The sequence below is a fragment of the Cryptomeria japonica genome, chromosome 5, assembly GCF_030272615.1.
Source record: "Cryptomeria japonica chromosome 5, Sugi_1.0, whole genome shotgun sequence".
Classification (NCBI taxonomy): Eukaryota; Viridiplantae; Streptophyta; class Pinopsida; order Cupressales; family Cupressaceae; genus Cryptomeria; species Cryptomeria japonica.
In genome coordinates, this window is record NC_081409.1 from 921335909 (window position 1) to 921624266 (window position 288358).

Sequence of the window (288358 nt, forward strand, 5' to 3'; positions counted from 1 at the left end):
CCGACATAAGGCATGATAAGTTGTATAGGGTATATAGGTCAGCTGGATATAGACATGGTAATGAATGTGTGGATGTGATATAACGCGGAATATATCAGAGAGATTATGTATGTGAGGATATTTTTGTAAGGGTTATTCCGGCACAGGATTTAGGGTTTCAGACCGGAACAGACAAAGCTTAACTTGAACTGTATTCTGGCATAGAAGATGCTATCTTTGTAGTTCAAAACTTCTCTGGATTGTAGTCTCAATTTATATGTAGTCAGTGAAGCTCCTTTTGTGATTGGGAAGTGTGCTCTAGGCTGTAAGCCTTCCTGCAAGTGTAGACCCCTTATATTGTGTAATGTCTCTTCATATGGCTAGTGGATTGATATTCTGGGTCAGAAATCCCACCGTGGTTTTTCCTCTTTGAGGTTTTTCATGTATAATTATTTGTGTGATGGTTCTCATTTTTGTGATTGACTTATTAGTTGATTTACTTCTTTCAATTCTATATGTACCGGTATACTGATTGGTGTATGTATATTTTAATAAGGCTAAATTTGATAGTTCAGGTATAACACTGATTCACCCCCCCGCTCAGTGTTATTGGAATCCAACAATTGGTATCAAATACTTGTACCTTGGGGGAAGTTTAACAACTTGAGGAGGATCCTGAATCCGGAATCCATGGACATGGGCTTGGAAAAGCAACTTGAGATGGCACTTGAAGATTATGATGTTGAAAGATTGAAGAACTTAAAGCTACAAGATGAATTGAATTCTGCTAAGGAATTCATTCTTGTCCTCCATGAGACACTATCATCTGTTCAAGCTAGGAGGAAGGAACTTTTACAAAATCAAGATGATGAAGAGAAAGATGCACTTAAGGAACAATGTCAGAAATTGAGTCAGGAGAACATGGTTATGAGAAATAAAATTCAAGCTATAACTATGAGAATGTCTAAGGAGATTGAAAACCAAAAGAAAAAGGAAGAAAATCTTGTTGTATCCCTGAAGAACAAATTTGAAGAATGTGGTAGGTTGTTCATGAGAATGATATGTTGAGAACTGATTTAGTAAATTCCCAAAGTAATGACCAAGAGCTTGAGAGACAAATGATAACTCTGAGAGAAGATCTAACTACTGCAAGTGAGAAGATCTAACTACTACAAGTGAGTATAAAGAGAAATTCAAGATTAGTTTAGCATAGCTAGATGAGTTGTTGAAGAGACAAAGGCAGATTGGAGATTCCAGTGGACTTAGATTTGAGCAAGGACAGAGTTTCGGTACTGCTAATGAAGATCAAAACCATAAGACACTGGTAAGGCAATTTAATGCTTATAAATTTAATGGTAGATGTTTTGTTTGCAATAGATTTGGTCACGTGGCTAGGCAATGCAGAAAAGAGGAAATCAGAACCCTGATTCTGCTCCCGGTCAATGTTCTAAATGTAATAAGTATGGTCACAAGACATAAGATTGCAAAATGAATGCTAAATGCTATGCATGTGGAAGATTTGGACATATGGCTAATTAGTGCAGGTCAAGCAATTATACCGATTTTAGCAAAGAAATTCAAAGGAACAATGTTACATGTTCTGCAAGTAATGTGGTTGGACATATTGCTAAATTTCATAGAAGCAGAAATCCACCAGTTGGTAATGGAGTATCAAATGAGAAAGGGAAAGAAAAGGTTAGTGAAATCCGACAAGATCATACTCAAAGATGGGTCAGGAAGACTGAAGAATAATTAGCAGATGGAAATGCACCGGTTACTTATCCGGCAGAGGAGGTTGCTCCTGCACCGGCGGGTAGGTCATCCGGTAACTGAGGTAGATGCCTTAGGGGTAGGAAAAATTCATGAAGATGTTGCATATGCCCCGAGAAGAGGTTCTAGAAGATGTTCCAGACATTGGAGATGCTTATCCTACATGGATATGTTCTATTCGAGATCCGATATCTTTCACCGGAAGTAATTGATGTCAATGAAAGATTAGGGTTTTTCTTGGAGGATAAAAGGTCGAATTCACTTAATTTTTTATCACCTTGCATCCAGAGCGATTCAGAGCGATCAAAGGCTATTTAGTGTGATCAGATATCTTCTTGAGCGATTTCACCGACGACTGGAAGAGTTTGTTAAGGTTTTCACTGGAAGCGATCATCAGGTATTTATCTTTAATCATGGAAGTGAGATCATCATCTATTCCTATCTTTGTTTCCAATCTGACTGTAGTAGAGGTTAAGGACTGTCCCAAGCCAATTTTCAAGTGGTATCCACATGTGGCTACCTTGGAAGATTCGGTTGGAGCATTTTCCTGTGTTCTGGAGGGAGTTATTTATATTGAAGATGTTAGGTCATACATACATTGTCACATTGAGGATTTGGGGACATTTGATATAAAGAGCATGTACATGAGCAAGCTTATGGGAGATTCTGGAAAGGTCAAACCGACATACAAGCACATTGAAGACTTAGGGTTTACCGACATTCTGGACATTCCAGAATTTGAAGATGAAATCATTAGGTATGTTTTGAGTAGAGTACATGGGGAGTTTATCTGGTTAGATAGACCTTACAAGATCACCAAGGAAGCCATTTGGGCAATCACTAGTTTACCATAGGTTGGGAAACGTCCAGACAAGAAGGTCTCTAATGATTATGTCAACAAAATTACTGGCGCAACATCTGACAGAAGATCTATGAGAATAAGCACTATTACCGACACAAACATCAGATTCAGTAGCATGGTCATCGGTTCTAAGGTAACTCAGTCAAACTGACTGAATTTTGTTTCTAGCTCCTGCATTTTCATAGCTTACAAAATGATGAGAGAAAATGAGAAATTGGATCTATGTGGTTGGATGTTAGATGAGTTATTAATAAACCTAGGAAAGATTAAAGATGAAAAGAAAGGGACTTTCCGGTATGGAAACTTAATTGTCTGCTTGATGTTATTTTTCATGAATGACACTCTCGGTTTTGGGAAGAGGCAATGGGCATTTGATATCCTGGTAGGGAGATAATTGAAATAGTCAATTGCTACTTTAGGCAGTTAGAGGGATGATAAGGTATGGGGATATTTCAAGGGATTCCAGATGTCTATTAAATATAGGGAAAGGGTTCCTAAGCATATTGCTGAGAAATAGTCAACTGACATATGTTTCAAGGTGAAGAAGGATGAAACACTTATGGAAGCGGTTAAGCCCCAAAAGATTTGGATTGAGGAAATGGGCTATGAAGTTGATGCACAGATCCTTGAGGCTTATGCAAAAATGTTGATTGATGCACTTGTTGATGAGGCTGAGAAGACCTGTGGTACTGCAAAACAGAAAACACAAGAGGTTGAAACAGAGTTCAACCGAAAGAAGAGAGAGAAGGAGGAAGGAAAGGCAAGCAAGTTTGTAGAGAAGGTTTCACAAGACATCAAAGCATTAATTGATGTTGTCCCAGAGAAAGGCAGGAAGAGGAAAGAACCATAAGTGTTCATTGAGTCTATCACAGTTAAGTCTGAATCTGAGGATGACACACCCCTAACATTCAAAAGGGTTGTAAGGAAGAAATAAGAGGAAACCAAGGTAGAGGCTAAAAAGAAACCGGTTAGGAAAGTTACATTCAAGATACCGGCATGGAAGCAAGCACCAAAAGCAACACCTTCAGCTCCATCTGATACTGCAAAAAGGAAGAAGAAGAATGACATTGATGCGGCTATTCAATCTGGTAATGTAACTATCATTCCACCAAAAAGTTGTGCAGAATTAGTTGATGAAATAACTAAGGATGGCATGTTAAAGAATGTACAGTTTTATTATGAACATTTGGAGGATGATGAACAAAGAGAGGTAGAGGAAGCAATATTATTATATTTGGATATTTATAAGAAAACCTTAATAGAAATTGAAGATCAAATACCGACAGAATTATATGACATGTTAGATGCTAGGAGACTGCCAGCAATGCAAGAAGACAAACACATAAAAATTCAAGAATTGTTATCTATTTGTGTTTCTATTACTATAGATGAAATGAAAAGGACACTTGAGGTGGCAGATAGAAAAGTCTTTAACAATAAACATAGAATAACCAATTTGATGCTAGGAAGGGTAAATGAGATAATAAAGGAGACCCACAAAGCATGGGTTAAGTTCTTAGGAGAGAACCGAGGTTTCTTTACTTCACCGGAATCAAAGACAAACACTGCAGATGCCCCGATTGAAGGAAAAGGAAAGGGTATTATGGGTACTTCACCCTCAATTCTGAAAAACATTAAGATGGTGGAAATTAAGCCCCCGGTAAATACAAGTGTACATACAAATGTTGAGATACCGACAAATACAGAGAGTGAAAAGGTTGATAATGTACAGGATACTAATGTTGAGGATAACAGTCCTTTGAATACAAATGTACAGGTTGAGGTTACAGTTCCTATAGGGGAATCGACAGTTACAGAGACTGCACCAAGTGGCAAAGCCACCGGTGCAAGTGAGGAAGCTATAAAGGATAAATCATCAAAGGAGAAGAAAGGAGAATCAGACAAGGAACCGGTAGTAGGTCCATCATTATTGTCAATTGACGCCTCGCAGGTTGTAAAGAAAAACATAATCGAGATAAGTCCTACTGAAGTCATGATGATGGCTACACACAAATTAATGAAGGAGGGATCTACAGATAAAGGGATTATTGATCAGTCTATCACTGTTTTACACAAACTAGTTCTGGATTGCAAGATTGACAAGGAAGCGAGCCCAGCCGACAAGCTTAAGACAATTACTGAGCACATTTCAAAGGATTTTCAATCCTTGCAACAGATTTCAAATAGGCATCCATTAAGTATCCATCATCAAGCACTTGCAGGGATTCAAGTTTGCATATTCATCATTCAAGTATTATGGAGCAGAGTTACATCAATATTCATGCAAACATGTGTGTGTGTGTGTGTGTGTGTGTGTGTGTGTGTGTGTGTGTGTGTGTGTGTGTGTGTGTGTGTGTGTGTGTGTGTGTGTGTGTGTGTGTGTGTGTGTGTGTGTGTGTGTGTGTGTGTGTGATTAGAGTTTTTCATGTTCATGTGTTTGTCAGGCCATTACATTCAATTTTTTGTATTACTTTCAAAGAGAATTGCATCATCATCAACAATTGCATATCTGAGGTGTATATCCATAACATTTATTTCAGTATTTGCATTTGTGATGTCAAAAAAGGGGATAGGGTAGTTTAGGACCTAACCCCACTTTCCTCCACACATTGGAATATGAAAGAACCTAAGAGATAATTCACTTTGACCACTTCTTGTAAGAGAGAGAGGGTCAAGGAATGTCTTTAGGGTTTCTATTTCTTTGTTTCTACGAAGAGGATATGTACAAAATGCAATGCAATGATCAACTATGCTAGGAGATGAACAAAGATGCAAATATGAACTGAAAAATGTGGAAATTTGCAGATCTAAAACTAAGAGACTGAGTACAAAGCTGGAAGGGGAACTCAGATGTGCACCTGTCACTAAAAATTGGTGTTGACTATGCAGGACTAGGGTTCCACGCCTTGGTCCCTAATACCACAGGAAGATGAACCTCTGGATTTTGCTATCTGAGAGTCTAATTTGTTGAACTACCAAAGGAAGCTAAAAAACCCAAAGGACCACGATGCCATGCCTTGGTCTTGGACCAAGATGCCACACCCTGGTCCTAGAAAAACGAGATCTAGTTTTGATAGCGAGTTTGCACCTGTGTGTTTTGTATGTCCCAAAATTCGTGCATTCATCAAATTTCTATACTTGCACCTGCAACTTGAAAAATGGTGTCTAGGTGGCTATTTAGGGTTTTGCCTCAGTCAAACCCCTTAATTTGGTGATTTCCACATCCACAAATAGCCGATAATGTATTGAAAATGTGTGTGCAAGAATGTTGTGTGTATGCAAGATCCTAAATGAGCAAGAAAGTAGATCTAGAGTTCTACCCTATACTTTGGAGAGCAAAACCTAATTGATTGTAAATGTAAATGCTTCAAATCACAATTTCAATAATAGATCTAAAGCATGAATGTAAATCTGAAAATGAATTTTATGAAGCTCATACAAAGACATGAAAATAACATGAAACCATACCAAACCCTAAGGGAGAGGTACAAGCCAATCAACAGTCGATGATGTCCTATTACTCTTCAATATCTCGAAAACTTCAATTGATGATGAAAATGGTTGATGAAGACTTGATAGATGATTGATTTTTTGATTGAAGACTTCACATAAACATGTACTTTCACTTCATAAGATTCTCCTTCCATTGGTTGTATATGGATCCCTCAAATGAGGAAAGGAAAGGCTATATGTATGAAACCCTAGCTTTGTTTTTTTTATCATAGCGTGACCGAGAAATGACATTTTTCCTCAATCTCTTGGATTCAAACATTAAAATACTGCCAAAACATGCACCCAAAATTTGGGGAGAAAATGTCAGGACCAAGAGGCTGCCTCTTGGTCCAACCAACTTTCTACCAAGTTTTTGGGGAAGCAAGATATTGTGATTCTAAATTCAATTCCAAGAGTATGTGGAGATTCGAGGTGTCTAGATATGCGACATCAGGCCTTAAAGGTCGAAATAGGACATACTTAGGGCTTTTGATGAATGAATTAACTGAAAGAATAAAATAAAGAGGGGCACACTTAGGGTTAAGGACCCAATTTTATGATGTGTGGAGGATAAATGAAGACCTTAGATTTAATTAATTTAATTAATTAAATTAATTAAATTCTTAAAGGGAAATTTAAATGCAAGATGCAAACACACTAAAGCGGGTGCTAACCTAAGCGTGGAATTGTACCACCCAATTAAGGGTGTAAAATTTATGACGCTACTGCATTATTTTGTTCAAGGTTAATTCCTAAACTGGGGTTTAACTTAGGAAAACTCCTATCCCCATCATATTTACCTTTCTTTCCGTGTGTAGGAATAGGTGCACGAGTTGTACTTAGGAAATCCGATAGTGTTAATAACAACAAATAGGTTCAACTTTTGATGGCAAAAAATTCGGAGGACCCAGGCGAATCTGTGCTACCTGGTCCCGAAAAATTAGGTTGAACTTCTGAGAACATGTTCTAAACATCTTATTTTTCCTAGATCTTAGTTGGTGGTTTTGTGGGACATTTGTAGCTTACTATTTCTATCAATTTACCTTAACTATCCCTTATTTTGCCCTAATTTCATAATTACATTATAAATTCAGCTTAGATTTAGAGGATAATCAACCCCCAACCAGTTGAATCCAATCAGAATCTCAACCTCTTTCATCACTTAGATTGAGCCTAGATCTATTGGGTTCAATCCTCTTTCAATGTAGTGTTGTTAATTGGGTTATTTAGTGGATTTACTTGGTGAAACCCTAATTCCCAATTTTCCTCCATTACAAGATCTATCATCACGGATCATATTTCATGGAGTTTAGGGGATGGGAAATCTGCAAATTTTTGGGAGGATTTGTGGGAAGGACATGGGGTTTTGGGTGAGAATAATGAGCTGAGTGCAATTCAATGGATTGATGAATCAATGATGAACAATTAGTACCAAAACGATACTGAGAGGGGGGGGGGGTGACTCAGTACTAATAAAAACACTTTTCCTTGAACCGGTTTGACTGAGAACCCTGCACTTTGACTAGCAAGCAATAACACCGGTCTGAACCAGATTACTATGGGTCAAACATAGTGAAAGACATAAACCGGTAACTCAGCTTTCCACACAATCTAGCATATTATTTCCACTTCACCCATATACATACACTAGTAGTACTTTAATAGAAATGCAAAGACTTGCAGGTTCAACATGCTTTACTGCTTAACAGAGAATAACAAAGCATCATATGAAAAGCATCACACATAACACACATATTTTTCACGTGGAAACCCAACTGGGAAAAACCACGGTGGGGATGAATACCCACAAGCTGTTCTTTGAACCCTTTTGAAGTCCGCTCTGTTAGGAGCCTAGTCTGGTTAAAGACTTGACAATAGGTTATGTTAGGAACCGATCCTGCTAGGGATCACCCGGTTAAGGGATGGCTAACATACCCGGTTAAGGGTTAAACCCTGTTAAAGGTTACCTTGTTAGAGGATTTTTAGAACTCAATGATTTTGAGTCACCCTGTTAAAGGATTTACAACAAGCCGGTTAAAGCTACCCTGTTAAGGATTTTCCAACTGTTGAAGTGGTTAGAGGTCAACAGGTATTACAATGATCTGGTAACAACAATCAATGCCAATTCAGATCCGCTTCAGTTCCTTCCTTCTGCACTCACACTCTGCAGGTATCTATTCTCATATCTGGTTTGGCAAGAATCACGTATCTTTGCACTCAGATACACACACAAGATTTTCCAACAACCTCAGAATGGAAAAACAACATTGACCTTATAGGAAACAGATAGGTCGGTAGCATAAACCCTAAACCCTAAACATTTAGGTTAAGCAATTCAGTCAGTTCAATCCTAACCGTTGATCATATTACATTGATTACAACAGTCTTGAACAGATTCTCAAGACGTTCCCCATCATTCATTCTTCACTGCTTATTGGAGGATGATAACCCATTACGCGTTCTCCATCGTTTACAGAGACTTTGCACATTCCCGAGGTAGATAAGATCAATCTCCTTCATGCAAGATCCTTCACGCGCACAAGGCTGATGTGGCAACATAATCTGTTCTTCATTACAATGCTAACACATCACACAATATCATCAATTGAATCACATAGGCATATAACACTTCAACTGGAAACCCTGAAGCTAAGACTACCAACCGGTAGTCATGCCATATGAAACCTTGATACAAAACATTCCATATACTGGTTCACATTCCAACATACCGGTTCACTTGGACAAACATACCACTTCACTTTTTCACATATACCGATTCACATTTCAACATACCAGTTCACTTGGACAAACATACTGCTTCACTTTTTCACATATACCGGTTCTCTTGCAAGTTCTTACTTCAATATACCGGTTCACTCTTCATCATATTGACATCAATGACAACATACAATATCATCATGTCAACATACTCTGCACATATGCCAACATGGATTACCAAGGAAAGGTGGGGTACAAAGGTTGCAAACTTTTTGGTGAGTTCCAGAGAGGAGGGAAGAGTTGTTTGGAGTTGGAAGTTAATGGTGGATTTAAATTTGGATCCAAATCAGGCCACAACCATCCAAAATATATTTGATTGTATAAATATCTAGTTGACAACAGGCAAAGATGAGATTGTGTGGTGTGGCTCCAAATCCAAGAAGTATTTAGTAAAAGTGTGTTACAAACTAGTGGAGGCGATAATAGACATGGAGGGCTACCTGCATGATTTGTGCTGGAATAATTTATGTCTTCCCAAAGTTGGTTCTTTCTCTTGGCTGGGTTTGAGAGGGGGTATTTTAACAAGAGATAGATTAAAAAAGTTGGGGTTTGTCGATCCCTTTAAATGTTTTCTATTTAACAAGGAAGATGAGCCTTTGGACCATTTATTGTTGCATTGTGACTTTACTTCAGAATGTTGGAAGTTTGTTCTTAATAAGCTTGGGTGGGAAATTTCACTTCCATTGACACTTAGGAGTTGTTTCATAGTTGGTTTTGAACATATAAGGCCTCTACTTTTTCTAGCATATGACAAGTTTGTCCTTCAACTATTATCTAGGAAGTATGGAAAGAACATAATAGAAGAATTTTCCAAGATAAGTCAAACTCTTTGAGAAGGATGTGAGGTAGAACTGAATTAGCTATTTCGGAGCTGGTTAGGTTGGTGGTTGCTGGTATTAATTTGAGTAAGGTTCCCTTTTCTTTGAGTGATAGTCTGATTCAACAAAATATGACCATTAATCAAATTTAGGTCCGTTAATGGGCCTTCTTGGGTTGATCCAAAAAATCAAGATAGGTCTAAAGTGGAATGGAAGAAACCGAGTTAGGGATGGACATGAAATAAATTTGATGGAGCATTGAAAAGTAACCCAGGCCCTCTAGGAGCTGAATATGTTGCTTGAGATTAGAAGGGTGATATTCTTACCCTTGAGGAGAGATAGCTTCTGGAAGGAACAAACAACGAAGCAGAGGCCCAAGAGGCATTGTGGTGTGTGAGGATGGCAAAGAGGTTGGATGTTTCTAAATTGTCTCTTGAAGGAGATTTGTTGATTTTTGTCAATGCCATTATCAAAGGGGAGGCGCCCTCATGGAGGTTGGATAAATTTATTAAATTATTATAAAATAAATTATATGAATTTGAATGTTTCTAAATTTCCCATACCCTATGAGAAGGTAATTATGTAGTGGACACACTGTCCAAAGTAGGGGCATCTTTAAATATAATGCAAGGAAGGGAGATATGGGAAGATTTCCAAGTGAGTGAGTTGGCATACAAGGATGAAGGGATGTCGATGTTTAAGGGGGTATGATGATTTTTAGTGGTCGAGGTAGCCAGTGAGAAATAAAAGGACATTGTGTGTTGTTTCCCATTTTCAAAGCAAGGTGGTAAAGAGTGAAAGCGAGGGTATTGAGGAGTTGGTGAACTGGTGTAGTTAGGTGATCATGGAAGCAAATTTCACACTCTTGTCGACAAACAACAACTTGCCTTCCTCGACAAGATTTCAAAGAAGTGTTTGGGTGCTATTTTAAAATTCGAGGAGCCCATCTTCTGTCAAATTTTGGACTTATTACTTGGTGAAGATTATATGAAATCAAAATTTAAATTTTGCATCAATGTGGATGTGGTGTCTATGGTGGCTATCTGGGGTTTGGAACTAGGTTCCAAGGAAGAGACAGCGTGGGTGCTCCGTGCATGTGTTTTAGAGGGCTGCCTTTTTGGGCTGTAGTCTTTGGTGTGGAAGGCAATCTGTGGGAAGGGATTGCAAAGGAGTCTGAGCGAGGGCATTTGCACTAGAGAAGAAATTGAAGAGTTTAGGCCCTTCATTCTATGGAAGGACGTGATGGACAAAATGGAATGATGGGAGGAAGCGTAAATTGGGTGGGAAGGGTTTAAGGATTTCGTACAAGAGGAGGAGATTGAGTGACATAGGCTCTAGGAGGAGGAGAAGAAGAAGCAAGGTGGCCAAGGGTCATGTTACAATCTCGAAGATTACTGGGAGAATGGCTCAGGGAAGCCATGTCAACATGGGTCCAAATGATCAACTCTAGTACAAAATGGAGCTATGTTTTGTTTGTCCTTTGCTCAAATTTTGCATGTCTGTAAATTTTCTTATAAAAGTATATATCTGGGTGTTTGATAGTTTTTTGTACAATGTATTACAGTTGGCAACCATTTTGTTTACATGGCCTCGACCACAGGGGATAGTAGTTTTCAGATTGCCACTGTTTTGAACAATGTCTATGGTATAAGGGGTTGGGAAGTGAATGGGTATGTCGGGGGGTCACTGTTATAGTTTTGTTAGATGTTGGACAGATATACTTTTTGGAGTTCTATGTTATCCTTTTTTTTAAGAAATAATAATAAAATCATATATTACCAATGAAAAAAATATAAAATTTTACGCCCTATGTGACCTATCTCATTAACAAAACTTGATTTGCGACATGTGGTTATGAATTGATAGGTAATGCTCTCTTGGAACCCATTCACCATTACTTGCTAGATATCCGAGAAGTCAAGATGGTATAGAAAGACACCATAAAGGAGTTTGTTGATTTAATAGGTGAATGGTTATTCTAGGTCAAAGCTCTTGTTCGACTCAATTAATAACAATGAGAAAGATCAAATACAACACTTGCAGACATGTAAATGGCCTTTATGATGACGTACATTCAATTCCTTTATTGCCTTTTAAATTTAAAGTGTGTTCTAATTAGTTTCTTCATGATCCTTGCATTCTCCTTCACATTTGTTTAAATGCAGAATGTAAGTTCTTAAATACCATGACATATCAATATGTCCAATAAATTTGTATAAATTGGCTACTAATATCTTGTGAAGAGGGCGAGAAAGTTTAATTGAATTCAATGTCTTCAAATTTAGGGGCTATTTTTGCTCTCCTCAATATTGACTTGGTTAGTCTCCTTAGGAAATGATCTTAAGGTTTAAAGCACCTATTTTGCAATAAGGCATTAATATCATATAATTAGAGTGAATGGGGTGAGTAGAGATGAATAAAGATGAGATTATGAGACTAGTCTAATACCAAAATATATTGCTTGGTGATATGTTTTTTTCTTTTCTATTGAACAAAGCTAAGAATTGCAAAGAGGAGGTAGCTAATAAAACGTTGCACATAGAATCAAGTCAAACTATATTGTATCAAGATACTCTTATCAAGACAATCATCTAATTAGATGAAAATGACAATTCAACTATCATAAAAAGATGTGACGAACCACCCATAATATTTATTAAAAAAAAAGATCCAACGATACACAAAACCTATCCAAATCTCTTCCAAACTCCTCCAAACATAAATATGCTAATTTCACTATTACAAAGCTATACACACATGATACATATCTTTTGTGCTTCCAAACTCTTCCAAACCATTACAAAGCTATACACACAATGCGTATCTTTTGTGTAGAATACTCAAATTCATCCAATGCATGTACGTCTAGTGTAGTATGCGTATTCACTCGGCATATCCCTTTACTGTAGTGCACTTAACATATACACCCACGGGACATGAATCTTAACACGGTAAGTATATAAACAACGTATATATCAACGTATATATTAAGTTTACCCTTCCATGAGCGCCCACAAGTATATATTATCTACAGAGCTCAAATGTGGTATTAATTTGCTGCTTTACGACATAATTTGCTGCACATCTGGCTTTGACTGTTGGAGAAGAATCGTTGGTGCGAACAGCAGGTGAGCATTAAATCAAGCATTTGAAATGGTACTGAAGAGAAATTCGTGGGAAAATACAGTTATACTTTTTTCTGGGCTCGACACTACTTATAAAAATGGCTTTCACAAATCCTCACATGAATTCTATGAACTCATGGTTTGTCTGAGCCTAGATTTCACTTGTCAGCCTAATGGAATTAAAAGTTCTGATTTGTCTCCTAGCGGTTTCATATACGTGCAAGTAAGAAATTTGATATCTATTTAATTTTGGGGGAATTTTAGGGTTTGATTTTCGCGATTTCGAGTTAAAAATTGGAAAAATGATTGCGACAAGTAGGATTTTGGTGACATAATGCTTCCTACTTTAGAAGCTATTGTATTTTGAATTTGATTGTATAAAGTTAAGCGGGAGTTTGAATTACACCATTCTTTTTTTACCTCGAAATTCAGTTAGTGGAAGCTTTAGTTTTTTTGACTGTGAAATTGTGTCTCTTTAATTTTTGAAATACAGTAAGTGGAAGCTTAAATTTTTCTTATTATAGTTAAAATCATGTGGTTTTTGTTTCTTGTTGAAAGTGGAAGCTTAAGTTTTATTTGATAATTAAATTATAAGAGATTTAAAAATAAAGAAAATTGGATAAGTGAATGTTTAAGAGTTCTTTTGGAGAGGTAATCTGCAACATCATCTGCTATAGATGAGATCTAAAGTTTAAGCTTAGATGCAACGTCCTAGAGGGTTTCCTTCAGCTTAAATTTATCTAGATTTTGCTCTCAGCATCGTTGGCTGCATTATCCAGGAGAACGGAATTTCCGGGCGATAATGTTATTGGTATTAGGCATTATATTTTGAATTTAACTGGAAAAAGGGAAAATTTGCTTTTGTTTTTGTAAATGAATAAATTGAAGCATAAGTTTTTATATATTTTTTATGTTTAGAGTTAAATTATGAGGTTTTTTGGGGCGAACATAAGTGGAATGTCAAGTTTTTTTGATAGTCAAGTTAGGTGATTAAACCCCTTGCAATCAAATAAATAAAAACAATTTTTTTAATAAGTAAATTGCAATGCCCACATACTATCAGATAATTTCAGGGATTGCACTGGAAGCTTAGCAGCTTAAAGCAACTTTTACCCTAGAAGCCATATCCAAGGGGTTTCACTCATGGTATGCAGCTAGCCTTGTTGTGCACATTATCATGGTGAGCATTGGGGCTCAAACCCAGGTTATTGCATTGTTAATCGCACCACCTTACCAGTAGATGACGATTGTTGAACTTATGAATGATAATGTTGTGTAGGGAATTATGAAGAAATTATAATGTATAAGCATCTGTTGTTTGGAGATTTGTAGTCATTATCCTTGTAAGGATGTAAATAAGGTGCTGTAGTCTGTAGAGAATATGTAGTGACATTAGGGGTACCTCAAATGATTTTCATGCAAGTGAATCTTAATTCTTAAATGAAACAATCAAACATGGCATGAAGAATATATGTGAAAGCTGGTGGCCTTGAGGAACAACAATTTAAACTAGTTGATAAACTTTGGAAGACTATGCAGATCACTTTGGTCAAAAGGATTTTATAAAGAGTGCATGTCAATGAGGCGGAATATTTGTGCAGCCTTGCGAATGTAGATTTTGTCTCTGTGGCTGACTGTCATGTTAAGCGAAGCTTCATGTTGTCCATGAGTCAGAGTGGCCTCTATCTAACCAAAATTTTGGTAGTACAGGCAGACTTATTTGGCTTAAAGGATAATAAAAAGACTGAAAGTCTATGTAGTGGTAGATTTTGCAGGCTAGTAAGGTAGACTTTGTGGCTGTGGCTGACTATTATGCTGAGATGAAGTTTATTGTGTCTTAAAGATTGAGGGGCTTCTATTTCACCAAAGTTTATATGGTACTTGCATCCAGCCTTCTTGGCGTGTGGGCTCTGTTAGCACGACTGTCTCAAAACAAGTTGCACACATGCAGTGCTTGAACTCTGATTGCATCCTGTTAATTGCTCTTCTTTTGCCACTTGACCATGGCCCTCTGGAATTATAATATTATGAGGATTTGAGGCAGCTTCAAGTGTGATTCCCTCCTGATTATTATAGAGAAGATGTTTTTCAGGCAATCATTTTTAAGAATTACATATTAATTGATGCTAAATGAGGCTATTTTGAGCTGGGATCAATCTGACATGTTTTTGCAGGAATTTAGTAGAACAAACAATATTTAGATTGCATATGCACAAGAGGGACTTTGAGAAAAAATATATTAGAAGCCAAATGCACGTGCTTCTGAAGCATTACCAGCCAATTCTGATCTGTGCTTGGGTTGTTTTCACAATCTTTAGATTGTATATGCACAAGAGGGACTCTGGGTAGAATGGGGTACGTTGGTAGCCACCTCATTTGAGATATGGAGATGAGTTTTGAAGGCATAGGCAAGTGCAATCTCTGTCTTGGAGTTGCCAAGTGTTTAGTAGAATTAGATAATGAATGTACCATGATTATATGCTTTAATTATGGGTATTTCTGATCTCTACTTTCCCCTTAAAACAGGATAGAAGCCAGGAAATCAGACTTTGACGTTATTGTGTGCTTGAAATCCGATTGATAGTGGAAAATAGGGGTATTCACATACTGCTCTACACAAGAATGGAAGTACTGAAATGTAAATAGAACATGACACCATGATATGAGCTGGGAAAACCCCTTTGAGAGGTGAAAAACCCAGTTGGTAGGAGCAATTGTACTCTACAAAAGCATATTACTCTAAAATAGATTAGTACAAAGACATTTCTGTCCTTTGTCTAAACAATGGCTAGCTCAACTTCTCAATCTGGGAGATACAACATTCAATTGTCAACTCTTTGCTGAATTCCAGAATGGTATATTATTTAATTGTCCTTGTCCCTTCTTGTTCTGGATCCCTAGTGTTCTTTATAAAGTCATAGGAGACTGCGCTTACGTTTGCCACACTGTTGAATTAGGAACATAAGAGTCAGGAGTGAAGAATCATTTTAAATTCTACACTTTGTCTAGTTTGGGGGAAATAACCCCTTTCAACCAGTGTTGATTGTATAACTGCTTGCAGGCCCTTTTAAAATTGCCAGTCTTGTCAATTTTATGTTTTGCTTCTTTTGGAGGCCATATCTTTTACTTATGGACTTGGAATGAGATGCTGTTTTTTTGCAAATGCATAGAATGTTCAGAGAAACACGAGTATATAATGATATTCAACTTTTGGTGCGAAAGGGATGTAGGTTTTGGCCCTACAATATTCTGAAGCATCTTTGCCCTTATGGATGAGCTGACTCCTCGATAATCTACCCCACAAAAGAAAATACTTGGGAAAAAGGACATACCCTTCTGTATGTGTATAATTTAACAACACCTGTTGTGCTGCAACTCCAATCGCTACATATTTTGATGGTTCTCAAGCTATTCTACAATGGCTGCTATGGGTTAGGAATGAAATCCCCCTGCATATAATTGAGTGGTACCAATTACATGTTACAATTCTTGTGCATGTTGATCCTTCAACCCCCTTTGATGCTTTTCACATGCGACAGTGATTTTTTTTGCTTGTTTCTTCTGTAAGCCCTTGTGCTACAGTGACTTGTGACAACATATTATGCTGTTTTGTATGATGTTACTGATGAATAATGATGAACAGCTAATACTCTAACCAGTACTGAGAGGGGGGGGGGTGAATCAGTGCAGACAAAAACTTGCTTCACACTCTCTAAACACAGATAACTGGTTGTCTATATCATTGTACTTAACCATAGCAATACCGGTTAACAAAAATACTTCAGACAGCTAAACCGGTAAAACAAAAGTACTTCAAATAGCATCCAACAATTTTCAAATCTAGATAGCTATTTTACCAGTTTGATCATGCATGAGTTGTATTAGTAATATCACAACCATTAGCTCTGCATGCATATACAACTGAACAAAAACTACTCAATCATCACATGAAAAATACATAGCCCATGACACACAGATTTTTCACGTGGAAACCCAAATGGGAAAAACCACGGTGGGAATGAATACCCACAAACTTGTTTTTGAACTCTTTTGAAGTCCGCTTTGTTAGGAGCCTAGTACGGTTAAAGACTTTACAATAAGGTTCTGTTAGGAACCGATCCTGTTAGGGATCACCTGGTTAAGGGATGGCTATAAACCCTGTTAAAGGTTACCTCGCTAGAGGATTTAAAGAACTCAATGAGCTTGAGTCACCTGGTTAGAGGATTTGCAACAAGCCTGTTAAAGCTACCCGGTCAAGGGATTTTCCTTCTGTTGAAATGGTTAGAAGACAACAGGTAAGACTCCGATCTGATAACAGCACTACTTTGCTAAGGCAGATCCTTTTCAGTTCCTCTCTTCTGCAATCACACTCTGCAGACTCCTCACTTTGGTTTGGCAAGTATCAAAACATGCGGGGACACACACAACTTTTGCCAACATAAACAATAACAAACACCATCGACCTTATAGACAACAATTAGGTTGGTAGCATAAACCCTAAACCCTAAACATTTAGGTTTTCAGTTACAAGCGGTCCGATCTTGACCGTTAAAATGCATTGCATAGAATAAAACAATCTGAGAAAGATCTCAAGTCATTCTGCATCGTCCAATCTTCAACGCAACTGGAAAACAGTAACCCATCACGTGCTTTTTGCATACCTCTAAGAAAAACGCACATTCCCGAGGTAGACATTCAATGCATTCGATCTTTCACGTGCAAGATCCTCAAAGAGATTCTTCACATGCACATAGCTGACGTGGCACCTCGATCTCATCCTTGTCTCTTAACTAACTCATCACAAAATGTCATCGGTTGCACCGCACAAGTCAGATCGCCAAACCGGTAGTCAAATAGTGAACCTCGACACCGGTTCACTCCATCCCGGTTGACTATAGCCGCTTCCAGTCTTCACACCGGTTTATACCGGTTCACTTGCTTGAGTACCATATACCTGTTCACTTATTGATATCAATGACAACATACATTATCACCACTTCATCATATGCCAACAGTTACAACATACACTGCTGCTATGAATGGTCGTTCTTATCAATGAAGGTCATTTTACAATTCGTATACAAGCTATTATGAAGTGGTCCTTCCTATTGCATCTATGTACAATTAATGCCATACAATTTTTAGAACAAGAAAGAACTTCCCATGCTACAAGTATACACATGTTACAGCTGTGATGGAATTCCATGCAAAATACAATAATGCATACCATCATCGTGATGCCCTTGGCTGTCTTGATGCTCCTCTTTGATGCATAGGGTGCCTCACTTACTTTCCCACACAAGAAGAATTTGTTTGCTTTTCTTAGTCATATCAACCAACAAGTGAGTCATGCCACATGATATGATGTTTACATTGCTGTGGAGTGAAAATATGCATTCTTACAACACCCAAAAATGCTTCACGGTGCTGTCTATGCTCAACTCAAGGAAACATACAAGTCTTACAACTTTCACAAAACTGTCATAGTGCTGCCCATGCTTTGCAATCAATGGAACTCTATATGACAACAACACCCAATTGCTTTATGGTGCTTTCCATGCTTTATTTCAAGATGTATACTTGTTTTTATGACATCCAAGATGGTGCAGGAGCACCTAAGGTTTAGTGAATGTGTCAATTTGGGGTTTTCAGTCTTAGGAGTTAGGGTTAGGTTTATTTTGATTCAATAAGGTCTGTTGAGACCATTTGTAATGTTATTTCATGTTTTTGGGTCTGTTTGTCAAAATTGGAGTCATGATTTTCAAATTTGTAAAGTTGCTCAAAATATTGTCATTTCTGTTATCGGGATAAGTTATACCGATAAGATGTCATTGGGGTAAAAATTGTCACTACTGTTATCGGGATAGGTTAAACCGATGAGGGTATCATTGTGGTTATCGGGATAGTTTATACTATCGGATTTACAAAATTCTGTTCGGCCGACTTCGAATAGTTATTCCAATAAGGTAACAACATTGGCATCGGGATAGTTAACCCGATAAGCATCGTTGTGGTGGTTGTCATCGGAATAGCTAATCAGATAAGGTTGTCATCGGAATAATTTACACTATCGGGGTTGCAAGATATTGTTTAGCCGACTTCGATGGGTTATTCCGATAGGCATCCACATGTCTCGATCAGTATAGCTATACCGAAATCAGTGACATTGGGGTAGGTTTCTTCTATCGGGAAGACTTAAAATTGTTGTTCCGCCTTCATGTCTTATTCTGATGGAAGATCAAAGGTCGTGATCGGAGTTGTTATTCCGATATCGGTACCTAGTGTTGGTCTATCAGCTCGGCATTGCTATTCCGACACCCGTGTTCGACAACAATTTATCAAGTGTGGAATTCGAACTGTCATGCATTCCAATGGTCACGGCAGGAAAGTTCAAATTTGGTATAAATTGTAAGAGCAACAGGCAGAGAGGCAGAGAGGGGGAGAACTGGAAGAATTCTGCTATGTAATTCTGTAACTATTTTTTTTTCAAATTTGAAGACGTTGGCACCAATTTTGCAAGTTTGTTTCCACTCTGTTTCTGTAGTTTGCCCTTTTTACTGTATTTGCATATTATTGTATGAAATCAAATGTGCAGTGTGTTACCTTCTGTTGCCGATGATTGGAATTTTGCAGTTCTAACAGAAATCTGACTATTTCTCCCTGACTCGATTGTCGTAACACCTTGAAACCTGGTGTGAGGGCCCAAGAGGGGTGAGTGGACAGATTTCTATAGTTAGCATATAGGCTTATGTTTTGTTGCAATTTGATGGTTTATGTTGTGACAGGGAGTCTTTGAAAGGTTTTTCTGTGTTTTGAATGTTGTGAGTCTGTTGCCAGGAGTTTTTGTATTGCATCACAAGAACATGCCATAGAGCTGTCCCGATTAGCAATACTTGCTAGAACCTCATGTCCTCATGTAACAATGAAGAATACATGCATCCAACACCAAAAAATGCTTCATAACATTGTGCATGTTCTCAAACAATAAGTATATATCTGATACAATACCCAACACCATGCTATAGTGCTGTCTCATGTTACCCATTCATGCTAGAAGCTCAAACTCTTCATGCTACAGTAGATAATACATTCCTACAACATCGAAATAAACTTTCTATTGTGCTACTCATGCTCTCAACAACAAGTATACATGTGATACAACACACAAGAACATGCAAGAATGCTATCTATGTTACCCATACATGCTTGATCCCTTGCTAATGCAAATGGAACAAAAACTGCACTTTTCTTCTTTTTCAATCACGCACATGGCTTGCAACACATTAAAAATAATTTGCTACATGCTGCCCACATTGCTTTTAATGATTTTTATTGCTGAATGATGCCTTCATGCAACTATAATCTATGCTACCCAGGCTTGCTACCAACAACAATGGATGTGCAACTTTGCCAATATTACAAGAAATTTGAAGGCTGGAAACGTGTATTACCTTGTATATTTTATTCTCTTGTCCGTGCCTACTCGCAAGGACTAGCTTGCTCATACTCAACCCTTCGTGAATGAACTCTACTCCTTTTTTGCACAATCCAGTGGAGTTAGCCTTGAACAAAAACCCAATCTACAAGAGAAACTTAGGATGCTAACATATCCCATACACATGGCAACAATACTCTCTTACCTCTTGTGCAAATTCGGCAAGTGCTCTATCCAAGCATTATAAGACAAACTCTTACGATAAATTGATGGTGTAGACTCATGAGAAGGCTGCTTCTCCTTGCACTTGGTTCTTTATGTTTCTTCTCTCGCTCAAGTGGCTGCTCTTTCTTGCTTTGGCCATGTTTTTGGTGAAGCTTTGGGTGGAGCTTTCAACATTTGTGTTCCGAATGCTCCCTAATCTTGCAATGGGATACTAGTTGTTGTTAGCTTTATACATATTCAAATTAGGTTTCTTATTACCTTCCTTGAATGTACCTTTGCCCTTCTCTTTCCTTGATTTAGGTAAGGGGCTCCACCATCTGCCATTGGAATTATTAGTTTTCAAATCATTGAAGGAAACCATGGATGCTCTTGCATACCTTTCCAATAGTTTCTCTCTTTTGAGAAGGGGCTGGTCCACTCTCCTTTGTAGATTCTTCTTTTCTACGTCAAAGCTTTGATATGAGCACATCTTTCTCTATCAGCTCTTATTGCAATTGCTTCACCTATCTTGCAACTCTTCAATCTTCTCACTCTAATGCTGAATTCTCTATAAAGAGCTTTGTTTTCTCCCAAAAGCAACTCATGGTTTTCTTGGAGGTCTTTAAGCTTCTTCTTTGGATATTTTGTCATGGCTGCTTCTTTACAACCTGCACACCTTGAGAAGGGTTAGAATAAAAAAGGTTATACACACAAAAAGATCTATGTGTCACCCAAATATCCCCACAAGCACCAAAGATCTTGTGGCTCTGGTACCAAATTGATCTATAATTTCCCCATAAACCAGGTTAGAAACTAGGGAATCAAATATTGATGCTACTATGATTGTGGAAAACAGAAGCAAATCCATGCTGCTCTACACAAGAATGTTAGTACTGAAATGTGTATACAACATAACACCATGATATGAGCTCGGGAAAGGGGGAAAAAACCACTTTGTAGGAGCAATTGTTCTCTACTAGAGTACATTACTCTCAAATAGATAAGTATAAAGAAATTTTTTTACTATGTCTGACCTATGACAACTTCAGCTTCACAATTTGGGAGATACAGCATTCAATTACCTCCTCTTTGTTGAATTCTGGAATGGTACTATATTTAATTGCTCTTCTCCCATCTTGTCTTGGACCCCTATTGGTCTTTATAGTCTTGGAAAATGGCCCTTCATCTCTTCAAATCAGGAGCTAAAGAGTCAGGAGTGAATAATCCTTTCAAATTCTACTCTTTTTTCTATCTTGGCTGAAATTGCCTGAAGTGAATTTTGGAACTGCCCGGAGCCCATTGCGAAATTTTTTCATTCATTTCAAAATCACCCTTGTTGCTTTTGAAACTGCTTCGAAGCTCTTTTGAAACACTAGTATTATCAATCTTATGCCCTTTTGGAGGTCAAATCTTTTGCATATGGACTTGATATGAGATGTCATTTTTTAAAAATTGCATAGAGTTTCAAGAGGAACGCCAATATGTAACAATATTCAACTTTTGGTGCCAAATGAAAAGTTATTTGACCTGAAACATTCCAAAGTGTCTTTGCCTTGATGGATGAGCTGACTTCTTGATCTAGTATGGATCAATTTCACCCATGTTAAATGGGCAATCCTTAGTGGAACTGGCACTACAGTACATATTAATTTCATCCATGATGAATGGGCAATCCTTATTGGAACTGACATTGTAGTATGGTTTATTCTCCAAAAGGACACATAATAGATTTTTTCGATGTTGTAATTAATTAATGAGAGGAATACTCCTTATATAGAAAATTACAAGACGATCTTTCCATGATGGAAACGATCAAGAACAGAAACATGAAAGACAAAAAGGAAACTTCCTAAAATTAACTAAAGACGAAAGACATAAACGAAAGTTCTAAATACTAACTAAATGACTAAGATGACCATTATATCAATATTATAATATTATTTTAATACCCTCCTTTAATTGTCATCCTACTAACTACCTGTTGAAGTGTTTTTTACGCACATGCGAACACATAATAAAATATCTCAAGTATCTTATCCTCTCTTGAACAAAATTTTTTGGATGCTGAAGATTTTCTTAAGGTTCATCCAAAAAAGACTCCAAGGTTCTGAATGTAGGATCTCTACGTGTGGATAAGCTCATTGGTTTGATGTGGTTATGTTGGAATCACAAGGGGACTTACATTCCAATGCCTAAATGTTTGATTTGCTAGAACCCGATCATCTGATGCTGCTATATGGTGATGCTTTTGATCCTAAACTAGCTTGAATTGAAAAAAAGGCAAAAGATGAAGGGTTTAAGAGAGTCTATTCTAAAGCCTAGAATGTAAGAAGATAGTTGAATGATTAGCTGGAATCCTACTGGGCCAAGTCTCATCATCAAACTGAACAATTTGACACAAGCTCAATGCAATCTTCTAAGGACATTTCAAAGATGTTCGAACCATTACCGCCAAACATTGATCACCATTCAAGTTAATGCATAAACAATGAGTGTAGGATGATTCGAGGTTAAGCTCATGTTATTCTAGTTGACCACACAAGGCACACTCACAATCAGTAAGAGGCTAGTAGTATGGATTAGGTGGATTCCACATGAATACATTCAACAACTTTTTGCGTTCAATCTAATCAACATGAAAATAAATTGAGAAGTAGAACCATGAGGCTTGTTGAAGTAACAAATTTCACCATAACTTCAATGAAAAGAGTATCTCATTTACAAGTCATACCAACAATCCTTCTCCTAACCTACTTCTATTCTAATTGCTATTCTATTATTTCCTATTACTAAGTATGAGCTATTCTCCAACTATTAGCTATTCACTATTAACCTTTACAAATGAAGAGCTTGATCTTTTTATAGTGCTCTCAATACAATTCAACGGCTCAGATCAATTTGAGATCAATGGCCAGGATTTTACAATGAAAACCCTAATTAGGGTTTGTTACAACAAACTCTCCTTAGCCAATGAGAAAATTACATTCAGCGAATGTGGACCAATAGATATCAACGGTAGGTACATTGGAGTTTGTGCCATCACTGGTGAGTCAGGTACATTGAATCAAGACTTGCTGATGTGGAACTTCTTTGATTGGTGGAGATGATTGGGACGCCATCTGGGATGCCACTTCAATTTGCACCTTTGTAGGCTTGATTTGATTGATCTCTTGAAGAGATATCAAGAGATTTCTCTTGATCCTCAACATTATCTAGCTTGCTCAAGTAGTGGTGATGGGAATTATTGATATAGCTAAGTCCTTCTATCTTTGCTTGCTTTGGAATGATTGTATGTCTTCTCCTTAATACTCCTTTGATCCATTCATGCCTTCGGGGTGCTGTGAGAGTTGATGTTGTGGTTCATGTCTTTGTCTAAGTGAGTGCTCCTTGTATAATCACCTTCTTATGCTTGTCTTATGAAGTTCCCTCGAGTGTATCTTCCTTGCAGCTTGATCTTGATGTTGACATTTACTTGTTTTGATCCTCTTCCAACGCGATTCTCTTCATTTCTTTCTTCATTTTCTGCAAATTAAACAAATAAGCATCAACACATATGATTTATAACCTTTTCATACTTCTATTTTGACCTTATCTCTCATTCTGATTTCATGTGATTTTTCACTAAATCTGATCAAAGGACTGACAATAATCAGTGAATTCGCTGTGTGGAAGGTGAACTTAATATCCTAGGGCGAATCTGGGGTATCTTAATGATGAAATCTGCTGGTTGATAGGTCTCTTAACTGGGCAAATTTGCTCCAACCCGATGCTCCAATGATAAATTCGCCTTCTCCAAATGACTAACCCTGCAATTAATGGTGAAGTTCACCTTGTGTACTGATTGAAATTTGCTAATTTTTGATGCATTTCACTATATAATTGAAGAAATTCGCTGACCTGCTGTTAAATTTCACTGATAGAGAGGAACTGAGTTTTGATTTGATGCAAAAATGATCTTTCAACCTCTCTTATATATGCGACTTAGGGTAGGGATGTGTCTTTTGGGATGCAAGGCCGACTTGGTTTAGTGTAAACAAAATATAAATTGTTTTTCTTGATGCTGGCCGACTTGATAAATCATACTCTCCCATCTACCAATTCGAATTTCGAATTAGTTTAGGCACCCACAATGCTTGCCTTAATGAATTTCGCTCTAGGTCTCTTGCAAGGACAGGCCCTAAATCGAAAAATTTGCTTCATGCTCCTAGCAAGGACAGGACCTATATGATAATTTCGCTCTGTGTCCTTTCCAAGGACAGGACCTATAATGCTGTTCGCTCCAAGACCTTGGCAAGGTACGCTCATGATTCTAGACAAAGTTTGCTTTATGACTTCTCCAAGATACATATTCAAGTTCGCTTTGGACCCTCAGCAAGGACAAGGCAAGGTGACAATTTTGCTCCACGTCCTTTGGAAGGACTGGCCCTATATGACAATTTTCGCTCCAAGACCTCTCTAAGGACAAGACCCATAATGGAATTCGATCTATGTCCCTTGGAAGGATAGGCCCTATAATAAAACTTGCTTCATGTTCTCCCCAAGGACAGGCTTCATAAGGTAGTTCGCTCTCTGTCTGTAATATCCCCACAATTTTTTTTGATTTTTTAAATGCAACAAACACTTCTAGCACCCGTTAAGGTTAGGAAAGATAATCTCAATGCTGCTGAAAGTAACCCTTCCCACCTTTTGATCACTGAGAGCCCAATCTGGGAGGGTGAGAGCATACAGTGTTGAGGGGATTGTTAGAAGCTTGAAAGCTGAAATTGATTACAAATTTGGGCGGCAAGCCAGCCCCTTCCCCTTTCTAGCGGGAATAGAAAACTAGAATGCTTGGCGGTAAACAAGCCAAGGAGAACAAGAACAAAACTAGACACGAATCACTCAACCGCAATATTTCAGCGGGAGGACTGAACACTTACAACAAAGCTCAACTCAACCGCTTATGCAGCGGGAGGACCATTACAAACAAAATATCACTCCATCGCTTATTCAGCGGGAGGACATAATTACAAAGATCAAATGTAGGCGGCAAGCCAACCTCTTCCTCTTTTCAGCGGGGTATGCTTTACAGTCAAGAAGTGGCTGATAGTACTACCATTCAACCTTACAAATAAGAGATGCAATGCATAGGAAAGAGAGATTAGGCTGTCCAATACTGCTGAATATCACCAAACTTATCACAATTAACAAACTCAAACTCACCCACAAAGAAATAACATACTAAACTGGAAATACAATCTGCTGTCCGCATAACACGCAGAAAACAGCCACTGCAAAACTCACTGTTATACTCATAACTCACCCAAAACAACTTGGAATGACATGAAAATAGAAGCAAATGAAAACTCCAAACCTGCACCAGGAACACCACAAACAGATGGCACACAACCCAAGGCAGCCCAGGAATGGTACGGCCAGCAGAAGAAATACGATTTGCAACCAAAAATCAGCAAGCACACCAAAAGAAACACCAAGGTAGAAGAATGATCGCCCTCCAAATACGCTTCCAATGAGCTATTATCTAGAATAATTGATTGCACAGGCAAGGAGATATGATTGAATCTTTGCTTCAGCCACACCAAAAACCAGCAACACTGAAATCCACACCACACTGAGAAATCTCACCCTTTTGAGGTAGAAATCGCCCCAATAACAACTTCCACACAAATCAATGCCCACACAAAACGAACCAAACATTCAAAAGATCCAATTAAAGCTAGGAGTGATGTCTCACACTTGAAGTCTGTCAAAAACCCGAGGAGGTATTTTTAGTTTAGTTGTCCTTGTTTTCCTAGAGTAGTTTGCTTTCGTTAGCTTAGTTGTTGTTTTGCTTTCGCCTGCTTCCGCATGCTTTAGTTTAGTTTAGTTTAGTTTAGTCATTATATCTTATACACTTAAAGAATCCTTTGAGTCATTTTGGTCTCCCGCACTAAAGGTATGGCAAGAAAACATAAAGAAATTCGTCAAAAGTCTTACTTCAGCGCCACTATAATGCTCAAGCCCATGGTAAGCTTTGTCGCTTACAAGCCAAAGTGTGGAAATATGTGAAAAGAAAAGAAAAGAATATCAAAAGAAAGAATAAAAGTCTAAAGAAAGAAAAGAAAGAAAATCAAAACACTTGGCTTTTGGGTGTACTGAAATCTCTATAGGTGTATCCCTCAAATCAAAGTATAAATCGCCGGAAGTAGAGCAATCTCCGTGAGATTATAGAGGTAACCTCGTCGGGGCTATGGACGCTCGTTGGCAGCGAGGCTCTATCCAAGGATGCTTTTGGAGTTAAGACAAAGCACTTAAATTATGCGACTTGCCATGATGGAACCGAAGAGTCATAATGGTCTTATGAGTAGGGAATGAACGCATTTGCACACACTTATAATTGAAGGATGAAAGATCTTGATGCAGTTTAGGATTCCTCTTTCCTTTTTGAATGCCCTTCTGAGCCGGTGGGTAAGTTAGCTATAATTAATTTTTGATTCTAAGTTTGAAATGGGTTTTATCTTAGGAATGTTCAGGAACATTTATTCGGGTTGGTGCTAGATGTTGTGACCTTTTTCACACATTGCCTCATTGCAAATGGGGACCCTCTCTTAACTTGCTTTCTAGGGTTTTTGTTAGTGTCTCATGGCCTTCCGCTTCATTTTTGCCAAGCCTTCTCAGTTTTGAACGGTTCAAGTCCTAGAGATTGAAAGCTAGTTTTTGCAAGCCAAGTGATACCAGAGTTCAGATACTGTCAAAGTGCCTAGAAAGGCCAAAGGACGAAGATCGCAATTGATTTGGACGAATTTGGACAACTTTCTATTTTTAGAAAGTTTGCTTTTTTGCTTTTTCCTATTTTTTAGGAAGTTTCGTTTTTGGCATTTTTAGCCCAATCCCCAGTATGGCTATTTTTAGAAAGTTTTCCCTATTTTTTAGGGATGTAGGCTTTTTGCTTTTTTCGGGATGCGAACCTAGGGTTCACACTTGCACCACTGACCAACTTCGACCGGAACTCGAAAATTCCAAGTTTTGACCTAAAAAGCCAAATCCCTAGATTTTAGGGATCATACTGCTTTTTGCTTTTTGAGGATGCCAATCTAGGGTTTGCACTTACACCACTGACCAGTTTTGACCCGAACTCAAAATCTCCAAGTTTCGACTTAAAAAGCTAAATCCCTAGATTTTAGGCTTCTTGCTGCTTCAGATGATCCACCTAGGCATGATTTCAAATTTCAAGTTAATCCGGTTAAATTTGATTAAGCTGTGAAATTTTGAAATTTCTCTGAAAATTCTTCTAAGTCTAGCTAACAAGGGTTTTGAAGTATTGTTGCAGGCTCAAACTCCACCACAATACGGGAGACCATGTGTTGAAGACCATCCAAAGTCCGCCATGCATTGGGAGGCCATGAAGACCAACACTCCAAAGTCCGCCACTATCTTGGAGGTACTTGGGGAGACACCACCAAAGTTCGCCATAGGTTAGAGGGCCATGAGGAGGGGTGTTTAAACTCCGCCATAGGTTAGAGGGCCATGAGGAGAGGTGCTTGAAGTCCGCCCAAGGTCTTAAGTGTTGGGAGCAACCTTCAAAGTCTGCCTAGGCCATGAGGAGCCTTGTCTAAAGTCCGCCCAAGCATGCTAAGTGATGGGGAGCTTTGCCAAAAGTCCGCTCTAGGGGATGTTGCTAGAAGTCCGCCCTTGGAGGTGTCTCCAAAGTCCGCCCAAGGTGGGAGCCTTGCCTAAAGTCCGCCCAAGCATGCCAAGTGATGGGGAGGCTTGCCTAAAGTCCGCTCTAGGGGATGTTGCTAGAAGTCCACCCTAGGAGGTGTCTCCAAAGTCTGCCCAAGGTGGGAGCCATGCCTTGAGCTCTCTTCAAACTCCGCCATGTCTTAGTAGCCTTTGGTGTCCCTAGCAAAACATGTGGAAGACCTTCCAAAACTCTGCCCATGGTGTTGGTCATCCAAAACTCCGCCCAAGGTGCTGCTAAGTGAATGGTCTTGAAACTCCGCCCATGGTGCTGGCCATCCAAAACTCCGCCCAAGGTGCTGCTGAGTGAATGGTCTTGAAACTCCGCCCTACCCTAGCACCTTTTTGGCCAACCCTCCAAAGTCTGCCATAGGTTAGGAAGACTAAGGGGAGGGAAGTCTAAACTCCGCCATATCTTTGGTGCCACCTCTAAAGTCCGCCCTACCCTAGCAAAATGATGGAGAGGTCTAGAAGTCCGCCCATGAGGAGAATCCTTAGAAGTCCGCCCTACCCTAGCACCAAGCTAGAGGACTCACCAAAGTCCGCTCTAGGAAAAGGTAACACCAAAGTCCGCCCTATGACTTGTGGAGTGGGGAAAGAAAGTGTGGAAGCCTCATCAAAAGTCTGCCTTAGAAGGAAGGCATGTGAAGTTGAAGACCCTCTAAACTCCGCCTTGAAGAGCAAAGGTCTAGAAGTCCGCCCATGTTGGAGATGTCTAGAAGTTTGCCCATGTTGGAGATGTCTTAGAAGTCCGCCTAGGGGGTGTGTTCCAAAGTCCGCCCTATGCCTTAGCCAAAAATTCGCCTTGATTGAGCTTTGCTCAAAGTCCGCCCTCCATGTTGAAGGGACCCTTCAAAACTCCGCTCAAGGAAGTAGATGCTAAGTATGATGATGAAGAGCCTTATGAAAACTCCGCCCTAGGCCTTCAAATGTTGAAGGGGTAACACCAAAGTCCGCCTTGGTGGAGGTAGCATCAAAACTCCGCCCTATCCAAAAGGATGATGGAAAGCTTCTAGGAGTCCACCATGCTGGTTGAAGACCAACAAAAGTCCGACATGTCTTGGGAAGATGCCCTCAAACTCCGCCTTGACTTAACCATGACTAAGCTAGAGGAATGTCCAAAGTCCGCTATGCTTGAAGGAGAAGTCTTCAAACTTCGCCCAAAATGCTAAGTATGATGTTGAAGAGCCTTCTCAAACTCCGCCATGCCTTGGAGAGGTAAGGAAAGTCCGCCCAAGTTTGAGGAAGATGAAGGTAAGCCTCCAAAAGTCCGCCTACACATAAAAGTCAAACAAAATCAACGAAAATACAAGTGATGTCATGAAAATCCTTCAAGATTTCGAACTTAAATCCAAAATAGAAAGTTTTCAAAAGGAGAATATTGGAAGATTGATAAGGATTTCGAACTTAAATCCAAAATGGAAAGTTTTTTTAAAGAGAATATTGGAAGATTAATAAATATTTCAAACTTATAGCCAAATTGGAAACTTTTGGAAGATATTTTCTTCGAATTTGGAAACATGGCGACACTTTCCAAAAGAATGAAGTTAAAATTGGAAACATGATTTGGAAGATTTTAAGGGTTTTTGATTGAGGATTTAACTTTATTTACAAATGCTTCGTTGTAAACTTCATTTCTACACCAAGAAGTTTGAAAATATTAAGGAGAGCATAGTAAAATACTTTCAGTTTGGAGTTCATTTGGAGAAAGTTTTGGATATTGCTGGAAGTTGGATAAACTTTTTTGACAAAAGTTTCACAGATTTTTGGAGAAAGACAACCAGTATAAGGAAGAATTATTGAATCTCTCCTGAATTTTTGAGTTGGATTGTGATCACAGTTATCTTGAAGGTTGGAGAATTTACATGTGAAAATCCCATTCTCATGGCTAAGTATGAAAATGAAGTGAAATTTTCCAAACACTTAGCCGTTCGCAGCCTCGATTTTCTTTAATCCAAGATAGATTTCTAACTTATTTTCCTTTGGTTTTACAGGTCACCAGAGGAATTAGAAGCAGGATCATCATAGAGATCGCAGTTGGAGTTTCAAGCCAAACGAAAGATTGAGGACAAGTTCACATACAAGGTTCATCCGGGCATGAAGATAGCCAAAATTTGGCTAAGTATGGGAAATGTTTCACAAAGAAAATTCCAGTTTCCTCAGTTATGATGAAGGCATGGAGAGATTCTTCTCCAAATGTCAGGGTATCGAGAAGGAGGACATGATCATAGCGAATGCCTGAACAACTTGATCCCATCATTTCATATTTGCAAGGGGTTATCTAGAGCTTTTACCCTCCTACCACGCAACATAAATTGGCAACTGAAGGCAGGATCATCACAGAAAACACAAATGGAGTTTCAAGCCAAATTCAGAATTGAAGACGGGACCACGAGCAAGGTTCGTCCGGGTATAGAGAGGGCCAAAATTTGGCTAAGTATGAGAAAAACTTCACGAGGGGATTTCTTCTCCAAATTCGAGGCACTTGAAAGAATCTTAAGGCATCAAGAAAGAAAAGTTCTCAGACTTGGTGAAAATATGGAGAAGTTAAACTTCCAACTTCTTAAAGGATTTCATCTCTTGAAGGAATTAAAAAAGACAAGCTCCCAAGCAGAATCAAATGGCGACAAGAAGGAATCAAATTTCCATACTTAGACGATTTCTTGACACAAATTGGAGAATTCAAGGAAGACATCCAACACGTTGAGGTGGTGCCTCGTCATTTTCCAACCAATCAGATCGCTCCAAGTCAGCATATCCAGGTTCGATGAACCTGACTTATCCAAAAGCTTCTAGAAGGGCACACTTCACAATGCAACAACCTTCTATTTTCATTGATGGTTCATATTTAGCAAGAAGGACAAGTGTCCCAAATGTAATTTTCTCATTGGTCGGGGGTAGTTAGTTTTAGGAAACCCTAATTAGGGTTTGTAGCTTTCAATCTGGGCCCTTGATCACTGTTTGATCTCGACTGTTCATTTATTATTGAAAAACTATATTAAGGCTACCTCCTCTCATTTGGAGAGTGTGAGGTTTTTGATGTATTGTTGCTTAAGGTCATTTCCAGATAATATATTGCATGTGCGCTGCTTTGTAATCTCTATTATTTGAATGATTTGCATGGTTTCAATTGCCTCAACACTTAGTTAAAATTAATCTAGATTTGCTTTCATTGTTGTTAATTTGAATGAAGGATTTGATAAGTGTCAATTGATGGTGTATCTCCGCTCATACTTTTGGTAAATGGATGATTTCCATTCTACCGTGCAAAGTTAGTATGAGCCCATCCCCTGTGTATCCCAACATCTCGATCATAAGCACAACCCATTGAAGATTGCACCGGCCTTGTGTAGTTGTCCCTAGTGTGGCGAAGCAAGGTTTGGTTTCTTGAGAGCACCCAGTTGATACCGTCTCCAGAGTTCGTAGGATTAGATTAGCCTTCTTAAACCTATCCTTTTTTTTCCCTTTCTTTTGAAAGTCTAAATCCCAGAAAATTCCCCCCCCAAAAAAAGAAGAGCCTAAATTGCTAAATCCATCTAAGTCCAGCAGTTCAAGATACTTGTTAAACGTAAGTCCCCCTTGAAATTTCAGCATACACTACCCAAGAAGCTATTCCACTAAAGTGGCTTGTTCGCACATATAGACCTTGGAATCAGTAGTGATTTTTCAGGAGAGGATAGAATGCCTCCGGTATCCTATCCTAATGTTTGGTAGTTGATAAAACAGACACCAACAACTCGTCCATCCATAAAATAATCAAATATTAAAACTTTATGCCTAAGGTATTAATATATTAAAAATACCTTCTCCTCAAATATTGATTATTGCCAAATTGAGCTAGGGACTGAAATGCTGGAAATTACAAAAACTGAACTGAGTTGGAGCTTTGAACTGAACTGCTAAAAATAGTCATCTGAGTGAACACAAGATCCTGCCAAAATACTGCCAGAAATAGCCACTGAGTTGAGTTGTGAAACCCCCCTGCCAAAAATAGTACTTACTATAAATAGCATTTTGCTAAAAATAGTAAGTGTTTTCAAAGTGATTTTTACCACATTCTGAGCAGTTGCCACACTTACTAAAAATAGTAAGTCTTGAAAAGGTCCTCAGATTGGTTTGCATGTTATACCATCTTAGAGCTCACAAAAAACCCAGAAAAACCCAGATAACTCAATTGCTTCTGCCTCCACTTACTAAAAATAGTAAGTAAATCAAACTCCAGAACTTGCTATGCATGTACCCTCACTGTGAAGCTTTCTGAAAACCCAGAAGAAATCCAGAACCCAAACTGACAAATTCCAACATGCAAGCCTTTGAAAATGCAGAAACGTCCTCCCAGAGGTAGGAAACCCTAATTTCTGCTTTCGACTAGCCCATGGGTCTTTGGAATAGGCTAACGGTCCCCAAAACAAACTAGAGTGGAAAAGGGTTCATTACACTGTCCTAGGTAGGGACAAGACCTATAATGACATTTTCGCTCTATGACCCTTCTAAGGACAAGGTTGATTCTAAACAAAGTTCAGATTAGGACACATTCTAGTTCGGTCTACCATCAGGAAGGAGAAGGCATGCAAATGATTTCGCCCAATGTCGTTTGGAAGGACAAGACCTATAATATAGATTTCGCTCTTTGAAGGCATAAATGAAATTTTCGCTCTCTGTCCTTCCCAAGGATAGGACCTATATGTCAAATTTGATTGCTTACGTTTGCAAGGCACACTTTTTGTTAAATTGTTTCATTATTTGAGCGATCAAGGTCTAAACAGGGAGTTTGCTCTATGACTGGCCTAAGGACAGGCCCTAAAATGAATTTCGCTTTGTGTCCTTTGTGAGGACAAGACCAAAAGATAAACTTCTCTCACCGACCTTCCCAAAGACAAGCTCAAATCGCTTCATGGCCAGCTCAAGGACAAGATTAATAAGACATTTCATTCTGGAAGGCCAGCAAGGTACAAGGTTTGATGGATTCTCTCTAGAAGGTCAGCAAGGTACATGAAAAAGTTCGCTCTCAAACCCTTGGAAGGAACATCACTTCACAAAATTCGCTCATTGTCCTTGCTAAGGACAAGACTTATATGATCAAAATTCATTTGCTGATCTTTGTAATGTATGTTTTCATCAATTCGTTTCATGCCATTTAGGTGATCAAGATTAAAACAAACAGATCTCTCCATGTCCTTTCTAAGGACAGCTCCTATTTTGTCAAGCTCACTCCATGTCCTTCCCAAGGACAAGACTGATATGACAGTTCGCTTTGTGTCCGTGGTAGAGACATGACTTATATTGATCAAGTTCGCTTGGTGACTGACCTAAGGACAGGGTTAAGATATGAAAAAAGGTCAGATCAAGGCACCTTCTAGTTTGTTTATCAGGAAAGACAAGGCATGCAGATCGCTCTAGACCTTTAGCAAGGACAAGACTTGTAATTTCACCCAATATCCCCTATATATCATTTTCGCTAAAAGACCTTCTCAAGGACGAAGTCAAGTTTGCTCAATGACCGTAGTAAGGACAAGATTAAATGGTTAATTTTCGCTCTATGCCCCTTGGAAGGACAAGGCATGAATTTTACTCTAGGACCCTAGGGAGGACAGGACTCAAGTTTGCTCTGGGACCTTTGGGAGGACATTCGCCCTTGGCTATACTTTATTCATCCAAACTTTCAATTCTTGAGTCATTTCAATGTCCATGTCAAATTAATTTTCAAAAGTGACCCTAGGGGAGACTTCTCATTCAATTCCTTTCCACCTGAGTAGATGAATTCTTTGGCCACTCAAGAAATTTTATCCCTTTAATGCAAAGATTAATAGCTAAGACCCTAAGACAACCTAGGACTGAGCAAAAAGGCTAATCCTAAAAAGCGAAAAGTGGGGTCCCCATTTGTAATGGGGCGATGTGTGAATACCTCACAACACTACACTATAGAAGATGTGACATAATTTGCAGGTCATTTGGCCACAAATGCATAGAAGGCTTCTGTGGCATGAGCCTGCTTCTGAGACCCTCCCTGGTTCTACAAAACTTTTGGATATGACCAAGTTTACCACAATCCTTCCAAAATGATGTTGAGTAACAAAGCTATATGAAAATCAATCAAAAACTTCACAGGTCGGAAAGCAAAAACTTTTGCAAAAGAACATTGTTCACCCTAGAAACCCTAGGTGTGACCTAAAAACAAGCTGCAAGAAGCCACCTTTTTCTGGAAAAAATTGTCAAACCCTCGATGTGACACTGAAATCACACACGATTTTGTGAAAAAATGGGCAAAAACCTTCGTTTTGTAAAAAAACGGTAGAACCCCATGATCATGATTTTTAGAAAAAAATCATGCAAAACCCTCCCCGATTTTTATAGAAAAAATCAAGCAAAACCCTTATATGATTTTTTGTGGAATAAAAAATCAGAAAACCCATCATGGTTTTTTTTGGAAAATAATCAGAAAACCCAAAAAATAGCAACACCCTCCATGATTTTTTTGTGGAAAAAAATCAGAAAACCCTCTGGCAGAGAAAAAACCCATGAACAGAAGGATGGCCAAAAAACCCTTCATTTCATGATAAAACACAAACCCACAATTTTTTTACAAAAGTCCTTCAATTTTTTTTTTAAATCGAGCAAAACAAATGTCTGAAAAAACCACATATTTTCATTAAAAAACAATAAAAAAATTTGTGGAAAAAATTCTAGGTAAGAACCATGATTTTTTTTAAAAAAAGGCCAAAAATTAAACCTGCTCGGATACAATGAAATGATAATTGATTGTTCGATGTTGTAATTAATTAAGGAGAGGAATATTCCTTATATAGAAAACTACAAGACAATCTTCCATAATGGAAACAGTTGAGAATAGAAACACAAAATACAAAAAAGAAACTTCCTAAAACTAACTAAAGACGAAGACATAAACAGAAGTTTCTAAATACTAATTAAATGACTAAAATGACCATTATATCAATATTGCAATATTATTTTAATGCTATAGTATTAACCTTAACCAAGAGTTCAGATTGGTTATCTATGTTTTCATTATATAAATTATCAAAGTTTTGGAAGAATTAGTTGCAGTTTTATGAATATCAGTGCTCAGATCATGTTGGATTCCAATAGAAGCATTAAGCTTTAATGCATGGGAAAAAAGGATTTAATAAGATTAATTATTCCACTTTTAGGAGCCATTAGAATGCTGTGAATTTTTTTAATTATCAATATTCCCGGGCCTTTGACTTCTTCAGTTATTTGGAAGCAATACATATTTTGGTCTGTAGGAAGATAATGGATACCAAATGGTACATTGGTAACTGGTGTATTTTGATTTGCTTTGTGTCATATTAATAAAATTAATGTCTTCCAACAAAAAATGGTAACAGATTAAAAGAGAGTTCATGTATGCCATTCAGTTGGGATTGGCAACTATCGAGGATTGCTTGCATGCTCATGTTTATTGATGTTCTACTTGTCGTGGAGTTAATAGATTTTATATGCAAGAGACCATGGTGATTTTACAAATGTGTTTGCTCGTTTTCCCTTGTTGAGATAGTATAGCTATGTTTTTCATTTTGTGACATCAGAATAGCTCATTATTATGTAAAGAACAAGATCAAATAGCTAATTAATGTGTAAGGTACAAGATCAAATAGCTTGTTAATATGCATGGAACAAAATCATTCTTTACTCATCTAGGAAATTTTCTATGCAATATTTTGGGGAAACTTATGTTGTTAGCATATTGTGTTTATTGGAACAGCCATGGGGGATAGTGCTAACAACATTTCTTCATTAATTCATCGTATTGAGCAACTTGAGCAAGGTACTTTTTTCTTTAATTATATTGTATGCCTGTAGGGCACTTTAGTTTCTGATAAAATTTACATTCATTCAATAAAGAGAAAAATCTATATTTTGAAATAATAACTTGATTAGGATTCTTTTTACTTCAAAAGAGAAATCCACAACAAAGTACTTGGAACAATTACAATTTGAGTTTGCTTGGGTATGACTATTCCATCAACAGGGGCTCAAATCACGTGGATTTAAGCAATAAGACTTCAAGAGAAACTAATCATATAAATATTAAATAGCAGTACTCGCGGAAATCAAGAAACTACAGTTTTTTCCCATTTTTAACATGGACACTAGCACAAATTCACAGTTTTTTCATTGCCCTTTTGCCAAAACCATATCACCTCTCCTTGCTAGAGTGATGTTAAATTGAAGCTTTCATTTCTTGCTCATTCTTGAACCATCTTGATTCTTTTGATCTTATCTTACTTTTACAGCATCTAATAGTTGGGAAGAGGCACACTCTGGATTTGTTTTTACATGGATCTTTGTATGGTTTTGTAGACCACTTTGGTCATTTGAAAATCAATAATAAATTATTCCTTTATATGCTTCAATGGACTAATATTTGAAATTTCTGTTGATCAACTTTTTAGACTTAGCTTCAGCCATTCAAATCTAAATGGGTCAAACTAATCAAGCCATCAAATGCACTTCTATCAGTGTACACTATTATCTACTTTAAACATATTACACCAGAATAAGAATAACGAATAAAAAATGATTTGATATTTTCATCGTGACATGCTAAAAAATCATGTTGGACAGTGAACATAATAATAGCATGACAACCTTTATGTTTATTGACATTGATTGAAAGTTTTTATTAATTGCAGTAGATGCTTTGCCGGATTTGTGATTTGTATAAGTTTTATTAAACTATGTATCACATGTTTGTAGTGTTTATGTTGGCTTTGAAAACATTGTTTAATAATATGACTTCATGAATAGAAACCTCTATGTAATGTCCCCATTTTTTAAGGTGACAATTAATTAAATTGATTTTTATTAAGCTGTCAAAAAAATAAATAAAATATTCAAAATGATGACTTAATATTAATTAATTTAATTAAATAATAATAAAATATTATTACAATGTCACTTTATTAAATATATAATATATTTCTCTAGTTATATCAAGTCGGCCTATCTTCTAGATGCTTCATGGTGATCTTTATAAGGAGGTTCATGTGATGTATTAGACATACTTTTGGATCTGATAAATGTTTTATGATTTTTGGAGACAAAAACCTTCAGGAATTTATAGAAGGGTTGGACGAAAACTTGGCTCTTTCCTAAGGGGTGGATTTGTGCTAGAGTCTACATCTGCGCAAATTTGTAAAGTCTCCTTTGGAGACAAATTTGGCGATTGTTGCTGAATAAATACAGAAGTTTTGCTAGGAGATATTATGGGAGTTAGACCGTTTAATTTCTGATATTACGGTGAGTTCTAATACTTGCGGCTCTTTCAATATTGGAGATTTATTTTATAAAGTCGTGGTGATTAGTATTTTTGTATCAAGAGCCAAGTAAGATAAAGATTATTTTATCTGTGTTATATCGGGGTCATACTCTGTGGTCTTGGCATGAACGATATATTATTTGAAAAGTAACCTTGCCGAAGGAAATATATCTATGATCTTTAATGTGGAGGAGGTTTGATTATTTTATGGAAGCATATTAAAGTGTGCGAATTTAATCACATGGTGCAGCTCCTATCATACTGAATAGCCAATAAAAATAAGGGATTTGAGGTATAATTTTATTGAGGCCCGAGAAGATTATTTGAATCGATTTAATGAAGTAAAGAACTATTGACTCATGCGTGGGGTATTAGAGAAATAGATTGTGCCGTGAGAACTATTCCAACATAGATAAGGGAAGCTGACACATCATACTCAAATAGATTGAAGAGTTCATGATTGATATCGAGGGCTGCAAAACTGACACCACTTCAAAGGAGCCTCAATCATAGCCATCCTTGGGCAGCTGCAATCACACAGGAAATTGTAGAACCTATCGCAGAGGAAAGTATTGATATAGAACATTTCAATGGTATCTGGAATGTGAAGATAATTGAGGGTAGCTGCCAGTTCAGTGAGAAGCAAATATTTGTGATAGGGGTCTTAATAATTAACAAACATAATTGAATACCATTAGAGCCTGGGCGTTAAATGTGATTTGTATATCTGTTTCTTCATAAAAGTCACTGGTTAATGTGATCGCAAAAGTCTGTAGTAAATAAAAGAATGAAATATGTTTAGCATCAGATTGTCTCTATTTCCTTTTCTGACTGAAGCATTTATTTCCAAGCTGAATGTATATGTTCTGTGAAGTGAACAAATAATTTAAGTTTGGCCTAGGACATTTCAGTGGTTAAAGAAATGCAGATTTTAATACACTCATCTTGAAAGTTTGTGAAAAATAGTGCTGTTTTCCTGTTATATCTATTTGGGGATCTTTCACTTTATGGCAAATGTGCTTTGAAACTAAGGTTGTTTTTGGTTGAACAACTTAATGCTGTATTTCTTTGAGTTTGGGGGATGGGGGATGGGGTTTCAAGGATTGCAATTTTTTTCTAGATTATGGAGATGGCATATATATATATATATATATATTAATATTTGAGTTTTTAAAATACAAATGAATAGAAAATAGCTAAAATTACCCTCACAAAATTGGATTAATGATTGAATTGGCGATACCTGTCACAATTATTTACACAACATGAATAACCACTTGGTAAACTAAAAATAACTTAAACAAATTAAGAACTTTGAAATTAAAAAATATGAGCATTCAAACATATCTACTTAAAATATAAACACAAGCTCATACAATGTATCAAACTTTTAAAATTTTATCAACATTTGAGGGAGCTACCATGTTGGTCTTCAAGTCAATGTTAGTTTGAAATGGATTCAACTACAATGTTTGTGTTAGGACTGGGTGTGCCATTCACCTTGCAAGTCATAAGTCTTGTAATTGTAGTATAAGTATGTTGAGGATAAATAATGTCTAGTCTCCAAACATCATGGAATGGGCCAGATTGGACACCCATGTGAGGAAGGGGATTTGTTTATTATTTACTATGTTAGAAGACTTGGATTTTGCTCAGACTTGGGCTTGATAGACTAACTTGGAAAATTGAAAAAAAATGAATATATCGATTTTTAAGGGTTTTAAACTTTGAAGAAGCAATAAACTAATCAAAAGAGAAGCTCCTTTGATCGCATACACAAATATATTCGATCACATGAGTATAAAAGCAGATTTTAGTTAAAAGAGAACATTTTTAAATATATGAATACTATCAAGTGTTTTAGGAAATTAGGTGCACAAAACAAATGTAATATGGTATCCATTGATGTGTTTTTATGCACTTAATACATAGAATAAAATACCAAGGTATCTTATCCTCTCTTGAACAAAATCTCCTCAAATGCTGAACTAAGTAATCACTTAAGGCGACTCCAAGGTTTCAAATGTCAGGTCTTGACATGTGGAGAAGCTCAATGGTTTGATGTGATATTGCTGGAATCACAAGGGGCACTAACCTTTTGCATGAATGCTTGAATGCTGCTGGAACATGGAAGTTTACTTGACTTGGAAAATAAATAGCAAAAGGTATTAAGGGTTAAGAAAGCTAATCTAATCCTAAGAATGTAAGAGACTATAAATGACAGTGAAACTCAACTATGCTTTGTTTGGCCATGCAAGGAACAACTAGGCAAAGTTGGTGCGATCTTCTAAGGAGAGCTAATGATGTTCAAATCACTACCAACAACATAGACACCATCAATGTAATGCATATCAATGAGTGAATAGCAATCAGAGTTAAGCTTATGGAAAGAGTTCAGTTGACCATGCAAAGTATTTAGCAATCAGCAAAATACAAGTAGTATGAACATCCGAATTTAACCATTAACCATCCACAATAACTTCCATCCATCTAATCAACATAAAACAAATGAGAAATAAAGACCATGCAAAAATGTTGAATCAACACATGAAATTCACCATATCTTCAATGAAAATAATATGTTTCTTGCAACAAAGTCTTGGCAACAATTTCTGCCTTCTCCTCCTACTCTACTCTACTTGCTAACTGATTGCTATGTAAATCAAATCCAAATCAACAGCCAAGATGGAAAAATAGAAACCCTAATTAGTGTTTGTTAAACCCATTACATAACATTTAATGCTTGACCAACGATTTAATTACAATAAATAGGACACATGTCCTTTATTGAACTCTAACCAATAGGAATCAAGGTTAGGTACGATAAACAATATTTGATGAATTGACATGTGTCACTTGCTCCACCTTTGAATGAGCTAGGTTCTGTAATGCCTTGTAGACTAACAGATTGGATAGAGGACCCAAGCTGGTTGGTCTCTTTTTTTGTTTTGCCGGAGCATTAGAATGATCACTCTAGTTGAGCTACATTGAATTTCATAATCTCTCCTTGGGCCACCTAAAACTCATTTATAATATAAAGTTTCACTTTTCCAAAGTTTATATTCCTAGAGATAGAGTAAAAGGGGAAGAGAGAGATAAAAGAATGACTTAAGTGGGAAAAGAACACACCATAAGGTGAGCGCTCCAAAAGGAGAATATTTTCATATGGAAAAAGGTGATCATTATTTTATTCATTTGGATGTTAGGGTTTTAGCCCTAATTAGGGCGTAGCTTAGGAGAAGCAGAAAAAGGCAAACTTTGGGGAGAAGATGTTATGTTGACAATACTTCTCTTTCTTGCCTCCCTTGAGGAGCTTGTGGTTTGAGGCCCTTGGAGATGTAGCCCTCCATTGCTGCTGCACACCTACAGCTGTGAGAGACCAGCCAAGGGTGTGAAGAGAGATTCTACATCAGGGGTTTCCATTGAGCTTATGGTGAATCAGTTTTGAAGTTTTTGTGACCTCCTCCTTGCTTGTGTGAGTAGCCGTACTATCTTTGGAGGAATCAGCAACATGTTTTGAAAGCCATCTTTACACAAGGGTTATATCAGCATATTAAGACAGACTGAGAAGACAAGGCAGAGATTTGAAGGACTTTGGAGCAACTAAAGGAATGGTGTTGGTGGCTGAGTGAGGTGGCTGCTTGCTTGGCTAGCCGACTCCCATCTACAACACCTTGGAAGTTCAGTTCAGACACATACTTCATTCTAATCAGCCCTTACTATTAGGTAATCAATTTCCTACACAACAAACAAGTTTTGGTGAAGGTTGCAGCAGTTAAAGGGGTCTGAAAACCATAAAATCAGATTCATATCAGACCATATTGACTGAGGATTTGGAATTCATAAAATATCCCAACTCAACAGATAACTTCCGTCTATGCATTGCCAACCCATTGTCCCCAACGAACTACCTTATGACAGCAATCTGGAGTGGAAAAGATCAGATTTCTGATCTCTGTGAGCTAATTTTCTGAGTAAGCACCTTTTTTCTGAGTGAGCTGCTTAGCTGTATGCTCCATCAAAAGTTCAATTTCTCCTCCTCCAGCCACCGGGTATGTTAGTAGTGGGTTAAAGGACTTCATTGTTTGTAATTGAGCTATTGTCTGGAGATTGATGTATCTATTTCCATAGAATATTGGTATGAATATTGAACTTAAATGCGATTTCAATTCAGTTTTTAACTACTACTTGTTTTTAGAGGAAGGCATTTGTTTCCTTTCTTTCAAAAAACTTCAAACAAAATGCACTACATCTGGAGTTATTGGGGAAGATGGAGAACCAGCCGGCTGACGGACTAAAGAAGAGATGGTTCGTGGAAGGGTTGCGGTCATCCCTGCGGAGAAAGATGAAAATTGTACCGTCCACCTCATATGATGATGCATACAACCGCGCGATGGATTTGGAAAGTGAGGGCAAAACATCGCGGAAGAAAAAGGACAAGTCCTCTGCAGAAGAGGAGTCCTCGGGAGAAAGCAGCAGTGATGAATCATCAAGTAAGAAGGTGCAAGCTCTTCAAAAGGATATGCACCGTATGATTAAGGAATTTAAGAACACGAAAGGAAGCGCGAGTAAAAATGAAGACGTGTGGTGCACGGAATGTAAGGAAGGAGGTCACACAAAAGGCACCTGCTCGAAGAAGGCATTCTGCGAAATTTGCCAAATGTTGGGACACGCCGTCAAAGAGTGTCCCTACAACATGAAAACAAAAGGGAACCGAGTATTCTTCACACAAGAGCAACCCTCACTGTCCGCAGCAGCGGGCTCCGCCTAGCTGCAAGCCGACGCCACTGCATCATCCGGTGGTTATAGAGGTAACCGAAGAGGAGGGATAGGCAACAACAACAACAATAATCGGAGCAGAATGCAGTATGACGCTAAGGGGCGGCCAATAATTCAATGTTGGACCTGCAACCAATGGGGGCACTTCGCTCGAGAGTGCCAAAATATTGAAACCCCCCAAAGCCTGTGTAGATGGTGCGGCCTCGGTGATCACGATGACACAAAATGTCCTAAGCCGGGGGTGAATCTGCTCAATATTGAGAAGACGGGCGAAGACAAAGAAGTATTGGCGATCACTCGCGCGCAAGTGAAGAAGGCAACGTATCTCGACCCCCGCACAGAGAAGGAGAGACTGCGGGAGGCGAAGGCCGACATTGAACGGGAGATGGCGGCAGAAGGACGGAAGAACACGGAGATGATGAGTCCCTCAACCCGCTTGAAAGCGGAAAAGAATATCATTGGGCAAGTCTTGCAGATGGAGGTGCCGATAAAGGTAAAAGACCTTCTAGACTCCATGCCACATTTGAGGACTGCCATCCTCAGCAATGTGCAAAGCACCACACAAGCACCTTCGAGTGCACCGTAGGTGGAGGTTCTCGTTAGCCCTTCGATTGACCTGATGTTACTAGCCTTGAACAGTGGTAGACACCCAGTTGTGGTAGAAATGGGCATCCTTGGGACCATTCTGAACGACACCATTGTGGACGGGGGTGCTGGGGTGAATGTACTACCGGAAGAGACATGGAAGAGGCTAGGGAAACCCACCTTGTGGCCACCCACATTCAATCTGGTGGGAGCCGACCAACACGACATCAATCCACTCGACATATTGATGGCCCAACAAGTGACAATTGGTACGCAACCTTTCCTGTTAGATTTTGTAGTTATTCCCTTGAAAAAGAAAGGCTATGACGCCATCCTAGGGAGAGTGTGGTTGATCACAGTGAGGGTGAACCGTAACTGGAAGAAAAATACACTCTCCATGGAGAAGGGAGGGCGGAAATATATCATTGACCAACGGACCCAAGATGTTGGCGAAGAGCTTGCCTCTTCCGACTCGGACTTAGAGGACTCTAATAAATGGGAATGGGGTTCCGACGAAAGCAAAGGAAAGAATGCGATGGAGCCAAACAGGGAAGGGGTACTCGAATTGGAGGAGTGTTCTGAAGGTGAGGTGTGCTCACTCAACGAGCTCTTCCATTGGCAAATGGAGGATTACGGACTTTTTCAATGCAACATGTTGTAGGTAGAGGAGCCCGTCGATAAGGAGGTCTTCCCTTCGGAATACAGAGAATATAAGGAGGGGGAAGCCCGAGTGGACGAGGCACCCACACATCAGTTCAAGAAAGACAAGCCAATTCAATTTGAAGAGTCCAAGCTGAAGGCAACAAATTTGGGAAAGGAGGAGGACCCACGAAATATATTAGTCGGTGATGACTGGGATTCCGTGCTGAAGGCAGCGGCCTTCAAAATATTTTTGGAACTTAAAGACGTCTTCGCATGGACGTATAAAGACTTGAAGGGGGTACCTCCCGAACTGTGCGTGCACCGCATCCCGTTGGTACCCGGAGCCCAACCCGTACGAAAAAGACCGTACCGGATGAATCGCAACTATGCAGCGTGGGTGGAAGAGATAGAAAAAATGCTGGAGGCCGGTATCATTTTCAAAGTACAAACAAGTGAATGGGTGTCGCCCATAGTCATTAAAGGAGGCTAACCAAATAAGGATTTGTGTGGACTTCCGGTGTCTCAATGCAGTTACGATTAAAGACCCCTTCCCAATCCCGTTTACGGACATCATACTGGAGGAGGTGGCCGGCCATGAGATGTACTCGTTTATGGATGGATTCTCCGGATATAACCAGATCTCAATCATCGAGGAAGATAAACTGAAGACCACCTTCGTGGTCGAAGATGGTGTCTATGCATACAACTGGATGCCATTCGGCCTATGCAATGCACCTGCAACATTCCAGCGAATTATACTACACATATTTGACAAGATGTCGGTAGGGAATTTAAAAGCCTTTCTTGACGACTGGTCCATCTGTAGCAGGCAAGATACGCATTTGGTAGCCCTCAGAGAGTGCATGGAGAGATGCCGAAGGGCAAGGCTGGCCCTTAATCCAAAAAAATGTCGATTTATGGTGCCACAAGGCAAATTGCTTGGGCACATTGTATGCAAAGCAGGTCTGAAGACGGACGCAGATAAAATACGGGTGATCGTGGAGATGGAGCCTCTTACGGATGTCACTGGGGTAAAGTCCTTCCTAGGCCATATCGGCTGCTATAGGAGGTTCATAAAAAACTTTGCACAAATATCCCACCCCTTGGACAAGCTTACTCGCAAGGGTGAGTCGTACACCTGGGGGATCCCGCAGAGTGAAGCATTTGAGGAATTGAAGACGAGGTTGGTAGCTGCCCCCATCCTCGCTTACCCCAACTGGGACAGGGAGTTCCATGTCCATGTGGACGCTTCAAACTTTGCGATTGGTGCCACACTGGCCCAAGTGGGAGATCACGAGTTGGATCATCTCGTCTATTTTGCCAGTAGACTGTTATCCAAAGCGGAGAAAAATTACAGCACAACAGAATGGGAGGCATTGGGGATGATCTATGCGGTGCAAAAATTCAGACACTACCTGTTGGTGACACCGTTCACATTCTACGTAGACCATCAAGCCCTCATGTACTTGGTCAACAAGCCGATAATTCAGGGAAGGATTAGTCGATGGCTACTCTTGCTGCAAGAGTTTACGTTCACCATTATCGTGCGGCCTGGGAAAATCCATGTGATAGTAGACCAATTATCACGCATAAAGTCAGGAGAACCATCGGAAGGGGTGAACGATGATTTTCCAGATGCCCACTTATTCCAAATTGCTGCATTGCCACCATGGTACACGACCATCGGGGAGTATCTTTCTACTTCAGTCTTCCTGCCAGGCATGCTACCAGGAGAACGAAGGAAACTGGTTTTATGAAGTCGAACATTCCAACTGATCAATGGACTGTTATATAAGATGGGACCGGATCAGATACTCAGAAGATGTGTGATGGAGGAGGAGGTGCCAGGAGTTCTCCGAGAGGCGCATGCAGGGCTAGCAGGGGGACACATGGGACCGGATACTACTGCGCGGAAGTTGCTACTCGTGGGCTTGTGGTGGCCCACGCTATATAATGATGCTCGCGAATGGGTTGTTGGTTGCGACACGTGCCAAAGGGCTGGGAAACCATTGAAGCGGGACTTTATGCCGCTCAACCCCTCGCATGCGCAGGAATTATTTGAATGATGGGGGTTGGACTTTGTCGGACCACTCAAAGTCAGTCGTGCTAGGCGGTGCAGATACATCGTGGTAGCCACAAAATATTTGACTAAGTGGGTGGAAGCACGGGCCCTACCCGATAACTCGGTGGTGAGTATAGCCAGATTTATTTATGAGCAAATCATTACTCGTTATGGTATCCCCATGCAGCTGACGAGTGACCGAGGTGGCCATTTTGTCAACCATGTTATTAAGTTACTCACGACAGAATTTAAGATCTTCCATTCTCTGTCAAGTTCTTACTACCCTCGAGCCAACGGGCAGGCGGAGGCCACGAACAAGATCCTTGTAGGAGTCATTTATAAGTCGTGCGGGGTCGAAGGGGAAGATTGGGAAGAGAAGTTACCCTCCATGTTGTGGGCTTATCGCACGACGTACAAAGTGACTACGGGACAAACGCCCTTCCAACTTATGTATGGGTAGGAAGCTGTGGTGCCCACCGAATTCATGGTGTCGAGTCTTCGTATTGCAATAGAAAATAGACTAGGTGATATGGAGAGCCTGAGGGAGCGACTTTATGCTCTGAATAAACTTGATGAGAAGCAGATGATGACTCAGTGGGCAACCGAGACAACGCAGCAGAGGAGGAAGTTGTGGCACGATAAGCATCTAAAGCAAATGAAGTTCACCCTAGGACAACTTGTGTTGAAATATAATGGGCGAAATGAAATTAAACCTAGAAAATTTAAAGTGAGGTGGCTAGGACCTTACAAAGTTCGCGAAGTCGCAGCAAATGGATCGGTTTGGCTGTGGACATTGGACGACCGCAAAGTGACCGAAGCCGTGAATGGGTCCAAATTGAAGGTTTACCATGAACGGAGGGAACTTGGAGCCTCCAATCAGGGTGTTTGAAAGTATTTTAATTTTTTTTAAAAAAAAAAAAAGAAGAAGAAGAAGAACCACGGTGGACCACCGACGGCGGGACCACCGAACGGAGCCTCCAATCAGGGTGTTTGAAAGTATTTTAATTTTTTTTTTTTAAAAAAAGAAGAAGAAGAAGAAGAACCACGGTGGACCACCGACGACGGGACCACTGGCGATGGGACCACCGTGCGGTGGAGCCACCGTGTGGTGGAAACCACCGCAAAAGACACGCCCAACACAAAGACACGACAACATAAAAACGCAAAGACACGGCCTAGGTTACAAAGACGCAGCCCGCACAAAAATGCAGCCCGCACAAAAACGCAAGCACAACGCACATGCCACACGCAAGCACAGTCGTAAGCAGCCATACACAATAGACACGTTTGCACAACAACATAGAAACGGAAGAAGGTAGTCTCCGCACTTCCACTCAAGGCTTTCAGATTAGTTAGCCATACGAAGGAGCATACTAGTCGGCGGCACGGAGATGGCAAAATTGCACAATCGAAGAAGGTGGTTACGAAGGTGTTTCAAGACCGCATGGCTATAACCAGAAATCAGTTACACGAGAAATCAATGGAGCCGGCTGGGAAACAGAGTTGGAAGAAGCAGTTGCAGGCTTCCTCTAGTAGCAGCCAGATGAATAGAAATACCAGGGTCCTGTCGTCAGGCGTGCGTGTTGCAGGCAGCACAATGGATGCCAGTGCAAGTGAGAAGAAAAAGCAAAAAACACCACAACCTGCGACAAGTGGAAAAAATACATTGACTCCTCAGAATATCACCTTCGAGGGACTGAACGGGTCTGAATGCAGGAAATGGTGGCAGGACACACTCGACGATGATTTGGTGAAGCAGAACCTTCGTAAGGCAGGAGTAGAGTGGGCTATCCGAATGCCCGTGTTTCCTTTCCGAGAGTATGAGGGTGCCGTATGGTTCATGGTGGACACCTTTGACATACACACACGGACGAGTACTTTTGAGTATCTCGGGAGGGATGTCACCATATCCTTCAAAGCTGTGGACTTTACTAGAGTGTTCGGCATCCCAGGCAGATAGGGCAGGAAAATCGAGCTAAAGGCTAAGAAGATGAAGCGTGAGGAGAAAGAATATTGGATTGAATTAGTATCCAGAAACTTGACCAGGGCGGAGCTGGACAGCGTGGCTGATGCCACGAAGGGACGAGGAATGCGCAAGACCTTTGTTGCAGAAGGCCACTGGCGGTGCATAATGGATGTCATTAAGAGCAGGTTGATGGGATCTGGTAGGGCGTCAGACATCGCCCTCCCTCAGATTATGCTCATGAACGGGCTTATGAACGGCACTGTGTACGATTGGGCTGCATTGCTAGCAGAGAGAATGTGCGAGTTCTTGACGATGCAGCATCGCACGTTTTATATGCCCCATTATGCCATAGGATTGTTCTTGGAGGCCACACGGGAAGCAGTGCCGGAGGCAGAGTTGGAGTTACGGCCGCATGGACTGTTGGCACCAGGTGAGCCTCCTATCATGTATTGGAGACACCTTGACATTGGGCACTCTTCCGCGATGTGAAAACGGATGGTAGATACAGCCTCAGGGGAACTTGATAGTGGGAGGGAGACTTGTAGTAGTACAGAGGCTTCGGAGCCAGAGGATGAGGAGGATGATAGCAGCAGGGCAATGGAGGAGGGGAGGATGGATCCAATTGAGGAGAGGGTCCTTTTTGCCCCACCCTTGCTACCGATGGGCACACCTGTGATGTCATCTGGAGTGGGAGGCACCTCTATTTCGGCATTTGGGCAGAGCCGCACGCCAGTTGCACTTGGCCACATCCAGTAGCAGGTAGCATCACCTCCGTAGGGTTGAGCACCACCTTCGGGACCAACCCTGGCCACAGAGGCACTTACCGAAGACATGGCGGAGTCGTGTACAGATGGGTCGCCGCATCGAGTAGTGGTAGATGAGGAGCAGGGACTGAGGGAGGTAGTTGATACGGAGCCTCAGGTGCGGTTGGATGTTGTTGGACCTGAGGCAGTGGTGACCGTTTCTGCCTCCTTGTTGGAGGAGCCCATGGCTATGGGGACACACTCCGGTCATAGAGATGCAGAGAGTCCCGAGGATCCCTAGTACAGATCCGTCGGTAGTGGCTATGGAGAGTTGGTTGACTCAGCGATTTCAGATGACAGTGGTACCACTCGCGGGAGCTGCTGTATTTTCACTTTGTCGAGAGATTCCAGCTGAGGCAGTAGACTTGGACGATTCATCTGGCAAGGCACATGTACCAGCAGTTGGGAACGAGGCAGGAGAGGTCGTCCCTGCCATCCTAGAGCAGGGGGATGCTACACCTCTAGTGGCGGAGGAGGTACCTTCATACTGACACGATGCAGCAGTATTGATACCGATAGAGACTTCTGAGTTACCCCTTGGCGCTCTTACATAGATGCCACTTCCATCACGGTCACAGCCTTTGGAGCAGAAGGGGGAGGACTTTGAGGCCTATTTAGTTGACATGGTGACGAGGGCACAGTTGTTGGCGCAACTTGAGATGGCCCGAGCAGAGAAGGCTGACGTGGAGACTCGCCTTTCGGCGGAGCAGAGTGTGAGGAGCCTCATGCAGCAGGAGTTGGATGCCGTCACTACTGAGAGGAGCCTGTTGCAAGCTCGATTGGTCTGTATGACGGAGACAGCGGATACGAAAGAGGAGTTACTGGAAGCTGCGCATATGGTGAAGACGGCTTTGGAGAAACTGTTGGTGGCGGAGCGTGATGTGACTGCACGTATTCAACAGGTTTATGAGCTCCGTGCCCGCTTGGCGGCCCAGACACCGGCATCTCAGCCTTCTACTTCATGGACGCTTCCTCAGCCCCCTCCTTAGTTTTGTCTTGGATGTATATTTTGTATGGGTTGCATTGTCTCCATTTTTGTTGTTAGTCGTCGGAGACGACTTCTTTTTTGGGGGGGATGATGTTGTCCAGAAATACGTATATCTTATGTTTTGGTAGTAATGTTATTTGTTAGTAGTTAGTTAGCCGACGGGTAGGTAGTTGGAGTCGCGACTGTTGTGTCGCACCCCTTCAGCTGTTATATATTGTACTACCTGCGGGTATTGAAGGAGGTGATGTTTACGACAGATAATACTATGGACATTGGGTGCGTTCTGAGTCATTAATGGAAAGCTTATTCTCGTATTCATCTTGTACTTGCATTGTTCATTTCTGCATTACTTCTGTACTCTTTCTGTTTACCCTGTGAGGCAAACATAAAGGAATGCTGCTTCAAGCCTCCCAAGCCTTGACTTGTAAACTTTGCCCCTGTTATTGATAAGTTCACCTCCTTGCACCATGCATCCAGCTGCTGGCTCTTGAACTGAAAAACAAAGGAATTCTTGGATCAAATACATAAGATATATCTTGATTTCAAAAAACATGTTATCTAATATAGACTCTAGATGTCCTGATTTCTGATTTTCAGGTGCGAATCAGATCTGTTATCTACTTTATAGGTCTGATTTCTCAGTTTTGCAAGTCTGATTTCATTGTGATCTGCTCTTGGTCGTGGATTTTTTCAAGTCATGGACGATCTCTTGCTTCCTCAAGATGGTGGACTTTAGCACTTCATCACTTCAAGCACTCATTGCCATGTTGCTGATTTAGCTAAGGCAGAGATAAAGTTGATTTCCAGCCTCAAATTCGGTGACCTAACAAGGTCGTGGATTCAAGCATCACCCACCTAGGTAGGCTGGGGATTTGAGCAACTCAAGGAAAAATCTCACCTAGGCCAGGGATTTGAGCAAGTGAAGGAAAAATGTCACCCATGCCGGGTATTTGAGCAAGTGAAGGAAAAATGCTACCTATGCCAGGGATTTGAGCAAGTGAAGGAAAAATGTCTCTTATGCCAGGGATTTGAGCAAGTGAAGGAAAGATCATGATCAAGGTTGTGGATTTTGGCAAGTGAGGGATAGAATCTTCCTTGGTCGTGGATTTTGGCAAGTGAAGGGTAGATTTGATGATTATTCAATTTTGCCAACTTCAACACTTAGCCTATCCACTTGCGTTCAATATCATGCTGATCTTCATTTTCAAAGTTAAGGATGTGAATAAGTTCATTGTTTCTTCTTTTCTTCATTGATCAACCTTGCTATCTTCATGCTTGAGGTGTGGATTTTAGCAAGTCAGGGATAATCTCAAGTCATGAATTCATCGTTGCCATTCACTTTCAACATCAAGATCTGCTCATTCAATTCACCAAGGCAACTTCATCATCATTCATCAAGGTATTAAGATAGCATTGCCTTCAGTCACCATTGCTTTGAAGGCTCTTCAAGCATTTGATCTCCACAAGTCGTGGATTCTGGCAAGTCAGGGATAAAATCATCATTCACCTCCTAGGTCGGGGATTTGAGCAATTCAAGGAAAAATCAGTCCTACTTCGTCATTCATTGACTTCACCAAGTGTAGAGTGACCTGCTCATGCTTGACTTGGTGTTTTCTTTCCTTTCATCATTGCTTAGGCTTTGATTGATTCTCATCAAGCACTTCATCCTAGTTGATTGATCATCACTTCTTGATTGATCCTCGCTTCTACGCTCTAACCTAAGGATGTCCACTTGTTCGTTTGATTGCTCATCGCATTTTAAACTCATACCTTGTCCCAACTTGAAGGTCACACTGTGAAGCATTACCTAATGATCATCTTGACCTTTATTCATTACTTGAGCACTTAGAGTTGAGAAGACCCCAAACTATTCTAGAGGAGGACCTGACTGATACTAGATTGGCTGACTTGATCACATCCTGACGACAAGGGCATTGCATCCCTCACAAGCAAGAGGTTAAAGACTAAATAAACTATTGCCAAGCTAGATTACTAAGCTAAAACAACTACACTTACCAAGCAAAAAGTGGGGGTCCTCATTTGCAATGGGGCAATGTGTGAAAATGTCACAACAATATCCATGGCATCAAAAACAAAAATCACAGTATGGAATCATGAATTATGGTAGAAAGGAGCTTGTCTTGCTCAACCCAAGATTGCTAGCTCTATGTGGAGTCATGTGCATGTATCTTAGAGAAGCCTGTGAAGGTTGCTACAATCATAAGAACATTACTTAGGATAGCGATTGAATTAGCAAACCAAAAGTATAAATGTTCTTCACTTGAGATTTAATTGGGAAAAAGTAAAAACTCAAAAGAATAAAATAATGTTGCTTTTCAATCTAGCATGGTGCAAAATGATTTTTTATTTTTTGCTTTTTAAAACTAGAGCAGGGTTTGGGGGCAATGCCTCAAGTGGGATCAAGGGGTACCATTCTCAGCACTCTCTTTGTTGTGATATGGGATTGGCTTGAAGGGTGGAGCTCCCACTGCCAAGCGCAAATTAATGTCAAACCACAGACTTTCATGGTGCATGCCATTATTCATAATTTTATCACTTTTGACTAACCTTCGAGTGTCCTTCAAACCCTTCAAAAAATGGTTGACTTTCATGCTTTTATGTTGGAGTTGTTAATTTTATCCTTATTGGATAAATCATTCGTAATCCTTATTAAGGAGACTTTCCCTCCTTTGTTAATGTTGAATATCTTGGTAATCATTCTCTGTGTCATTAGTTTTTGTAATATGTTATCAGAGCTTGGGTTTGTGAAACCTTGGGATCATTGAATGTGATTGGATGTTTGTGTTCGTGGTAGAGGATTTATCAAAGGACGCAGCACGATTTGTACTAAGGTTTTTGGTGAATTTTGTTTTCCACAAATTTGTGGGTTTTTATTAGCAGAATTTCGTGGGTACTTTTTGGTGGATTTTTCAAAATTAATGGGTATTTTTTTGAGCCAAAATCACATATTTTTCTGTTGAAATCATGCAAGGATCTCTTGCATTTGTGTTGAAGGGTATTTTTGGAAATCATGCTTGTTTTTTGGGAAAATCATGCCATTTCTCTGCTCAATTTTTGCAAAATTCTGCCATTATTTCCTCGGAGGTTTGGGTGATGGGTTTTGCATAGTTTTTTGATGAATTAAAAATATAATGGCATTTTTTGCTGTTCAGATGTCATGTGATTGGTGTTTTAAGCCACAACAACATTTTCTAAACCTGTTCAACAAGATTTTTGAGGCCTTTCTGAACTGATTTTGATAAAGTTGTGGGTACAATGACAACTAGGGTTTGGCATTGGGTTTTCAGCAAGTTTTGATGATTTTTTTGAACAAAATCGTGGGTTTTCAGAATAGTTAGGATTTCTGGCAAATCGCAGACCAATGTTTTGGTATTTTTTTATAAAAATGTGGAGTTTTTTGAGCAACTCTGATCTGCAACAAGTTTTTTGCTTTTTTTTGGCAATCCTAAGGTTTTTAATTTTTTTTTCCTAAATTTTTTTGTGATCCTCTTTCAAGGCAGTGAGTTTCGTTGTTTTTCATGATTTCATTTTATGGGAGGGATGGCTTCATTGCCAAACATCATGTTGGAAGGCAACTAGAGGTTCATTGACAAGAATTATAACACCTAGAAACAACAGACACTTATGATCTTCGAATACAAATGCCTCAATAAGATTTTCCTTGGTACTGAAACTTGACCAATAATTGTGGCTAAAGACCAAGGCAAGTTTGATGAGTGTAATCATGAAGCCATTATGCTTGTTAAGTTATCTGTCACAAATGAGATGCTTCTAGAGGTTCCACTAGGAAAACCTTTGTGGAGAATCGGAAGCACCAGTGAAATCTACACGAGACATTCGATAAAGGCATGGCCTTCCTAAACAATATATTCTCGATCATTATGGATGAGAAGATGTTCTTGTGTGAACATTTGATGAAAGTCAAGGACATATGTGATCACTTGGTAGCTATTGGTCGCAATATGGAAGAAGATATGGTGGTAATTATGTTGAGGAGCTTTGAAAAATAATTGAATGCTTTATTCACGAATATACAACGTATATAAAGAGAATTACAAGATGGTGTTTTAAAAAGAACAAATTGTTCAATTGAAGCTTCCAACATGAAGCTAAAAAGATAATACGCTTAAAAAAGCTAAAAAGCTAAAAAACTAAAAAGATAACTACGCCTTCTAATAAAAGAAGCAGTAGCTACACTAAACAAACTAAAAAGACAACTAAGACGACCATTATAGAATAGATATAATATTATATTAATACCCTCCCTAATGGTCATCGTACACAATACCCTATAGAAGACACTGCAGGTCTTTTGATCACAAATGCAAAGAACACTCTGCTGCTATGGAGACCCTCCTAGGATCTGCAGAATGTTAATGACCAAGAGTACCAAAAGTTGTCCAACCTAATGTAATGTCACACATGAATTATAGAACTGTCGCACGTGAATTATTGAGCTTTAAACTGCGATTTTGAGGAAAAATCGGCAAACCCTCCAAAGAGCAACAAAAACGATTTTAACAAAAACTGCAAAAGCTTTTGTAGAAGAGCAGTGAGCACTATTTGCTCCAGCAACTCCAAAACAGACTGCAAGATACCATGGTTGCAGATGTTTGCCCTAGCAACTCAGACTGCAAGGTACCACGGTTGCAGATGTTCGCCCTAGCAACTCTAGGTGCAACCCAAAACAAACTGCAACAAACCACAATTTTTGTCAGAAAAAACAGTCAAACCTTGAAATAGGAGCCCTCCAAAAGAGAATTCACGATTTTTGAGGAGAAATTCGAAAAACCCATAAATCTGAGGTTACAAATCATCGTTTTTGCGGAAAAAACGGTAAAAACCAAATAACCAAATCCCACATCAACTTTGTGAATTACGGATGATTTTTGAGGAAAATATTAAAAAAACCAACCAACAATATTTTAGGAAAAAATCGTGAAAACCCTCAGACAATTTTTCAGGAAAAAATCGTGAAAACCCACCAAACAAATTTTTAGGAAAAAATCTTGAAAACCCACAAACAATTTTTGAGGTTAAGATTATAAAAACCCTCCCATGATTTGTTTTGAAAAAAAAATCAGAAAACCCAAAATAATTTTTTTTTCAGGGACAGATTTTAAAACCCAAATTAATTTTTTAAAGGAAAAAAATTATAAAAACCCCAAAATATTTTTTTTTGAAGGGGCAAAAATCACGAAAAACTTGAAATTTTTTTTTTTTAATTTTAGGAAAAAATTAGAAAACCTTACAAAATATATATTTTTTTCATAGACAAAAATATTTCAAAAACTCAGAACCACGATTTTTTGGCACAAAAAACATAACTCCCGTCAACAAAAACGCGAGCTTAGAGACCGCGAACAAGCAAGATCAGCTTGCGAACAAGCAAGAACTAGTCACGAACCCTCGCGCTACCATAAAGAGACTTGTCGAGGAATGAAAAACATGTCGTAGGTGCCCAAAAAGTTGTGAAAAAAATCGCGTTGGGAAGAAAAATGCGGACAAAACAAAAGCCACCGCCGTCGGAAAAACCCACGACCTAGAGAAACCTGACCATGAAAGAAACACGACCCTCGAAAAAAAACTGTTGGTCACCTGCAGAGTTGTTGCATAAATCGCGAAATCTGCAAAACACTAAGGGTTAAACACGAAAAAACGCGTTCTATGCCAAAAACGACCAAAAATAGGTTGTGCTATTCGTGCCATGAGTCTTCAAAAACAATGTTGCGTAAGATCTAATACGTGACCGAAAAAAAACCTTGCCCTCTCGTCGCAGAGAAACGAACTCCCAGAATTCTGATGCACAGGTCCACGAACATGTGAACTGTCACCTTCATGAAGACAAAAAACATATCCACGAACACGAAGTCAGAAAAGACCCTCGAAAACTCCCAAAATTGCCCGCGAAAAAACACACGTCTTTTCATCAGACAGAAAAGAATGGGCTGAAAAATCCATGAAAAACTCAGAATAGATTAAAATTTTTTTGGAAATAAATTCTAGGGAGTGGCTTATGAATTTTAAAAAAAAATTTGCCAGACCCTAAAAATTCCCATCGACTCGCTCTGATACCATGAAAAATAATTGAATGCTTTTATTCATGAATATACAATGTATATAAAGAGAATTACAAGATGGTGTTCTAAAAAGAACAAACCGTTCAATCAAAGCTTCAACATGAAGCTAAAAAGCTAAAACGCTTAAAAAAGCTAAAAAACTAAAAAGCTAACTACGCCTTCTAATAAAAGCAATAGTTACACTAAACGAATTAAAAAGACAACTAAGTCGACAACTAAGATGACCATTATAGAATAGATATAATATTATTTTAATAAGCTTTCCATGTTTTAATGAGCATTTCATTGAAACACTCTATATCACATCTACCAATGTTGATATGAAGTTTGACAATTTTTGTAACACCCTCTTGAAGCATGAAAAATGGAAGTATTTTGGTAGCAACAATGAAACATCGAATGTGGAACAGGCCTTGTAACCAAGGAGAAGGATAAAGGAAAGTGGCCTTAAAGGAAAGGTCAAGGAATTTCAGATGATACTTTAAAGGATTTGAAGACTATCACATGTTGCTATTGTGGTAAACTCGGTCACATGAAGAAGCACTACAAAAGAGGTTGGCTGATTAAAAATCCAACCAGGGAGGGTCTCAACAAAAGGCTCATGTCGCAAAGCATTTTTGAGCAAGAGTCACTTCTATGCTTTCATGGCCAAAAGACCAATAGATCATGCAAAGTCTTCTGCTTGGTATGTTGATTTTGGAACATCTAGACATTTCACTCACAACAGGGATTGGTTCAGTGAGTATATGGCTTTCTCAGATTTAATGATCTATGGTGCTAGACATGAGTACACTATTGTTGGTAGAGGCAATGTTGAAATAACCCTTGGAGGGAAAACTCTTATTTTTCTCAATGTATACTATGTGTTAGGCATGGAGCTCAATCTACTTTGGGTAAGTCAGATTATTCACCATTGTCCGAAGTTGGATGTCATTTTGAGAACACGCGTGTCATAATGTTGACAAGGAGTCCAAGAAACCATTACAATTGGCATAGAAGATCATGGTTTGTATCAACTTGTTGACGCTAGAGAAGTTCAAGAAAGTGCATTGGCAGCAAAGAGTTCATCCACTATCAGTACTCCTTGGTATTCAAGAAAGTGCATTGGCAGCAAAGAGTTCATCCACTATCAGTACTCCTGGTATTAGCGTTATGGGCATCTCAACCTTTCTTATCTCTCTCAATTGGCTCAAGAGAAGATGGTTGAAGATTTATGTGAAATCTAGTAGTAGACACAAGGTGTTTGCGGAGCTTGCCAAGCAAGGAAGCAACACATAACTCTTTTTTCAAATGGAAAGGCTTGGAGAGCCTTGAGGGTTCTTCAATTAGTTCATGCAAATGCATGTTGACCAATGAATAACATTAGTCATTGGTGCCAAGTATTTTCTCTTGTTTGTAGATAATTTCAGTGAGGAAATGTTGGTGTTTTTCCTAAAAGCAAAATCAGATGTGTTTAGTGGAAAAAGAGTCAAGATGTGACATCATAACTCTTAGGTCTAATAGTGGGGATGATTTCTATTCAAACGAATTCACAAAATTTTCTGCTAAACACAAAATTATACGACGATCCACAACACCCTATACTTCGCAACAAAATGGAGTAGTTGAGAGAAGGAACCATACAATTATGGAGATGGCTTGTTGTATGTTGGAGAACAAGAGTGTTCCAAAGGAGTTTTGGGTTGAGGCAATTTACACTACAGTTTATCTTCTCAATAGGTCTTTGACACAAGCAATGAGGAGAAGACACCAAATGAAGCTTGGTCTAGGAGGAAGTTGAAGGTGAGTCATCTGAAGGTTTTCGGTTATATTGCATACATCTATATTCCAAACGCAATGAGAACCCAGTTGGATTCAAAGAGTCAAAAGTTGATGCTTACAAGGTACAATGACAATCATAAAGCCTAAAGGCTGATTGATGTTGACATTGACCGCTTGACATTCAACATGGATGTGGTGATTGATTAAGAAGTTGGGCCTTTTCAATTCTCTTCTGACATCAAAAGTACTAATGATCAGCCTCGGAATACTAAAGACTTAGGTGTTGATCTTCCAATGGCTCCAATGGAAGTGGGGGGTGATTCTAATCATGAATCTCATTTTGAGCAGGAGGAATCTCCTAGGCTGGTACCAATACTAGAGGATTTTTCTTCAGGAGAATCTTGATCAGCATCTAGATGATGTACCACTGTAATATCCCGTGATATGCCTTAGAACTTCTTTCAATCACTAACTCTTCGACCATGTACATTTCATTAAACAGTCTATAAATAACAATTTATATATGATTGCTATTTAAGTTGTTCATATTCGAATGCTCAACACATTTAGAAGATTTGACATCTTCATAATAAAAGACAACCAGTTTGTTGTGTTCTTTGTTTCAATTGTCTATTGTCCTTGAATTGATTATTTATTCACATCGATTGCTTGTTTATAAATGCACAAGGCTAGTGCGATCTTCTAGGGATAGCTTTATGATTTTCAAATCACCACTACAAGCATAGATACCATCAGTAGCAATTGAAGTTAAGCTTGGCTAAGATGGATCTAGTTGACTACGCGAAACACTTTACAATCAGCAAAGTCTTAATAGTATGGATATACAAATTTCACCATTAATCATACACAAAGTTCTTCCATTCAATTAACCAACATTAAAACAAATGAGAAGCAAAGATCATGCAAATTGTTGAATCAACATATGAATTTCACCATATCTTCAATGAAGTTTACAAGCTTCTTGCAAGAAAGACTTGGCAACAATCTTTGGCTTCTCTTCCTACTCTATTCTAATTGCTATCTGTTCTTGAACTACTACTATTGTCTATTAACCTCTACAAATGAAAGAGTGGAGCCTTATATAGTGCTCTCAATACAATTCAATGGCTTAGATTGATTCACAATCAATGGCCAAGATCGAAAGATAGAAACCCTAATTAGGGTTTTTTACACCCATTACAAAGCATTTAATGCTCGACCAATGATAAAATTACAATAAATGGGATACATCCTTCTTTGCATAATTGACCTATAGATGATGATGGTAGGTGCATCGGACTTTGTGCCCTCATATGGTAGTTATCCTCTTTGATGGATAAGTCTGGTGCATTGCATCTAGATGCCTTAGCTTGAAATGATGTGATTGGCTAAGTGATGACTAGGTGCCACCCCAGTTTGTTTGATCTTTGTAACTCATCACAAGTTGAAGGTGAGTGAGGCATATCTCTTGATACTCAACATTTCCAAGCTCAATCAATGAATGAGGTGATGGTGGGAGATGTTCCCAAATTGCATCATCTTCTAACGTTGATTAGCTCTTTTGAAACTATCTCCTATCTTGATCATCTCTGCCTTAGAACTTCCGTCTGACTATATTGGCAATGTTTCTCTGATTTCCAGAGGAAATTCAAGATTGTAAACATTTTCTTCTCATCTCCATTATGTATACTTGATCATCCTTGTTGAAATTTTCTTTCAAACCCTTTTGATGTTGAAAATTCTTTGCCTTGGTGAAGTCTTCTAGAACTTGACTCTTTGCCTTGGACATGTAGAACTCCCCATGTTGCTGGCTTTGATGCATTCCCTGTGTTGATCATGAAGTCCTCTTCTTTAATCACCTGCAAAACAAACAAAAGACTATTAAACTCACTTGATATATGCTGATTTAACAACTCTCTTTCATCTCTTCACTCTAAGTGGTCTGATTTTAGGTCTTTTGGAGGTCTGACTCAGTCGGAGTTCCTTGTGATCAGGTCTGATTTGTTTATGTTTCACCCTTGATTCTTTAACTTTTAAATTCTAATTTCTGAGTTCTGAGCCTTTTGATCTGATTCTTATTGCTTTCAGATCCGAACATCATATGGAATACATTGCGCTGTTGTTAAATGGCTCTCAATAGCCAAATTGTATTACCTTAAGTTGCTGATCTTGGGGGTCAAAGAAAGTAGTTAAAACCTTAAGTCGCACATCTGACCCATCAAAGGAAATGCCTTGATCCCTTAAGGCGCACATTGGAAGGGGCAAAGGAAATGATTAAAATCTTAAGGCGCACATCCAAGGTAGCAAAGGAAATCACTCCATTTCTTAAGGTGCACTTCTAGGGTGTCAAAGGAAGTAACTTAATTTCTTAAGGTGCAGTTCTAGGGTGTCAAAGGAAATCATTTGATGCTTATGTCACACTTTTAGCCCAACAAAGGAAATGATACAATTCCTTATGTCACTCTTTTAGGGGGGCAAAAGAAGAGCTGACCTAGCTGGGCATCGACAGTGACAAGGCTTCAGTTGCGCTTTTGGATAGGCGAAGAAAATATTCAATGCTTAATTCGTGCCTTTTGGAATGATCAAAGGAAGTGGCAAGGCCTAATTCGCTTTGTTTTTGTGACCAAAGGAAGTACTGATGTAGCGGGTGAAGTGGCATTGTTAATGCCTTAAACATTTTCGCTGTCTGTTAAAGGTTTGTGGGGCCCAAGCATGTGGCAGATGTGGAAGGGGATCGAAGGCAATGAGGTAGAAGGGTGCCACAGGAAGAAGGGAATGGTAAGGAGAAGTTGCGGGGGTAAGGTGGGAGGGATGTGCAGGTTTGATTGACGTGGTAGTAGAAGGGTAGGCTAAAGGGAAGTAAGGGGTGTAAGGAATGTGAGATGAGGGTTAGAGGGTGTAAGAAATGGTAGTTGGGAGGTATAAGAGGTGGAAGGAAGGTGAAGGATAGGATGAAAGGAAAGAAAGAGTTTAGGGATGGGATGTCAGGAAGTGGGAGGAAAGGAAGAATGGTGAAAGGAAATGGAGTTGGTAAAGGAAGAAAGATGAAGATGGAGGAAGAAGGATGGATGTGAGGGAAGTGTTGTGACCTTTTCACACATCACCCCATTGAGAATGGAGACCCTCCCTTTCTTCTGCTTTCGAGGGTTTTTGTTAGAGTCTTGTGACCTTCCGACATCAATATTGCCATAGTTTGTCAGTTTTGAATGGTTTGGACCCTGAATTTTGAAAGTCATGAGTCAGTTTGTGCAAGCGATGGTTAGAAACTTAGAATAGAGTCTAGACGTCTTCAATGTGTCATGGTTAGAACAGAGTCTAGACGTCTTCAATGTGTCATGGTTAGAACAAAGTCTAGACGTCTTCAATGTGTCTAGAAAGTCCAAAGGACGAAGATTGCAATTGATTTGGGTCAATTTGGACAACTTTTTATTTTTGGAAAGTTTTGCTTTTTTTCTTTTTCCTATTTTTTAGGAAGTTTTGTTTTTGACATTTTGAGGGCGATCCCCGAAGTGGCTATTTTTAGAAAGTTTTTCCAATTTTTTAGGGATGCTTGCCTTTTTTAATTTTGGAAAGGGGATTGAGGGTTTGCACTGTTGGCTCTGAGTTATATTGAAAATGATTGAGAATTCCTTCAAAATTCAAGTTTTGTCCGAAAAAGCTAAATTTCTAAATTCTAGGGATTGTGAGGAATTCAAGGGATGATTGAAGTATGGTTTACAAATTTCAAGGCAATCCGAGGAGTATTGTTCAAGTTATGAAGATTCGAAGTTTTGATGTCATGGTGCCTAAATCTCATGAAGTCCGCGCTAAGGCATATCATTTGATGCGTGTGTTTGACCAAGTCCGCCCAAGGGTGAAGGAAGTAGCATGTGGGAGAAGTGCAAAGGTTTGAGCAAGCTCGCCCTCCTTGGTCACATAAAGAACAAAGTCCGCCATGAGTTTTGGTGCACAAAGTTGGTAAAGTCCGCCCACTATGCATTGAGTGGTGCATGAAAAGAGCAAAGTCCGCCCTCATGGTAGGGAAGCATGGTCATGACCTTCTCAAAGTCCGCCCTAGGAATGGTTGCAAAGTTAACATGATGCTGCACAAACTCATGGAAGTCTGCCCAAGGTAATAAGTAATGGTGCATGACTTCAATGAAGTCTGCCCTAGAGAGACAACAAGTCGTGCACATTCTTCACCAAGTCCACCCTATGGATGATGAAGAAGTTCCTAAATGTGATGAAGTCCGCCCTACCTTCAACCAACAGTTCCTAAAAGTGGTGAAGTCCGCCCTATAACATATGAATGATGGTGCACAAGTTGTGTAAAGTCTGCCATAGCTTTGATTGCAATTGAAAACAAGATACTTGCTATGTGATGAAAAAAGAGAATATTCTTGGATGGTGTCAGCAAGATCTTCATGAAGTTCGAACTGAAAACCAAAATAGAATGTTTTGGAAAGAGAGATATTGCAGATTTGGATCGAATTAGGAACTGAAAATCAAATTAGTAAGTTGCATTGGAAAGATAAGATGAGGATTTCGAACTTGATAGTGATGATAAAGCAACTAAGGATCAAAATGGAAACATTCCCTGCAGATTCGAAGGACTGAGGAAGGATTAGAAACAAATTTTGAAGAAGATTTTGAGATTCTAATTGCAAATTCGAACTCTCATACAAATACTTCATTCACTCTTTCATTTTTACGCATGAAGTTTGAACTTCCTGAGCAAGTTGAGAGTGAATTTGAAAGGTTTTCTGCAGGCTGAGAGTAAATTTTGAAGGAATTTTTGCAGGTTGGAAGTGTTTTGAAGAAGATTTCAAGTATATTTCTGAGTAATTAACCATTTTTCAACAAGTTCCAACTCAGATTTTTGAAGAGCTTTGACTGTTTGGAGGATAAACCCATTGATTTTCTGTGATTAACTTCTGATTTTTCTCATTCTTCATTCTTCGAAGGTGAAAGTTGATTTCATAGGCAGAATATTAAGGTTTCAACCTGATTTTTCTTCAAAGTTCTAAAGAGAAGGAATAAAAAGAAACAGATTTCCCTTCTTCTCTTTCTTATTTTCTGCCTTTCAAAAGAGTTTGAATGGATTTAATGAAATATTCTTGGACTTAAATTTTTCCCAAGAAGTCAAAATCAGACCTTAAGTTTCCTAAGTATCGTGATTTTCAAGGATTTTCTCAAGATTTTCAGAATAATCAAGGCTAAGTGTTAAGGAGAGTAAAATCATAAATTACTTAGCTATCAAACCCCAAAATTGCACTTAAAATACAGACCCTTACTTAAATTTATTTGTTTCTTTTGCAGATTTGGATGACCTCCGAGGTTGGAACATCACACAGAATGACGTTTCAAGTTGACAAAGATTCCCCTCCGGAATAAAAAATGAATTTTAAGTGGAAACAAGTAGGAGACATGAACTTGGGACACATCAACCTCCGAGAGGTTAAGAAGTGGATGCACGACATAGACACTCAACTACCCACAACGATAGCTAGGAAATGATGCGGAATGGTATAGTACAGGCTGCTGGTTTCCTTCCAGCAATGCAATGTACTGAATTGATTGTGGAGTGCTTCAAGCACTACAACCCAGTGAACTTAGAGATAGTAGCTCCTGATGGCAGAATTCTCACAAATATTGGAGAAGTGGCAATTAGGGAAGCCTTTCGCATACCCTGAGTATCATAACACTGTCTACATGACTAGAGATGAAGCAACCCAGTTTTACAATTACCGCATAGAAGAATAGGAGGCTAATATCAACCGTTCATGGTTGGAAAAGCCGAGGAAAGGAATTTCCAAGATATCTAAACTCCTTGTGGGGGCATATTTCAAAGAAGATTACGGAGACCTCATAGTCCTGTTGAACAGAGTCATGGGCAGCCAACAAGGTGCTCGTTTCGAGCCACGGATGTACTATTTTATCCATGAAGTGACTGCTGAAGTTAAGATGATAAACTGGGCCAGAATAATCAGTGACAATTTGGACGATCAGTTGAGAAACTTGGAGAAGAATAGGACCTTTTATATGAGCTTATATTTAATCTATTCTCTAGCCAGGACATACAGATATAGAGGCCTTGTATGCAGTTAAGCTGTGGGAAATAAGGAGAACCAATTTGCTGTTTATGATTGTTATCCACAATTGCACCTGGAGGAGAAATTCCATCTGAAAAGAGTTAGTTATGCATTCTTAATGCATATCACGAGAACCCTTCAGGGAGGTATCCATCAATGACTCTCTCAAGAATCGAAAGATTTTATTAGCAGTTTTGGGTAATGGTATATCCAATATCCCAGATTTACGTACTTGAGGATCCAGCAATTCTCCGGACAGCGATACAAGTTACCCATGTTTCCTACAAACATGATGGTACTACTAGAGGTAGTACATCAATTGGAGAATTTTATGAGTGTGAAGAGAAAGAAACAAAAGACAGGAGCGTCTTCTCTCACTATTGGAAATGGATTGGAAACATGTCCATCGACCCAAGCTGCTACAAATGCTGACAGAGAAATTCAATGGTACCCATTCTTCCAGTATCAAACGAGGAGTCATTTCGATCCTTTTCATCGAATGGGAAAGGTGAATGAAGTAAAATTTTAACATAGGCCGAATCTCGAGGATTATTAGGCTAATGTTGCTGATAGCTTCGATGTGAGAAGGAGGCTATGGTCTAGAATTCCATTGAGTTTGATCAGAGTTTCTGAAGTATTTTGTGTAGCAGACCAGCTTGAGGAAGACAAAGAATATGAGCAGCCACATTATGCCACCTTGAAGAATGAGGCCCTTGCCTTAATTGATTGGTCAGATAGTGAAAGATCCAACCTAGGTGATCTCATGAGGCCTGTAATTGAGTACTCCAAGTGGTGGGCCGCTCAGAAAACTAAGGAGCTCAAAGCGAAAAACGTTGCCTTCACATATGATCTCATGGGGACTGATGAGTCTATGTCCTCAAATCATGGTGTAACATCCAATGGTCCCAGGAATCCAGAGACTGTTGGATCGAGGAAGAGAAAGGAACCCACTGAGAATTCTCTGAGGGCAAAAGGAAAGAAAGTCATTGGAGAAGTAGATGTGAGTAGACGACTTAAGTCAGGAGAAGGTCATTCAATCATAAGTGCTTCATCTACCACACCAGTGAGAATTATGATTGATGAACAAGAACAGGACAGTGAAATGGAAGGTGAGGAAATGAGAGTTCCTTCTCCTGTCATTGAGGAGATCATAGAGGAACCGGTTCAGGCCCCATTTTAGGAACCAACACAAGAGCCCAATGTCGCTAAGGTTGTAGAAGTTGGGAACCCGAAACCTCAAAGAGAATTCCGGGATGGCATAATCACTACGTCAAAGGATATTGAGGATAATTTTGATGACGGTGGCATGGAACAATCAACCATTCCTGATTGATTGAAGTGTTAATGTTGTAGCTAGGTCGGATCCCTTCTAGGGCCGACCTAGCACGTTTGGATGACTAGTGGGCCCATGGGCTTAGTCATGTCTCATAATGCAATAATCATATCTTGTTTGAAACGTGTGGGGCCAATTCAGTTTTGGCGCCAATCTTATTCATCAAATTGTAATTAAATATATTCTCCTTGCAAGCCGACTTGGGAAAAATTAAAGAGCTAAGTCACCTATAAGTACAAAGCTTCAATCTTTGTTCAAACACACCATTTCACTCAGCGAATACCTCCTATGATCAGCGATTACACTCAGCGAACATGTTCTACACTCAACATTCATTAGGGAACTACTTCTGTGATCAGTTAATCATAATTCAAGGGCAGCGAATCATCATTTATTGTTGGCGAACTGTTCTTGAAGCAAGCGAACTACAATTGAGGGCAGTGAACATCATCCTAAGGCAGCGATCCATCATAGAAGGTAGAGCGAACTTCATTTCAGAGTCTACAACCCTTCCTTGTGACAACGAATATCATATGTGTTGCAGATAAGTTCGTATTTGAACTTTTGCCCTAGGTTGAAGACAATATATATACTGTGCTTAGCTTGTTGATTGCTTCAAGTGTTGAAGCGTATTGTAATTACCTCTGATTATTGCATAATAAAGATCTGAGATTAGCTGTTGGGTTTTTCACCTCCAAGAGGGAGGTTTTCCCAGGGTATATTGGTGTTCTTTGTGTGCTTAATTTGATTATCTGTTATTGTTATCTATATTTCTACAGTCTCATCCAAAATTAACATGAAGGAGAGAATGAAAGCAAAGGTTCCTGAGAAAGTGCACCAAGTAGATAACACAACTGCACTCTTGGCTAAATTAGACAAGCCCAACAAAGTAAAACCGCCCAAGCCAGCCAAGAGATTTTCTCTGATTCAAAGAAATAGTGCAGGGCTCAGGATAGTTCAGGTAGTAGTTCCAAAGGTAGGTAAAACTCAGGAAGATCTCACTCTTGAGGAGTATGAGATCACTACCGTGAACTTGGGTAAGCCTACCAAAGCCCAAGAGGTCCAGGACTTTGATGATTCTTGCAACACCCTCAAGGCAAGACTGAACAAGGAAATAGAAAAAAGAAAGAAGGTTGAAGCTGAGAATGAGCAATGAAAGAGATATGTTCAACATTTGACAAAACCCATTGATTGGGAGGAGGTACCTGTTACTTCACCCATACATCTTCCACAAGAATCATTAAAGGATTATGAGGACATGAAGATGACTTTCAGAGAAGCCAAATGATGGACTTCTGATGCTTCAGAGCGTGCTGACATACTCATTGAGAACCTGGTATTAGCACTTGACTCCACCTCTTCCTTATTGAGCAGAATTCAAGACCTAGCTGAAGATTGGGAAGATATTGAGGATATTTAGAGTAGGATAATTTCATGTCTGAAAAATAATTAGAGTGCTTTCTGAGTAGGATCTTATAGATGGAAAAGTCATCCAACCCGGTGACATATATGATTTTAGTACTTGGTACTTTGCTTTGATCACTAGGGTTGAATCTTTGAGAAAATCTTAGGCTAAGTTTCTAGAGATTGAAAAGACCATCAGGAGTATTTTGTGGCAGATGAGATATTGCAGCAAGATGAGGTGCGAGAGAAGCATCTGCGTGCAGAGAATTTGAGGGCCAAAGTTCAAGGAAACTTCTTCAAAGTTTCAGGGTTGATTCTCAAGGAAGATCTCACCAGGATTTCGAGTTTCATTCGTATAGATGAGAATTTCTTAGCACATACAGCTGATTGGGAGAACACTCTTGCCACATGTGCTGATGAAGTGGACATGGTTGATTTCCAAATTGGCAGCTTGCCACATATCACCATGGAGGAGGTTCGGCCACTTGTGTCTAGATACATTGAATTTGCAGCATCCCAGAAAGGAAACTAGACAGTCACTTCACCAAAATTGGCAGCTGTGCCACTTGTCCTCTTTTCTCTTGTTGAAACTAATTGAGTTTTTGGAAACCCTAATTAGGGTTTTGATCTTTTAATTTGAGCTCTTGATTGCTGTTCGATCTCGGTCATTCAAAAGTTTTGGACTCCTATATAAGGTTGCCTCCTCTCACTTGGAGAGTGTGAGGGTTTTGAAATATTGTTGCATGAAGGTCATTTTTCAGATAATATATTACATGTGTGCTTTCTCTTGAGGCTTTGTAATCCCTATTGTTTGAGTGATTAAGCAAGGTTTTCAATTTCTTCAACACATTAGTTAGAATTTATTTTAATTTTAGATGAATGAAAGATCTGATAAGTATTGGTTTATGGTGTATCTTTGCTCATACTTTTGGTGAATGGATGATTTTCATTCACCGTGCAAAGTTAGTATGAGCTTTCTATTTTGTGCATGCTTAACCTTCCGATCAAAATACATCCCTTGAAGGTTGCATCCACTTTGTGTAGTTGTCTTAAGTGAGGTGAAGCAAAGTGTGGTTTACTGAGTTAACCGAATCAATACTGTCTCTTGAATTCATAGGAGTAGAGTAGACTTCTAAACCCTTATCCCTTTAATCCTTTTTTTTGAGAATCTAAATCCGAAAATCCAAAAAAAAAGGGAAGAGCACTAATTGATAACCCTGTTTAAATCCCAAAATGGGGAATAATTCAAGCGTAAGTCCCTTTGTGTATTACCAGCATATCACAACGCCCATTGAGCTTATCCACACGTCAAGACCTAACAAAAGAAACCTTGGAATCGCCATATGATCTTCTAGCAATCTTAGCATACGCAGTGATTTTGTTCAAGAGAGGATAAATTATCTTTGGGTACTTTATTCCAATGTTTGGTATATGATAAAACGTACACCAACAGGAAGTAGAAATGGAAAGTGTGAAATGAGGGGAGATGGAAGCATGTGCTAAGGGAAGGAAGAGGGAAGTGAAAGGAAGGGTAGATGGAGGATGGGAGAAGGTTGTTGGAAATGTTGTCATTGATGTCAAAGGAGATTAATTGAGATTGATTTCATAATGCTTTGGGATGAGACTATCATTAATATCAAAGATAATAATGCATGTGCAAGATTATTTAGAGGTTGTAATTGATATGCACTGATTACACATACAAAGGAAAAGTAACAATGATCAGCAATTGTAAGTCTGAATATATTACTGACTTCATACGATAATATTTCTGAAGTTAAAGACCACGTAACAAATAGTGGTTAATATTAAAGAGAGTAGTGTCTGAAGCACATAAAGAATGACGATTTAATAATCATCAAAAGGGCAGTGGTCTATATAAATGTTGAGTCAGCAATTGAAGTAGAATGGTAAAAATGTATTAGACAGCAGTGATTTAGCAGCGATAACTTCCATATATAATACTGCAGTGACTACATATGCCAATACATCGGTGAAACAAGTTGTGGATAGCAGCGACTTATTTCCAAACCCAGCAACTATTCAGATTATGATAATATTGGAGAATAAGCCCGATACATTCGAGAGTTACTAATACAAAAGCAGTGCAGCAATAACAATCATGGACAGCGACTTCATCATGTAGTGCGATCTGATTAAAACATACAGCAACAGATTTAGTAAGAGAAATGAAGTGATTCAACAAAAGAAAAATTATGACTTCAGCTTTACAAACATGACAGTATGGAATCTATGCATTCAATCATTAATAAAAAGACATGATTTGTTAATACGATGGACAAATTACAAGGTCGACTTTGTATAGAGCAGTAATTCATTAACGATTACGAGAATACATTATACAGCGACTTTTAAAAGGATTGGGTTTGTTTGAATAAAGACAGCGACTATGTATTGCAGCCACTACACTATTCAATAAACCAATAGAATGTGCAGCGACTGGGATAAAGGTGGAAACATCAAAAGAATTGTTGCCGACTTCATGAGTGAATAAGCTTTGATTATAGAAGACACAAAACAACGATTGATACAAGGAAGGTCAATTTGATTATTGAACAATTGTTATAAAGGAAGGTGCAAGTTAATACAGTACCATCGATCTAAAATGATTATGAACAGCGACTTCATTATTATGTGTGATCTGTTTGAAACACTCAACAGCGATAATTTTCTAAAGAACCAAATGATGCAAGCAAAGACGTGAGTGTTTACACTCAGACTATGGCCGCAATGATATACAGAAAGATGGAAAATACTACAGCGACTCTATTAAGGGTTGGGTTTATTTGAGACGTCATGAAGTGAATGTATATGCTGGGCAGTCGAAGACAAGCAAATCATAAAAACAGCGAATGGATAAAGAGACGGTGATAATATCGATGCCCAAGTCGTGCTTTAGAAGAAATTAACAGTGAGTTGAAATTAACAGCGATTAGCAAAGGTGTGTTTGTTAATAATGAAGACTAATATTGTGAATCATTGAAGAGGAAGACAAAGAAAGTTCTCTGTGATAGATGAAGTAATCAGCAAGTCAGTTATCAAAGAAAATAAAGAGATTATGTTTTCTGAATAATCAGTTCTGGAACAATGATAATATTACGAGGGCCATACACAGAACAGCGATATACATATATTGAGGCAAGGATTTCATTTGTAATTGCAGTGGTGCAGAATATGTAGCGATAGTATGTTGACAGTCAGCAAGCATCGACTGTATACTTAGACAGTGATTTGTTTAAAGAGACATCTCATAAAACAATAACCACTATAAAAATAGTGATCTCAATTAAGCCTGATAAGAAGAAAGGGCAATCTCTAAAATGGTACGATTAAGAAACAATATTCATTAAGGGTTGTTATAGTCCAAATGGTGTGATTTCTTATTATATTAGTTCGAATTAAAGAATAAAGATATATAATGAGCAGCAACTAATATAGAGGTAGCGCAAGTTTCATAAACCAAGTCAGATTCATAGTGACTAATGACTATTAGTCAAAGATTGGTTATCATTGAAGAGTGTGATTTGTTATAGTAATTAAAACAGAAACAAAGGAGTGCGATTATGAGAAAATGACACGACTCTCTAAATAGTCTGTTAAAAATTTAGTAAAGCACTTGAAAGACTTTTCATTTGAAAAGTGGTATCTCTCAAGAGAAGTCACATCCTTTCGATGGAAACATGAAGATATAAATAATATATAAAAACTGTTTTGTGTGAGAGTGAGTAAGAGTTAATGTTGAGAATATAAATCAGAGAAGAGAAGGGATGTTTGCTGTCTGTGGTGTGCACAGAATGAAAAGATTTTAGACAGTAATCTGATGTGTGAATTGTATAAAGAGTATATATCTAGACAAAGAAAATATATTCAGATATGCAAAAGGAACATGATCAGGCTGAATAAGAATATATAGAAGATCATTTCAGATTTGTGAAGGTTTCGTATGAGCAGATAAAATGTATATTTGATAGGAGGGGTATGAAGAATTAATAGCAGATTAAGAAGATAGTTTTTATGGCAGATTTATGGAGGACTGTGTGTTCAAATATATGAAGGACTGTGTGTGCTGATTTATGAAGGATTTTTGAGTAAGTGTGATTAGTTTATCAGAATTATTAGGAGGAGATTGTAGCAGTTTGAAGAAGGAAATTTGAGAAGAATAGAATCCATCATCCGTTATTATAGCAACATTGTAAAGGTGGAAAATCAGATTTATTTGAAGTGGGTTGGTGCTCACAGAATTCTGAAGTGGAAGTTGGTGCTTCTAGTGGGTTGGTTCTCACAAATTCAGAAGTGGGAGTTGGTGCTCACAATATCAGATTTGGGAGTTGGTGCTTCCAGTGGGTTGTGTTGATGTATTTTTCATGGACATGCAAACACAGAATAAAATACCCAAAAGTATCTTATCCTTTCTTGAACAATGTTACTCAAATGCTGAAGATTAGCTTAAAGGTTCACTTGAGATAACTCCAAGATTCTTGTATGTCGGGTCACGACGTGTGGATAAGCACAATTGGTTGATGTGATTGGTGGTATCACAAAGGGACTTACGTTTAATTGTTGAACGCTTGAATTGCTAGAACTTGATCATCTGATGTTACAATTTGGTGATGCTTTTTATCCTAGGCTAGCTTGAATTGGAAAAAAGGGCAAAAGATGGAGGGTTGAGGAGTTTTATTTTAAGGCCTAGAATATAAGAAGATGGATGAATGATTAGACGAAATCCTACTGGGCGAGGTCTCACCATCAACTTGAACAATTCGACACAAGCTCAGTGCAGTCTTCTAAGTGCATTTCACAGATATTCAAATCATTACCATCAAACATTGATCACCATTCAAGTTAATGCATAAGCAATGGATGTATAACGATTCGAAGTTAAGCTCATATCACTCTAGTTGACCACACAAGGCACACTTACAATTAGCAAGAGGCTAGTGGTATGGACTAAACAGATTCCACGTAAACACATTCAACAATTTCCTCCATCCAATCTAATTAACATGAAACAAATGAGAAGTAGAACCATGAGGCTTGTTGAAATAACAAATTTCACCACAACTTCAAAGAAAAGAGTATCTCATTTACAAGTCATAACAACAATTCGTCCTTCTCCTAATCTACTCTAACTTCTATTCTATTCTTCTTCTACTAACTATTAACTATTCACTCTTCTATTTGCTAACTATTAACCTTTACAAATGGAGAGCTTGAGCCTTTTATAATGTTCTCAATACAATTCAATGGCTCAAATCAATTTGAGATCAATGGCTGAGATTTTACAATAAAAACCCTAATTAGGGTTTGTTACAACAAACTCAATTTGGCCAATGAAATAATTACAACACTTTATCATAACCAATAGATAATAAGGGTAGGTTCCTCGAAGTTTGTGTCCTCATGAGTGAGTTAGGTACATTGCATCTAGACATGCTGATGTGGAACTTCTCTGATTGGCGAGTGGTGATTGGGATGATGACTAGGATTCCACTTTTAACTTGCACTTGTAGGCTTGATAGATCATCATGAAATAATATTTCTTGATACTCAACATTATCCAGCTTCAGCGATGATGATGATGATCTTCTAACTTTGATTAACTCTTCTGAAAGTATCCTCTTGAATGCTTCAATCATGGAAGTGTAAGGTATAGATCTTGGTTTTGAAGTATTGATGTGCGCTAGAACGAACTCTTGATGTCACAACTGCTTCTCCGCTTCAGAGTTCTTCTCTGTGACTTCCTAGTGCTGTGAGAGTTGAGATTCCTCTTGGGCATTCTACGCTTGTAAATGAAGTTTTCTTCCTTGCATGGTGATGTAGATCTTACAATCTTTCTCCTTTTGCTTTGCAATCACCATCCTCTCTCATCTGCAAAACAAAACAAACACGATATCAAATACATAATATATAACTTTGATAGTTCTTCTAAATTGATATATCTCTTGATTTTATGTGTTTTGTAGGTTTGATAAGAGGATTTAGAGAGAATTCGCCTTCATGAAGGAGCACTTGAAGTTGTTTTTCGCTCCTAGAGAGGAGTTTTTTGAAGTTCACTCTACCCCCTGATGTTCTTGAAATTACCCTTAACTTTCCTTTTGATCTCACTTTCATTCATTTATCTTGATTTTATGGGTTCCAATGTTGAGCCTTTCCACCATTTATTGATGCAAATATGATGAATTGCCCTTAGGGAAGACTACTAGAAGAAATTTGCTCCCCCTGCTCAGTTTATGAAGTTTGCTTTCAACTCAAAATCACTATTTCTTTGCACATGAAATTCACTCTTGGAGGTCATCACATGAAATTCTCTCTCAAACTCATTCTCATGAAGTTTACTTTCCATCCACAAGACATGACGTTCGCTCATATACCTTGAGTTGTGAAGTTCGCTCATCTACCTCAAGTTGTGAAGTGCACTCATGTACGACAAAACATGAAGTTTGCTCATTCCTTCTTGTTCATGAAGTTAACTTCTTACTCGTCTTTCATCATTCAAAATTGTTCTCTCTTAGGCATGCTAAAGTATCAAATTAGCTCTAGGAAATGATCTATTAGATGCCTTGTATCTTGTCTCGGGCAAATTCGCTCATCTCCTCCAAATCATGAAATTTGCTCATGTAGGCTGATTCCTGAAGTTCGCTCATAAGATTGAGTTCATGAAGTTCAACATGAGGTTTTAGGATGAGTTTTTGCTCTATGGGAGAAGTGCAAGAAGTTCGCTACATAAGGGGTGCATATGAAGTGGAGTTCGCCCTCAAGTAGTGACCCTCTAATTAGCAATCCTTCCTCACTCATGATTGAACTCATGATATCTAGACTTTACAAACTTACTTCACACAAGGCTATCCACCTAACTCGTAGCTTTTGATCATCAATACCTCTCTAATGCAAAGGCTAATAGCTAAGGACTCTAACACTACCTAGAAAGTAGGAAAAAGTGGGGGTCCCCATTTGCGATGGGGCGATGTGTGAATACCTCACAATAGGTTGGTGCTCACAAACAGTGTTAGGGGTTGGTGCCTCTAGTAGGTTGGTACCTACAAATATTGTAATAGAAGAATTATATAAAAGCATTATTTTGTCGTGGTTTTCTCCCGCAAGGGTTTCCACGTATATATCTTGTGCTCTACTTGTGTTCACATTAGATAGATTACATATTAATGTTGGTATGCAATGAATATGATAATGAGATAAGTTATATACTTGTGATTGAAGTTGAAAAAGTTTAAATTGGTGAAAATTGTTGTTATACTGATTCACCCCCCCCTCTCAGTATAACCGTGTGCTCTTCAAAGGTGAATAAAGGGATGAATTTCTAAGGAAGGATGAGAGGAAAGAAGGTGAAAGGAAGGAAGATGAGGTGAATGGAAGGGTAGATGGAGGATGGGAGAAGGTGAAGTGGAAGTGATGAATGTCAAAGGAACTAACTCAATCCTTGTTTGAGCAAAGGAAGTGGTGTCAATGCCTTACGTCGTTGATCTAGGCAATCAAAGGAAATCTTAAGTCACACATTTGGGGGGTCAAAGGAAGTGTTTTGATCTTAAGTCGCACTTTCAAGGGGTCAATGACTGTGCCTGGAGGCTTATGTCGCACTTTTAAGGGGTCAATGACAATGGTTAAAAGCTTAAGTCACACTTTTGAGGGGTTAATGACAATGGTTAAAAGCTTAAGTCGCATTTTTGAGGGGTTAATGACAATCCTCCGAAGTCAACTTGCCTTAGCCAAATTTGCATTTCATTTCTACTTCAGCAAGCAAAAGATGAAGATTATTGTTAATCATTCATTTCCTAAGCCTTGAAAACTAACTGTCCTTACCTCACCAATAGAGAGAGCCCTGACTTGATCAACTCTTGACTGACTTAAGATACTACACCTCCTCAAAGCAAAGGCTAATAGCTAAAAGACACAACAACTAACCTAGAAAGTAGAAAAAAGTGGGGGGTCCCCATTTGCAATGGGGAAATGGGTGAAAACGTCACAACATCTAGCGCCATCTCGAATAAATGTTCCTGAACATTTCAAAGACAAAGACTCAATCCACACTTAGAACCTCTGAAAAATTCAACCCAACGTATCAAGAGACTAGAAAGCATACTCAAGGTGGAAGAAGAATTTCGAACCAGATCAAGGCACCTAGTCTTTGATTACCCATGTGTGTAAATGTATTCATTTTGGCTCACAAGAACAATGTGGCTGCTAGGATCTGCTGTGAATAGCTAGGTAATTATCAAACTTCATAAACATCCTGGATAGAGCCTCACTGCCAACGAGCGTTTATAGCCCCAACGAGGTTATTGCTATAATCTCACGAATATTGCTTCATTGCCTGCCGGGCATCCATAGCCCCGATGGAGTTACTCGCATATTCCTAAAGCCAAATACTTTGATATATTTTTTTTTAATGTCCATTTTCTCTTTTCATTTCCTTTTTTCTCATGATATTGCTTTCTTTTCATATATTTTCCACACTTTACAATTTGGCTCGTAAGCAATGAAGCTCACTTGGGTTTGAGAATTACAGTGGCGTTGAAGCCGGATTTAAGATTCTTCACTAGCCACGACTTCACTTAAGAAACCACAATGACTTAGAGCAATTTGATTAAGCGTGTAAAAATATAGTAATTGAAAGATGTCAGTATCAAGGTACAATATGTGATTTCCTTCCAAGTCAAGTATTAGTCCTAAGTCTAACCAAATGATTGAGCCAGAGAGGAACAACCTCGGATTCAAAAGCACTTCATGAATAGATATCTAGGAAATTGATTAAACATAAGATCCAAAATCTTGCCAGCATGTGAGAAAACAACACAAACACCTGTCTTGCAAAATTGAAGTTTCCCACTTAGGATACCTAAACTCCGCAAAACGATTGACTCAAAACAAACTAAGACTAAAGGAAGCCACCAAAGAATCTTGAGTCAAATAACCCAAGGCAAACTAGCTACTTGGCTCAACCAAAACGACTAAACTAAAGCATGTAGAAAGAAAACCTACTCTAAGCTATATACAAGACTCCTAGAGTGGACACAACTCAAAGAAGAAAAATATATACATGACAGCAAAATTTCTCAGGATATGCAGCAGGATCATGGCAACGGTGATGGTTCGCAATCGGGCAAATTCATCTTTATACTCGGAGAGGCAGGTTCTCACAATGCAACTGTCATGCTCAATCAAAACCTCACGCAAGATGAGCAATTGAGGCAACTCATTGGGTCCATGGTCAATCCAAATGCAAGTTGTTTTCCCATAACCCCCATAGTCAACATCATCATAACTTTCAATGCTAGGATTAAGGAAAGATACAGCCTGACACAATTTGTGCTCAAATGGAGACTCTTGTTTGAATGGAAATGCTTGCTCGCCATCCGTTGTTGCATCATCGAAAAGGGAACTGTTAGCCGCTTTAGGAGGTCGCTATTGGTGATGGATCATTCCACTCGCATCTTTGACATGTAAATGTTCATGTGCGGGTTCTTGAATTCTTAGGAATGGAAGTAGTGCAACCTCGAATTGCTCCTCATCCCTTACTTCCATGGTGACAATAGGTTCAATATCTTGCATAAACCATGCATCCTTGTGATGCTCCATAAGCATATCTTCGAAAATGAGTCTCCCTAAGTGATTAATCTTCAAAAATTTCTTCTAGTGCTTTTTGATATATAATATCAAGTGATAGTGCCCCTTTGGATTGTTCATTTTCTAGCTCCATTACTTCAATAATGCTTTATATGTCTTCCTTCAGGACAACTTGAAGCTCCTCATTTAAATCTTCTTCTTGTGGCAAGGATAAATGCTCACCAAGGACAATTTCCTCTTGTATTGGTGGTAAAAACTATTTCCTTGTTCTTGGAGTGGTGAAGTGTCGAGTGATAGTAGATCGTGATGATCCTCCAAGTTACTTATGTCTCCTATTATGTTTTCTTTTTCAATCTCTTGGTGATCTTCACTAGTATCCATGTTTTGTAAAATTTCATGCGTTGATGTTTCCAAGCATCGTTCTTCACTTAACATCATCTTGCTGGCTTGAACATCTTCCATTGCCTCTTCCACTTTCTTTGATACAAAGCTATCACTCACTATAACACATTGACCATCAAGCTGAACCATGATATCAATTGGCCACTCTTCCAGTAATGCTTTGGGAGGTCGAAGTTGATGATGAATCATGCCACTTGCAACGACTTGCTTGTCTTGGAATAGTGTTGGCAATGACTCCTCTTGTGCTTCCTGCATGAGGTCTTTTAGTGCCCCCTTGAATTGTCGTTCATCCTTGGGCTCACTTGTGATAACTTGTAGTTCTACATTCAACATCTCCATATGATTGTTTTCTCTTTCAAGGATGCTACTTGAGACTTCTTGCATTTCATTGTCAAGGATCCCCTTTCGTAGCATGAATGATAATTCATCAAGGAACTCTACCTCTTGCAATAGATGTGAATCATTTTCTTCCTTGACTGCCAAACTGATATGTTGATCATCGCTTGTCATTGCTTTTGTTTCAACTAGTTCACTTACACTACCTTCTTGTGATTCTTCTTCTTGGGATGAAGTTGTAGCGTACTCCTCTTTAGGTGTAAGGTATGGAGAGCTATCCACTGCAATACATTGATCATCATGTGGACTTGTGTCATTGACTTGCAACTGGATTCCTTCATTGCTAGGTGATGTAGCAATGCATTATTCTTGTACTAATGTACAATCAACTTTTGCAAGGTATGCATTCCAATCTGTATCCCTGATATACTCGTCCCAAGATAGGATTGACAATCCGAATTGACATCTGATTCCATTGATAACTTCTTGGCATAGGACGTAAGTGAATTCAGAGTGGGGTGCATTGTGAATTCTACACCATTACTGTAGCAATATTTTCTCTAAGTGCAGTCTACCCTTCATAGCAAGCTGACTTTCAATCATTCCTATGAATCTTGAAAGAGGATCATTGCTCATTGGGGCACTGAAGTTGCCTTCTTCCGCCTTTGGCCTAGGAACATCCCAAAAGAAGATCTTTCCTTGTACTGCTGATTTTTGATGTTTGGGATGATGAAAAGATCGAGGGGAAATCATCTAGGGGCAAGAGAAAAAACACAGTTAACATTCAGGAAGTTTACGAGCCTCAGGTGTTTGAGGAAGAAAAGGTAAACTTGAATGGGAAAAGGCCATGGAAATCGAACATTCGAGTCTTACGCAAAATAAGACTTGGATTCTAGATCTTTTGCTAGGGAAGAAATCCATTGGTTGCAAATAGTTTTACAAATTCAAGTCAAATTTGATAGTACACTTGACAAGTACAAACCATAGTTGTTGGCTAAAGGGTTCTCACAGAGAGATGGTATTGATTATGAGGGGACCTTTGCTCCTACAACAAATATGAGCACCATCTATCTAGTTTTGGCTATGGCAACACAATTTGGCCAAAAAGTCAATCAAATGGATGTTAAGAGCGCTTTCCTCAAGGGTGACTTGGCGGAAGAAGTGTACATGACTCAACCTTAGGGTTTTCAGGTTGCAAGAAAGGAGCATTAGGTATGCATACTAACAAAGGCTCTTTATGGCTTGAAGAAGGCACCTAGGCCTTGGCAATAGAGATTGACATGTATTTGGTTCAATAGGGATTCCAAAGAAGTTCTTTAGATCCAAATTTATACGTTGAAAATGTTGGTAATGATATCATTCTATTGGTCATTTACGTAGATGATATCATCATTATAGGTCATGAGGTGCATTTGTTTGAAAAAATCAAATGTAATTTGAGTACAACTTTTGTCATGATAGACTTAGCCTCTACATTATTGTCTAGGTGTGAAAGTTTTGGCAAACGTGTGGTGGTATCTTTATTTAAGAGTTTGCTAGAAAAGATCGGAATGATGAATTGCAAAATCTTGTCTATACCTATGGAGAAAGGGTTGAAGCTTTCAGCCAAAATAGACTCAAAGGTGGTCATCGAGTCAGCATTTAGGCAACTAGTAGGCAACTCTATCTTACAATTACTAGATCTGATTTGAGCTATGTTGTGGGTTAAGTTTCTAGATTCATGACAACACCTAAGGAAAAACATTGGGTTGTAGTGAAGAGAGTGTTGAGATATGTGAAAGGAGTGCTCGACTTTGGCATTCTATATGGCAAAACGAAAGATCCTTGGCTGTTTTGGTTCACAAATTCAGATTGGCCCTTGTTTTGTTGATGTCAAGAAATCCACTTTTAAATATCCTTTTAATTTTGGTATGGGCACAGTCACATGAACTAGTAAGAAGCAGTAGGCAGTAGCTCTCTCCTCGATAGATGCAGAGTATCGAGGAACAATCAAAGCAGCATGTGAGGTGGTATGGATTCAGAGGATGCTTTTGGACATGCACATTTCTTTAGCAGGGCCTTCACCCTTGTTTTGTGACAATTGAGGGGTGCTAAAACTTGCCAAGAATCTAGTCTTCTGTGAGCGTACCAAACATGTGGAGCTTCATTGTCATTTCATAAACAACTTGTAGAAGATGGATCGGTGATGTTGCAGTATTGTCCAACTGAGAACTAGACTGCAAACATTCTTACCAAGTCCATGAGTCTTGTTTTGTAGTTTTGTTTTACTGCCAATGTTTTTGATCAAACTCCACGATCCATCATTAGTGTAAGCAATACAATAAGAGGAGAGAATGATGGATCATGGAGTTTGATCCAAAATGTTGGTAATAAAATTTTTTATGGTCAAATCTAGAAAATATCAATTAATAATCAATATGGACTGAAAATTTCATGATTTTAAAATTGTAAAATTTTGAGATAAACTTGGTGTAGTTAGTAGATTGACCATTAAAGGAGAGTATTTAGTAATATTTTAATAATAGTCTGTAATGAACAATTAAGTTGTTAGGATAGACTTTTAGGAATAATCTTTATTCTTTTAGTTGTCACTTGTTTTCTTAGTTGTTGCTCTTATCCGTATCAGATAAATTGTTTGTAATTCTTATTTAAGGAGACTTTAGGTCCTTTGTAAATATAGAATATATTGGTAATCGTTCTTTGTGTCATTAATTTTCATAATAGAAGAGACTGCCAAGTTTTACCTTTCTTGGGTTTAGAGAGAGCTAGATTGTTTCTAATTAGAACTTTCCAGGGTTTAGAGCTATCACAAGATTTTATAATCGATTTAACTGCTGAAGGAATACCTTGAAACCTTAAATCATTAAGCCCCAACCCTCCTAAACATTTAGGCAAGCAACACCGTGCCATTTTACAACATGCCTCTTCTTATTACCTTTCCCATCTTTTCACATGAAATCCTTCAAAACCTTCTGTAGCTTATTAAAATGACAATTAGCAAAGAACCAAATACAGGAGAAATAATCAAAGTTAGAAGCAATAACTTTCTGCACAACTTTAAACTTCCTTGCAAGAGATAAAAGATGGGTCTTCCATTTTTCACGTTTCTTTTGAATTTTTAGATACAACTAGTCCCACATATTTTTGAACAATGGGGAAACAACAAAAGGGATATTGAGATAACTGATCGCTTTATTTGGACCTGCCTGTTGCCAATTCTTACCCACAATCCAATTAGGAGGTTCATGATTCCAATTGAGGATAGTAGATTTACTACTTGAGATTTTCGTTCCTAAAGCTATACAAAAAGTATCCAACCTCTTCATCACATTATCAAAGTTCTCCACATTTCAACAAACAAGACAGTATCATCCGCAAATTGAACACTTAGCAACTGTTCATCATTGGGGAGCCAAATATCACAAACAAGAGAATTGACTAGACTGGTTATTACAACATAGTGGAGAGCATCAACAAGCACAAAGAGGGCCGGGGCAATAGGACAACTTTGTCTAATGGAACTTAGCAGAAAGATATGTTTGGTGAGCTCTCCATTAATATCAATTTGAGTAAATCCTGTAATGAATATTCCTAGAATGATTAATTGGGTTTTCGTCTAATCCTCTCAAAGCTAGGAGGGCTTGCTGAATCAAAAGTCAAAAGTTCTCAAGCTCTCCAAGAGAAAATAATAAAACCCAACGTACTCAAATGAGTCCCCGTTTGCCTTTTTACAACCCCCTTGAGAAGCTTTTGGAAAACTTTTCAAATTCTTCTTTTTTAAACTTAGGCGAAAGGGAATAATAAAGTGACTCTCTTTTAATTTTCCATTGATCTAAATTGTCACTTTAATGACCTTATTAAATAATTAGAATAAGTTGTCATTAAATTTATTTATTTTTTGACAACTTAAATGTTAATTATTTAATTAAATTCTAAGGTCCAATTAAAGGAGACATAACAACAGCTTAAATTGAACAGTCTATATTATTGTTTCATCAAACATGGCTGGATGAAATACATTGCAAAATAAATAGGCTTATATAAGCCTTTTTCCTTTTTCCCATGCACCAACCACTTGAGTACCTACCAGCAACTGACCAGTTAACTTATTAATTAACAATTACATAGAACAATTAACTTTACGTAATAACCTACACACATACACAAAATTAGGTTATAATATAACCTAAGCTCAACACTAAAACATAAATATGCTCTTTTGGATCATACTAGTCAGCAAAAGCTAACATGCTATTCTTTAATCAATGAATCTTCATCTTAATTTTTATTGGTTGATGTTTTTTCCTTAAATCGTGCATCTTATATTACATGAAGCAAAACAGAAACATTACAAGGGGTGTTGCATTTGATTGAGAACAAACAGTTGTGTTGCCTAATGCGTCTCATGTACATAGGAATCTAGGATGAAACTGAGGTTTGTTTTTCCTGGAAATATTTTTTCACAGAACGTGAAGAGTTGCGCAAAGATATTGAACAGTTGTGTATGCAACAAGCAGGAACTGGCTACATAGGTATTATAACGAGGATTCAGGCCCAGAGGTTTGTACTTTTACTGCTGCGCAAGCTTTGACTGCAGAAGCTTAAATTTGCAGACTTATTTAGCAACAATTAGAACCTTGTGTTGAGTTTGAGTAGATGTTGACTTTCAATGTTCATTATAGAAATAGGGCTTGAAAAACATTTTGTACATCAAGTCAAATTAAAAAGCTCTACCAGGACTGCAGGTTTGGAGCAGGAGATTGAAACATTGAAGCAGAAGCTAGTTGCGTGCACACGAGATAATCACACTCTTCAAGAGGAGCTTTCAGAAGTTTATCGCATTAAAGTAAGATGTATTCTCTTTGTTTTTTTTACCAAATAAAGCAAATCTACTGCTTTTTGTCATATCTGAATATTTTCGATAGATTAAGTCCAATTATGGACCTTCCTTTTGTTGATGCTTTCTACTCACCCGTCTCATATTTTTGCAATTGGTTTTTACAGAGCCAATTTGCAGATTTATATAAATCAGAGCTCGAGAAGGTAATTTCATTGGCAGGGAATTGACATTTCCATGTATTCAGTTGAATTTTCATTAACACAAACATCCCTTTGATTTGAAATATATAAAGCTGTGGCTACTATCTGTTTCTAACTTTCTACTTTATCATGCACGGTTGTCCTTAACTGATAATATTCCCAGGAGAGGAATGCACTTTAATAATCTAGAAATGGAAGTGGCAATTCAATTTCTTTATTTTAATTACATAATTCACTTTTCCTATAGACTAACCTAGGTTTTGCAGTTGTTCGACAATAGAGAGCATTTACCATAGTGTCTTCAGTAGATTACAATGCATGTTGACATTAGGTGGCTTCAGTAGATTGAGATCATGGTAACCTAATTCATTCAAATGCCAACCACGTTCCCAGAAAACTAACCACCACCTAAAGACACCTTAAAAATTGAAGAAATATAAAATTTGATGCATATTTTCAAATTCTTACTATTCCAACTACAATGATTGATGCATTTGAGAGACTGCATCATTTTGCTTCACAAACAAAGAGTAGTATTTGAACTGTTTTGAAAGCAAATGTCATCATCTTTGCACATTCTGAGAAGTAAGCATCATTTCCATTGTCTTAGAAATTATTCACTCCAGTAAATTAGGTTTAGAGATGTCCTGCAGAACAATTCAGCAAGTATTATTTTAAATCAAACAGAGCAAATGCTGCTTATATATCAGGTATCATTTAGCTAATAGCCTGTGTCATGAGGGGCATTTCTTTCCTTTCAAATTGCTTCTGGCTTTATTGAAACCCACAATCATGCAGTCTAGTTGCCTCATAGAAAACTTAGATACCTGTTTATATTTCTTTTGTTAAACTGTTGCGTGAAGTGTATTAAACTAGGGGTAGTTGAAGTGAACTCTAGCTATGTGGCGTGGGTGTATGCTACCTTAGTTTACCTATACACCATAACATTAAAAGAAGACAGTTTAAACACATTATATGTTGAGACCTTTTGTCACCAACCTGCCTGAACACATGAAATTGAATTTGGCTAAATGCCTGGCTGTCCTTTGCCATTTTGCCAAATTATATTTGTTTGAGACATTCACACAATTCCATCCATCCTAATCTTTAGCAATTGACTATTGGGAAACTATGCTTTCCTATAGAGATTGATTCTTGGAAGCCATGAATCATATTTATAAAGTAGAATGACTCATTGTTAAAGAGAATCAGACATAGGGCTCTGCAAAACACATCTGGACTGTCAGTACTATTAATATCATTTTTATTGATGGTATTTCCTTGCATGAAGTACTTTGTAATAAGTTTCTTAGAGCACATTTATGTTCCATAAATTCTGATATCACAAGAAATGCACATATAATTCCCACTTATTTATTTGGTACATGTCCAGAATTTTTTTGATTGTAGGTTTTTCAATTGATTTAAGGTCTGGGAAGCTCATCTTTTAGTTTCTTGCCAGAATTCTGAGGCAGAGAAGCAAATTAAATTCTTTCAAAGTCGAGTAGCCGCTGCATTTTCTGACAGGGATCGTGCTCTAATGGAGGTTGCATTCTGTAAAATCTCTTTGACTTGTATATATTACAATCTTATCTCTTTCTTAGTTTTTGAATTTATGGCTGTTGTGTGCTTTTTGAACAGGTTGAGAGGGCTCATGAGAAAGAAAAGGCCATGTCTGATAAACTGAACGAGCTCCAAAACAGGTAATGTATGTACCTTCAAGGATCTCTTATTGTTTTCCATTTCTTAGTTTTTAACGGTTTTATTAAATCAATAGGCATGGCTATAGAATGTCCATACTAGAAACAGTTACATTCTCTAGGGAGATGCTGTCCAAATTTTAGAAATATAAGGACTAGGTGTTGTATACCTTGCAAGCCCTAGTGCTAATGTTGTCACAATTGTTTAAAACTTATAATATTGTAAAGTTGTGTCCACATAGAAAAGGGTACTCCATTTGGAAGGAATCTTGAGATTCCTTAGTTGCCACTCTCCGTTATGTGTCATTGTCTCTATCATGGTTGTTAGAGTAATTCTAAGTTGCTGGTTTGGGTGCAGGGATTCTGTATGTAGATATGACAAAAATAAAATAAAATTGGGGTTTTGGGTTTGTCCATGAAAAAACATATAAAAATCATATATGTCCACACACACACACACACACGCCATCTTCTTTAAATCTAATTCCCATTATATCCTCTATATTTAAACGATAAACCATATAAGGCTTCTTTTTAATAAATTAATAAAAACATATCTATATTTTAGTACTCATGTGTTTGAACTTTATTTAATGAGTTCATTTTTTGTTAACAAGACATATTTCAACATGAACATTGTTTGAAAAAGTTATAAGGCGTAACGTTTAATTATAATAGTGTTTAAATGTTATTGTAGAGGGAGAGGTTTATTGCAGGACATTGTACATAGCATCATTATTTGTTAGCCAAATGTATACCCTTGAGCTGCTGCCTGAACTCAGCAGCTGCCTTTTGAATATTATCAATGGCCTTCAATCACTAAGCCACATGAATGCATTTTCCAAGGGAAATGGCTGCCTTGGTGATGCAGTCATGTATGGAGGGTCCAATTAAGAACTGCCCAACCATGCAGCCTCAACATGCTTCCTTACAATCTATGGGCAAGATACTCAAACATCAGCACAATCTCATGACAGATTTTAATTTATTTTTACATATGTTCAATAATCAGAATTGCATCCACAGTTTTCGCCACAAGGTCATTCAACATGAATAAATTTTAGTCAATATCACAACACAATTCAAGCACTTCTCATTTCTCATGTGTGAAGCCACCAACATAGGAATCCTTGGGCAGATCTTGCTTTCCTCAATCTATCTTGAGCATGCTTGTGCTCTATTTCTTAATTGGTTAAACTGGTAGATGTAATCTTACATAGACATTTGACATCCTTGTTGTAGATGAAGCCATTTGATATGTAGATCCTAGTCATAGTTGGAAGGATAGAATGTGTTTTTTGAAACTATGACAAGTTAATCCCATGTGTCGATAGGATTTGAGCATCTTGTTGTTCATTAACCAAGATCTTAGTTACACCAAAGTGCTTTAATTTTGCAAAGGGAACCTTATTTGCTTCAGGAACTTGGTTGTACTCAAACAAAGTCTTCATGTCAAGAACCCAACTATAAAGTTTTTAGAATCTCCAAATCCATTGTAGAAACTCAGAAGTGGAATATCAAACTCAGATCTAGTCAGACCTTAAAATCTTAAATTCAGATCTAATGTTCAAAATTCAGACCAGCAACTTGGGAACTCAGACATGAAACACCAAAAAATCTGACCTGCAAACATATATCTCAGACATAAAACCTAAACCCAGACCCTAGTTCGCACATGCAGAGCAGAGCAAGCATGTTTTTTGATGAAAAATTGTGTCTTTGGCGCCAATTAACATTCATTTATATGTGCCAAAGCAACAGATTTTTTCTGCTGGCCAATGTGGTCATAAAATGAAATAAAAACAAATCAATTTGGATATCAGACTTGGCCGACTCAGGGAAGTATGAAGTCACCGCTTTAAATTGTGCACAAGAGGCCCATATATGTGCTTTATTTCGTGCATTCACCCCCTTGAAACCCGCTCTAGCTGGGTAAAGCTCTAAGTCAGTCCTTTTGTATGAAGAAATATGCAATTTAAGGGCTAAATCAAGGACAAAATCAGACCTAGCCGACTTAAGAGGGTGCCCTTTATTTGATTTCCAATGAAAATATGACCAAGTTGGCCTAATAGGAGGTTGTGAATTCAAAAAAGAAAGGAGGCATATAAAGGCAAGATCAAGACATTCACTTCAACAATCAATCAATTTAAAGCCTAATGAACATGAGGCAGACCTACGATTCAGGAGCAGAGGAGCAGACCTGGGCACATAGCTCAGGGTGCAGACTTGAATGAATTCGTCAGCAGATCAAGGCAAGGGTTGCATCAAAGTGAAATCTGGGCAATAACCAGACCTAGAGCATCAACATTCCCAGACTTAGAATATCATTTCTAGACTTGAAGGGGTTTCAAGGTGTGATTAGTAAAATGTTGTTTTCTTTCTTTGTTCAGAATTAAGGAGGTGTAAGGTTGAGGTTTATTTAATCCTCCTAATTCAAAGTGTGTTCTTGTCACGTTTTGAAGAAAGAATTGAAGGATAGGAGAGATCAACACATTCAAGAATATATGGGTGTAACATGGAGAGAGGGCTTCACCAGGAGCAAAGGAATGTAAATCAGCAACATGGGAAAAAAAACGAAGAAGATATCAAGACATCAAAGAAGGCAAGACCTACGGGAAATCAGGAAAACTTCAAAGCCTCAAACATGGGCGCAATTGCAGACCACCCTAGCAATCCTGCCTTTTGATCTTGCATGTAATCACACTCAAGGGAATTGCACATCCTACATGAAATCCCGCCCAAGGAGGGCGCTGATCCACTATATCCTTGCAATTCCGCCCAAGTCAAGGAAATGTGGCTAGAATCAACATTCAAGGAGGCATAGTAGATGAACAAGCAACAATGGCTAGTGAAAGGAGATTCATCATCAATGAGAGATCACATCCACATATGTGAGAAGATGAACATATAGGAAAAGGCCAGCATTGCAACATGAAGAAATCATAGCTAAGAGAAATCAAATGAAGCAATCGTAACATGGAGAAGAACATCATAAACTTGAGGATGCAATCACCACATGAAGGATTCAAGAATCATAGCTTCAAGGTTACAATCACCACGTGGAGGTTGCCTTACAACGTCAAGATGTTCAAGCCATAGCAATGAAATGAGGAAATGTTCTAACTATGCAAAGCCAATAAAACATGGAGATTGCCTTACGTCAAGGAAATCAAGGAATCAAGGTTCTAACTTGAGAGAATAAAGATACAACAAGGGATTTCACAACTACTATAGGGAGTTCAATCATATGTGTTTCACATTTTAAGACTAAGGATTGTTAGGAGGAGGTAGGATATTCAAGATGAAATGCATCACAAGGAGGATTCCCAAGTGTGAAGATGGAAGAGTGAATGTGATCAAGTCAGATAGCTTCAAAAGAGTTAATCAAAGTTAGAAGACTTGATTATCTAAAGATAATGCAATTTGGGAATGTGTCCCATCATCATTACACTGGGCTTGGAAATGTTGAGTGTCAAGAGATATTGCCCCAACAAGGTGTAAGCTGATGTGGCACGTCATCGACTAATCAGGAGGTGCCACCTTGACATGTCCAAGTACGTTGAACTTGACTCATCTAGTGAAGGAGCAAGTGGCACATGGTACTACATTGGAGATTGTTTAACATGCCTAACTTTATTTCTTATTGGCTCGCATTAAAGGGAAGGACATGTGTCCTAAATATTGTAATTTTCTCTTTGGTTAACTGAGGTTAGTTTTATCTAACCCTAATTAGGGTTTTATTATGTAATCTTGATCATTGATCTTGAATCACTCTGAGCTATTGAATTGTAATGAGACCTCTATGTAAGGCTCAAACTTCTCATTTGTAAAAGTTTAATAGTTTAGTAGTGGATAGTTGATAGTTAGCAGTAGAGTAGGAGGAAACTCGAAATTGTTGCCAAGACTTGTTGAAGTTAATACATGATTTTCATTGAAGCATGGTGTATCTCTATGTGTTGTTTCTACATGTTGCATGGTTTCTTGTTACTTCTCAAAGTTTAGATAAAGTTCATTGATTATAATGGAGAAATGTAATGATATGTGATGGAATCTTGGTTCATACCATTTGTAGTTTGCTGATTGTAAGTTGTAGTGCATGGTTAGTCTTAACCTCATTGAGCACAAGTTCGATTGTGGATATTCACTTGGACTGTGCTAGTATTGGGTGTTTGAATGAATGTTCATTATATGAAAATCCTTCATTATCCTTTAGAGATTGCATTAGTTTTGTGTAATTGTTTTCGCATGGTGAGGAAAGCCTTGATTATGGAATCCATCTATCAAAGCATCATCCTTTATCGTCATTGTTCTTAGGATTAGATTAGATTTCTTAACCCTTTCCTTTTGCCTTTTATTTTCCAAGTAAATTAGTAAGTTCCACATTCCAGTCGTTCTCATAAGCATAAGTCTCTTTGTGATTACCAGCATTATCACATCAAATCACTGAGTCTATCCAGAATATGAAGTCAATTGTTCGCATTGTAAACCTTGGATTTTTCTCATTTGATCATATCATTTAGCATATGAGGTTTCTTTGTTCAAGAGAGGATAGAATACATGGTATTTTATTTTGTGTTTGAAGTGTCCTAAAAAGCACATCAACAATGAGTGTGGTCACCAATATTAGCATTGATCTCACTTTCCTTGCTATACTCTGAGCTTGTTTGGACACTTTTTGGTCTTTGAATCTCACCTTGCCCTTTGTTGTTCCTCTACAAATCATTTAATCCTTCTTATATAGGAAATACTTGATGTAAAAGGTTCTAGTTTGGGTTAAATTGAAAAATACCATTTCAAATTTAATGTGGTGCTAAATGGGATTTTCCATGGGAATATTAAGGCCTCTCAAATGATTATCCTTTGGTGCAAAGTTGTAAGTCTTCATGCACATCTCACATACCTCTATTGGCCAATTTAGTGTGCCACAAAGTCAAATGATTATATAAAATCAAATGGACACATAGACATGCTTGTGGTGAATCGCTCATGTTCTAGACAAAACCACAAGGCCTTTTGATCAATTTATAGTACAGCACAAATGATCATTGTTTCCTATTCTAAGTGTCCTTGGAAGACAATGTCAACAAAATCCAATACAGACATATTAGTATGATTGGAAGAAAAGCTACTAAATTAGAAACAAAACAAATTGAAAGGAAATATTTTTAGATGATGAAAAATTGTTGGGAGGCCTAGAATGCCCTTGCATCACTTGGCCTTTAGCACATGGTGTTTTTTATAGTGTTTTAATAGCTGTATGACCTCCAACTTGAACTCTTCTTTGGCCCTAGCATTCTCTAGAGTTGTGTTAGGTTTTGTATGCTTTCATACCCCCATTCTTGCCTAATTACCCAAGTTGAAAAGCCAAATAATTGTCTTAGCATGCGAGTTACTCAGGTTACCATCTTGTGGAATGCTCAATTGGGTATCTCCATTTGAAGTTTAAAGGAAATTGGGCTAAAATTGATAAAGTTATCGCTTTGTGGAATTTTTCCACTTTCAAGATATTTAGGTTTTGCAGAACTTCAAGCTTATCTAGGACATATCCTATAATCCTTCAAACTTCTGCCTTATTCCTTCTTGCTTTTAAATTCAACCAAATTTACCTTTTGCAGAATTTCCAGCCTATTTAGGATGTATGCTATAAATCCATGAATCTTTGCCATATCCTTCTCCCTTCCTTTTTCCAGCAGGACCTCCCTTGTGAAATTTTGACCCCATTAGGGATATATCCTCAAGACCCTTAAACTTCCACTATGTCCTATTAACCTCTAAACTTCCACTACATACTTGTTGACCTTGCATCCCGCAAACAGTCAATAATATTAAAATAATGTAATGTTTCTTTAATGGTCATCTTAGTTGCTTTAGGAAGTTTACTTTTTTGTCTTTGGTTCATGATTATTTCTTTTAGAAACATCGTCTTTGTAAATCTATTTAAGGAGCCTTCGTCTCCTTTGTTAATACAACGTCGAATTATTCGAACATGATCTCAGAGTTGGTCTGGGTCTGACTTGCTCATGGGGGGCCCAAGATTTTGGGAGGTTGAGTTTAGTCCTGCAATTTGCATGTGAGGGTTCTATAATTCGAGTGTTTGTTTTCTAGATTTTTTTGCATGTTTTTTTTGTCTGTGTTGGTTGAATTTTTTGTGGGGGTTCTTTGCAAAGATTGAGGGTTTTTCTGTTGAAGGTCGCAACTTCGATTTGTTTCTTTGGTTTTTTCGGCTTGCGTTTCTTTATTCGGGCCATTTTTCATTGCTTTTTGCTGCGACAGTGTACTAGGTCATGAGAAGAATTCACGATCCCTCCGCATTCCAATCAATGAACTTTATCTAATCTTTGGTGGCCGCACTTTTCTTGATCCTTCCGCGTTCCATATTTCTCTCGTGTCGTGAGAAGAATTCACGATCTTTGTGTTTTACCTGACGGGTTTTTTCACGGGCTTGTTTTCACAGAGTTTTTTTTTTTCGTGTCTGTTTTGTGATGAACATTGTTTTCTCAATGTGATCTTCGTCTTTCCTTTGGCGATGGGGGTTTCATCTTTGTTTGGGCTTTGAAGAATAAATCCTCACCATGGCTGCGATAGATTTTTGGAGATTTTGTGTTCTTTGGTTGGAGTTCGTGGGGATGCCTTATTCGACCTCGGGTTTTTTTTGTGGCTAGATAATGGGCTGTAGCCGAGAAATTTTATTAATATTAAAGAAATTACATCAATCTTGGTTCTAGTGAGCATACGGACAGGAAAGAACCAGGAAGAAAACCTCCGGTTGTAGCTCAAATTCCTACAACTAAAAATAGTTACATCAAGCCTGCTTAGCCAGGCCAAGCTCTAACAATTGATATGGTTCCAGTCTAATAAAACTAGCCGAGACTAGAATTCACATCCCTAACAAGGGAGACAAATTTGATAACTACTTCTTGACCCTTAATGAATCTGCTAAATATTACTTTTAGAAGATCTTAACATCTTCCCAACTACTTGATTTCCTGTTTGACAATTCACACCAATACACCAAATTGCATCATGGTTTTTATAATTTTTTTCCTAAAAAATTATTTGTTGGGTTTTTATAATTTTTTCTCAAAATTTTATTGTATGGGTTTTCTAGTTTTTGTCCATAAAAAATTAGTGTTGGTTTTTCTAATTTTTTCTCCTTAAAAATTTAGTGGTGGGTTTTTTGTAGTTTTTTCCTAAATAAAATATCTGTATGGTCTGTATTGGTTTTATAATTTTTTCCTCAAAAATTTTTTGATGGGTTTTTACGATTTTTTCCTCAAAAATCTTGTCTAGTTTTTATTGATTTTTCACCGCAAAAATCATGTCTGGGTTTTTTAGATTTTCTCCTCAAAAATCGTGTCTGGGTTTTGTGTGATTTTCTCCCAAAATCGTATTTTTTTCTTGTAAAGGGGGTTTTTCTCGATTTTTTGCACAAAAATCGTGGTTTCTTGCAGTTGTTTTGGATCGCACCTAGAGTTGCTAGGGCAACGGTTTGCCGATTCTTTCCACAAAATCGTTGCTGTTTTTTTGAAGCAGTTCGGGTTTCAGTTCGAGAAACTGTTCTCGGTATCTTTGGCTAGAGGGGGGGACAGTCTTGTTTCTCAACATCAGGTTGGACGAATCTCAGTTTGGTTTGGTTATCTTGGTCATTTCCAAAAGTTCTGCAGAATCAAGGAGGGTCTCAACAGTAGGCTCATTTTGTAGAGTGTTTCGAAGAGAAGGGGGCAGCTTTCTCTATACATTTGTGACCTGAAGGGGGCAGCCTTCTATGCATTTGTGACCAAAAGACCTATAGATTTATCTTCTGTAGGGTAGTTAGAATGATGACCATTAGGGGAGGGTATTAAAATAATGTAATGTTGCTTTAATGGTAATCTTAGTTGCTTTAGGAAGTTTCCTTTTCTGTTTTCAGTTCACGATTGTTTCTTTTAGAAACATCATCTTTGTAAATCTAATTAAGGAGCCTTCGTCTCCTTTGTTAATACAACATTGAATTATTTGAATAAATAAGTCATATTTGCAAAAGTTTTCCACAGTACAAGATATTTATATTTGTGGAACTTCAAGCCTCTCAGGGATATATTCTATAATTCAATAAACCTTTGGTATACCTTAGCGTCTTCACTTTTTCCACCTGTAACGTCATAAATTGTACGCACTTGCTAAAGCAGTACAATTTAACACCTAGTTTAGCACCCGCCTTGGCGCAGTTGCATTTTGCATTTCATCTCCCCTTTAGCAATTAATTAATCAAATTAATTAGGTCTAAAGGTTCTATTTCATCATTTTCCACATCATAAAGTCGGGCCCTTTCATTAAAGCGTGCCCCTTTCATTTTATTCTTCCAATACACTACTTAATCAAAAACCCTAATTAGGCCCTATTCTGAGCTTGGGGGCTTGATTTCGGGGGTCAAAACATCTTGAAATCACCTGTAACTTCGGGATTCTCTCTAAAATCATCATATCTGACGGCCCTGAAAATTTGGTGAAAAGTTGTTGGGACGGTGGCGCTCGGAGTGCACACAGTCCCGGACATTTTTCCCGAAATTTTAGGAGCGCGATCCAATCATAAAATAAAGCTTAACCCCAAGAAATTGGCGGGATATTCAATCTCTAGGTCGGCCAAAAGTTGGAATTAAGACCTAGGGTTTCATACATAAGAGCTCTCTTTCTTCATTTGAAGGGATCCGATCCGAATTTCGTTTTTGAGAAACCTCATATGCAGCGAAAGAGCAGATCTTTGAAGACTTCAACAACTTTCAACATCCCTCTATCAAGCATTTATCCAATCCACTCATCCATTTAGGGCTTGGAAGACATTGAAGAACAATAGGAGATCACCGACTGAAGATTGGCTTGTACTCCTCCCTTGAGGGTTGGGTATGATTTCATGTTGTTTTCATGTCTTTGCATAAGCTTCAATATCTCATTTATTCATGCTTTAGATCACTTTGCATCTTGATTTAGAGCATTCACATTATCATTAACAAGCAATTAGGGTTTACTTTCTAGGTTGCTCTAGTTTGCTTACTTGCATTTTAGATCTGGCACACACACAAGGTCTGCACACACATTACTTTTACAATACAACTTGGCTATTCGTGGAGGTGGAAATCACCGAAGCGGGGGTTTGACTAAGGCAAAACCCTATACAGCCTCCCAAACACCTTTTTCAGATATAAGTGCAGGTTTCGAGACTCGGACGACGCTGCAAGTTGCAGATGCGGAAAAAGTAGGTCGAGACAGCACCCCACACCAAATTGCAGAGCAGAACACCAGGATAGGGGCGTGGGGCGCCCTGGTCCTGCCAGGACAGGGGCGCTGGGCACCCTGGTCCCTGGGACAGAGGCGCTGGGCGCCCTGGTCCTCCTGACAGACAACATTTCAGACAGTTTCCAGAGTGCAAAAACAGCAGTTTCAGGTGCAGAATCAAGACAGTGGCGCCCGCGCCCCCGTCCCGAACATTTCCACTCAGATTTTGACTCCAGGTACGCATTTGCATTCTTGTCTTATCCTTGTACTTACAACTTTCCCTTGTTTAAGTTCAATTCTGCAATCTTGTTATTAGTTCATACTTGCATTCTAGGGTTAGGAATTGAACTTGCATAATCTTACCTTTCAATTACAACAAAGGAATAGGAACCCTAATAGGTAGCCCGTGGCTCTCTCTTTCACAAAAAGAAGTAGCCAATTGTGTGATACCTCTAGGCTCTTTCGTATTTCGTAATGTGTGACAAAAGGTAGGATTAGGGCATGATAACCTAGTCTCACTTTTTCCCCACACACCACCAAGATCTCCTTTTGCGGAACTTCAACCCCACTAGGGATACATCCACTTCACCCCAAAATCCTCCCAACATGCATTTCACCCAAAAATCACCACAACATCTACTTTACCCTTGAATGTTCACAAGGATCCCTATCTACCACGAGGTTTCACAAAACTTTAGAAATGTGTGTTTGATCGTTGATTGTAGTGGGGAACGTGCCACTTTCACATCATCAAAGGAAATGCACGTTGCATGAGTAAATCTAGTTGCAAATTATGACAATGAAGCTCCACATTTTTGGTACACTTGTGGAAGAATGAATTCTTGGCAAGCTTTAGCACCTCTTGATTGTCACAAAACAAGGGTGAAGGCCCTAGTTGAAGTTTTTTCACATTTGAAAGCATCCTTCGAAGTCGTTTTGCATCACATGCTGGTTTGATTGTTCCCCTATATTTTGCTTGTATCAAGGAAAGAGCTATTGTGTGTTGCTTCTTACTGGTCCATGTGACTACACAAGTACCAAGTCTGAAAATATATCTAGAAGTGGTTTTCTTGTTATTGATAGAACATGCCTAATCTAAATTTGTGAACGCAACCATCCCAGGATCTTTGCTTTTGTTGTATAAAATGCCAAAGTCAAGTGTCCCTTTCACATATCTGAGTACCCTCTTTGCTGCAACTCAATTCTCTTCTTGTGGTGTTGTCATGGAAATGTAACTCACAACATAGCTCAAATCAGGTCTAGTGGTTGTAAGATAGATAAGACTGCCCGCTAGCTACTTGAATGTTGACTCATTTATTACTTTTGAGTCTATTTTGGCTGAAAGCATCAACTCTTTCTCCATAGGTGTAAATGAGATTTTGCAACTCGTCATTTAAACTTGTTGAGCAAAATCTTGGCATATATAAATTTTGCAATCTGTCATTGATATAAAAATACCACCTATGTACCAAACTTCCACACTTAGCGAATAATGTAGGAGGCCTAAGTTAGTAATGTCAAAAAGCCTTACCCAAAATTACATTTGATTTGTTCAATCAAATGTGCCTCACTACTTATAATGATGATATAATGTACCCAAATGACTAGTAGAATGATCTCATTGTCGACACTTTTGACATACGAATTTGGATCTAAAGGATTTGGAATCCTTGTTGAACCAAATATTTGTCAATCTTAGTGTATGATGTCTTAGGTGCTTACTTCAAGCCATAAAGAGCTTCTATCAGTTTGCATACCTTATCCTCCTTAACTGCAACTTGAAAACCCCAAGGTTGAGTCATGTACACTTCTTCCTCCAAGTCACCATTGAGGTTGAGTCATGTACCTTATCCATTTGATGGACTTTCCAACCAAACTTTGTTGCCATGGCTAGAACTAGACGGATGGTGCTCATCTTTGTTGTAGGAGCAAAGGTCTCATAGTCAATACCTTCTTTTTGTGAGGACTCTTTTGCCACAAATTGTACTTTGTACTTGTCAATTGTACTATCATCTTTTTACTTGACTTTATTTACCCATTTGCATCTAATGACGTTCTTCCTTGGTGGAAGATCTATCAGAACCCAAGTCTTATTTTTCATAAGACTCTGATGTTTGGTTTCCATGGCCTTTTCCCATCGAGGTTTACCTTATGCTTCCGCAAACCTTGTGGCTTTTAAATTTTCTAAATATCAGCCATAAGAGCAAAGCTAATTGCTTTGCTTGCTCTTGCCTTTGGATGCAATAGCTGGTAGCAATAGTTACACAACCAGTGTGAAACATGCATTTACTGCCAAGGACAAAGGCAAAGGCTAGTCCTCTCAGTAGAAAGGACAAAGCGCACCCGATGATTCTTCTAAGAATTTAAAATCTATCATATGTCATTATTATTGTAAACTTGGTCATGTATAGAAGTTCTACTGAAAGCGGTTGGCTGAACAGAAGTCCAACCAAGGAGGATCTCAATAGCAGGTTCATGTCGCAGAGTGTTTTGAAGAGGAGTTAGCCTTCTATGCATTTGTTGCCAAATGACCTACAGATTTTAGTCAAGTCTTCTATAGGGTAATTTGTAGAATGACGATTAAGGGCGTGCATTAAAGTAATATTGTAATCTTTAGTTTATATTAGTCATTTAAGTAGTTTAGTTAGTAACTTTCTATTCTGTATGTTTGTTAGTTAGTTCTAGTAACTTTTGTTTATATCTTTAGTTTTCAATTGTTTTCGTTATGGAAAGATCTTCTGTAATTGCTGTAGAGGGGATTTGTCACCTCCAAGATGATGAATCTCAGAGGACAAATCGATCTGCCACTACCTCACTCAAACTGGCACTAAGGATGAGCCAGGGGATAAAAATTAAAAGCTAAGCTAATAGACTACGGATGAGACTCCCGGACGACTCTATTGTGTCTTTGTCCTCGGGACGAGTGCGCGGAGGTGGGACACCAGCGTGGCACGTTGTTGTCAAGTACGAACAAAACATAGAAACCGTACAGGGGTAGTATATACAATTATAATATTAAATAAACGTGGAAAAACAACAAGATAAGCTAATAACACAATGAGAAATATTAGAATGACTTGAGAAGAGGGAAAACAAAGAAGCTCACAACCGGTCCACTATTGAAGCCTCCCGCTAAATGATCTCCTTCCTATGATTATAAACCTGCACACAAGCAAGAAGGAAAATTTTGGGGGTTGTGTTTTGGAGTCTGCCTCAGTCAGACCCCCGTTTTTGGTGTTTCCACCTCCACGGACAACCCATATAGATAGAAAGATAAATAAAATAAATGCCAGATAAGATAAATGATAAATGATTTGATGGATAAGGGTTGTGATGAACCCCAAGATGCTCAAAGATGAGATAAATAGATAGATATTACCGAATAGGCTTGACAAAAGCCAAGAGAGTTGCAAGAGATGTTGTGAGAGCTTGAGAGTGCTGTAGCAAAGTAGAGATTGCTGTAGCAAGTGAGGGAGAGAGCAAGAGCAAGCTGTGAGAGCCCAAAGAATAAGAGAGATTGTGTCCAGAATCTAGAGAGCTTGAAAAAAAGAGAAAGATGGATTTAAAATGAGAGAAGAGGAGGGAAAAAGAGGGCTGACGATCCATTTGAAAGATTCCGAGCTGTTTCCATCGACATGTGTAGGTGACAAGCGGAAAGGTGTGCTTAGAACCAAGATTCGAACGTTGAGATGTCATGAGACTAACGCGCGACGCGCTAACGTCCGCCCAACGCGTTATTGACTGAACAAATCACGCTCGAAAACGACAAGCGACAAGAGAAACACGCGGCTAACATGACACAAAAGTTGAAGGATAGCTGTTGAAAAGGTGTCTTGAGCATCCTGAGAGGGAAAAGGCTGATGCAAGGGCTGGAGTGAACCTACTCAGGTGCTAGGGGAATGGACACCAAAGTGGTTACAAAAGATGTAGGTCGAATTACAAAGGGGTATGCAATTTTCAACACTACAATTGCTTATAAAAGGAGTATTCCTCTCCTTTGTTAATATATAAAAATCAATTATCTTTTCATAGGTTATCTCCGTAATTGTATGGTTCCTTGTCTTAACTATTCCATTCTGTTGTGGAGTATATGGTGTTGTGTATCAACGTTGAATTTCGTGTCTAGCACAAAAGTTGTTGAATTTGTTTGAATAGAATTCACCTCCACTACCAAATCTAAGATTTTGATGTCACATCTTGACAACTTTTGGAATTCCTTAAACACATCTAATTTTGATTTCTAAAAAAACACCCACATTTTCCTAGTGATTGATGTTGTATTCATTGGTCAACAAAGATGTGCATGAACGAGCCATAGGATTCTCGAGGCTCTCTCAATTGATGCGAGAGTACTGATATTAGATGAACTCTTGGCTAACACTACATGCTCTTGAACTTCTCCAATATCAACAAGCCGATACAAACCATGATCTTCAACACCAACTGCAATGGTTTTCTTGGATTCAGTTGATGTGGGAAAAGTGCACGCCATTCTCTTTCGGTCAACGCAAAATAGAATACTAAGTATCCTATCCTCTATTGAATAAGGAAATCCCTAATGCTATTCTGAATGATCATAGGGGACAACCTCAAGGTTTCAACTGTCAGGTCTTGACGGCTTAGGATAACTCAGCGGTGATGTGTTTTGCTGGTAAACACGAGGGGGCTTACAAATGCAATAAGCTGGCTTGTATTTGACGATGCCTTGAATCTCAAGGTGGGAAAATAAATAACAAAAGGGATAAGGTTTAGGAGTCCTAAGTACAATGAAAGTAATAGTTGGTGCTGCAGGTAGACAAATTTCACACAAACTAACTCCTGCTTAGCCAGAGATATACTCACAACTCCATAGGAATAATGCAAGCTCCAAGGGATAAATGGATTTTTAGACTATGGATATTCATTTTGGCACCCAATTCTAGCGCAGCTTGAGACAAATACCCACAGCTGAACTAAGAACAATAATAGGGTTCAAACTAACCATACACAAGAGACCTACAATCAACAAGCCTCCAATGCTATGGACTTGAAATCACGTCAAATACCCTCACACTTCACCATTGCGATCACTGAACTCTAACGAACCAGATGAAGAGAAACCATGCAAATGAATTAGGACACATGACAAAATACCATGCTTCAATGTTTCATTCATTTGTTCTAACTGCCATTACAACAATTTATGTCCACCAGTCCTATTCTACTTCTACTTGTAATCCGCTAGCTATCTAACTCTAAAAATTCTAACTAACTAAACTCTTACAATGAGAGAGGTACTGGCGTTTTATAGATTTTACATTCTAAATATGTGGCCAATATTTAACCCATCCAATGGCTATGATTTGCCTTCTAGAAACTCTGACAGCTTTAGCCCATGCCTAGTAATTCTCATAACTTCCCAATTGCCCCTTTTCAACCACTTCAGCTACCTGCAATTGTTCTCAATCAATTTTGCTAGGAGACAAGACTTTACTGAGCTCGAGGTAAATCAGGTAGCTGAGAAATAACTAACCTGTGTCCCCCTTTTGTTTTGAATTACATTAATGGGGCCCACAGGTAATCATTTTACAATAAAGCAATTATATTTTTACAAACAAACTGATTTTAATGTTGTTCCCAACTGTCAAGAGTTTGCATGCTTATGTAGCATTATGTGTGATCACTAGCCTTCAATCTTGTGCATAGGACTTCAACTTGTTGCCGATGGTAGTTTTTATCCCCGTGCTTTGTCCTTGGCTTTGCAACACGTTCTTCATTGGCACTTCTTTGTGATCATAATTTTGATCTTGTGTGCTACATCTTCACCCTCTGGCTTGATCACGATCACATCTTCAACCCATGCTTCGGACTCTCTCTTCGCGTTAACAACTCTCTCGAACCTAAAAAGAAAATGGAATAGATCAATAACCAAACAAATAAAATAATACCATATCCCTCACCTTGATCACAATGTTTGTTTGGGTTGGGAGTTTCAGGGGTTTCATTCAGATTTTGGAAGACGTTTTCAAGAGCTTCAAAGGATGCACTCGGTTTTAATTTGCCTTAAAAACTATGCCCGAACTTTCTTTTCATTCCTTTAAGCCCAATACGAGTTTTTGTGTTTCGATTTATAAAAGAAAGGCACCGAATAACTTCGGTATTTTTGACGATTTTATCAAGGCAATGATTTCTTTAAAAAAAGAGTTCGGACTTATTTTCATTTCGACTTTGGTTTACTTAGCCCTTTAACTCACCTTGACATTTTTGGTATAAACTTCGGCAATGTCAAGATGAAATAAGAAAAGCACTTTATTTTAAAATGCCAATAACTTTATTTTGTGCACTTTAACTTAAATCCCAACCTCTTTCTGTATTTTGTTCGGTCTTGGGAGGGGGCGATAGCAAAAAAAAGCGTTTTGTTTTAAAACAATTCGAACTTCTTTTAAATCGACTCCTTTTATTATTTCACTGGCGTTTGGTTGTTTCAGCATAATTTTTGGGCTTTGATGGTGAAATAACAAAAGAATGCTTTGTTTTTAAAATGCCAACCACTTTACTTTGTTCGTTCCAATTTAAACTTTGGCCTTTTTCGGTAATGTGTTCGGCTTTTAGGAAAGCCTAAGACAAATGATATTCACCCTTGCAAAGAAGACGGGACTGAACTTATTGCTTTCCTTTCATTTTAGACTTTCTGTTTATGAATGCGCTTGGAAAGAGAAAAAAAAGTCGGCTATTTTGTTCGGATAGGGAGGAGTTGCGATTTGTTCTTTTGCCTTCGAAAGAATAGCCGAGCTTTGAAGTGCTTTACCTGCACACCTTTGATATCATTTTTGGTAGTTTCTAAAGCAAGAGGACCGAAAACATAACTCCACGTCACTTAACTACGTGCCCAAACTCATACTTAATTTCTTCGATTTTTACTTTGCCTTGACATATTCGGTGGTTATCGCGGTGATCTTAGGATGATTTTAAAAATGTTCGAACTTATGATCGCTTAACCTTGGTGGGGTTTATATTAGGATTTCTAGGCTCTGGCAAAAAGCTTGTTGAAAAGAAAAAGGCCCGAAAATAATATCATTGGTTTTCACCTTTGTAATATTAAGTGGGTGCTCTAGGAGATGTTCTTTGGTGTTTTTTACGACTTTAGCTATCATTGAAACAAACAAAATTTGCCTTATTGAAATGAACGGGTCGATGTTTGATTGAATTTGGAGGGAGATAAATAGTTGATTTTGAACACAGAGCCTCTCTTCTCTCTCTTACGCAAAGCAGGCTATTAGGAGGGGGTCCCTGTTTGAGATGAGGGGGCCCGGTGTGCGAGCACAATAGATTCCTTGTCAACAATATTGCATTTTTGTTTGCTAAATAGAGCATCCAAGTTGGGACAATTGTGCATAATTTGATTCTTTGAGGGCAAATTGAGCTCCATTCTCGACATATAGTACACATTAAGGAAAATGAGTTTTTTCCTAAAATATTTGCACATTTGCTTTGCAGACATTTGTGTACTCCTCATGAACACCGAAGATCACTAAATCTGAGCAAGCTGTGTACTCTTTAAACCAATCTTTGTTGTGGGTGAGATGTTGAGATGCCTTAGAATCTATGCTCCATGCAGAAGACTTTCATTGTTCGGCTGGACATTTGGCCATGAAAGCATAGAAGGCCGATTCCTTTTGCTCAGAATGCTCTACAACATGAGTCCCTTGGTTGGATTTTTGATCAACCAACATCTTTTTGTAGTGCTTCAAAGAGCAGCGCTTCAGGTTGTGTCCCTTTCAAAGAACAAAAATACTGAAGAGTTGCACTCTTTCAAAGGGTGTGTCTTTTGCCAAAGGGCATACATGGTGAAGAGGTGTGACCGCCCCCTCACATTGAGAGATATAAAGGAAAGGGATAAAAAACATCCAGGGGGATCACCATGGATCAGATCAGATCAGAACTGTTCTTAAGTTATAGGCAGTAACATCCTTGTTCTTGGTGGTATGCATGGGGATGTGCTTAATATATGAAGCCTGATAATGTTCTTATGTAGAATTTAAAAGTAATATTAATATAGACTGCAATATGTATGACAGTCATACTTATTTTCATATATATTCATAATACATGAGAAGCTAGTATACTCTGCCTAATCCTTAATCACTCGCTATTGCCCCTTAAGAGGATAGATTGGTTTTGTTAGGGAGAGGTGGAGGAATTCCTCACAAGGTAGGTGAATCCCAAGATGGGATACGGACAGGTTCCTGAAGCCTTGAGGGAGCCTACTTGTAGATTGGTTTCCAAGTGCCCTACGACAAGTAATTCCCAATCCTCTTTAGGGTTGATGATTAGGAGAGAAGTAAGGAATTGTGGCTTAAGTATGTTAACTGTCAAATGTATTATGAATCATTAATTGTTTCTTGATTTAATCTGATTCAAATGCATAGTGAGGTATGTTAATCATTGGGAATTAGCAGCCTCCTAGTTGGGGACATTACAATTCGTATCAGAGCTTTGATCTTGCTATCTTGCTGGTGTCATGTCCCCTCTTTGATCATTATATATAACCTAAATGAAGTAATTATTATAAATAATTATAATAATCATCAACAAATGATTACTTGGAATCATTAAATATTTGTTTATTTAATATTATTATTTAATTAATATTTAAATAAAATAAATATTATAAATGAATATTACATATTAATAAGATAGTGACATTTAAATATTTGATTAATAACAGTAACTGTAATTGATCAATAATAAATTAATAAGTAAACATTCATTATCATAACAATGTAATTAGAAACATATATAATAATAAATAAATTCAGAAAACATATATTCAATAAAAACAATATATATAGAATAGCATTCATCCTGATCAATAAATAAAGTTAATTATTAAATCAAATGCCAGGTGGACTGCTGATGTCAGAGATTGTTCCCTCGACAATAGACAGTGATATTCATCAAGAGTGATTGATAATGAGTATCGGATTATATATTTAATGTGTTGAGAGATGTAGATATGACAGATTTCTAATAGTAACTTCATAGACATAGATTTAAAGCAAGGTCGACTTCTTTACCCATTGAACAACAATTGTGGAAAAAAGTGGTAGATATTTCGGCTGGAAGCCTAAGTTGAGAATCTCGTGAGTTCTTGGAAAAGGTAGAGGATGTGGGGAGGCTAACAATTATAATAAACAAGGATCTAATCCATATTACACACGATTCATACCTGGTTTATAAGATTCATTATGTAGCAATCTGTATTCAACGTCAGCGATTACACTTACACAGCGAGTAGTTTGAAATGACTATCATGATAACAGCGACGCAGTGTCAAACGGAGAGCCCGCACTAGCTCATGCCAACGTCTAATGATAGCAATTCATTGTCAATTGTTAGAAGATCGATGAATATAAAACGATACTGAGAAGCAATCGATGAATGAGGAAACTGTTAGGGTTAACGATTATGGTATATTCCTAAAGCGTTTTGCAGCGTCTAAACAGAGGCTAACAAGGTAAGTAGAGTTAACGTATGGATAGATGGCAATTAATTATCAACTAAATTAGTAATGTGAGGTACGATTAGATATGGTCACAAATAATCATTATGCACGAAGGGATGCGATTTGTTATGTTGTGAAGAGATATAATTTAGGAGAGATATGTCCCTTCATTATTCAAGAGGTGCAACCTTTTATTTTGCAAGGTATAAGGGGAAGAACCAGGAAATAGTTTTGAGGGGGGATATAAAAAAAGGGAAAAAGAGGAAATATATATTATCTGGCAGCCATTGATCAGATCAGACCCAAACTGTTATTAAGTTACAGGCAGTAACATCCTTGTTCTGGGTGGTATGCATGGGGATGTTCTTAATATGAATGCTTAATATATGAAGCACGATAATGTTCTTATGCAGAATTTAATAATAATATAATTATAGAAAATAATATAATGATTATAATTACAATAATATTTTATAAGAACTACCCTACAGTGAAATATATAGTATAGTACCTATTGATGTGTTTTTTTATGCACATGCGAACACAGAATAAAATACCCAAAAGTATCTTATCCTTTCTTGAACAAAGCTTCTCAAATGCTGAAGAATGGCTTAAGGATCACTTGAGACAACTCCAAGGTTTTGGTATGTCGGGTCACGACGTGTGGATAAGCTCTGTTGGTTGATGTGATTGCTGGTATCACAAAGGGACTTACGCTGAATTGTTGAATGCTCGAATCTCTGGAACTTTAATCATCTGATGTTGCAATCTTGTGATGCTTTTTGTCCTAAACTAACTTGAATTGAAAAAAGGGCAAAAGACGAAGGGTTGAGAGAGTCTATTATAAGGCCTAGAATGTAAGAAGATGGAATCCTACTGGGCGAGGTCTCACCATCAACTTGAACAATTTGACACAAGCTTAATGCAATCTTCTAAGGACATTTCAAAAATGTTCAAATCGTTACCATCAAACATTGATCACCATTCAAGTTAATGCATAAGTAATGAATGTAGAACGATTCGAAGTTAAGCTCATATCATTCTGTAATATCCCTGCTGTTATAAATTGAGGTGTCCAAGTGATATTGTCAAACAATAGACTGATTTCCTAGCTGTATAACCTGCGTGTTATGCTGTTCTGATTGATGCAATACTTTAGACTAGTTTTGACACCATTAATTTTGGTTTACCAACACGGATGACTTGCAAACAATAGGACAATGATCTAGGATGATAATGCAACTGTATTTTATGTTTTGATGCCATAGCATGAATAGATATGCAGAAATATGTAACCACAACAGACTGTAATTTTGACAAATAGTTGGCATGCAACCCATGTAATCAGATATATATGAAATCAATCTTATCACTCCTTGATAGAGAAAACATAGGTTCATTACATTGGCCAAATTGAACCAAAACACATTGATGATTATCAATGACCACTTTCAGATTTTCTGAAGACAAATGACAGCTATGGACTGAAGCATACAAACTGAGATTACAATGAATTATCAATGTCAAATGAACCTGGAGTATAGCGCCTTGAAGAAGCAAGCAATATCTTTGATCTTGAAGCCTCCAATGTCCAAATTCGACCTTCTTGCCAAATCGCCCCTGCTGCTGCTATGGAGGTCTGAGAATACATAAATTTGGAATGCTAAACCCCTCTCCACAATGCCAAAAGGAATCGCTATTCCTTCCCAAGATCATCGCCAATGTCAAATGTCAAAATCGATACCCAAGTGGAGGTTTTTGAACCAAATTGTGAGATGGCCCAAACTGGTACGATTTTGTTTCAGAATTAAATGGGCATCGAACTTCACTTTTTTACTTCTCCAAAATGTACCAAAATGAATCGCCCTTCCTCCTAGATGCTAGGGCTGCCTTCCAAATCTTAATATGATGTATTAACAATGGAATAGGAGCAAGATCGTAGCAGATAGAGGTCTGAAGCGATTTGTCTCAGGTCTGATATAACACCTCCAAACACCACAATAACTTCTCAAAATGCTCCTACCAAAATCGTCTTAATTGCTCCCAAAATGCTGGCACAAAATACCATCAAATACTATGAATCTGAATGTAACTTCAGATTATTCACCATGGATAATGTTGTCTCTATGAGCTCCAATGTGAGAGACTGAGATATCCTTCACTCTCAAGCAACCCTTCGGAGGATCTCTCACCCCCTCAGTTATGCAATCAAAGGGAGGTATCATTCCCAATGATTAACAATCTGCAGAAACCCTAGGTTCCACAACCACAATACAAGAGAAGATGTCAAATAACCGATGCCATAACAATGAGCCACATCCCCTATTTATTCATTTCCTCTCATGGATCGATCAACTTCTAGAAACTTCTCCCTTTTAATAAAATAATAGTAATATTATTTTATAAGTGACTTATTAATTATTTTTAATTTTGTACTTAGCCACTTTATTAATTTAATAATATAAAGTTATCTCATGTATGTTTTTAAGTAAATATAATGTTTTAACTTACATAATATTAAATTAAATAATTTCCCCTTATTTCTTCAATAATTAAATACAAACAATTCCAGGCCAAAACGGGGACATTATAATCCGCCCCTCCTGAAATTGCTTGTCCCCAAGCAATCATTGCTGCAAGGAACTCTCTCGCCTCACCTAGATCCCAAGGGAAATTCTGTGTGATGTCCCTGTTATCATGAATTAGCTCCAATTGAATTTGCTGAACCAACCCAATCTCCACATCAAGTGTCGCAGGAGTGTAAGTCTCAAGAGGGTGCAAGTCAAGTGACTGACCATACTTGCTCCCAACCTTTGCAGAAAGTGAGCCATCAAATAAACCATCCATCACATGTGCCCTTGAACTGTGCATCTGAAATAAGTCATGAATATGAGGATCAAAGGTGAAGCTGTATAAACTCCTCACTATGTACACTTCTGAATTTCCTTCCATGAGACCTGTCTGAAATCTTGATGCACAAGAAAGATCCAAAACACCATTATCAGGATTGAAATCAAGAGAGTGATCTACATCCAAATCATAGAGTGGATTATCCAACAACCATGTAGCATCAAGCTCAAACAATGGATTGTCCATCATTTCAATCTCCACATGATCCCTCTTCTTGCTCTTCTTTCTACAAAGAGAAATAGAATGCAAGCTCCCATCTACAATTCCCCTCAACACATAAGTCTTGACATTCAATTCAAACTTCATTTCCAACTTGGGCACATTGAGGGTAAATACTCCAATGTCTTGGAGCCATTCAATGCCCAAGACTACATCCACTGCACCCATATTGATCACATAGAAATCAGCATGTAGCTCACAATCATGCAATTGTAAGGTAAGATTACCTATCCGTTTGGTGCACATGAGGGTATATCCATCTGCAACTCTGACTCTAAATCCGCTGAAGTCCTCCATCTGCAACCTGCATCTAGCCACAAATCCCTCATCAATAAAATTGTGTGATGCTCTAGTGTCTAATAGTGCAATGCAACGCTGTCCATTGACTGTTCCTCTGAATCTGAAAGTAACCTCATCCTGCTTGTCAGCAAAAAAAGCCATAGGAGATAGATTCCTATACGGCTCACATACTGCTGAAGCATTTCCACCCTAATTGTCCCCTGAAGTAGCTGGCTGATCCGAATTTTCAGAATTAGGATCCTCATAATACACCCACATTGCACGATTTGCGTTACCTTTAGGTCTCAAAGGGCAATCATGCCCTCTGCTGTAAGGCTCTTTGCACCAAAAGCATAATTTCCTTCTCCTTAGATCTTCTCGTGTCTCCTCATCCATCACGGGTGCTGATTTCTTTTTCTTTTTAGCAAGTTGTTGAGGACTCTCATTGCTGGTTGAAGGAGTTTCTTTATGCGAACCTTTGCTTTTGGGGGTTGCGAACTCCATACTCCTAGATTTTTTCATTACCTGTTGTAGTGAGGGTGGATCAAATGCTTTCAACCAGCCTCTTAGTGGTTCCATTAGCCCTTCAATAAATAAAACTACCAACCTTCTTTCGCTGATATTAGGAACCATGACTGATAATTGTTGGAAATCAGCAACATATGCTTCAAGGGAACCATATTGCTTAAGTTGTGCTAGCTCACGAAAACTTACCTCGGGATCTTTAATATCAAATCTTTCAATCAACTTTTTAGTGAACTCATCATAAGTGGTAATTAGGTAGTGACCAAGAGTGATCAAACTGTGGTACCACCACTCATGAACAACTCCTTCCAAATGTAGTGTGGCAAATCTTATTGCATATTTTTCAAGCATAGGTCTTAATGATAGATAATTATCAAGTTTTTGTACCCAAGACCTAGCGGTACATTTGTTGCTTCCATCAAAATATGGCATAGTGATCTTACCAAGTGTCTGCTGATAATCATTTCTTGGCGGAACATAATGATCATTTCGTCCTCCTCCTCTCCTATTCCTTTGATTTATGAATTGATCATAGGTCATTGATCCTTCAAATCAGCAGGTAATGCATTGTACTCTTGGTAAGCTTGCCTTGCTTCATAGTGGCTGCAACAACTGGTGGTTGTTCTTCCCTTGGTGTGAAAGTAGGGAAAAGTGGTCTAGAGGCTCATCGTCAAGTAGTAGTTCCGTGGACAGACCTGTCTCCTTCTGTATTTCTGATATTTTCATTGTTTCTACTATGTTCAGCTTCATGATGTTGATGGAAGTTATTGTTGATGGACTGCGGTTCCATTTTTCCCAGCAATCAAGACATCATGTCTAGCATGGTGTCAAACTTCCTCTCAATTCGTGCATCTTTGTCTTCTTCTGCCATAGTCTGAATTGTTTTACCAGCGTCTCTTTCCCTTAGTGCTGCTGATAATGTATAAACTTCAGGTACTCGTGGATTTTGGTACTTGTGGATTGTGAAAGGTTGTGTCTGTTTCAAAGAGCAGAAATAATGAAGAGTTGCACTCTTTCAAAGGGTGCTAACGGTGAAAGGGTGTGTCTCTTGTCAAAAGGCATACTTGATGAAGAGGTGTGACCTCTCCCTCACATTGAGAGATATAAAGGAAAGGAATCGAAAGCATCCAGGGGGATCACCATAGATCAGATCAGATCAGAACTGTTATTAAGTTACAGGCAGTAACATCCTTGTTCTTGGTGGTATGCATCGGGATCTGCTTAATATGTGAAGTCTGATAATGTTCTTATGCAGAATTTAATAGTAATATTAATATAGACTGCAATATGTATGACAGTCGGACTTAATTTCATATATATTTATGATACATGAGAAGTTAGTATACTCATAGCCTAATCCTTAATCACTCACTTTTGCCCCTTCAGAGGATAGGTTAGTTTTGTTAGGGAGAGGTGGAGTAAATCCTCACAAGGTAGGTGAATCTCAAGATGGGATATGGATGGGTACCTGAAGCCTTGAGGGAGCCTACTTGTAGATTGGTTTCCAAGCGCCCTATAACAAGTAATTCCCCATCCTCCTTAGGGTTGATGATTAGGAGAGAAGTAAGAAATTGTGGTTTAAGTATGTTAACTGTCAAATGTATTATGAATCATTAATTGTTTCTTAATTTAATCTGATTCAAATGCATAGTGATGTATGTTAATCATTGGGAATTGGCAGCCTCCTAGCTGAGGACATTACAATATAATATTAAGCTGTTGCAACCATTACCATATAAAAACTACATGGAATTACATGATAATTTATCCTCCTGCAATATTAAAATGACAAATCAGCGATAGTATCATCGTAGATTGATGAGAAATGTAAATTGACAACTCAATTAAGAGAACACAAAAGATTTATCTTGGAGTTACCCAATTTGGTAATGTCTCCATAAAAAAGCTATACTTTATTCACCGATGGAAATACAAAGTAAGCCACTTGGAGTGTTTAAGATATGTATGATTCCCCTCAAATCTGTAAAGTGATGCTAGTTAAATTTGTCATCTTATCACCACTCAGTCGCAAGCACAGTTGTAGATAGTATGCAATAAGGGTTGTGGGTTTGTTGAAAAATATTTTCCTTAGTTGTTGACACAATGTATTCACATGAGGGTCGTGAGTTTAACAAAAAAGGTTTTCTTCTTTGCTAGCAGCTGAGATAAATAATAATAATAATAGTAAAGTGTTTAAAATTTAAAATAGTTAGGAATCATCTGTTATAGTTGGTTGCATCAGCTAGAATGCAAAAGGCATCTGTGGATGATCAAGCCTATTTCCTCTGAATTGCTAATCATAAAAACTATTTAAAGAGCATAAAGCATCTGCCAATTTATCTTGTTATGACATTGAAGGTCTTAATTGGCTGATTATTTTAGAGATGCTATGCATAAAGTTAAACTATTGATGATACTGATAAAAGATCTATACCTAAATGTATCTCCTTTTCTTCTTGTGGATTTTTGTTCCAGGGTGAAGAGGAAAGAAATCTGATGAACAAAATTGGTAAATGGGACAGATATGTCCCATTAAATGGGGTTAGCCATATGGATTTGATTTATCATCCAAACTATCACCATACAACAAAGCAATATAATCGTTATAATAGTTATTATAATCATTCAAGGTAAAGCTGGAGCTGTACATCTAGTAATATGTTTACACAAAATAAATTTTTATGAGTTGTACATCTAGTTAGAAGAAATAGAGATAAATTGAATCTATGCTTATCAATCCTCATTCAACATGAAGATCCACGGAACCTGCCAAGTAAAGTCTTCATTTGATGATCTATGATGTAACTATTTAGGGGAGCACTGCATAAAATGCAATGGATACATTCTGTTAATTGCTCTGAGGTTGGAATCTTTCCTGATATTTAGAACTGAAGGTATTATGCAGGTGATGAAGAAAATGTAGCTTCCAGAAATACCACTGAGCTCCTGCCTAGAGCTTATGGTCTACCAGTATCTGTAGCTCAGCTCTTTTCTTATCATAAAGATTATCAAAAGATTATGACTTTATGTTCAATACAATGCTATTTTTCTGTCATTGTTCACACTGTGAACATTTGTCCATGAATATTGAAGCATGTTTTGGATCTGGTTGCAGCTGATTTGGGTTCACAAAGTATTTTATTTTCATAGTATTTATCTTTCTCTTTTGGGATCTGTTCATTTCAAAACATTTATTGTTATGTCTGTCAATGCTTTAAATAGTTTAATTTTGTGGTACCCCGAAGGCAATATGAGTTAGCTCTTTCTGTGTACACATTGAGGTTAAATATCCAACCCTCTATAACTAGGAGTTCACATGGTCGAAAACATCTATTGCAAGGGACACTTATGTTTCATGAATTCAATAATGAGAATTTCCCTAAGAAATTGACCTACCATCTATGCATTTGATGATTTTGAACACAACCTAAGTTTTGCCATGAACTATTGCCATCTGTGTTGATTATGATCCAGGATAGAAGAAATTACAGCAGATCATCTAGAGGAAGCGAAACTTTGCTGTGAACTGCAATGCAATTTAGGGGAGTCAAAAGCGGAAATTGCAAAGTTGGAACAGGTCATTGCTGCTGTCTCTTTGTATTTTTCATCTTATATATATTTTTGGGTCAATGTGAAAATATATTGTAAAGAATCTTGACTATACAAAATCCTCAAGAATATCATCTAGTGTAAACTGTAAACCCCAGATCCACAATGGAATATGTTTGAATTAAGTGGACCTTGAGTACTAGAGCATAGCTAGACTCTCATTGAAGATTGAAATAAGTATGCCTCATGCATCACATGAAGTCATTCGTTGAAAAGATTCTGGTGATAATCTGAGTTTTTGTAGTTTATATGGTTGTTGTATTTGCATTTCTGACTGAAGTAGTTTCCATTTTATTGTGGACTGATTTGCATATTATTGTTGGCAATGCTTTGTTTTTGGTGAGGGGAGGGAGGGACAGAGGGGCTCGGGAGTCAGAGAATTCATCTTATCTTACTTACGGAAGAGACAAAATGACATCAAACAACAGGGTTACAAGGAAAGATTCTCCCCATGCAAGTCATGAAAATATAATCTGAGCCTGGCCCCCCCAAAATAATGAGACTCCATTTTGCTATAATATTTAAATTTTTACTTAAATGAGAAAATTGAGCACTCGCTTAAATAATAAATTTTTCTATCTTTTCAGGCTTGATTTGTGAAGTTTCTTATTGGAGATCGAGTAATGGGAAGGCCTTGTATCAAGGATCTCTTTGATGTTGCAACTAGAAATATGGGGTGAGAGACACGTGATGACAAATATTCTGTCAGTCTGGCACGACTTCATAAAGTTGGTTTTACAGATGTTGTAGAAAGGAAACTGCTGATCCTGTTTATCAGAAATGCCTTCTAAGACCCTTTAAGCTTGGTGTGAAGAAGAACATAATTATTAATTTATTCCCTCTTCGTTGCCATTTCCTTCTTTTGTCCTTTCCAGCTCCAAGCTTATCTGAGTGGTCCAACCATCATATGAGTGTTTTTACAAAAAATCTATGACTCAGTGTCTGACTGTTTTAGATGTACCCCTTGTTTTGTTTATGATTCTTAAGTGCTTTTTACACAGTTACTTTCCATAATCTAGGGTGCCTTTACCTAGCACTTATTATAACTGAATGTACTCTTTGAGTACCATTGACTTAGTTTTGATCATATATTCACATAATTTATTTTCTTTCTTTCTTTCTTTATTTCTGACCTGGGGAGGGCCTCTCTTTGTGGACACGTGGATGATGAGGGAAAGCTGCAAATATTTATGGCATATAGTTTGGTGACAGCTGTTGAATTCTTTGGTATTCAAGATGCAGGCAACATTTCATTATTGGCAATTTTGACTGTGCATCTGCACTGGTTTGAACTTCAATTTTGAACTTTTGAATTTTTTGCCATTTCTTAGACTTAATTAGAAAATTGTTTAGGTTCCAATGGAAAATTATGTTTGATTGCATGTCTTTACATAATCTACATTGATTTTGCCATTATTGTTAGCAATTTTGAATGTGTATCTGGTATTAAGTTATGAAGTTTTGCAATTTTTTGCCATTCCTTAGAATAAACTAGAATGTCTCAAGTACCATTTGGAAGCTATGTCCAAAAGAAAACGTGGACATAATATGCATTGACATCCATCATCATCTTAGTGATGGTGAAGTGATGGTTTGTGATATTCCCCTTAAGTTTTTGATTTTTTCAATAGCAAGATTACAATCACACCAATCACCCGTTAGGGTTAGAATAATGAAATCCAAACAACTGAAGGGAACCCTACGCCTTTTGATCACCGAGAGCCCAGACTGGGAGGGTGACAGCATACGGAAGTAGGGGATCATTAGTAATATTCTGCTGAAGTGCTGAATACAATGATGGGCAGCAAGCAAGCCCCTTTCGCTTATCCAGTGGGTGAATCAAGAAACTTGCCGCTAAACCAGCCAAGAGAACAACACTCCCAGAAACACGAATCACTCAATCACAATGTTTCAGCGGGAGGACTAAACACACCAAACAAACGCAACTCAACCGCTTATGCAGCAGGAGGATCATTACAAACGGATATTACTCAACCGCTTATGCAGCGATGAGGACTGAGTAACAATATCAAATATAGGCGGCTAGCCAGCCTCTTCCACTTTCCAGTGGGAATGCTTACAATCCATAAATGGTCAGTAGTACTATTACTTAACCTTACAACATAAAATAGAGAGATAGAATAGAGAAGTAATGCTGTCCAATGCTGATAAATTTCTTCAAACAGTTACTAACTCCCAAAAGATCCTTCAACATGAATTTATGAAATCCTAGGATCAATAACACTCAGACCAGCAGCTTCAAGAAACTAAGAAATGCTCAAATCTCTCACCAAACTCACCCAAAAACACCCTAAATCACTCTCAAATCAACTAACCACTCACACTACGAAACGCACACCCAAACAACAACTTCTGGAAAATTTTAATTTTATGACAGCAAGCTGAAAACCCACCTGTTGACGTGTATTTTGTACACAATCATACACAGAATAAAATACCGACAGGCATCTTATCCTCTCTTGAGAAAATAGTCTCTAACTGCTGAAGATCTGCAAAAAGGATCAGTTAGATGGACTCCAAGGTTCTTTTAGTGGGGTCTCCACGTGTGGACAAGCTTTTTAGTGGTATGATGTGATTTGCTGTTTCCTCCAAGGCGTCTTACGTATTCAAAGCTCGAAGATTTCACTAAACTAAAAGGAACTTTCAAAAAAAGGAAAAAGATAGGGCTTAAGAGGTCTAATCTAGCCTAACCCTATGAACGACTTAGCATGAATGAGATTTGGCAAGACTCAACCAACTTCAATTTTGCCATAAGATAACAACTTAATTGAAATTGGTGCGATCTTCTAAGGTAATAATGGTATTCAATGCATCAAAGACCAAGGACACTACTACGAAGGTACATATCCTAGATGCGAAAATGCTTGAAGGTTAAGGACTCAAAATGTTTTCCAGTCGACCACGCAAGGCGTTCCTACAATCAGCAAGAAGCTAGTGGTTTGGATTGCGAATCCTACCAAATATCAAATCTCACACTTAGCCTTTCAAATTAACAAACTACTTTGATTGAGCGGGATTCAAGTACATCCAACAACCATGAAGATAACTTAAGAAATTTGCAACAAAACACCATAACTTCAATATTTTATTGATTTCCAAGTCATCATATACAACAATTGCTTGAACTTCTCTCTTCAAGACTCAATCTTGCTACAAAATAAAAATTGCTTACAACTCTAATCTCTCAACTCTATTCTCTATTTTTCTATTGACTATTCTATTACCAATGAAATGGAAAATGGGGGGGTATAAATAGCATCCCCAGTTACAATGAAAGGTCCAGATTGAAAGTAAATCAATGGACAAGATCATGACACCTAAACCCTAATTAGGGTTTGTTACAAATGACCTCCTTTTTACTGAACAATATTAAATACATAGCCAAATATTAAATTTGGCACAAAAATCTAGGAGGTATCAACCAATGAGAAATAAGATGTCATGTCATCTGTAACAACCTTTCATCTAGAATCTTATTCCCTTTCCAATTCTCTTTCTTAGCATATGCAATGAATTTTGTCACGATTCCTTCGATTTCTGTGCTTGGAATCTCGGGAAGATTCTTGATACTCTCTTCTAAGTGGATAACCTGATCAAATGCATCTAGAAGAGCTGTGTCCCAAGTAGGTTCAAGTTCCTTCGTTCTATCAATCAGGAGCATGGTGGCATACATTTGATCATATTGCTCATCTGTAACATCTGCGTCCTTGCGAAAGATGATCTTGATTCTATCTTCAAATTCTTGTAAATCCACATCTGTCTCGACCTCGATCCTTCTGCCAAGAATGGTACGAAGTACCTCAAATACTCTGTCCTGGATCGGATTGATCACCTCCTCAACTTGACCACATCTAACACTGATGTCCTCAAAGAGAACACTCTTTATATGGAGTAAGGTTGACCACTGAAACAAACTGTGAGAATCACCTTCTAAGATCTTCTCTTGTGCTAGAATTCTTCTGGATGTATGTCTTATAACTTTCAAGACAGGAATGACAACGTCCTTGGTATGGGCAAATGCAGCTACTGTTGCCATCAATCTGTGAATAATCTCAAGAACTTGGATAGCCTGATGGGTGATCTTCGACATCCTTGTAACAAACTCAATGGCCACCGTGTGAGATCTATCCATCCAACTACATGTACGCTGGACCATATTCCTGAATCTTTCTGCTTCATTGATTGATTGAAGGGGCAATGCCTGCAATGGTGATCTAACTGGATCCTGACGTCCCAAAGGTTCATTGATGTGACTGAAATATGTCCTCCATGCACCGACCTCTTTCTCAAGCTTTCTATTCTTTTCTACTTCTTCTCTAAACTTATCCTTCAATGCCTCAAATGTGTCGGTGGCATCATCTAAAGTCTGCTCTGCTGTGGATGGTCCTAACTCAATAGTCTGTATATGATAGTCCTCTGCTAGGATCTCACCCTCATATTTGTCTGCTGCCGGTGTAGCTATCTGCAGTTTTCTAGATCCAGTCTCATCTCGAACCATCTTGGACATCTTTGTAGCCTTCTTTTTCTCTGTTGTCATATGTGAGCGTCCAACAAGGCTCTCTAAATCAATTGCACTGTCCTCGTCCTCAATTACGATCACCTTAGTCAATCTTTCCTTCAACCAATCTGGGATATTTGATCTTGTCTCTTGAACTTGAATCTCTTTATGTACTATTTCTTCTTGTCTGGGAGGAGATGTTACTTCGTTATCATTATCTAAATCATAGTCTTGAAGAGATCCATCGGATGAAACATGCTGTGCCTGTTCCTCTTCCTGTCTATCATTCTGTACCATCGATTCCATGGATTCTTCCACTCGAACTGTTCTATCCTCTGGCCTGGAAGAAGTACCTGGTGTTTGATCTTTGTTAGCACCTTGCTTTTTCTTGGAAGGCTCTTTCTTTTCTGATCTTTCCTTTCTCTTTGAACCTCTCGAATGGAGATTGCCCTCACTGGCACATCGAAGGTTACCTTCACCTGAATTCCTAGGATTAGGAATGCCTTCACTAACACTGGCTCCACCTTCGGCTGGCTTTTCTTCCAAAGTAAAAGACATGGCTATGCCTTGTTCTCTCAACTTCTGATGTTGAACGTCTACCCATCTGCGAGTACAAGACAAGACTGGTGCCATCAAATCATCTAAATCCACGGCCTCGGGCTCATTCCAATTCAAACTTATTGTTTTGCTTTCTCTATCATATGAAGATTGGATGTGCCTGCCGTTGTCCTGAGCTTGGTCGGCCACTCTGTAAATCTTACATTTCCTGATGAAATCCAAAGGCAATCTAGAATGTATCTTTTGTTTCACTTCGAGATCATCTAGGAGATTCATCATAAAATCTTCAATCTGGTACTCATGTCTAAATCTTCTACCGACTGTCTCCTCTAAATGTCCATGTGGATCAAAACTATTCCTCCAAGCAAAAGATGAAAAAGGATACAAGGCTAACTCCCTCTCTGCGTCATCCATGGCTGAGACATTAGGACATACCTCAACTGAATTACCCAAAATAATAGGTACCTGAACTCCATTCTGATGTCTGTGTCTGAATGCCTTCACATATGCTGCCAACTGCCTTGTTACTTCAAGTAACACAATTCTATCTGTAGGGTACCTCGGCAACATGTATGGAGGTAAAGGACATCCATACACTCTAATGTAAGTGAACTTGGGAAACTGAATGAACCAAGCACCGTACCTCTTGATTAACTCCTGGGCATCCTGAGATAATCTGTTGTGAATCCCTCCTTGCAACGTCCTTGTGATGTTCATCGTGAAAGTATCATTGATTAACTTGTAGTTCTTCCCTGGTGGATGATGCAAGTGGGTATAGGATTCACAAACTCTGACCTCGCCGGGTCCTCTTCCAATCACTCCTCTGTGAGGTAGTCCTGCGTACTCAACGCTCCTAATTAAGGCATAGATGACGTATGAACTCATGTGGAAGGACTTAGTAGCCCTGAGTCTTCTCAACTGTACGTCTAAGCAATGGCTAATTATCCTAGCCCAATGTATTGTACCCTTTCCTTGAACAATCACCTGGATGAAATAAAACATCCATTTCTCAAAATAGAATGCATGAGGTGCTCCTGTAACTCTGTTGAGCATGGTAATCAAATCTCTGTACTCCTCTTGGAAATCAATCCGGTGTGGTGTGTTCGGTACTTTGCTCAGACGGGGACGACTCTTAAGTAGCCAGTTCTTGTTGATTATGCTTAGGCAAGCATCTGGATCATCATCGTACACTGATCTGGCTCCTTCAATGCTCTTGTATATCATGTCCCTGTGCTCTGGAAGATGGAAGGCTTCACTTATGGCTTCCTCTGAAAGGTACGCCAAAATGTTTCCCTCATTGGACACAATTGTCCTGGACTGTGGATTGTAATGACGGGCACACTCGATCATCAACTCGTGACACTGAATGGCTGGAGGAAAACCGGCCGCCTTAATGATGCCACTTTCTATTATTCTCCGGGCGACAGGTGATGGCTTGCCGATGTAAGGGACCTCTCGGAACTTCTTCGTGCTAAAGTTCCCCAAGTTTGTATCTCCAATGTTGCTCCACTTGGACACGATCTTGGTCTCCACTTCTTCGGTCTTCTGATCTTCTTTCATGAGAGCCGAGCGACTGGTGGATGCTCCCGCCTTTGGGGTCGCCATACCTACACAACATTTCATTATAAGAAATAGATTTTGCAATAAATAACGTAGATAAGAGAGATAGATTTTAGGAAACCTCATGATAAGTCCCTAGAGTTATCATTTCCTAAAATACAATGATTGAGCTAAGAGATTTAAAATTCAAAATTTGAAATATGACGATGAATGAATAAAACAATAATAATTAAATCGCCATATCTTGATAGAGAGCTAACTCTAGAATGCAAAAACAAAATTTGCCTAGGCAAAATTGAGGTATAAAGATAATCTTCAATATGATCCCCTTAAATTTGATTTCGCCACCTCTGGAGAGAATGTGATCTTCAATTATCACCTTGGACGTGGTCTCAAATGGATCTTCAAATTCGCTCTTGGTGTGGTCTTCGAATTCGCACCACCTTTGATCTTCAATGCAATTCGCACCTCTTTAAACACACTTCGCACGCCTCACACCACCTTGGGAATGTCTACGCCACCTTTGGTTTGAAGTCGCACCACCTTTGGAATGTCTAAGCGCGCCACCCTTGGTCTTCAATGCAATTCGCACCTCTTTTGGAGTGTCTTCGCCACCTTGGATAAATGAAACTCGCACTATATTCGCCTCTTGTCAACTCGCATGAAGGAAGGTAAAATAATGATGTAGAAAATGATAATTCTACCCCCCTTATATAGCGCTTGCATCCTTTACCCTTTAGGCCGACTTAATAAAAATAAAACCATTTTTTAAATGATTTGCAATGACATAACAAGGCCGACCTCCATATATGAGCGCTCAAATCGATTTTTTATTAATTAAATAATTAACTATTAATGCCTTGCGTTTTTAAATTGCAAATTTCGATTTTTAAATAAGGCAAAAATAATTAATAAATGTTAACGCCATATTAAATGCCAATAAAAAATGGATTTTCAATTTTTTAAATTGATTTAGCATTTAAAGAAAATTTGAATTGTTTAATTTGGCGCCACAAAATATGAAAATAAAGGGACGTACCTCATCGCTCTGGTCCCTTGAAGAGGGACAGGAGCGATCCATGATTTTTGGCATGATTCTTGCGTCTTCAACATTCAACCCCTTCATTTCCACGTCCCAAATCGATCATCTGGTGGTCCTTCTAACTTGGATTTCTTTTCTTGTGCGAGCAAATGCATCCCATGACCATTATCGCCCTGGTCCCTTGGAGAGGGACAGGAGCGATCCCCATGTTTTTGCTTGAAATTCTTCATTTTGGTACGATCCTTTCCTTGTATTATCTTCCAGATGCCATTTAAAATCCTGTGCGTCCTTGTCTTAACGTGACTTTCAAAGAATGTCATGTGTTTTATCTAACATCGTCCTTGTCCCTTGGAGAGGGACAGGAGCGATCTCCATGTCTTTATGCCCATCTTGTATCTTTGACCTTCGAACTTATCAACGCTTGTGTCCTTTGCGCACGTCCCACTCGCTTTTGCAAGGTACCTTTGATGTTATAAGGATCATCGCCCTTGTCCCTTGGAGAGGGACAGGAGCGATCTACATTTCTCCTTGGTCTTGGCGATTTTTAAACTTCGATCTCCTTTGTAATGTCTCCCCGACGATGTCCTTCGCATTTCCTATCCTCATTTCGCCTTGATCTTTGAAGGAACGTGAGTGTTTTGATAGGATCGCCTTGGTCCTTGTCCAAAGGACAGGAGCGATCTTGATTTTTTACGTTCAATATGCATTTTTGACCTTCGATCCTTCATTGTGATGTTTTCCAAACGCCGTCCCTTGTCTTGCTTAACCTCGCCTTGGTTCGATTTTGGAGGAATATGAGCGCTTTTGATAGGATCGCCCTGGTCCTTGTCCAAAGGACAGGAGCGATGGGAGACTTTTACCTTGATTAGCAATGTTTGGACGTTTAGAACTCTTGCAAATTATCTTCAAACGATGTCCTGGAGTATATGTAATCTTGTGTATCTTTGTCTTTACGTAAATTTTGCATGGATTAATCTAATATATCAATATCGCTCTGGTCCCTTCCTGAGGGACAGGAGCGAAGTTCATCATAACATGCTTGTTCTTGTTTGTACCAACTTGCAATTATCTTCATTGCGTGGAATGATGTCCTTTCGACCCTCTTGGTAACTTGAAACTTGTTTGCCTTTTGAAATTTACGCCATTATGTAGATATCGCTCTGGTCCCTTGGAGAGGGACAGGAGCGATCTAGGTCTTTAGAGTGCAAATCCTTCCATGTGATGACCTTTGCAACGTTGCGCTTGATGGAAATGCCTTGAAATGTCCTCGCCACCCTTCGTCCTGGCTTGGATCGTCCTTGAACCTTGGAGGGACGACCTTGAACTTTGGAGGGACGTATCATCACCATTGTATCGCTCTGGTCCCTTGGAGAGGGACAGGAGCGATCCTTCCCTTGTGGCTTTCATTTCACTTTGCCATGCTCTAAGTTTATATTCAACGGATTCGTCCTTCTTCCCTCTATCCGCCCAAGTCTTGACATTGTTTGTAATTTTGCAAAAAAGGCAATTATATCAAAAATCGCTCTGGTCCCTTCCTGAGGGACAGGAGCGAACTAGGCATTTAATGCTGGTATGGACGTCCCAAAAATCTTCAATTCATATTCAATGTGCTCATCTCATGTTTTCCCTTGTTTTTGAACGTAAACTTGCCTCGACCCTTGTCTGGATTTTGCAAAATGAAGGAAATCGCTCTGGTCCCTGGGAGAGGGACGAGAGCTACAAGGTACTTCGCCCTGGTCCCTTGGAGAGGGACAGGAGCGATTTAGTCAATATAGGTCATTTTCCTTCGTTTTTGCATCTCAAATTATATTCATTTGGCAAAGTATCTTCCTTCGGACGTCCTCAAATCATTAAGTTTTCAAAATCTTGCAAGGACAAGGCGAAATTTGAATTGTAGCTCCGGTCCTTCACTGAGGGACAGGGGCGATTTTCCTCCTGGAGGCATGTCTGTGCTCATAAAAATCTTCAATTTATATTCAAATGAAAGATCTTGTCGTTCTCTATCATTTCAAACGTAAAATTTGTCCGGACTCTACAAGGATGATGAGATATTTGAAAATGAGCTCCCGTCCTTCACTGAGGGACAGGAGCGATTTTGCTCCTATAGGCCAAAATAACAAGATTTTTCACATTTTAACACTTCACAAGGCTAAAAAAAATCAATTCCAATGCCCAGGATCAAACTTCAAAAAAGTCAAAATTTGGTCAAAATATTCAGTCAGACAAAAATTCATATTGACGGTCAACACTTAGACAAGTTTAAGCTCTGCATGAACATTCCAATTGAAAACTAGACCATTTTGGCGAATTCATTGCATTTAAAATTTGCATTCTAGAAAAGAAAGCTCAAAAGCTCTAAAAAATGACTGGATTTTGGCTTGAAAAGGCAAAATTTAAAACCCTAAGGCTTGGCCCTAAATCCAGACAACTAACTGACTACAAAACCCTAAAAACGAAAGCGAAAACGAGCAAAAAAACAAGCAAAAAGAGGGGGTCCCCATTTGCGATGGGGCGATGTGTGAAATGGTCACAACACCACCAAATCACTCATATCTTTCTCTATACTCAACGGAAAACCCCCAAACTAGATGCAAATGAAAGACTCAAAGAAGGGGATAAGGATACAATACATAAACAACAACCAACAATGCCCCAAACCCAAGACATACAACCCAAAGCACCTCCAGCATAGGGCGTACCAAAGCATAAGTTCGATTTGCAAGATAAATTTCAATACACCACGAAAACCGATGCAAACTTATAGGAAGAATCGCCTAGGACATCGAAAACCAAGGAGTCAATAGTTAATTTTGTGACCCAAATCAGTAATCAGATTTGCAGTATTTAATTGTTTGCTAACATTAAGTAAACTATAAACAAGTAAATGCAAGAATGAAAACAAGTGAACAAGAGACCAACACAAATACCCTGGGAAAACCTCCAAGCAGGAAAAACCCAACACTAAAGAGCCACAGGTCAGATTATGTATTCAATCTTAATTGCATCAATACAATACTTAGCTTGACTCTTCATATCTGCTCCCTTTTATCATATCAGATCTGTCCTTCAAATTACACCAGGTCTGCATCAAGTCTTCTCTATAACCGAATTTAGGAACACCAAATGCCTTTGATCTTCTTGAACAAATTCGCCCAATTCTCTTCTAAATTTCGCGCATTTAGTTGCAGAAGAATTTCGCTGGTTACTTCAGAATGAATGAATGATTTGTATTTTGCAATTGATCTTTATTTATATGAATATTTAACCCATATAATTCAAAAGTCGGCTTTGTTGAATGTATGCATTTTGGCGCCAAGTTGAATTAGTGTGGCGTGGTAAATATAGGGCTGGTCTTTAGTTAGGGGCACATTATCCCTTTTAGGGCTGGTCCTCCACGTTACCTTTAAGGGAAGGACCTAATCCGATAAGGGTTCGGATGTTGCCTTAGGGCAATCCGAACCCTCTTTCCTAGTTACAAACAACACTCCCTCTTAACTAGGGAAGAAGAGAATACATAATCTGAACCTTTAGAGTTCCATCTAGCACAAAAGCATAGAATTACATCTTCCACCTAGCACACGAGCATAGGATGGTTCTAGCACACAAGCATAGAAAGCGTAATTCACAATTTTCCATCTAGCACACAAGCATAGAGTGGATCCTTTCATTCTTGCACACAAGCAAATAATGATCAAAACGCTGCAGATAGAGTCACTGACATTGAAGCTCCCTCTCAATCAGGGCTTCATTTTCCACAATACCAAGTCTGTCTCTGAAGTATTCGAACTTTACTCTAGATAAAGGTTTGGTAAGAATATCTGCAACCTGTTTATTTGTGCTAATGTAAGTCAGCTGAATGGTGCCTTTTTGCACCATATCCCGAATGAAGTGATAATGCGTTTCCACATGTTTGGATCGGTCATGGACCACAGGGTTTACCGACATCTTTATACAGCTTTGATTATCACAATGAATAGTGGTAGGAGCACTAGATTGACCAAATAATCCAACAAGGAGTTTGCGAAGCCATACTGCTTCTCTAGATGCAACAGCTGCTGCAATGTACTCAGCTTCTGTAGTGCTTAATGCTACCGAAGATTGCTTTCTACATGCCTAAGAGATTACTGTAGAGCCCAAATTGAAGCAGATACCCGGAGTACTTGTCCTGTCCTTGACACTTCTTGCCCAATCTGAATCTGAATAGCCTTCCAAGAAGATTGAGGTATTAAGTGAATACTTCAGCCCATAACCAATAGCGCGACGCAGGTATCTTAGAATGTGCTTGGCAGCAACCAGGTGAACAAGTTTAGGCAGGCTCATGAACTGACTGAGGGCATTCACAGCATAACAAATATCTGGTCTAGTATTGACTAGATACATCAAGGATCCAATTAACTCCCTGTACTCAGATGGATCTACAAAACCAGAGTTAGCTGCAGAAACACTTAACTTCTTAAAGTTAGATTTCATAGGAGTAGACATGGGTTTACAGTCTATCATTCTAAATCTTTTCAGAATATCAATACTATACTTTCCTTGAGTTAGAAAAATTTCATTGGGTTTTTGCCACACTTCTAACCCTAGGAAGTAATGCATTAGTCCTAAATCCTTCATTTCAAATTCTGAGGCTAATTCTTTCTTACATCTTATGATTAATTTATTTTCACCAGTGAGAAAAAAATCATCAACATGCAAAACCAGAATAAGCATATCATCATTATATATCTTCATGTAAATGTTAGCATCAACATCATTCTTACAAAATCCTAAGTTTAGTAAGTACTTATTAATTCTTTCATACCAAGCATGAGGAGCCTGTTTGAGCCCATATAAGGCTTTCTTCAACTTGCAAACATGAGAATCTCTTTTATGGATTACATAACCTTCTGGTTGTTCAATATAGATTTCTTCCTCAATGACACCATTGAGAAAGGCTGTCTTCACGTCCATCATGCAGCTCCCAACCTTTGGCTGCAACAATAGGTATTATCGATCTAATGGAAGTATATCTAGCAACAGGAGCAAAAGTTTCCTCATAATCTATTCCTTCCTTTTGAGAAAAACCACGAGCTACAAATCTAGCTTTATATTTTTCAATACTACCATCAGCATTATGCTTAAATTTAAACAACCATTTAGAAGAAACACCAGACTTACCTTTGGGTCTGGGTACAATGTGCCAGACATCAGTCTTGATGATAGACCCATACTCTTCATCCATGGCTGATTTCCAAGCGTCATGAGACATAGCTTCTTCAACATCGTGAGGTTCAAACTCAATGATATTACACATTACAAAAATGTAGTTGGCATGATTTTTGGGTTTCTTGCTATCTCTAAAGGTTCCTCTGGGAGCGGCAAATCCTTCAGCATCTTGAATAGTGTTTCTAACTTAAAGTGGCCTCTTCTTGCTGACCACAATATCCTTAGGTATATCTGTAGAGTCCATGGGTTCTGCTGGATCATCTTGAACTTCATGATCTGGGAGGTCAATGGACTCCTTCTGTATCTCAGGGTTAGCATCAACATTTGAATCTTGATTTTCAATCACCATATCATCATTATCAGATAATGAAACTTTAGATCTTTTGAAAGCAATATCTTCTTCAAAAGTTACACCTCTACTTACCTCAACATACCTTTGACCTGAAACGTAGATCCTGAAGGCTTTGGAAGATTCACTATATCCCACTAAGATGCCTTTCTTTCCAGAGGGATCCAACTTGGTTTTTTTTTTTTTAGGCACATGAACATACACAGGGCTCCCGAATATCCTTAGGTGGCTGATGTCAGGTTTGATTCCTGTGAAGGCTTCTTTAGGGGTTACATTGTTTAGAGCACGATGAGGAAATCTATGCTGAATGTAAACTGCTATTTTGGATGCCTCTGCCCATAGAACAGGTTGCAGGTCTTGATCATGAATCATGGCTCTTGCAGCTTCAACAATGGTCCCTTTCTTTCTTTCAGCAACTCCATTTTGCTGATGATTGTAGAGAACATTGAACTCCCTCTTAATTCCTGCTTTAATACATAAATCATAATAACTACTTGAGGTGTACTCACCTCCATTGTCAGACCTTAAACATTTAATTCGATTTCCAATAGTGTTTTCAACCAAGGCTTTGAGTTCTTTAAATCTGTTTAGGACTTCTTCAGACTCTTTAGATTTAAGAAAGTAAATCCATGTTTTCCTAGAGAAATCATCTATGAAGATAACATAATAAAGGAAGCCGCTAGGAGATGCTACAGACATGGGACCACATAAGTCTGAATGAATAAGTTCTAAGTTTTCTTTAGCCCTACTATCACTTTTATGAAAAGGGTTCTTTACATTCTTACCCATTGCACAACCTTTACAAGCATCATCATGAGATAAACTAAGTTTAGGCATACCTTTAACCATTTTACCAAGAGTGGGAAGAGCTTGAAAGTGTAGATGTCCAAGTCTTCTATGCCATAGCTCGCATGATTTAGGGGCCTCATGAATGAGAGCTTGAATTTGATTAGCTGCAAGCTTATATAAACAATCACATCTATTTCCAATAACACGAGCAGTTTTGAAATTAGATTTCTTAGACCAAGCAAGTACTTTCCCTTCAGAAAATGTTATTTGCAAACCCTCATCTTCTAAGGCAGAAATGTAAATAAGATTTCTTTTAATACTAGGTACAAAAAGGATATCATAGAGTTGTAAGGAAATACCAGAATCTAGGTTTAAAGAGGTAGTACCAAAACCTTTTACCGGGTATCTAGCATCATCACCGGTTACCACATGAAGGTTGGTATCCTTTTCTATCAGATCTGATAGATGCTCACAAAATCCTGAGATGTATCTGGAGGCACCACTGTCAATTGTCTAGTTATCATTGTCCGTAGGAACGTTGCTTGATAGAGGAGAGATAAGAAGACAGTCCTCATTTTGATCAACAACTTCATTTAAATTGACTTCCCTTCCCTTAGGATCATTCTGAGAATCTTTGGCATAGTGACCATACTTATCACATCTGAAACAACGAATGTGGGAGGAATCTCTTGACTTCTTCCTTGGATCATAGGAGGAGGATCTAAAATCTTTGCTTCTCTTTTCTTTCTTCCAATGCCCACCTTTGATTATCATCTTTGTGAGAGTTCTTGAGTTTTCTTGTTACCTCAATTCGAGATTCCTCTTCAATGCAATGAGATTGAAGACGCTCAAAGTTGGGACGATCAACTCTTCCACCAATGCTACGAATGAATGGTTCCCATTCATCAGGTAGACCATTTAATGCTATCATGACAAGATCTTTATCAGGAATTTGGCAATCAAGAGTACTTAGCTTGTCCTTTAGTTCATTGATCTTCATGAAGTAGGCCGTGATTGAGTCTTCTTCTTTCATTTTGATGTGAAGTAGCTGCTGCCTTAGAGCAAGAGCCCTGCTGAGGTTGTTGACTTCATACATCCCTTCCAAGTGTTTGATCATTTCCCTTGCAGAAGCAAATTTTGATATGAGAGTGACAAGATGATTCTTGACAGATTCAATTATGATCTTCCTAGCCTTGAGGGAGTCTTTCTTGAACTACTTGAGTTCTTCAGCATCTTCAGGAGGGGACAACCTTTCTTCTTCTACGAATTTTAGCAGGCCAGTCTCTTCAACGATCAATAGAATACGGACTTTCCAAGCAGCAAAATCAAGGGCTCCATCAAGTCTATCTTCAGCCCTCAAACCTGACATTTTAATTTGAAAACAAACACCAACTAGATGCAACAAATGATTTACTAAAAAATCGGAAGTTAGTAACACCTTGGCTCTGATAGCATGTTAATTTTATGACCCAGATTAGTAATCAGATTTGCAGTATTTAATTGTTTGCAAAAATTAAGTAAAGTATAAACAAGTACATGCAAGAATGAAAACAAGTGAACAAGAGACCAACACAAATACCTTAAGAAAACCTCCAAGGAGGAAAAACCCAACACTAAAGACCTACAGGTCAGATTATGTATTCAATCTTAATTGCATCAATACAATACTTAGCTTGACTCTTCAGATCTGCTCCCTTTTATCATATCAGATCTGTCCTTCTAATTACACCAGGTCTGCATCAAGTCTGCTTTATAACTGAATTAAGGACCACCAAATGCCTTTGATCTTCTTGAACAAATTCGCCCAATTCTCTTCTAAATTTCGCCCATTTAGTTGCAGAAGAATTTCGTTGGTTACTTGAGAATGAATGAATGATTTGTATTTTGCAGTTGATCTTTATTTATATTTATATTTAACCCATATAATTCCTAAGTTGGCTTTGTTGAATGTATGCATTTGGGCGCCAAGTTGAATTAGTGTGGCGTGGCAAATATAGGGCTGGTCTTTAGTTAGGGGCACGTTACCCCTTTTAGGGCTGGTCCTCCACGTTACCATTAAGGGAAGGACCTAATCCGATAAGGGTTCGGATGTTGCCTTAGGGCAATCCGAACCCTCTTTCCTAGTTACAAACAACACTCCCTCTTAACTAGGGAAGAAGAGAATACATAATCTGAACCTTTAGAGTTCCATCTAGCACACAAGCATAGAATGCATCTAGCACACAAGCATAGAATTACATCTTCCACCTAGCACACAAGCATAGGATGGTTCTAGCACACAAGCATAGATAGCGTAATACACAATTTTCCATCTAGCACAAAAGCATAGAGTGGATCCTTTCATTCTTGCACAGAAGCAAATAATGATCAAAACGTTGTAGATAGAGTCACCGAGATTGAAGCTTCCTCTCAATCAGGGCTTCATTTTCCACAATACCAAGTTTGTCTCTGAAGTATTTGAACTTCACTCTGGATAAAGATTTGGTAAGAATATCTGCAACGTATTTATCTGTGCTAATGTACTTCAGCTGAATGGTGCCTCTTTGCACCATATCCCGAATGAAGTGATAATGCGTTTCCACATGTTTGGATCGGTCATGGACCACAGGGTTTACCGACATCTTTATACAGCTTTGATTATCACAATGAATAGTGGTAGGAGCACTAGATTGACCAAATAATCCAACAAGGAGTTTGCGAAGCCATACTGCTTCTCTAGATGCAACAGCTGCTGCAATGTACTCAGCTTCTGTAGTGCTTAATGCTACCGAAGATTGCTTTCTACATGCCTAAGAGATTACTGTAGAGCCCAAATTGAAGCAGATACCCGGAGTACTATTCCTGTCCTTGACACTTCCTGCCCAATTTGAATCTGAATAGCCTTCCAAGAAGATTGAGGTATTAAGTGAATACTTCAGCCCATAACCAATAGTGCCACGCAGGTATCTTAAAATTTGCTTGGCAGCAACCAGGTGAACAAGTTTAGGCAAACTCATGAACTGAGTGAGGGCATTCACAACATAACAGATATCTGGTCTAGTATTGACTAGATACATCAAGCATCCAATCAACTGCCTGTACTTAGATGGATCTGCAAAATCAGAGTTAGCTGCAGAAACACTTAAACTTCTTTAAGTTAGATTCCATAGGATTAGAGATTGGTTTACAGTCCATCATACTAAATCTTTTCAGAATATCAATAGTATACTTTGCTTGACTTAGAAAAATTTCATTGGGTTTTTGCCACACTTCTAACCTTAGGAAGTGATGCATGAGTCCTAAATCCTTGATTTCAAATTCTAAGGCTAATTCTTTCTTACATCTTATGATTAATTTATTTTGACCAGTGAGAAATAAATCATCAACATGCAAAACCAGAATAAGCATATCATCATTATATATCTTCATGTAAATGTTAGTATCAACAATCATTCTTACAAAAGCCTAAGCTTTGTAAGTACTTATCAATTGTTTCATACCAAGCACGAGGAGCCTGTTTGAGCCCATATAAGGCTTTCTTCAACTTGCAAACATGAGAATCTCTTTTATGGATTACATAACCTTCTGGTTGCTCAATATAGACTTCTTCCTCAATGACACCATTGAGGAAGGCTGTGTTAACGTCCATTTGATGCAGCTCCCAACCTTTGGCTGCAACAATAGCTATTATAGATATAATGGAAGTATATCTAGCAACAGGAGCAAAAGTTTCCTCATAATCTATTCCTTCCTTTTGAGAAAAACCACGAGCTACAAATCTAGCTTTATATTTTTCAATACTACCATCGGCATTATGCTTAATTTTAAACAACCATTTAGAAGAAACAGACTTACCTTTGGGTTTGGGTACAATGTCCCAGACATCATTCCTGATGATAGACCCATACTCTTTATCCATGGCTGATTTCCAAGCATGATGATGCATAGCTTCTTCAACATCGTGAGGTTCAGACTTAATGATATTACACATTACAGAAATGTAGTTGGCGTTTTTTGGGGTTTTTTGCTATCTCTAAAGGTTCCTGTGGGAGCAGCAAATCCTTCAGCATCTTGAATAGTGTTTCTAACCCAAAGTGGCCTCTTCTTGCTGACCACAATATCCTTCGGCGTGATTTTGGGGTTTCTTGCTATCTCTAAAGGTTCCTCTGGGAGCAGCAAATCCTTCAGCATCTTGAATAGTGTTTCTAACCCAAAGTGGCCTCTTCTTGCTGACCACAATATCCTTAAGTATATCTGTAGAGTCCATGGGTTCTGCTGGATCATCCTGAACTTCATGATCCGGGAGGTCAATGGACTCCTTCTGTATCTCAGGGTTAGCATTAACATTTGAATCTTGATTTTCAATGACCATATGATCATTATCAGATAATGAACCTTTATATCTTTTGAAAGCAATATCTTTTTCAAAAGTTACATCTTTACTTACCTCAACATACCTTTGATTTGAAATGTAGATCCTGAAGGCTTTGGAAGATTCACTGTATCCCACTAAGATGCCTTTCTTTCCAGAGGGATCCAACTTGGTTCGTTTTTCTTTAGGCACATGAACATACACAGGGCTCCCGAATATCTTTAGGTGGTTGATGTCATGTTTGATTCCTGTAAAGGCTTCTTCAAGGGTTACATTCTTTAGAGCACGATGAGGACATCTATTCTGAATGCAAACTGCTGTTTTGGATGCCTCTGCCCATAGAAAAGGTTGCAGGTCTGGATCATGAATCATGGCTCTTGCAGCTTCAATAATGGTCCCTGTTCTTTCTTTCAGCAACTCCATTTTGCTGAGGATTGTAGGGAACACAGAACTCCCTCTTAATTCCTGCCTTAATACAGAAATCATAAAAACTACCTGAGGTGTACTCACCTCCATTGTCAGAGCTTAAACATTTAATTTGATTTCCTGTAGTGTTTTCAACCAAGGCTTTGAATTCTTTAAATCTGTTTAGGACTTCTTCAGACTCTTTAGATTTAAGAAAGTAAATCCATGTTCTCCTAGAGAAATCATCTATGAAGATAACATAATAAAGGAAGCTGCTAGGAGATGCTACAGACATGGGACCACATAAGTCTGAATGAATAAGTTCTAAGTTTTCTTTAGCCCTACTATCACTTTTATGAAAAGGGTTCTTTACATTCTTAGCCATTGCACAACCTTTACAAGCATCATCATGAGATAAACTAGGTTTAGGCATACCTTTAACCATTTTACCAAGAGTGTGAAGACCTTGAAAGTGTCGATGTCCAAGTCTTCTATGCCATAGCTCTCATGATTCAGGGGCCTCATGAATGAGAGCTTGAATTGGATTAGCTGCAAGCTTATATAAACTATCACATCTATTTCCAATAACATGAGCAGTTTTGAAATTAGATTTCTTAGACCAAGCAAGTACTTTCCCTTCATAAAATGCTATTTGCAAACCCTTATCTTCTAAGGCAGAAATGGAAATAAGATTTCTTTTAATACCAGGTACAAAAAGGATATCATAGAGTTGTAAGGAAATACCAGAATCTAGTTTTAAAGAGGTAGTACCAGAACCTTTTACCGAGTATCGAGCATCAGCACCGATTACCACATGAAGGTTGGTATCCTTTTCTATCAGATCGGAAAGATGCTCACGAAAACCTGAGATGTATTTGGAGGCACCACTGTCAATTATCCAGGTATCACTTTCCGTAGGAACGTTGCTTGATAGAGTAGAGATAAGAAGATAGTCCTCATTTTGATCAGCAACTTCGTTTAAATTGACTTCCCTTTCCTTAGGATCATTCTGACAATCTCTGGCATAGTGACCATACTTATCATATCTGAAACAGCGAATGTAGGAGGAATCTCTTGACTTCTTCGTTGGATCATAGGAGGAGGATCTAAAGTCTTTGCTTCTCTTTTCTTTCTTCCAATGCCCACCTTTGATTATCATCTTTGTGAGAGTTCTTGAGTTTTCCTCTTACCTCAATTCGAGATTCCTCTTCAATGCAATGAGATTGAAGACGCTCAAAGTTGGGACGATCAGCTCTTCCACCAATGCTACGAATGAATGGTTCCCATTCATCAGGTAGTCCATTTAATGCAATCATGACAAGATCTTTATCGGGAATTTGGCAATCAAGAGTACTTAGCTTGTCCTTTAGTTCATTGATCTTCTGATTGGACAACCAGCTTAGCAATACCTCTTTTTAAGAGTTCTGATTTCAATAATCCCTCCAATTATAGAGCCATTATGATAAATCCTATGTTTGTAAAGTTATTTGGCAGCATGATGGAAAACATAATTAGCAAGTGGGCAGAAAAATGTGAGAAACAGGCTAAAGGGCAAGCAGGTTTATACCGAAGCATTCCGCGATTGATCATGGTATTACTCTAAGGCACATCATTGAAAACGTTTTGGAGCAAAATGAGGAAGCTTTTTGTTGCTTTGTGGATTTCAAAAAAGCTTTTGAGATGGTCCGTAGAGATAAGCTTTGGCAAAGAATGGGGGAAATAGGGGTTCCTATACATCTTAGGGCAGCTCTTCATCGGTAGTATGAGGAGGTTAAAGTCAAAATCTGTACATACTTCAGCTGGCATCTCCGAAAGTTTTAGGAGTGATATAGGGGTCAAGCAAGGATTCTCTTTGTCCCGTACACTCTTTCGTATATACATTGACAAATTTGAAGAATGGTTAAACTTTCAAGATGGGGATGGTGTTCAGTTGGGTGAGTTTGTGATAAGGCTCCTTTTGTATGCATATGACATTAACTTACACTCTCTTGAGCAGTTTTGTAGAACTGTTGGTATGCATGTCAACATTAGCAAGAGAAAAAGTGATGGTTTTCTCCAACAAAAGAAAGAATAACCAGCATAAGTTCTTTTTTGAAGGCAGTGTTTTGGAAGAAGTCGCAGACTACAAGTACCTCGGAATTGATTTCAACAAAAATCTAAGTTGGGAAGTGTTGTGACCATTTCACACATCGCCCCATTAAAATGGAGACCCCCTCCTTTTCCTCGGTTTTGCCTGTTTCTCTCTCTGCTTTTAGGGTTTTGAGTAGGTGGGTCAGTAGTTTGGATCAGGGTTAAGCCTTAGGGTTTCCGTTTCGATGATTTTAAGCCAGAGTCCAGTCCAATTTTGAAGATTGTTAAGCTTCCTCTCGTAAGGTGCAATTTTGAAATAGGGTGAATTTGTCAGGAGGTCAAAAGCGTCTGTCTAGGTTCAGTCGGAATTTTGAATGCAAGTCCGAATTTTTTGCCGAAGTGTTGATGATGGAATTTTGAAATTTTGTTTGAGTGATTTTGGCCAAATTTTGGAAATTTTGATAATTGATCCCAGGCATTAGGGGTAACCCAATTTTGCCTTGTGAAGTGACTAAGGTCCTAAAATCTTGATATTTTGGCCTGTGGAAGAAAGTTCGCTCCTGTCCCTTAGCCAGGGACTAGGGCGAAAATGATATTTTATGCATCCTGGTTATTAATTTGTTTCATTTGTCTTGTGCAGGGTCGCCAGGAGATACAGTTGAATGTAAATTGGAAGACTTTGAAGATTTTGAGAGTCGAAAATGGCAAATTTTTGGAGTTTTAGGTCAAATCGCTCCTGTCCCTCAGTCAGGGACCAAGGCGAAATGTCTTGCCTAGGCCATTTTGACCTCATTTTGATCAAACTAAAGTGTTAAGGGCATAATGAAAGGTGAAATCAACATGACGGAGCGTCCAGACTTAGTCGTTTGCGAAGAAAATTTGAACGTTTGCCCTGAAGGACAAAGATCGCTCCTGTCCCTCACTGAAAGACCGGAGCTTGGAATCCAAAATTGCCTTGTCCTTGAAAGATTTGAACGATTTCACGATTTTGAAAATAACAAGAGAGGTACATTTTATTCATTGAATATAATTTGATTGCACCTCGAAGGAGAGAATTGGCCCTAGAAGCAAAATCGCTCCTGTCCCTTAGCCAGGGACCAGGGTGAATTTTAATGGTAGCTCCCGTCCCTCTCTCAGGGACCAGAGCGATTCTTCCACAAGACAAGTTTTGGGCAAAGATCAAGTAAGTGTTAAGTTTGAGGCAAGTGAAAGGAGGCATAACGAATCTATTGAAGATCATTTAGAGTTTGCAAGACACCAAATGAAGCCCATATTTGCCAAGTTCGCTCCTGTCCCTCTCCAAGGGACCAGAGCGATTTCTTCTCAAAACAAATTTTCCACCAAGTTGGAGCAAGGCCCACGTTAAAGATAAGTGAAGGGGAGTGTAATGAGCCCGTTGAAGACAAATTTGAAAGTTGGCAAAGCACGAATGAGCCTATAAATGAAAGTTCGCTCCTGTCCCTCAGTCAGGGACCAGGGCGAAATCAAGGTTATCTAATATTCCCCTCCAAGTTTAAGTCGCTCCAGGCCAAGATATAAGGTGGCAATGATGTTTGGAACGCCTCGAAGAGAAAGCAAGTTGCAAGGACTGCGAAAAGTGATAGAAATGGTCAAGTTCGCTCCTATCCCTCACCAAGGGACCAGAGCGAAATGTCTAAGTATGCCTAATTTTGAGATGCCACTTCCATTTCAAACGTTCAAAACGGAGTAAGGAACACCATTTTATACTTCGAAGGCAATTGCAAGTCGATATGATCAAGGATTAGCACAATGAACAAAATATCGCTCCTGTCCTTCAGTCAAGGACCAGGGCGATATTCATGAAATCAATCTTTTTTCTTTCTAGACCATGCCAAGGCAAAATTTCACAAGGTCGAATATGTCTTTGGAAGGATGATGGACAAGGAACCAAACGTCAAAAGGTGATCAACTTGAGCAAAGATGCAAAATCGCTCCTGTCCTTCAGTCAAGGACGAGGGCGATATTCATTAAACTAGTCATTTCCTTCAAAAAACGATAGCCAGGCGAAGTCATGCAAGGTCCGAAATGTCATTAGAAAGATGATGAACAAGGAGTTAATGTTAAAAGTTGACAATTTAGAGCTAAAATACAAAGTTCGCTCCTGTCCCTCACTAAGGGACCAGGGCGAAAATCACCCAAATATCAAATTTGCCTTGCAAGGAACAAATTAAATATGCGTAGAATGAATGGATGAAGTTTTTTCTCGCCTTGTGACGTAAGTTGGCAACAAAAATGATCAAAGATCAAGGAGAAAAGTAAAGTTCGCTCCTGTCCCTCACCAAGGGACCAGGGCGAAAATGGTTTGAGAGACATTCATTCAAAAGATTGAATCAATCAAGCTCAAGGTTCCCAATTAAGATGCTAATTTGGACGTAAGGGAAGTGACTTTGAACGTAAAAGGCGTAAAAATCAAGATCAAAATGCTAAAGCGCTCCTGTCCCTCTCCCAGGGACCAAAGCGATAAGGTTAATATCCATTATTCTCCCATGTTTTGGCGCCAACATCATTTTCAAATCGCATTAAATGCAAAATTTCGATAAAATTTGAAATATTTAATTAAAATTTGCATTTAATAAGTGCGCACAAGACATTTTATTAATTAATTTTGCCTTTTAAAAAATCGAAACTTTTAAATATGAAGGCATTAAATTAATTAATTATTATTTTAAATAAATAAATTGGGGCACTTGGGTTTTATTTTTTTTTATATTTTGTAAAAGTCGGCCTCCTCTTTTTATTTAAAATTTATTTACTTGCAAAAGTCGGCCTATGGGGATTGAAGAGGTAAGCGCCTATAAAGGGAGGTGTGATATCTCATTTTAAATCATCAGTTTATCATCCTTTCATATGCGATTTGGAAGGCAAGGAGAAGTGCGAAATTCCATCCAAGGAGGAGCGCGAATTTTATTGCAAGTGAAGTGAATTTGTCCTCAAGGTGGTGAAATTAACTAAGGAGGCGCCCTTGCTAGAGGAGGATCGCATTGATACTTCAAATTTCGATTTTTGCCTAGGCGATTTCCTTATTTTGCTTTTTTAGAGTTAGCTCTCAAGTGAGGTATGGCGAAGTCTTCCCTTGTCTCGAATTTTGAATATTGATCTTAAATTTTGAATTTTGAAATTTTGAATTTCCTGTAGCTCAATTGAATTTAGGAAATGATAACTCAAAGACTTATCATGAAGTTTCCTAAATTCAATCTCTAATCTAATCTATGTTTATACATTGCAAAATCTATTTCTTATTATGAAATGTTGTGTAGGTGTTACGATGGCGACCCCGAAGGCGGGAGCATCCACCAGTCGTTCAGCTCTCATGAAGGAAGATCAGAAGAACGAAGAATTGGAGACCAAGATTGTGTCGAAGTGGAGCAACATTGGAGATACCAACTTGGGGAACTTCAGTACAAAGAAGTTTCGAGAGGTCCCTTACATTGGCAAGCCGTCACCTGTCGCAAGGAGAATAATTGAAAGTGGCATTATTAAGGCGGCCGACTTCCCTCCAGCAATCCAGTGCCATGAGTTGATGATCGAGTGTGCTCGCCATTATGATCCACAGTCCAGATCGATAGTGTCCAAGGAAGGAGACACTTTTGCTTATCTTTCAGAGGAAGCTATCAGTGAAGCTCTTCACTTGCCAGAACATAAAGATATGATTTATAAAAGCTTAGAGGGAGCCAGGTCCATGTATGAAGATGATCCAGACACTTGCCTAAGCATCATCAATAAGAACTGGTTACTCAAGAGTCGTCCTCGCCTGAGCAAGATCCCGAACACACCACATAGGATCGACTTCCAGGAGGAGTACAGAGATTTGATAACATTACTCAACCAAGTTACAGGGGCTCCTCAAGCCTTCTATTTTGAGAAATGGATGTTCTACTTCATCCAAGTGATAGTTCAGGGAAAAGGAACAATCCATTGGGCTAGAATGATTAGCCATTGCTTGGACGTACAGTTAAGGAGATTGAAGGCTACCAAGTCTTTCCACATGAGTTCATACATCATATATGCCTTGATCAGGAGCTTTGAGTATGCAGGACTACCTCACAGAGGAGTGATCGGAAGAGGGCCCGGGGAAGTCAGAGTTTGTGATTCCTATGTTCACTTGCATCATCCGCTAGGAAGTAACTACAAGTTAGTCAATGATACCTTCACGATGAACATCACCAGGGTATTGCAAGGCGGGATTCACAATCGGCTCTCTCAGGATGCACAAGAACTTGTAAAGAGGTACGGTGCTTGGTTCATCCAATTTCAGAAGTTTACATATATTAGAGTTCATGGATGTCCTTCACCTCCCTATATGTTGCCGAGATATCCGACAGACAGAATTGTGTTACTTGAGGTAACAAGACAGTTGGCCGCTTATGTGAAAGCATTCAGACACAGACATGGAAATGGAGTTCCTGTGCCTATCATATTAGGGAATTCAGTTGAGGTATGTCCTAATGCTCTAGCCATGGATGATGCAGAGAAAGAGTTAGCTTTATATTCATTTTCATTCTTTGCCTTGAGAGAGAACTTTGATCCATATGGGTATATAGAGGAGACAGTCGGAAGAAACTATAAGCATGAGTTTCAGATAGAAGACTTTGTGATGAATCTCTTGGATGACCTTGAAGTGAAAAGAAAGATGCATTCTAGATTACCTTTGGACTTCATCAGAAAATGCAAAATTTACAGAGTGGCCGACCAAGCTCAGGACAGTGGTAGGCATCTCCAATCATCTTATGATCGAGAAAGCAAATCAGTGAGGCTAGATTGGAATGAACCCGAGGTTGTGGATCTAGAGGCTTTGATGGCTCCAGTCTTGTCTTGTACTCGCAGATGGGTTGATGTGCAGCATCAGAAGTTGAGAGAGCAAGGCATATCTATGACTTTCACTTTGGAAGAGAGACCAGTTGAAGGAGGAGCAAGTGTAAGTGAGGGTAATCCTAATCCCAGAAATGCAAGCGAAGGCAACCTTCGAAGTGTAAGTGAGGGCAATCCCCCTCCAAGAGACTCGAAGAGGAAAGAGAGACCTGAGAAAAGAGAATCCTCCAAGAGGAAGCCAGAGGCCAACCGAGATCGTTCATCCGGCACATCTTCTCGACCTGAGAAGAGGACACTTGAGATGGAGGAGTCTATGGAATCAATGGTACAAAACGATAAAGAAGGGCAGGCACCTCGAAGGTCACCAAGTGGGTCTCTCCAAGCTAATGAGTTACATGAAGATAAGGAAGATAATGAAGTAACATCTCCTCTCAGAAAAGAAGAAACATTGCCTAATGAGATACAGGTTAGAGAAACAAGATCGGCCATTCCAGATTGGTTAAAGGAGAGACTAACAAGGGTGATTGTGATCGAGGACGAAGATAATGTGATTGATTTAGAGAGCCTTGTTGGAAATTCTCAGGAAGTGACAGAAAAGAGGAAAGCCACTAAGATGTCCAAGATGATCAGAGATGAGACAGGATCCAGGAAATTACAGATAGCTACACCAGCAGTGGACAAGTATGAAGGAGAGATCCTCGCAGAGGAATATGATGTAGAGACATTTGAGCTTGGTCCACTCACAGCCAAGCAGACGTTGGATGATGCCACTGATTCATTTGAGGCACTTAAGGACAAGGTTAGAGAAGAAATGGAAAAGAATAGGAAGCTTGAGCGAGAGGTCAGTGCTTGGAGAGGCTACTTTAGCCATCTCAATCAGCCTTTGAGGCGTCAGGATCCAGCAGTATCTCCTGCGCAGGCACTTACCTTCGAATCAGTTGGCGAGGCAGAGAGAGTCAGGAGTTTGGTTCAGCTTATGAGCTCATGGATTGACAAATCCCATACAGTTGCTATTGAATTTGCAACAAGGATGATGTAGACCATTCACCGAGCTATTCAGGTTCTTGAGGTCATCCATAACCTAATGATAACTGTAGCTGCCTTTGCTCATACTAAAGATGTTATCATTCCTGTCTTGCAAGTAATCAAGCAAACATCAAGGAAGGTCCTAGTGCAAGAAAAGATAATGGATGGAGGACCTCATAGTTTACTTCAGTGGTCGACTTTACTCCAGATGAAGGAAGTTCTCTTCGAGGACATCAGTACTAGATGCAATCATGTTGAGGAGGTTATCCACCCGATCCAGGACAGAGTGTTTGAGGTACTACGTACTATTCTTGGTAGGAGGATCGAAGTTGAGACAGATGTGGATTTGCAAGAATCAGAAGATAGAGTCAAGGTCATCTTTTGCAAAGATGAGGATATTATTACAGATGAGCAATGGGACCAGATGTTTGCTACCATGCTCCTGATTGAGAAGACCAAGGAACTTGAACCTGAATGGGACGCTGCTCTTCTCAGGGCTTTCGATCAGGTCATCCACTTAGAAGAACGAATGAAGAATCTTCCCGAGATTGCAATTGCTGAGATCGAAGGAATCGTGTCTAGATTCATTGCATATGCTAAAAAAGAGCATTGGAAAGGAAATAAGATTCTAGATGAGAGGTTGTTATAGATGATGTGGCACCTTAATTGTCATTGGTCTATGTCTCCTAGATTTTCGTGCCAAATTTAATATTTGGCTGTGCATTTAATATTGTTCAGTAAAAAGGGGGCTATTTGTAATAAACCCTAATTAGGGTTTAGGTGTCATAATCTTGGCCATTGATCTTATTTTGATCTGGGCTGTTCATTGTAATTGAGGATGCTATATATACCCTCATTTCTTTTCATTTTAAAAGAAGAAACTAGAGATTAGATATCAGCATTAGTGATTAGAGATTAGCAATTTGATAGAAGCAAGTATTTTGTAGCAAGATTGAGCTTTGAAGAAGGAATTTCAAACAATTGTTGTTTATGATGACTTTGAGATCAATAAAATATTGAAGTTATGGTGTTTTATTGCAATTCTTGTGGTTATCTTCATGGTTGTTCGTTTTCTTGAATCATTGTCAATCAAAGTAGTGTTTTAATTTGAAGGACAAAGTGTTGGACTTGATCGTTGGTGAGGTTCACTTTCCAAACCACTAGCTTCTTGCTGATTGTAGGAACGCCTTGCGTGGTCAACTGGATCGACTTGAATCACTTAAACTTTCAATCATTGTTGTGTCTTGGACATGTGCCTTTGTGGCAGTGTTTATGATCTTTGATGAATTGAAAAATCATTTGTTACCTTAGAAGATCGCATCAATTTCAATTGAGTTGTTACTTTATGGCAATATTGAAGTTGGTAGAATCTTGCCAAGTCTTGTCCACATTAAGTCATTCTTAGAGTTAGATTAGATTAGATCTCTTGCAGGCCCTACTCTTTTGATCTTTTTTGAGAGCTTGTTAGTATTAGGAAACCCTGTTCCTGCAATTCGGATTTGGCGTAAGAAACCTTGATGAAACAGCAATCACAACGGCCACTGGTGCTTATCCACACGTAGAGACCCTACTTAAAAGAACATTGAAGTCACCCTAACTGATCCTTCTTGCGATATCTTCAGCAGTTAGAGATTTTATTCAAGAGAGGATAAGGTACCCTTGGGTATTTTATTCTGTGTATGATTGTGTACAAAATACACGTCAACAGGAAGGTTGCAGAAAGAAGAGAATGATGGGAGGAAAGCTTTCCAAAACAGGCGCAGAGAGGCAAAGTTATGGGATTGGAAGACTACCCAAACTCTCTTTGGGCTTTTAGTGCTTCCGGTTGTTATCGCTGTGAAGTGCGGGCCAACAGCATTTCTGATTTACAGTGGAAACAAATTGAGCAGATCCAAAAGCGGTTGATTACAAACAAATTCAAACTCAAAAGCTCAGTCTCGTATGATATCATGTTGAGTGAAGTGGGGGCTGCGCCGATGGAGGCAATTGCTTTGGCGAGGCTCATTTGTTATTTGAAAAGAATTGAGCAAATGGATCAGGGTAGATGGCCTAAGGTCGTCTTCAATGACACATTATGCAAAAGAAAGAAGGCTTGGATGCGACAAAATAGCACATGGCTTAGTAAATGGGATGTATACTCGAACATGTGCCCCACAAATAGCAAGGAGATAAAGGCGTATGTTATAGATAAGTTCCACAAGCGCACTTGGGGTAAGGAGCTAGGGTGAAAGAAAAAGTATTATATTGAAGAGTTTAACCCCTCGTGTAACCATCAGCAAAAAGTGTACATAGGGGCCAATTTATCGTGGAAAGCCAAAATCCTCATTGCTCAATTAAGAACTAACTCCCATTAGCTCCGATGCGAAACTGGGTGTTGGAAAAGACCAAAAGAAAATTGGGAGGAAAGAGTGTGCATTTACTGCACTTTGGGTAAGGTTGAAACAAAAAAACACTTAATTCTAGAATGTGACACTTTCAAGGACAGCAGGGACAGTTTTGAAACCACTCTTGCGGACTGCTCTTGGGATAATTTATTCAATGAGGGGTGTGAGGAGAGACTAGGGGCTCTCATCATTACGCTACTTAAGAAAAGAGGTGTAATGCAGAAGTTGATTTCTGAAGGGGTCTGTCCCATAGGCTATACTTAGCCTCGTGGACGTTAAAATAATTTCTTCTTCTTCTTCTTCCTTGCAAAGTGTTTGTGAAATCCTTTCTTCAAGTTGCACCCTTTGATGTTGTGATGATTCTCACTCTTGAGCTTATCATGAAATGTAAACTTTAGTCCTTGAATGTGCATCCTTCCTGTATTTGAATGTTAAACTCGACTCCTTGACCTTGAGAATCCCCACGTTGTGATGTCCTTTATCAATCCTTTTTGTGGTTGAAATCCTTCCTCATGGTCTTGATTCTATTCAATCATACCTGAAAAGAGGAAAATAAGAATTAACTAATGGTTGTGAAATGAATTGCATCCCAAAATTACATCAATAAATCATGAAATTCACTTCTCAAAGCCCTTCTAAAATCTGGAAGTGCACCTTTCAACCTTAATATTCTGGAAATGAGCTGAAAGTCTCTAAAATTTACCCCCTAAACAACTCCAGCTTAAGGTTAAAATGATATTCTCCTTATTCCTTAAATTTGGAAATGGTGGTATGAATCTGAAAATGCACTTAGGTCTGGGAATTGCTTAAAATATGGATGCAAATTAGTAACCTTGGCTATACGAACTTCACTCCACGTCTGATTTTTCTTTCAGGTCTGATTTTCTTTGAAACTTGTTTCTCTTAATGACAATTCATACCACCCGATGACTGACCTGCTCCCTCTTAAATCTGCTCCTAATTCAGATTTACCTCTGATGTTGATTTGCTTTGATTTTGATTTGCTTTAGGTCTGATTTTATATACTCAGGCCGGGTCTGCTCGCACCCTTTTGCATTTGATTCATTACCTTTCCTTATATGTGCTCGAGGGACAAATTGACCATCCTATGTTGAGGTCTGCTAGCTTGGGAATTTTTATTTTATATCTTTCAAAATTTGTTGTTCTTTTCAACTTAAGCCGACCTAGGGCTTTCTCACACATGAGTGGGTTTAAGGGGTTAAGGTGTACAAGGAAGAGCGCATTTAGAGGTCTGGTATGCATAATTTGGAAGACACATTGTATAAATGCTTGCACAAAACCAAAGTCGGCCTTATGCAACAATATATTCACCTTGTTCAGCAAGTCAGCAAAGTTAACTGCAATCACCAGGATGCCTATAAATGTAGGCTAAGTTCCCCCTCTCCAAACCCCAATTTGAACCTGATTAGTCATCTCCTTGGTCTACTCTTCTTACTAAACCTACCTGCGAATTAGGATTAGAGGTCTTACTTTCAGGTCTGGTTTCTTATGTTTTAAGTCTGATCTGATTGTTTTCTAATTCTGATTTGATTGCTAGGTCTGAGTTTTATTGCCTTTAGGTCTGAATTTAGCATCTCAGGTCTGATTTACACGCTTTTAAGGTCTGACTGTTACCCCCCTTGGGATTGATTGTTGATGCTTTCCAAGTCTGATCTCCATTATTCAAGGCTGCTGGGCACATTTAGGGCACCACACTCCACAAAACCTAGGCGCATTTGGTGGCAATGCATGCACAAAAGTGCATGTGAATGCTGATTGCATATGGAAGGCTTATTTGCAAAGCGCATTTGCTAGGTGGTCATGCACAATTTTGCCCTAAGCGGGTTTGGAGACCTAGCTTGAATACATTGACTAGGCGCATTCAAGGGGGTATGAATGCACAAAAAAGGTGCTGATTGCATTCTAGGAGTAGGGTTGCATAAAAGTGCTGAGCGGGTTTTATGTGTATGCTTGCACAAAGATGCAAGTGGGGTGGACATTAGGAGTAAATATGCACATCATGGGCAACATCTAGAGGTTGTGTTGCACAAAGAATGCCTTGAAACTTTGGATGATGCCTTGCCAACACCCTTCTTCATTACCCTAGGGCGCATTCGAAGGTCAAGCTTGCACAAAAGTTGTTTAATGTAAGAGTGAACGCATATAGGAGCCACGTGTGCGCAAGTTATGATGAGTTCATTTGAAATGAAGACTTGCACAAAATTGATGTAGGTTGATGGGCGAGATTTAGGTGCTTATGTGCACAAGGCGCCCTGGAGGGCATATGGAGGGGTAGTTCACACTGATCAGCTAGGCATGAGCGCATTTACAAGGGTGACCTGCACAAAACAAAGATGTTGAAGCCTACTTGAACCTATACTTAGAAAAATTTTCACAAGACACCAAGCACAATGAGGGCGAAAATCCCATGGGTAGTTGCACAACCGCCGACTTGTGAGCGCTTGAGAGGGGTATGCCTGCATAAATCCATTGCTTGGGTGGGATTTTGTCCTTACGCTGCACAAAATTATGCATAAAACAAGGGGATTGACCCCAGACTTAGGCAATTTTTCTTGATTTTCCACCCTGGGTTTTACATAGTGTAGACTTGAAATACAAGACCTTAGATGTTGTGCTTGTAGTTCAGGAACTGCAAGCAATCTTTGTTTGCCCTCTCGGGTGAATAACTTAAAGCACACAGATAAAACACGTAATGCAGAATAATAATGCTATAGACATCAGATGCAATATATCAGATGTTATTCCATTCATAAGTGTCCTACACAAGTTACATTCGGAAGTATATAAAAATGCCGAAGGGGTGCGAGCGCCAACTGTCGCACCGCAACTACCACCCCTCGGTTGCCAACTAACCAACACAATTACAACTTAATTAACTAGTTTTATTTCCGTGTACAATATTGCCGCCAACATCATCCCCCCCAAAAGAAAAGAAGTCGTCTTTGGACGACTTAATACAAAATAGAGATGACATTAAATAGAACTGCTAATGCCAGTCGAGCCCGAAACTTATACACCTGCAATGTCCTCGCTTGAAAACCCTTTTTTGCTACCATCCGATGCTCAAGTGCGGATTTCACCATTATTGCTTCTTTTGACATCAAAGTCCTCCTGTGCCTAAACCAAACTTGTCTGCAAAACACGCGTTTCAGTCTCAGCCTCCACCAACTGCTACTCAAATGATATTGTCTCCCTAGCCAATTTGTCCTCGATAGCCACCCGCGCTGCCCTCTCGGCATCCAACTCCTGGGTACGCTGAGCTACGTCTCACGCTACTACTGCCTCCAACCTGGTGGTCAGCTCCTCCCGAGCCCTCTCTGCATCCACCAAGGCAACCTCACGTCCAGCTGAGACCTACTCCAAGTTCTTCAAAGCGTACCATTCCTGCCTGGAGGTGGCCACAACCCGCTATCACAAAGGCTATGAGACACCTCAAATCCTCCATCACACTCCCCAAAGGCTGATAACTGAACTGAATAACTCTCTGGTGTCATACTACTGCGCGGACCTGCAATGCCTTCCCTCAAACTCTGGTTGTTCCCAACGTCCAAATCCATCTCCCTCTATGGCTTATGGCTTCCCTGCCAATGCTTAGTTGTAGGCTTCTTTCTCACAGTACGGGACAACCCAGCACTTACCGTGCCTTCTCTGATGCCCTTCGCCCAACTCAAAAAGTGTATTTTAGCTCAAAAATAAACTGGGGGTCGAGGGGTTCCGGGGCAGCGCCCCAGGTGCGCTTCAGAACCTCCAAAACCAAGACCAATTTACAACCTCCAGAACCACACGAAAGTCCATGGTGCACATCATTTCTGTGATATTTTATGATGTCAAAACCCTCCGTCTCCACTCTAATATGTTCAACGTCCTGGCTCCAGATGTCATCGAATAATTTTTCAATCTGGTCATCGTCGCTTTTTTTTTTTTTTTTAATCCTCTGTAATGTCCTCGATGGCACCCCGGCCATACAACCTCCCCGTATGGTCAACAACACTAACACCTCCAATCGTGCGGCCACCTTCCCGTGCGGTCGACACCCTCCTTACCTTACGGACAACATGCTCAACTGTGCACACCGTACGGTCCTCCTTCTGCACGACCAACGCAGTTCAATCGTACAGTGACCATTGACGACGAAGCGGGTGCGTGGTTGTGCGGGCTGCGTCTTTTTTTTTTTCCTCTAGCCTCTTTTTCTTCCTTTGCGTGGGCTGCGTGGTGCGGGACTGATCCGGGTTGTGCGGTCTTTGTAGTTGCTGGTGCCACCGTACGATGGTGGTTACCACCGCCGGTGGTCACCGTCGGTGTTACCACCGCCGGTGGCCCACCGCACGGTGGTCACTGTTGGTGTTACCACCGCACGGTGGTCCCAATGTACGATGGTCTCGCCATATGGTGGTTCCAATTTTTTTTTTTTCTTCTTGTTTTTAAATTTTTTTCAATTTTTTTTTTACCGTAGGATAGTCTGTCGTACGATCGTACGTTTTTTTTTCATCTCCTAATTTAGTTGTCTAGAGAGTTGTTGGCTCGGGTCCCCTATCTTTGGGATCGCCCTTCATCCTTCTCGGTTTTCCTCGCCCAAGAGTCTCCCGCGTTGGTCCCATGCCTCTCAAGTCGCCTGCTCGGCCTCTTGAGTCCCCTTCCGGCCTCTTGGGTGTCCTTCCGGCCTCTTGGGTCCCCTGCACGCTTCGTGTGGTAGGGTTTCAATTTGGACCCGTTAGTGGCAAGTTTATTTTCAATGGCCATCCGAAGACCTGGAACCACAAATTCTACGGCAACCACGGTCTCCTTCCCGTACAGAAGAAGAAGAAGAATAATAAAGATTTTGAAGGCTGCGGCCTTGTACACAGGGTTCCAATCGTTGCTAATAATCTTGGGATTATCTACGTCATCGAGGTTTGGGGCGTCTCCCTTCCAATATTCTCTGTATTCCGGCAGGTACACCTCCTTTGTTGCTTGCTCTGGTTCCTCTACTTCGACCCTGTAGCTCTGGAACATTTCGTAATCCTCCATTTGCCAATGGAAGAGCCCGTTCAATGACCCTGTCTCATCCTCGGAGCACTCTCCTAGCTTGAGAATCCCTTCGTCGTTGGGCTCCCTGCAGTCCCGTCCTTCGTCCCTCAGGTAGCCTTTTCCTTCACCCTCTGATTCCGAAGATGATGTTAGTTCCTCGTCAACAACCTGGGTCCTCAGATCAATGGTGTACTTCCGCCCCCCTTTCTCCATAGAAAGGGTGTTCTTTTTCCAGTCGTGGTTCACCTTTGCTGTAACCAGCCACCCTCTGCCTAAGATGACGTTGTACCCCTTCTTCTTTAGTGGGATTACCACAAAATCTAGTATGAAAGGTTGCGTGCCGATGGTGACCGGCTGGGCCATCAAGGTGCCGAGTGGCTTGATGCCGTGATGGTCTGCACCTACCAAGTTGAACGTGGGTGGCCATAGTGTTGGTTTCCCCAGCTTCTTCCACGTATCCTCTGGCAGTACATTCACCCCCGAACCTCCGTCCACGATGGTGTCTTTGAGGATAGCCCTGAGAATTCCCATCTTTACTATAGCAGGATGCTGACCATTGTTTAAGGCCAACAACATTGGGTCAGGCGAGGGGCTGACCAAAACTTCCGCCCGTGTGGCACGCAAAGGTGCTTGCGCAGTGGTTTGTATGGAACTAAAAATGGCGGTTCTTAACTGTGGCATTGTTTCTAGAAGGTCCTTTACCCTTATAGGTACTTCCATCTGCAGTACTTGCGCAATGATGTTATTTTTCGCTTCCGTACGGGATGATGTACTCGCCACCTCGTTGTCCCGTCGTTCGGCCGTCATCTCTCGTTCAATATTGGCCTTTGCCTCCCGTAATCTCTCTTTCTCCATACGGGGGTCGGGATAAGTGGCTTTTTTCGTCTGGGCGCGGGTGATCGCCAGTACTTCTTTCTCACCAGTCTTCTCAGCCTTCTCAATGTTGAGGAGATTAACCCCTGCCTGTGGGCAATTTGTGTCCTCATGGTCGCCTGGCCCACACCATCGGTAGAGGTGCTGAGGGGTGGCTTCCTTCGTGCAATCACGGGCGAAGTGCCCCCACTGATTACAGGCCCTACATTGGATAATTGGCCAGCCCTTGGCGTCATACTGGATACGACTTCCGTTATTGTTATTGTTGCTATTCGTTCCGCCACTGCGTCTATTGTCCCGGTAATCTCCAGATGATGCCGTTGTGTTGGTTTGCGAAGTTCCGATGGTCGGCTGCTCTTGCGTGAAGAGAACTTGTTGGCTCTTGGTTTTCATATTGTAGGGACATTCCTTTGTCAAATGTCCCGCAATCTGACAAATGTTGCAGAAAGCCTTCTTGGGGCAAGACCCCTTGGTGTGTTCATCACTCCTACAGTTGGTACACCACATGTCGTTTTCTTCAGTCTTACTTGTGCTCCCCTTCATGGCTTTGAATTCTTTCAGCATTCGTTCCATGTCCTTTTGGAGAGCGTGCACCTTTTTACTCGATTCGCCACTGCTGCTGCTTTCCCCATCAGAGTCTTCATCATCGTTAGATGAATATTTTGTATTCGCTCTCTAGGTCCATTGCCCTATTATAGGCGTTGTCATATGATGTCGGGGGTACAATTTTCATCTTTTTTCGTAGGGAGGATTTCAATCCTTCAACGAACCATCGTTTCTTCAATCCATTTGCTGGTTGGCTTTCCATTTTACCCAGCAATTCCTTCAGCCTCCTGCTGTATGCCCGTACTGTCTCCTTGGTACCTTGTTTGGTATTGTATATCTCCGTTACAATTTCATTGTCATCACGGAGCAACTGAAACTCCTCTGTGAATTCCTTCCGTAGATTGGCCCATGTGGCCACTTTTTGCTTGTCCACATCGGAGTACCAATCTATGGCAACTCCACATAACGTGGCTGGGAACTGCTGTACCCAATCATCCTGGTCTGTCACTTCATTGGCAGACCAAATGTTTCACATGTACGGCAGTGCCGTAAGGGGTCTTCCTTGCTGTCCCTTGTGAACTTTGGCAATTTTTGTTTACTCGCCATCCTGGGTCGTCTTCTTGGGGGCAGTTGTGTCTGTGTTTGTGAACCTGCGCTGCTTCCTCCGGTGGCGCCGGTGGTGTGTCCTGCGTGGGCGACTGGAGGTACGGTGTTTTGCCTGTCGTGTGTGGCACCTACACCCGTACGGTTGCCCTCCCCTTCGCTCTCACCCGCGCCCACTCTTGGTTCCCGTTGGTGATCTTCACTCCATGGTGTAATGGATAAGTTTCTAAACTGATCCCGAGTCTCCTCGACTAGATTTTGCCGTAACCTTGTTTCTTCCAGAAACTCTTCGTGGTTCCGCATCCTACGATGATCTTGCGACGCGTAGAAATTTCCGTCGGCTTCTGCACCCTCCATGACACCTCCTTGGTTCCCTTCGGCAGGTTGTCCTTCGGCAAGTTGCTTCAGCCTCCGTCTACGTTCTACATGTTGCTCCAGAATCAAGGCCCTCTATGCAGCCTCCCACTCGTCCGTTTCTGCTTTCTTATTTCTATCTTTATTTAATATATTGGGCATAAATCATTTCCGTACACAGCAAGCACACGCCATGTGCACAAAAAAAAAAACTTTTATTATTTTTCCTTTCGGCCACAATTTATCGCAACATTGTGCCGAGATTATTACAGGGTTCAATTTCCGCTTCGCCTCTTGCCATCACGCTCTGCGTCCCACGACGATTGTTCTGTTTGCGTGTCGTCGGCCTTTGGGTTAATCTCACCGACGAGTAGGCCCATCGTGTCCATGCGCCATCCGCGTCTTCCGTTCCCGAGTACGTTTAGGCAGCGGCGCCAAATGTTTGCCCTCTCGGGTGAATAACTTAAAGCACACAGATAAAACACGTAATGCAGAATAATAATGCCATAGATATCAGATGCAATATGTCAGATGTTATTCCATTCATAAGTGTCCTACACAAGTTACATTCGGAAGTATATAAAGATGCCGAGGGGGTGCGAGCGCCAACCGTCGCACCGCAACTACCACGCCTCGGTTGCCAACTAACCAACACAATTACAACTTAATTAACTAGTTTTATTTCCGTGTACAATATTGCCGCCAACAATCTTACCACTACTCATTCACATACCCAACTCTTGATGATATCCAATGCCTTAACACTATTCACAACTTGACTCTATTAGCAACTTACTTCAATCCTGACATTCACACAACCTACCTTCTTTGACTAGCAAAGGCCAACAACTACGACCACCACCATGTTGATCAGGTTGAAAGCACCAGAATACTGAGAAGGGGTGGGGGGTGAATCAGTATTCCCATAGATTCAAAAACAATAAACTTTTCACCAATTATAACTGTTATCAAACACACTTGATTGATATAGAGCAGTTAATGTAGAATAGAGATGAAGAATACAACCACAAGCAAACACTGGATTTTATACGTGGAAAACCCAAATGGGAAAAACCACAGAGAGTGTTAACTTAGGAGAATATAACTAGTTATAGTTTGAGTTTACAAAGGGGTGGCTCACTGCCAGATTACAAAAATGGCTCACTGTCGGACTGCTCACTGCAGATATACAAAAAATGGCTAACTGCCGAAATGCTCATTGTAACTGGAAAGGTTGAACTAAAAAGGTTTGCATCTCCAAATGCATGGGATCAGTTCCAAGTTTAAGTTCAGATTACAAATCTCAAACTCTACAGTAGATCCGGTTAGAGATCTCTGTACAACTGTCCTGCAACAGGTTCGGTAAAGGACTACTACACTACCGCAACACTGATTGCCTTTGTTGTCCACAACTCACACTTCACACACTTTGCTATCTTCGCTGCCAACTATCTTTCGCACATCACTCACCTTCACATTCACTCTCACTTGTTCAATCTGTCATACCACTACATATGTATAAGTCTATGTTCTAGGGAGTTTGGGGGATGGGGATGGGGACAACAGGGGACGTCGGGACGTGTTTCTGGTACAGGGGTACTTTTGGGTCATTTTCAGGGGGACGACTATTAAAAAAATAGGGTTTTTTTTACAAATATAGAGAAATTTCAAATATGCATATCATAACAATGGTAAAGCATTCATCATAGACATTAATAAATTGTGACAAACATTTTACCAAAAGTCAAATGCTTTTATCAATCATTGCCAACAAACGTATATCATAAACATCCATAATAGACATAAAATGATAAATATTAAATATTAAACATCCATAACTATGGGATGGCATAAACTATAAATAGAAAAGTTAAAACATAGAAGTCCATAATCAGTTGTCTATCATAATGTCAAGATAAACAAAGAAAATATATGGCTGTCCATGATCAGCACATGGTAGGTCTAGACTAAGAGTCTAAATCAAGATCAGAGCTAGAGTCTTTGTTTGAGTCACTATCAATATGAGGGGCTGCCTCCTCAACCAATGCAACTCCAAGCAATCCTGGAGGTGTCTCGGGCTCCTCAACCTACATAGCATCTTTAGGATTGACATCCCAACGTAAGGCTGGAGTTTGACGATACTTAGGAGTTTGGCGATCTTGTAGCTGCAATGCACTATGAATAGCCACTAACTTCTCCAATCGTCTAGAGGTAAGGTGGTTCCTCTTGACTGAATGGATGAAGCTATATGTGGACCAATTCCTGTCTGCAGCAGAGGAATTGGCAACCTGTGAAAGAAGATGAATGGCAAGTACTCTCAGATCTGGTGCATCTCTATCATGCCATGTCCACCATCCAATAGGGTCGGTTTGAGCTAATGTAACTCTATCCGACCTTGCCTCGGGTTTGCCAAACGTTGGACCACGAAGATTGACATATTTAAGCCACTGTGTGCGGAGTTTGGTAGATTCATCTTCATTATACATTTTTGCAATTGCCTTAAAAATCCCATCTTTCACCACTTCATCACTAGATGGAGACACTTTCCTAGGTCTCGGTGCATACCATTTGGGATTGAGAGCATAGGCTGCCATGTGAAGTGGGTTGTTCATAATGTTCCACCCCCGTGTCACAATGGGCCTAAGATGCTCCTCATAAAATCCCAAAGTGGGGTCCTGTTGTGACCATTTTATACATCGGCCCATTAGAATGGGGACCCCCTCATTTTTGCTTTTGTTTTGCTTGTTCTTCTCTCTGCTTTTAGGGTTTTGAGTGAGTGAGTTGTCTGTCTGGACTAGGGCTAAACCTTAGGAGTTTCTTTTGGATGTTATTCAAGCTGAGTCCAGTCGAATTTTGGAAAGTTGTTAAGCGTCCTCCCAAAGAATTGAGATGATTGAAATTAGCTAAGACTTTTAGGAGAGTCAAATAGGTCTCAGGTTAGGTCTAATCAGGGTTTTTAGGGTAAAATCCAATTTTGACTAAGTGTTAGCATTTTTGAAGGTGAAATTGTGTGTTCCTTCCTAGGTGAGTTTTGATCAAATTTTTGAAGTAAGATGATGCCTGAAACAGACAAATCGCTCCTGACCCTCAGAGAGGGCCCAGGGCGAAATTTATCCGGAGTACAATTTCTTGTTTTGATGAACTTGCTAACTAGTTCCTGACCTTGAAAATGACCTGACTTTGCCTTGTGAAGCAGTTGGAGACTTAAATTTGAAGCAGTTTGGCCAAAAGGGGTAAATCGCTCCTGACCCTCAGTGAAGGCCCAGGGCGAAAATGTTGTTTAAATCATATTTGTCACTGACTTTTCTGAATTGCTTTGTGCAGGGTCTCCTGGAAGGATGATTGAACGTGACTTGATGCTTTGGACGGTTTTGAGGCGTGAAAGATGGTGAATTTTGGAAACTACGGAAAAAATCGCTACGGACCCTCAGAGAGGGCCCACAGCGAGATTTTGATTTCCTTCATTTTGCAATGGAAAGAGACCAAGTTTTGATCATAAATGGAAAATAAATGACCTTCTCCACCCACCTGAGGAAGTTTTGGCTAGAAATGATGAAGGACCTTGTTGAAAACAGAAAAATCGCTACGGACCCTCAGAGAGGGCCCACAACGAGAAATCTTATAAGGGTCATTGCAAGCTTTATTTGGTCGATTTGAGAGGTCAAGAGCATGATGAAGGATAGAATGAACATAATGAAGTATCCAGAGTTGATCAAAAATGATGAATTGAAGGAGTTTTGCCCAGGAAAGGAAAAATCGCTACGGACCCTCAGAGAGGGCCCACGGCGATTTTCTTTGTGTGCACATTTTTGGACTCTTCTTGGACATGATTTTTTATTCATAGCAAAGAACAAGATGATATCTTCCTTGGCAAAGTGATTTTTAGGTGAAAATTGAAGCATTTTGGTCCAGGTAGCAAAAATCGCTACGGATCCTCAAAGAGGGCCCACAGCGAGATTTTCAAAAATGCATTATTCTTGCAGGATCAAAGTGATTTCATGATTGGAGGGGATGGAGGAAAGCATGTTCTATCCGTTGAATATAATTTGGAAGATCAACACAAGGAGAAATCAACCCAAAATGAAAAAATCGCTCCGGACCCTCACTGAAGGCCCACAGCGAGAAATCGCTCCGGACCCTCAGAGAGGGCCCACAACGAGAAACCTAAAATGGGAAGTTTTCATCCAAGTTTGAGGAAAGCTAAGGCTAGGCATGGGTTATAAACGATGTTTGAAAAGCCTTGAAGTGAAAAGAAATCGTTAAGAATCAATATTTTTAAGGCAATTCAAAAAATCGCTACGGACCCTCAGAGAGGGCCCATAGCGATTTTCCAGTTTTCTCTTTTGGGTTTGAAGTATTGAGATAAAATCTTGCTTGGATAGGAGGAGAACGTGATGTGTTATGCCTTGGAGGTGATTTGAAGATTAAAAGATGAAGGAATTTGCCTAGAATCAAAATATCGCTATGGACCCTCACTGAAGGCCCACAGCGAGATTTTCAAAAAATGTATGTTTTCTTCAAAATGGTGCTAAGGCAAGGTTTGGACAAGGAGAAAAGACCTCCAAGAGCAGGATGAATATTATTTTGCATTTAAAGTTTGGTGATTTTGGTCAGAAAATGAAAAATTGCTATGGACCCTCAGTGACGGCCCACAGTGAGAAATCGCTACAGACCCTCAGAGAGGGCCCATAGCGATATTGTTGAAAATCCTCATTTTACCTTGCAACAATGAAGCGAATTTGGTTGGAGTGGATTAAGGGAAGGCATTGCCAAATGATGAATGAAGTTTTGATGAAAAATGATGAAGAATCAAGCCTAAATTGCAAAAATCGCTACGGACCCTCAGAGAGGGCCCACAGTGAGAAACTTCAAAATCACACCTTTTCCCCAAAATTGGATTGAGTTAAGTTTGCAATTCAGTGAAAGGACCTAGTTGAAATGTCTTGAAGAAATTTTGGAGGTGGAAAAGTTCTAAATTCGAGCAAAAAATGAAAAATCGCTCCTGACCCTCAGTGAAGGCCCATAGCGAATTTTGCATTTTCACCTATTTTCCTCATTAAAAAATGCCAAATTTGAAGTGCAATGCATCAACGGGATATCAATTTACCCTCTAGGAGATTTTCAAGTTGAAATGTGGAATATTCAAGGCTAAAAATCAAAAGTCGCTCCTGACCCTCAGAGAGGGTCCAGGGCGAAATCCTTATGGAATCTCATTAAGCCTTGTTTTAAAAAATTAATATTCTCCAAATTGCATTAGATCACCAAAATTGCTAATTTTTAGGTTTTTAAAAAATTAAAATTAAATTGGCATTTAATAAAAGACATTGTGGCATTTAACAAATTAATTTTAAGCCTTTAAAAATCGAACTTTTATTGTGAAGGCATTTAAAATTAATTTTTATTAAATTAAAATTAAATGTGGAGCACAGAAGGCCTTATTTTCACTTATTTTGCCAATTCGGCCCCCCTTTTTTTTGGAAATTTATTTATTTTTAACCTCTTTTTGCCAAGTCGGCCTAGAGGGAGCAAAGGGGTGAGCGCTCTATATATTGGAGGTGTTTTTTTTCACAATTCAAATCATTCAATCATTGCTTCAAGTGCGAATTTGGAAGGCTAAGTGGAGCTGCGAAATCTGGTTTGCTTGGAGCGAATTTATTTCAAGTGTTGGAGACTAGAAGGAAGTGGAATTGATTCTTGTGAAGGCTAAAGGAGGCACATTTTATTCAAGGGAGAGCTTTGATCTACATTTTGCCTAGCAAAATTCATCTATTTTGGCATCATTTCTTAGAGTTTAATTCAAGAGGAGGTATGGCGAAATCATCTTGACACCATTGTTGAAGATTTGGATTTTGAACTTTTGTTTTGAAAATTCCAAGTTTGGCGTAGTTAATTAGGAAATGATAACTCAAAATTTATCATGAAGTTTCCTAATTAAAATCTTAAATCTTCCTTTCTACTCTATATTTCTATGCTTCAAGATGTATTACTAATTGTGAAATGTTGTGTAGGTGTCAAGATGGCGACTCCAAATGTGGGAGCATCTACTAGTCGCCCGACTCTCATGAAGGAAGATCAGAAGAACGAAGAATTGGAGACCAAGATCGTGTCCAAATAGAGCAATATCGGAGATACCAACTTGGGAAACTTCAGTGTGAAGAAGTTTCGAGAGGTCCCCTACATTGGCAAGCCATCACTTGTCGCGAAGAAGATAATTGAAAGTGGCATTATCAAAGCGGCCGATTTCCCCCCAGCAGTCCAGTGTCATGAGCTAATGATCGAGTGTGCCCACCATTATGACTCACAATCAAGATCGATCGTATTCAAGGAAGGAAATACTTTAGCTTACCTTTCAGAGGAGGCTATAAGCGAAGCTCTTCATCTTCCAGAGCATAAAGATATGATTTACAAAAGCCTAGAAGGAGCCAGGTCAATGTATGAAGATGATCCCGACACTTGCCTAAATCTCATCAACAAGAATTGGTTGCTCAAAAGTCGTCCTCGCCTGAACAAGATTCCTAATACACCACATAGGATTGATTTCCAGGAAGAGCACAAAGATTTGATAACTTTGCTCAATCGAGTTACAGGGGCTCCCCAAGCCTTCTATTTTGAGAAATGGATGTTCTACTTCATTCAAGTGATTGTCCAAGGGAAAGGAACGATTTATTGGGCCAGAATTATTAGCAATAGCTTGGATGTGCAGTTGAGAAGACTAAGGCCTACCAAGTCATTCCACATGAGCTCATATGTCATATATGCCTTGATCAGGAGTTTTGAGTATGCAGGGCTACCTCACAGAGGAGTGATCGGAACAGGACCCGGAGAAGTGAGAGTTTGTGACTCTTATGTTCATTTGCATCATCCACCTGGAAGTGACTACAAGTTAGTCAATGATACCTTCATGATGAACATCACTAGGATATTGCAAGGCGGGATTCACAATCGACTATCTCTAGATGCACAAGAGCTTGTGAAGAGGTATGGTGCATGGTTCATCTAGTTTCAAAAGTTTACATATATCAAAGTTCAGGGGTGTCCTTCACCTCCCTACATGTTGCCGAGGTATCCGACAGACAGGATAGTGCTACTTGAGGTAACCAGGCAGTTGGTAGCTTTTGCAAAGGTATCCAGACTCAAGCATGGAAATGGAATTCCCGTACCTATCATATTGGGGAATTCAATTGAGGTATGTCCTAATACTCAAGCTTCGGAGGATGCAGAGAAGGAATGAGCCTTGTATTCTTTCACCTTCTTTGCCCCACGGGAGAATTTTGATCGTTATGGTTATATGGAGGAGACAGTTGCTAGGAAGTACGGACATGAGTTTCAGGTGGAAGACTTTTGGATGAATCTCTCAAGTGATTTAGAAGTAAAAAGAAAGATGCATTCCAGATTACCCTTAGATTTCATCAGGAAATGCAAAGTTTACAGAGTAGCCGATCAAGCTCAGGACAATGGCAGACATCTCCAGTAATCCTATGACAAAGAAGATAAGAGAGTGAAGATAGATTGGAGCGAGCTTGAGATTTTGGACTTGAGAGCTTTGATGGCTCCAGTTTTGTCATGTACTCGCAGATGGGTGGATGTACAACATCAGAAGTTAGGAGAGCAGAACATACCAATGACTTTTACTTTGGAGGAAAGTCCAGAAGAAGGAGGAGCGAGCGTAAGTGAAGACAATTCTCATCCTAGAGGCGCAAAGAGGAAAGAAAGACCTGAGAAAAGACAACCTTGCAAGAAGAAGCAAGAGGCTAATCGAGATCGCTCATCAGGCACATCTTCTCGACATGGAAAGAAGGCAAGTCAAGTTGAAGGTCAAGAGAAGATGGTACTTGAGATTGATGAATCTATGGAATCCATGGTACAAAATGATAGGCCAGAGAAGGGTCAAACACCTCAACATTCATCAAGTCAACCTCTACAAATTGATGAGCTACAAGAGGATCAGGGAAATGATGATGAAGCGACATCTCCTCTCCGAGAAGATGAACCACTACCTAAAGAAATACAAGTGAGAGAGACAAGATCTGCCATTCCAGATCGGTTGAAAGAGAGACTGACAAGGGTGATTGTGATTGAAGAAGAAGAGGATGTAATTGACTTAGAGAGCCTTGTAGGAAATTCTCAAGAGGTAACGGAGAAGAAGAAGGCCACCAAGATGTCCAAGGTGATAAGAGATGAGACAAGATCCAGGAAATTGCAGATAGCTACACCAGTAGTGGACAAGTATGAAGATGAAATTCATGTAGATGAGTATGATGTAGAAACATTTGAGCTTGGTCCACTCACTACTGAACAGGCAATGGATGAGGCAACCGATTCATTTGAAGCACTTAAGGGCAAACTTAGAGAAGAAATGGAAAAGAATAGGAAGCTTGAGAGAGAGGTCAGTGCTTGGAGAGGCTATTTTAGTCATCTCAATCAGCCCTTGAGGCGTCAGGATCCAGCTGTATTTCCTATGCAAGCACTTCCCCTTGAATCAATTGGCGAGGCAGAAAGAGTCAAGAGCTTAGTTTAGCTTATGAGCTCTTGGATTGACAAATCCCACATGGTAGCTGTTGAATTTACAACAAGAATGATGAAGACAATCCACCGAGCTATCCAGGTCCTTGAGATCGTCCACAATCTAATGATAACTGTAGCCGCTTTCGCTCACACTAGAGATGTTATCATTCCTGTCCTGCAAGTAATCAACAAACATCAAGGAAGATCCTAGCACAAGAAAAGATAATGGATGGAGGAGCTCATAACCTACTTCAGTGGTCAACTCTACTCTAGATGAAAGAGGTTCTTTTCGAAGACATCAGCACCAAATGCAATCAAGTTGAATGCGTCATCCATCCAATTCAGGATAAGGTGTTTGAAGTATTGTGTACCATTCTTGGCAGGCGGATCGAAGTTGAGACAAATGTGGACCACCAAGAGTTGGAAGAGAGAGTCAAGGTCATCTTTTGCAAAGATGAGAATGTCATCATAGATGAGCAACGAGATCTAATGTTCACGACTATGCTCCTGATTGAGAAGATCAAAGAACTCGAACCTAGATGGGAAACGACTCTTCTCACTGCCTTTGATCAGGTCATCCACTTGGAGGAACGAATGAAGAATCTTCCTGAAATTCCCATTGTTGAGGTTGAAGGAATTGTGTCCAGATTCGTTGCATATGCTAAGAAAGAGCATTGGAAAAGGAACAAGGTTCTAGAAGAAAGGTTGTTATAGAATGATGTGGCATCTTAATTATCATTGGTCTATGTTTCCTCGACTTTTGTGCCAATTAAATATTTGGCTATGCATTTAATAATGTTCATCTAAAAGGGGAACTTTTTGTAACAAACCCTAATTAGGGTTTAGGTGTCAGAATCTCAGCCGTTGATCTTCTTTTGATCTGGGCCGTTCATTGTAATTGAGGATGCTATATATACCCTCACTCATTTTCATTTTGTCATTAGAGATTAGATATTAAGGAGATAGGTAATAGTTAGAGCTTTGGAGAGAAGAAAGTTATTTTGTAGCAAGATTGAGTAGTGAAGAAAGAATTTTGAACAATTGTTGTCTATTTTGGCTTTGAGATCAATAAAATATTGAAGTTATGGTGTTTTATTGCAATTCTTGTGGCTATCTTCATGGTTGTTTACTTTCTTGAATCATTCTCAGCCGAAGTAGTATTTAAGTTTGAAGGACTAAGTGTTGTGCTTGATCTTTGGTGAGATTCACGTTCCAAACCACTAGTTTCTTACTGATTGTAAGGACGCCTTGCATGGTCAACTGGAGATATTAAGATTGCTTGAACATTCAATCATTATTGGAATATTGATATGTATCTTTATGATAGTATCTATAGTCTTTGATGATTCGAAAACCACTAATCACCTTAGAAGATCGCATAAATTTCAGTAGAGTTGTAATTTCTCAACAATATTGAAATTGGTAGAATCTTACCAAGTCTAGCCTACATTGAGTCATTCCTAGGATTAGATTATGATTCCTCTCTTGAAAACCCTATCTTTTGATCTTTCTTTTGAGAACCTTGTGAGATTTTGCCATGATTAAGAGCTCAATGAAATCTACAAAATAGAGACACAATACAGGACAAGAATAAACTGTATTCTCATCAATAGAAAATGATCAATAATCAATTCAATAATTACTTACAATGTAGATGAGCTTGCTTATATAGGGAAGGCTAGGGATATGTGAGCACACAAACATGACATGTGGCTCAATAAGAAACAAGGGTAGGTAGGAAATAGGTGTGGGTAGGTAGGAGAAATAATATAATAGTCCACATGAGGTGGATCACCCACTGAATGTGGAGTGTAACAACAAGATCAACACCATAAAAGGTGGAATTTCTCCTACACACACTATCCCAATGTGGCACAAACACCCAAGTGTCTCATACCCAAACTATTATGAAATGCATTATCCTAAGTAAACTTAAGTAAAGTGTAATAATATCCAAGATGAATAATTATTTACACCAACACCCCCCCTTAAGTGTAACTTAGGGGAATGCACTTAAGTCTACAATGCAACTAAGCAATGTAAGATGGGTCCCGGCTACTAGGCCATGTTAGGTACCCATGTACAAATGCAAATGCATGCAAACCAATGCAATGAAAACTCTCACAAAGTGGGGAAAGAGAGAAAAACCCAATGGGAAAAAACCCTCCCCCAAAAGAGAGATGAAAAACATACAAGAGAACTCTCATAGAAGAATGTGAAGGACAAAACCCCATGTGAGGAAAAAGTCCCCCCCATATGAGAGAAGAAGAGAAGCTAAGAAGCCCCCCCTCAATGTGGAATCTGCACCAATGATAGAAGCTCGATGTATGAAGAAACTGCTCCACGAACGTCGAACAACATTCCTCCCCTTAGGAAGAAACATAACCAAAGGTGTATCCATGAAGTCTCCCCAATCATGAAGGGAAGATGTATGAAGAAAACTCATGATGAATGGAATCTCTGAAAACTGCTCAAGTGTCCCCATATCGATGCTGAAAGATACCCCCTCCAAAGGTGGTAAACTGTGCCATACTGCTGAAAAAGGCACTCCAAGATCTAGTGGAGATGGATGTAGAACATGTCCCAAAGACTCACATGTCTCCTCTAAACATAAAGAGACATCCTCCAACTACTGTACATAAGTATCCACAATCATGTCAACCTCGAAAGAATGATCATGTAGAGAATGAACAAGAGGGTCAGAGTGTTCCCTCGCAACAATCGAAGAAGGATCATCTTCATCAAAGAGAAGATGAATGCCATCAATGATGTATCCCAAATCTGCAATGTAGGATTCCACAAACAAACCTGCAATGTCTGTCAAGTAATCATCCCATGAATCTGAAGCTGGAAGACAATGAATATCCTGCTGCACTGAATCACATGAAGGCAAAACTGTCGCACTATCTGCATCATCAGGTGCAATAGGTGATGTGATATGAATATGAGGAGATGAAATACAAGACTCAAGAATGGGGTCACATGGGAGAATCCCCATGTTCAAGTGCCCAAAGTTCTCCTCAAAATCTGAACCATCACAAGAAGTGTGATCATAATGTGTAGAATCATCAAATGTGAAATCATCATCATCAACAAAATCTGAAAAGGAGTATAACCGAGATGCATGATCAACCACCCTAGTCGCAATGATAGCTCTAGTCTCCAAGTCTCTAATGAAAACTGAGTCAGGTGCGAACTCCACAACTCTCTTAGTTGCGCCATGTGTGATTTGATAGATAGAAAGGAGATTGTTTGTCAAGTGGGGTACACACAACACATCATTGAAGGAGTTATCCCCAATGTCAATAGATCCTTTCCCAATCACATCCATGTATGTATGATTGCCCATCAAAATCTGTGGCATGGTGCAAGGCTCAAATGTAGAGAACATAGACTGCAAAGATGCCATATGATGAGAAGCCCCTGAATCTAGAAGCCATCTCTCTGAATCATGACTGATAGTAGCACATAGAGCTTTTCCTTCTTGTCCCAAAAGAGTGAGTCTTCCCACTTGTTGAAGCCATGAATGCTTGCCCTTTTCTTTTTGAATGTGAGGAAGTGGAAGTTGATGAATCATCCTTCTTGTAGACTTTAGGCAAATCAATGTTATGCTTTTTGATGATATGTGTGAGCTCATCAACCTTCTTAGAATGGCAACGATGTTCCTCATGACCAATCTTTTTACAATAAGCACAAGTAGGTCTCTCCCTCTTTGGTGAATTATCTCTCTTGGAAGAGGATGAATCTCCTTGTTGTGGAGAAGATGGTGCTTTTTCTTTAGGCTTTGATTGCCATTTCTTCTTGTTTGAGTTGTCCTTTCCTTGATTTCCTTTGTTCCCTTGATTTGCCACTAATGCTTGAGACTTAGAAGCCTTAAGAATGCCCATGCTTATCAACTTAGTTTGTTCCATCATCAACATTTCATTGAAAGCATCAAATGTAGGCATTTTGTAGCTTGAACCCATTGTCATCCTATGGGTTTGGAAACTAGAAACAAATGCTGCATATTCTTGTGGAAGCTTGCCTATCAAGTTGAATATCAATTGAGTATCCTTCTTATGAATGCCACAATCTTTGAGTTGTGCCCTCAACTCATTTGCCTTAGTGACATAATCTTGTATAGTATCAAAGTTCTTGGGATCTAACATGGTGAGATCACTATCAATTTGATATCCCGTAATCTCATCAACTTGACCATACAAGTCTTGAAACTTTTGCCAAGCATCCTTGATTAGAGTACACTTCTCAATATGAAAAATGAGATCCTTTGATACATACTTTCTTAAGGTACCAATTGTCATGATATTTTTAGTGAGCCAATCCAAGTGACCAACTGGATCAACCTTAGGATCAGCGAGAGCAACAATAGTTCCATCAATGTAATGAGTGAGTCCTTTTTCCATAAGTTTACTCCATGCATCAATTTTCTAAGTAGCATAGTTATGTGGAGTTAAGAGAGGAAACTTAGAAGAACCCATAGCAGCAAAAAAGAAGGAACACAAGAGCACAAAAGCACAAGAGACACCCCCCCAAATTCACTCAATCAAAGTACCCCCCCCCAAAGTGATGATTTTGGCACTTTATACTTAGTGCGATTACAATGAGCCACTTGCAAAACAAGGCAAAGTGGACTTATGATGCAAATTTTACAACTTCTCAAATGAGATACAAGAGACTTCAATCAATAGTGCAATGAATCTAACTGAGATTCAAGCAAATATACAAGTACCAAGAGAGCGAAAATAACCAAAATCTGAAAGTACAATTTCTACTTAAAATGGCATCAATCTGATAGCATCATGTGAAAGTAGACCAAAAAATACGCACTTTCAAAAAAAACGGCACTTGAAAAGGAGGTCGTATGACCCCAAACGAAGCCTCTGAAGTTGCGAAAACTGGGATTACTCAGGTACAGTCACCAAAAACTGCATTTTCTGAAAAACCGGTGCATCAAAATCAAAAAATTTCTTCACTATTGCGGAGAGCACGAATTTCGAGTCCATTTAAAAAAAAATTGCTTGAAAAAAGGAGCAAAAATGAGCAAGTTATGGCCATTTGAAGTTGAACTGGAAAATCAAAAATGCAAATGAGAGGGGCCTGCAAAATTTTCGGAAAATGCTGATGTGGCGCTGACGTCAGCAAGTCACTTGGTTAAATTTGACGACCGTATGACCGTCGCAAAAACTTCGCCTCCCTGCTGACTGGGTGTCCGTACCTAATGGATTGATGACGTGGCAGATGACTGTGCAGTCCGTACCGTACGGATTTGCTGACTGGGCGGCTCTGCGTGGCAGATGACGTGGTGGACGTACGGATGACGTGGCGCAGGCGGTGACGTGTCACTGTGTACGGATTTGCCCGCGGGCCAGTGGCCGCCTGCCACGTGGCGGACGCGGGGCGCCGGTTTTGTAATGTCGGAGGAGAATATACCGGTGGCCGTGGGGTTGGAAGTCGCCGGAGGTGGAGGGAAGCGCTGCCGACGGGATCCCGGCGGCGCAGGAGTTGGGCGGACGGGACTCGGCGGCGTGTAGTTAAGGAGGCCGGAGGGAGAGGTGAGTGGTCGGAGGGAGCGGCCGGCAGGAGAGTCCGGCGCGGGCTGACAGAGGCAGGTACAGTTGCGGCCTGCGCGGGTGGTGGCGCGTGGACCTCGGCGGCACGGAAAACACTGGGGCGAGCGCGGGACGAGGCGCAGGGTACGGGCTCTGCAGACCTGTAGGGTACGACAGACCTGCAACACGCAACATGCACGTACGGCAGGTCACGGGGGGGTCTGCGGACCCCCCAAAAAATTGCCTTCTTTTTTTGATTTTTTTGAAAAAATTCTCAGAAAATTAATTTTTTTTTTTTCGAAAAATATATAAAAAATTTCGAAATCCGTACGATTATAGCAAAATTAGCGAAAATTTTTTTCTCACCAAAATAGGCCAACTTTATAACCAAAATTCATGGAAACGGCCTTCTGGACGCAATGGCAGGGTCGGATTTGGTCTAGGATGCCTCCAAAAGATGCTGCTCCTCAAATTTGCCTCTTGACGTCGCAATAATGCCTCTTCAAGACGAATCAATGAAGCCCCAATAGCTCTGATACCATGTGAGATTTTGCCAAGATCAAGAGCTCAATGAAATGTACAAAATAGAGACACAATATAGGACAAGAATAAACTGTATTCTCATCAATAGAAAATGATGAATAATCAATTCAATAATTACATACAATGTAGATGAGGTTGCTTATATAGGCAAGGCTATGGATATGTGAGCACACAAACATGACATGTGGTTCAATAAGAAACAAGGGTAGGTAGGAAATAGGTGTGGGTAGGTAGGAGAAATAATATAATAGTCCACATGAGGTGGATCACCCACTGAATGTGGAGTGTAACAACAAGATCAACACTCAATGAAATGTACAAAATAGAGACACAATATAGGACAAGAATAAACTGTATTCTCATCAATAGAAAATGATCAATAATCAATTCAATAATTACATACAATGTAGATGAGCTTGCGTATATAGGCAAGGCTAGGGATATGTGAACACACAAACATGACATATGGTTCAATAAGAAACAAGGGTAGGTAGGAAATAGGTGTGGGTAGGTAGGAGAAATAATATAATAGTCCACATGAGGTGGATCACCCACTGAATGTGGAGTGTAACAACAAGATCAACACCATAAAAGGTGGAATTTCTCCTACACACACTATCCCAATGTGGCACAAACACCCTAGTGTCTCATACGCAAACTATTATGAAATGCATTATCCTAAGTAAACTTAAGTAAAGTGTAATAATATCCAAGATGAATAATTACTCACACCAACAAACCTGTTAGCATTTAGGAAAATCCTGTTCTGTAGATCGAGAATACGTAAGGCCCCTTGAAGAAACAGCATTCACAATGACCACTGGTACTTGTCCACACGTAGAGATCCTACAACGGAGAACCTTGAAGTCACCCTGATTGATCCTTTTCGCGATATCTTCAGCATTCGGAGACTTTACTCAAGAGAGGATAAGGTACCATTTGGGTATTTTATTCTGTGTTTGGTTGTGTGCAAAATACACGTCAACAGGTCCATGCTACAAATAGCTTGCTTGATCTGCCCAAGCATGCTATCAAAGGTCTCATAAATCTCTCCAAGGTTAGGAGAGTCAGTATCAACATATCTAATCACATGAACAATAGGCTCAATGAAGGAGCAAATGTATTTGTAAGTGCAAACAAGTTACAAGTTAGAAAACTATATTAATCAATAATCAATGAATCATTAAATTATGTAATAAAAATGAACATTTTAAAAATTAAATAATAAAATCAGCAATGCCAATTTTCTTACCTCATTATGGACCACCAGTTATCATCAAGGATTTTTTGTTTCACACTTCTGCCCTTCGGTGTGCTGGCCTCATGCCATCTAACCCACTTTGCATTGACCAACATGGATTGTAGAGCTTCTTGGGCCTCAAGCATCCTCTCTAACAAAATAAAGTAGTTGGCATATCTAGTCTCTACGGGGTTGAGGAATTCCTTCCTCGAAAATGTCCTAAACAATGCAAGTGAAGTGTGATGGTTGCAAATGAACATTTGCACCATCTCTAGCCTCTAGCACCATTGCCTTCACCCAATCAATTTTCCCAATGTCTTTCAAGGTACTGTTCAATGCATGCACAAAACTTGGGGTCCAAATAAGCACTCTCCACCATCAATCCAGCTAGCTTACACACATGGGCTGAATCAGTAACTACGTACACATCATTAGAGGCTCCAATCTCTTCTATGGCCTCTCCCAAAATCTGAAATTGGAAGGTTGCATCCTTCCTTTTACCTGAACAATCTACAACTCTAAGAAAATAAGAGCCTACAGTGCTAGTGAAAATAAGATTGATGAGTGGCCGATGTTTGATATTGGTCCACCCATCCATAATTATGGAGCATCCATCCCTCATACAGTTTTTTTCTCATATCCTCCATCAAAATAGTCACCTTGGAGTACTCTTTATTAAGAAGGGTGGTGCGTAGCTTAGTTTCTCCAGGTGGAACAAATGAGGGGCCAGCACATATGACATCTTTGAACATTTGTTTATAATATGATGAACGTGAGACATGGAATAGTATACCATTAGCAAAAAGAAACTTGGCAATAGAGGCTTCAGCCTTATCTCGTGCTTGTATGTTAAACAAATCAGCAACATTAGTTTCTCTCTTAGTCTTCTTTGCCTTTCCTCTACTAGAAGTGGCACCCTCTCCCCCATGACAAGCATCATCCATTGAATTTCACACTATAGGCTGCAAACTGATACTCTCTATTGAAGTCCCTCTACTTAAGGCTTCCCCCTCCATATGCAATCTAGTTCCCTCAATTTTTTGAGCTTGAGTTATTTTTTTGCAACCTCTCACCCCTTGACCACCTAACCACAAAAGATGGGAATAGGCCCCAGTATAGCTGCCCCTATATTGTTTGTGGCACAAATGACACTCCCATACTCTACTACCCCCCGAATTTTTTTTGTTATCTTTGTCAACTCTTGTAGCAAATTGTAATAGAGGTTTTTTGGGGTTGAATGGGCCTTTTGCAAAGTCTTTGAGGATTTGGGAAGGACATTCAAATGGGTTTGGGGCTGTGGCTGAACTTGCCCCTGCTACATTCATAGTTCGTGAAGTTTCCTCAATGGCTGCCCCACCTTTAGTTCTATGTCTAGTTCTTTGAATTTCTTCAATTTCAACTTCTTCATTCTCACTATCACTACTCTCACTACCACTCCCTTAGCTGCTCATGATTTTGTTTGTATGAGAATGTCAAATAGAGCTGCAAGTTAAAAAATAAACAAAATCAACCCACAATGCCCTCCCTTTTTGTTCAAAAAATTGAAAAACACATGGAAAAAACTTGAAAAAATCTAAAGCAAAATACAAAAACAAATGCAAAACGAAAATCATACCTCTAGTGGAGTAGATTTGATGGCCTAAGCTCCTCTTTCACCTGCTGTTCACTCCTTAACCAACTGCTTCTTCTCTTCTTGCTGCTCTTTTCCTATTTCGCAAATGTCAAAATAAGTGTCTTTTTCTTCCTTTTGTTTGTTTTATGCATTAGATTAGGGTTTCTTATATTTTAATATTTATTTGGGGTCTTGGTGGGGCCAGCCGAATCTCTTTTATAAATTAAAAATGTGTTTATTTATTTATTTTGGACTTCAAAATTTTCTGCGCCGTAGGGGACAGCCATCTATCTCGGGGATAGTCCATCAGTGAAAACCGATCAGAGATATGTTCCATGGACCAGCGCTGCCCCAGTTGATCAAGGAGAAAAGCAATATGAAGTGTGAAGTGTTGCCTTGTCCGGAGGAAGTTCCTCCCTTGGCCTTTTCTTCCTTTCCCGGAACTCTGGAACCTCGTACCTTGAGGTTCCGAAGTTCCTCCCTTGGCCTCTCCTGTTTCTTCTCTCCGGAACTCCAGAACCCCGAGGTTCCGAGGTTCCTTCTCTTTGTCTTTTCTTTGGAACCCCGAGGTTCTGAAGTTCCTTCCCTTGCTGCCTCTTTCTTCTCCCCGGAACTTCGGAACCCTGAGCTTCCGAAGTTCCTCTCCTTCTTTCCCTTTTTCTTCTTCTCCCCGGAACCCTAGAACCCCAAGGTTCGGAAGTTCCTTCTTTTTTTCTCCCCTTTCCCGGAACATCGGAACCCCAAGGTTTCGAAGTTTCTTTGCGCAGTTCCTTGGAACCCCGAAACCCCGAGGTTCCGAAGTTCCCTTCCCTTGCCTTCCCCGAAACTCTGGAATCCTAGCCTTTCTTCCTTCTTTTCTTCTGAACTTCGGAACCCTGAGGCTCCGAAGTTCTCTTCCTTGCTTCCCCTTCTTCTCTCCGGAACTCCGAGACCCTGAGGTTCCGAAGGTCCTTCCCTCCTTGGCTTTTCTCTCTAAGTTCCTCGGAACTCCGGAACCTCGAGGTTCCGAAGTTCCTTCCTTAGCCCCTTTTTTCAGTCCTCCGAAACTCCAGAATCCCGGGTTTCCGAAGTTCCCTGCTGTGTCTCTTTCATCTTCGGCACTCCAGGGTTCCGGAGTTCCTTCCTTGTCTTTCCCACTTCGGGAGCCCGAGCTTCCGAAGTCCCCGAACTTCCTTCCGAGTGGCGACACTTTTGGATGGCGTGATCAACACTCAAGGCTTTTAATGCTCTGACAGTTTTGGTGACTTGTGCACTTTCTTTTGTGGAGCCACAAGGGTGCATTAAATGTTTTTGGCAGGATTTCCATCAAGGGAGGTACGGGGCCATGCTTGGTGACTTATGTCATGTCTGACTTTGGAAGGTTAGTCAATCCACCTTCTCAGAATTGCCCTTTGTGGGTATGGCTAGGTTGCTTGCATGTACAAGTCAAGTGCATGCACTTCCAGACTAACATATAGGGGTCATGATCACCCTTGTAACCATTTTTTCTATATAAAGGCTGTTAAGCCTCATTGTAAAGGGTTCTCTCCCTGCTGGCTTGAGCTATTCCATACTCTCCCACTTCTCTTGTATTTAGGGTGCATTTGTGCAACTGTAAGTTTGGCCATTGGCCTTATAATTAATTGAAATCACCATTCTTGCCTACTTCCAACTTATGTATGCTGTGTATGTTTCGTTACCTTCATCATAGGTGTATGTTTTGTGGTTCTTCTCTCATATACGCTGTGTTAAATTTATTTCTGAGTGTGACTTGTGGGAAACCTTCTCCCCTCTTGGAATTCAATGAATTCTAACCTTTATACATGCATTGGGGTCACTCATACAACTGAAGTTTGTGCATCTCCTGGGTGTTTCAGTTGATTTTTTGTGTCATTTCGGGTAGGGAGAGGAACAATCTCTTCTTGGTGCATCACCTCCTTTCATTTTAAGCATTTCTCTCTTCCCTTTTCCTCTGCAAGTTGTTAGGATAGGCTTAGGAATTAGTTTTAAAGTGTTGAGTTGGTTCAACACGTGCACCTTGATGGAGAAGGAAGGCGGCCTTCTCCGGAGATTCAACCCCCTTGCGCAAGGTCCCACACTTCGGGGTTGTTTCCATGTTTCACAAGGTTGCTGAGTTGATAGCTTAGCAAGGGTGCAAGCTTTTGTGATAACAATTACCAAAGTTGCTAACACCGGGACACATAACTAATACAGGGATCAATAAAAACTCCTAACACCAAGATACCAGGATCAATGAGAACTCAATGAATCCACAAAAATCATCATCTAGAGCTGTCCATGCTGCATAATAACTTCTGACTAAAACCACAACATCTGAACTGCATATACATACTGCATACAATATTATAACATCTATAACATCCATAATATCTCGACTTATATCCATGGCTCAAAACATAGTTTGGTCCAAAACCAGATGACTGGTTTGACATCAATGACAACATTATTCACACAAGTCTAACACACCAGGCTAAGATGACAACCTAACTAAGACACCTAAGTGAAATAGAAAGTGGGGGTCCACAATTGCAATGGGGCGATGTGTAAAAACGTCACAGTAGGAAGCACTAGCAGAAGTGTTTAGTTAGAGTGTATCCACTTATACGCCATCGGATCCCCTTGGTGGCCCAAGTCCAAGTATTCATCAACCACAATCATGTTTTGGTGAGAGTCTTGATGGTTCTTTTTCTACTAGTTGTTAGATTCCTCCTTCATCTTACTTTATTCCATGCAATGTTATAGGAGCACAACCTTCACTTGAAGGTACTGTATGGAATAAAGAGAAACATCATGAAGCTAGGATGGCAACAACAAAGTTTTGGTACTACAATAATTTACCTTTCAATATTTCAAACAGCCCATATTGGGAAGGTTTGGTGAATGGATTAATAGCTGTAGGCAAGGGGGTCTAAGACCCCAACAACTAGAGATTTGAGTGGGCCATTGCTAGAAGAAGCTGCATAAAATACACGAGTTGTGGTTGATGAACAAAAAGTATTCTGGAGGAGAAAAAGATGCAGCATTTTATCGGATGGATAAATAGATGGACGAAATAGGACTCTCTTGAATTTCTTAGTGGCTTCTAATGGTGCATTGGTGTTCCTAAAGTCTATTGATGCCTCCCATGAAATAAAAAATGCTGATACTTTGTGCAATTTATTAGATCTGGTGATCCCGGAGGTTGGTATTGAGAATGTTGTCCAAATTACAATATCTGATATCACTTTTAACTAATGTATTTGATAATGTAAAGATAATATGTTAAATGATTAATTTCAATACCTCTTGCTATCTCAGATTTAGACAATTAGATGTATGCTTAAGCGAATTGACCTTATAGATGAATTTGCACTTAGTATAATGATCACTATGAACTCTACTATATCAGATATGGCAACTTAATATGCAAGATGATCTTGTACTGTCTGATGTGTGCAATAAAAAAATAATATAATATTGCTTGTAACAATAGGATTATTGTCACAAATACTATCCTTTAATTCATGCAATGTTTGATATGATAATATCACTGAGAGCGATATAGTTGCTATCCTAGATATGGAAGTATAAGCTTACAACAAATCTGTTGTTGTGTCTGACATATCCAGTTCTTCCTTGCAATCAATGGTGTTATCTCTGATCTTTACTTGATGTGGTTGCAACCGGTAACAGCCAATAGGCAGATGCTCGAAGAGCAGATCGAAATATGGATAAGAGATAAAAGGTTCTGATTCTCCCCTTTGCTGAAGTGAGATTAAACTTGCTCTTATCTCTCCAAAATCGAAAGGGTGGCAGCTTTTGGAGTTGATAAGTTATCTCTCTTCTAGATCAGACTCTCTTCATAACAATTGGTTGTTATTGGTTTGACCTCATTGCTATATATCTAATCACTGACTTCATAACCTTTGCATATTGATGTCTAATTATCATAATCGCTGTTAATTAACATTGTGCCTCTTCATGGAGATATTGATTAATTGATAGATAATACTCTCTTTCCTTAATTGATATTGTAATTGATAGTTAACACTCTTTAATTATCCGTGTTAGCATTGGTTTGAATATTGATCTAACCATTATCTATTAACCTGAGAGCAATCAACGCTAAAGACCATCACTGGTAATAATCCTTCATGATGCCTATGGATAATAAACCGTCTTAAATATTTATTCTTGTGCATCATCGTATTGTGAAGATATCGACCACTGTCTTTATAAGGAATTGATACTAACAATATCGTTGTCTATGCTCTCCATGTGTAGGATCAATGAATGAGTAATCGCTAATCTTTCTTTGTCTTTGTCGTTCCTTTCTTTCATCAACTTTGCTGATATGGTCAACAAGGGTATATAATATCCTTTATTTGATTATGATTTTTGCAATTTTGTCTCTTTTAGAGACTTCACAAAATTGAGGAATCACAAAATTGAGGAATACTAGCATTGTAATGTCCAAGTTTGGGGACATTACATGATGGGAGAATTGTGGTGCTGGCATGCGTAATCTTCAGAAGATAGCCATTCGTATTTTTTCACAACCATGTAGTGCTTCTGGGTGTGAACACAATTAGAGTTATTTGAGAACATTCACACATAGTAGAGAAATAGGTTTACCCAGCAACACCTTAATGATCTTGTCTTCATCTGGTACAACCTTTGCCTTTGAACTAGAAAGGTGTAGGGCATTTCACATGAGCCCATCAACTTGGATGATATTGATCCATATGGTGAATGGATTGTCAATGAACAAAATGATGACGATGTCTTCCTTATTGAAGAAGATCTTGTAGAATTGGAGAGAGGAGCATCAAAAGAAGCAGAAGCAGCAATTGGATGCAATGGAGGAGGACGAAGATAGTTTTGAGGATCAAGAAACAACTCATCATCATTTAGATACCGTAGAACCTTCTAGTTCGAAGCCTCAAAAATTGAGATACATTGGGAGAGGAAAAAGGAGGCTGTAGATTTTATTTGGTTGTTTTTCTCATTTTGACATATCACTATATGTAAACATTTATAAACTTATGATGCTGTTATACATTTAAAAGTTTGAAACTATGAGTATGAATGATGAAATTTCAAATATTGAGTGTTTGAAGATCATATGATATGTGTAATGTTTGAATTATGACAAAGTGATAATCAAATTAGGCTCTTATGTTCTCTAAATGCATTAATTTTTTTGTTTTTTTGTAAAATTATGGTTTTCTTCATTGTTGAGTCCTAGCCAAGTTTTTTGCCGAGTCCCAAGTCCGAGTCATATTTTGGGCTGCTGAGTCTAAGTCCTAAAACTTTGGTGGATGGAGGTCTGGACACAAATTATTTGGCATCTCTAGAAGGAGCGTAATGCAAGAATCTTTAGGGATAAGGAATCCACAATCCCTTCACTTATAAATAAAACTGAGATTGGCATAAGTGATCATTTAAATTCAAAAGCAAGTAAAAAAAAATGCAAATTTTTCTCAAGTTGGGATGACAAGATAGTCACAAGGTTAGCTCACATTATGCCAAAAGGTGATGTCGTTAGATCACAGGCTATTCGTGTTGAGGTGCAATGTAATCTACCTCTATTCAGTAGGCTCAAGTTGAACTTTGACATGGCTTCTTGTGGGAATCCAGGTTTGTCAGGTGCAAGTTTTGTTATTCGAGATGATAGAGGTGTCATTTCCTAGGCTAGTTGAATCAAGCTCTCGGTTGGGTCCAATATCAATATTGAATTTGAAGCACTTCATGAAGGCCTTAACCTTTGTGTCAAAAAGAATTTGAAGTCATTGACATTGAGGGGGATTCGTTGATTATCGTTAATGCTATTGCAAGCAGATAGGCCTCGAGTTGGAAGTCTATTGCTTGGATAAAAAAGAATTGGTCTCTTATTAGATAAGATGAAAGATTATTTGATTGCACATGCTTATAGAGAGGCTAATGAAGTTGTGGATTGCCTCTCTAATTGTGCCATGGATTAGACATAGGAGAGAGTCATATCAAATGATTTAAGAGATTGGAATGAGCTTGATGTCATTATTGCGTTTGATAAGTTTGGCAGCTCAGAAATAGTGTTCAAACTAGATTTTCACTAATGGTTCTTAGATATCTTCCACCACATGGATGTGGTAGTGATGGCCGTGGTCCCTCTGATATCTGTTCTCTCTGATAGTGGGCTTATTGTGAACATCTTCGACTATGAGGCTGTAAAGCAAAAGAATGTAACTACTCATGCTTTATCACTGTATAGGAAAGGCATTGAGAATAGATCCTTAGTTGATTTTATTTCCTTTGTAAGTCAAAATGGTGACCTTTTCTCCCTAGCTCAGCTAGAAATGATCACCGAAGGTCCTGAGGGTATTATATTCCTCATGCATGAATTGATGTAAACTCTTTTCTGTTGGCTAATATATTGGGAGCTGTCCCCTTTGATAGCATTCGCCTAAAAAAACAATTTCTCTAACAAGGTAACCATTTTATGGTCATCATTGTAGATAACCTTAGCAACATAAATATTATGTAATTGGGTTTACTAGGTGGAAATTGTTGCGTTGGGTTAAGTAACTAGAGCCTGTAAAGTCCCTTTTCCCTTAATTCAGCCTGCAGTGTCATACAAGTCCATTCGTTTAATTTTCCCATGGGTTGGAGGAAATAGTCTCTTTAATAGGGGGGTTACATTTTTGGTAAGTTGGCAAATAAAAGATAAATTGTAACTATTTTTCTGTTTGATTTTTTAAGTTTTTACAGTGCTATATGGGAGTTACAAAACAACTTTTAAAGGGGGCGATTATGTTGTCAAAGTAGGGGTGCTAAGTGTAATACAATGTATACTATGTTCCAAGAATGGATCTCAATCTATTCATAGTGAGTCGGATTATGCGCTACTTTCCGAAGTTGGATGTCATTTTAAGTGCACACAAGTGCCATATTTTTGACAAGGAGACTAAGAAAACCATCTCACTTGGCGTAGAAGATTAGATGTCCTATGTAGTAGACACAAATGCTATATTGTCGACAAGGAATCCAAGAAAACCATTGCAATTGGCATTGAAGATCATGGTTTGTATCGGCTTGTTGATATCGGAGAAGTTTAGGAGCATGCATTGGCAGCCAAGAGTCCATCTATTATAAGTACTCTTTGGCATCGAGGTTATGGGTATCTAGACTTTTCTTATCTCTCCTAGTTGGCTTGAGAGAATCTTGTTGAAGGTTTACCTGAGAAAGTGGATAGTTAGATCTATTGTAATCCTTTGCCGGCCATCTCTGGTCTTCTTCTCTATAATAATTGCATGTGCTAATAAAGATATATTTTATTGCCATGTCTGGTATGCATTGTCATGTACATTATTATTTCTTGTATTTAATTTATCAGTTGTAGTAGTAAACATTTTGGCACTGTTGCCTTAAAAGAAATCGGGTCAGCCTTGAGTAATTCATGACCATAGCCCCATTAAAGGTGAGAAGAGGCCACAGGGTGGTCAAGACCAAGCGATTAGGTGATTCGCTGACCCTCGGCCAGAGGGAGCATAGAGACGAATCGGATTTTGGAAGGACTCGGAGTGTTGGGACGCTGGAGGTGGACGTGTAGAGGATGCGCGCGTGTCTGAGAGTGCAAGGAAAGCATTGGAACGTAGCGGTCAGAACAATCCACTAGAGTGTTGGGGACGCTGAAGGTGGACTTGTAGAGGACACTTGCGTGGCTGAGAGTGCAGGCAAAGCATCGAAACGTAGTGGTCGAAACAGCCCACGTAGGTCCGACACACAAGGCGAATACACACAATACCTTCCAGCTGAAAACAATGGTGAACACTCGAATGAAGCAGAAACTACTGAAGCTCACGGGGGATGGATCAAAGGACCTTGTACGACATTGTAAGACATGCATAACAATATGGGAGGTGAGTGGCCAAGATGACAAGGACTATTGGCTGAAGGCATTTTCCGCCACCCTTTGGGGGATCGCCATTGATTGGTACACGAACCTTGATGCCCAACACAAAACAAGTTGGAATGCTCTGAAGAGGGCCTTCTAGGAGGAATTCAAGCTCTTGAGGGATGATAATGAGATTGTGGCCGAGATCTACAGTACTAAACAAGGGAAAAGTGAAAGTGTCCGGGCCCATAACTGTAGGCTGAAGGAGTTGCTAAACAAGACGGAGAATCAGCCGGCCGATGGGTTGAAGAAAAGATGGTTTGTGGAGGGGCTCGTACCATACCTCAGAAGAAAGATGAAGGTGGTCCCTCTACCGTCATATGATGAGGCCTACAATAGAGCAATGGACATTGAAAGTGAAAGCAAAACATCAAAAGGGAAGAGGAGGGCGAGCAGCGATGACGGTACGGATGAAGATAGTGATGGCGAGTCCAAGAATGTACAGGCCCTCCGTAGGGATATGATGTGGATGATGAGAGAGTTGAAGGCCGACAAGGAGAAAGGCAAAGAGGGTAAAGAACTCTGGTGTACCGACTGCAAGGTAGAAGGTCACACTAAGGGAACATGCCCACATAAATCCTTTTGTGACATTTGTCAAGTGCTAGGGCATTCCATTAGGGAATGCCCGTACAATCTAAAAACATGGAGCACACAAGTGCTCCTCACCCAACCAGAGCAAATCACTCCGCCAACCACACCACCCAAACTAGCAAACTGCGATGCTTCACCAGGGGGATATCGCAACAATATGCGAGGGAATAATCGGTCCAATACCAACACGCCAAGGAGTAAAATCCAGTACGACGCAAAAGGGCGACCGATGATTCAATGCTGCAAATGTAATGAATGGGGCCACTTTGCTCGTGAGTGCCAAAATGGAAATAACAATGGGAGCTTGTTGTGTAAGTGGTGCGGACCGAGAAATCATGTGGACACTGATTGCCCGAAATAAAAGGGGGTTAATATGCTGGATGTGAAGGAACCAGAGGAGGTACTGGCAATCACAAGATTACAAAGCAAGAAGGCAGTGTATCCCGATCACCGTATGGAGAAAGAGACTCCGAGAAGCAAAAGTAGACATTGAACGGGCGATGGCAGAGGAATGAAGAGACTGGCACAACACTGCTAGCACCCCACTTCGGTTTGGGCCTGAAAAAGACTATAATCAAGCCGATTTTGCAAATCACTGTACTCGTATGTGTATCCGATCTTCTACAAACAATGCCACGATTGAGGATGGCTCTCACAAATGCAGTCGGTGACAACACCGTTGACCAGGAACACCGTTCGGTGGCAGCAAAACCACCTAGTACAAACCCCATGATAAAACAAGAACTTCCTGGCACGACTGCCACAAACCCCATGCTGCTCACACTGAGCTTCGGTCGGAAGCTGACCGTGGTGTAAATGGAGATAATGGGACAAAAATTGATAAACACAATAGTGGACGGCAGTTACAGAGTGAACGTACTGCCAGAAGAGACATGGAGGGGTCTCGACAAACCAACCCTCTAGCCACCAACCTTCCACCTTGTCGGTATTGACCAACACGACATCAAACCTCTTCGAACCCTCATGGCGCGGAATGTTGTTGTGGGTACACAACATTTCTTCCTTGATTTTGTGGTCATTGTGTTGGAGAGGAAGGCCTATGACGCCCTCCTCGGGAGAGGATGGCTGATTATGGCTAAGGTAACCGATAATTGGAAGAGAAATACACTCTCCATCGAGAGTGAACGACGGAAGTACATAATTGACCTACGAAACCAAGCTGTAAGCAAGGAACTGGCACCATTTGATTCTGACTCGGATGACTCGCGCAATTGGGAATGGGGTTCCCAAGAAGGCAAGGGGAGGATAGAATCCAATGACGAAGGGGTACTGGAATTAGAAGGATGCTTCAAGGATGAAACCAATTATCAGGCCGGACTTTTCCACTGGCAAATGGAAGACTACGAAGTGTTCCATTCAGAGTGCCACATGTTGCAGATATGTGAGATCGGAGAATCAGGTGATGGTACGGTGGATGCAACATTCCCTCCAGAGTACAGGGAGTACCGTGAGGGTGCAGCACGGGTGGATGAAACACTCGTCCATCGGTTTGAACGGGATAAGGCTATCAAGTACGAAGAATCGAACGTGAAGAGGGTCAACTTGGGCAAGGATGATGATCCAAAGGTGATACTTGTAGGGGATGATTGAAACCCCGTACTCAAAGCAACAACCTTCAGAATATTGTTGGAGTATAAGGACATCTTTGCCTGGACGTACAAAGATTTGAAGGGGATACCTCCGGAGTTGTGCATACACCGCATACCCGTCGTACTTGAAGCCTAGCCTGCATGGAGGAGGCCGTACAAAATGAATAAGAATTATGTAGCAAAGGTGAATGAAGAAATTGAGAAGATGCTAGAGGCCAAAATTATCTTCAAGGTAGAAACCTGAGATTGGGTATCGCCAATTTTTATCTCTGTAAAGAAGGAAGCAAACCAGATCAGGATATGTGTGGACTTTTGATGCTTGAATGCTGTGACTATCAAGGACCCGTTCCCTATACCGTTCACTGACAACATTTTGGAGGTAGCGGGCCACGAGATTTACTCGTTCCTGGACGGATTTTCTGGATATAACCAGATCAGCATCGCGGAAGAAGATAAGCTAAAAACGACATTCATAGTGGAGGATGGATTATATGCATACAATCAGATGCCCTTCGGCCTATGTAATGCTCCGGCAACCTTCTAGCGGATCATATTGCACATTTTTGATGGGATGTCGGTTGGAAGTTTCAAGGCATTGCTTGCTGACTGGTCTATCTACAGTAAGCAGGAAACCCATTTTAATGCACTCAGGGAACGCATGGACAGATGTCGGTGGGCTCGATTGGCCGTGAACCCCAAGAAGTGCCGATTCATGGTACCACAGGGGACGCTGTTGGGGCACATTGTGTGCAAGGAAGGGTTGAAGATGAACCCCAACAAGGTAGGGGTGATTGTGAACATGGAGAGTCTAGTGGATGTCACGGGGGTGAAATCCTTTCTCGGACATGTCGGCTACTATAGGAGGTTTATCAAGAGCTTTGCACAAGTATCCTGTCCATTGGACAAGCTAGCAAGGAAGGGAGAACTGTTCAAGTGGTGGACAGAGCAGGAAGAAGCTTTCCAGGAGTTAAAATTGCGACTGGTGAGGGCACCAATCCTCGCGTACCCCAATTGGGACAGAGAATTCCACGTTCACGTGGACGCCTCCAATTATGCCATCGGTGACACTCTTCCATAGGTGGGTGTACAGGGATTGGATCACCCCATTTTTTTCGCCAACCGATTGGTTTCCAAGGCCGAGTGGAACTACATGACGACGGAGAGGGAGGCAATGGGAATGGTGTACTCCATACAGAAGTTCTGCCACTACCTCCTTGCGATGCCATTCACTTTTTATGTGGACCATCAGGCTTTGATGTATTTGGTAAATAAGCCAATAAGCCAGGGACGGGTAAGTTGATGGCTGTTTTTACTTCAGGAGTTCACTTCACCATTGTAGTAGGGCCCGAGAGGAGTCATGTCATTGCGGACCAATTGTCAAGGATCAACTCCGGAGAGCCGCATAAGGAGTAAATGAAGATTTTCTGGACGCCCACTTGTTCCAAATAGTCGTACTACCTCCCTGGTGTTGTGAGGTATTCACACATCGGCCCATTGCAAATGAGGACCCCCACTTTTTGCTTTCTAGGGTTAGCTCTTTTAGTTTTGTTGTTGGTTGTTTTAGTGTCTTAGCCTTTGCATTGAAGGGATTGAGTATCTCAAAGGTCATCAAGCCAAGTGGATCTCCTCAAGGTTGAGTGAAGGAGGGCAGGAAGGTTGAGTGATTAGGGGTTAATTAGATCATTCCTCGGGGTTTTCTTTACTATCTGGTCACACTTCATGTTGCTAAATCAAACCTTGCTTGAACGCATAGTGTCCTCCTAGGTCTCGTACCTTACATCAAGGTCAAAGCAAACTCGCCTTAGAAGTATGTAATGTCATCCTGATCCTGATATGTCTTGAAATTTGACTGTCTGCAAAATTGAAGAATCGTCCAAAAACTAGATTTTGCATTATAACTCTTGGAGGTCCGAAACCACTCTCAAACATCATGACAATATATATGGAATATAACTTAAAGTATAAGAAACTTATACTTAAATGTTATATTCCATATATGAATCCTGACGGAGAGACTAACTTGTCAAACAACTTCATGTTGGAAGACTTAGGAGCGAACTTCATGTTGAAGGACTTAGGAGCGAACTTCATGTTGGAAGACTTTGGAGGGAACTTCACCTTTGAGCACTCTGGAGCGAACTTCACCTTTGAGCACTTTGGAGCGAACTTCACCTTTCACCACTTTGGAGCGAACTTCACCTTTGAGCACTTTGGAGTGAACTTCAACTTTGAGCACTTTGGAGCGAACTTCACCTTTGAGCACTTTGGAACGAACTTCACCTTTGAGCACTTTGGAGCGAACTTCACCTTTGAGCACTTTGGAGCGAACTTCACCTTGACGGACTTTGGAGCGAACTTCACCTTTGAGCACTTTGGAGCGAACTTCACCTTGAAGGACTTTGGAGCGAACTTCACCTTTGAGCACTTTGGAGCAAACTTCACCTTTGAGCACTTTGGAGCGAACTTCACCTTTGAGCCTTTAGGAGCAAACTTCATGTTTCACCACTTTGGAGCGAAGTTGCCTTCTTCACAAGTTTACATTTTAAAGCGAAATTCACAACTTCATGTTCAAGCACCTTGGAGCGAAGTTCATAACCTAACAAAATGAAGCGATCTTGAGACAAAATATATCAACTTCGTGCATTAAGGAAGAAGAGCGAAGTTGAAACTTCATGAGTTGAAGGGAGTGAGCGAAGTTGAAACTTCACCTTGGAGGGGAGATGAGCGAAGTTCATAACATAGCAAAATGAAGCAATCTTGGGAGTGAAATATATAAACTTCGTGCATTAAGGAAGAAGAGCGAAGTGCAAACTTCATGAGTTGAAGGGAGTGATCGAAGTCTTAACTGCACCTTGGAGGGGAGATGAGTGGAGTTCATAACATAGCAAAATGAAGCAATCTTGGGAGTGAAATATATCAACTTCGTGCATTGAGTAAAAGGAGCGAACTTCATGTTTGAGCCTTTATGAGCGAACTTCGTGTTCAGCAAGAGGTGAGCGAACTTCATGTTTCCATCAAGGAGAGTGGATTCCATAAGCATGAGCAACATTGAATAAGAAAAGATAATCGCCTAATGAAGATATAATATCAAACGAACTTCATGATTCCATTGAGAGGAGTGAAATAGAACGATCTTACAACTTCAACTTCAAGGAGATAGGAGCGAACTTTGGGTTCAAACAACTAGGAGCGAAATGATAACTTCATGAGTTGAGAGTTTGGAGCGAAACTGCTTCTTCATGTGTTTAGGAAGAGGAGCGAAGTTCATGATCTTGTTAAGTAGAGCGATTTGTGAATGAAGTTGGATATAAATAGGAGAGATAATCAAATCAACTTCATGTTTCACCAATTTGGATCAAAGTTATACTTCATGCATTGAGAGATAGAAGCGAATTTTGAACCTCATGATTTGCCTCTTTGAAGCGAAGTTTGCAACTTCATGTTTAAAGGATTAAGAGCGAACTTCATCTCTAGAGGGAATGGAATGGATTTCACACAAAAATAATAAACGTCATGAGTTCAAGAAGGAGAGTGAATTGCATCTTCATGCTCAAATAAGCGAATATCAACTTCATGAGTGAATTTTAACTTCATGTTTGAGATAAGCGAACTTCATGTAGGGGGCTTTAAGGGCGAATTCTCTTTGTATGCTCTTATTAAGCTTATATATCAAGTGTATTTGATACTTGCTTGTTTGTTTTGCAGGAAATGAAAAAAGGAAATAAGGGGATCAAACAAGAAGCATTCACTTGCGCGAAGACATGATCTACAACATCAACGACATGAAAAAAGTCACAAGATAAGGAATTCTGAAAGAGAGATGCAAAGATGACATCAAAAGTTCATTCTAAGAACTTCAAGAGCAGATAGTTTCAGAAGAGTAAATCAAAGTTAAAAGATCATCGTCATCATCGCTGAAGCTGGATAATGTTGAGTATCAAGAGATATTCCTTCATGGTGAATCAACTCAAGTATACAAAGTCAAGAGTGAAGTGGCATCCCAGACGGCGTTCCAATCACCATTCCTCCAATCAATGAAGTCCACATCAACACATCCAAGCTCTATGTACCAGACTCACCCAAGTAATATCACAAACTTCGAGGCACCTACCCCTGATATCTATTGGTCAACACTTTCTGAATGTAATTTTCTCATTGGCTATGGAGAAGTTTGTTGTAACAAACCCTAATTAGGGTTTCATTGTAAAATCTTGGCCATTGATGGAGAATCAATCCTGGCCATTCATTGTAAATGAGCTCTCTATAAAAGCTCAATCTCTTTATTTGTAAAGGTTAATAGTTAATAGTTAATAGTTGGAGAATAGTTAGGAAAGAATAAAATAGCAATTAGAATAGAAGTAGATTAGGAGAAGGAAGAATTATTGGTATGACTTGTAAATGAGATACTCTTTTCATTGAAGTTATGGTGAAATTTGTTATTTGAACAAGCCTCATGGTTCTACTTCTCAATTTATTTTCATGTTGATTAGATTGAATGGAAGAAATTGTTGAATGTATTCATGTGGAATCCGCCTAATCTATACCACTAGCCTCTTGCTGCTTGTAAGTGCGCCTTGTGTGGTCAACTGGAATGATATGAGCTCAACTCCGAATCGTCCTACACACATTGCTTATGCATTAACTTCAATGGTGATCAATGTTTGATGGTATTGATTCAAACATTTTTTTGAAATTTCCTTAGAAGATTGCACTGAACTTGTGTCAAATTGTTCAGTTTGATGGTGAGACCTTGCTCAGCAGGATTCCATATAGTCATTCATCTATATTATTACATTCTAGGGCCTAGCGTAGATTTCTCAAACCTTATCTCTTTTGCTCTTTTTTATCTTCCAATTGAGTAGATAGGACCTAAGTTTTAGCAAATCAAACATTCAGGCATTCAAATGTAAGTTCCCTTGTGATTCTAGCATAATCACATCAAACCAATGATCTTATCCACACGTAGTGAACCTACATTCATGAACCTTGGAGTCGTCTCGAATGATCCTTAAGCTAATCTTTAGCATCCGAGAGATTTGTTCAAGAGAGGATAAGATACTTATGGTATTTTATTCTGTGTTTGCATGTGCGTAAAAACACATCAACACCTGGTACGAGAGCATTGGCAAGTACTTGTCCACCTTGACATTTCGTCGAGACATGCTATCGAGGGAACAATGCAAGCTGGCACTAAAAAGTAAAACCTTTCAACTGATCAATGGCCTACTATACAAGATGGGACTTGATCAGATCCTGCGAAGATGTGTGATGCAAGAAGAAATTCCGAGTGTGCTAAAGGAAGCTCATGATGGACTTGTAGGAGGCCACATGGGACCTGATGCTACCGCACAAAAGGTACTGTTGGTAGGATTGTGGTGGCCAACCTTGCACATTGATGCGCATGAATGGGTGGTTGGATGTGACACATGCCAATGTGCGGGGAAACCATTTAAATGGGACTTCATGCCCCTATTTCCCTCTCAGCCACAGTAATTGTTTGAAAGATGGGGATTGGACTTTGTGGGACCCCTGAAAGTGAGTAACATGCATAGATGCCGGTACATAGTGGTCGCCACAGAATACTTGACCAAGTGGGCGGAAGCCAGAGCTCTTCCGAACAACACTGCCATTAGTATGACGAGGTTCTTGTACGAACAGATCGTAACCAGATTCGGGATCCCTATCCAGATCACAAGTGATTGAGGAGTTCACTTTGTTAACTAGGTCATTCGGATGATGACAACGGAATTCAAAATCTTCCACAATTTATCCAGTTCGTACTATCCACGGGCAAATGCTCAGGTGGAAGGCACAAACAAGATACTCGTCTCCATCATTTATAAGTCATGTGGAGTGGAACAGGAGAATTGGGAGGAGCGTCTCCCCGCAGTACTCTGGGCGTACCGTACAACATACAAGGTGACGATGTGTCACACCTTGTTCCAACTTATGTACGGCCAGGAAGCTGTGGTGCTGGTGGAGTACACCGTATCAAGCCTACGAATTGCTATTGACAATTGGTTGGGAGACGAGGAGAGTCTGAATGCCCATCTTATGAACCTCACCAAGCTAGATGAATGCGGATGATGGCACAATGGGCGAGGGAAGTACTGGCATGACAAACATCTCCCACGAATGAACTTCCGTCCCAGTTAGTTGGTTCTGAAGTATAATGACCGCAACGAACTTTGGCCTGGTAAGTTGAAAGTTCGTTGGTTGGGGCCCTATAAAATAAGAGAAGTGGGGAAGAATGGAGCAGTAAAACTTTCCACCCTGGATGACAACCCAATACGTGACCCTGTAAATGGTTCAAAGTTGAAACTGTATCGGGAACGTGATTAACCAGTCGTATCAATGAACATGTTGGGGCACACAACGAAGGGAGACTGGACCATTGGAAGAAGTAAGGAAGTAGAGGAATATTCCGTGGTCGCTGCAGAACCTTACAAACATGATGAAGATTGGGCTAAGCCACTCACATTCGTAGAAGAAAGACTCGTACCCAAAGAAGTCGAAGGCATTGCGGTACCTAGAATTCACAAGCACCTTACAAATGCCTCTTTTGGTGATCCGACCGTATGAATAAGGATCACCGGGCATTGGAGGAAAAGAGCTCCATACAAAGGATTCCGCGAAGGGTATATTGTGTACGACATTGATGGAAAAGCAAAGGCTAAAAGAAAGGCAGATTTTGTCGGGAAGGAAGAGGAGCTAGTCGACTTGGAAGAAGAGGTAGATTTGGAGGAGTACGGTGCACCCTTGGGACCGTGTTTGAAAATGGTACTAAAACCTGAAGACTTGTTTGTGATAGCATCAAAACCTGGTGTGCAAGAAGTGGGCCCCAATGCACTTTAATGGGTGATCCCTAACCCCACGGGCCCACCGTAGGTGGATGGCGAGAAAGTGACATGGTACCAACAGTATGGAGATCGGTACGTAGATGGAAGCTATAAAGGAGTAGGACTGACACCATTGGTGGACAAAATATGGGACTTGGAATATGTGGGCACGTGTTGCCTCGAGGAGTGTTATAGAAGACTACCGCACGAATGTGCATAGCTGCATGACTTGAAGATTAGAGTAAGACCTTAGGAAGATCCCACTGGGGTAAAGAGGAAAATGGAGGATCCAGAGGAGGGTGACGATCAAGTGGGACCAAGCAAAAAGCACAAGGAAGAAGATGACGGTAATAAGGTTAGACTGAGGAAAGGAGTGAAACATTGGGTACAAAAAGCCAAGTCACTTAAATAGAAGAAGACAGTACGAGCTCCGAAATAAAAGGTGGTACTGGGAGGCGACAGGAAAAATACCCGAATCAAGCAAATTGACAAGCTCCATGGTAAAATAAAGGTATGAAGGCTAAGATTTAAAAAGTCTTGCCAAGTTAAAGAATATTTAAAAAAAAGATATTAGAGATAGAAAAAGTAAGGCAAATATTAAAAAGTAAGGGGGGAGGGTTAAGGAATACTAAAAAAATAAAACAAAGGGGAAATATTATAAAGCTAGTAAAACAAAAATTACACGTGGTGAAAAAAAGGATATTGTATGAAAAATTGAAGGCATATACCCTAACCCTAAAAGTGAAGGGATTTTATAAAAGCCTTGACCCGACCATTTTAAGCACATCAAGGCGGAAAAGTCTTGGCCAAGTATCTGGCGAAGTGCAATGCGATTTACCGAATGGAAGGAAATAGTTGAACCCGTATAGGCCTGTACAACCAAGGGAGACAAGATAGTAAGGATCCGTACAGCCCATACAAACAAAATCAGCACGATCAATTGACGGCATAGGAAAGGAATCAGATTGGCGGTATGTGACCACACAGAAATTGGGAGAGCAGAGCGATTGGCAGCCGTACAATCTCGTACGGAATTTGTAGGATTTCCCATACGCTTCCATACCATTAGGCAAATCTAGAATTTTAAGTCTATACAGACCCGTACAGGAGGCAAGAATCAACACTGAATGGTCAGGAGTGGATGGTACAGAAGATGTAGCAGCTTGAAATTGTACGAAAGACAACAGTACTAGCATAAAGGGGACAGGAATCCGTACGTCGCCAAGCAGGGGAGAAATTTGTACAAGGGTGGACTACACAAAATTCTGGATGCGACGTGATAGGGTAAGGAGGAAATTTCTGCAAATCCGTACGGAACTGGAAGAAAACTGTATGAGAGTGGTTGACGAGAGGAGAAAGATACTGTGTGGTTCCATACAACAAGAGAGAATTCAATGTGCCCATCACAAGAAAATCCGTATGAACAACACTTGTACAGCCAGACAAATCTGTACACACAAGCACTAGTAATTTCGTACAGTCCATATGCCAAAGACACCTGGTAGAACTCAGTTGATTGTGGAAACGGTTGGGGTAATGGTTGTGACAACGACAGTGTACATCTGGCGGGACAGTTGGAAGGAGACAAAAATTCAAAGCTTATAAAAATTGATCCCAGTATGACAAGGATTGCTTTTGGAAACCCCAGCGACAAAGGCAAAATAATTCACACAGGGAATATGGCTACACCAGGAAGCGACAAGGGGAAGAAGATCAAGGCACGAGTGTAGAGAGACGAACTTGTGACGGTACAATCTTTGACATGGGAAGGTTTGAACGGCAGTGATTGTCACACATGGTGGGAAGAGACTGATGACACCAATGTCATCAAGTAGGATTTGAAGAGAGCAGGCGTCGATAAGATTTTGGCCATGCCTGTATTTAACATCAAAGAATTTGAACTTGTGCTCAAGGGGATGGTGGCAGGTTACGACAGGCACACACACAGGTCGATGGTAAGATATGGTGGTTGCAATATGACCATTTCCTTCTCAGCCGTATAGTTTGCTAGGATATTTGGAATTCTGAACCAGGGTAGTCCGGTGATCAAAAGGAAGATGACCCTTGAACAAAAACAACAATTGGTATGGTTGGTTTTCTGTGGATATTTGACTCAAGACGAACAAGATAGTATCTGGAAATTTGGAAGTAGCCGTGGGGTGAAGCAGACATTTTTGGCAAATGCAGAATGGCGATGTATAATGGATATCATCAAGAGAAGGTTGACAAGAGCCAACAGAGGGTCCGACATCGCCATGTGGATGCTGTACCTAATGAACGGGCTGAGAAATGGCACAGTGTTCAATTCGGCATCCTTCCTCTCTGAGCGTATTCGAGAATGCCTAGGGCTTCAACATAATGTCTTTTACGTGTCGCACCACGCCATTGCTATGTTTTTGGATGCTGTTCGTACAGAAGTACTTGCAGAGAAGAGGGGCGACTTGCAACTGCTGGCAAGACTGGAGCCATACAAGCCACCCATCTTTTTTTGGACACAATTGGATACCATGACGGTTGGTGGATAATCATAGAAGAAGCGACGACAACAGGATGTGGGACATTCTGCAAGTGCAGAAAGTGAGGCCAGTGAAGAGGAAGTCATGGAGGTGTCCTCGTTTGATGAGGAGTGTGGCGAAGAGTGTACATTCCTAATGACTTCGACTGGGGCACGTGGAACGGCTGAAGTAGACATTATTGGAGACAAGCCAGTAGCCGAAGGAGTTGGAGAAAGCAGCATGGCGGCGGCGCAGAGAATCCCCATACGCCATTGGACATTGGCCAGGGTAGCCAATCAACACCACGCACAAAAGAGCGGGCAAAGGAAGTGCCATCACAAGTGATTGATGTGGTGGAAATAGAGGCTTCACCACCATCGCCACCTAGGGCAACATCTGGTTTGGAAGTAACAGTGACACAACTCAGCCCCACACATACCAATCATCAGAAGCAGACCATAGATTCATGGTTGTTGGAGACTCTTGGGGTACGAGTGGAGGAGTTGCAGGAGGTGCCACTTGCACCTGGTGGGGATGGCCGAATGGGCACTGACGAAGGAGATTTCGAAGGGGGAGATGATCTGTAGATGCACCAGAAGGCATTGGAGGAGAATAGGATGGTCCAGGAGCATATGGGAGGAGAGGAATCTTCCTTTGCTCATGGAGAGGAATTGGTACTTTGGTTGGCGAAGCCCAACCCAGCGGACCCACTCAGCACCATGCAACAATGCGTGTCTCAGTTGGAGGGAATGGCGAAATTCTTGAATTATGTCGACTACATTGTGAAGGGTGTGGAGGTTGGACATGATCCCAAGGTGGCTCGAGTGGCTTTTATCCATTGTCAGGGAGGACTACGAGAGAGAATTTTTCAAATGCTTCACGGCAAAAGGATGGCCGAAGTCAAAAACCCCTGAGATGATTAGTGTGTGGATGGCCAATGTGATAGTAACTGAGGAGAACGACATTTATGGCTCTCTGCGTGGGGTGGAGACGACCTTCCGAGACTTGGTCATGAAGCATCGGAGGACAGTAGTAGTGAGGATGGAGGCCGTGACAACACAACGAGATCAAGCGATACGAGAAGCCGAGGGTGCTAGAAAAACTTTGGCCCATCACATACAGAAGAGCTAGGAGTAGTTGGCTCGGGAACACTCTCGGGTCACATCATTGGAGGAGACTGTGGCTAAGTATGTTCAGGACCTGGAAGCGAGTGGCGAGGAGAAGGCTGAGTTGGCGGGACTGGAGGTTAGCCTAGCAGAAAAGGATAAGGAATTGCACGGACAGGGCGAGGAGCTTCAAAAAGCCTGCAACAAAGTACTTGAGGTGGCCCATATGGTGAAGATGGCACGAGGGCGGGAACTTGCAGCCACCCAACGCCTTCAGCAGCTTCAGCAATGGGTTGACACTTCTCATCGTTTGTACTTCCAGGGACGCCCTCTCATCCCTCTCCACATTAGTTCTAGTTTTGCTTTCATTAGCTTCCATTTTGTTGACTCGTCTGGAAGATGACTTCTTTTTTGGGGGGGTTGATGTTAGGCGGTAGTTAGTGTTAATGCATGGTAGCTTATGCAAGAAAAGATCCTCCTAACCTTCCTTGTTCTGTTATTTATCTACATGCTTCATGTCTGATTTATATTGCATATGATTATCGGATTGTACAAACATTGCTTATCATTATGCTATCGGGCTAACAACCCGATAGCATATTAATGTCAATTGTTAATTGGCATTAATATGCTATTGGGGTATTAACCCAATAGCATATTAAATGCTATAAGTTATCGGGTTAAATTTGCCGATACATACTTGCTATCGGATGCATAAACATTGGCACCGATTCACATCTGTTATCGAGCTTAATTATATCGAGCATATTTGTTATCGGGTTTAATGAATAGACCGCTTCATTTGGCATTAACATTGGTTAACAAATGCACCGGTTGGATTATATTCATCGTGCACTTTGAATCATCGGTGTTTATATGAACCGATTCATTAAATTGATCAGTCATTATATTATGATATTACAATATGCTATCGGGGGTTTTTTGAACTGATAATCAGCATTGTGTTAATCGTATAATTGTAAAGGCACCAATCAATGGGTGCATTGATCGGTCATGCCTAAAAGGCATGACCGGTCAATACACCAATTGACCGGTTGCCTAAATAATATATATGCCAATTGAATTCATTTGGAGATGACATAGAAAATATTAAAATGATCTCTCTCCTTCAGACCTGCAGATAAAAATCAGAATTATTAGACATTGACATAATTCCTCATATCCATATATAGCATTCATAGTTCATAACTTGTTCTTTAATTAAAATTGAAATAACTTTACATGGTATCAGAGCCAAGGTAATCGAACCTAAGGCTATTCAATTTTGATAAATTTCAAGGACTAAGTTACAAACTACATCACATTTCCATAATGGCCAACGCTATCAGATTCGAAGATAGACTCGGAGGTAGCGAAGATTTTTCAGCTTGGAAGTTTAGAATCAAAATGATTTTAAGAGAAAACAAAGTTGATTCATATGTCCGAATTGAAAGTGCACAACCAGAAGATGAAACCGAGAAATCCACATGGATCGAGGGAAATGATAAGGCTATTAAAATAATAGTGGATGGGGTAAGAAATAATATAATGCCCATCATTAGAAAGCAGGAGACAGCTAATAAAATGTTCAAGGCACTTGAAAGGACATTTGAGATATCAAATGCAAGTTGTACTCTGGCATTAAAAGGAGAGATCAACCATATCAGTATGAACAAAGGGGAGACAATTAACTCCTACTTCATGAGGATATCAAGCCTAAGAGATGACCTAGCTTCCCTTGGATACGACATCCAAAGCAAAGAGTTAACACTCATTGCTCTAGATGGATTGCCTAGTGGATGGAACACATTCGTCCAAGGCATCAGTGCTAGGTCCAAATATCCTAAGTTTGAAAGACTAAGAGATGACTGTCTACAAGAAGAATGCCGATTGAACAAGGTAGGAATAAAACGAAAGAATATAGATGAAGACTTGCAAGTCCTAAATACAAACATCAATAAGAAACAAAAAGAAGCAATTCAGGAAAAGAAAAGCTAAACAAGGCAAGAACACTTCTAAGAAAGACCTATCACATGTTCAATGTTATAGGTGTGACAAATTCAGACACTATGTTGCAAACTGTCCAGAGAAAGGGAAGCAAGCCACATTTGCAAAAGTGAGGAAATCTAGAAGAGAAAATGACTCCGAGAACTATGTCCTCTACTCAGCACTTACAAGCCATGCTTCAAACAAATCTAACTCATGGGTGATCGACAGTGGTTCATCCAGACACATCACTGGCTTTAGAGAAATACTAGACTCCATGATAGAGAAAGATGATGAGGAAGTAACCATCGGAGACGATTCTTCACATCCAGTCAGAGGAATTCGAACCTGCACCATCAAACTGAAGACAGGCATGTCACTACGATTTGAAGAAGTACTATATATTCCAGGCATCAAAAGAAATCTAATCTCCATATCAGCACTAGAAGATCAAGGATACAAAGTGACCTTCATGGAAAACAAGGTGTTGGCTTGGCCAAAGAGATCCTCCATCAAAGACGCTAAGGTCATGGGTCGAAGACAAGGCTATTTGTATGAGCTATGTACAGAGCCCAATCTAGCATTGATCCATGAAGCAACTAATGCAAATGAAGTATGGCACAGGAGATTAGGCCATCTGAATTATAGAGCTTTGTCAACCATGGGAAACCTTGTCATAGGTCTACCTAAGTTGAAGCAATATCATTCAGAGGCATGCAAAGGGTGTGCCTTAGGTAAAAATACCAAAAATGCATTTCAGAATAGTACTAGGAAAACTAGCAAAGTTTTGGAGTTAATTCATTCTGATGTATGTGGACCTATGTCCGTACCCTCGCTAGGGGGATTTTTGTACTATGTAATTTTTGTTGATGACTACTCTAGGAAGACGTGGATCTACTTTCTGAAATGTAAAGAAACAAAAGAGATCCTAAGTAGGTTTAAAGAGTTTAAAACATTAACAGAAAATCTCTCTCAAAACAAAATTAAAACCTTAAGAACTGACAATGGGGGGGAATACACATCATGACTATTTAAAGACTTTTGTAAAAATTCTGGGATTAAGAGGGAGTTGACAATACCTTATAATCCACAACAAAATGGAGTAGCTGAAAGGAAAAATAGGACCATAGTAGAGGCTGCTAAAGCCATGATACTAGATCAAAATCTAAACTTGAACCTTTGGGCAGAAGCAACTAACATTGCTGTGTACATACAAAATAGATGTCCTCATTCACACCTTGAAGATAAAACTCCTGAGGAAGTCTTTACCAAGACAAAACCAGATATCAGCCATCTTAGGATATTTGGGTGTCCGGTCTATATTCATGTACCTAAAGAGAAAAGACTAAAACTAGAACCCTCTCGAAAAAGGGGAATACTTGTAGGATACAGTGCAACTTCTAAAGCCTACAGAATCTATGTACAAGGGCAGAGAAATATTGAACTCAGTAGGGATGTAATCTTCGAAGAAGATTTAGCCTTCAAAAGGGCCCAAAATACAATAGAACCTGAAATTCATAATCCTACTCCTAACCTAGAAGAAGAACCTACTCCTAAGTTTCAGAGGGAGTATCTTGAGGAAACTATAAGTGAAACACAAGACCCACCTATAGATAATCGCAAGAAAAGACCACTATGGGCCACCAAAACTATAGCAGAAGCTCAGAAGTTCGCTGCTCCTTCAGGAACCTTCAGGGAAAACAAGAGGCCTAATAAATTCATCAACTATGTTGCACTTATGAATGATCTCTCTAAAGCTGAACCTAACAATGTTTCAGATGCACTCAAACATCAAGTATGGATAGATGCCATGACTGAAGAATATCAGTCCATTATGAAGAATGATGTTTGGGAGATTGTTCCTAGGCCAACCAAGAAGTCTGTCGTGTCTTCTAAATGGTTGTTTAAAATCAAGCATGCTGCAGATGGCAGTATTGAAAAACACAAGGCCAAATTTGTAGCTAGAGGGTTCTCACAGAAGGAAGGAATAGATTACGAAGAAACATTTGCACCTGTTGTCAGGTACACATCAGTAAGAGCTGTCCTAGCTATTGCAGCAGCAATGGGGTGGAAGGTACATCAGATGGATGTTAAGACAGCATTCCTAAATGGCGAGATCGTGGAAGAAGTCTACTTAGAGCAACCTGAAGGGTTTGAAATTCATGATGCAAAGTCTCATGTGTGTAGACTCAAGAAAGCTCTTTATGGGCTCAAACAGGCTCCCAGGGTTTGGTATGAAAGAATTGACACCTATCTCTCAAAGCTGGGTTTCTCTAAGAATGATGCAGATCCTAATCTCTACCTCAAAAGAAATAAAGGTGATATGTTAATATTAATTTTATATGTTGATGACTTATTAATTACAGGAGATGATCACCTAATAGATCAATGCAAGAAAGATCTATCCACAGAATTTGATATGAAAGACTTGGGGCTTCTTCATTACTTCCTAGGATTGGAAGTATGGCAGAATTCTGATAATATTGTACTGAACCAAGGGAAGTACACCTTGGACATATTGACAAGATTTGGAATGCTAAACTGCAGACCCATGACCTCTCCTATGGAAACCAACTTCCATAAACTTAAAGAAGCAGCAACAGAATCAAGACCTACTGACCCCACTCAATACAGGCAGATGATTGGGTCCCTGATGTATCTAGTAAATACAAGGCCAGATATCTGCTATGCTGTTAATGCCTTAAGTCAGTTCATGTGTGAACCTAAGGAGATACACCTGGTTGCAGTAAAGCATATAATGAGATATCTACAAGGTACCCTAAAACTTGGTCTTAAATATGAAAAGGTTGACATAGATCTACATGGATTTACAGATTCAGATTGGGCTGGTAGTGTGACTGACAGAAAGAGCACTTCAGGGTGCTGCTTCAGTTTAGGGTTAGCCATGATATCCTGGATCAGTAGAAAACAATCTTCAGTAGCTCAGAGTTCCACAGAGGCTGAATATATTGCAGCTTCAATTGCTGCCCGAGAAGCAGTATGGCTAAGGAAATTGCTCGTGGGATTATTTGGAGAACCTATGAAACCTATAGTCATTCAGTGTGATAATCAAAGCTGTATAAAACTCTTTGTAAATCCAGTATTTCATGACAGGTCCAAACATATTGAGATTCCATATCACTATGTACGAGATATGGTTGACAGGAATGTGTAAAGTTAGAATATGTGTGTACAGGAGATCAGACTGCAGATATTCTGACCAAACCACTTTCCAGAGTGAAGGTTGATCACTTCAGAAAGGGTTTAGGTATGATAGAAAGGTAATTTGCTTTGTAATCTATACTTACATATATTTAAGATGTTTAAGGTGTAAACTTCTTTTGAACTATCTCTTGGCTTCTTGCCACCTGTGTTCATATCTAAGAGGTGACGATCTCTCAGATACTGAACACTTGTATGTAGACATCATAAGGTGACGATCTTATGATAGTCAAACCAGTAATCATGTTGGATCACTGGTAAGTCATGGATGTGCCATGACTATGTTGTGATACAACATTTGTACAAATGTTATTGCATTATCACAACTTGGATATGATGAGAACTTACGAACTTCTCATATGGTTATCCTTGTATTGCGTGTTAGGCAATACTGATATCATGTGTAGGTGATATCTCAACCATTGATCATGTTGGATCTCTGGTAAGTCATGGATGTGCCATGACTATGTTGTGATAAACATTTATAAATGTTATTGCACTTATCACAACTTGGATATGATGAGAAACTAACCTTTCTCATAGACTTATCCTTAAGTATTGCGTGTTAGGCAATACTGATATCATGTGTTAGGTGATATCTTGATGAATCTTACAGATCACATGTTTTTGGTGATTTCTCACATGGTCAGGTGATGATTCTCTTACTTTTATCACATGTTAAAATAATACTTTATGTCACATGCTCAAGTGATGTTCTTCTATTTTGTATCATATGTCTTGATGGTACTTCTCATGTATAAATGATTTTTGCTGACTAATATTATCTTAGTTATGAAAAGGAAATGTGATGCAGGTTGCCTTATCTTCCAAAGCTAAAAGGGAGTGTTAATGCATGGTAGCTTATGCAAGATAAGATCTTCCTAACCTTCCTTGTTCTGTTATTTATCTACATGCTTCATGTCTGATTTATATTGCATATGATTATCGGATTGTACAAACATTGCTTATCATTATGCTATCGGGCTAACAACCCGATAGCATATTAATGTCAATTGTTAATTGGCATTAATATGCTATCGGGGTATTAACCCAATAGCATATTAAATGCTATAAGTTATCGGGTTAAATTCGCCGACACATACTTGCTATCGGATGCATAAACATTGGCACTGATTCACATCTGTTATCGGGCTTAATTATATCGAGCATATTTGTTATCGGGTTTAATGAATAGACCGCTTCATTTGGCATTAACATTGGTTAACAAATGCACCAGTTGGATTATATTCATCGTGCACTTTGAATCATCGGTGTTTATATGAACCGATTCATTAAATTGATCAGTCATTATGTTATGATATTACAATATGCTATCGGGGGTTTTTTGAACCAATAATCAGCATTGTGTTAATGGTATAATTGTAAAGGCACCAATCAATGGGTGCATTGATCGGTCATGCCTAAAAGGCATGACCGGTCAATACACCAATTGACCGGTTACCTAAATAATATATATGCCAATTGAATTCATTTGGAGATGACATAGAAAATATTAAAATGATCTCTCTCCTTCAGATCTGCAGATAAAAATCAGAATTATTAGACATTGACATAATTCCTCATATCCATATATAGCATTCATAGTTCATAACTTGTTCTTTAATTAAAATTGAAATAACTTTACAGTTAGGAATAAAACTCTTAAGTTATAGTTTATGTCATTTTTATTATGTGTGGGGTCGACTGTGTGGGTTCCCGTGTCAGTTGTGACGGTTGGTACCTCGACCAACCGCCAGGTAGTATATATTGCCATGTAAGGGAGCCCCGACCATAATAATGTTGTACCAGTTTTTGGAATGCAATAAAGGAAACATCTTTCTACCATATTGTTGTGACTTATGTTAATTTATGTTCTGAATAAAATTGAAGTGCTGGTTATATGTTCTGTGTGCATTTCTTGTTTATTCCGTGAACTTGAACAATTCACTGTAGAGAGCAAACAATATGTTTGCAAAGCTTGCCAAGCAGGGAAGTAGCACAAAAATCCATTTTCCGAAGGACAGGCTTGGAGAGCACAAAGGGTCCTCAAGTTAGTTCATGTAGATGTATGTGGACCAGTGAATACAACATCAGTCATTGGTGCCTAGTAGTTTCTTTCATTTGTAGATGATTACAATAGGGAAATGTGGGTGTTTTTCCTAAAAGAAAAATGAGTTAGGATGTCCCATCATAACTCTCAGGTTAGATAATGGGGGTGAATTATGTTCCAACAAATTCACCGACTTCTACGCTAAACATGACATTAAATACCAATTCACAACACCCTACCTCAGTACACTGTCATAGTTGAGAGGAGGAACCGTACAATTATGGACATGGCCTAGTGAATGTTGGGAAACAAGAGTGTTCCCAAGAAGTTTTGGGCTGAGGCCGTTTACATTGTATTGTACCTTTTCAATAGGTTTCCAACACAGGCAATGAAAGAGAAGATCCCAGAGGAAGCATAGTTGGCGAGGAAATCACGAGTGGGCCATACGAAGGTTTTCGCTTCAACTGCATACATCTGGATTCCATATGTCAAAAGAACCAAACTTAACTCCAAGAGTTAAAAGTTAATGCTCATAGGGTAGGTATAGTGGCAATCATAAAGCCTATAGGTTGATTGATGTGGACATTGACCGTTTGACTTTGCACAAGACCCCCACTTTCCTCTTGAAGATATTCTATGATTGTCTTTTTTTTTCTAGCTTTCAATGTTTATGCTGCATTGGTAACTAATGTCTACAAAAGCAACTACTTGATTGTGTTTAATTGTTCTCTTATCAAGTTTCTATTGTATTTTTTATTTGATATGTGACATTGTTTTATGTATTATTTAGTGAATGGTGGAGTTCTATTCTGCTTAGTTGTTTTTTCAAAGATAACCACCTCGAGCTTCTTCCAAATCCCTTTTTGTTTGGCTAGGAATAGCTATGCTTGATTGAACTGCTTTAGCCAAATATTTGATGAGTTTTCTTGCGGCGCAATTCTTTAGGATAAATTCTATTAATTGAATTTGTTTATCAAATCACAATGACAAGTAGGTTTACAAAACATCTCTGAGTAATCGAAACTCAAGTGCAAAACATTAAAATCTAAGAAGTATCAAAAATATTGGCTAACATGAATGAAAAAAAAGGGAAACATTTATAAGAAAAAATGTTTAAGATAAAATAATATGATGAAAAAGAAGACATAATTGAGTTGGATGTTTTATCAAAATAATACTGTAATATTGATATAATGGTCATCTTAGTCATTTAGTTAGTATTTAGAAACTTCTCTTAATGTCTTTTGTCTTTAGTTAGTTTTAGGAAGTTTCCTTTCTGTCTTTCATGTTTCTATTCTCAATTGTTTCCATTATGGAAAGATTGTCTTGTAAGTTTATATAATAGGAGTATTCCTCTCCTAAATAATTAGTATATAACGAATTATCATTTCATGGTATCAGAGTGGGTTAAGTGGGTTAAGTCTTTCTGACGAAGTTTTTTATATGAATTCGTGGGTATTTACCTAGAATTTATTTCCAGAAGTTCTTTAACAATTTTTTATGAAAAGTCGTGGTGTTGCTACCTGATTTGTTTTCAGAAATTTTTTGAATCATCTTTTTATGAAAAAATGTGGTTTGCTGTTTGAAATCGTGTAAGGTTTCGTTCGCGTGAGGGTTTCGTGCAAGGAAAAACATAGATTTTTTAAAGGAAAAATTCGAGATTTTTTTCTCAAAAAATTATGGAAGGGTTTTGCATGTTTTTTTCTATAAAAATTATGGAGGCCTTTTTGAAGGTCGTGATGGGTTGTTTTGTTTGCCACGACTGCGACCTGTTTTCCACATGATGTGTTTTTTGTTTTATAGCACGACGAAGAGCTTTGGTCGTAGTGCGAAGATTTTTGTTTTTTTGGTGTTTTGCACAATTTTTTGAAAAACTCTAGTTGGTCAAGGATGTCCTTGATCTTTTTAAGATGTGCTTGGAGAGATGTCTTCTCATCCATCATGATAGAAAACAACATATTCTTCAGAAAGAAAGCTTGGCTCTTGTCGGACCTTTCATGAAGATCCTTCAAGAGATCCTAGATCTCTTTAGCTTTTTTTTTGGATGGCACTTGAGGGAGCTAATCATTCGTGACAAATAATTTGATGAGCATGACAACCTCCCGATTTTGCTCATCAAATTTGTCTAGGTCTCTACTCACTGCTTCAAGATGTAGTCTTGCCCAAAAAAATCTGATCAAGGCAACGATACTCAAAAATGGTCATCATGAGCTGTTTCTAGGTGTTGTAGTTGCGGCCGTTGAACTTCCGACTGTGCTCCAACATTATGTTGGTCAAAGATGCCATCATGGAAACGGAGGTCACCAACAGTCAACCCTGTGAAGGCACAGAAAACAAGGCAGAAGTTGCTGATTAGTTGACATAGTTCCTAAGGCTGAAGAAAACCATGTGAAAAAACTTGGATGATGATGATTTTGTCTAGGTTTTTTTAATTTTTATTTGACAAAATTAGGAAACCGTAGAGCGGGTTTAAAGAGTTGAAAAGACCCTAGCCCCAATAAAGGAAACCCTAGACGGATAAGCTGGCTGCCAAAAATCACACTCAATCCGTAGGAAACCCAGGTCGGCTCTGGAACAGACTACGAATTAGCCAAATGCGGGTCGCCAGAGCCTAAAAAACGCGGATTTGAAAAACAGTCACCAAGAAAAATCGACCTGGAGAAAAATGATGCGGTGCCCAGAAAAATAGACGCGACACCTAGGAAAACGAACGCAACATCCATAAACTAGACACGATGCCTAGGAAAACCGCACCGCCTAGAAAATTGTGCCGTCGCGCACAGATGTCCCTTGAAAAACACAAATGCGCGGCCAAACAAAACACGTGGGATACAGTCGCAAATCCAGAACCACGATTTTGCAAAAAAATCGAAAATATAGACGAATTTGTTCTGAAAAAAAAATTTTGAACACAAAATTTTCTGCAAAAGAATCCCAATGCTTTGATACCATGAAAAATTAATTGGATGATTTTATTCAAGCAGAGAGCCGTATAAATAGGCGTTTACAAACGGTAATGTTTTTAAAAAAGAAACAACCACATCTAAAAATAGAAGCCAAAAATAGAGAACTAAATAAAGTAAAAAATTACAGTAATGACCATTAAAATAATAATTAAATATTCTAATACAATAAAAAAAGTATCTATCTGATCAAAGGTTGAAATTAAATTCTCCAAAGGATTATGTTCACTAGGTCATCTTTTGTTGATTACAAACTGCAAGTCTTATATCTCTTAAAATGCACTAAAGGTACATTACCTATTATACAATTTTCTATTGCAATCTGTCCCTGCATAAAGGGAATGCCCACTTAAACATTTTCTTGTTAGAAGATTTTTCTCAGAAACACACATTGTATTCTCGTCTGATCCTGTGAAAATTTGCATTTTATATCTTAATCTTATTGTAATTTTATAGTATGTGTAGATCATTTAAGAGCACTTAAGAAATAGAAAATGGTAATGCCCCGATGCTATCTCTCAAAAGCTGTCTTAGCACATAAATCTTCTAAGAACTATCCCTAAGAACCATGGGAGTTAAGAAAAAACACAATGCTTGCTTGAAAAAATAATCCTTATTGATTGTTGAAAGCCTTTGAACTAATTTCATCTGATAATTTAGATTTTAGATTTGTAGGGGGATGACAATGTTTTCTTTGTTCAAGTGGCATGCTAATAGAACAATCTTATATACAAAAATTATAACGTTTCTCTTGGTGCTTGCTAGATTATTTGGTTGCTGTCTGTATTTCCCATTGTTTTGGCGTTCGAGTTGCTTAGGCATTCTTTAATATCATAATAATTCATGCTTCTTCTAAAAGGACTAGTCAATACATTTTATCCATAGAAAACAATTTATAACTACTGTTGAAATTCGACTTTTGTATGAGCTAGAACTTAGTATCTTTTGATATATCAGTTCACTAATATAATTGTATTATTAAGTTTAATAGCTAATCTTATTGGAGACATTTGAATTGATTTTCCTATTCAGGTTGTTGAAAAGTTTTATCAAATTCGGCAAGCAGCTGTTGGGGTTCTTGATAAGGAAACTGATGAAGATCAGGCAGTTTGCCTTCTACAGGACCCTGCATACATGTGGAGTTTCAGCAAAACAGAGGATTATCGCACTCAGATGGTAAATGTAAACATATACTGTTGTTCTAGTCTGTGCACATGTACTTCATAGAATGAGCTGTTGGAAATAAATTTCTAATAAAATTTCTCCTTTGAGTTAGTGGGAGCTAGTTTTCATATTTCCTGCTTAGATTATTGAAGTAAATTTCCTTACCTGGTTTAGCAACATCGTTTGACATGTTATACATACTGACTATAATCTGTTCATTACTCTCCCTCAATTATTATGTATCCGCTTAATATGATTGTTAATCTTTTTGCTGCCTTCCTACATCGATGACCTGGACAAAGCCTTTCAAGAATAATTTGCAGCTTGTACTTTCCCAATATATTTATCTTTCATGGTACTTGAAACCTCCTTAAGGAGATTGGCATCATTGTTATTAGCAATAGATCTGTCTCTGCCTTTCACAGACAGTGTTAGTTTTGTTATGTCCAAAAACATGCAGATATTAGGTGCTGTCTTCAAGCAAATTTTTAGTTCCTCTTGGTATTTTATCTTAATTTGACTGAAAAGAAGAATCACATATATAATTGAATTCCACATTTTTCAAGTATACAGTTGTTATTTACTCATTCTTAGCTCAATTTTCATGACCAGGTTGCTATGCAAGAGGAGTTAACATCTTCTAGAGATTTTGTAGAAAAACTACATAAGCGGCTGGAAGAGGTAGGCAATGAAGATTGAAGCATTTTGACACATTGATTTCTTGTTTTAGAAAAATAACATCCTGGGTTAGATTATTAAGACTAGAATGTCACATTTCAGACACGTGCTTCTGAAGATCATCTAATGCAGTGCGTGAACACTCTTGAAGCCAAGCTGGTATTTGATTCTACATTATGTATTCATTGATTTTGGTCAAATATTTTACATTCGATATCTTACTTTGGTTGTTTTACCCACAATCCATACAGAAGCACTCAGAAAACATAAAAAAGAATGAGATTGACCGTCTCCGTATTTTCCAAGTTCAGAAGAGAAATGATATTTTTAATCTACTTGAGGATGAACGGAAATGGCTTGAATCAATGGCAGCAGATATTGAAGCTCATGTTAAACAACATGCCATGGATAGATTGGTTGATTTGGATTCTCTTAAATTGAATGAAGAGAGGCAGAGCATGATCCTAGAACAAAGCGAGAGTGTCATGCTTAATGAAAACACAAAACATGCAGAGGTGTGCTTTCTTGCCCTACTACATTTTAAATCAAGGCAATTATTTGTAAAATATAATTTGGATTCCCTTAAATTGAATAGAGGGAGGCAGAACATGAGCTTAGCACAAAGAGAGATTATCAACGACAATGAAAATGTGCAAAGGTGTATTTTCTTGCCATACAGTGTAATATCCCACCCTAAATTTGCTACTAAATTTTTTTGCCCTTTGCTATAGACATTTAGTCAAACAGTTTGCTTGCGAAGTTGTAGCTTGCTGATAGGAATTTCAGTTTGCTGTGTACGGTAAGATGTTCTCAGTATTTGCTTGCAATGTCTGATCTATCTTACTGCAGGGTTGGTATTAACCGAAATAAATGATCATTCATTCAATCAAATATAAATAACAATCTGCAATAAGTCTAATTTTCTCTTAAACCAGTCTGCAGTTCCTTAAATTCTGTGCAAGGAGATTAGAAAAGTCAACCTCACAAAATACTGATTTTTTATTTGCAAGGAGGGTGATATGGCATTGGGAAGAGATAGTGGTGAAGTCCCAAAAAAACAAGTAAAAACTTGCTGATCCTACACAGCTGGCAGAAGACTAAGTCCTCAATTTGTATTTCCTTCCCCTTAAAAATTCATAGCAGCTGGCAGCTACTTTGTCAGTGGAATGGCCCAAAAAAACCACAAATAAAAATTCTCAAACAACAAAGTTTGGAAAACTACTACACACCAAATGAAAGCCACTTTTTCCCAAACTTTTTGTACGGCAGCCTTTTGATGGTCTAACAACAGATTTCAGATATTATTATCATATAACTTTTTGTCTTCTTGTGTGTATGCTCAGCTCCCACGTCTTGCAAATAAAACAAATAGTTCCCTTCCACTGTCTTTTCTAATCTGACGTGGAAGTCTATACAATCATAAGGCCCTATTGATTCCTTATTATAATGACAAAAATAAATCCAAATCGACTCATCTCCAGCTAGCTCAAGGCAAAAACATTGTCTCATCCAATCGACATTGGTTATAGCCGTGTCCTTTAGATATCTTCTGCACTTGGTCTCTTTTAAACCTTTGACTCCACGTGAGCCTGCCAATATTAAATCGACTCAGCTCTTCCTTATTTCTGCGGCTCCTCAAACAAATGGTTTGAATATGACTTTTTCCACGACTCTATTTGTCTTCAGTGATACTGAAGTATCATTTGAATTGTGTTTCCTTTGTCCACTAATACCACGTCTTCACCAAATATTGTCTTTTGCGCCTGGAGAATGCTTCACTGAGCTTTGCTTTTTCTGTGATCAAATTAAAGAATATGCAGCTTCCTTCAGGCGTTAATAAGATTCCGCTCCAACACCAAGGAAAAGAATCACGCAGCACACAAACATCTCACAACTAGAAAATAAACTTCACTTGAATCGGCCCTCATGATATTACTACTGGACTAATATTAAAGTCCTGATTTCAGAATATAAACTTGAATATAATCTCTCAGGCAGACACCATTAATTTTTTATCTTATATCTGATAATGTAACTTATCTGCAAATTCGTCTCCAAAAGAGACTTCACAAATTTGTCCAGCTGTGAACTCCATCATGAATCCACCTTTTGGAAGAACTAGGGTTTCGTCCAGCTCTCCTGTTTACTCCTGAAGGTTTCCGTCCTCAGGGTTTAGCTAATGCAAAGCATCAGACTCATTCATAATATAAAAATCCACAAGCATGTCAAAGACATTGCAAACCCTTCCTTTTATAACAATTTGATGAGCCTTCTAGAATTTTCCCTTTTTCCACCTCATGATGTAGCTTCTAGAATTTGCTGGAGAACTTTATTAAATAAAGTGATTTTTATAATATTTATTTTATTTAAGTCACTTTCAATTAAATTAATTAAAATAAAGTCATCCTTTTAATATTCTATTTATTTGGACTACTTTAGAATAATTAATTTAATTAATTCATTTCACCAAAATTTTGGGGACATTACATACAGAATTTTAAATATAGGTAGTTACTTGTAAAATAAAATTTAGTTTTCTTATATTTATTGGTGAAAGGCAGAGGATGAGCCTAGCATTGAGTGAGAGTATTATCTTTAGTGAAAACACAGAACATGCAAAGGTGTTCTTTCTTGCGGTATTGTATTTTAATTATAGGTAATTATTTGTAAAATACGATTTGGATTCCCTTAAATATAATAGAGGGAGTGAGAGCATGAGCTTAGTGCAGAGTGAGAGAACCATCCTTAATGGGAACACTGAATATGCAGTGGCATGAGGTGTTTTCTCTTGACCTACTACATTCTAAATACTGGTAATTATTTGTAAAATACAACTTGAGTGCTAAAAAATCTTCTGCCAGCCTGCATAAATGTAGCTAAAACAGATTTTGAAGGTTCTTTACATTATTAGCATCAATATGCATGACCATAATTTTAAATGATTCAAAGTAGCTTATTATGGTAGAGAGTATGTCATGTCTACTGATTAATTCAAACATGACTTCTAAGATGGGTTCAATTGTATACCCGTTGATATAGATGTTGTTACAAGAATCCTCTTTGATTTTCAGCCATATTTTTTAACAAGCTTTCTTTTGTGAATTAATATTAGAGGAGCTTGAAATTCTTTGCAGCTTGGAACTTTCTAGTTATCTCATTATCTTTCTTCACCAGTAGATTCTATATGTTTTTTGAATATTAATAATGTTATCGTTGGTTAATTTAGAGATCTGCCAATGAAGAGGTGAATAGATTAGCTAATGTGAGTTTTACATTGAGATATTAGGAGCTATGGATGATCAAAAGTGAGGTATTGTTATATGATGTAGAAGAATGGAAAGAAAACCTTATATAACTAGCCTTTGATTCCCATCACTCTTAAAACATAAAGCAAAGAATGAGATTCCCAATCTAGGAAAGGTCAAATGGATCTCATTTTATCAAGTATTCATCACAAAATTATAAGCCAATAAAAAACTATAAAATGATATTCAACTTCTTATCTCAACTTGTGGCCGATGCAAACTGAGCCAAGTCAACTGATTAAAATGATGTATACACTATTGTGTGCATCACTGAAAGCAAGGTCACAAGCTTTCTAACAGCACATGAAACTTGATAAAGGAACTCAAGTCCAAATAATTCCCTAAACAATCTCAAGAAAAACAGTATATGTAGATCTCAATTATTTCTCAATCCTTCAAATTCATCAGTAATCCAAGCGTTATCATACCTTTTCCTAATCTCTACTTGCTAGCAATGGTCAGTCACTTTTATAAACATAATCCTAAGGAACCTCTAATTATACTTAACCTTACAGTCATTCTTGAGACTCAACACTCTATTATTGTCTCATCACATTCACGAGTAGATATCCATATAACAATGGCTACAACACCCAACCAAGACACAATGCAATGTTGAGCGAAACTGCAACGTTGTTGTGCAATGTTGAGCAAAATTGCAAGGTTGTTGTGCAATGTGAAGTGAAATTGCAAAGTTGACATGCAATGTTTCCTTTGTAATTTTGGGCAGAACTTGCATGTAGATCAACAATTTTAAGCGAAATTTCATACAATTCTTGCAATTCATAGTGGAATTTAAACCTTATTTTTTGCACAATTTTAAGTGGAAATTGCAAGGTGCTTTGCACAATTTTTGAGAAGCACACAGCAAATACAGAGAGGGGGTGGTGAATCAGTTTTTGAAGAAATTTAAAACTTGAAACCACAAAGACAAACATAAAACATGAGAAATAATTCAGAGAGAATCAGACACCAGAATTTCTTGTGGAAAACCCTTTTGGGTAAAAAACCACAGCATTAACAAGCTCTTATGAATCTCAACAAATGGGCACCAACCCGAAAAAAAAAAAAGTGAGCTTCAACTCACAAAGGGTATTCACTTTCCAAGAGCACCTACTCTTTACAACAGAGGCACCAACCTCTGTAAGAGCACCGACTCTGAATTGATAATGCACCAACCTCTGAATCTCTATTTCTTTATATTTCTGATCTTCAACTCATTATGCTTCCTTCCATCTCATTCAATACTACACACACATCACTAAGAATCCCAAAGTTTGCAACAAACAAATGCTGCTGACACACTTAAGAAAACAGTGACGATCTCCTTTGAATATACAGCATCTGCTAAGGATAATCGTGCTGGTTACAACACAAAAAGAACTCAATACACAATTCTAGACACAAACTCTTTAGATGCTATTTGCAAGAAAGTTACACATTCCAAAAGAACACCCAGAAAACAATGCACTCCACTAATAATCAACGCTCAACTCTATAACCATGCCCATTCGCTACTCTGTTAAAAACATAACTTCCAGCTGCCACACAGCGCCAAAAAATACTATACTTTTATTGAAACCTTGTGCATCTAAAAAAATTATACACACTACCAGATATCTTCCACACTAGAAATAAATTGCTGAGATCATGTCTTCTAGAAAATGTCCAGCATATCCAAAAGAAGTCAAAGATATATGCCCTTTCTCCGTTATTTTAAAACACATAGCACGGCGCCTTTGAACTACTCTAACAAAACCACATAAAAAACGGCAGCATACCCCGAAAACAAGAAGCACCAGCACTAAAAAAAAGTCTTCTACTACTATATAAGCGATCAGCACTCTACAGGAAAAATTAAAAACATCATGGCATGTCCCTCCTTCAAAAGAACGTGGCCCAAATAGTTTGATACACAGCAAAATGATATCAACCAAAAAATTTCATTGGATTTTTGTTAATTTGCCAAACACCACTGCTCCAAGTCGTATATACTTATAAAAAAAATTGAAACTCAAGTTTTATTTTTTAATGCCATACACATTATCTCTTGAGATTTAACAGCCGAAAATAAATTCCAGTCATCATACATAGATGAATAGAAAAACGTATGTCTAAAAAGTGCCTTAAACTTCTGACCACATCTGAAAAAGATGTTACAAGGATGGCATGACTTTCTTCCATCGCAGCACTTCATAAAGTAAATATGCATCTGTTTTGAAGAATACAAATAAAATGGCAGCTCAAACTTTATTAGTCATGCTCCCTGAATATATTGTGGTATTTGAATGCCTTTAAAAGATAAGAAGAAAATGTGGCGCTATATCATCCAGCATCCACAAGCATGATTTTAGCTTTGTACATACACATTCGAACAAGATTCCAATTCTGACATCATAGGTCGTGAAAATTCCAACAAAAGCCATTACCATAGAGAAGGAAAGCAATTAATCAAAAGATAGTCACTATCAAAAGTATACGTATCAATAGTCCCTTTGACAATTCAAAGGTGACATGGCAAGAAGTCTGACTTAGCAGCTGACAGATAGACAAGTAGGCACACACACTGCTGATGCAGACACACACCTCGCTCAACCAGACTCCCAGGCAGCTCTAGCAAGCATACAAGCACCTCAAGCAGGTAACCAAGTAGCTCAAGCTGCTCAACTAGGCAGACAAGTAGGCAGCTCAACCAAGAAGGCAAATAAACCTTGACATTAATGACAAAAATTCCAATTATATCAATTTTGAAACTCGTTGCAAATTTCAAACAACTTCCCCCTTCATTCTCCACCACTTTCATACTTCAAACTTTGTATTGTCAAAATTTCATGACTTTCACCATTGCAAATATTTCACTTTCACAAACTTGATTTTGCAATAAATTTTCTTTCAATTTTTCTCACAATTTCATTTACCAACCCATATTTCGGACTTGACAAAATGAAACTCTTCATTCTAAGGCCAAAGACTCAATTATTGCCAAACCTAAGCAAGACAACGCTAAACAACTAAGACTAACAACTAAGCAAGCCAAAAACAAGGGGTCCCCATTTGCAATGGGGCGTGTGTGTTTACAACACAACACTAGCACCAATTCAAAATAATGTTCCTGAACATTTCAAATATAAAGATATTTTTCACACCCAGAATCTTTAGATAATTCTCTCCAAACTATCAACCGACTAGGAGATATACTCAGAAGGGAAGAAAAACCAAAAATTGGATCAAGGTACTTTGTCTTTGAAAACCTAAGTGTGTGCAGATGCGTTCATTCCAGGGACCCCCGTTGCCCAGTTGAGAGGGAGATGGCAGGCTCTGTCATTTCAAAATCCCCCCCTCCCCGTGCTTGCATTCTTCTCGTGAGGGAGATTTGCATTTTGTTCAAGCCGAACCCAAACCGGAGAACCATGGCCACTGCAACTGCTTGACTTGCTTCAACCAAACAAATTCGCTCATTTCCTATGAAATGCCCGAGTTAAAAAAAACAAAGGGTCGAGCCAAAAGAAAAATCGCGCAAACCTTCCAATATAGACGATTTCATGTCAACAGGTTAGGCTTTTAAAACTAAGGAGCCAAAAATCGCTCAAACCCACCAAAAGGCTGAATTTGTAAGCACGACAAAATCGCGTGATTTTGTCAAAATGCTCGAAATTCCTCGGAAAGAAAGGGCATTCAATATCCCAAGATCACAAATCACACAAAAGGAGCCAGATGCTCGAAATTGAAAGCTAGGCGATATAACTTAAGACGTTTAAAGTTGCACATGCGGGCCTAAATGGTCGAAAAGTGAAAGAAGTAAAGTTGCGCAAAAAGGATAAATAGTTCGAGTTTTGTAAGCAGGGCCGAGGCATATAAAGTTGCGCAAATTCTTCTAAAGTCCCGATTTCGGCTTAGAGGATCAAAACGTAAGGGTAGGAGAGCATAAAATTTCTTTATTTCAAACCTCTTGTCATCCCCGAGTTTGCAAGTTCGGGGGGGGGGGCCTTAAAAATGAATCTCACATTTTTCCCAAGAGATCGATTCATAACCAAAATCGCACGTCTAAGTTCACAGGCCCAAATTTCTTGCAAAAGGTAGTTTTTGCAAAAATCGCTTAAAATAACTTAAATGGCCAAAAGAGGAGAGACAAATATAAGTCGCGCGATTTGTCGAAAATACCCGAATTTCTTGCAGAGGTTAGAGAGGAATCGCGCATTTCCTCAAAAATGGCCGATTTTCTTCCAAGGTGAAGGGCGAAAAGAAAATAAAGTTCGGCATTTTAACGATTTTTGCAAAGGTGAGTCCGCCTTGAACCAAAAAGACCAAAATCGCACATTTTTAATAAGGTCGCCCATTCCACTAAAAATACCCGATTTTATCAAAAAATAAAATGAAAGGGCATTTTAAAGTTCGATAATTTAAGCAAATAAAGCTATTAAAACAAATCGCTCATTTCTTAAACATAGCCAAACTTTATGCCAAAGTGAAGGACGTCGCACATTTTGACTAAAATGTTCGATTTTTACTAAGGGCTAGTGTTTTAAAAAGCTTAGAAATTGCTTAAATTAAAAATGGCACATTTCACCTTATAAAGCTAAGATTTCGCCTAGGCAAATAATGAAGTGTTTTAAAATATGTTTCGCATTTGCACCTAAGGGACGAGCTTTCTCCTTACAATGAATCGGCCACGTAAAAGGACAAAGGAGGGGATCCAAAATTTATTTAAAAAATGGATATTTTTATTTTCCCCTCTGAGCTTTGAAAGTTAAATTTGTTAAAATCATTTAATTTTTCAAAATGATTAATCCAGTCCAAGGGGTTGAGCTTAGTTGGTTAAAGAATTGAGTTCTCAATGTGGAGACCCAAGTTCAACTCCCATGAGGGACACCTTTGTGTAGAATTCTAAGTTGTGACTCTTGGTCTTCCGTTGGTTGTTTAAAATGGATTTCTAAGTTGTGACCCTTGGTCTTCCAATTGTTGTTTCTAGTTTGGTGCTCAAAAGGAGCTAGTATTTGTAATAAGTTTGCTCGAAAGGAGCTGGTATTTGTAATAAATTTGTAACGTGGATGCTCGAATGAGCAAAAAATGAGGTTTGTGATTCTATGATACTTATTACAAAAAAAAATGATTAATCCAGGTTGAAATTGGTTGTTTGTAGTTCGAAGACGTCGAGAAGATAAGATCGCGATCGACACCAAGAAGCGAAAATGCAAAGCGCAAGATTAGAATGACAATCGCGGAGCGTTGCCAATCAAGGATGCATCGCAAAGCATAAAACGAAGCACGGGGAAACGCGTCATCACCTAAAACGTCAAGTTGAAGACCTAGCAGGACTGAAGACAAAGGGAACACTCAGAATGCAACTAGTGTATGCAAACTCAGAATTACACAGTTGGAATTAATTCCAGAAAGTCAGTTTGCAAAACTGAACTGTATAATGTAAAAGACTGCCTGTGGGCCTTGTTTAATATATTTCAAAGCAGAGGGACACAGGTCAGTTATTTCCAACTCCCTGATTGACCAAATTGATGTCAAATAGTGGTAGGTAGTTGAGAATATGGCTGGGAGGATATCTGAGGATTAAATAGGCATGGGTTAAAGCTACCAAGTTTTGGAAGGCAGATCAAGACTGTTGGATGCAGTCAATCCTGGCCTCTGGTTCAATTTGTAAAATCTATAAAAGGCAGGATGCCTCCCATTGTAAAGAGTTAGAGTTTTTGTAGAAGGTTAGATTTTAGTAGTTAGATTATTAGGAGTAGCATAGAACTGTTGCAGAAATTGTTGTAATGGCAGCTGAAGCAACTATATGAACATTGAAACATGGTGTTTGTTGTCTTTGTTTTCTTTTGTTTGCATGGTTTCCCTTTAGTTGGGTAGTTAGAGTTCAATGGTTTTAATGGCAAAATGTGGGGGGTATTTGATGCATTTCAGGTTCATACCATTGGGGGCTTGCTGATTCTAGGTCACCATGCATGGTTAGTCTAAACCCAAAACTGTGCGTAGTTCAATTGTAGGTGTTCGTTTTGGGTTGCACCAGAATTGGGTGCCTAGATGAATCCCCATAGTTTGAAAATCCATTTATCCTTTGGAGCTTGCACCGTTCTTGCCGACTTGTGAGGGTGTCTTTGGCAAAACAAGAACTGGTTTCTGGAAATCTATCTACCCCAGCACTAGTCATTCCTATCATTGTACTTAGGATCCCTGAACTCCTTCCCTGTTGATTTTACTTCGCAGTTTGAGAATCATAGCAGACCAGCTTGTTGCAAACGTAAGGCCCCTTGTGTTACCAGCAAAACACATCAAACCGTTGAGCTATTCCGCAGCCATGAATTGACATTTGGAACCTTGAGGTTGTCCCCTTTGATCAACTAAAACAGCATTAGGGATTTCCTTACACAAGAGAGGATAGAATACTCAACAACATTCTATTCTGCATTGACCGGATAGAGTTGTAGCAATACGATTTTAGCCACGTCAACAAGGTGTTCATAGCCCTGACGAGGTTATCACTGTAATTCCCACGAACACTACCATTGCCAGCTAGGTGTCTATAGCCTTGATGGAAATATTAGCGTTTTCCCAAGGCCAAATATTTTGATGCCTCTTTTCATTTCATTTTTCTTTTCTTTCTTTTTTCTTTTGATACTTCTTTTCGTTTCATATTTTGCAATTTGGTTCATAAGCAGTGAAGCTCATAATGGGTTTGAGAATTATAGTGGCACTGAAGTACGGTTTAGGATTTTTCACTTGTCACGACTTCTCCTAAGAAATTACAATGACTTAGAGCAATCAATTATATGTGAAAAGATATAATAATCGAAAGATTTCAGTATCAAGAGACAATAGATGATTCCCTTCTAAGTCGAGGACAAATCCTAACCAAATGATAAAGCTAGAGAAGAATAACCTCGTATTCTAAAGTACTCCATAAATATTTACCCAATAAATGAACTGGACATAAAATCAGAATCATGCTTGACTACACAACGTCCTTCTTCCAAACAAAGTTCCCACAAAGGAAACTAAAACTACGCAACAACTACTACTAAAGGAAGCCAAACTAAACTAAAGCAAACTAAAACCACTCGAGCCAATTGACCCAAGGGAGACCGACAACTAAGCTAAATAAAGCAAACTAAACTAAAATAGACGGAAAGGAGACATACCCTAACTATATAAAACAAACAGAGCGAACAAGACTCAAAGGACCTAAATATATACAAGACCTAACATGATTTCTCAAAATGTTCATCAATAACAAGGCATTAGTTATGACGATGAGGAACCCAACAAGAAGCAAAAAAGAGAAGCATGTGGGAAAATGATGTTAAAAGGTTTTGGAAGACGAATTAAGGAGAAAAGAGCAAAAAAATTAAAGAGTTATTGCCCTAGCGAAATTCGGAAATCAAATGCACAACTACAAGTCTGGAAAATCTAAAGTCAAAAGCGATTTCCGTAAAATGTTGAATTTACAACTACTAAAATTTAAACATTCTATTAGACAAAGGTCTTGGCTGGAACATCTTTTGAAAAAGGTGCTTCTATGTGAAAAAATAAAGGTCATGGGGAGAGTAAAAGAAAAAAATTGAGACTTTATTAGGAAATTAAAAAGAGGGGTGAAATAATAAAGTCAAAAGTGGAAAAGGTGGAAAATATTAAAAGAATGTTATTTAATATTAAAGTAATTAAAAATATGATTTCAACCCTAACCATGAAGGAGAAAGGTTATAAAAGGGTATGGCCTCATTATTTCCCGTTCAAAACAAGTTGAGGCTAGAGGAAATTTTTTTGTTTAAGGAAAGTGTTTGACAGGAGGAAATCGCTTGGCTAGAGGAAAATTGTTTGCTAGAGGAAACCGTACACCGTACGGAATTGGAGGCACAGAGGGTCAACGGTCCTAAGACCCAATAGGTCTAACTAGACGAAGATCATAGGAGGACGACCTTGTACGGATGTCCAACATCGCCGCCAGTTGCCATACGGACTTGAAGGGTGGACGTTGCCATACGAATTTGGGGCCACATAAATTGTTGTACGGACTATTCAGGAGGTTATCGTCGTCATACAGATTTGTGTTGTATGATTTTTGGAGGGGTTTACTTTTGTCGTACGATTTTTGGAGAGTGCAGACTGCATGGAGATTGCAGACGACAGTGATTGTACGGAGATTGCATACATTGGCCATACAGAGGTTGGAGACATCAAAATAGTCGTCTGAAATTCGGACCGTCGGGTTACCAAGTCCGCCCGAATAGGAGGGTTGTTGGGTTACTGTTGACGTGTCTAAAATCGCTGAACTTGCGACTTCATCCGGCCAACACAGAATAGAAATGCTAAGAATCCTATCCTCTCTTGAGATAAGGAAATCCCTAATGCTGTGTTAATTTGATCAATGGGGATTACCTCAATGTTTTGGTTGTCAGGTCTTGACTGCAGGATAGCTTAGCGGTTTGATGTGTTTTGCTGGAAACACAAACGGGACTTAAGGTTAGACGGAATCGGTTTCGAACGAGTTCCCTAAAGTTCAACTGTCCTATATCATCTGATTTTGCTTGGATTGATACTATCTTAGCTTGACTGTATGGTTTCTTTTGATAAAAAAAAGGGGAAAAAGGAAGGGAAAAGAGATAGAGAATATCTAATTAATTTATCTAAGATAACATATTCAGGAAGATAGATAGAAACCTCAAACAAACGAGATTTAACATTATCAGCTAATAAAGCACAATGTTGTAAAATCTAGTGCAATCTTCAAAGGGAGTTGAATTTTCATGCTACTAAACCTAAATGCAGAACTTGACATCCATTCATTTGATGTTTAACAACCGAACTAAACACATAAATGGGTTCAGACTAACCATGCAGGGGGAAATGGCAATCAACCAATCCTTAATGGTATGAACACCAAGGTTTCTATCAAATAATAACCCAAAAATACTATCTGAAAGCAAAATGCATAACAAGAATATTAAATGGTGAAGAAGGAGACCATGCACTCACAAAGAAATAAGACAACTTTAATTTCCATTAATTTTGCATGAATTTCGCGAGAGTTTCAGCAACAATCTTAGACTTCTTACAAAAAATAAGGGAAAACCAACCCCTTTAAATAGAGTTTCAAAACTTTAGATGAATGGCCAAGATTAAAACAAAACAAGTGGCCTAGATTCATCAATACAACATAGTACCCATGCTCATAAATGGAAGGCAAAATATCAACAACCACCAAAGGAGAAATAATAAATACCCAAAAAGGTAATTAATAACTACCAAAAAGTAGCTCAAAAAGTGCACATGCATGGAGCTCAAGATTTACAACTGTTTTGGTAGTTAGAAATAAACTTTATGGTCAAAAAGTGCTTTTTAAGATTTTAAAAGAATTTTGCACTTTATGAAAGCACTTTTCCTTTTTTGCTCTAGACCCTTTCTCTAGAAATTCATCCTCGGCGTGCAAATATTCCTTCCAGAGGTCCCGACCTGCTGCACGTTTTGCCCAAACATAGTCTTGAAATCTGATGCATAGCTGGAACAGCACCATGAATTGAGGCATAGGAGGATGGCGTATTTTATATTGCATACCCTCCAAATGGCGATCTACATGCTTCAACCCATCCTTCCAGTTGGACCGATGAGCCTCAAAACATAAAATGTCTGAATGCAATCTACTGGCAAAATCCAGGTCCTCCGTGGAGTATGCGACCTTATCAATTCTCAATCTATCCTCCCAATCTGGTTGCACTTGGTCATTGGACAAACTATTCTTCTAGCCCAAAACCATTGACCGGAGGATCCTTCCACCAAGGTCCCTCATGTCTTCCAAGATTTCCTCGCATTTCGCCTGCTCTTTATTAATGGTATGTTTTGTTTCATTCTTCACGGTGGCGGTCCAGTACCATTCTTTAAAGATGCCGATGTCATAGGGATCCAGGATAGCGGACAATGTGGGAATCTGCGCATGGGTCTAGAAAAGAGCCCTCATGAGGGGAAGAGTTGTACCAACCACCTCATGAACCCTGAGACATTCCCTCTTTTACCTCGAACAATTTGACCAAAATGGTCTCTCGGTGGTGGGCCATTTCCTTTACATCTTCAATGATTCGCTCTCCCTTTTCCTTAATGTCTCGAATCCATTCCTTGACGGCTTTGGCGGTATAAAGTACTCCTTCAAACTCTGTTGTAGTCCTTTGTGCCAATGCCAATGGGGGGACGTGGGATTCAGGGGCGTGTTGCAATGGTTTTAGCAGGTGATCAATATACCCCTCAGCCTGCTCAGCACGAACTCGGTACATGTTTCTCTCAGCAGTTATTTCGTCGAATTGCCGGAGCATATTTTGCACGGAGTGCTTGAACTCCTCCCTTTCTTGTTCTTTGATGGCTTGCCCTATCAAGATGGTTGTAAGGCTATAATCGGCCAACGCAATTTGATCTGTTGGCTTATCGATAGGTGGGGTGGCGATATGGATGGTGCGGTTCCTCTGCTCATCCTTGGTGATCCGGGAGTAGGTCTTAGGCTTTTTCTTCCCTTTGGACTTCGTTTCCCCTATGCGAAAGAAAATATCCTCTAAGTCGATAGGTGGCTTGGTGGCTGCCTTCCGTTGCGCACGAGCAACTAACCAGTCTTGAGGTATGGTCTTTCCGGATGTTATGGCCAAATTCCCACTTTGCTCCTTAGAGGTCTCAGGTGGCTCATTGCCTATCTGCAATTGATCTCTCATAGAAGGAACAGATACAGTATCCAACCCTTTACTTATAGCTGAGTTTTCCCCTACCTCACTGAACAATTGTCGGGTATCCCCATGTGATGGTTGCTCTTCAGTTCTGTTGGGCTCGTGGTTCTCTTCTACCTTTCGTTCTCCTTCGACGATGTTGACATCTTTGCCGGCACTATTCAGTTGTAATTCATGCCGACTCCCCTGGGTGAGTTCATGCATATCAGCCTCTTGATTAGGCGGAATTTCTCCTTCCTCAACTTGATTTCCACGTTCACTAGAACCAATGATCCTTACCTTTGCATCTAGCTCATCTTGTGCTGGAGGATTATTAGCCTCGAATGCATCAACATCGCTTTGGGAGGGCGGAGTAGGTATATAGTCAAGTTTAACTACATCATCCTCAGAACTGGGGTCCTTGGATGACGAATTGACTTTTGGCCTTCTAATAGGGATCTTTTCCCTTCTAGTCCTTTTTGACGTCTAAGTCCCCCTATTAGCTCTGGCTTTCTTCCTCTTTTCGGGTTTCTCAACCTCCTCCTTCGATGCACTTGAGGTTCCCTCATCTTCCGACGACTGGGAATCGAGATTGCCCATCATATGGTATGTGAATTGAATTCTTTCATGGGTTAGTCTCTGTAACCAATGATCGGTGTCCCTCTCTGGAGCTGCCATAACTGCCTCAAAATCGGTAATCGGATCCTGAGACCAATCAATGCCCGGCAAGAGGTACTTTACTGCCTCAAACTCTTGAACCTGCAAGCAATTGCCAGAATCTGTCACTTGATCTGGGACCTGACGGTATTCATAAAGCCACATCTGCTGGACACTTAGCTTGGAATACTCACGCCATCGAACCTCATAGTCATCAGAACAATTTCTCCAATAGTCCTCAATTGACTCCTTTGCTCTGTAGCGCCTGCCATAGGCTCTTTTTGCCAAATTGTCATGATCAAAACCTTTCCTTGGGAAATATTCCTGTAGGCCATAAGATGCCAACTCAGCAAGTGACTCATTGACCTGCACTAAATTCTTGAAATGCACATCAAGGTTACCCAAAATCATAGGGAAGGTGAATCTGGATTGTTTCTTATCTCTGAGTAAGCTGCCCGCTGGATGTGCTTGCCTTGCAAGTTCCATAAGAACTAGTTTGTTTGTCGGATAGCGTGGAAGTCGGAACGGAGCTCCCTCAAAGCCGGCTATCCGGATATAGGAGAACCTAGGGAATTGAATAAACCAGGCGCCGTACTTCTGTACCAAAATGGTAGCTTTCTCTAAGAGCCTTATGTGCAATCCCCCCTGCATCAACCTGACCAGGCGCATTGTGAAGGCATCATTGACACACTCATATTGACCAATTGCATAAGCAGGGTTGTTCTTTTCCCTCTGAGCTATGTCATAGTAATGTAGTTGAGGATAGCAGTCGTACACCTTTACCTGATTGGGCCTGTTCCCGATTTCACCTTTCTTGATTAATCCTGTCAGCGGGCAAACATATAAACTAGGTAGGAGGTCATGGTGAAGTACTTCTTTTCTTCATGTTCGACCAGCTGTGTATGAATATTATCACTAATGATCTGAGCTCAGTCGAACTCGGATTTTCTGGCAAAGACTTGCTCCGTAAAGTAGAACATCCACTCTTCAAAAAGGTTAGATTGAGGGAGTCCCATAACCCGGTTGAGTAAGGTGACCATGTCACCATGCTTGTTATGAAAGTCGCTTCAGGGGGTCCTTTTATTGATTCTAATACTCGAAGGCCTCCTCTCCTTATACCATTCTTCGTTTATCAATGTCCTGCATTTAGCAGGGTTTATGTCATAAGCAACTTGTGCTTCATCTATGGTTGTAGCAATGGGATTATCCGGGAACGGGATGTCGAATGCTTCGCCAATGGCCTCAGGTGTGAAGTCAGCTAGGACCATATTTTCCAGAACCACTAATCTGGTCTTTGGCTGATAATGTCGGGCAGCTTCAACTACTAGCTCATAATTCTGCACTGATGGGGGAAATCCTACTGCCTAGGCGATACCACTTTCCATCATTTGCCTAGGCTTGCCATAGGCATTAGGAGAATATACCCGGTCTCTGAAGTCCTGAATGTCTATGTGGCCCAAATCAGTATCACCTATGTTTTCCCATATGCTCTGGACTTTTGACTCCCTCATTCCTCCTCTTTGGTATTGGTACTTCATCCTCTCGCCTTTGTGGGGAATGTCTGATTTAGAAACCCAAGATGTTCCAGTTGCACTAGGCACCTTTGAGGATTCTACCGCAGATTTAGGCATTTATCCAGCACAACCGGACGCGGATTACGAGACGAGATGAAGGAAACAAATAGGTTAGTCAAAATAGAGGATGATGTTGGCACGTTAGGATCAACAGGGAAAACTGAAATTTGAAGAAAGTATGATGCTTCAGCAAAAGAGCTTGATTAATTTGGAAATGAAATGTTATTAAGCTCTTCGTTTAAAATTTGCTACTTGGCTGCGGTTCAGGGCTTGGGTGTTCAATGATTGCCAATTTTGCACTTGAAGTCTTAAGTTCATTTTTTTAAAATGTTCAAAATTGCTCTAAGTCTGAATTTTACATTCCTGCGTTAATTTTGGCAGGTTTGCTGTTATGCTTAATGCGACCAAGTAGACGACCAATTTTGCATAAATAATGATTTGGAGGAGAGAAATGCACTTACCTGGAGAACAAGGTGTCAATCCGGCGATCTCCCCAAACTTCGGGTTAGAAGGTCTTCGTGCAAATTTGGCTTGCAGGGTCGTTCTGAAAACTTTAAAAAAAATGCCCTCCCACTACTTCGCGATTTTGGATGCTGGGCGATTCTCTGTTTGCCCAATTTCGGGTTCACACAACCTTCTGTAAACTCAACGATCCTCAACTCCCATCACATTACTTGCGTTTTTCGGGGTAAGAGACAACTTTGATGAAACCACCTCTGACGCGATTTGCATTTTCGGCCGATAAGGGACTTTCAAAAAGCTTTCCTTTACTTAATGTTTTACCTTCAGGTGAAACTCGGGCGACCTAGGTCTTTGTAAAATGTTAAATGAAACTTAGCGCTTCATTTGGCTCCCGAAATTCTCATTTCTTGCGAAATTCGGTTCACGAAGTGATTTTGAAAACCCTTAAAACTTAACGCCTTACCTCCTTTCGGCCCATGAAGCGAAAAAGGTTTTATGTGACAACGTTTTATCCCTTTCGCACTTCTTGCGAAATTCGGCTTAAACGGGCATTTTGCAAGTCTTCCTTTTAATTTGGCGAAAATCGGCCAACTGCGTGTTTTTGAAAAGGTTTACAATTTTACGTTTGCCCTTTGACCCCCGAAAATCAGCCAACTTGGGTGCTTTGAAAAGGTTTTATGAAATTGACATTTAGCTTCCTTTTGGCAAAAATCGGCCTAAAAGGCACATTTGTAAACTTTGAACATTTTGACGTTTTAACTTACTCGCCGAATTTTGGCCTGGAAGGCCATTTTGCAAAAGTTTTTAACTTAGACGTTTCACTTGCACTTGGCGAATTTCGGGGCAAATATCGATTTTGAAAAGTTTACAATTTTAACGCTTTTAACTTATTTGTCGAAATTCGGCCTAGAAGGCGATTTTGCAAACTTTTCATATTTGACACTTGTTTTTTGCGAAAATCGGCCCAAAAGGCCATTTCGCAAGGTTTAGAAACTTAGGCATTTTACATAATCGCTCCATTTGGCAAATTTCGAGCTAAGAGGGGTATTTTGAAAAGTTTTTGATGCTTTAGCTTGGGCCTTGAAATTCGGCCTACATGGCCCTTTTGCAAAGGTTTGCAAAACTTTAACATTGCCCTCTGGATGGCGAAAATTGGCCAAGAAGCCATTTTTGCAAGGCTTTCAACTTAAGCGCTCTTGCCCACCCAACAGATTCTCTGGCTTATGCAATAACAAGGTCTCCCTTGGATTGATTTTGGGCATTCAAAATGTGAGACTCTCCATGCAGGACGAAAGCTAACAACCAAAGAGGGGGACCTTGTCGGCGACAGGGAGTGTGTGCAACGCACAACAGTTACCAAGTTTGTCGTGCTGGAGGAGAAACGTAGGAGGCATTACAATAAGTCTGTACGGTGGGGGTGTTTGTGCCGACAGGAAGCATCCGTACCCAGCTGGGAGAAAGTCCGTACAGGAATTAAATAAGGTACATGAATTGAAAAATTCCGAAATGATGCGGATGTGGAACAACAACCCCGACAAAAGTGGACAAGGTAGTTGGGATTCTAAGAATAAAAACTGCCTTACATTTGGGAATCTGCCAACAATTAGAAGCATGGCGACAACGGGTTCCATTAGTAGCAAAACAAAGAAAGGAAAAACCAGAATTCAGATAGAGGACAAAATTATAGCAGAGAATATTACATTTGAGAGTCTCAGTGGCACAGATTGTAGAGTGTGGTGACACAACACTCCAGATGATTATCCAGTAAAGCAATCCCTCAAGAAGGCAGAGGTGGATCATGCTATCCATATTCCAATTTTTAATCTTTGGGAGTATGAACCCATTTTGAGGGCGATGGTGTCAAGATATGATTCATGCAACAAGAAGTCGACAATAACAATGCATGGCCATAGAATGGTCATTTCTTTCTGGCCGTAGGAGTTTGCCAGAGACTTCTTGATCAACCTTGTATGTATAAGTAACCTTACAGAGAAGGAGCACGAGAGCATTCATAGCAGCAGCGACCGCGGGATCAAGAAAGTACATGTGGCCATGACAGACTGGAAAGCTTTGATGTACCTGGTGAAGAGTAGACTTACAGGCGCTAGTCGAGCATCCGATATGGCCATTTGGTAGATTGCATACATGAACAGGCTCATGACCAGGATTGTGTATAATTTGGCTACACTGCTATCAAAAAAAATCCATGAGTCCATTAGTTTGCACAATAGGGCGTTCTACATGCCACGTCACGCCATTGCGCTCTTTTTGGATGCATGGAAGTAACAGGTACCGTTGGAGAGGTGGGGAAATTTGCACCCATTGAGCAGAGTTGAATCGATGAAGCCACCAATGTACTATTGGGTGCACATGGATACACTGACGACTGGAGGAGATCATGTGCCACAGCTAGTAGCCAAGAGAGCCCGACAGGAACTGGAAGAGAGCTTGAAAGGGTTGGAAGAGGAACATAGTGTGGAAGAAGAAGATGCAGTGGACTTGTCTTCGTCAAACAGTGAGAAGAGAGATGACACCTTCAAGTTGGCTCCTCATGGTGGGGATGATGACGATGAAGTGGAAGTGATCGGCGGTGAGGGAAGGGAATCCTCCAGGGAGATGTTGGAAGGAGAACAACCAAGGGCAACTCACGGGGGAAAGACACTACGAAGGGCCACAAAGAGAGCATAGGTTTCAGAGGGGCTTGTCGTGGTACCCTTCTCATTTGCACCAGCCCAATTGGTACTCCCGACACAAATAGTTGATGCTTTGCAGCGGGCCCCAGTCCACGTCCTGACAGGATGGAGGACAACGACAATAGTAGCAGTACCTTTCGCTGACAGGACAAGCACCAACATGGCGACAACAGGGCCGACCATCGCCATCCCTGCTAGGGTGACCATCTAGAGTGTCACGGACATGGAAGAATCGACCGAGCCAAAGATGGATAGTTCGTTGAACAAGCATGCTGCAACACCCAGTATTTCGTCACTATCACCATCCCTACTGAGAGACTTGGAGGATATTGGAGGAGGGAGTGTTGTTGGCAGAGACATTGGAGGAGGGAGTGTTCCTGGCGAAGGCATACCGACGATAACCCCTTTCGCTGGAGAGAAGTAAATGGCAATACTGGAAGACAAGCATCGGGAGGTACATGTACAAAAAGAGGTGGAGAATGGAGCAGAGCATCGTGTGGGCGAAAGGCCCCCTACTTTGGACGAAGGAGCTTTGGATTTGAGGGAAGTTATTCAGATGGAGGCACCACTAGACACAGGAGGAGACTCTAGCAGGGTCGTATGACCAGACATTATCATTCAGGTGTCGAGGCCAGATCTAGCAGATGTATTCGAGTTAGTCAAGAGATACTTGGCACAACTGAGGGACATGGCTACAGTGATACTGGAAGTGGCAAAACTATCAGGGCAGATGGATATGGGTGGAGATACACTGGTGGAGGAGGAAGTAGCCAGGATTCAGAAATTCATCGAGGACATCGAGAGGGAATTTGAGGAATGTCTCATAGCCAAGGGTTGGCCTTGCACAGAGAATTCTGAGATGATATTAGCCTAGCGACCTACACCGCCAGCAGCAACCGACCAGTATGCAAGGATTATGGCCAACTTGGACACTTTGGAGGCAGAATTCAGAGAGGTTCTGCATGATGCGTTGTGCTCAGGTTGTATTGGAGGAGGCTGAGGTAGTACGTGCAGAGATGATTCAGCAGGTCGAGGCCGCCCAGGAGACTTTGAGGAGTTAGTTGATGGCGAAAGTAGCCTTGGTGGAAGAGCAACTTTCTTAGCAGACCTAGCTTGCCAGCTCAGAGAGGGAGCATCGGGCCACTCTTGAGGACCAACTACAGCGACAGGCGGCTAGGATACAGGAGCTGGAGGCTTGCGTGCAGATCCAAGACAAAGACCTAAAATCAGCCATCTAGTTTGTGAAGAAAAGCAAGGAGCAGGTATTGGTGGCGCAGTGGGATTTGCAGCCCTGCACTGCACAGGTGCAACTAGCCGCATTCAGTAGGCCATCAACTCCAGCACCTTTTGCGGCTCCAGGGACGTCTCTTCATCCCTCTCCCTCACACTAGTTTTTTAGTCTCAACCCCATTCTTGTATGTCGTCTGGAAGACGACTTCTTTTTTTTTTGGGGGGGGGGGGGTGATGTAGATGGTAGAGATGTCGTCAGTAATTAAACAAATAAAACTACTTGTTAGGTTCAATAAATGGCAAATGTAATAAGCTTTTACCTTTCGAGAGTCAGTTGGCAGTTGTTGACAATTGGCAACCTTAACCAACCGTCGGGTGATATTTATCTATATATTGTGTTCGGGGAAGGAAGCATGTACTGTTGTTATTACATGTTGGAAATAAAAGCTTGTCTTTCTGCCATATGTTTTCTGTGTTTTATATGCTATGTAATTTATATTCCTGTATGTGTTATACTTCATTTCGTTTATTCCTAGTCACTAAAGACACTTGTCGAGAGTAAACAATCAACATCTGTCATCCAACTAAAATCAGCAAAATGTGGTAATAAAGCAGAATTGTAAATGAAATAAATCATCATCACTGTAATTACACAATCTTGAAATAATCATTACAGCAGTAATTGAATAATCAGGTTCAATCCTGCCAAAGAGTAACAATGTAAAGTAAGACTGTGAGATGGAGATGACAATATGGGTTGGTAAGTATCCTAAAAGATTAAGCACGCTTGATTGCAAAGGAGAATGGCCTTCTTGAGTGATTTCCTCTTTAAAAATCTCAATTCTAGAGTAAAGAAGCTTTTAAAAAATGAATAGTTTGCGATATTTATTTCCCATGGTCCCTTTTCATCCAAGCATCTTTTAGTTGTGTACCTTTCCATTTCAAGTAGCTGACGAAAATTCTTTAATATTCTAATTTGATCACTGGCAAAATGCTCTAGCTGTTTTAAATTGCCAAAAGTTATGCAACATAATTTCTTCTTTAATGGTGCTAACTCGGTACTTTCTTTTTGAAGCAGTTTGTCTTCTTTATGATTTGGCATCTCTACAATCATTGGTTGTGAAGATCCTACATCCTCAACTTTTTATTTAGTCGAGAAGATTGTGAATCTTGTATTTGATCTTGTCACTGAGATCTTGCTTAACAATGGAAGGGCTTCCTATCTTTCTATCTTTAGTTTCCCAAGTAGAAACCATATCGTCCATTTCCGTTTGGAGCAAGACTTGAGGAATATTCCAATGGAGCTATAGGGAAGTAGGCCAAGCAACCCTACCAATTGTTGGTTACAATTTAGTGTCCAAATATTCCACGTGTCATGCTTCTAACCAATTTGTGACAAGCGTTTTCCTGCTAAATTGTTGAGCTTGTTCAATTGTCCTCTCGATGAGGCACACATCCAATAGGTTTTGCGACTGGGATTCAAATTCAAACATTATTGGTTGATATAAAGTTTTTGTAAACTTTTGACTGGCTTACTAAATGTTCTAGTAATAGTTTGTTGTTGTGTTTTAGTCAATGTTCCATAGGGATGCGTCGCCCCCAAAGAAACCTTGCGTCTTGGAGACAATGATGTTTTTGGGACATGGGGACTTGAGGGAAATGCCCCCCCACAACACCACCACCTCTGCCACCTTTGTTGGGGATGTCGTTAGGTCGCTTACTATATGGCACACACTATCGCATACTGATTGCAACCTTTAAAACCCTGAAAAATAATTGAATTATTATAATTACGAATATACAACGTATATATAGAGGTTTACAAGACGGTGTTCAAAAAAGAACGAACCGTTAAACTAAAGCTTCAACTTGAAGCTAAAAAGCTAAAAATGCTTAAAAAAGCAAAATAGCTAAAAACTAAAAAGCTAACTATGTGTTCTAATAAAAGAAGCAATAGTTGAACTTAAAACACTAAACGAACTAAAAAGCTAAGTCAACAACTAAGATGACCATTATAGAATAGATATAATATTATTTTAATACCCTCCCTAATGGTCATCGTACTCAATACCCCACAGAAGACAATGAGGTCTTTTGATCACAAATGCAAAGAACAAAACGCTCTGCAAAGAACACTGTGCTGCTATGGAGGCCCTCCTAGGATCTGCAAAGTGTAATGACCAAGAGTACAAAAAGCCATCCAACCTGATGTAATCCTCACAAGTGAATTGTAGAACTGTCACACGCGAATTACTGAGCTTGAAACCAGGATTTTGAGGAAAAATCGACAAACCCTCCAATGAGCAATAGACACGATTTTGACAAAAACCGCCAAAACTTTTGCAGTAGAGCATTGAGCATTGTTCGCTCCAAAAACTCCAAAACAGACTGCAAGATACCACTGTTTCAGATGTTCGCCCCAACAACTATAGGTGCGACCCAAAACAAACTGCAAAAAAGCACGATTTTTGTGGAAAAAATCGTCAAACCTTGAAACAAGAACCTTCCAAAAGAGAATTCACAATTTTTGAGGTGAAAATTGAAAAACCCAAATATCCAGAATCCCACACGAACTTCGTGAATTACAGATGTTTTTTTAGGACAAAATTGAAAAAACCAAACAAACAATTTTTTGAGGAAAAAATCATGAAAACACACAAACAATTTTTGAGGAAAAAATCATGAAGAAACCCACCACATAAGAATTTTGAGGAAAAAATTGTGGAAACCCAACCGATGACAAATTTTGCTTATCAAAAAGCATAGAAGGCTGACTTCTTCTCTTCAGAATGTTGTTCTGCAACATGAGCCTACTCCTGCCCTTGAGACCCTCCCTGGTTAGTGTTGTGACGTATTCACACATCACCCCATTGCAAATGGGGACCCCACTTTTTTCTGCTTTCTAGGATAGTGGTAGAGTCTTTTTCTATTAGCCTTTGCGTTGAGGAGGTGTAGTTTCTCAGGTGTCCAGGAGGAAATCAAGTCAAGTCTCTCTCTCTTGATTAAGTGATGTTAGTCACTTGTCAAAGCTTAGGAAATGAATGATTATATGATGATCATTCCATTTGGTCATTGTTATCACAACCTTGTGAAACATGGAAACAACCCCGTAGTGTGGGACCTTGCGCAAGGGGGTTGAATCTCCGGAGAAGGCCGACTTCCTTCTCAATCCAGGTGCAGGTGTTGAACCAACTCAACACTTCAAAACTAACTCCTAGGCCTTATCCTAACAAATTGCAGAGGTAAAGGGAAGAGAGAATGCTTAAAATAGAAGGAGGTGATGCACCAAGAAGAGATTGTTCCTCTCCCTACCGAGATGACACAAAGAATTAACTAAAAACACCCAAGAGATGCACAAACTTTAGTTGCATCAGTGACTCCAATGCATGTATGGAGGTTAGAATTCGCTAAGTGTCAAGAGGGGAGAAGGATTCCCACAAGTCACACTTAGAAAACAAGTTAACACAACATATATGGAGAGAAAAGCCACAAGACATACACCTATGATGAAGGTAAGAAAACATATACGACATGCATAAGTTGAAAGAAGGCAAGAATGGTGATTTTCAATTAATTATAAGGCCAAAGGCCAAACTTACAGTTGCATAAATGCAAGATAAATACAAGAGAAGTGGAAGAGCATGGGATAGCTCAAGCCAGTAGGGGAGAGAACCCTTTACAATGAGGCTTAACAACCTTTATATAGAAAAAATGGTTACAAGGGTGATCATGACCCCTGCATGTCAGTCTGGAAGTGCAGGGAAGTGCATGCAAGCAACCTAGCCATACCCACAAAGGGCAATCCTGAGAAGGTGGATTGACTAACCTTCCAAAGTCAGACATGACATAAGTCACCAAGCATGGCCCCGTACCTCCCTTGATGGAAATCTTGCCAAAAACATTTAATGCACCCTTGTGGCTCCACAAAAGAAAGTGCACAAGTCACCAAAACTGTCGAAGCATTTAAAGCCTTGAGTGTCGATCACGCCATCCGGAAGTGTCGCCAGTTGGAAGGAAGTCCGAAGACTTAGGAAGCTCGAACTTCCGAAGTGAAGAAGACAAGGGAAGGAGCAAGGAACTTCGGAACCTCGGGGTTTCGGAGGAACTAGAGAGAGAAGGCAAAGGGGGAAGGAACTTCGGAACCTCGGGGTTCCGGAGTTCTGGAGAGAAGAAGGGGAAGCGAGGAAGACGACTTCGGAACCTCGGGGTTTCGAAGTTCCGAAGAAAAGAAGGAAGAAGGGCTAGGAGGGAACTAGAGAGAGAAGGCAAAGGGGGAAGGAACTTTGGAACCTCGGGGTTCTGGAGTTCCGGAGAGAAGAAGGGGAAGCGAGGAAGATGACTTCAGAACCTCGGGGTTCCAAAGAAAAGAAGGAAGAAGGGCTAGGAGGGAACTTCGGAACCTCAGGGTTTCGGAGTTCCGGGGAATTGTGCAAAGGAACTTTAGAACCTCAGGGTTTCGGAGTTCCAGGAAAAGAAAGGAGAGGCAACAAAGGGAAGGAACTTCGGAACCTCGGGGTTCCGGAGTTTCAGAGAAGGAAAAGCGAGAGAAGGGAAAGAGAAAGAACTTCGGAACCTCGGGGTTCCGGAGAAGGAGAACAGGAGAAGGCAAAGGGAAAAGAACTTCGGAACCTCGGGGTTCCGGGGAAGAAGAAAAGGCCAAGGGAGGAACTTCCACTTCATGATTCTTCTCTCCTTGTTCAACTGGGGCAGTGCTGGCCCATGGAACATATCTCTGATTGGTTCCCACTGATGGACCAAGGGTGTCATAAAATGACAACAGTCATCATCATTGGCTTGTGAGATGTGAGATGAGGTGTCTTGGACGAAATTTGACTAACTATAGGAAAACTTCCTTTGCTCTTCAATGGCATTGACAGTCACTTCCTTTGCTCTTCAATGGCACTGACAGTCACTTCCTTTGCTCTTCCAAGGCATTAACAGTCACTTCCCTTGATCTCATAGAAGCCCCGATCAGCATAGAAAACTTTTGATCAAGGATGAGCATTTGATGTCTTGTAGCATTCCTTCTCTTGCATTTGGGTGAATAAGGTTAATGTGTAGTCATCAACTTGATTGATCAAAGTCTATATTGGCGAAAGATTGAATGGAAGGTGTCAAGTAAGGTCAATTTGAACAAGATAGGTGAGGAGGTTTGAGAGGCGAGTCCCTTGGATGAAGTTTCACTAAGTATAAAAATTTTCTTTGCCATCCAATAGGTCTGATTGCACTTTATGGAGAAGTAAGTTGCATGGGCAAAATTTTGCTAAGTATAGGAAAATTTCCTTTGCCCTCTTAGAGGAGCGGCCTGACTTCCTTTGCTACTTGAGAGGAGCGACATGACTTCCTTTGCCTTCTAAGAGGTCCAAAATGTCTTTGCTCTTCATGAATTACGGTTTAGTGCCTTTGTAGAGTAATGATTTTGATCTTCTAACCAGCGATCAGGCCTAGTAGACATTTTTTATCTTATCATCCTAAGAGATTTGATGTATATGCAAGGCATTCTTTGAAGGAGAACTGATGAACTTAGATGTATGGAGAACAAAACCTTAAGCATTTTCCTGTGTTTCACCTTAAATACTACCTTGCCTTTGCTCATTGACATGGCATGAATTGGTGAAAAGGGACGAATTAATGAAAAGTTGATGACAGCAAGCTGGAGATGGCGAGTTTAATCCACTTCCATTGCCCCCTTGGAGGAGTGGCCTCACTTCCATTGCCCCCTTAGAGGAGTGGCCTGTCTTCCATTGCCCCCTTGGAGGAGCGGCATCTCTTCCTTTGCCCATGCATAACCCCGACCTGCCTTCCTTTGCTCATCAAAAGGTCTGATTGAATAAGTATTATTGGCCCCAAGGGTTTGAATTTAAATGGAAAAGGTTTAAAATGCAATCAAGTCGGCCACCTTAAGGCTAATATCAATTTTATTTAAAGCCTATCAAGTTGGCCTATAACTGAAAAGACATACCTATTCCATTGCATACCTATAAATGACAAGTCAAATTTAATTATTTGATCACCAAAACAAAGCGAACTCCTCTAAAAGAGCAGATAAGCGAATTTAATAGCAGCCCAGCGAATATAATTCTGATCTGCACCTCAGCATACAATGAAATACACCCAGTCCAGCGATTTGACAATCATTTTGATCATTACATTTGATCAAAATGCACTTAGAAAAGGTGATTTTGGATTTTAGGATCAAGTTGAAGGCATTCTCAAAAGCTGATATTGAATGAAATCTCACAAGCATGAAATCAGATCTCCAAACATGTGGCTCAGACCTTGAAGCACTTGAAAATCAGATAAGGGAGTCAGAGATAGAATCACCATTTCATCGTTGTTTTGAGGATATACCAAATTAGAGGATTGTGAAATCTATCTATATCATGTGTGTTTAATACCATCTTTGTTTATTTTGCAGGAATGACTAACGGAAAAGATGAAGATGCGGACTGCAAACAACATCAAGAACACTTCAAAAGCATGGACGAAGACTCAATATTGTAAAAGGATCAAAGAGGCTTCAAGCAATGCAAAGGAACAGAAATCAAGTTAGAGCTCAAAGTCAAGTATATCATGAACAAGGGAAGATCAACCAAGGGCATCACATAGTCTACATCCAGTGTGATCAAGTTAGAAGAGTTAATTAAAGTTAGAGGATTAGCTTGAACAACATGATATAGTTTGGAAACACGCCTTCATCATCATCATTGCTGAAGTTTGAAATGTTGAGTATCAAGAGATATTATCCAAGACATCAATATTCATTCATGATGACAAATCAAGTACAAGCAAACTGAGGTGTCATCCCAGTCACTACTCGCCCAATCAAGAGTTCCACATTAGTGTGTCTAGATGCAATGTACCCGACTCACCCATGGGGACACAAAGTCCAATCTACCTACCCTCACTATCCATTGGCCAAATATTCAAGAGAGAACATGTGTCCAAATATTGTAATTATTTCATTGGCTAAGAAGAGTTTGTTCCAGCAAACCCTAATTAGGGTTTCATCTTGTAATCTCGACCATTGATCTCATATTGATCTGAGCATTTGAATTGTAATGAGCTCTCTATATAAGGCTCAAAATTCTCATTTGTAAAGGTTAATAGGAGGTTAATAGCAGGTTAATAGTTAATAGTTCAACAATTGTGAATACTTGATAGCTGTTAGATAGCAAGTAGTTAGAATAGAGTAGGAGAAGAAGAAATTGTTGCTAAGGCTTGTAAATGGATATACTCTTTTCATTGAAGATATGGTGAAATGTGTTATTTCAATAAGCTACATGGTTTCTACTTCTCATTTGTTTTCATGTTGATTAGATGAATGAAAGGAATTGTGAATGATTGATGGTAAAATTCATTTATGCATACCACTAGCAATTTGCTGATTGTAAGTTTTCCTTGTGTGGTCAACTGGAATCTTTAAATGAGCTTAACTTCAATTGCTATTCACACTTTGATATGCATTGCTTTAATAGTGTCTTTGTTATTGATAGTGATTTGAACATCACGTGCCTACCTTAGGAGATCGCACTAGCTTTGTAGAGTTGTTCGTTGATGGCGAAGCGAAGCTTAGTTGAATTTCATCCAATCATTCATTGTCTCTTGCATTCTTAGGACTAGATTAGACTCCTTGAAACCTATCTCTTTTGCCATTTTATTTTCCAGGCAAGTAATTAGAATCTAAGTTCCAGCAACATCCAAACGTTCAACATTCAAATATTCAACGTATGTCCCCTTGGATTACCAGCAATCACATCAATCAATTGAGCTATCTACGTGTCATGACCTGACTAAAGAAACCTTGGAGTCATCTTGGTTGATCATATAACTTAGCATCCAAGAAGATTTTGATCATGAGAGGATAGAATACATTTGGTATTTTATTCTATGTTTGAAGTGCCTAAAAATCACATCAACAGTTAGATTGCACGGATGCCAACAATTTCTTGCAATCTTTCTTCATGTGGCCAAACTAGTGATAGTAGTTACACTGTACACTTTTCTTCTTCGAAGACTGTTGAGATTGACCTTGTCCCTTTTGCTGGAAGGACTGAGCTTTACCCTTATTTTTATCCGAGGCTTGGATTGTGAAGGCCTGTTCAGTGGACGAACTAGCGCTACTTCCAAATTGGTTCTTCCATCGATCCTGTTGCAAAAGCTTGTTGCAAAGATTAGGAAATGTCAGATCAACACTAGTAGAAGAGATATTGAGCATATCAATGAAATGCTTGTAGGATTGGGGTAGGCTTTTCAGCGTGATCGCTACTATATCTTCTTCCTCCATGGTTTGGCCTATAGCTTCCAATTGGTCATGGATGTCCTTGATCTTCGTAAGATGTCTTTTCATCCATCATGATAGAAAACAGCATATTCTTTAGAAAGAAAGCTTGGCTCTTGTCGAATGTCTCATGAAGAACCTTCAAGAGATCCCAAATCTCTTTAGCTGTTTTACTTGAAGGCACCTGAGGGAGTTGATCATCGGTGACGGATAACTTGATAAGAATGACAACCTCTCAATTTTATCAAATTTATCCTAGTCTGTACCTGTTGCTGCAAGATGAGTAGCCTTGCCCAAAACAATCTAATCAAGGCAACGATACTCAAAAATCGCCATCATGCGCTATTTCCAGGTATTGTAGTTGCAGTCATTGAACTTTTGACTGTGCTCCAACATGATGTTTGTTAAGGATGCCATCACAAAAACTGAGATTGAATCAATTCAATGTGGTGAAGGCACAAAAAACGAGGCAGAAGAATCTGATTCAAAATCAGAGCTGAAACACCCAACACAAAATTTGGGCAGAGAACCCAAGGCGCAAAATTCTGGAAATCCCAGAAAACCAATTTTCTTGCAAACCTGAAACCTTAAATTTTTCTTAAAATAATAATCTGCAGAAAATAATTACCTCTGATTTAAAAAAAAAAAATCTAAAAAAAACGGATTTTTTTTTGTAAAAAAGGGGTAAAAAAACAAAGCTCCAAGCCTCCAACAAATCCTAGCTACAGGCAGAGAGAAAAATCCGTAGGTTTGAGACCAGAAATCACGAAATCCATGAAAAACACGAAACAGGTCGCGGGCTAAGAAAACCGCCAAAACAAAACCTGCCGCCGTAAAAAAAATGCGCTACGCAAACCCTGTCAGGAAAAACACAGAAGGGCTGCCCGTGAAAATCCGAAAACCCTAGCTGGACAGAAGAGCAGTCAGCATCATGCCGCAGAGAAAAAAAATCGTTGACAATTTTTTTCGTGTCCAAAAAAAATCAGCCCAGCTAACCCTAGCCGAAACTTGAACCAGATCTGCAATTTTTATTTTTTTTGTGAAAACTAGTTTGCTTTTCATGGGGCACTTGCAGAGATGCTATATTTCAGATTTTGCCTTGAAGATTTCAATTCAGTTCAATTTGTATATCAGTGTTGCCCCCCACTGTTGCCCTGCTGCCATCCCCTCGCGGTCCCCCTCGCTATCCACTCACCGTCCCCAAATTTAGGGCCTCGGTTCTCTCGTTCCCGAAACTCATCCCCGTGTCCTTGTGCCCCTCCGTTAGGAAACTCTGGAACTATGGTTTTAGTCAATAGTATTGGCTTTTGTCTTTTCTTAGGGACTTATGGCAACACACAAAGAATATAGGATTGTGTTTAATCAGAAGCAGACATGGACAATAATTTGGGTGGAAAGAAAACATAAATATATTCACACGTAAGTTATCAGGAAAATCCATTATAGCGACGTAGACTGCATCTCTTTTTCGGTAACCACAATTTCATATGGCTACAATTGTATATAATACGTCTGTTTCTGAATCACCCTGCTCCCCATGTCTCTAGGTAACTATGATTAACATTATGAGACTAGAGAGCAATATTGCCAACAAGAACGAAAACCAGAATTATACAAACCTGAATATCTGTCACTTAGTCACAGTTGATCCTTGGAAACAAGCCCAATTGTCTTGTTTCCGAACTGAGATGAGACAGGCTCACATGTCTTGGCAGCATCCAAGGTGATTCCTGTGAGGCTTGGAATAGATGTCATCAGAAAAGAAGCTTGACTCTTTGCAAGGATCAAAAGTAGAAATGCCAGCAAGGTCTGCCAACTGTATGACTTTTCTCTGTTTCTCTTTGATGTATTTTAAAGTTTTAAGAGGTATTGTTTCAACTTTCAACCATAAAAGAAGAGCATGGTTCTTAGGTTACTTTCCATTTTAATTTGATCCTTATTTGGAAGACGTATGATGCAGATACATGGTTAAGTTATAATAAATCCTAATGTTACATCCTAAAACCTAACATATCGATTCCAACATTTCATATGCTTTTAAGTTATCTCTATACTAGTGGATTGTGGTACTGGTAGTAATAGAACTGTTAGTCTACAAATGTTTCTGATTTTGGCTGTAACTAATCAGGTATTTTTCACGTGTCTCAGGAAAAGGTCTCCGACATCATGCATATTGGTTCTGAAGAACAGTGGAATACTGATGATGATAGGAAGGCCCTTGCTCAGGCTTTACAGGAAAAAGTAGGCAAATGGATTATTTCATATTCATTTCTGTCCCTGAGAAGTGTCATATACTTTAGAGGCTGGTCATTGAAGTTACAGGCTATACTGAGTAGCTAATGTCTGAACATTTCAAATGCTAATTTGTTGTTGTTGGTTGGTTAAACTAATGACAGGTTGAAGCACTATTGTTGCTCTCACAGCAGGAGGAAAGACATTTGTTAGAGAAAAACACAAATGCAGCTCTTGAGGAAAAAACAAGGGAACTTCAGCAGAAGTTATCACAAGTAATATATCGCAAAATATCCTCTTCTTAAGTTCAATTTTGTACATATACCTATCTCTGTATCTTTGATGCTAACCTGCCTTCTTCTTTTGCCACACTCTGTATTATTCTAGCTGTTATAGCAGTAGAGTAAAAATAACTGCCCTCGCAAGAATTTAGCAAATGCATACTGCATATTGTCCTAAACTAATGCCGAAATTCTGAACTTGAAGTAAATGAAATAGGTGACCAACAACAGTAATCAAGCTGGAAACTTTTCAATTCTTATCGTCTTGTGGACATAATTTTATAAAATTGGAATGTTGACTGTATGAGTGCACAGTTACAGGATGTTTTTGGCCCTTTGGGTTTAAATTTTCTAACTAAGAAATATATGAGATTAAAAATAGACAAACCTCAATAAGGCCAGGAGATAAACGTTATTACTAAAAGTGAAGGTAATATGTAATTGCCACCTTTAGTTAAAGGTATCTGAGGTTCAGTTTAATCTTGAATATTTTAGGTTGGGTCAACCTTGAACCTTGAAGCTTTTGTTTTTATTTTATTTTTCAATTTTTTATTGTATAGGAAAATATCAAAACAGTAAGTATATTGCAAAGATGAGAATGACACGAGGGTAAGCCCTGGTCTTTTGGACCACAAATAGTATTAGATATATTATTAGAATAGGCAAAGTAATTGTTTTAAGAGCCAAGTTACCGGTCCAATTATGAGTATCTACAGTAATTTTTTTCCTTGGGTATGTGTATGGGTTCGGCTATACAATCAAAATTACAAATTACAAAATATAAAATCAGTGATACTCATTATTGTTGATAAACAACTTATTTAAATATCTTATTTTCATACATTGCATAAATGAAAATACTCATAAATTCATAATTCAATGATTTGTCAAATCAAAATGTCAATACATAATGAAAATTTAGAATTACAATCAATATTTGATAGTCTTCATGTTGCTTTTCATCAAAAGCATCAAAGTCAACATTTGGTTCAATTTCACTTGAACCACAATCAACTGGTGTGCCACTCCCACACGTGTCATGTGCAGAAGCAGCCTCATCTTTAGAGACTTCGGCAAGCCGTGCAACTGTAGCATCTAAGTCGACACACTCAGGGTTTTGATCCCTATTTCATGGGTACCTCATCAGGCTTTATGCCGAGACCCATCTTGCATTCATCTTTGCATGCTTTTTTCCTACATCTTTTTGCCTCTCTCCTAGTTGTGCATTTAGGGGGGGTGTTGGAGTAAATAATATATATCTTAATTATTCACTTAATTGCATTAATTCACTAAATAATATATTATTTAGTAAATTAATTAATTACGAATAATTAATTAATATTTATCTCCATGCATAATGCAAACTAGGAAAAGCAAACTATGTTTAGATTTTCGAGAGTTTCATGCATTAATTAGTCTATTATGCTATTTGTGCATATATGACTGATTCATGCATTGAGTTTCAAACTCTCAGTCTATCTTATAGGCTCCACTATTTAAGGTTTCTATCTTTAGAGTTAGATATTTTTATAAGGATTGTCATATCCTTCATTGTAATCAAGCAATTTCAAAGCAATACATTCAATTATTGTTAATTGTCTTCAATTATTCTTTGCTGTTCAATTTTCTCTTTATGTGTGACAGGTATTCTTACAGAAAATAACTGGGCTTGTGGGATTCGCATTTCATGAATTCTAACAATTTGCTGCTCTCTTTTGTCTTTATTTTTAACTTCTGATACAATCGTTGCTTTATTAACTCGCCATCTCATAGTATTCTCTACAGGTTCCAGCATCAGATGTTATATAGTGGTCTTTATAGTACATGCAGGTCATGATTACCATTTCCTCATTATATTCTCTCAAATTACTTCTACAACTTACTGAATAGATCGTCATCTTCTGGATAATAGATGAAGTCAGTAATGCTTCAATGTTCCTTTGTATGTGTAATCATTGCTTGAATACGTATTATGATTATCTGTCCTTTAACTATGGCCAACCTTCATTCTATGTCAGTGCTGTCTATATGACCATTCTAGTCATCGTTCTCTTTATATTATTTATTCCAGCCACACTCTTAAATACAAGTGCTGCTTTCCCATACCTCATTGCTTGTCTGTCTCAATCAAATCTTCAATATGCTCTTGCTGCTCACTCTCTTCAAATCACTGCTGAATACCGTAGCATTTTTGTTTATATCTCTTTGACTTGGATCGCTGTTTTGCTTATTATTTATGATTGCTACATTCTACTTCTTTATTGATAGGGAATCACTGGTCCTCACTATTGTCAGGCCATTATAAACTTTATTATTCTTGAGAGTATATAGCAACACTCATTTCTATATGCCACTCATTGTAGCATTAATAGTGATGATATTCTTCATAGCTTATGTATCTCTATGATTTCATCAAATAACTCATTGTTTATTCTTAGTCCAATTTCCTTGACATCAAGGACAACGTCTAATACTTTTGACATCAATGACAACATTTCCAACACTTACAAATTCTGTAAGGAGAATGTTATACACAAACAATATACTACTTTGTACAATCCATAACAAAATAAACTTGTAGAACAAAGCAATAGGATAGTTATGTAGATGGCAAGTTGCATGGTACATAGTTGGAATGTGCCATATTGGTGTAGGGTGCAAGTTGTGAATACAAATGTCTACATTCTTAATTGGAGACCTTGTAAAGAACTGCAAAATATCACTCATGGGTAAGCATGGTCAGGTATGAGATGATATATAAGTACCTTAATGTTTTTTGGTTGTTTTACTTTCGCATTTGTACTTGTACAAACTAGAAGTAAGTTAGATGCAAAGAGAAACATATATGTCTATTGGCAATATTGAGAAGTCAAAGATATAAAAATTGATGTTTCTACAAACTAAAGTGTTGTTAATAAATATGTTGTAGACAAGAAAATATCTTTCTTCTTCTATGATCTATAGATAGTATGGTATGGGAAACCGCTATAGATAATTTGGGAACTAGCTGCTTAGGTTGGGCTAGACTAATCATGGAATTGGGTTGAGTGACCTTGAAGTTGAGGAAGCAGTGCGGAAGACCCAAGTCTATCATGTCAATTCTATCCTGTAGAGTTTACTTTATAATAACAATTGTGTATCCATATTGAATTTTTCATGTCAAAAAACTAGTCATTTCTTGTCTAGTTACTGGGTTTGCCTGTTTTGGTCCATGCACCCGAACCGGGTTTCGTGGGGTTCGCCTTGGGTATGTACCTAGACGTTTGGGTTCGCCAAGTACAAACCCGGGCATATCCAGAGTCGCTGAGCACCAAAACATAGCAAAAACAGACATTTTTGACCTTTTTTTGCCATTTAAAACCCTAAAAGCACCCCTTCTATCATTGGGTTTTCGTCACGCATTGATCAATGATGAAGTAGCATACTATTAAATGTATTTAGTTTTATAATTCTGAATATTTCTTTAAATTTTTACATATAATATGTATATATATATATATATATATATATATATATATATATATATATATATATATATATATATATATATATATATATATATATATATATGTATGTATGTACGTATATACATGTATGTATCTATGTGCGTATACATATATATACATACATATATACATATATATAGATACATATATGTACGGACAAACCTGACCCATGAACCCAAAGGACAAATTTTTTTTTACCCAAACCCACGAACCGTGTTCGCGTACCCCAAAAGCCCGAATCCGAACCAATAACTTAGAATAATTGTGTTGTGTAAAAATAATATATAAAATTAAATTGATGCTTGTGTACCCTGTAATGAGGATTTGCTCTTGACATCCACAATACATGCCCCCTTATTTTTGAGTTGCTATGTTCCAGAAGCTCTGTGAATTACTATCACTTGTCTTGGTCGGCCTGTTTCTAATGCTCTGTGCAGGATTTCAACAAAATATTTTGTATTGATGTCATCTCTTAGTATGCTTGGATAGTAGTCATGTATGATAAGTAGCACATGTAATTGTAAAATGATTTGGGTTCACATAGATTACTGTTTTTGTACCATGAAAGATGAAACTATGGGATAATGAGATCGACAGTTTCTGGCTTTATAATACAAATCTCAATGGAGTTATTTGGGTGTAATTTATAAATCATATTTGGCCTGAGGAAGTTTGTTTTCCTTATTTAGAATTATTTTTTAATTTTGATAGCATATTTTGGCCCAAGCCTGAAAATAAATATGACTGAAAGAAATTTGTGGTACATGATAAATAGGTCACAAACGAGAAAGTAGCAGCACTAATGGAGTTAGCACAGCTAAGACAACAATACCAGCAGCTAGAAGAGCACCGGAGGTATTGTATATTATTGATTGCATTTAAAACTTGTTATATTTTTGCTTTCACAAGTGGAGATGTGTAGGCAATTTGATTTACACTAATTACATAATCCATTAGAGAACTATGGCACAGAAGTTAGAACTTGAAATCGGTAATCTGCTTGGTAGAAAGGCTCTCCACTTATTATATATTGTGCTCTAGAGAAGCAATTGAACTTCAAGGGATTAAATTATATCACGCAATGCAAGATTAAATGTCATCACAAACCTGTTCCATGTTTTGATATACGCGATTGCTCCGTATGGATAATTACCTTTGAATACATTGTTTAGAGTAAAAGAAGGCATGAAATGCATTAGCCAGAAAGAGCTGGCTATATATGTGTGGACCTTAAATCTTAATACCTAAGTTGAGCCTTCCCTCAACTACTTTATTATAGTTAGAAAATGCATAACATATTTGGATAAAAGAAGGGAAAGATTTTTCTATCTAATTTCCCTCTACAGATTCCTGTTGTTATTTTGGTTGCTGTAGAGATTTCATTTGTTCTTGTCCTTCCTTCAACAAGACAGACTTTGCATTCAGAGGATGCTAGTTTAGAGGGATTCAGCTATTTTGTAGTTAAGAGCTAAGTTTTCATTTTCTTTTTCTTTTTTGCTAGAATGCTACAATTATAATCATCTTTAATTTAAAAATATTTTCATTTTATGTGAAAGAATGATTTATACAAATGTTAAATCATACGAATGTCAATATTGAATACATAATATCCAAAATGTAGCCTGCTCGTGCAAGAGTGTCTATTTGTAGATCATATCAATATACCTTTCTTTTAGTCTTATAAGAGAATGCAACACTAATATAGTCCTATATATGAAATATTGGTCAAGAACACACCATGATATCTGATTATTTACCATGTATGTCTTCCCTTAATAGGTATTAAATTTGTACAATCTTTAGAAGATTTTTTTCTAATGTTGAAGTCAATCTGAATATTGTGTATGCAGGATGCTCAATTTACTTATATTCCTGTTTCTCTTTTGAAGTGAAACACTCATTTTATCATTGTTTGTCACAAGATGCAACTTTCTTTCTAGTTAAAGTGTGCTGGTCCACTAGAGGAACATTAGATTCTAGAAGTGTACTATTCTTTCACTTTTAATCAACTCTTAAGATTTTCTAGGATTCTTCTGGTTCTTATCTGCAGGGAATGGATTTACATGTTTCATTCATCTTGATTACCATATCAATTAGATTGTAAAGAGTAGTGATTGCATTGAGCTTTTGAAGAGAAATAATACAAATTCTGGCTCTTATTTGCAGGGAATGAATTTACATGTGTCATTTATCTTGATTACCATTTCAATTAGATTGCGAAGAGTAGTGATTGTACTGAGCTTTTGAAGAGAAATAATACAAATAAACTTATGTAGGAGAAGCAATGCTTGTTGGAACACGTTTGTCGTTGTGCCAAAAGATCAACCTGTTAGTGCCTGATACAAATGCTAGAGATAAACGGATCCATGGGAGGTGGTTAGTCCATGTCCAAAATCCGAAAGGGGATGCTTTCGATTAGTCCAACAATCCCCCCCTCAGTGTCACCCGAAGGGATTCAAACCTGTGACCCAACTCTAATACCATTTGTTGGAACATGTTTGTCGTTGCGCCAAAAGATTGACCTATTAGCTCCCGATACAACTCCCAAAGATAAACGAATCCATGCAAGGTAGTTAGTCCATGTCCCGAATCCGAAGGGGATGTTGGTGATGAGTCCAACAATGCTGACAAAATCTTAAATGTAGTATAGTAGTCCAATCTAAACTCAAAAATCCATCACCTAAGCCACCTTCAATTAAATCATGTCACCAAGATAACTAAGCATGGTGCATGTTCTCTCTACAATTATGAATAGAAAGAATTAATTTGGTTTGTTCACCAAGTTCTCTAACCCCAACTGTGATGATGCACAATCCCTATGAAGAGCCATTAGTGGATCTTGTTGTTAGAAACACGGTTGTTGTTGCACCAAAAGGTCGACCTGTTAATGCTCGATACAATTGTGAGATTTAATGAATTGACAATTAGCAGTTAAGCCATGTCACAAACCCGAACACTGTGTTGCACAAGGAAACCAAGGGAGCACACCTTGCAACAATCCGCCCAGCGCAAGTGAGGGGTTTGAACCTGTGACCTAGGCTTTGATACCACTTGGTAGAAGCACGGTTGCCGTTGCACCAAAAGATCGACCTGTTAATGCTCGATACAACTGTGAGATTTAATGAATCCATAGGAGGCGGATACACCATGGTGCGAACCTGAGCACTACGCTGCACAACGCAAGGAGACTAAGGGTGCACACCTTGCAACACTTGCTTCACTCCATGAATGACCAGCAAGTCTGCTGCTGAATTTGCTTTCTAGAAACAATGTGATGACACAATTTCCTCCAAGGGGAGACATAAGGACCAAGCATCCTTTAAGACCTTTATATAATTTCAATTTAGGCAAAAGGCCTTTGCATAGACCATTCCACTAAAGAATCACCTTTGTATCACTAGGTGCTGACCACCCAGGGAGATGCAAGCACAATCCGCTCCCCATTCTGCTTCATCATTCATGCAATTCTGCAAAAAGAGAGAACGTCCCTGAACAAACCTACTATCTGCATCATGGAGATTCACACCAGCCCCTGCTTTATCCAGGTTGTCCTAAAAGGCACCATCAAAATTCGGTTTGATAAAGCCTTTTGGAGGTCAGAACCATGCCATCGTCTTCCTAGCTAACTGTATTTCTTTTACCCCTTTCTATGCACTATATCTGACACGAAATAACAATAACAGTTTGTTCCCCCCTATTTCTTATATTTCATTGTTTTTTATTTTTCTGAGATTTTCCTGTTTTAAACCTGAGTAATTGAATTACATTTATACTTATAGTTTGCTGTTTAAAGGGAACGCTACTATGATTAAGACCCACTTGGAGTAGTTGAATCTCATTTATAACAAATAAGTTCACAAAAGAATTGTTTGGTGTTCTATTAGTATGCTTATCTACATTTGTTTCAACCAAGACCTAATTCAAATTTTTGTGACTATGGCATTGCTTAGGGTCATGAATGCACATATTGCCTGCACAAAATGGAAGTGTATATAACTAGGAGACATTGTTTACTGCTGCTTATAGGTATTTTAAAGCAAACAAGTGTGTAAATGCATTCTTCACCATAGTTAAAGTGCACCACAAATTACTTTTTCATGACATTAATTTTATTACATTTCCAGATTGTAACTAGAGTGCTTTGGTTGTATTTGCATATAAACGTCATAATTTTTTTACAACAAAATGCTCTCAACATGTATTTAATACTTATGATGCCTTATTCTACAAGAACTCAACCAAGAGTCAAGAGTCTACTGTGGGAGCATTGACAAATTCTAATGCTGTAATATGCTGCCTTGTATGCCTCTGCTTTTTTTGTTTTGAATGTGTTTTGCAATGGTTTTGAGATGACAAATTAAGTGTAGAATGAATGAATGAATGAGTTTTAATGACATCCACGAGACCCAACGGTCTAAGGGACCGACAAGCTCAAATTATCCCAGTTTCAGGTTCTTTTCCATGCTGGATCTTCTCTTGTGAATCTTGATTAAGAGGCTCGCCGTTTTGTGAAGTCTTGACTCTTCAAAAAGCTCGTTTAGACTGTCCACTTTTAATTCATTACCGAACTGGCTGCAAATGTCTTCATACGTTATACACTCCATGATGAAATGCCATTCTGTTTCTACTGTCCTCTTGCTGCAAAACAGGGACGTTCTTTCTTCCCACTCTTCTTTTGGCACCTTCCATCTACCAGTTTCACATCTCAAATGGTGAGATCCAATCCTTAATTGTGCAATTAGAATTTTGGCCTTACCGTTGATCGCGGATCTCAAATATTATTTTTCATCATGTGCCCAAGTAGGGTTGAATTCATTAATATAGTGCGTTTTTTTCCTGCCTAGCTAGTTTATCCACATGGCATTTCTAAATTTCTCTAAGACCCACTTTTTTATCTCCCCTTTACTGCTGGGGCAAATAAACAACTTAGAAATACATTTTTTAGATTTATTTATGATCTGAAAATACACTTTTCCCAAAAGTAAGAGCAACTCAGATCATTAAATAATATTACATATATAATTCAAACATACCCAGAAAACACAGCAATGAAATAGACTAAACTGGTATTGAAAAAAGCTAACTGGCACTTGTAGTTTGAACACCAATCTTCAATAACTTCCCCAAAGGTTATGAAATGGATAGAAATGGTGGTGCAGACCCTAAAGACCTCCAAAAGATGATTTTGCAGCCTTCAAACACAAGAAAATACCTCCCAAATTCCACATGCCAATACCCAAGTTGGGCATTGCCTGCAAGGGATGACTTAGGCTAGAAAAATAAATGCCAAACCAAAACCCACATATTATGTATGCATCCTCATCACCTAGCCATAAGAAAACCTTTGAGACAATACCCAGAATAATAAGTCTTATGAATTTCAGGGTAGCTGGAATGGTATAGCCAGCACTAAAAAATGTCTTTGAAAACTCTAGAAACTTGAACAACACTCTAAAACACCAAACTAGAAATGCACTGTGAAATACATATATCTCCAACACATACCAACCAGAGTAGATCTTTCACTACAATAGCTAGTCTTCTTTAAGTGGGATTTCGTCCTCAAGAAGACTGAGATGGACCAATTCCAGATCTCTAGAACCATGCAGGGTTTTCTTAGAAATAGAAAACTCCACATACCAAATGAGCTCTCAATTCCCTTTTTTGTAAGCCTTTTAGGGAAATTTCCAAAAAATCCCTTTATTAATTTATCAAGCCTTGTAACTCCAAAGTTGACTTAATTTACTTTTAAAACATTTGCGGCATTTAAAGTCACTTTTGAGTGTCTCATCATTTGAAATTTTCCATTCTTTTTCCAGTGACCTATACCACTAAGCTGCCCTATAAATAAATTTAATAAAAAAGAAACCTTAGTGGAAATAATTAAATATAGCTCAATAATGCACCCAATTAGCAACAATGGTCAAAATGCATTTGAATTGAAATCTTATTGCGTAGGAGTGAGCCCGATGATGAAAGATGATAAATGGGCTTGACTGGGTGACTTACTAAAAATAGATGCTCCCTTCAAGAATCTTGGAGGCCAAAACAGATGTTAAAAATAACATCTGAAGGCATCATATGACTCCTCTAAACCATCTAAGCTTAGTGGTAACATCAAATTACCCCTCTGAACAAGCTGACCCAAACCTAGAAAGTCAATGACAACAGCATTGCTAGAGAACCTGAAAAACAGGGTATGTAAAACTGCAAATTGTTTACATTAGCCTTGTTAAGTAAATACTAAACAATCTTTGTAAAATTTGTTTAGCTTCCTAATAAACATTCTTCTTCATGCTCAATGTGCCACCACTAATATCTCAGTGGTTATAAATTCAACCGACAACATCCATTGCTTTTTTGTTTGCTTGATCACATTCGATGTTTTAATGTTATCTGATGTTTGATAATTTCATTTTAGATTTGATATCTGTCTTACAAAGAGAGTGTGAATGATCTCAAAAGTTTTGTGCAGTTCTTACATAAATTTATGGATTACTGTATATACATAGTAAATCCTGAAATTTTCTCATCCAACAGCTTGTTTTATCTCTCCAAATTAAAGAGAATTTCTTACTGCAGATTAGCTACATTGCCAAATGGTGCCCAGTTCTGTAGTTTTCTCATTATCTGAGATCAAAGATTATCCTTTTAGTGCATAGCTAGAGTTTTAGGCTCTTTTCCACATTGTTTCAATCTGGAGTTTATTATTTTTTTCTTGGTAAGCAAGCTCAATTCTAAAAATGTAACATAAATTATGCAGACAGATAACTCCAGTGTCCAAGCAACAGCTTAGTTCCAAATCTGGTTCCATGGCTGTTGTAAATGATAATAAAGATTGGAGGGTAAAACATTTACTGAAGCGTACTTACCTCAAGCACTGGTTGAGGGGCATAGACATTCCTGGGATTAAGGCTAATACTCGTTTTGATGGAGATGATAGTAGTTCCACTGCAAGCAAGTCAAATGATGCCATGGACTATGCTAGGTTAGACATTACTTTTCTTGTTTCTATGCAAATTTCATTGTGTTCATCATTGTTTGAGTAAATTCATAAATGATGTAAATCGTTTGATTTCCTTTGCAGAATGAGGGTTGAGAATGCTTCTCTACAGGAAAGCATGGCAAACATTGAACATCTTACCACATCAATTCATCGTCTTCGGCATTCTCTTTTCAAAGTAAACTTAGCTTTTAGTGTGCATCACATTGAGCTTACTTTTAACATTTTTTCTTGTCTTGCTAGTGCCAGTTAATGTAATTGTCCCTGGGTCATCTTCCTTTAGGCAAAAGAAGATGCGTTCAAATCATCTGCCACTGAAGCTGCTTTAGAAGTAATTGATGGCATTGTGAATGAAGCTCAGCATATAAAGACAGCACTTGGAAGCTCTCTTCCAGTTAGCTGGTCAGCAGACAGCACTTCAGATATCCCTGATTCCTCAGAATCGGAGATTGCAGCTGATGGTACAGAAGATCACACAATTAGTGGACTGGACTGTGTCTCATCAGCAGGACTTGAGCTTGTAGAACTTCTGATCTTGGCTTCAGAACTGCAGAAAACAGAAATTATGTGCATGCCAAAACAAGCAGCAATTCTTGAGAATTCCTTAGGGGAGTTTCCTTCTTGAGCTTTCAAGGTTAAGAGACCTTAAAAGTTCATCTACAAGATGGGGAAAAGTTTCAAGCTCATTGCTCTGGAATATTTGAAATGCATTCTTTTATTGTCTGCCTTGAATTTGTTTTTCCTAATGTTTGAGTGATCAGAAATGCAGTTCAGGTTAAGTGCCTTGGGTCTGTACTAACGATACTAGAAGCTATAGGTCCACCTACATCAAATCCTATAACCAGTAACCTTGGCAGGGAGAGGAGGATAAATTTCTTGAAGGCCTTCTCCCAATAGGTCAAGGGAGGAGGGCATATGATCTACCTTATTTGTTTAAGCTGATATGCAAGCAGCATTCTTATTATGGTTCCCTTTATGGCTTCAGGGACTGTAACCAACAGTGTTGTACATGCTACAACCTAAGCTTTTGTATAGATCTTAATAGTTCAGTGGATGAACAGCAGGTAGGACTTGTACGATAGAATATTAGTCTACCGAAAATGAAGGGAAACTTGATTCTTCATTGGTTTTCCAGATATTGCCTATCAATCGAGAAAAGTTCATGGAAAGTATTTTTTTTCTGATATCCAATTGTGAAACACCGTCTGAATTTCTTCACGAGATTTTCTATTAATTTGTAGTGTACAATTCCATGAAATTATAATGATTGTACGTACCTTAAAGGTTAGGTGAAGCCTGAACTCATTCTATGGTCTGGCTCGCATTCTTTGTAATTCCTACAGAAATGCTATGATGCTGTATTAATAGCATGAATGACCACAAACATGCGACTGTTGTGATAAATAGTTTATTTCGAATTGTATATAGTTCTTGAAGATATTGTAAAGAACAAATTCATTACACATGGTATGTTTCCGAATAATAGGTTTTATAGATCAATATCCTTGGTGCATTCTTGATGGAACAAGATGTGAAGCATAAAACAGGAGTGTCCTATAATAAGCAGAGTGACACAAATTTTTGATCTTGATAAGTATTGCGACAGAGGTAATGTACCCCTTTTTTTAATGATACACACCAGTCTTCCTACAACGTCGGGGAGGGGTCGCATGGCATGAAGCAGAATGACTCATGCCAAAGTAATACATTCTACGGGTTGCCTGAGATGCTCTGGAAACAACAGAACCCTTAAACAGGACTGTATAACAATTAAGTGGGCTAATATAAATGTATAATCTATGAAGCATGAGATGTAAGATGGAGTCTATAATGGTTGAGAATGAGATAAACATATGTCTACAATCATTCAGCGTTACTAAAAAATTGAGGTTATCATTGGAAGTGCATCTGCCTTGATTAAAGATAAAAGACATCTCAACAGCGACAGGGGTTCACCAACTGGTCAATTCAGATCTAGCCTAAATGATAAATTGGACTCGAGCTTTCTTTCATGGCAGCTTTCATCTTGGAATCCCCTCAAGAGGAGTCTTCTTTTGATGTGTGGTTATAGCCACAAGTGATGTTGGTGGGCATGTACAAGAGGAATGCGAACCTTTAGGCAGAACAGTTTCTTGCTTCAACCGGGAATGATACCAAGCAAAATCAAGATGAAAAGCATACTATATCTGCTGGTCATAATTTCATGATGCCCTTAAAGTGGTACTAATAATATTGTTAGTTTCTAGTGAAAATATTATAAATTTTAAATTACCATGTGCTACGAAATTTTAAAAAACTATCTACCAAATAAAATTTTATAATTTAATAAATATATCTGATACTATCAGACATTTTTAAAATTAATTTTAGAATAGAAAATCCAATATATTCTTTTTATATTACCAAGTTTATATATTCTTTTGATACTAGCAAATTCATTTAGACCATCAAATTTTTAAAATTGGCCCAAAAAATGCATATAGTAAATCATCTATTAAAGAAAAAAATGGTTAAAAATGCATATAATAAATCGTCTATTAAACAAACAAAAATGGATATATTTTAGAGGATCATTCTATTAATACCAATTTATCATATTTTGAACAGATCAAGAAAGGAAAGACATCTATGAGGCTTGCTATAACTATGCTACTAATTTTTTTTTAGCCATATCTATTCTAAACCTTAGCTTTTGTTTTGGAAGCAATTTAAAAAGAAAAGAAAGAAAGAAAGACAAAATGAATATGAAGCCTCTCAATACAAATGGGATACAAATGGGATACCCTTCTTCCTAAGTTAGGAAATTAGTTGAAAGATTGAAAATATTCTTGACGTTTGTTGGGATGGATGATGCTCAAATAACTACTTTGATATTCATGAAAATTAATTATCAAAATGAGGAAGTAATGTAAAAAGTTTTCATATTGTCACAATAGTAGGCATTCGGTAGGTTCAAACCCCTAATGAACATTTGTTGCCTCGAACTTTTGCTTGAGTGGATATATTACTTGATGATGGACTTGTGGCCGGAAACATGGGGCAACAATAACAATCATATTACTTTGAATGAATGAGTGGAGGGATTTAGTAACATCCATGAGACCAAGTGGTCTAAGGGGCCAAGAGCTCCAAAAACAACAGTAATTCAGGTTTCTCCCCATGTCAGCTCTTTTTTTATGAATCTTGATTAAGAAAGTTAGATTGCCTAACTTTAGATTGTTTTCAAACTACTTATGGATGATATCCTCGTAAGACGCACACTTTTGATAGCAACCCTTGTGAGCTAACTTCAAACTTTGAGCTTTTGAGCTTTGGTTATTAAGATGATTGGTTGATTGAATTTTAGATTCTTTGGGAGACATATGTCGCAACCAAGCAACAACAAAACTTATGTATGAATGATATAAAATCTTTCGTAAAAACAAATATCAAATTTTACATGCTTATAAAGGTTGTCTAAAAAAGAAAGGGCAAATCACGATAAAGAATATTGTTATGATTGAACCCATGTCTATCATCATGTGCAAAAGGAACACAAGAAAGTGGACAAGAAACTTACCTTGAGAGGGCAAGGTAGTTTTGGATGGATAGGAAGGTGGACATATCTTCACATGTTTCTTAATTTACCTTCTGGGTGGATACAAGGTAAAGGATAGGAAGGTGGACATATCTTTATCTGTTTCTTAGTTTACCTTCTTCCTTGGAAGAATGTGTATCCATATCTCTTCAAAAATGTTGCATGCCTTCTTGACATGGGATGTTGACTATGACAAAGTAGGATTTAGACATTGTATCCTTTTTATTAGATCTTTTATTTTGCTTTGTATTTTAGTTGGAGTTTTTCCTTGCATTTGTAACAAAGGCTTTGTCTGTGGACTTGGATTTCTTATTACACTAATGAGCAACAATTAATCTCATTTAAAAGTTCCTCCAAAAACAGTTATATAATTGATACCAAGCGTTTCTTTAATATATTTTAAATTGAAGACATGGTTCTTATGGTTTGAAAAGATTAATAATAGTTGTTGAGCATCAATCCTTGTAATGTCACACCATTCAAATTGTAGATGAAGTTGCTTGAATTGGGAAGTACACCTCCTCTAAATAGGGGTGAGTGTAAGTTAATTGAAAGTTAAATGAGGGTCCTAATGGTGATGAAAATTATAAAATTTATACGACACAAAAGATCTTCACGAGAAATGGTTAATATAATTTTTAAGATATTTTTTTAAAAATCACACTTCTGGTAGGTGAAAATGATTGAATTCAATGATTCACTTCTTATATTTGCCAAGGAAAATAGAGTAAATTCACACTCTAGAAACCAAACTAAATTATTTGTCATATATTTTGATGGACATGTTTAGGGCATAATAACATTTACAATACTATTTTAAGTTATTTTGTTTATAGCTATTTTTTAATGATAACTTAAATTCAACCTTGTATGACAAATTGAATGTCAATATCTACCAAACCTAAGATGGTCCAAAAGAAACATTCAAATTTTAATAATTATGGGTGGGTCATGTGCAAGATTGATCCATGTCTAAATAGTATTCAAAGAAATAAAATGAATCAAAATTGTTGAGAATGTTCAATTTATATACATGTTTTAATCAATGATATATAATAAAGATAATAAATATATATTACTTAAGAAAAAAAAAATAATAGTCCCAAAATTTTATATCTAGAATCTTCACACAAGGTTCTAAGAATCCAATTTCTCGTTATTAAAATCGATTATTGGTAATTGAGACCAATGTGCATGTAAATGTGAAGGGATTCATGTATCTATTGCTTCATTTGGTAAGAATCCATTTTATGTTATTAAAATTGACTATTAGTAATTAAGACCAATGTGCATGTAAATGTGAAGGGATCCATGTATCTATTGCTTCATTTAGCATTATTACTATGTCAACTTGGAATTTCACTTCAAAATATACCTACAACTTGTTAGTTTTCAATAATAATAAAGAGAAAAGCTACAGGAAAACTCCAAATTTAACCAATGAAACAAATAAAAGAGTACACAAATTGAAAGCTTATACCTCTATCCCGTTGTCTCATTGTGTCCTATCATCATTTGAACTTGGTTGCATATGTTTTGCTCTCAGACATGCACTATGGTCGCTTCCAAGATGACAATGATGAACAGGCTGTAACTAGATGTTTGATATGATAAGCTAAATGATTATGCAAAGCTAAATATGTAACTATATGAAAATGATTAAGCTAAAATGCCAAAGGCACACTGTAAATGGCTAAAATGCTTGATTGCTAAAACTCACGTGAATGGAAGATTACTCCTAGATGACTATTAGCTCTAAAATGCTTAGGAAATGCCCTTTTTATAGATTTTTGTGAGCAAAATTCTTATGTGGCAAAGATCAACAGTTGAGATTAAATCTTGCAAGATTGATGGCTATGAAGAAATTGGTTGGAATGTGAGAGAAAAATGAGGAAGATGTTCTTCCTACACATGTAGGATGGAGGAAAAGGTGGAAGGAGAAGCCAAGTTTCAGAAGGCTCACCTTGACTAGAGTTGAAGACTTGAGGGAATATAGGATGGTTGGAGAAGATTTAGGGATGTTGAGACAAGTGGATTCAACTTCCTCCAATGATGTAGGAAGGTTGAAGAATATATAGGATTGGTTGAGAAATGTGTGTACGTACACATTCTTTTATTTTATGAATTGGAAGTTGAAGATAAGTGATCAATTAATATTAAAAAATATTAATATCTTTAGCCACATAATTGATGAGTTGACAAAAGAGGAAGTGATGTGGAGATGAGATGAGTTGGATTTGGAGATTAAATAATTAAGAAATTATTTAATTGATGAGACTATAGAAGAATTGGATAGGGGATGATTAAATATTAGATATTTAATTGAATTGGTTTAGAAGAAAGGGGTAATGAATTAATTAATAAAATGTTTCAATTTAATTAATTAATAGAAGAATAAGCATCAAAGTGAATTAAATAAATTAATCTTTTCAAATTAATTATTTAATAGAAGAATATTTATTTAATTATTCATAGCCAATTTTGAATGTATACATTTTGCCCCTTTGAAATATTGTTGGAACAAAATTGTTTCAAAGAAAATCAAGTGTCGATATTTTGCCCCTAATGTTGATTGATAGATGACGATACGAGGATGCCCCCTCGGGAGGTCAATTGAGAGAATTGAAGATTGGATTGTTTGGATTTTTGCAAAATTGATTTCCCGATAAAATTTATTTGATTCTTGCAACTTTGGTTAATGAAAGTGCCAGTTCTCTGATTACATTGATGTTTTTCTTGATTTGATGATTGATAGAGTTTGATTGACCTCATGATCGATGAGGGTCAATGATATAAACTCAAGATTGAATAGACTAGATGCATGACCTCATGATGAATGAGTGTCAGTGATATGTGCTCGAAGAGATTGATGGAAGTCTCAAGTAAGTGGATATGATAGTCAATCAATTGGGCAAAGCAATTGATTGGATAAAGAACTGACATTTTGTTGATATCTCATTGCAGGAAGATTGAGATGTGTTGATGCATGATGTTAAACGATATGATGATATGTTCTAAATGATAGATGAAATGATATTTTATGAAATGCTTATAATGAGACACTTATACAAAAATGGAACTAAATGCAACTAATGAATATGATTGAACCTAATGAATGAATGCAACTAATGCAAATGTTTTTGTTTGTCTAAGTATACTCAATCATTATTTTTCAACCATTGATCATGAATGATATGACAAATGGATAAGGAATTATGAGAAATAATAATCATAATAATACGTATAATAATTGTTTGTCCTATGCTTCTGTTCCGCCACACCATTTTGTTGTGGTGTATAAGGAATGGTAAGCTCGTGTTTAAATCCAAAAGATTTCAAATAAGAATTAAATGCATTATTGACATATTCTCTTCCATTGTCAGTACGAAGAATCTTAATTTTAGAACCAGATTGTCTTTCTACAAACATATGAAATTCAGTAAACACATCAAGCACTTGATCCTTACTATGAAGGAAATATATCCATGTTCTCCTTGAAAAATCATCAACAAAGGTAAGAGCATACTTGAACCTTGGATGGAGGGATTCTCCATGGGACCCAAGAGATCACTATGAACTAGATGCAATTTAGTATATGCCCTCCAAGATTGACCATGAGGAAAGGGTTCCTTATGCATCTTACCACTCATGCAACCATTGCAAACAATTTGAGAAGGAACAATACTAGGCAATCCATCAACCATATTTTTTTTTTGCATCAATGAAATATAATCAAAATTGAGATGGCCAAGTCTTTCATGCCATATAGTAAAATCAACAGTAGTAGCAAGGAATACTTTGTAGGAGCAAATTCATAGAACTTGAATAAGTTATCACTATCCATTTTAGCAGTAGCAATAACATGATTAATTTTTGGATCAATGATATAACACATGCCCCGATAAAAGTTAATCTTATAATCTTGACAAAGTTTAGGAACTGAAATCAAATTTGATTTTAATTCAGGAACATAAAGAACATCATGTAATTTCCCATTAAGAACATTCACATCACCAATAGCTTCAACTTTGCAACTATGATTATTAGCTAATTGAACAGGAATATTAGAAGTATTAGGATGCAAAGACTCAAAACATTCTTTATGAGAAGTAACATGCTGAGATGCATCAGAATCAATAATCCACTCAAGTGGTTGAGAAACATTATAAGTACATGTAAATGCATGACGAGATGAATTACCATTATCATTACCTTTCTTATAATAAGGTTTATGCTGTTGAGTACTTTGATTATTTTGGTTCATAGGTTTTTTACCATTTTGCTTCTTAAAACAATTATTAGTAATATGTCCATCTTTCCCACAATATGTGCAATGGGGTCTTGTTTGAGAATTATTCCTTTGATTATTGTATGCATTATTATGATTATTATTATGAGAATTGTTATGATAGGATTTAGAATGAGATTGATAATTAGAAGATTTGTGATTATTATTATGATTATGATTATTATTATTATTATTGGATCTAAAATTATTATTATGATTTTGATTTTTAGACATAAAAGCATGTTCACTACTTTTAAGAGTACCAAATTGAATTAATTTAGCTTCCTCTTGACGTAATAGATTACAAAAAATATCATAAGTTAATTGAGTAGCTAAGCTAGGAATAGCAAGTTGAGCATGAATATTCGTAATAAATTGCTGAAATTGACTAGGAAGACATTTTTTAAGAATAAGATGAATTAAACGTAAATTAGCTAGAGTAACTTCTAAATTAGTTAATTGACTATTAACAGAATCAAACTTTAATAAGAATTCATCCATGGTTTTAAAATCTGTATACCTGAGATCTTCAAGTTGATCTTGAAGCTTATTTTTTCGGGATTCATTTGAGCTATCATAAGTTGTTTTTAAAATTTCCCAAGCTTCATACGCTTTTGTACAATTTCCAATTAGAACATACAAATCAGGAACCATTGAAATACCAATTAAACCAAGTGCTTCCTCATTTTGAGCCTTCCATCTGTCTTGGTCGGCTTGAGGAGCAGTTGAAGCAGGCTCAAAGGTTTTATCAGTAGCAACATCCAAAAGGTGCTTGAAACGAAAAATAAAGGAAATATGAATTTTTCATGAATGATAATTAGTGCTATTTAATTTCTGGAATTAATGTAAACATGATAGCAAAATAATGATTAGTAAAAAAAATCCCCTTTGATAAAGAAAAATAACTTCCTTGATTAAAATAACCAAATTTGCTTTTAAAAAAAATATTTATGAAAAAATATTATTTTAAAATCCTTAATAATAAGTTTTAATTATTTGAAAAACAACTTTAATTTTATTTAAACAAACTTTATATTAAAAAAAATTGAATATTAATATCTATAATAAACTATTTATTTTAAAACCTTTTTTAAAGAAATAACAAAAGTTTAATAAAATTTAATATTAAACTAAACTTTATTTTAAATTTTGTTGAAAATAAACTAAAATACGTAAGAATTTAAAGAAAGGATAAACTTAATTTAAATAAAATAAGTTTAAAAAAAAACTTTGAAACTTGTCATATATATTAAAACTTTTTAAACTTTAATACTATTCAATAAACCTTATTTTTTTTTCACTTTAGCTTTATAAACTTGAATACGTGAATGAAAAGGAAACTTTAAAATTTTTAACTTCTAAAAACTATAACATGAGTAAAGGAAAGATACGATAGAAGAGATAGATTACCAAAGCTTATTGAATGACCACACAAACTTAAATGAAAAGTTAAATGCAAGAGCAAGGCAGGAATATGTCTGTGGAGATGTTACACAATAATACAGTGCAGAAATAACAAGAGTTACAGAGACATTTTGAGCAGGGTACATAGGTGATTTATAGCAAAGGAGTGTGTTAGGGAAACGAAGGGATGATGTTGAATGTCAAAAATGAATACAAAACGTAGGTGCAGAGACGTTGAAGTTTTAGATAGAGTATCTCTAAAAAACGGTATACTCAAAATGATACAAATTTGAGTAGAGGTTGAGGTGCTATCAACACAGAGGTTGAAGTTACTAAGGAGAGAAAGTTACAGATTAGATCTGCAATATAAACAGAAGAGGCAAAATATAATAGAGATATAAGAATACACATATGTCAAAGCTAAAGATGATGGTTATTCTGATAAGAACAACTATAAAAAACTTAAATTTTTCCTGTCGAAGAAACAAATTATGAGAACTTAGCAAAACAATAATATCCTAGAACTTATTGAGATTTTTTTTTAAAGAGACCTGTAAACAAAATAGAGATACAACTTTATGATGTTAAAGTTTTAGTGGCAAGCCTTCCAAAACCAAAACTCAAACCAGAAAGAAGACTTTGGCGGCAAGCCTTTCAAAGCCACAACTTTAAAACCAGAAAGAAGAAACTTTGGCTGCAAGTCTTCGAAAGCCACAACTTTAAACCAGAAAGAAGAAACTTTGGCAGGAAGCCTTCCAAAGCTTATTTTTAAAAGTAGAATCTAAGAAGATTGAACCTGCAGGCAAACTTGTTAACAAGTTTGAAAAAAAAATTAAAACTGAAACCAAAACCTGCACAAGAGAAAATATTAGAGAAATAACTTCTTCTCCTCTCAAGAATGCCTCCAAGAAGGTGAACTCCACAGAATGGTAACCTTCATCAATCTCAACTTGAAACAAGGATTAGAACCTGTTCTGATACCATGAAAGGAAATACAAGAGCAAGAAAAGAAAAACAAAATCCAAGTAAGTTTATTGATGAAGTAAATGCTACCAAGAGAAATGTAGAAACCTTGGAACAATCACCCAAATGTGAAGAAGGAGGCACAATAACTTTTGAAAGGGGAAAAAACAAAGAAAAACCCCTTGTGATATTATGAATGAGGCAATGCCTAAAATGAGAGAGAGAGAGAGAGAGAGAGAGAGAGAGAGAGAGAGAGAGAGAGAGAGAGAGAGAGAGAGGCTCTTTACAATAATATCATTAAGAATAAAAGAGAGGAGACATCTCTTAAATAGAGATGAGGAGAGGAGTTACAAAGTAACTCCCAAATCTATGAATGTCACCATTCATAAAATGTGTGTGCCATGTGTCCACATCCTCTTATGGAGGAAATCTAATATTCCTTAATAAAGGAAAATAAAAGAAATGAGTTGTCCTCACACATGTACTAGAGGACAAATCACATGTAGGAATTCCAAAGGAATATCCTAAACTAAATAAACCTAAGCCAAGTAAAGATTAAATATTCTAAGAGAATGCTTATAATGCAAATGCAAATGCAAAGACCTAGCTAAATGATATTTGTCGTCTTTTCAACTTTTAGTATAGTGTTTCAATTCATCATTGAGCTTTTAAATTGTTGTAAGAAAATACAAGCACCTGGGTACAATTACACCAAGATGACCTGAGTATTTCTTACATGGATTTTGATTTAGCAAGTTAATACAAGCATCTAGGTATAAGGAACCAAGATGACTTGAGTATTTCTTGCATAACAGACAAGGATTATCCCCTTTCATGTATGACTCGGTACATCCTCGATGATCTTTTGCCGATCATGTCCTTTAGACAAATACATACATTAGTAAGAGATAAACCACAAACAACAGACAAAAAAAAATAACCATGCCCCATCATAGCTCCTCTAGTTGTGAACATCCTCGAGTTACATAGGATACATGATTAACGAAAATCAAGATACAAACATTGAATCATGCATGTCACATGTATGTTCTCTTAGTCAAAACATATATAATCATCTCGATTAATGATTATTGATATGTATTGGTACTTTCTTTTGAATCTCCAAATTCTGAGTTTCACAATTCGATTTTGTCTATGTCCTGACTTTGTCTTATTGCTTGTTGCCTTTTTTTCAAAATCCAATTTTATTTTGGTTTTTTCTAAGTTTTCAATGTTTTTGCATTTTTCAAGTTTTAAATGTTGCCCCAAGCTAAGTTCAAGATCTTGCCCCCAACTTAGAAACAAACTTTATTATGGATATACAACGATGATCAAAACATAGTGAGACAACCACACCTGATTATGTACAAAAGGCTTTATTATGATTATACACATATGAGATGGATGGATGGAAACGGAAAGAAAATGTGAACTCATAGATAGAAGAGCCAACGGGTAGATAACGCCTGTTTGCCATACTTACACCATCTGTTTTTATTGCATTTTTCTTTTTTTCTTTTTTTTCACCGTTTTCACTGTTTTTTTGTGTTTTCCTCTTTTTTGCTTTTTATGGGTTTTCAGCTTTTCCACTTTTTTAGATTTTTTGTTGCTTAAAACATAGAAATTTTTCAAGTGCATGGTATTGATTGGCTCTTCGAACCATTCTCCCTCTTGTGTAGATAACCTATAAGCTCCAGATCCTTATGTAGCTATTATGATATAAGGACCCAACCAGTTTGGTTCAAACTTGCCCTTCTTTTCTCGATTTTGTTGGTTGCATGGATTTTCCCTTAGAACAAGATCTCCCAACTGAAATACTATGGGCTTGACTTTGTGATTATAACTTCTCGCTATTCTTAGCTGATATGCTTTTAAATGATCTGAAGCATTTTGGTGACGCTCTTGTAGCAATTCAAGTTCTTACAACCTTGATACTCTTTGTTCCTCATCTGGAATGAGTCCCTTCAGTGACACACTTAGAGAAGGTATCTCTACTTCAATTGGTAAATTGCTTCTGATCCATACACAAGACAATATGGAGTTTCTCTAGTTGGCGTACGAATGCTAGTGCGATAAGCCCATAGAGAAGGATTCAATAGAACATGTCAGTCCCTACCAGCCTCATTAACTATCTTCTTCAAGAATTTAAGGTTTGTCTTATTGGATGCCTCTACTTGACCATTCCCTCATGGATAGTATGGTGTCAAGAACCTATGTTGGATTCAGAATCGCTCACATAGTTCTTGCACATCTTGATTTTTAAATGGTCTTCCATTGTCAGTGATAATAGAAATGGGAATGCAATAGCAACAGATGATGTAATTAATTATAAAAGATGCAATTTGTTTTCCCGTCACTGTTGTTAAAGGAACTGCTTCAATCCATTTAGTGAAGTACTCAGTTGCAGTCAAAATGAACTTGTGTCCATTTGAAGATGAAGGATTAATCTTTCTCACCAGGTCCAATCCCCATTGAGAAAACGACCATGATCATGCCCAAGGATGCAATTCTTGTGTCAGTGCATTGATAAGATCATCCCGAATCTGACATTGTTTGCACTTTTTAATGTATGTGAAGGAATCTCTTTCCATAGTGGGCTAATAATAACCCAAACGAATGATTTTCTTAGCCAACGTAAGACCACTTGAATGTGTGCCACAAATACCTTCATGGATTTCTTTTAAAGATATTTTTGGATTCTTCACGTTTGAGACACCTTAGGAGAGTGTTATCCAAACCTCATCTATAAAGGATATTGAAAATAATGGTGTAACGAGATGATTGACCGATAAAGTTTCGGTTCTGATTGTGGGATGGGTCCGAGGAAAGGATGTTGTCTTTTAAGTATAGATAAGTTTGTCTATATAGTGAGGCATCGGTTCTAGATATATTGCAGACGATTTGTCCACATTATGGGAATCAGGGGTGGGATAAAATATTTCTTCCACCAGGAATTCATAACGCTCTTGATTTTTTTGAGTTTGTATAAGAGATGCTATTGTAGCCATGGCATCCGCTGCTTTATTCTTATTTCTTGGGATCTGAACAAATGTGATTTTAGTAAAGTATTTCTTGAAATCTTCAACCAGTTTCTTGTAGGGCATCAGTTTATCATCCTTGGTTTGATATTCATCATTTATCTGGTTGATAATTAGTTGTGAATCTCCATAGACATGTAATTCTTTGATATTCCATTCAATAGCCATCTTGATCCCAATGATCAACACCTCATATTCTGCAGTATTGTTTGTACATGGGAAGCACAACCTGTATGACTTAGGAATAGTGTGACCTTGAGGTGTTATGAATAAAATTCCTGCACCTGATCCATGTTGTGTGTAGGATCCATCAAATAACAACTCCTAGGCCTTCGTGTTGATAGTGAGAACATCTGCATTAGGAAACTCAATATGTAAAGGTGCATCATCACGCAAGGGTGCTTCAACTAGTTGATCTACAATTACTTGTCCTTTTATGGCTTTTTGGTCAACATGTTCAATGTCTAACTCACTTGACACCATGACCCATTTAGCCAATCGGCCAATTAATTTTGCCTTGCTAAGTATATACTTCAATGGATCAATCTTTACAATTAGCTTAATAGAGTGGGTAAGCATATAATGTCAAAATTTCTGAGTTGTGAATACCACTACTAGACATGTCTTTTTCACTGTTGTGTAGTTCAACTCATAACCGACCAAGGTTTTACTGATATAATATATTGCTCTTTCCTTTCCTTTGGTGTCATGTTGTTCCAGAAGAGCCCCTAATGATAGATATGTTCCCAGGATGTATAGCAACAACAATTTTCCTTTGATTGGTGTTGCTAGCACTGGTGGATTTGCCAGATATTGTTTGATTTGTGTGAAAGCTTCCTCACATTTTTCATTCCATCTAAATGGAACATTCTAATGTTATAAGTGAGTAAAAGGGTGACATCTGTTAGCTAACTGAGCTATGAACCTCTTGATTGATTGCAATCTCTCTTGTAGAGAACGCAACTAGCTAATATTCTTTGGGGATTCTATCTCCATGATAGCTTTTACTTTATCTAGATCCACTTCTATTCGATGAGCTGATATGATATAACCTAAAAGTTTACCTGATGTAACCCCAAAAGCACACTTTTTCGGGTTCAATCTCAACTTATATTGTTCTAGTCTGTCAAAAATCTTGTCTAAGATCTCCAAATGCTCTTCTCTGTTGTGTGATTTTACCAGTATATCATCCACATAATCTTCCATGAAAGTATGCATCATATCATGAAAAATGGTTGTCATAGCTCTTTGATATGTAGCTCTGGCATTCTTGAGCCCAAATGGCATGATGTTCCAACAGAAAGTACACCAGGGGCACGTGAAAGCTATTTTCTCTTGATCGTTAGGGGCTATCTTGATTTGGTTAAACTTTGAGAAACCATCCATTTGTTAATCCTATGAGGATCCGGTTAATACTGAGAGGGGGGGTGAATCAGTATTAATACCAATTTTACTAGATTAAGCCAAAATCAAACTTATATCAAATCTGAAATAGTTATCAAATATCTTAACTTCTTTTATCAGATTTGCTAACACATTAATCAAATCATTTACCACATCTATCAGTTCTTTCACCACTTAAGTAATCATATAGATTTTATCATTTACCAACTCATTATCCTCATCTATCAAATCAAACACTTTCTCTACCAACTCTTATCAATACCGATAACCTTTGATAAACCTCTGATAAAACATCATAACCGATGTACTTAGAAATAATGCATGAAATGTAATATAAACAAGAACATCATATGAAAATAATTCCACACATGAACACCATAATTTTTTGACGTGGAAACCCAAATAGGGAAAAACCATTGTGGGAGTTGGTACCCACAAATATTTGTACTCTTTTGAAGTACGCCATGTTACTGTTAGGAGCAGACCTTGTTAGGAATCACCCGGTTAAGGGATTTCCCTAGCAGCCTAGTTAGGAGCTTGATGATTTGTTAGGATCAACCTCATGAGAGGATTTACCACTCTTTTGAGAGCTGCCCTATTAGGGGACTTAAATGTTTAAGGCCTGTTAGGACCTACCCGGTTAATGTATTTAACCTACTGCAACTGTTAGGGAACAACAGTGAAAAAGTGATATGTTACTTGCACTTCTCAGCTTGCTAGATCATATCCAGTTATGCTCAGCACTCTGCAAGTCTTACGAAGATCTCACACTTCCCTTGGAGGACTCAACACATTCTCTTAAGACCACCGACACAATAAACATCAACTATGCCATCCTAAATAGCCATCTCAGCTAGGTCAACCACTAAACCCTAATTACATCATGAAATTACAATACAAATGATAAGAGATTAGCTATGATCAATATACAGATCAATACATCAAATTACAATGCAATATCAACTGTTGGTTGATCGAAACCCATCACGAAAATCCGATATGTACCAAAGTCAAAACCTCAAAACACTCCACTAAGCGTTTCATTGTTTCCCAAGAAATTCTTCCTTGAATCACACCAAAACAACAATCAAACATTTCATGCAGGTTGTGTCATGTTACCACCTTCATGTAGACTCACCGTTGATCACCATGTTGGCATTTCAATAGAAGGATATTGTTGATATTCATTAAGGATATTGAGAAGGTTGTTGGAGATTATTTGATATAACTGAAAAAGGATGATAACTATCTTTATAACATTATTTTGTCATTGATGTCAAGAAATTGATTTTCTGATTTAGTATGATGTTGCCATATCTTGAGAAGATTGATTTGATGAGAATTAAGATGTCGGTAAAAGACACAGAAAGAATGTGGTAAGAAAGGGGAGAAATAAGTTATTCAATGGGCAACTATTATTGAGTTAGACAATGATGAGATCATGATGTTTAGATTGTTTTGATATCCTACAAATGTTATTGATTGTAAGGTTAATACTATACTATGTCACCGAGCAAAGAACCTAGTCGGTAAACCCTAAGGAAGCTAGTCGGTAAACCCTAAGGTTATCGATATCGGTTAATGAAGGCGGACTGTCTACCGAGTAAAGTTTAGTATTTACCGAGTTATGACAGATTGCATTGGATGGATAAAAGCATTATTTAATGAAGGATGTTGATGAGCTGGAGTTGATTAAATGATTGGTATGTCGTGCATGAAGTTTGTTAAGGATCTATGGCAATGGAAGATCGATAGGAAGATCTACAACTCAGATTGAACCGCAATAACCTTGTGCAAGTTCCAAGAAAAGAATGCAAGTCCGTAGGCAAGGTAAAATGTTTTCAGATCAAAGGATGCATTGAACCTAGTCAAGATTGAAGATCTGATGGCTAAGATTGATCATGGGAAATGTGATCAAGGAGATTCAACGGTTAGCAAATTGTTTATAAATAAGAAATTATTGATGAACAATGCATGTGGGCAAGTGTAAGCACAGGGATGCTACATAGTGATTACCGAGCACAGAAGCTTGAAGACCTGTTTGAATAACAGAGTAGGGAGCCTAGTAGAGGGACAAGATAAGTCCTATGACAATATTGTTTTGAGCAAAATAGAATCTGCTTTAGCATTTCAGATGTGAATTTGCAGATATATTTATTACTGTTGTTTATTTTGTAAGTGACAGAAAATCTCTTAACCGAGTGGACTTAACAGTCTTATTTGTAAATCCTCTAGCAAGGTGACATTCTAAATGAGTGTTTGAAACCCTTTGACAAGGTCACTTCTAACAAAGTGAAGATCCTAACAGATCTGAGGGAAATCCCTTAACTGGGTCACATCTAGCAATGTGTTTGTAATCTTTAATATGATTTGCTTTTAACCGAGCATACTCTAGAAGAGTATATTTCTTAGTGGGTTCGAAATCCCATAGTGGTTTTTCCCTATTTGGGTTTCCACGTTAAATCTGGTGTTATATGTGTTATGATGATTATGTGTTTATGAGTTTGCATGTTTAGCAGTTTTTGGTTATATTGCTGAAGTATAAGTTATCAAGGATGAATCTATTGATTTTATGGAAGATTAAGTTTGTATGGTTCACCCCCCCCCCCCCCCCCCCCCGCCCTATCACCTTGTTAGCTATTAGCATCAGAACTTTACACACTACCATAACAAAAATCATTACCGGTTTGATGATTTCTTCACCAGTCTTAAACCCTACTAAAACCTTAGCAAAACTTCATTAGAAATTTGAAACAATCCTTCTGGTAGTCTTCACAAATTTTAGTTCCGGTCAAATACTCCTTTCCATGATACAAGCTCACATTCCAAACCACAAATCACCAATCATCATCGATCGCCCAATCTAACCAAAACATCTCAATCTCTTCATCACAAATAGTCTTCTATCCTCTACCGGTGCAGTCATCCATCTTCAATTGCATCACCTGCATCATCTCATTCTGCATCAGATATGCCAAATGCCAACATTCTCCCCCTTTTGCATTGATGGCAACACCAATCAGATATGCAATCAGAGTAACATCTTCATCTGCAACTTGCTTGCCAATATCACATCATTTGTTGGTTCTCCTCCTTTTGTCTTCTCCCCCTCAACCAATGCTTCTCTCAATCTGACCTTCAACTTCTCCCATACCTAATTTCTTTTTTTCTCCCCCTTTGACAACAATGCCAAAGGTGTAAATGCATCACTTGTCTTCAATTTTGTTGATGCCTCTTCCATCATCTTTGCTAGTCAAATCAGAAAAATTATATCAGAGCTTTACATCAGACTTGCTCCCCCAAAGGAGTGGCTTGCACCTTCATCAATCCTTAGTGAAAGATAAACATGAAATCTATAGGACTGATGCATCTCCATCATTCTAGTTCTTTCGGTGTAGGGGTCTAACCCCTATTTTACCTCTAAGAAACTCAAAGGTATCTTTCGGTAAGGGCTTAGTAAAGATATCAGCTAATTGATCTTTACTCTTCACATATTCCATCTTGATCTATTTTTCTTGAACTCTTTCCCTTAGGAAATGATACTTCAATTAAATGTGCTTGGTTCTAGCATGAAGTATAGGATTCTTAGAAATGCTTATTGCACTTGTATTATTACAATAGATAATCACCAGTTCAAACATATCTATCTTGAATCCTTCTAGCACATGTCTCATCCATATTTCATGTGTGCGATTCATGGATGTAGCTATATACTTTTCTTCAGCTATAGATTAAGAAACACATGTTTGTTTCTTGCTCGTTCATGCCACTAATCTTCCACCAAGTAGAAAAGCTCCACCGGTTGTGCTTTTCCGATCATCCACATTACCTGCCCAATCAACATCAGTAAAGACATCTAAAGTAAAATCTCCTTTATAGGGATACCATAAACCATAGTCTATTGTGCCTTTGAGATACTAAAAAAATCTCTTCATAGCCACTAAGTGACTCACCTTAGGCTCTTTTTGAAATCTAGCCACTAATCCAACAACATGAGCAATGTCCGGCCTGCTATGAGCAGCATAGTGTAGCTTGTCAATCATAGATCTCTACTCTTTTTCACTAACAACAGGGGAATCATCTTTCTTTGATAACTTGCAGCCTGTTACTATTGGTGTTCCTACTGGTTTGTAGTCTTCCATACTGAAAGTCTTCAACACTTCTTTGATATACTTGGTCTGACAAATAAAAATACCACCATCTAGTTGTTGGACCTGTAAGCCAATAAAGAACTTTATTTCATCGATTAGAGACATTTCAAATTCCTTTTTTATTATATCAGCAAAATCCATACACATATCATCATTTCCACCAAAAATTATGTCATCTACAAACACTTATTCTATCAACATCTTGTCTCCATCAGTCTTCAAATAAATGTTGTTGTCCTCACTGGTACATTGGAATCCAATTTTGATCAAATGTGCATGTAATCTCTCATACCATGCTCTTGGTGCCTGCTTTAGACCATATAGTGCTTTATGCAATTTACACACCATGTCCTTATCATCAGTCAAGGAAAATCCATCTGGTTGTTCAATGTATACTTCTTCTTCTAGAATTCCATTCAAAAAGGTTGATTTGACATCCATTTGATAAACTTTGAATCCCTTATATGCAGCAAATGCCAGCAACATCCTTACTCCTAATCTATCAATCGGTTCAAATGTTTCACCATAATCCTCACCTTCTTCTTGAGCATACCCTTTGTAGACTAACCTCGCTTTGTTTCTTACAATTTTTCCTTCTTCATCCAATTTATTCCTAAAGACCCATTTTGGTCCAATTACATTCTTATCCTCCGGTCTAGGAACAAGTTACCATGTTTGATTCTTCTCAATTTGATCTAATTCTTCATTCATTGCATTCACCCAATCGTCATCCGTTAGTGCTTCCTTAATTGTCTTGGGTTCTATTGTAGAAATCAAACATGAGTTCTCTCGGATCTTTCTCCTAGTTTGCACACCTGCATTCTTATCACCAATTATCTGCTCTTGTGAATGGTTTAATCTAACATATCTAGGTGTTTCTTGTGTCGGTTCTGCATCTTCTGCATCAGGTTCTTCATTTTCTTCCACACTGTCATCGCTTATCGGTTGAGCATCCAATTCTACATTTGTTGATTCTTCATTATTGTTTGCCTTCGGTTCAATGATCACAAGTTTTTCTTCATTATCATCATTTTCGGGTTCTGATCTTCTTGTACCTTCAGACTTATCAGACAAATCATGAAATTTTACATTAGCACTTTCAACATTTTTCTTAGTTCTCTTATTGTAACATTTATATGCCTTACTCTTAGAAGAGTAAACAAGAAAAATTCCTTCATCAAATTTTGCATCAAATTTCTCAGTGTAGTTATCTCTCTTTATAAAACATTGACTTCCAAAAAATTTAAAATACACAAGGATTTTTTCCATACCATAGCTCATAGGGTGTCTTATTGTTACGTCTCTCCACTAGTACCTAGTTTAAAGTGTATACAGTAGTTATGACCGCTTCTCTCCAAAACATTTTGGATACATAACTTTGTAATAACATGGTTCTAGCAGCTTCAACTATTGTTCTGTTCATCCTTTCTACTATGTCATTCTATTGTGGTGTCCGCGGAATAGACATATATCTCTTGATACCCTGCTCATCACAATACTTAACAAATTCATCAGATGTGAATTCGCCTCCCCGGTTTGATCTTAAACAATTCAGGTTCTTGCTGGATTCATTCTCAAACAGAGCTTTAAATGATTTAAATTTACTGAATGCTTTTGATTTCTCCTTCAAAAATGTCACCCACATAATTTTAGAATAGTCATCGGTGAAAATCATGAAATACCTATCACCGTGCAGGGAGAGTTATTTCCAAATCTAACAACACCTCCATCAAATTCATCAATGGTTATGAACTTACTTTTGTCTCTGGTCATGTGGTGTGAGCAGCCACTATCTATAATCCATTCATCACTATTCTCCATATGAGATACCAGTGCCTTTTCATCTATCAGTTCCTCTTTCATGCTACAAACACAATTTCCTCATTGTCATCTTCATCTTTAGACTCTTCATCGGTCACACCTTCATCTACTACAACATAACAATGTTTCTTTCCCTTTCCTTTGAATCTCCTAAAATTCTCTTTCTTATTAGTGTTAGGGCAGTTAGCAGCAATATGACCAGTTTTAGTACAAGAGAAACACTTCAAAGGTAGCTTTCCTTTATACTTACAGGTGCCTCTTGGAAATATTTTTGCTAACAGTGCCTCAAGTTTCATCACTTGATCTTCATTGTCTTCATTTCCCCTGTTACTTCCATGACTTGACCTGCACTCATGATTTTAACATATATCTTTTCTTTTCTACCAGATGAATCGGTAACATAAGCTTTAAAGGCAGATTCAATAGATTTTGTCGCACAATTGTCAAAACTATTTAACTCAAAAGTTGTAAGCTTACCAATCAATGAATCAACAGTTACCTTATCTTTTGAAATAGATCTAAGTTCTTGGATTGCAGATACTCTTATAGCATATTGAGGTTGTTGAGTTCTAAGCATTTTACTTAATATTGATTCATCATCCATTTTACCTCTAGCACTCTTTATGCCACTGACAACTTCTTTGATTCTCTGACCATACTGTGCAATATTTTCTCCTCAAGCATTCTCATGTCATCAAACTTTCCTCTCAAGCTTTCATCTTTGGATCTTTTAACTTGCTCATCTCCTCCATAGATTATATCTAACTTTTCCCAAACCTCACCTGTAGATTCCAATCCTTGAACATCATATATTTTGAATCAGATAAAGTACTAACAATAGCTTCTAAGGCTTGCATGTTATCTTGTTTCTCTTTGAGTTCATTTGGTGTCAAGGGAGTAGTAGTAGGAGCAACATATTTTGTTTCAACTTGCTTCCAATATTGTGCACCAAGACCGTTGATGGAGATCTTCATTCTGTCTTTCCAGATCTTGTAGTTATCCTTGTTGAACTTAGGACCCTCTTTCTTCATCATCTTGACTTCCTCGGAATCTTTCCCTCAAGCAGTTAGGCTTTTTGCACACAGAGGACCAAATCTCCGATACCAATTGTTAATCCTATGAGGATCCGGTTAATATTGAGAGGGGGGGTGAATCAATATTAATACCAATTTTACTAGATTAAGCCAAAATCAAACTTATATCAGATCTGAAATCGTTTATCAAATATCTCAACTTCTTTTATCAGATCTAACAACCTCTTTATTAGATTTGCTAACACATTAATCAAATCATTTACCACATCTATCAGTTCTTTCACCACTTAAGAAATCATATAAATTTGATCATTTACCAACTCATTATCCTCATCTATGAGATCAAACACTTTCTCTACCAACTCTTATCAGTACCGGTAACCTTTGATAATCCTCTGATAAAACATCATAACCAGTGTACTAAGAAATAGTGCATGAAATGTAACATAAACAAGAACATCACATGAAAAGCATTCCACACATGAACACCATAATTTGTTAACGTGGAAACCCAAATAGGGAAAAACCATGGTGGGAGTTGGTACCCACAAATATTTGTACTCTTTTGAAGTAGGCCATGTTAGGATCTTAGCCCTGTCAGGAGCTTACAATACGCCCTCTTAGGAGCAGACCCTGTTAGGAGTCACCTGGTTAAGGGATTTACCTAGCAGACCGGTTACGACCTTGATGATCTATTAGGATCAACCTCATGAGAGGATTTACCACTCTTTTGAGAGCTTCCCTGATAGGGGACTTAAATATTTAAGGCCTGTTAGGACCTACCCGGTTAAGGGATTTAACCTGTTGCAATTGTTAGGGAACAACGGTGAAAAAGTGATATGTTACTTGTACTTCTCAGCTTGCTAGATCATATCTAGTTATGCTCAACACTCTGCAACTCTCAGGTAGATCTCACACTTCGCTTGGACGGCTTAACACATTCTCTTAAGACCACCGACACAATAAACATCAATTGTGCCCTCCTAAATAGCCATCTTAACTAGGTCGGCCACTAAACCCTAATTACATCATGAAATTACAATAAAAATCATAAGAGATCATCTCAAATCAATATACAGATCATTACATCAAATTACAATGCAATGTCAACCATTGGTTGATCGAAATCCATCACAAAAATCCGATCTGTACCAAAGTCAAAACCTCAAAACACTCCACTAAGCATTTCGTTGGTTCCCAATAAATTCTTCCTTGAATCACGCCAAAACAACAATCAAACATTTCATGCGGGTTGTGTCATGTTACCACCTTCATATAGACTCATTATCGATCACCGCTATAACAAAAATCATTACCGGTTTGATGATTTCTTCATTGGTCTTAAACCCTACTAAAACCTTAGGAAAACTTCATCATAAATTTGAAACAATCCTTCCAGTAGTCTTCACAAGTTCCGGTTCTGGTCAAATACTCCTTTCCATGATACAAGCTCACATTCCAAACCACAAATCACCAATCATCGTTGATCACCCAATTTCACCAAAACATCTCTGCTTTACCAGTTAAAGTCCTATTTCACATACTTCAGTTCTTTGTTGATAAACCTTGTCTTCCGGTAAACCAAATCACTTAGATGACAAAGAAAAACATTGGGAACATCAGTAATCATCATTTGACATCAGTTGCCATCAATGACAACACAAATAACTAATCAAGTCATCTAATCACAAAATCTCAATCTCTTCATCACAAATAGTCTTCTATCCTCTACCGGTGCAATCATCCATCTTCAACTGCATCACCTGCATCATCTCATTCTGCATCAGTTATGCCAAATGCCAACACCATTAAAGAGAACATTTCATGTCCTGCTGATAGATCTAAAATGATATCAATGCTTGGTAATGGAAAGTCATCCTTTGGGCATGCCTTGTTCGGGTCCCTGAAATCCGTGCACACTCTGATACTTTTATCTGGTTTTGATACAAGCACAATAGTTGACACCCATTCTGGATATGTGATTGGTCGTATAAACCCTACATCCAATAGTTTCTTCAATTTTGCTTTGACAAGAAGAGCAATATGAGGGTGCATCTTTCTGAGTTTATGCTTAACTAGTTTATCTCTCGAAGCGACATTGAGATGATGCATAATGAGATCTGGATCAAGTCCTGGCATATCAGCATATGACTAGGAAAAGTTGATTTGCCTCTTCTTGAAGAACTCAGTAAAGTCCTATCTTTCTTGTTTTGATAAGGATGTTGCAGGATGAAGAATCTTAGGACTCTCTAGAGTACCAATATTAACTACATCTATGGGTTCTATTAGAATAGCTGATCTCTCTTGAAAATATTCTAGTAGAGTGTCAAATCTTCCATCTTATGGCACCTCAAGGAGGTTTTCACCATCAAATACATCCTTTATTTTATCTTTTGATTGGTCTAATGTTGCCATAAAATGGTTTTCAGCATTAGACCTTCTTCTTTGTTTTATTATTTCACTTTTGTGACTGTAAGATTTGGCACCCTCCTGACTACAAGAAGCGTTATTTGATTCATTGGTGGAAGCTTTCTCTAGTATTGCGAGTTTAATAGCGTTAAGGTATGCAGATATGGCATGGTCATTTGGAAAGGTATCAAGTTAAGGGATTTCATCGTTTTCCCAGTCAATCAGTTCTGGGTGGATTAAGGGTAAGTCATAATCTTGATCAATTTCTGTGTTTTCAATCGTCATAGCATAATTGTCAAAATTTTCAAGCGTATTAGTCGCATTAAGGATAACACTCTCTTCATGATATTCTCTCTCGATCGTTCTCCAATTAGTTCTGGTGAAGTTAGAATGAGTAATTTGTGATTCACCCTCAAGTGATCTACCTTCTAACATTTGTCCCTCAAATGAATGGATCATATCGACATACACATCTTTTGTATCACAAAATTCTTCAGAAGATGTCTCAGAATTTGTATCAAACTCCCACTCATGTGAATCAGTTTCACTACAAGCTTGTAATCTACATATTTGTTCATATAGATTATTGGTAGCTTATGTTGATTTCCTTGTCATTTCTTTTCTTCTTTCATATTATGCTTCCTCTGGACTGATTATTTCTCCTACTTGGCTTGTCATCAATTCTTATATGGTTCTACCAAGTTTTGGTTCTTGATGACTAGAGTTTGATGGAGATCTTATGTCCTTTTGCTCTTTTGACTCTTGAGTAGTCACCATATCTGTCTTTTGGATTGTGACTTCTTGTTTTCTCTTATTTTCTTCATCATGTTTTCTATCATGTGATTGTATGATGAAAGAATAAGGATCTGATCAACTACTGAGAAGGGGGGGGGTGAATCAGTAGATAGAAAAACTGATATTAACTTCACCAATCTCAAAATCAACTTCTCAAAGTAAACTTAGAAATATCAATGCAATATCACTGTCAAGATTAAACTGTCAAGTTGCACGGGTTGTCTGTTACAATAGATTAACAATAAACAACTTGAAACTCATAAACATCCAAATACTTTTACTGACATAAGTAAAACTTCATTTCATATTGTTGTCGGTTATCATGCCTTATCAAAGTGGATTAAGTAGTTAAGAAAATCAACCATAATAAAACATAACCACAAAAACATTCACCACTTGGCACAATATTTTGACGTGGAAACCCAAATGGGAAAAACCACGGTTAGATGAGACTCACAAGATAACTATCTGAACTCTTCTAAAGTTCGCCCTGTTAGGAGCCAATCCTGTTAAAGCTTTACAAAAAGTCCTATTAAGAACATATCTTGTTAGGGACCACCCGATTAAGGGATTGACTATAATGCCTTGTTAGAAGCAATACCCTATGAGGAGTAACCTCGGTAGAGGATTTGAAATCCAAGCTAATGGACCACCTAGTTAGAGGATTTAAATAACACCAAGCTTGTTATAGCTTACCCGATTAGGGGATTTAAACTGTTGTAATTGTTAGAAAGCAATAGGAGTTTGTTGATCTATTTGAATAGAACTACACTTTCTTGTTCAGATCCTTTTCATGGTCCTATCTACCTTTAATCAAACTGCAGATACATCATACGGTTCAGCAACCACATACTCAACTAAAACTTTGCCAACTCTGAAAACAAAACAACTCATCGACCTTATAAACAAATCAACTAGGTCGGTAACACAACAAAAACCTAATTCTCTCATGGAGATTACAAACAAGTCGGTTCAATTATGACCATTGGATTACATAACAATCTCTACACATCATTCAAGAACGCCTCGACCGCTCCTTGATCACCACTTCATCGAACTCAGTAACTCATCATGCGCTTTGCATTACATGCAATATACTTGCTCATTCCCTAGACAAAAAGTGTTACCTCAACATGCCAAAAACACTTTAAAACTCTCTTCATACAATATGCATATGTGTCATAATCAGTATTTCTCATCATCAGATCATAAACCAATACAACCAATTCACCAAACTTAATCTGTTAGGGTTTATCAAATCAATGGGTAGGGTTTACCGGTTCAACTCTCCAATACTTAGCAATACTGGTTCACTCCACAAACTTACCTACTAGTTACAATTCCTTTCACTAGCTCTTCCTACCGGTTACAAAACAACATTACAACAATATCATTACCGGTTAATTGACATCAATGACAACATAACATTTCATTAATGTAATCTTCATACAAATGCCAACAACATGTGCTTCTTTTCTTTGGATTTTGATTTCTTCTTGACTTCTGTCAAGCTCTTCTTTCCGTTTCTTAGAAGATGTGTTATCTTTTGGAGTAGCATCCTTGTCTTCAATTTCTCCACTTGATAAATCAAATAGTGGATCTGGACCCAATTCATATTCATGTGAGTCGGTTTCACAATCACTTTTTAGGACTACACCATTGTATCTAACAGGAATATTGTATGGTGAGAAGAGTTTTTTGATTGTTGATACAAGTTATGTTGTTGGTTCTATACTTGCTTGCACTTGATGAATTTGTTTATAGGAAGCCTCCTCTCTTTGAATGGCGAGTTCTTCTTGTTGTTTCTCATATTCTTCTTCTTTTTTTTTTTTTCTTTTTTTTTACTTTGTCTTTTCAGTTGCCTATTGTATCACTTCTTGCCATGATTCTGCTTTGCGTGCTACTTTTCTTCTCCACTAGGGATTTTGATGATGATCTCGATTTTGTATAGGTTGAGTATGCTACTAGTCATACCCAAGTTCAAATTTATCTTTAGCATGTTGAGAGTGAGGTGTGATTGGTTTTATGATGCCTTCTTGATGCTTGCCAATAGGGCCTTTTCCTTGGTATCCCATCCTCTACATGATTTTGAATCCATTGCCATACTACTTTGTGTGGATAGTGATATCTAAAGCTGCTACTTTGTTTTCTTCTTCATTTTTGTATAGCCAATCAAGGATGTCCTTTTCTTCAGTTTCTTCAGATAATGTTCCAGCTCTAACAAAATTTCCATCAAATATTTCAATAGGTTTCTGCTGGATTTGCATTTTTGCATTTGTTGGTTTTCCATATGACTTTGGAGAAAGGTAAAGTTTGCAAATAATACTTTCTCAAACCTGCATCATTTAATTTAATATTTTTCTCAAAACTTTCCAAAGTGGATGCATATAATGTCTCTTAAGATGCTTTGGGAGGAGATAATGCTTCTCTGTTATGAGGAACCCTTGCATCTTGAGCTGGTTTCAAATTGTTGCAATACTGACTGGAATCTGTTGATATGGTTATTTCTTGTCCATTATGAGGAAATTTGACACATTGATGATATGTCGAGGGAACTTCTTGCATATCATGAATCCATGGTCTACCCAGAAGAATGTTGTAAGACAAATTCAAGTCCAAGACTTGACAAACTATATCTCTCTCAACTAGCCCTATTTTGAGTGGTAAAACCACTGTTCCCCTAGAAGAGCGTTCTTCTTCGTCATAGGCCTTGATTGTTATTTTATTTTTAGGATCCAATGCATTTTCTGAATATCCCAAATCTTTTATCAAATTTAATGCACAAATGTTTAAGCCAACTCCTCCATCTAGAAGAACACATTTGTCGCAAGTTGTATGAATAGTGACTTCAATGTGTAGGGGAGCATTATGGGGATGTTGCAATGATGCGAAATCATGTTCTATGAATGATAAGAAATGAGGGGCTATGAGATGTCCCACCATGTTTTGGAATTGATCAATATCCAAGTCCTTAGAGACTGTTGTTTCCACTAGAGCTTTTTCCAATATTTCCTTATGCATTGGTGAGATCTTGAGAAGCTCTAAGATTGATATTTATGCGGGTATTTTATGTAATTGATCCATTAAGTTATATTGTCTTGAAGTGGTTGTTATATTGTTTGTTACACTCAAAAATGTTACCTTTTCCTTACTTCGAGTAATGGCATTCATTGGTTCTGCAAGTGCTTTGTCTTTAACAATGATGACATTCACTACATTGTCATATGTGTAAGTATAGTTTACCTTTGCTTTTCCCTTATCATCTGGTGGATTAGATGGTCCACCCTTTTCATAATTGGGGAGTGGAGTTTTGAATGCCAAGTGTGATTCATTCATTTTATGACCATCCATTGTGATAACCTCATTATCAATCAAGTCCTAAATGAGATGTTTCAGTCTTTGACAATGATTTGTTTGTTGTCCCTTGTTTCTATGAAAATCACAAAATGATTGTCATTTCACCAACTTGGTTTGACCTTAGGCTTAAAATATCTCGCTTCTGGTAATGTGATCAACTTGTTTGCAAGAAGAGTTTTAAAAGCTGATTCCTATGGTTCCCTAATGTTTGTAAATTTTTTGCGGGGGTTGGAATAAAAGGACTTTAGTTTAGTATTATCTTGATTGTTTACCGGTGTTCGACTTGATAGATTGAAAATGGGTTGTTGTGGTTTAGCATCGTTGTTATAAGATACTCCCTCATTGGCAACATTTATGTTCTTTGTCCAAAATTTTGGTTTATCATTGCTATTATTGCCATTGTTGTTGTTGTTGTTGTAGTTAGAGGAATTGTAGAGTTTTAATTCTCCTTTCTTAACCATAGTGTCCTCTATTTTTAAACCATTTTCAATCATCTTTGCAAAACTAGGAAGACATTGTAATTTGAGTCTATAAATCATTTCACTGGTAAGATTATCAATGAATATGTCCATTTTCTCTTGATCTGGTACCTCTCTAGGGTATCTATTAAACAATCGTCTCCATCGTTGGAAAACCATGAAATGTTCACCATTCTTTTGTTTGATGTTACACAAATCCAACATTGTTATCTCATGTTTTATGTTATATGAATATTGTGAGATGATTTTATTTACGAGCTCCTCAAATGATCTAATCCCAAGTGGCAATTTAGAGAACCATTCCATTGATTGTCCACTAAAACCTTTGGGAAATAAACGCATGAGAGAGGTTTCATTATGCGCAAATTCCATACTCATGGTACAAATTTCCCTAATGTGATCCTGAGGATCCATTTTCCCATCATATTTATCATATTTTGGGATTTCACAATGTTGTGGGAATGGTATCATGTTCAAATTCTTGTCAAAAGGATATGGATAGTTATCCTCCAAGGAATCTTTTAGAACTTGTTCCATTCTGCATGTCATGTATCTGTTGTTGCAAAGTTTGAATTCGTTGAGTGAGAGTTAATAGAGGATTATCAACATGGGTTATCCTTGTATCCTCATGATTTCTTATGTCACCACGATCCCTTCTTGTTTCATCTTGGTTCTTTGTGGTATCATCTTGATCTCTTCTTGTTCTATCTCCTCCTGTTTCTTCTTTATCTCTTCTTGTTTCTTCCCGGTTTACCCGATTCAAGTCATCATCGTTGTGGTCATCAGTGTCTTGATTATGACTTGTTTCATCATTTTGCTTCAAACTTTCCATATTAAAACCTTGTGGCAATTTTGCTCCTGAATTTGCCAACATTAGGAAATATTTTTTTTTCTTTTTCCAAGATTCTTTCCATTAATTTGTCAAATCTGGAATCTTGTTGAAGGTCTCTAATGGTATTATTGATTGCTTCTTCATCAACAACTGTATGTCCAAAGTCATGAAACATTGGATTTTCTTCTTCCATTTGTTTTTGTTGTTTTCTCAATAGCTCGTGTTGAGCTCTAGTCCAAACTGACATATGATCGATTTGAAACTTCCCAAGTTTTGATCTTCTAGATGTAACTCAATAGGTGATCAATTGTTCAAGCAAATAAGCTAAGTTGATTCTACCACCTCTATTGGTACGTTGAGATAAAGTGTCTCTTTGTTGAAAAAAATGTGCTTGTAAGGTTTCTTCATCAAATTCAATTCCACGACCATGTAGATAGTCACAAAAACGGTGTAGGAATATGCGATGCTTCAACAGAATTTTGCGGTTTATGTATAGAAACCTTCTCTTTTTCAAGAGTGCTTTATAACTAAGTTTCCTCTTTTTGAGACGACACAAAATGGTCATACATGTATTGTGATAATTTGCAAGTTTTTGATCCTAATGAGAGTGCAAATTTTTTGTGAAATTTTGATATAACCAAGTTCAAAGAGGAACGATATATCCAATGCAAAGAACAAGGTTATTTTGATCAAGCTTTGTAGTTTCATGATAAAGGATGATATATCCTAATGAGAAACTATGTTTGTAGGATCAATTTATCAAATATAAGCGATTATGCAGTTTAGAATGTTGGATCTAAAACTTGTTGAGATGAATACTTGTATGAACCTTATGTGTGATCTAGCTTTATGCTCAAAATGTTCAAGAATCATGTTTGTTTGACTAGTTACAAAGCCTATGATAGTTGAAATGAAGTCTTCTCGAAAATGGGTATCTAGATCTGATTTCAAAATTTTATGGTGACAAGTGGAAGTACCCTCTGTTTTGAATGCGCTGTAGGATTATGTGGATGCGCTACAAGAGTTGACAAATGTGCTATTGTTCTGCGAATGCGCTACAGGATTACGTGTATGTGCTAAAAAGTGTTGTTTATGTGCTATACTATTGTTTAAATGTGTTGTAGAATGTTTCAAATGCGTTGTTCTGCATTTCAAATGTGTGATTCTGCATTTTGTCTGCAAAATTTTTAGTTTTCTATTGTTTTTCAAAAGGGATGATTTTTTATCGATTTTAGAATGTACTGCAAACACAACAAACGCAATGTTTGGAAAATAAAATTGAAAAGACAAGCACAACTCCTATGGAAGGCAAAGACAATAATTGTTGACTCTCACGTGGGTTTCCCCAAGGCTACGCTATTCAAAGTGGACACTTAGATGCTTGACCCCACTGACTCCACTCCATGGCACTCACTTCTTCGAGGAAGCCAAGCATCGGTTCCCATGAAAACTCCTCATGGCAAACTTTGTATCTCTACTAAGAATCGTATGTGTGTAAATCTCATCTGAGGTCCAACCTCCTGTACCAACAACTAGAAGGATTTTGGCTTCTATACAAGAGAGTTTTTAGTAAGGGCATCCGGTTGAGTGGCCATACATGCGGCGTGTTACGCTTCATTAAGGAAGGCCTCTCAGCGTATAGAGGTTGTGCTCTATAAGGTTTATGGGGAGTCATAACGTCAGTATGGACTAATCAACACTTGTTGCCTGTAACTTTTGTTACAAACACAATTTATTTATAGTGGTTCGGAAGAGCTTGTCCTTAGTCTGTTACCACTTGGGTCATTCCCTCTCACCAAGCCTTAAGGGCTACTCGGGAGGCAAACCCTCTAAAGGTTACACATTCTAGAAAGTGGGTCTGATTTTCTGATCATGTGGTTAAGTTGAGAGCATAATAACCTACCACGTTGTGCAAACACAAAAAATAGTTGATGAATTAACCCCTAGATTATTCTAAGTGCAACTATTTAAAGAAAACACAAATGCAAGTTGCATGCTGTTAATTAATCTCCTATTTAAGCTATGTGAATCAAAAATATCAATTACTAAACCCTTAGTTAGACTAGATTGGAAAATGCATGAAAAACACCTGCAAAACCACCAGTTAGCTGTTTGAAAGATTTTGTCTTCAAACGATCGAAAATCTACAAGTGTTAGTCAAACAACCTGTTTTGAATTTTTTTGCAAACTGTCAGAACAAATGCGCTAAAACTAACTATATATGTGCTATTGAACCTAACAAATGTGCTACCCTTCCTAACAAATGCGCTAAACTGTGTGTTAAATGCGCTAAAACATGATAAATGCGTTGCTAAAATTAATAGATGCGCTAAATTGCATGACAAATGCGCTACTAGATAGAACAAATGCGCTATAGAAAGTCACAAATGCGCTAAAAGGCTAAACAAATGCATTAACAAAATGAGTAAATGCGTGACTCTACTAAACCTGTGAGACTGAAAGACAGAAAATAGAAACTGAGGCCTGAGCCCCACCGTGGGCACCAAAATGTGTCAACTTGGAATTTCACTTCAGAATATACCTACAACCTGTTAGTTTTCAATAATAATAAAGATAAAAGTTACAGGAAAACTCCAAATTTAACCAATGAAACAAATAAAGGATTACAAAACTTGAAAGCTTATACCTCTGTCTTGTTGTCTCATTGTGTCCTATCACCATTTGAACTTGGTTGCATATGTTTTGCTCTTAGACATGCACTATGGTTGCTTCCAAGATGAAAATGTTGAACATATTGATAACTAGATGTTTGATATGATAAGCTAAATGATTATGCAAAGCTAAATATGCAACTATATGAAAATGATAAAGCTAAAATGCCAAAGGCACACTGTAAATGGCTAAAATGCTTGATTGCTAAAACTCACGTGAATGCAAGATTACTCCTAGATGACTATTAGCTCTAAAATGCTTAGGAAATGCCCTTTTATAGATTTTCATGAGCAAAAATCCCATGTGACAGAGATCAATGGTTGAGATTAAATCTTGCAAGATTGATGGCTATGAAGAGATTGGTTGGGATGTGAGAGAAAAAAGGAGGAAGATGTTCCACCTACACCTGTAGGATGGAGGAAAAGGTGGAAGGAGAAGTCAAGTGTCAGAGGGCTCACCTTGACTGGAGTTGAAGACTTGAGGGAATATAGGATGGTTGGAGAAGATTTAGGGATTTTGAGACAAGTGGACTCAACTTCCTCCAAAGATGTAGGAAGGTTGGAGAATATATAGGATTGGTTGAGAAATGTGTGTACGTACACAATCTTTTATTTTATGAATTGAAAGTTGAAGATAAGTGATCAATTAATATTTAAAAATATTAATATCTTTAGCTACATAATTGATGAGTTGGCAAAAGAGGAAGTGATGTGGAGATGAGATGAAATGGATTTGGAGATTAAATAATTAAGAAAATATTTAATTGATGAGACTATAGAAGAATTGGATAGGGGATGATTAAATATTAGATATTTAATTGAATTGGTTTAGAAGAAAGGGGTAATGAATTAATTAATAAAATATATTTATTTTAATTAATTAATAGAAGAATAAGCATCAAAGTGAATTAAATAAATTCATCTTTTCAAAATAATTATTTAATAGAAGAATATTCATTAAATAAATAATAAATATTTATTTAATTATTCATAGCCAATTTTGAATGTATACAATTACGATTGACAATCTAGACTCAATTGAGAGAAAATTGACCCAAATAAATGGGTGATAAAAGAAATGGATGCTTGCTAAACTACATAATTTTTTTATTGGTGTTAAGATTAAAAGTATGTGTAAGCTAGATAATTATACATATGCAAAATAAATAGTCATAAATATAAAGGATATCAAAATAAATAAAGTCCATAATTAATAAGGGGACATATTAAACTAATTGTTAAGATGTGTTCATATTTTCAACTTTGAGTTGAGAGTGGATAATATAGACATGTAATTGCCTCACCAATTAACTCAACATGTTAATTGTTAGCTTTCCTTCCTTTATTAACAAAGTAGTTGCAAAGTGTTAGAACTCAATTTCATCTTTCATATTCTTGTTCATCCATTCATGAGCTCGTATAAAATTACAATTTAAGAATAAAAAGAAAAAAATTATAATTTTGTATTTATTTTTGAGAATGAAATTATTATTAGAGGGTGAGAATAGCGTTTAATATAATAGAAAACAAACTTAGACAACTTAGTTTTTTTACCTAAAATCCCTAATGTAGAAAAGAGACCAGCTTTCTAGTAGTGAGAATGACTTTACTACTTTATTAAAAAATACAAAAAATATACGATTCTACGTTTTTGTCCTCTACTTTTTGCTCTCTCCTTTCTACCATATACAATTGAATCCTACAATATTCCTACTAATTCTCTTATCAAAAGACTTGCTTTACAATCGCCCACAACTTCCCATTTATAGTTTTCTATGACATTAGAATACTCCAAGGCCTTAGAAAGATTTTTCAAAAGATCATTATATGATTTACCTTTTGATTTTTAATTGTGTAACTCTTGTGGATACAACCATGATTGTCGTCAAGACTAAGACTTATATGATTGTAGTTTTGTCACCCTGTATTTTGTTGTGTGTTTCTTGTCTTGTTCAAATCTTACAAGGGGTAGGGTATGTACCCCTCATATTTGATATGAAGCACAATTAGGTGCCCCCTGCATATTGGGACTCTGAGGAGTCCCATATATTATAAGCCCTAGGTAAACCAAAAACAGATTGCCTGATTTCATAGAATATAAAACATAATTGAATTTTTATATACATTTTTCAAATCTATTTCAAATTACATATATTGTAAGCCACATGTAAACCAAAAACAGATTGCCTGATATCATAGACTACAAAAAATAATTTAATTTTCATATACATTTTTCAAATCTATTTCAAATAACACTTCCCTATTTAAAAAGATTTTTGATCCCTATTTATAGCTAGTACTAATCTAAATCAAATTCCTATAAGCTTGCAGTAACAAACATTAAGTGCCAAAGCCCTTCTTTCACACAGGTGTGGGCCATAACTAATAAAGACAAGCTTTAAACAATGGAACATTACAGCAATAGGGGACAACTACCTTGTACAGACTTAGAGCATCGAGTCCAAAATAACTTTGACCCATGCTCAGACCATACCCATTATTAATTCAGATCTCATGTCATCTGCAGATCTGTGAATTTCTTATTATTATTCTGTACATGCCTCACCTGAGCAAGAATCAATAGTATTTTCCTGCATATAACCCTTGGAAGGCATTAAAAGTGCAACTACTGCGCAATTAGCTTCAACTGCTCGCAGGTATTGCCGTCATTGCATCAATCATTTCATGGAACATGGCATTTAGTATGTTCAAAGGTCCAAAGACACGCACTGCCACTATTAAATGGGAGGGTGAAAACCAACAACTAATTATGGGGAGGCTTTTAATGAAAGGTTACCTAGTGCAACATCAGCGATGCAAGTCAAAGTTTCTGTCAATAGTGTTAGGATATGTATTTAGAGTTAGGATTAGGTTGGAGTGTGATGTTGTATTCATTTGATGAGAGCGATGATTTGGAAGTAATTGTGTGCTAGCTTGACTTACAATGTCCACTTGGAGGGAATGTAAGATATCAAAGGTAAATGTAAATGATAAAGCTACAAAGTTTTGCAACTATGATAATCACCTAGGTAAGCCTACATATATAGATGCAATATGAAGTGATGGGAAATGTATCACAACTCTAAAGATCAACAGTAGTATGATTGGGATATGGAATGCTATAAACTACATTAATATGAGAATATGCCACTTGAAAAATAATTGTTACATTTAAAACGTTCTTAATAAAATATATTACATATAAGGCATTTTAATCAAACCAAACCCACAACATAATTTTTCTTACATTTAAACCTTTTATATTTATAAAATTATTCACGAATTTAAACTTTTAAAATATATAATTGTCAAATTTCCCCATCAATAGTAAATAATATTGTGAGATTAATTTAAAATTCTTATTTCCAGAGAGGTAGGGACGAAGCCCATTATAATAATTAATGAAATAAATAAATGAAAATTAAAAAGTTTTAATTCTTTAATTCAAAATGCAATGTAATAGAACTGTTAATACATAATTACATAATGAAACCTAAACTTCTATTATATATTATAATCTAGAAATTATTAAAATCTTTAAAATGAAAATAATATATAAAAGATCTAAATATATAAATAATTTTTTATACATTAAATTTATTAAAAAGGTAATAAACCAATAAAATATATTTAAAAGATCCATATATTATATAATAATAAAGCCTAAACTTTAATTATATAGATGTTCCTATTGGGAATTGAACTTGGGTCTCCATAGTGAGAACCCAGTGTTTTAACTGGTTAAGCTCAACCCCTTGGATAGTAAGTCATACTTTATTATATATATATTTTAAAAAGAATTATAAAAATCTAAGTTGGAAAAGTTTAAAAATAAAAGAGGTTTTATAATCAGTAAATACTTTTATATATATATATATATAATTTGCTAGTGTCAACTGTGTCCAAAAACATTAAAAATTACTACAAACATTATTACTACACATTAAGAATTTGTAAATCAAATTTAACATTTATTTATTTTATTTACTTAATAGTTAAATTATATTAAAAAAAATTATTATATATGACTGTAAGATAAAAATAACTCCTAAATAAATCAATAAAAAAAACTTTATTACAAAACAAATATTTAAAAGGAGATATTATATCATTAAGAGACTCTTGTTAGATAGTAAAATTTATATTAGGCACACACAAACACTAAAATATAAAGAAGTCTTTTTAAAACTTTATTATTACTTACATAAATTCTTTAACTTATTATTTATCTATTTATATTGGCAACTAGGGGAAGAGCACCAGTAACCGTCATAGCTAACTTCGCGCACCCATAGATCCTAAACGGTACATCGGATTTTGATTTTTTTTTTATTTGTCTTCGTATGCGACTTAACTGCTTATAGCTATTGATCTGACTTCTAGGTAGTAACGATGCACGTTGTGGAATTAGTTATGCGCACAAAAGGTCAAAAAGTACACATTTCAAAGTGTCCCCTGATACCTAACTAAAGATGTTCTAGTAATTGTCCACTCAAAATCGCCAGTACTTGTGGACAAATGTCCCAATAGTTTTGCACAAATGTTCCAATAGTGGTGCACAAATGGACCAATTATGAACAAAAATTTACAAAAAATGATCGGCTATTGGTACAAAACAAATTTATTAATGGTGTTTTCACTATGACAACTATTGGGGGGTCACTATGACAATAATTGTGCGACTATTGGAACTATGACGGCTATTGGTACTTGTTGACGACTGTTTTTTACACACCCGCCAATAGTCAGGTAGCCAATGTGAACACTCACCACCTCTCCTGAAAAGCAATGAATTTGGGAAAACTCACTACCCCAAGGTCTCTATAGTCGAGTCACGACAGTGATGGACAACCCAATGGTTGATGTGGCTGTACCTATTAAGGGGCCTGCTGGTTGAAACTAAATCTCGCTAATTGTGGATACTGCACTTCCTTTCTTTTTGTGTTTTTATGGTTTAAGATTCTCTAGGAAATAAAATGCGAAGCGTAAAGGGGAACAAGAAAATAACAATAAAAACCAATATAATAACAACTTAATGAACTACTCAATTCGTTCCCTGCAATCCAAGAAATTATCAAATATTATCCAAGTTAGCATTCACAATGGACCTCCAGAAAACCTGCAAAATCATCAATTTCACAAATTTATGAAAATAAAATCATCAACAATATGGCCTATCACAATAATTCTCATACACCACTGACGTGCACAATATGATTCACAAAGTGATAAACAAAAATATTAAACCACGTTGCTAACTCCAAATAATAGATGTTACCAGATTACACAGAACAGTTTGGTAGAATATAGACGTAGATCAGGCAATCTACAAGTTGCTTCTCATATTAATCTCAATGAATGTATAACAAAAATAACTCAAACTTCTTAACAATCTGCAAAATATTCTAAAATCTCTAAGTGGGCCACAAATCATCAATTTGGGACCCTTACAACTGAATCCAACTTCTCAATTTATAGTTCTCTGCCCCATCATTTAGGAAATAAACCTACCCTAAATTAAGAACTGAAACTAGGAGTCGTAGTTAACTTGCAAGTTCCTGCCTTGACACTCCACTTAACAACTACAAAATGGGGACTGCATGAGCACTACGAAGACCCTGCTGGGTGAGCCACATTTTCATAGTCATGCAGAATTTCTCTCAAAATTGGAACTTGAGTAGGAGTTGCAGCTGAAAATACAAGATTAAGGATTTATGAAAAAGCTTTGCCATCTTTAGAAATTATGCGTTTATTCCTTATTTCTTGGTAAAAGCTCTATAATTATCAACTATACATGCAACTACTTGAACTGGAGGATCAGCTACATGCTTAACTCTAAATTTATATTTCTTCAAAACTTCATCCGCATGCGTTCTCCCCTCCTCTAAATCCTTCACCATGCCTGCTACTTCCTGACATTGAGTAATCAGATATGTATAACTGTCCATGAGGGTGATATCAAACTGGGCCGAGGGTCCTAGGTGTTGCGCCTCATATGCATCCCACTAATCCAAAACTTGTTGTTGCTCCATTATTCATGTATTAGCTAATCCGAGGCCAAAAGGTCCTAGCATATCCTTTACAAAACTTTCATACGACAAAATTTCCCTGAGGACAGGGTCTCGAATCTCTATCATATCCTTGATATACTACTGAAGCATTTCAATCTTCAACTCCAATGTGTACACATATGACTGCAAGTTTTTGTAATTGTTACCCCCTAAAAGTTCCTCCTCCATTACCGTCTCTTCCCCTCGCTGCAATATCTTTTTCAAAATTTGGAACTATTTATTGAAAATGTTCAACTTTCGTTCCCATTGCATGGAACAGGAAGCCAAAGCCCCGCCTGCCTGTACCGCCTTACGATATATCTCCATAGTATTTTGCAAAAATAATCTTATATTGGCTGCATTTACTTGGGCCCATGACTTGGCTGCAGCGACCACCCGTGTCACCTCCATTAATGCTTTTACTTCTTCCTCTGGCAGCGATGAGGTAGAAGGCAGGTCATCAGCTCTGCACGAGTCTAGGGGTTCGCTCATTTCAATTAGTAGCTTCTTATATTGCCCTAGTTGCGCTTTGAGCTCCATGTTGGAAGTATGCTCCTTCTCTACACGCCCTCTGACGACTCTCGTGGCTAACTCCAAAGTATCTAGCTCCCCCCACTTGGTTTATTTGCCCAAATTTATCTGGGATATTTGGTATTTTGGAGAAGCTTGTCCATCGGCTTGGGATGGAACCGCCACATCTACAATCACTTCACCAGAACTAGTTTTTGATAGATGATGAACAGTTTTTAGCTTCTTAACCTTTGGTGGCTCCTCAGTGATTACTTGTTGTAGAGTAACCTTAGGGAGCTCTTCTTTTCTCTGTTTCTTCGCAAAGGTAAACTCCATCCATTGCGGTATATCTTCATCCTTGTCACCTTGATGTGACACTATATCCGCAGTCGTAACATGGACCTATGCCTGCTCCTCTGATTCGTCTCTCACTTCTGTTTTTGTTTTCCCAGGATCTTGAGGTGAGGTAACTTGGCGGGCTAGATTGGTTTGGAGAGCCTGTTGCTTATGTAACTCTCCCAGTTTGCCATTGACCTCTTCATTAAATGTCATCTCTTCCTCTCTTGTCTTAGTTTCCCTTTGCCCGACTGTTATATCCTTGAGGAGGTCCTCTTGATCTTGAGGGGTTAGAACTAGTCTTTCATTCAATAGGTCTCCAGCCTCATCCCTTTCTTGCTCGCCTTCTAGCGGTCGTTGCTTTTCAAGATCTTCTTCCTCCTGATCTGAATCCAACTCGATGTTTCTAACTTTCATTCATTCAGTGGTAGACCTGAAGCCTTGAACTTTAGGCTGCCCTACGAGTATATTGACTGATGGTGGTACAGGGGCATTGGTGCCTCGAGCAAGTGTGGCATCTGTTGAAGGTGGCTCAGTAGGTATATGCTTAGTAATTTCTATATCTTCTTCTTTCTCTTGGGTAACCTCTTATGCAGTCTTCCCTATAGCCATCCTTGGTGGGAGAACTTTGGCAAGTGGTACCGCTCCCAATCCATCGGTCACTCCCAGGTCCACTGCCTTCTTTAACAATTCAGACTCCCTCATCTTCTCTTGGAGTTTCTTGATTAAGTCCTTAGTACTTTCTCAAGGTTTGTCCTCCTCATCTGGATCGATGGACATATTTTTCCTTGAGGCTGACGTTGTCTTCTGAGCGTACTCCTTATGGCCCCTTGATTGAGGTACCCCTGAAGTGGACTCCTTCGGTTTTGCCTTTGAGATGTTGGGCCTTACCCTCTGGCCTAACCATTGCTTGGTCCTATTGATGACCACTTGAGAAAATTTTTCCATATTTGTGTCTTCATTTGCAGACCACTTTATTGGGGAGAGGGGCCTTTTATCTATCCCTGATTCCCTATAAACTGGATCAAGTAAGTCCCCATCATCCTTAAGATCTTTAGGGAGGTTAGTCTCAATTCTGAAATCTCTTACCTGTGGCACAGATAACCTATTATAGCTCTTCTCCCTAACCTCAAAATTGTGTTGCAGGTTGGCCCCAAAGTCCTCAAGCTGGGCTTGTGCCCCTCACATGCCTTAGGCATAGCTTGTTTAAGTTTCACATAGGGATCATAAAACTCCCTAGCATGATCATACTCCTTTAAGTTCAAATCTTGAAGCTCTTGTTCTGCTAATTTTGCTACTTGTATCTTAGAACATGCAAAGTACCTAATAGATACTAAGAAATCGATACCTGCTTTGTGTTTTGATGACAAAAGTGACTGGAGGCCCATAAGCTGCCTTACATACTCTAGCAAAATTATCCTATCATTGCAATATCGGGACAACAACATTGAGAAACCTGTGAATCTGCTAACCCTGATGTAAGTGGAGCATGGGTTTTGGATGAACCAACATGCCCACTCTCGGATGATAGCCATGGCCTCCGGGATAATCCGACATCCTGCATCTCTTGTTAATTTGATTATTATTGGGAAGACGAAGGCATCATTAACTCTCTTGAAATGAACCTTTGCATTGGCTAGAGTGAGTTGGGAATAATACTCCCATACCTTCTTTTGTCCTTCCTCCTCTCCCAATTGACCTTCTACCTGTAACCCTGGAAACTTTCCAGCTCTAGCAGCTACCCAGACGACGCATGATGTGAAAAATAGCTTTTGGGTATGCTAAACTTCTTTCATCTATTTGTAGATATTGTTGGAGAGTATCTACGACCAATCAAAGTATTGTTTCCCTATTAAAATAGTGCTCATGAATTGGAACATCCAGGGATGAAAATGCTTGCAATCCGGTTTGCCAAAGGCCCTGCTAAGCATAATGATTAAGTCTCTTTGGGGCTCTTTGAAATCCGCCCTTAGGATCTTTGTTGCCTTAAGACATGTCTTTCTTTCTTCTTCCAACCAATTTGTATTCATGTGCCTCTTACTGGCTGATATTTTATCATTCCATGCCCTTAAGGCCTCTTCTTCGGTTAACAAAAATATCTCCTCCCTAGTTGGGATGCCAAAAACCAACCCGAGCATGTCAGGAGATAAGTCTATGATTGTTTTTTCTTGTGCATTCATGCACTTTCTAGTCTCTGGGTTATAAAATGGAGCAATGGTCATTGTGAATTCCGGTGCTTGCAATGACTGTGGAAAGGCAGTAGCTTCAACTAGGCCCGATCTCTTGATTCTCCTGTGGAGGGCCTCCAAACTAGGTTTGTCTAATTGAGCCTTGATATCCTCAATTTCTATATGGCCGATTTCGGTATCCGCGACCCATTTGACTTGATCATATAACTTTGAAACATAGACTTGTCCTTGATAATGATATTTCATGGTGGCTAGGAGTCTATCAATTTCTTTGTCTCTTTTTCTTGAGGACGAGTCCATCTAACCACTCGAACCTGCAAGAAGAAAACAAATCCTCAGTCTTTGATAACAATCATAAAAGTTGATTTACTTCTGGACTTCGGGGTCTCGGGCTAGGCACAAGTGAAGAAGGCCCGAAACTCTAGGGTTTCGGGGTCAGGTTGTATGTAAAAGGAATCCCGGAACTCCGGGGGTCCGGGTTCATTGAACGGGAGCCACCTGGAACTCCGGGGTTCTGGGGTTTCAGGCTTATTAAACAAGATTGACCTGGAATTTCGGGGTTTTGGGTTAGGTGAACCGGAGCCACCTGGAACTCCGGGGTTCCGAGCTCAGGTCAAGCCAACTACTCAGGACTCCAGGGGTTCTGGGCACATGAAAACCAACTACCCGGAACTTCGGGGTTCTGGGCTAAAAAACTAGGGCACGCAAAAGAAAACAAGAAACAAACAAAAACTAACAACCAACAAAAAGAACGACGAGGAAATAAAATCTAATCTACAAACCACCAAAATGGGCAAGAAAAATCACCAACCTGGTGAATCGAAATGCCCGAAAACGCCAAGGAAAGCTCAAAAGTCTAGAGGTTCGCGACTTGAAGCTAGGGAGGAGGAGTTCTAAATGCACAAATGAACTTTAAAATTTCATCATCCCTTTTTATACTTCTTCCCAAGCCCACCCGTACGAAGGCTTTAAACATGACCTTGGACTCCGGGGTCCCGAGGTTCCGAGCTCGACACAAGAAAGGAAACACCCCACCTCGGAACTCCGGGGGTCTGAGGTTCCGAAGCAAGCAGAGGGAGGCTCCACCTCAGGACTCTGCGACTTCGGATTGCTGAGGCAGAAGACTCAAAACCTCGGGACTCCAGGACTCCAGAGTTCTGAGGCAGAAGACTCAAGAAGAACAAAGGGACCTTGGGACTTCGGGACTCCAGAGTTCCGAGGTCAAAAACCAAAACAGGTACCAAGGGACCTCAAGACTTCGAAGTTTCGAGGTCAAAAACCAAAAAAAGAACAAAGGGGAAACCTTGGGACTCCGGGACTCCGGAGTTCCAAGGCAGAAGACCAAAGAAGAACAAAGGGACCTCGGGACTCCGAGACTCTGGAGGTTCGAGGTCAAAAACCAAAAAAGGGAAAAAAAAACAAAGAAAAGACAAAAGGGACCCAAATTTTGATGCAAGGAGACTAATGGGGAAATAGATATGCAAGGCATAATAGTACTCTTCCCCTATATAACCTATAACCATTACATGTATTTTGAATTTTCACAAAAATTTGTTTCCTATCTCAATTAATGATTGTTTTAAATCAAGAAGCTGTAATAAATGGAGATGCACCGGTGGTCAGAAAATTTACGGGTTTACTAGGCATGTTACAAATGCTTTCATTAATAATGGGTTCTCAATTTGTAGGTTATCGTTTTGTACATGATATTAGAATTAATAATGTGCTTGGTATGTGGGATTTGAATTTTTATTTTTATTTAAAACTCTAATTTAATATTGCGTTCGTACGCACATAAAAGAACGAGCCATTAAAAGTGTGTACACATAAGTTTTAAAATAAAATTATATTTTTTCTTGAACCACGTGAAGCTGCAGGGCTTAATCAAACTATTTTAGCCAATCACATGATCAATAAATCATTTTTTTAATAATTTTTGTTAAAAAGTTTGCATGTTAACTTTTGTAAAGATAAAAAAATAAAATTAGTTTGAAAATTTTTAAAAATTGACTAGCTAACAAGGACAGTGATTAATAACTATTTAAACTATTTAAAAAAATAATGAATGTAATAGTATCCTTAGCAGGAACTAAAAATATTATTGTTGGCTCATAATTGCCTCCTATCAATATAGGTGTTTTAGTTAGTATTTATTAGTTACTTATATTTATTTATTATTTTGTCTTTATATGGGAAAGAGCACACATCTTACTTTGAGGTGGCATTTGTTTTTTAATTATATGTCAATATATTATAGTCGTTCAATTCAAGATGTAAGTTGGTAGTGGTATGGTGTGATGGTTAAGTTGTGGTGTTATTGTTCTTGTCATCAAGGTTAAAACCCCACGGTGGTGATATTTTTGAATGTTTAAATGGGGATGAGGTCCCCAGTTTGTGACCTTGTTAGTTCATATAGCTTCAAGTCAAAAGTGTTCCCCTTCTGTGAAAAAACAAATCCTCCAATTTAGGTTTTAGGATCTATTTTCAAGGAGCAAGGTGTCCCATGAAGTTTTAAAAAAATGCTACAAGATTGATTAAAATCTTTCCTTCAATAATAATAGTCCCTACTTTTTAGTTTGAATATTTAAGTTGATGCATTTGGGATGGGGTTAAAATTGTTTGACCAACATAAGCCATTTTCTGTCACTTGTCAGTTATCTAGAGTTTTTTTAATTTTCTACTACTCTATGATGAATATTTGTGCAAGAGTTTTCCCTGGATGATCTATAAGATTGTAATTTGATGTGGGGCAGGATGTGGATTGACCTCCTGAAAGAGTTATCCTATCCCTACATGTAGTAATAGAACAAGCAAAATTTTGATCTTTAATGGTTAAGGTAGAGACACAAGTATTAGTTTCCCCTGAGTGAGATATAGTGTAGTCATGTGGTACAGAGGAATAATCAACCTTATTAGCAACACTACCCTTGTTGGAGGTGTATTATTTTTCATGTTTAGGGAGTGGATCCTTGAATGTCTTAAGTTCACTATTTGATGATGAAGGAGTATCTTTGATAGTAACATCACCCTTATCTATAAGGTCTTGGATAAGATATTTCAATTTAACACAATCTACACTCTTATGTCCTTTGATTCTATGATAGTCACAAAACTCATTTTCTTTGTACCATGGTGGTTTTACTATTGATTTTTGGTTTCTAGCTTCAAGTAATATTATCATCTTAGCTTGAATAAAATTTTGCAAGGCAGTTTCAATGGGTTCAACTAAAGGAGTGAATTTTCTTCTTGGATTGTTGTTTTGCATAAAGGGGATGCTTTTCTTAGAAAGGGTAATACCTTGAGTGTTTGTGGATATGTTAGATAGGGTTTGAATATCTTTTGAGTCCACTACACCATCATTGACAATATTCTTGTTCTTAGCCCAAAGGTGAGGTTTATCATTAGATGTAGAGGGGAATCCCTATCTTTATAAATATCCATAAGACCCTTAGCAATTAGATCCTTTTCAATATTGAGCCCCTTTATGATAATCTCATCAAATGTTTCAACACACTAAACTTGTAAGCGGAAATCCATTTATTGGTTTAAGTTTTGGACATATATGTCAACAAGTTATGTTTCGGGAATATGATAAGAGCACTTTATTGTTAGATAATTTATCCATCGTTGTAAGAAGGAAGCACATGTTTCTCCATTTCTTTGTTTTGTGTTGACTAGATCAATTATAGAAACCTCATGTTCAATGTTGTATGAAGAGTGTGAGATAAATTATCTATCAACTCATGAAAGGACTTGATCCCATGAGATAAATGTGAAAACCACTCAATAGCTTGACCTCTAAAGCTTCGAAGAAAAAGGTGCATTAGATAAGAATCACTATAAGAAAATTCCAAGAGAGATAGATACAATTTGCTTACAAGTTCATAAGGATCACCTTTTCCTTTATATTTGTCAAACTTAGGTATGTTAAAGTTTTGAGGAAAGCTATCATGGGTATAGATCTATCAAAAGCACAAGGGCATATGTCCTCAAGTATATAGCTCTTCTTAATGTATCCCATTTCCATATTCACTATATATTATTACAAGCATTGTATTCGAAAGGCCAAATCACTTATGGGTGTTTAAGGAGGCTAACTACTAGCAATATGAGTGAAAATAGGGGGTTGATTTTATGGGATATACGTAGATATTATAGGTTGACTAGGTGGAATGTATGTGGAGCGAAGGGGTTGGTTAGGTGAAATGTAATTTGCATTAGGTAAAAAGAAACATCAATAAACATTAATTGAGTTTGTTGATAAGTTAAGGCATGAGAGGTCATTTGTTGGGTTTGTTGGTGAGTGAAGATGATGTGGGGATGTTGTTAGTTGTGGTGTGGATAAGAATTGAGGGAAGAATGGGGAGGATTTTATGAAAGGGACATGTTTGACACATTAGTTGTGGGTGGGTGAATGGAAGATGTCATGGGAGGAGATGGATTTGGTGAAGGTTGATCTATGATAATGGAGGTACCAAAATCATAATGTAACTTGACACCCCTTTGTGCTAGTAATGTGAAATAGTGATTAAGGTTTGAAGGACCATTTATAGCACTTTCATCCCTTTAGGATATTTTCAAATTATCTTATGTTATCTAATTTTGGTTCTTGTTCTGCATCTTATTCAGGATGAAGTACCTATGAAGATGTTTTGTTGATTTTTTGAAGTTTGAGTGTTATGAGAGTCCTCTAGAGAAAGTGATTGTGAAGATGTTCCATTTTAAAGTTTTGATTGACTTGCTTCCATGTTTCTCTTATATTGTGGTCTTATGGTTGTCATGCGAAAATGTAATATCATGATTAAATTTGGATAAACTGATTTAGATAAAAGATACTTATTGCTTCAAAGGCAAAATTGAACAAATTTAAATCAGATCTCCAAAATGGTAAAGATAAAGATAAAGGTTTACTTGAAGTAGACTTGCGAGCTTAAGAAAATAGATAAAAAGATAAATATGTATCAACTTATGAGTAGACAAAGACTCAAAAGCCAATATTCACCAATAATAAAATATTATCAAACTTTTCAACTTGGAATAGATTTGTGAGGCCAAACAAAAAGAAAAATTATAATGATAAGAAAAAGAGAGGAGATCCAACTTAAAATTTAATGAATTTGAGAAATGTTATGGCAAGCTTCTTTAAATTGTTATCTTATTCTCCAAATTTTACAAAGATGTCAAGTTTAAGTTTCAAAATTTTTAAGTGTGATTATTTTAGAAGTTTGATGTTTGAAAGTTCGGTTTTTGGTAGTTGTTTTGGTTGGATGGTTTCTTTTGGCAAGATATGTAAACAAGATAGATAATGATACTTTCAAATCATGGAAAGACACCAAGCACATTGGCACCTCTATATTCACAAAGATTAAATATTTGCTTGCCTTGTGTTTGTTTTGAATTTAATTTGATCTAATTTGCAAGTACACATAAAAAATGAATACAAAAGAAAATTCCTTTATGGCTCGATTTGAATAATTGTTCCCTTTTGTTTTCAAGAGAGGAAGGTGATATAAACACTCAAATACACAAGACACATGAACACGCCTACTCAAGTGGGTTTATCAGTCCTTCTATGCACAAGGCAACACAAGAAAGGATGGCAAAAAAATTTCAACTAGGCTTCACAAATTCAACTAGGGGTATCCTCCATATACCTCAAGGGTACATGAGGCCTAATTCATAGATGAAGGATAATAATGCCAAACAACCGAGAGAAGATGGTAATCCATTCTCCACCTTCACTTCTCTAAGGTATAAAGTTCTTAAAGGGTTAGCCCAAATCAACAAGATTCCAATTCCAAGAGGCATGTCTTTCGATTCACCTCCACTGATTATACTCCACTAAAACACGAGAGTTGATGTTAGAGTCCTCTAGAGTGATTACTTCTCTAAGTATGACTCCTAGAAAAAAGAAAAGCAATATCACTTATTTTTTATCCTCAAGTCCACCCTAAGATTTGAGAGGAGAGGATATGTAATCGTACCTTGGAGATTAAAAGAGAATGATTTATTTAAGTCCAAATCCAAATGTTATAGGTCAAGTTTAATCCTTTTTTTTCAATATGAGGAAGACACAACAAGAATGATTGTCTAAAGAACAATGATTATATGATAGATCTATAGAAAAGACTATAATCACTTTGAAAATGTAAATGAGAGTGCCTAGAAAAAGTGTATCAGATATAATGCTTGCAAATCTTGTTTGAAAACCCTTGATCCAATATGAAGAGCTCCAAGCTAGCTTTTATCAATTGTGAATCTTCAAGCTTGATCTCTACACAAGAATACTAATAAATAAGCCTAGAAAAGAAAAACAAGGTCACTTAATTGTGATCCTTAAGATCACTCTAAGATGCAAGAGGAGTTACATCTTGAGTTTAGAATACAAAGGTTTAATTAGATCCTAAATCCAAATATATAGTTAATTTTAAGCCCAATTTAAAGTGTATGAAAACAAGACAAAAATGATAGGCTAAAGAAAAAAAATAGATTGCACCAATGGATTCTTTATCATTTTAGAAATGACAATAACACTCTTAAATATATCAAAAAGTAATGTTATGATAAAACAAAACAGATAAATAAAATATATGTTCATCACAAGATTGCATTTTTTTTTCTTCTGACCTTGTCAAACAAGATCTGATTATTTTGTAATTTTTTTAACCCCAAAATAAAAAATGAAAAGAAGATAATGTTGTAAAACAAGGTGAAGAAAGATTGCAATATGAAGTTAAACCAAATGTAATTGCAAATCAGAATTCAAAATTAACCCTTAATGTGTGTAATTGTATAATCAAGAGTAGACAATGAAAAGCATAACACACATAACACCATATTTACATGGAGAAACCCTTTTGAGAAAGAAAACCACCATGAAAAGAGAGGCAAATATATTACTAATCTAATGAGAGATTACAACAACAACACAATTCCTTGTATATCTTTATAAAATTTGGTAGCACCCTATTACCTGCACAATTGAACAGAACTTGATTGAAAACGCTAGCTTAAGGCCTCAATTTATAGAAACTCTAGGGAGTGAATACCACTAAGGTATCAATAAACAATAGGAAACAAAATCACCTAAAAAAATCCCATGTCCACCTCTTAAAATAGCTTATTATAGATGCTTCTTATAGTTGTCATATGACATCTAGCCAATTTGGACAGCTATGGGCCAAGATAGAAGTCTTATATTATACATGTTGTCATAAAGACTCATGTTGACTGTCATAAACGTCATGCATGCACTTACAACTCCTGAAAAGTGTCCAAGCACCTCAAAATAAGTGATTCCAAAGGGGACACCTAGTTATTTTGTCATGGTCTTAGAAGACAAATGGTAACTGTAACTTCGCCTTTACATGAGTTCTTTCACCACTTTTCGTTAAATGGTTTCACCTCTTATAGGTAAATTACAAATAACATTATGGGATCAAATAATTAAAGGATTTACAAGGTTGATGGCGCCTAAATCCTAACAAATACCCCTATTGATTTTTTAGATCTTTCCAAAAATGTTTGTTTTAATTCCTTAATTTGTGTCCTAGAAAGTATATTTATAAAAACCCTAACCGACAAATATTTGATTTTTTACTAACTATTTAACCTAAAAAATAATGTGAAAAAATAACCCCTCTAGAACTTTGAGAGATTTCCAAAAATCTAAAATTAAAAATTAAAATTTTTTGTTGATTTGCAATAAAATAAAATAGATTTATGAAAAATAATAAAATTATCATAACTTACTCAAAATTAATGATTTGAAGCTGATTTTTCCACTGTATGATTTTGAAACAATCCTTAGCCATTAGTAAAACAATTGTAGCAAAAATTATATTCATTTGAGAGATATAATGTTTTTTTTGAAAATCTTAGGGTTTTGTCTTCAACTTTATCTGTGCAAGGTTAGTCTTCAAATTTTTTGAACAAAAGAAGAAAAACTAGTAAGATAAGATTTGAAAAACCTCCAAAAATTTAAATCAAATAAGATGGAAACAATGCAATGGAAGATCCAAATTCACACTAAAAAATCACTTAATAAAGCCTAAGATCTATGCATAAATCACATAATAAATATTTATATCATAAAATACCTTAGATTGCTCCATTGTTACTTGATGTTCGCTTGAATTCTTGATGTAGTTTTTCTCTCAAATTTTGTAGCATAACTTTGATATCATCATGATAGTGCTAGCTTTATAATGATAATGATAGATTGCATAAGATACTTGATTATAGGAGTGCTAGCTAGGAAAAATGAATTAGTGAAGGTTTTATTTATATGTCTCACTTAACATTTGATTAATTGTGCAGATTTATTAGAAAGATCAATAGAAGAGAAAATTTGAGAGAGGGTGGGACCTATAATTAGCACATGGATTGATGAGTTGAAAGAATATAGAGAGTGTAATGCATAGAGGAAATAAATAAAACAATTATTCTATTTATTTGAGGTGGAAAACTTAAATAAATTATTTAAAATTTACTTAATTTTGGAAAAGTTGTTAGATAATTAAATATTTTTTAAAAATTATTTAATTATAATGGACCAAAAGATGAATTAATTAAATAATATTTAATTAATAAAAAAAATATTAGCTCAATTAAATAATTAAAATTTATTTAATTAATATGGATATAAGAATTGGTGAGAAGGACATGACAAGACGAAAATGTATTAATCATTTTTAGATGTCTACAAAAATCACTAGATGTGAACTAATGATTTATCCCAATTTGAAACTATCATTCTTAATAATAAAAGGGATTCTTGAAAGATATGAATCTAGTCCAAATCTAATAAAACGATAAAATTTGATTGATTGTATTTTATATTTTATTCATTAAGAAGCATCTGAAACTCCACAACAAAATAGCAATTGAATGCAAATCCCGAATTAAATCAAATGAACCAATGCATTCTTGAGTCTAGATCCCACAAAAGCAACAAGTTAACCAAAACTAGGTAAATAAGAAATAAAATGTTAAGAAGTGTGAAAGGCTAACACATTGCATACTTGGATCACCTTTAAATAATCTTTAAATTGGAAATATTTTAATCAATGAATCACCTTGAAAAATAGATATAAAATTCCAACAAAAGTGGGCACCAAAACAATTTCAAATCCACATTCCCATCAAAGCAAACAAAGGCCAAAAAGTGGTCAAGCATAGTACAAAAATATCCACACTCAACAATATCTCATATGGTTTTGCATCCACTAAACTAGAAAACTGG

The 288358-nt window shown here is 38.3% G+C and overlaps 1 protein-coding gene across 6 annotated transcripts; it reads left to right on the forward strand.

Annotated features, from left to right (window-relative positions):
• Positions 1 to 12676: 12676 nt before the first annotated feature.
• Positions 12677 to 239228, forward strand: LOC131066247 (uncharacterized). Of its 6 annotated transcripts, none has more exons than XM_058000963.2 (18): positions 12677 to 12827; positions 35927 to 35989; positions 80783 to 80876; positions 81054 to 81162; positions 81321 to 81359; positions 82819 to 82902; positions 82998 to 83059; positions 109199 to 109301; positions 195084 to 195227; positions 195828 to 195896; positions 195996 to 196052; positions 196148 to 196408; positions 226932 to 227024; positions 227180 to 227290; positions 231578 to 231657; positions 237566 to 237790; positions 237890 to 237983; positions 238089 to 239228. In XM_058000963.2, the coding sequence occupies exons 2-18, from the start codon at positions 35929 to 35931 to the stop codon at positions 238428 to 238430; spliced, it is 2028 nt and encodes a 675-aa protein (XP_057856946.1). In that variant the 5' UTR covers positions 12677 to 12827; positions 35927 to 35928; the 3' UTR covers positions 238431 to 239228. The 6 variants fall into 6 exon arrangements, with proteins under 6 accessions (XP_057856946.1, XP_057856947.1, XP_057856944.1 ...); XM_058000961.2 differs by having other exon boundaries at positions 12678 to 12827; positions 196145 to 196408; XM_058000962.2 differs by lacking the exon at positions 12677 to 12827 and adding an exon at positions 12892 to 13047 and having other exon boundaries at positions 196145 to 196408.
• The last annotated feature ends 49130 nt before the right edge of the window (positions 239229 to 288358 follow it).

Coding starts and splice junctions, on each gene's coding strand:
- LOC131066247 (XM_058000961.2), top strand. CDS start 35,929: ATGGGGGATAGTGCTAACAACATTTCTTCATTAATTCATCGTATTGAG. Junction 83,060..109,198: donor CTGAACGAGCTCCAAAACAG/GTAATGTATGTA, acceptor ATTATGATCCAG/GATAGAAGAAATTACAGCAG. Junction 109,302..195,083: donor AAATTGCAAAGTTGGAACAG/GTCATTGCTGCT, acceptor TTTCCTATTCAG/GTTGTTGAAAAGTTTTATCA.